This window comes from Chiroxiphia lanceolata, chromosome 1, assembly GCF_009829145.1.
Source record: "Chiroxiphia lanceolata isolate bChiLan1 chromosome 1, bChiLan1.pri, whole genome shotgun sequence".
Taxonomy (NCBI): domain Eukaryota; kingdom Metazoa; phylum Chordata; class Aves; order Passeriformes; family Pipridae; genus Chiroxiphia; species Chiroxiphia lanceolata.
Window position 1 is genome coordinate 131,362,003 of NC_045637.1, and position 259,657 is coordinate 131,621,659.

At 39.4% G+C, this 259,657-nt stretch overlaps 1 protein-coding gene across 4 annotated transcripts; it reads left to right on the forward strand.

Annotated features, from left to right (window-relative positions):
* The first annotated feature begins 62,496 nt into the window (after positions 1-62,496).
* Positions 62,497-221,543, forward strand: CALCR (calcitonin receptor). 4 transcript variants are annotated; one of them, XM_032711848.1, is made up of 14 exons: positions 62,497-62,732; positions 98,885-99,027; positions 153,163-153,250; positions 161,701-161,854; positions 165,239-165,349; positions 172,453-172,565; positions 175,759-175,850; positions 180,650-180,776; positions 196,067-196,220; positions 201,240-201,300; positions 201,397-201,463; positions 203,966-204,184; positions 212,624-212,665; positions 218,377-221,543. In XM_032711848.1, exons 3-14 carry the CDS (start codon positions 153,203-153,205, stop codon positions 218,596-218,598), a joined length of 1,410 nt encoding a protein of 469 aa, XP_032567739.1. In that variant the 5' UTR covers positions 62,497-62,732; positions 98,885-99,027; positions 153,163-153,202; the 3' UTR covers positions 218,599-221,543. The 4 variants fall into 4 exon arrangements, with proteins under 4 accessions (XP_032567739.1, XP_032567757.1, XP_032567747.1 ...); XM_032711866.1 differs by having other exon boundaries at positions 153,166-153,250; XM_032711856.1 differs by lacking the exon at positions 62,497-62,732 and adding an exon at positions 62,802-62,863.
* The last annotated feature ends 38,114 nt before the right edge of the window (positions 221,544-259,657 follow it).

The window sequence follows — 259,657 nt, forward strand, 5'->3', positions numbered from 1 at the left end:
TCTTTGGGAGGATTCCAGTGAAACCCCACTGTGTGCAAGTGTGGAGGTCATCAAACTTTTACTGTCAAACATAATTTTTAATAAACTCAGTATGGAAACTTTCATTAACTTCAAGATCTAGGTTCAACTTTCTAGGTGGGCATAGTTCTTTCAGTTGATGTGAATTTGCCTTGGGGGTACCTTACACTCTTTATACAGTCTGACTTTAAACATAGTCCCAAGTGGTGAATTTTAAGTTAGATTTTGTTTACACAAATTTAATAAAGGTTATTCCCTATTATTTGCTTTAAATTTGCTTGCCCTTCCTCCTTCAATTGTCTCAGTTGTTTTCCTATTTATGTTTTGCTGACTTGACTATGATTAGACTTTTGATACATTATGTTACAGAGTGAATTAATTCTTCAGTTAATAAATAGTACACTGATTGTGCAGAAGCTTGTGCTAGCCTATGTTTGAAACAGTCCTTAGACTTTCGTAGACCAATTCCTATTCCCTGTACTTTGTATTGCAACATGTATGCCCAAAGTCAGCCATTGCTCCTGCAAATTGGCTGTTGTGCACACTGCTGCTCCCTTCACCAGGAAAAATTGAAATCTGAAAAAAATATGAGACATTCAGATACTCTCTTTAATTATTTTTGTGCTAAATAACCTGAGCTCTGGAAATAATACTGGAGAATGTGAACATCTAACATTTTGACTTCACATAAATTAGGAACATCTTAATTGTGATTATCACGGTTGTGAAATAACCAATAGGACTAGGAAACAAGTCTCTTGAAGTTGGGAGTTAGGCACTATTTTGGAATGGAGGAATAATTGCAGAGAATGAAATGGGACTTGGCTTACTGGTGAAAACTCTGCTGTCAGTAGCAACTGGATTTACAGTCCTGTCTGCACTCCCGCCTGTCATCTAAGGTGAGGTACCAGAAAAACACTTCTCTCATTCTGATGAAGCTCACTGATCATATATTACACGATCAGTTTTCTGAAGAAGTAAAAATAAGATTATTTCAGCTGCCAGTATTTTCCTGGATGATTGATATCCTAAGGAAGGGAAGGAAGATGAATGGGATCCAGATGAGAGCATTAAAGACAGGATTAATAACACTCAAAGATGAGACTGTCAAGGTCATGTTGTTTGCTTATGAGAACACTCAAAAGCATATGCAAGTTTCTCAAAATAGTTTGGTATCAATCAGTTTGCACAAAGTACTAGTTATGTAGAAGTGGCAGAATAGCAGAAAGCGAAGGGGAGCTGGCTGCAGGCAAGCGCTCTGTACTGTAGGAAAATTATTTGCTACAAACAAGAACTGAGCAAAACGAAATAAAGCAGATGAGACATAGAAAAAAATATACAGAATCTTTGAGGAATTCAGAATAAGGACAGGAATATTGGTCAGAAGTCAAAAACGCTTAGAGTCTTTTAAGAATTTTGTGATGCTTATGAGAAAACTGACACTAGGTGGGACCCCTGCAGACAGATGGTAAAGAAAGCGTTAGAGCAGACTGTAGGAACAAATTCAAAAATAATGGAAAAAGAATAATTTGATGAAGATTGTAGGAAAGGAACTGAGATTGACATATAGCAAAGCTGTAGCTTTCAGAATCAGAATTGAACTCTGGATGAGAATCACTCTAAAGCCAGAGGGGAACTCGTGAGAGCAGTGTAAGGAGAAAGGCAATACTTCCATGGCTTGGGGAAAAAGACGAATCAGGTTAGGAAGATTAGTAAAATAAACACATTTTATAAGGGTATCGATGCATGGAAGAGAGGATATTAACCACATCTATGTCTGATAAAGAACAAATAAGGAATCCTTTTCATTATAGAAAACTCAGTTACAGAAGAGCAAGGAAGAGTACTTTCATGTGTCCGTTACAGGGGGATGTTTAATAGTGAATAAAAAGCTGTCTCCCAGACACATGAGCTATTTGAGGAAGAATTAAATTTTGAAGTGATTCGAGAGGTAATCAGGAGCTCAGGAACAACAAAACACCAGGTGCTGATAATGTTGCCACTGAATTATCAGACATAGGAAAGAATATGACAATTGTTTTTCATGATTTAGAGGTTTTAAAAAGAATTTCAAGACAATGAAAGCAGGTAATCAGGCTGCTGCAGGGGGAAAAAAAAGGAACAAATCAGAAAGAACAACACCCTCATCTTATTTTATTATGGTCAATAGTGTCCTGTTGTGGGTATTTTTTCATCATCACATTCCTTTTACTAAGGATGTATGTGAAATATATGTTCTCGAAAAATATGTCTTCTATAAGTCAGCTGTTTTCATTTTGCTATTACTGGAGAAGAAAAAAATGTTAAGATTATTCTAATGCTGTATTTTTTTTAATATGAACTAAAATGGAAGTATGTGGAAAACCTGGTGCATTTATCAGAATGGCGTAACTGTGTGTTTGGAGTGCAAAATATAAAGTAAAAAATATGGAATTGCATCTGTCCCATTTTAGAGACTTAGGACAATACACTAACACTGCTGCTGTTTTTTCTAGAAGGAGTAGTACAGTTGCAGAACAACTCCCAAATCTTCCAGTTTTTTTGCAAATGTAAGTGCTGCTTTGGCAATCCTATGCAGGCGAAGCAAAGACTTGAAGAACACTAGGAGAAAACTGGGACCAAAGTGTAATGAAGGCAGTTCAAACAAACAGAATAGGGAGAAATATGTCTTTAACAGAAAAGGAAGTACAAAATTTGTGAGAGATGCAAAGAATCCCTACAGTTTTTAATGGTGTGATTTCATGGTAGAATTTTTTTAAACGCAAACCATGATATAACTTCAAACCATGGCATTCACTGAACAGAACCATAGATCATATGTATATATTAGAATAAGATTTCCTCAGACATACTTTTATTTGACCATATTAAAATGCTACAAACCATCTAATTGTATGGAATTATACACTATATTTCTAACTATGTGTTATGCCAAGAATAAAAAACTGTTTGAACTAGTATTCCTTGGTCTTGCATTCATTTTTAAGTCAATCTAGAGATGTCCTTGCATAATATTCAAGTAGTATCAGAAAGTGTCAGTTATTTAAAACCAGCCTTGTGGCTAACTTTAAGGATGTGAAGTTTCCTGTTTCTGTGTATATGTCTGGTGGTAATCCAGGGTTCAAGTGTCATTGCTCTGTACAAGTTTGGCAGCTCTGGCTTAACAGAATAATCAAATCAGTACTATGAGGAGTGCAAATGCATTCATTTTTCCAGGTTATAGGACCAATCCCACAAACTGCACTGAAGATTATTATCCCACCTGTTTTTATGTGATTACAGTACATGCAGCATAAAACTATTAGCAAACACTGTGTGCTGGAGCCCTGAGCTCTCTCCTGCACCTAAGAAAAGAACGATCATTTGGAGGTATTTAATATCCCCAGCTTGGCTGAGGCTTCAGAACAGCTTTCCATTAGAGGAAACAAGAGAAGACACAGAGGAAACTCTTTGATGAGCAACTGCCTAGAAAAAAAGAAACCCAGAAGGATGGAAAATATTATGGGTACCTAAATTTTCTACAAAAAGTCCAACTTCGTTTCTCAAAAAGGCTGTAAATTTAGATGTTGTATGTCTTCTTCCCTCCTGAGGAAACAGCTGCTTTATTTTCACAATACCCAGATCTATGGGGAGGCAGTTTGGTTTCTGAGACCACGTCTGTACCTCTACAGGACCCAGCTCTGCCTGCTGCTAACCTGGCAAAGAAGGAAGACCAAGTCATTGCCTGTGATGCCGTCTCCTGCTCTCTGCCCACCTGAAGGCACTGAGGAGATCTCCTATTTTCTTCTTTTTTATACCATCCCTGGTGCTGGCTAAAGCAGGAGTTAGGTGGGCAGGAAATGAAAAAGGGAAGGGACAGTAACTACTACTGAAAGTTAACTGGAAATGTTGCAGAGCCAAGTTTAAACAGTGTGAAAGGCCTTGAGGCTGGAGTGAATTTACATTACTAGACTCCAAAGAAAGTGTTTCCATGGAGGGATCAGGCCCGAATTTCTCCCAGGGCTGACGGTGGTATGAATTGCACTGAAAGTAAAGCCTGGACAAAGCACATAATGTGCTCTTGCTGTGCCAGAGAGGGGAAGTTAATTCCCAGGGTCTCCCTTGGTGCTCATGCTGGGCAATTTCTGCAGGATCTTTTTGTCCATCAAAGGCTGTTTGTCAGTGTATTTTCCTTGTGCCACATTTGTGTCATTTTTCATTAATACGCTGGATTTTTGTTTCTATGTTGTATCAGAGGCAGAGTGGAGTTTGCTGAACCCAGCCTTCACTGTTGCATCTCTATTTTCTTAGATGGTAAAACTGTAAAATACAGAACACATAGCAAAGACTATCACACTGCTTTGCAAGCCCCAGATAGGAAGCCAGAGAAGATTAAGTCTCTCTAGTTAGAAAGACCTGTTTCTGCTGGCTTTTTTCCCAAAGCCAATTCCAGGCTGAGATCAGAGAAGTGTCTTGTATAAACCAAGGCTCATAGCACAGACAGTAGGATTTTAAACTTTTGGGGCAGGGGAGCTGGGGAACACTTAGCTGGAGCGTGCTAGAGGAGGATCCTGGGATTGCATTTAAGACTGAAAAGATTCCTCTAGTCTCATGTTTTCTCTGAATCAGGTTTGAACATGTTTCACAGACTGACTGGGAGAGCAACATTTCTGCCCAGTTACAGTTAGATGTTATATTTTTGTTCAATTTCCTATGCGAAAAAAATGGAGGTCTTACTGTGTTTCTCCCTTGGCTGTGTAATTTGGGGCTGGCTGCTGCTGGAGCCCTCAGTGATGAGGGAGGGAGAGAAAAGTTTATGAAGCCATGGGTGGGAAAGCAGAGCTATCAAAGAATGCATCATGGGGCAGTGATGAAGTGGGAGGGAGGAAAGTCACAAAAAAATGAAGTATGGAAAAAGAGGATAAAATACTTCTATAGTACCCTATCTTGGCTGATCTCCCCATAGCTCTGTTACTGAAAATCAAAACCACTGCAGCACACCCGGAGTGCTCTAAGCCTTGATAACACACAGGCAAAGGCCTGTCCAGCAGCATCTCTACACCTTGCTGTCCATGGAAATCCACTCCTGTTTTATGGATAAAGGACTTAAAAATTCCTGGGTCTCCTGATAGTAAATAAAAGTCACAAATTTAAAAATAATTAATATTTATACAGTGAGAGAAAGCAGACCAGAATCTGATTGGTTCATGTTCTATATATGGAAACATTTAGGAGAGAAAACTGTAGTCATTCTATTCGGCACCTAAAAAACTTCTGAAAAGACAGTAAGGGTAATGCAGTTGTCTAAAGGTTAAGGGAAAACGTGAAGTGTATTACAAAGAAAAGTGATCCAAACCTTTAGTGTAACACAATGGCTAGCAATCTCATTGCGTTTAATAAAATCTAAGGAAGAGCTTTTTTTTTTTTGCAGGATTACTGTCTTATTTGTAAGTAAGGTAAACTTGATTTATCCTGTTTTGCATTTGTTTTAGCTTTGCTTATATATACCTTGAAGAGCAAAAAGAATGTACTTTTTCTGGTGTAAAATAGAATACAAATAGACAGTAGAAAAAAATTAACAAATATATTTTGTCTTGGTTTGTTTGTGGTTTTTTTCTGTAGTGGAAAATATATTTTTTCAGTAAAAACATCCAGAAAATTTGATTTCAAACATATTTGTAGCTGAAAATGGAAACTTCTAAGTAGTTCTTTTGAGGAATAAAGAAATCAAAGCTGCCTGCTGAACAGAGGCAGTACTTACAAAAATACTGTTTTTGCTGAAAACTTAATTTCACATCAAAATCAATTTTGAGAGAAAGCTTTTGATCAAAGTCTGTTTGATACCCCAGATAGGTCCTGTAGTGTCCCCGTTGCTGCTCCTGCTTGAGCATTTCTCAATGCTCTGGGACTGCCCCATCATCTTGCAAATCTTGTCCACTGCCCAGGCTGTAGAGAACAGCTCTGCCTCTGGACTATTTACTAACATGGAATGGCACCTGGGAGGCACCTGTTCCTAAAGATTAAGTCTTCTGAAGACAGCTGTGTATCCATAGGATAGGTCATACTCTCAGTCCTCCCCTGCACAAGGATTGCAGCTGTTTGAGTATCTCACGTTCTTCAAGAGTTCTCCACCATTTTTTCAGCTGACCGTTACTGTTTAGGCACCTGCTGAAGCTGAAATGAGTCTCAGCTGTTCAGCACTTCCATCGTTAAGCATGAGGAGGAACCAGTCCTGGAGCTTGTCTTCAGTCATTTCACTCTATTTTGGTCTTCCATGCCATAGACAAAAGTCAATATAATGGTTTAAGCACTGCTTTAGAGATGTGCAAAATGATTCAGCCATATGTCTTGGACTGGAAAAGTGCTTGAGTTTGACATGGGATAGTCTTGATGTACAACCCTAATGCTGATGGGAAGGTGTGTTGGCATGTAAGGTGGCTCACATTGCTGTGTGACCAATAAGCACAGCAGAGCAGCTAGTTGGGTCTATTTGTCTGTCCATGTCTGACTTCACCTCTATCATCTCCTTGTTGGCACAGAGATGTTACCAGCAGGCATTTCTCACTGCCATGAGAAAAAATAGCAGAGAAATAAAAAAAAACACCAAAAAACCCCACCAAAAAGCACAAATAAAAGGCCAGCTACATTTTTTCATCTAAAAGAATGGACTTCTTGGATTTATTTACAGAACAGAAAAAATGTCTCCAAGATTTATATCTACAGGTTGAAAAATCCTTCAAGGTTTCTGGCATTTGCCTTGGCAAATGTTGTGCCAGAGCTTTTAAGACATTACCTCTGAATGAGAGATCTCTCAGTGTCCCTCACCACCCAGTCAGGATGTTCAGGGTTTCTGGGGAGGCTTTTTTTATCTGAAACCCTCTGCTTTCTTTCTAGTTCTCAGTGTTGGACAGCAATCTCTTCTGCATAGTTTTACAGCTGAAAGGATTGCTTTAATCAATGACGCAATGACTTTTGAATAATCAACTACCAAAACAAACCAGGCCACTGCAGTTTTGTCCTCAGGCTCACCTCCATGAATGAGGAAGCTTTCATTCTGCATTTCAGTGATGGTTTGTGGCTTAACAGGTGTGTTCCAGAAGAGCTACAGAAATGTGGGACTGTACCTTTGCAGAACAATAAATTTTTTGACAAGTACCCAATGATTTTCAAAAACTGATGTCTGAGACCATAGTTATCAAAACTAACACAAAATATTATTCTCAAGTTGTTTTTAAAGTTAGAAATGTTTTAACTGTTCATAGAAAATAGAGAGTACAGACTGAAGTACATTGAAAGTAAGACAAACCTTAAAAAAATCTGTTTATCAGATGGCTAATAGAATATGAAAGAGCTTCTGTAGTTTCCTTTTCCCTTGACCTTTCTCACACTGATGCGCTATCCAATTATGCATTTATCGCATTGCTATTGAAGAAGATCAGTTCTGAAAAGTTTTCTTTTTGATGTTTGAGTACCAGAAACTTCCTGTTTCTTTTGCAACAACAAAAACCCCTTTTGGGTCTCATCTATAACAAGGAGATGAGATGTAATATGGAGAAAAAAAAAAATACAGTCAAATCCACCTGCATTTTAACCAGCAATTTGAGAGTACGTTCCTGGGAGTATGTTGGAAAGTCAGTTGTCAGCTCGCTTCAGGAAAAAGCAGAAACAAATTAATCTTCAAAGTTGTCTGGTAATGCTGACTATTTAAAAGAATCAGAGACCACTCAAACTGCTTTGTCAGTATACCTTTACCTTAATTAAAAGCTGACCTGCTTTTGGAGGTTGCATTGAAACCTCTTTTCCAGGTTCAGTTACTTCCCAGAGCAAGCAATCCTTTACTAGAGCATAGGTTATTTATGCCAGATGGCTCCTCTACTTACTGTAAAGTTTGAAACTAAAGAAAAAAAAAGGTGCAATCAACAAAACTGACAGTTTCAATGGCAGTGAAGATTTGCAGTGTTGAAGAAATACATAGAATTTTGAGATTCAGACTCGAGGTTCCATAAACAAATGATATCCTGGCCAGTAAAAAAACTCAGAATGTTGCTGATTTAAAAGCAGAGCCTAAAACTATGCTGAAGAACCCAGGACCTCATCTGAGGGACTCTACACTCATGTGATTCACTCTTGACCACCCCTGACTCTTTGACAGCACCATGCCTTAGGCAGACTGAGGTCTCTACTCACGTACCTCCTGCTGCACTAGCAGGACCTGAAGGACTTATTTTGTGCACTGTGACAGTACTACTGAGCTCAAAAATATGTGCTCATCCTAAGGTAAATACATCTTTTTGTTTCATAAAAAGCACTGAATTAGCTTCAGCTACCACAGTTATTCATAATAGTTACTCAAGCTTTGCACAAGATCACGGTAATTTTAAAATAGGCTCATCAGTCTGCTGGCAACAACAAGTGGATTGCCATGCTGAGTGTCTGAGAAAGGGACATGAATTAGCAGAACTGCCTTCAGAGGACTGACACAAGCTGCTTGGCTACTCTTGTTAAGCTACTCGGGGTAATGAATGAAAAAAATAGTCCTCAAAATAAGAAATAAAAAGGTAAAAACTACCCATATAACTGTGACACACTAAAAGGTTGATTTAACCGCTTGGGTAGCTGTTCCTGGATAAGAGCTATGTTTAATAAAAATACTCTTGCTTTCCATGCTTTTATCCAAGCTTGTGAAATCTTCCAGATATTGATCTTTCAGATGTTGTATATGTAACAACATGGAACAAGTCTCTGCTCCTGGACAGTTTGAATTTTTGAGGTTTTCTTAAGTGAGGAACAAATAAGATACATTACCAGTGATGTGACTGCTATTTTTTTAGTCATAAATCTGTATATTCAATCTAAAGCAAGTTTCCATGGCTGGTCTTTGTAACTACTCACCATGAGGCTTGCAAAGTTTAAAATTAATACTAAAACCCAGATTCAGATGCACTGAGTACTCTGCCCTGAGCAAAGGCAGATTTGAGCCTGTGATGGTCTGGTCACGTTGGTACATCTGAGCTGCTGTGTGGAGGCTTGACACACACACAGGTACCACTGCAGAACAACACTTAAAAGTCCGCTCTGTCTTCTACCTTGTTCCCCCACTGCCTTCACTCCCAGTCCCACTTTTTCACAGAAAGCATAACCTAGATCTATTTTCTTGACAGAAAGGGGGGATTTTCCCTGCAGGGACCTGGCTGTAATATGAAATGCAGGCAGTAATGCAGGGAGCATCATGCTGTGTGTGTGATTTGGGAGCAGTTAAGGGCCACACAGCAACTATTGCTGGCTTGAAGTGGTGTTTCAAGAGGTCAGAGGCTCCATTTTTGCATGTTTCTGAAACAGATGGGAAAAGTTAGAAGGATAGTGTCCAAAAACTCCTCCTTGTGATCATGCTCTGCAAATACACACAGCACTGTGAGCCGAGTTGAGGAGCAAGGGTCACCAGATAATTGCTGTAATGGCATTTTTCAACTTGTTTTGTCATTATCTTTGCTCTGAATTCATCTACATTTTTAGAGGGGAGTACAGAGAATGTAAGAGAAATGTTTCTCACAGTGCTTGCCAAAAAGAGTTTCAATATTTGTGTTCATTCTGGATGGTTAAATGGCCTTTGGCAATCGATGTCATTATCGATCTTCACTGCATGAGTATAGCTAAACAGGAGCCATGGGATTTGTGTGTAACAAACAGAAAAGGCAAACAGGCATGAAGAAGAATAGGGTTTATGTTTTTACAATTGATTTCTTAATAATCTATCTGTGTTGAGGAAGGAGAGGGTGAGATCGTATTTAAACTACTAAGATGTTATAATTCCGTTCATTTGAAAAAAATCTTACCTTAAGAAGAAATAACATATTAAACCTGCAAACTTATGTGCTGTAAACTTATCCCTGACTTTGAGTCTCACCCCCTCTGCTTATACAGAAGTGCTGTGTACTCATTCACTAATTTCTTGGGCAGGTCAGTAAAGATGAACGAGGAAACCGGTGGGATAAGCCAGTATTCAGCCCGACTGAGGACAGTGAAATGTGGTCAATAGTCTTTTCCTCGTGCTGGTAATTTTTGATGGAAGGTGAGATTCACTGAATAACTAAATAAATACTGCTTACAGTCCATACAAAAAGTTCATATTTTTATTTCAAAAATACAAGACCTCAAGACCTGCATTGTATATACCTGAATTCATCAAGATGATTGGGCAGTTCTTTGCGCTGCTTTTGTCTATGGTGGAAGTAATTTTCTTCAAAGTAACTGATTTGTGGCTGTGTTTTGGATTTCTGCTTGGACAGTGTTGATAATTCAGGGATGTTTTTGTTACTGCTGTGCAGCATTTAACAGAGTCAAGGCTTTTCCTGCATGTCATACCACCCCACCAGACAGGAGGTTGGGGGTGCACAAGGAATTGTGAGAGGACACAGTCAGGACAGCTGACTCCAGCTGACCCAATGGATATTCCGGACCATATGGCATCACGATCAGCATATAAAGCTGGGGGAAGGTTGTTTGGGGGCCACTGCTCAGGGACTGTCTGAGCATTGGTCAGTTAGTTGTAAGCAGTTATTTTCATTTGCATCACTTGTCTTTCTTGTGTTTTATTTCTGTTATTTTCTTTTTCATTAAAATTTATTATTATTAGTGGTAGTAGTATTAGTATTATTAGTATTCATATTGTTATTGTTGTTGTTGTTATTTATTTTATTTCAATTATTAAACTGTTCTCAACCCAGGAGCTTTCTCACTTTTTCCCTTCCAATTCTCTTACCCACATACAGCTATGTGGTACTTAGTTGCCAGGTTGGGTTAAACCATGACACTCTTTCATGCCAAATACAATCCTGAATATCTTTTATTGCTGTCTTCAACTGTTTATGAAACTTGTGTAATTCTTTCCAGACTACTGTCTCTATAGGATGTACTGGTAATGTGTCTTGATACAGCGTGGTATGACAATGATGTCAGGACAGAACACAGCGATACAAACACCAAGCAATTACTAGGAGTATTTATATCCTCCACTCAGTACCATGTACGAAATCTGTTCCAAATTCGATTTTGTGGAATCCTAAGGCACAGGAGACAGACGGAGATGCAACTGCATTCTTCTGTGTTATCGTGGGTATGCTTAAGCCTAATGGGCAAATATCAAGTTTACCAGCTTGGAACATATACAACACCTTTTTTCCTGGTTTATATTTATAAATGTTCTTGCTAATGATTTTTTTTTCTAAATAAACTCATATTGCATTTGAGTGAAGCCCATACCTATGTAGCAGTCTGAAACTCTGCACGAAGTAGTAATATGACACAAATCCGGCTCCCTATTCAAAGAGACATTAACCTCTCATAATATGCTGTAATTTCTGCTGAGAATTCAGTGCATACTTAAAAGGAGTTTCTTACATAAAAATATTACTTTAGTTGACCTCACAGATGCAGATCTTTGTGCAAAACCAGCAGAGGTTATGACTGATCATCAGCTTAAGTACTGTCATTTATTAAAGGACAGTGGAAAAGGTCCAAGAACTGCTTCAGTTGAAGTACCAAATGCCCGAGCTAACAATAGTGTTTCACTGAAAATGGACCTGTTAAACTGCCTTGCCTTTATGTTGCAGAAAAATAGGCTGTGGTTTTACCTCCAGGAGCCTTGGACAGTATGCAAAACAGAACTGTGACATGCCAAAATAAGATGTGGAGGGGAGCAAAGTGACTTGGAGACTCCACTTTCATCCCAGGTAACCACTGCTTGGGGGTCCTGGACATTTTCTTTCCCTTTGGAGTGAATGCCCAGGGGCTGCTTAGTATCCCTTGGTGCCCACTTGAATGCAGGGCTGGGATTGTATGTCATGTGTAAACAGAGTAACACATGTAAGCATGACAGCTGCATCTAAACCTTTCAAGAAACTGTAATTATGGACTAATTTGCAACTACAAAGGATACATGTTCAAGAAATGACAGCTCCAGCAGTATCATCGTTGCTGTAGGAGTGGGGCTGGTGCATCTGATGAAAAAAGACTCAGAAAGGCAGGGCTGCCTCCTGAAACAGCAGCCTAACGTATAAGCTGAGCTATCTCCACTGGGATCCTCTTTCAGGGTGTCCAGGGAAACTCAGGAATTTCTTAATTTGCAAGAGAGGGCTGAAGAAATAAGCAGTACCTGTAGGCAGCCAGCACGACTGTACAGAGCTCTTCACTGCAGCCTGCCCTAACACCATAACCAGCTAGCAGCCTTGAAAACAGAATGAAAGTGAAGACAATCGAAAAAAAACGAAAACCATTGATAGTGTTTTACTTGTCAATTAGTAAAAGTTATGCACACAAGGAGAATATCATATCATACGGTTCATCCGCAGCTTCTTAGTAGTGAAATGATTTTCAGTGCTAGGTCTTTGAATCTAAATTTTCCAAAGGAACCAAATGGATTCAACTGAGATCAGAAAGTTTGAAACAAGCTGAGAATTATGCATTGTCTCCATTTAACACCATGCTTCATGTCTATGATAATGACAAGTTCTGTGCCTAATCACATGGAAAATGGGAAAAATTATAGCATTAATCATGGTAGCGTGAGTTTTCTGGACAGTTAAAACTTAGATATGCATTAGATTTTTGAGTTTTCAGTGTAATTCAAATATCTTGTTTGTTTGTTTATTTTTCCTAAATGTGTATTAAATTAATCCTATTAGTCTTTTGTCAAAAGACACAAGAGTGGATCTGAGGGTACCAATAGCATTATTTCATCTCCTCATACAAAGATGATATAAACTGACACCAGGACATAAACATAAGAATAGAATAATTCCCCAACTAACATCACACCAAAGGTCATTTTACCCAACTTTTAGGTCTCTACCAGTGAGCAGCAATGATAGCTTAAGGATTATACAAATGGAAGTGTGTCCAGCCAGTAGATTAGGGGTTCCTAAGCTAAAAGTAGAATGTGAGCTATTGTGTGTTTACTAAGCTCTAAAAGAACCCTTATGTTGGTAATTTTGGCCACTGAAATATCCTGCAAAAATTTGTCCTTTAATTCAATTATAACCCAACAAAAAATTCCAAATTTTTAATTCTAGCATTTTTAATTGCAAACAGAGTTTATGAATACTGTCAGGTCAGGAAAAGCATTTTAAGCATCTAGAGGAGCTTTCCAGGACTGCCTTTCCTTTGGACTTTGAGGAACTTGACAGGATTTATTCATTCATTCGTTCATTTATTCAATCATGTTTCTGTCAAGTTCATGAGATGTCAAATGACATTAGGAATTAGAGACAAAGGCCAAACAGGACCCCTGCCCACTCAGCATCCATGTGTCAACTGAGAGCAGTTGTGTAATGCTTCCTTATGAACATCAATAGATAATAAAAGTGAAAGTGATTTTGCAAACCAACAAACTGTCCCATCACTAATGTAAATAACACTGACAAGACTTTGAAAGGCGGTGATGGATGAGAAAAGAAAATGAGGAAAAAAAAAGGATACTCTGAGATGTTTGACTAAATTTTATGCTATTTATGTCTCTCTGAGGAAAGAGGAGGCTTTGGAGCTTAGTGGCTGCAACCCTCTAAAGTTCAAGAATCCAAGAGAGAAAGTCTTTACAAGATAGTGAGTTGACATAGATTGTATGGAATAATGTTGCTTTGCTAGACACTGCAGGGTATCATAGGAGTGCACTCACATGGCCTCTTTAGACTATGGAGTGGATTAAGAGACAATTAAAGCTTGGTTTTCTTTAAACAGAAAGATGAAATATTCTCTCATGTTTCAAGGAAAGAAACATTATTTACTGTTCTTCAAAGTTTAAATTAATCATAGAAAGCTGAATGGATTTTGCTATTCCTAATTGTAATCCTTTATTTTAAATGGCTGTATTTAATTTTCAGTTGAATCGAAAAGTCATTTTGAAGAAAAGTCATTTCCTTTTGCAGAACAAATTGCATTTGCTTGTAATTTTTCCTCGTTTTGAAAGTCCTATTCGAACATAAAGACAAAGATGAAGCTACAGGCTTTGCTCTTAAAAGTGTAGCTCTATCACCACCTTTTTGATGCACGAATATGATAAACTCTTTGATCTAGCCTTGATAGGCTCCAAATGTTCTTGGACTCATGCAAAGAAAATGGATATAGCTTCAAAGCAGAAAATATTCCAGCTCTTTTTGTTTACAACAGATGAGCACCTCTTAAAAAGAAGGAAAATGGCAGAATTTGTACTTTAAAAAAAAAAAGTGTGAGGTTTGAACATTTACTTCATTCTGTTTACTAGTGTGTGATACAGGGTCTATAATTATTTATTTGTAAGAAATAAAATGCTTCTATTCCAGTGGTATTTAGTTGCAAGGATATTTTTGTATTGTTCACATTTTAAAAATCAAATTTAGGTTTTTTACTGCTCCATAAAGGTCCCCATTTGGGGAGCACATTTCTGTCTTTGCAGGAAGAGAAATATCTAGCAGCATGAGCATGAAAGTGCAATTCAGGATCTGCAGGTATATCACCCACTACTGATTTACTCTTAGAATATTTAGTAAATGAGTTTAGACCCGTAAATATCAACATCAAGAAAATGTGGGGCTGGACTTTCAATCTATATTGACACCCAACAAGGCTATTGACATCTACAGATGGTGTACGACCTCAGGTAATACACTGATATTAAAGCACATCACTCAAAATGAAGCAGTTGTGATTTTAGCTTGTTTCAACAGCTGAAGCACACTAATCAGCCAGATATCTTCTGAAGCCCTGGAAGATCAAGAATTCTGATATTACAGCTTCCAGGGAAAATAGGAACAAAAAGGAGATTCCATTTTACTTGACAAGTTACTTGAACATATTTGAAGGAAATTTGTTTGAAAAAAAATTATATAAACAGGAAAACTGAAGGAGCATAAAATATTTTGAAATGGTGTGTTTCGATCTTTCTTGACTGAAGTGGTTAATTTTCCTTTGCCCCTTTTAATGTTGTTTGACCAAAAACCAGGAGAATCCTGAGTATCTTTTACACTAAGCCATGACAGTTTTTTTCAACAGTACTTGGAAGTAACTTGACTGATTAAAAAGTCTTGCTTATTCTCCAAGACTCCTTGTTATGGAATAAAATAAAGTTTGAAATTAAACAGTTTCCTTTGAAAGTAAAATGACGGAGCTGGGCCGAAGTTTTATTAGAAAGAGAGTGTCCAGAACTGATCTGTTTTTCTGGCAGCTGGGAGTGGATAAAGCATGAAGGTATCATTAAGATCATTGATGTATCATCCTTGAGTGCTACAATGAGCTCTGGTATAAGGAATTTTCTACGCAGGGCTAGGTCACTGTCTTTCTACTTCCATGAAGTAGCCAATGCTGCTATCACTCTCTGTGTGTTGGGCTGGAGGCTCCCAGAGAAAAGATTCACAAGATTTTGTGCTCTCTAGATGTGACGTGCTCTTGTTTTACTATGTGAAACACACAGTCCAGGAAGGAAGAGGAAATCTAAATTGTTCTTAAAAAGTCATAATTTTCAGGACAAAACAAGTCAATCCAGAGGGGACTTACCAATGTCCTTCTAAAACTATGACAACTTAGTAGTTTTGTCTGCAGTTTATAGAGAAGTTCTAACTTGTTTTCAGTTGGAGACATAGGGCCAGTTTCAGATGATGAAAATGAATGTGGCAAATGAAAAAAAAAGTTTGCATAAGCCACTGGAAAGTGAGTTATGATGTTTTCTACAACTGTCTCAAGCTGGAGACAAATGCTTTTCTTTCTTAATCATGACAGAAAAATCAGGATGCTGGAAGCTGATTTGCAATTCATCTACCATTGCCACATCTGTGATTAGGATGAGGAATTTTGGGCTCATTCTCAGAACAACACACAAAGCCCCGGTGCTGGCTGATCTTACAAATTTTCTGTCTGCCTGTGGATGCTTGTAAAGTTACTCTTAACCTGTAGATGCTGAAGAGCACAGGTCTGCTCGGAGCCGTAAAAAGAAGAGAAATGTTTCAATTCTACAAGAGTCAAGAGGTATCCTATGTGCTTGAAGAGGTGCTGATGGGATACTGTCCTGTTATTTAGATAAGAATGTTTGAGGTTCTCTTTTTTTTTTTCCTTTCTGTTGTGTAGCTGGCATTCTAAGCCTTGCTTGTGAGCTTCCTCTGCTGATCCAGAAAGGAAAGCTGCCAATTGCCTGGTTTGAAATGGAGGCAGATTGTTCTGGCTAATCCCACCAGAAGTGTCATTGTACATATTTTTTCACACCTGGCAAAGAAAGCCAGAGGGTGGTAAATTATTCTCTTACCTGCTGGCTACATTTGAATGAATAGAGTTGCAAGCAGCTGTTGCAACACCTCTGACAGAAAGCACTCTTACTCAGCAATAAAGACTTTTCCAAATAGCATAGTAAAAATGTGTGAATGTCTTTTCACTCGGCATCCTGTTAGAGAACTGTTACAGTTCCCCAGATTCCACCAGTGATGACACTTTTTGCAACTTAGTGGAGAAGAGAAACAGGATGAAGTCTTTCAGCCACATCAGTTTCTGATTACTGTTGCCCCCTTTATTCAGCCTTTCTCTGCACCTTCTGCTCTGGGAAACAAGAGCTCAACAGTCTGTTACTGCTGTCCTAGGAAAATGGGGTATTTTAGTACTTTCCTCATGCAGTGCCTTGCCTCCTGGGTTCATCCAGAGGCAATAGCCAAAGACTATTAGTATTACTTTCTGTATTTTTACAGTGCCTAAAATTTTAAGGCAAGAATCAGGCCTGATTGTGATGGGAGTTGAACAAGCTCAGCTGGAAAGTCCTGCTCCAGGGAATTCATGGACCCTTGTAGCAGTGATCCTGATCATAATAATTTACAGACTTACACTAGCAGAGCCTGTGGCAATTTAGCCTGTGAAGCATGGTGTGGAGCAGCTCAAGAAAATGACACAAAAGCATATTCACATGGAGAACCTAATCCATGAGGCAAGGTCTATGTGCTGGTTTAAAGGTAAACCGGCAGGGGAAATGAACCCAACTCTAAAGAGATTATAAATCAGAATAACAATTTAATAAAAATAATACAATAAATACAATTACACAGACAAACAATTGGTTTTAACCCACAAAAACCAGATGTATAACCCAGCACCCTGGGGCATGAACAGAGTGATGTTCATTGGGCCCCCCTTCCCGTGCTGAGCCCAATGTGGTCCCCCTGAGTCCAAAAAGTAAAAGAAGAGGGAAGACCTGTTGGTGAGAGTGCTAGTTGCAGTCTGGTCGAGGGTGGTGATCGCAGCCCGGTTGGGAGTGTTGTTGCAGTCTAGTCAAGAGCGGTGATTGCAGTCTGGTTGAGAGTAGTGGTCGCAGTCCAGTCTAAGTTCCGGTCCTTCTCTGGATCCCACAAGTGGCACAGAAGTCCCAAAACCCCAAGATTATATATCCTCAGGTTCAGGCAGGAATGCCCAGTACCTCCCTCAGGGTGGGGAATTCCACAATGGGTATGAGGACAGGAGCATCCTCCTATCTCACAGGCCTCTTAACACTCAGTCTATAGCCTGAGGGGTCAGGCGTGCTCTGGGCAGCTGCTGTAAATGGTCTTTTGATAACAGTTTCTGGGAAATGGTATGGAAGGCTATAGAATACACAGTTTTGGGTTACACCTACACAGTGATGAGCTGGTCCCAGCTGTTCTAACTAGGACAGTCCAGGAGATTAATCTCACTCTACAACCACTGGATGGTGGAGAGGATCCAAGAAGCAATTCAGGGTTCTTAAATTAGGGTCCTGCACTGAATTACATACAACCTGGAAAAGCTCTTGCCACATGTGCCCTGAAAAAAGGAGCACTTTCAAGTTGGAAAAAAAGGTACATGTCACATTTAGGCAGTTTTAACACCTCCAAAAATATAGTTTCAGAAAAGATGGACCCTGATAATAAGTCTGATCCAAAGCATATCAACACTAAATAATTCTGATGAAACATGCAGTTTTATAAAAGCTTAAATGGGTTGTACAACTAAGCTACTTATAGTGAAAAGGCTCGAAATAACAGTTGAGATTTTAATTTCTACATTGTCATCTTGATCTATTTTTTTACCTTATTACTATAATAAATACTGATTTTAACTTTATAACTAATGTTATGAGCATACAATCTATTGCATTTCAATGTGACTCTAACTAAAATTAATGGAAACTCCTTAAACTTAATAAAATAAAATGCTTCTATGTTCCTACATCATTTTTAAAAAGTATTAGTCACCTATATAGATGCTGTTTGCCTGTGAAAGATAACATAACCTATATATGATATATAGAGACATTTATATAAAAAATAAGATTTCTGTATACAAGAGAGACATCACACCATACTTTAGCTTATTGGAAGTTTTGAAGTGTCAGTCTTTTCACCATAGTTTAGAATTACTAGAAGGAAAACAAGAAGGAAAGGCCACAGCAGATCAGTCTGAAGGTCTGTACAGCTCAGTTTCCTGTCTCTGTGTTCCAGAGCAAGTGACTAAAGGAGAACATAGACCTCGGTGAGCATGAGAGCATCCTGAATGTGCCAGTCATGGGTCTGAGGACTTAAAAGACCAGTATTGTTTCTGCGTATTCAGTAATTCTTAATGAATTATTTTTTTCCTTAACTTGTCCAGTCTCCCATAAGCCCATGTAAATTTTTACATCATAACACTCTGCAGCCAGATCATCCAAATCCCAAAAGTGTGCTTTGAATCAGTTTCCTTTTAGTTGTCTTTGATGCCTCCTATTTTTTCTGAGAGAAACAGCAAATCAACAGTCTCCAACTAACTTTCTCCCTGTGCCATTCATGATTTTATGGATTTTGAAATTTTTGGGATGTTTGAATTTCATTCTAAAGAAATTTCTGTGGACCAGACTTCTGGTTTTCAGATATTTAAAGAGAAGATTGTAATTAACAATAATGTCTACCCCTTCAATAGATCATTCCCTAGTGGCTTTGGACACAGTCTTATGGGTAGCAACTCCTTTCTTTCGAGGTATCATTTTTTAAAATCTATTTTTGCTTAGGAAACTGCAGGAAAGCAAACACACACACACAAAACAACAAACCTTTTATTTGCTCTCTGAGAGAAGAGGAAAATCCAGTGCTTGCCAGATTCATATTGTTCAGATGGTTCCTAAACATAATGGAGGACTGTGAAAATTCTCACTGTCAGCAGACAAATAAGGCTTATATTTGATTTTTCTAAAAAAAGTACATTGTACCATGAAAGACAGAGTATTTTCAACTTTTTAGGGTATTTTGGAGTCCAGGAACTTAGTGTTATAAAAACCTGTATCTTTAGCTAGAGAAAGTGATAGACGTTGTAATAGTTCACGGGCCATCTTTCAATAAAAAACCTTTTTATCATCTGAGATGGTTTGCTATTATGAATCTCACAAGGTCTGACTATACTTTAAAAACATTTTCAAGCATTATTCTCCAAATCCCCCAAAACTACTCCAAAGGCTTGCTGATACTTTTTAAGTTACTGAGTAACACTGAGGTATTTACATGATTCATCTGCAGTGTAAAGCAGGTGGGGCAATTGAAGACATTTGAAGAAACAGATAATGTGGAAACTGAAGGCATTATGGAAAAGAACTGGGCAGGACAATTTGGTATAGTTTTGTAATTTATGGAAATCACTATGGAAAATTCATTATTTTATACTTCTTAGGGATATAATCTGTTACCAACAAGGCTTCAATAAGTATTGCACCATTATTTGCTGTTATATCAATGTTCTATGTATCAACTATGAAGATTTTGCACTTCATTTTTATTAATTAACAAATCTGGAATACTATGAATAAGCAGCAAATTTCTGCTGAGGAGCGCTGGAACAGCTTCACTGGACAAAGATACTCAGAGTTTGGATAACCCGTCAGGTAACAACAGCTGGGTTGCTGCTGGCTGCAGCTGGAGACAGAGGGCAGGGGACAGACCTGGATCTGAAGTGTTTGTACAAGAGGTGCTGATGGCTTTCCTCAGCTCCCAAGGGGCCCCATGCTGCTCTGGGAGAGCCTCAAGAGAGTGAAATATGAGTAAAGTTTTAGGCATAGAGGCTTTACCTCATTCTTTCAGAAGTCTGTGCTGTATTATGTTATTATTATTATTGATAGCAATGTGTGTGCTACATCCAGCACACTTATTATGCTTAATATTAACAACAGATGCTGCAGGTTGATAATACTAATGCAAAAGGAGAAATAAAGCAACAAGTTTAACAACTGTGAAAATGTTCATTGCTTTTTCAATACTCCATTAATCCCACAGCTACTGTCAGATATTGGCTGCGAACCAATTTGACAGATGGTGAATAAAAATTTATGTCTTTTAAAAACCACCCACAGCAATATATTTCAGTTTTACATTTTAGGCCTGCGTCTCTGCTCCTAGTCATGAGGTAACACAGCATAAATATATACCTCTGTGAATAACTGCAATGAAAGGAAGCCCAAATGATCCTTAAAATAAAATGTAGGGACATTGCTTAGAAATAAGCAAACTCATTCTGGAATTTATTTTCCAAAGCATTATGGAATTTATGTTATCTGATAATACTAATATGAAATGCAATTAATTGCACATTTAAAAGTCAAACAGAAAAGAAAAATTGTCACTGGGAGACTCCAGGTGACACAAAAAGTCATACCTGAATGTTTTTGACAAGGATTGTATAAATGAAGAAATGGGCATCAAAGACTAAGTCTTTTACCCTGTACATACTCTTCACTACCATACTTGTCCTTCAATCTTTGTGTATCTGCTGCTTCTATTGTCAAGCCCATTGTTGACATAAGAGTCACCTGGAATACTCTCCTCTTCCAATAATTTTCCACATTTACAAATTTTGTAGCATTACAAAATGTTCTACAGTTGAGGTGTGGAAATCTGTAGAATTGTAACATATTTAGATGTATAGATACTGTGTTTGTTTTAAAATAATAAAATTTAAATAATTGCTCTATCTTCAATCAAAACTGTTCAGGAATCCAAGAAGAATACATTTAAATATTTTTGGATAAAAAGTGAACAAATGTCAGAACTTCAAATGTTTTGTTTACACACTTTTAAAAAAATGGCTCTGATTTCCATTTCTAAGTGAGGTTTTTCACACTTCTAGGCTATACAAAGAATTTGCCCTGTGTCATACTGTCAGGCGTAGGCAACAAAAAATACCTATGAAAAAATTCCCACTCTCTGATGAAAGTCACCCACTGATTTACACATAGCTTGCTCCCTTCCATTTTGTTATTTAACTCCATGATATCTGACACATTTGCTTTCAATTACCGACTCCTTTAAGCATGTTCCTTATCTACTTTTCAGAACATCAGTCCCTTTTCAAAGATACACTTATCTAATACGCGACTTATGATGGCTATTTAGGTTAAATACGAATGTGAGTGCAGTGATTTAACCCTGGTTAACATTAACCCTGTCCTGGACAGAACCAGGACACAAACAAAAAGCTTTTGCTGGAAAAATAATGGACCTGGATTCTACCATAATGAAAATTGATGGATGTAGAATTCCAACTGAGAACATCTCTCAGTTCACAAATATCTGGGCAGAAGGTGGATAACCAGTAACAGCTCTTCAGGTGGCTTACATGAAATAGATGTGCCGGCTTAAGCAGAAGGTGTGCAGACACCCAGAAAATGTGGCATTATGACCTGAAAAACAAAGAAACAGACTGGGGTAAAAGCTGGGAAGAGGCTGGCTCCAGATGGCTGTCCCAGCTGTGGAACCTTGGCTGCCCTCGGAGGTGACCAACAAGCTTGGTGCAGGGCTGTGCTGGTCTCACATGTGCCACACATGTTGTGGATGGAGAACAGCCCTGTGGCAGGATGGTGATGCTGAAGAATGGCTCTGAGCACTTTTAAAGTGCTGACTTCATGTGGGGAACCACAAAACTCGGATCACGATCTTTGGTCTTTTCTTTTTCTTTAATGGCTATATATTAACAATACAGAATCCTGATGTCAGGTTTGATTGGTTGGAGGTAAATAAAGGTACATAACATTGTCTTGCTAATCTAAGTTCTGGATCCAGTTTTTTTCCTTGCTTCTGGTACTACTGCAGGATTTTTTGGGTTTACCAGATATTTTACTGCTGGTAGGTTATTTTATATGTTGTCATTGCCGTGTTTTTTTTCCTGGATGACTTTCTTAGCAGTACTCCTAAAAGAATAAGCCAGTAGCTGCACAGCTTAAACTAGCATCTTCAAGCATCCAAAGCATCCACAATTAAAGCTCATTATTCCAGCTTGCTTTACAAGATAATACATTTTTAAAAATACTATTCAAATTTAAGCACAACAATGCTAATTAAAAACAAATTAAACATCTTTAAATGTTTGAAAGCTGTAAGAACCTTATATTGTGACTGAACTGTCAACAATAATCTTTTATGAGCAGCTCTCTGCACGGTAAAACTGCCACTCATAGAGGAAAGAGAGCAGACACAGTATATCTTGAGGATATAGAAAACAATGTCACAAATTGTAAAAGCAGAAAATCTTTATACATTTTCATTAAATGCTTTGATATTCATTAATTGATTGTAAACAGCACATCAAACATCAGGATAAAATCTATAGCATACTAAACATCTCAAACACGTAATGCTCCAAGAAGGTCTGTGAATCAAAGACCCACATCACAGCTTTGAATCATAGAACATGATGAGTTGGAAGCGACCCACAAAGACCACCAAGTCCAACTCTTATCCCTGCACAGGACCATACCAGGTGCCTGAGTATCATTCAAACACTTCTTGAACTCTGTCAGGCTTGGTTCTGTGACCACTTCCCTGGGGAGCCTGTTCCAGTGCCCAAACACCCTCTGGGTGAAGAATCGTTTTCTAATATGCAACCTAAACCTGCCCTGACACAACCTCAGGTTCTGTCACTGGTCACTACAGAGAAGAGATCAGTACCTGTCCCTCCTCTTCCCCTCACAAGGAAGTTGTAACTGCAGTGAGATCTCCCCTCAGTCTCCTCTTCTCCAGGCTGAACAGACCCAGTGACCTCAGTTGCTCCTCATACAGTTTCCCCTCAAGGCCCTGCACCATCTTTGTTGCCCTCCTTTGTACACTCTCTAATAGCTTAGCAACTTTCTTATATCGCAGTGACCAAAACTTGAAGACTGCACCTTTAAAAATATTGCAGAGAAAAGCAGGTGTTTTACTAAAAGAAATTACATATGGTCCCAGTCCAGAACAGTGGATCCAAGCATGATATTTGGTCCAAAAGTTAGCATCAACACTCTGACTATTTACAGTGGACAACAAGAGTAAATGTGAGTGGAATTGCTGCATCTTGGAAATCCTTTGGAGATTTTTCAAATCTACCATTTCTCTAATTGCATGATCTTTCAATTGCATCCATCTAACTACTTAGGCCAAAGTGATCCAACTTGAGGATGAATGGCTCTAGCCTTGCATTCTTGCAATTATTTCTTGGGAAAGCAAGCAATAGGAGAATAACCTGCTATAGCTGAAGTGTTCTGTTTCTCTGTATCTTTTTATGCCAGAAAAAAACCTTGGTATAAATCACCACCTGGAAGACACAAGGCAGTTGCCTGCTCACCCTCTCTTCTCCTGCCCCACATAGTCCTGCCCCTGCAGGTCTGCATTTATTTACACCAGGACATTACTCTAGTGTGGGTTCTCAGCACAGTACATGCAATCCTTGAAGAAGATGCTCCAACACTGCTGCCGGAGCTCTGTGCAAGAAAGGCCACAATGAAGTGTATGAGCAGGGCACCAGGACCACACCAGAGATCTGAAGAATAAGGAGCAAGCAACTGAAATAACATCACCCATATTGCATGGAAAGACAAGGCTTTAGTGTGTGGGTTTTTTCTACACTCAAGGCCCTTGGCAAAGAAAACTCTCACTTCATGTCAAAACAGACATAAAAAGGACACAATCATGTAGATAGCAGGAGTAACTGGGGATTAAGACTCAAGTACAAATCAGAGGCATGTTAATAAGACATACAAATATACCTGCACCTCTCTAATTTGACAAAAAGCACTTAATTATTGCACCAGGACATCATGATTCCCTTATCACAAAGAGATACATACCTGAGGGACAGCAAACCTAAGGTATGTGTGATATTTCTGGATTATGTAGTTCAGGTAAAAATAAAACTCAGTTACCAAGTAAATCTGATCTTAAAAATCTGACTTTCATCTGTTATAGAGTTAAGATAGAAAAGGAGTCTTTGGACCAGACAAAATTATATAAGTTTTAATAACACAGCTAAAATGATCCTAGGTCTGCACCATTATTATCTGAGTTCTGAGAAAAATATTTATAAAACCTTTGTGGAGATAAACCTAATATGCAAAGTCAACCATGCTGCTTCAGAGGAAGAAAAGTGCATTTTCTATATTCCTGATACTAGAACTTGTAATGGAACAGTGCACATGTTTTTTCCCCTTCTTTTTTCAGCTATATCTGTACTTTTTTCTTCTCTTCATTTGGTGCTTGGCAACAACTGAATTTCTTTTCCCCCTCTGTGCTGACTGAAGTGATATGGCCCCTTACTTCCTTGCTCTCAACATTGCTTGAACAGTACTGTATATGAGCAGAGCATAAGAGAAGCCATTAGGTATTAACTTCACAGTGAATCAGTGGCTATTTTGCAAAGTAAAAGTATGGGACGAGTGAAGATGAATCATATATTCCCTGACCTGTGAGTAGTCTAAATCAGAGAGGCATTATGGAACAAAGCAGTCAACTTATGCAAAACTTTAATCCTCTTTACTAGCTTCAGCTTTCTGAATAGACAATTTACTCAACAGGTGGCTGTTACCCAAATGTCTGTTCTGTAAATTAACCAATAATTTTTACCTCCAGTATAGTCAATAAAAAATTTCAAACCCATCTTTATAAAGTATGCTCATTAAACAAAATGGACATGCAATAATTTTCTTCTAAAACATGTAAAGTATTTCTCTAGAGCCTTATTTAGTCCCCTTTTTCACTCTGAAAATAATGATAGTCTCAGAGCGAAGTGCCATACAACTTTGATAAGGACAGCAGAATGAATCCCCTTCTGCTTCGTTACATGACCATTGAAGCAGCACAGGGGTTCATAGCAGAAGGTAATGAAACAAGACATTACACCAAGTGTTCTCCAGCAGCAGCTTAAAAACCCTCTCCTTGCACCACTGAAGTCTGCACCATTGCAGACCATTCACAGTCAAAGGTTTGATTAAAAGTGTATCCAACATGAACCCAACAATGCGTGTCACTAAACAAGAATTCAGAAGCCTTAGAAAGAAACCCCTTCTCTGAACCAGGCTGAAGTCAACAGATGTGCATTAATTCCAACAGACCCAAGGGATCACATCCAGCACGTGCCGGAAGAACCATCAATACAGTCTGAAGAACTGGAGTTTTCTTCCACTTCTTCAAACTTCTGTCCCGGAACACAACTGCCATCACTTTAGACAGGAAGGACCAGAAACTTCCTTGCATGTAAAACATATGTTTTGCATTTCACAGATGTCATTTGAGCCAAATTCTCACAATAGGATAATTCCTTTCCTTCTGTGTGTGAGTTGGCAGAGAGGATAAGGACAGATGGTGTTATTCCCAATATAAAAGGGGGAGTTCAGGCACAGAGAGATGAAAGACAAATATTTATTAACTTGAATGTCCTGTTTGAAGTAGTATAGGGTCTGAATTTCCAGAGAGCTTTGTACTATTTAGAAATACGTGTTCAAAATAAGACAAATCGCAGAGTCCAGCTGCAGTTGCTGTTTCTCTGTACTTTTATAAACCAGAGCTCCCACATCAGACAGCTGAAAAATGGGTACCACAGAGAAAACTTCAGTTTATCTGATCTGTCCAGGACCACTCAAGACCTCAATGGGGAAATTAGAACTAGGCTTCAGTTTCTGGGGCAATGTTCTCTATCATATAGTGACACCTCTCCCTTTAGTACCCTGCCTGATTCTCAGTTCAGTGTCTGTTCTCTAAAACAAACTAAGCTCCTGATTCATTCCCACATCAGCTCTGCATCAGGTAGCATACAAGGGAGTCCTAGGGTTAAAAAACACAATGACCATGCACTATATGAAAAAAAAATACGCACCATAGCTATTTAATACAAAAGAGTCTCAGAATCTGAGGTCTGGGAATGTTATCTTTTGCTTGTTCTTTGGAGGAAACTGAAGAAAATCCCATAATTTCATCATGTTGATGACTATTTTTTCCTAGTGGTAACATTCTGATTGACTGCTGCTTGAGCTAATGAGCCCTCAGTAATGCATTATCATCCTCCCCGGGGATCAGCACTAAAGAGGGAAAGAGATGTTCTGAGAACAAGGTACATGCAAGTTTTCTACCAGAAAGAAACAATGAAACTCTGGAGTTTCTACCAAGGATAAGTAAATTATGGACACTATAGAGCCGTATCTCAACCCACCTCTTACCAGCTCTGGCTCTTGTTCCCTTTTTATTTAGGCAGTTCTTCTGCACCAGCTGAGCTTTGAAGCTGAGATTGATGGCTAGGTGAGGGTAGAGAGTTCCTTCTTCCTGATTCTACATCCAAATGAAGCACAGCTGGCCATGTGCTTCCCCAGAGAAAGTCTTGTTTAGTTTTATTAATTTTACTTACAGGGAAATATATCTGGCAAGCTTTTATAAATAACTAGTCTGTACAAAATACACGAGCAGTGAGAAGAAAAGGTATATCCCTGTTGTATTCTTTTCCATGTTTCAATTTTTGGCTCCAAAACAAGAAAATTAAACAAAGAAACCCAAATCTAAAACAAAATGCCAACATTTTTTTAGGTAATCAGAATAGTATATTTTACATTGACCAGCATCTTAAAAAAATGGGTAGAGTATGTCATCAGAAATTAAGTTTAAAAATTTGGTCTGTGGTAGATGCTTAAAAAGAGAATTTAATTCAAAATGCTTAAATTCTAGAAAAGTTATATAACTGACAAAAGGGTTAGTAGTGAGAAATATTGAGTAGGTTTAAAATAAAACTTGATCTGCAAGTAAAAATTCTGTTTAACTACTTTTTTTCAAAAGTGATGCACATACAAGTTTATGAAAATTATTCATAAATTCATGCTATATTTTGATCTTTTGTCAATAAGAAGAATAACTTTACAAAGCAATTGTGGAGCATTTTTTAACACATTGAAATTTTTTCCTTTTACTCTCTCGATGTGACATTTTGACAAGCAATTTGACTAAATTTGAAAGTTAAGAAAAAAAAGAACTAAAATTAGGTAGGAGCATGTTTATCTTTCCAGGAGTGAAAGTTTAGAAGTTCTTTTTCAGGTCAGATCTTCAGGAATTATTCTTTTGCCTGCTTACCAAATCAGAAAAAAACCCACCCATGCACCTCTAAATAAGTGTCATGCCTCATCATTCCCTCCTTCGTCCACTTTCATTTAAAAATATGGAAGTGAACATATCCACGCTGTAGCCCTTATCCAATGAGTATGTAAACACATTTACAACTACATCTTCATTCAAAGAGTACCTACCTGGTTTTATCACATGACTAGGTCCTCTTGGCGTTTGAACCTAAACGTAGACAAGGTAGATAAAGTGTTCCAGAACACTGTCTCAAAGCAGTGGCCTCCCACTCTTATCCTAAAAATCAAAACACTTCCTAAGACAGCAAATGAACATGTAGTCAGAGAATTTATTTCCAGGATAGCTGATGAAACTGTAACAATTTAGTATGGCACTGATTTCATTTCTGTTAAACCAAAAAGAAAAAGGCTGAGCCCATGATGGTTTTTGACAGATGTTTCTGCAGTGAAGGAAGAGCTCTTCTTGTAAAGGTTTTTGTCTGTTTGGAGTCTGACTTAAAGGAATGGTTTCATGTCATTTTCTTCTACTGAAGAGGGAAAGAAACTTAAAAAACCCCAATCCAACCCAACTCAATCCAAACCAAACATTTTTATTAATAGGTGAACTTTGTACCTTTGGAATATCTTTGCTATAGCGTAGAGATCAAACATTGAAATATTTGATTGGCTGTCACTGGCCCCAGTTGTCAGTGGGACCAAAACAACATGATACCACAAAAATAAATCACATAAAAATCAAATCTTTCAACGAAATTCTGATATATTCAGCAGCAAACTACTTGAGTGGATTAGAACAGAAACATCAAGGGTTAATAATGTATAGGGAGGCATCTGTATCCTTCACACAGTCTAGTTAGTGTTAGAGGAAGAAGGTACAAAATCCCACATGAGTAGAGGCAGTTGACCTGCTATGTCAATGTATTCATTAGACCCAGAGTCCCTGGAAAAGCTTCTTTCCTAAAGCACTGGATTCAGCTGCTGCTTGCTGCTTTGGGGACTCCTGGCTGCCTATTTAATTTTTATCAATCAGCAATTAATTAGCAGTTTCTTACAGAAAACATCTGATAAACAAACACAAAATAAGCTCATACAGAATTCCCTGATGATGATGATCTCCTCTTCAAAACACACTTGAAAAGAGAAGCTAGCATAAGATCTTTTTTAAAAAGGAAACCAAAGAAAACACTCTTTAGTTTCAAGTGATTTATACAGAGTGGAAGATGGATGGTCTTTGCACTTTTGTCAGTTGTTGGTTTACACTTGACAAATACAAGGACCTTCAAAAAGACAAACAGAGCACTAGAACTGACCACATTAGCTGCTTGCACAGGTTTGTAAAAATACTTTCAAACCACAGGGCCAGCCTCAGGGCTAGGAGCAGAGCAGAGGAAAAGTGGCTATTTTAAGTGAAGCCTAAAAGACATTTTGTGTGAACTGCTTTAATGGCTACTTGAAAGGTAAATGTAAAATGCTTATTAAGGTTACTTATTAATTGTGTCTCATTCATTTTCACCCCTGGGTCTTGCCTGAGTTTTAGTGGAAATTAAGTTTCTTGAGATACAAAGCACAATACTACAACACCACTCGATTCTCTTCTCTCTTGCTTTCATACACAAGTTGTAACCCACAAAATCTTGTCACCTTACCAAAGAACACATCAGCAATAAGAAACATAAAGCTTGCATTTTATGCAAGGAAAAAAAAAGCTGTAAGGTTTATCTCTTCAAAGTAGAGGAGACTGTCCACAACCTGATCTGCATAATGCTTTACCTTGATACAGTGCTAAAAGTTACAGGATGCCAAATTTGCTGGAAAGTTAGAGAAAATGTTGGAATCAAGTATGCTTTTTTACCATAAACAAGTGGAGCAATAAGGCAAGCTATAGGAACTATGAGCAGTTCTCATCAATCTATTTTCTGAGCAAATATGGAAGTTTGGACAACGCATAGTCCCTGTTGAAACCTCCTTGTTTTCAGGAGAGGGGATAGAGGTGATCTAATTCACTCATACGTTCATTGTTGTCACCCAGCTGGAACCAGAGCTGGGAGACAGCTCCAGCTCTATATTCAGAAGTGGGGGGTTGGACTGCCACACTGGTGGCTCTGAGGTCAGATTTTGGAAAGCCTCTCGGAGGTTACTTTGTTCTATTTTGTATGAGCATCATCCCACAGACTTTGTTCACAGCAGCCATTGCCCTTGTGGATGCAAGCTGAGTTGTACAAGTCATGCTGAACACTAATGTGTGTTAGTGGCCTTGTGCAGATCCACCAGTTTCTTGCCGGTGTGAGCTTATTGGTTTCCACAGACTCAAGAGCCTCCAAAGCTTAGTACTTTGGGGAGACTTTCACAACTTTCTCAGCATGCACTTTTCCCCTCTTTGGCCTGCTGTTTTCAGGTGCATTTTCCTTCATCCATACTTATAGTCATGAATAGGAAAAGGGACTTCTAGAACATTCCTTTCTCATGGTGTGTGCTTGCTGGAGACAGCTTTAGTCATCCCCAAAGTTTGCTTCTCTATATACAGAAAGGGACATCATCTGGCAACTCAACGGTGATGTTTGAGGACAGCGTGATGTGCTGCAGGTGTGCTCTTGCCCAGCTGGGAGCAAATCCCAGTGAAGCACTAGGCTGCTGCTGGAGGCAGAGGAAGCTCCTGGCAATCACAACAACAATCACTCAGAGAGAGGAGGGTGGGATCCAGCCAGCCCCAGAAGAACATGATATCTCTTATCTGGTGTACATGTTGAAGTTGCTGAAGTGCTCCTTTTACTGAACACTGGGTGTCCCAGCCTGTGCGTAATGCTGGCCTGAAGCTGGAGGAGCTGGCCAAATCCACAACAATTAGAAACTTCATGCAGCCAAGTCACTGGGCTTTATATCATGAATCATAAGTCAGCAGCTGCTTTGAAGAGTGGGTTTGGACTGCCATGTATGCCTGTATATTTTATCAGTTTAGACCAGTGGTGCTGAATTCGTCATTTCTCCCTTTTTGAAGGAAAGGCTGTTAAAAGGCAGCACAGCTGTGAGTGCTCTGGAGGATCTAGCCATGCCAATAGCTAGAGAGGAGTTTCAGAATAGGAGCTTTAAAATCCTCCTGCCACAGCAGAACAAGGAATGATCCAATTTACTCTGATGGATGATCAGGCTCTACATACAAATTCATTATCTGCATTCCAGGTGTCTAGGGAGATTAGTAATTCACTCAAGTGTGTCTCTGGTGGCTGAAGAGTACATCTGAATTCCTTGCTATGTCTCCTGACTGCATAGTTGGGAATGCAATCAGAAATATTAGGCAAACCTTCTGGATGATAGTGGCATGCATTTGTCAGTCCCGACTTGCATGATGTGATGCTGAAACCTTAAAACACACATGTGCTGGGTTTAGATTTCACATCAATGCCTAGAACAGGGTAGAAGGGGAATTTAAGGCATGTCAAAAGTAGATTGTCATCCCAGACAGACACCTTGCAGTTAAGAAATTAACTCCTTGCTTACCTCCCTGACTAAGGCTCTCCAGGTACCCCGATCTAGTCTCCAAAATGTCCCCAGTCAGACCATCTTGCAGCCTACCCCTAAACACAGCTAATACAGCACCATCTAAGTTCCTGTGGGATCAGACTTAGATAAGACCTAAAAGGTGTTGCCAGATTCTATCTCACATAGAGCTGTCAGATCAGGCTCCTCTGAACCTCTAGTAAAATATTTGATTCAAGATAGTGTGGCTGAGTAGCTAGATATCTCATTTGTCTAGGGGGGGGATATGGAGATCCTTCCTTTTGGAGTAGTTTATATTATACAAGCACCTGTCTTACACATTTTCTTTTTAATGTAGCACTCTTGCTTCATTTCCCAATCATTAATCTTCAGAATCAAGTCCCCTCTTTCTCTTGTTGGTGCAGTGGACCTTTCTGCACTGCTGCTGAGCTGCAGTGGAAAGGGAAGGTGTACCCACAGAGGACAGCCTGCTGGCTCATACAGCCTGCTGCCTCAGTCTTTCAGGGTCTGAACTTTCTCAAGCTGAAGTTGTAGGGATAGATGCATTTTTGGAAGAATTTGTAATGGGAAGCTAGAACTATTTCTTTGCTTAGGAAGCCTTTTTCTGCCTGCAAAGTGCCTCTCTCAAGAGGGATAGATTTTTTTTTTTTCCCTTTCCCTTCTGCATTTCAGAGAAAGTTGCAGAGAAGGTGGTGAGTAAGCTCATGCTCCCTCTGGTATGCAGGAGAGAGAACGTTGGAAGACATGTACAGAGCCTCCTCAGGCCAGAGAGGGCCAAGGAGGACAGGAAGAAGATAAAAAAGCCCTAGAAGAGCGCAGGAACTTGCCTTTCCCTGAGGCCAAATACTGTCTTGCAGCACTGTCAGGTTTTTGTAAGTTTTAGTGTCCTTGCCTCCAAAATTTTTGAATCCTTTCCACTGCCTTGGCATTTTTGGGGGAATACCTGTGTATATTTTACTTTACAAATATAATTCAACCTCCATCACCCATACAGTGGCTGGATATTGTACAGCAGAGGCAGCAGTGGTGTAAGACTCATGCTTAGTTTTTATGATTGTCTCATTTGGTGGGGGATGGATGCTCTGTTCATATCCTAAGGCATCAGTCTTTTCCTGTGTGTTTTACAGAGAAACATAGTGTTTCTGCCAGGACTCTGCATTTCATCTAAGTCCTTCAGTGAATCTTGCTTATGGTTTTTTGTGTTTGTCTGCAAAGAACAACTCTGGCCATGAAGCACATTGAGTGAAATGGTGGATAAATATCATCATTTGAAAAGGTCGCTCTGTTAATAAAATTGCACCCTATGGACACAAAATGCCTGAACACAAAGTGATCTTCATTCGTGTTCTAGAAATGAGAAGTACAAGTTAGCTGCCCTTTTTGATAGCAGCAGCTCTCAAATCTTTATGGCAACAGTTCTGAGTATGGTGACCTCTTACATCAGCTGCGGGACAGCATTTCTCCTCAGAGCCAATACTAGTGTCAATATATATGTCTTTTCAAGATTCAAGCTTTAATTCCACAACCACTTCATCAGAAAGAAAGCACCATCAATAACTATCTCATACAGGAATACCTAGCAGGAGCTATATTGATTATATATTTCTCTGAGATTTGGAAAAACCATTCAGTGGGATGACATTGTAAAGAAATAAAAACAAGCTCACTTATAAGTTGCTCTCACTTTCTTGTCCGAATGAACACTTCTAGCACACCTGGGGCTTTGAATCTACCTGGTAGTTATACAATGTTCTTACAATATTGATAGTTGACTGTTCTAACTACTAAAATTCACTTCTAGGGAAGAAGTTCAGTAGTTAAGTAGACCTTGAATAAGATGTTTTCCTTCCGAGCTGCAGTCCTAGCACCTGAAGCAGTGACCATGCTACTATCACCACTTCAGTTGTAGAGCTTAACTAAGTGCACTTGAATCACAGTTCTCTCCCCTCTGAACCCTGTCATGCTAAAAGTTCTGTATGAACTGATGCTTCAGTCTCTACTGAATATTGCTGAAATCATCATGGTGGTTAAGGATGAGAGATGAGCAAGCTTCCTCATTTAGATATTTTATTAATAAAATTTTTATTGGATGAATATAAATGAATTTTAATAGCCATCAGTGAATATTAATGAATAGGGGAATATTAATTTTTTTCCAGCTAAGGCTAATGAAAATTTCAGATTTTTTTTTAGCAAGAAGGAAGAAAACAATGCATGAGGATGTTTTTTCCACTTTAAAATGTGTCCAAAGATACCTAGAAATATTAATATTTAAAAGAGTAGCTTCTTTTTTTTTTGCTTCCTTTACAAGCAAATCCTCAAATCCATAATCAGAAAACTCTGCCTGTTTTCACAAATCCCTTTGAAGAATAAGCTATGCTATACAACTGAATATCTGAATATCTATACACATACACATAACACATTTTACTTCTCTTTTCCTAATTTAAATAGGAGCAATAAACAGCCTTCCAAATGTTCTTAGCTTCACCGTATTTTAGGCTGGATTTATGAATAAATGAAATTTGGTAAAGAATTCTGAACAGGACCCACTCATTATTAACTTTTTCCCATTTATAACTGCATATGGATCTCAGTTTCAATTTTCTTTCATTATGGAAAAATCGTCTTCTTTCCCACATTTTTTATGATTTTAAGGGAAATTATTATTTTAAAATACAATATTCTTTCCCAGTTCCTATTATGAAAGTAACAAAAGAAATACATATTGTGCACTGCTCCCTCGGAAGTCCAGATTTGTCCTTCCTTTTATTAAGGACATATTTTAGAATTGCTATGGAAAGCAAGTGCATCAGCTTGTTTAACAGACGGTTTTCACAGAACTCCTCTGGCTGATGTGACTATACACATCTACTGCTCAGAGGCCCAGAAAAGCTCTTTGTATTGATGTATTTTATGAGCCTATTGTATTATATTAGCCTTCAGGCATTTGAAGTAATTAAAGAAAAAGGCTGCTTTTGCAACAGCTCTTTTGGGGTGTAGTGACAGCGGGTAGCTTAGCAAAGATGGTGCTGCACATTTATCAGGGTCTAAACAGCCACAGCCACAGAAGTCTACATTTCTTACTGTGACAAAAGAAGGCACCAGTGAAAGAAAAACTTATAAAAGGGGCTGTGAAGATTAAACCAGGAAGAACTGAGCTTGTGCTTACCAAAAAGAATGAATGAGGACAAAAGGAACTCTGATGATCTGTGAAACAAGCTCCTGTGACAAGAAGAAATAAGCACCTAAAGGACCTATAAGTGAGCACTCATGCCTTCCATCCCATGAGATATTTGAACTCTGACATCCCACTGCTATTTGGAGTCTTCTTTCTGGAAGATTTCTTATAGTAAAACCCTTTCTGGAGGACAAACAAGTTTTGAAGGTGGATAGTGATCATGTCCACAGAAGAACTATTTGCAGTAATGTAGAAGAGTGATCTTTTAATTATCTTGATTTTTTTGTTTCTGGGGTTCCCCTCCCCATCCCAAGAGAGTTAGGTGGTCCACAGAGAAAAAAGAGATCCCCAAGTTACAGATAAACAGATAAAAAAAAGTAGTACTGGTAGCATGTAAAAAACTTTTATATATTCCTAAAAACTCTGAGACTTACTCAAACATTTATGATTGAAACTAGTCAGAAAGTGGGCTTTTTTGCCTGCAAATTTTCGCCAAAAATATGAAATCCAAATATGGTTTTGGTGTCATTAACCCTGTGCGAGGTGCTCAGTGTGCTTCTTACCTGAAAAGATGTCAGGAAGGTGCAAACAGCTGCATATGATGGAGACTGACCTTACCAAAAACTATCAGCTAGAGCTGATGAAGGAGGGTGTCTTTGAATAAAAAAAGCAGATTAGCCCTTAGAAACTCCTCAGTAGTCTATATAGAGAAAACACGATTCACTTGATCTGAATGAACTTCACATGTTAGTTAATGAAATTACCCATTTATTGCTGCCATGGGCCAGCTCAGCTGCAGCTTCAGAGACTGGAAACCCACAGGACACATCCATGCTAATGTTAATATGTTGTTGCAGAAACACTTACCAGCTTTGTATCTCCAATATGAATTTTTCACTTGGAATTCTCTATGTTAAGTGCACAAAGCATAGTTAGTTTGTGCACTGTCCTATCTGTACAGAATTTAGGCATCAATATTTTAAAACTGATCCTGTATCCTGTTGAAGCCAGGAAATTAATTTTATATATTCACCTATATTCCTCTGAAAAAGCTGTACTTGTTACAGCAACAGAAAGAATCTTTCTCTCAGTAACTGTATAAGGGCCAGCTACAATAAATTGCTGCCAGCAGGCTTCAGTGTGAGTCCCAAATTGAGTGTCCAATGATTGTTGTGATTTGAATCAGTTCCTGTAGTGTAGGATACAATAAATTGACTGAAGTCTTTCACCTACAGTACTTGTCAAAGTATTCTGTTTATTTTTCTGCAGGTTTTACAGCTAGCAACTCCTTAAATTACCTGATTAAAAAAACCAAAAAACCAACAAAAAACCAACAAAACAAAAACAAACAAACAAAAACAAACAAACAAAAACAAACAAACAAAAACAAATAAAATAAAAAACAAAACAAAACAAAAAAACACCACAAAAAAACCCCCAAACAAAACAAACAAACAAACAGAAAAGCCATTTCTTTTCTTTGCATACATTTAAATGGAGCAGGGACTTTTCTTGCTTTGGTCCATGACTTTCTATAAGGAGGAAAAAATTATCACACTTTTACATATTCCTACTAATTTCCTAGAACCTGACTATTGCTTGGTCATTGACTCCTAACACCCTTATCAGAAACAGTAAGATTATTGAGAGCTTCTTTGATAAACGGCAGCAATTTTTATGTAAAAAAAAAAATTATGTAAATCTGTAAAATGCCTTTTGTTACTAAACCTAATAAAAACTCAAAAGAAAAAAATATTTCTTCTAGCTGTAGGCAACCAGCCACAAACATGTGAGATGGAGAAACATGTCCAGATAAAAAATGTTTTCTTCATTTCCAGTGAGTTCAGTCTCAATTCAATCACTGATAACCAAATCTTTACTCAGAAATATAACTTCTTGCCTTGACAACAAAAGGTCACCCAATTAATTAGCCTAAAGTCTAAAATCTTAGTCTAAAGTAATAGGAAATATAAGTGGTTTTTTCATATTTATCTTCCAGATTTTCAATCAAATTCTAGACACTGGATATGAAGATCCTAACTGTAAATGAAGCAAGCAGTGAGAAGTAAATAATGTGACCAATAAAAATTCAGTGTTTGAAGGTTAAGGATCTCTAAAAGACAATGAAACCAACAGTAGGTAAGTTCTGCTGACAAAAATATGTGGTGAGTTGCTGAATCATTTGGAACAAAAACATGCTTACATGCTCCTAGATGTCTACTAATGCCTTTATACATTACAATAACCTATAAATATGGTTATATAATATCATGTGTCAAAATACATGGATGGTAAAACCCAAACTAAGCTCCCCACCAACAGATGCTACAGTGAGAAGAATATGCATGACACTTGGAAAAGAGCTTATAGCTCAGAAGAAGACATACATATGCTCATATGCTGAGGCTGGCACCAAAAGTCTTAAGAGTTTGTCCTTGCTAGTAACCTTGTGCATAAATGATGATCTTGCTCAGGATCTTCTTTAATCCATATAGAAATGAAATAGATTACAATGTAGATGGTGGGATCAGCTAAACTGCTAAAACTGAATTAAGCCCTTGCAATAAAATTTTCTACAGTATCCCTGGAAATGTGTCACAGTTTAAGCCCAGCTTGAAACTGAGCACCATGAAGCCACTCATTCAACCCCCTCCTCCACCCAAGCTGATGGAATGGGGAGGAAAATCAAAGTAAAACTTGTAGGTTGAGTCAAGAATGGTTTAAAAGAGGAAAAAAAAGCCATGCACAAAACCAATTAATTCACTGCTTCCCGTGGGCAAGCAGGTGTTCAGCCAGAGCAGGGCCCCATCACAGTTACTCAGGAAGACAAATGCCATCACTCCAAACATCCCTTCCTTCCTCCTTCTTCCCTCTACTTCATATAATGAACATGCTGCCATACGGTATGGAAAACCCCTTTGCTCAGTTTGGATCACCTGTTCTGGCTGTGTATCCTCCCAGCCTCCCATGCACTCACAACTTCCTTGCCAGAGGGGCAGTTTGAAAAACAGAAAAGACCTCAGCTCTGTGTAAGCGCTGCTCAGCAGCAACAAAAACATCTACACATTATCAACCACAAACCCAGCCCCATACTAGGCGCTGTGAAGAACATTAACTCTACCTCAGCCAAAACCAGCACAAAATGGTAAGCAGAGGTTTGAGGTGTTATCAAAATGGAATGATGCTTTCACTCCATTTAGGGAGTGAGGTTCATCTAACAATGATTAACTGTAAGAAAAGAGTCTGACTCACTAGATGTTCTCGCAGTGAAATGAGTCTCTGATCAGCTATTTACAGCTTGCAAGCGGAAGTGGGCAGACATGCTTATCTGTAATTGCTTTTTTATTAAATTTCCATATTGACTGTAATGTGTATATACATCCCCCTAACTCACTGAAATGAAGGCTTACACTTCATGACTTACTTTAACAACAGTGTAATCAGGAAGCAACATAGGAGCACACAAGAGCATGACAAACTAGAACACAAAAAATGACAATAAACATTCAAATACTTCTTCTCACAATGAGAATTATATAGGATTGCCTTATGGATGACCTGTAACTTTCACAAACATGCTCCAATTACAACAGAAATTTTTTTCCTCTGCCTAAGAAATATGAGACTGGAACACCTGCTGCGATACCAAAATCCTCATGATGTAAAGAGTTCATGTATGACATAGTCCTTTATTGTGCAAAAGAGCAATGTTATTTAAAAAGCTCCTTCCAGTCCAGTCTATCACAAAGCAATCAACCCAGAACCAAGGATCCAGCGTGCTAAAATAAAACTGCTGCAGAGAAAACCAATATAAATCACAGCATCCTATTCTGCATTGCACATACTTCCTATTTGATTCAAAGACATATAACTGTTACTCCTCTTAATTAAGATACAGACCTATTGCAGAATAGAAACTTGAGACATAGGAAATAAAGAGACCATTTAGAAATACACAGTTCAAATACCATATATTTCCAGAATTACTTAGTATTTTCATTAATTTCCTGTACCAATCCTCCATGAATCTCTAGATTATTTCTTTCAGCACAGATGGCTATACCAAATTCAGTTAGCACAGGAAAGCATAACCTTCCACTCCCTTCTTTTTTCTTACTTTCTATGCCTTCCCTTCACACTTAGGTAGTTACCATTCTGATATTGTTGAGTCAGCTACAGGTATAAAATACACTCTTTTGCTTTAAAATAACTTAAAAAGTTCAGGCCTCTCATATTTTAACAACTTATTTACCTGTGCCAATTTGAATTCATTTATCCTCTCGTAGGTCAGAACTAGAGGCTGCATTTCTGCCGTATCCATTTTCTCCTTCAGGAGTTGCTCACAAGGTCACATTCCCCGAGGAGGCACTTTTGACACAGCGCCACTGCACTGCAGTTTGGAGAGGCTGCAAAGCAGATCTTCCTGTAAAGTGTTGTCCCCAATAATTTCAGTGACCATACATTTATTTTCCATACCACTCTTTTAACTTTGTGAACAAAATCCATCCCACTTGGGCTCTGAATAAATACTTCTGTTATAGATACTAAAGCAGGTACAAATGCATCCAGAATCAATGATGCTGAATCTAATTCAGCACAGAGACTTTGCTGCTAACTTGCTATATCTAATTTTTGTTTCTTGCTCTATTTCCTCAGTGATAACAACCTCTTTTAAAAATTACAGGAGCAGAATGGAGCAAAATGGAGCAGCTGCTGTGTTATATCAGATGCTTTTTGTAGCATTTTTAATAGTGCATAGAATGTTTCTCACTGAAATTGCCACTGCTGTTTTAAGATCTACTTGATGTTTCATAGAGTATCTTGATTACACAAGTATAGTCTAAGCACACTTATATTTGTGAGTCTGACCTCCATGGGTCTAATCACAGCCTATACTCCTTGCATTCTTGATTGGTAATCAATTTCGTTAAAGCAAAATTTGAGAAATTACAGGAAGCCTAGTTGTTGGATTAAGGAGAAGAGATACAAACCCACTGTGAATACCTGATGACAGAAGAGCCTGTGGGACAAGACAGTCATGTGAAGAAATAATTTACCCTTCACAGGGAATAATTAACAGGAAAGCAATTCTGAGGCTAAAAACTAGTTCAAGAAATCAGAAAGGAAAATACTTTGTAAGACATCAAAGCAGGAGTTAAAGTATCTGTGGTTCATTAATGTTTGGAGCATAATGTTCTTTGAAAGGGAAAACAAAAACTTTGGGTAAAATGTCTAATCAGTGCAGAATATTTGGAGGCAGAAACCTTACATTAGACAATCCTTAATACAGCTGATGTGGTCAGTCTCATGTCTGAGTAGCAAAACCAATCTTAGATAATGATAATAATAACATACTATACATAATGTCAATCTAAGGGTAGTCTGTGTTACTAAAGAGCAGCCAAGAGCCAATGAGTCTGTCTTTTTGAAGACTGCAAACACTCCAGCAGGTAAAATGTCAATGCTTTATTAGGAGCAACATGCATCTAGATGAACTGTGATAAAAAATACCAATTTTGAAAGGATCCCACAGCCTTGCCATAAAATATGCATTTCATTTTAACAACTGGAGGAAAAGAAAAAATTAAATTACTTATCACTCCATGGAAAGACAAGCAGCAAATTCATCCACATTAAACCCACACCAAGTATGCCTGTGACTTTTAAAATGAGCAAGCATTGCTCCAGCAGCATTGTAGGTGGATTGATGATGCAGGCAGACACCACCAATCCACCCTGCAGCCCTCTAGGCCCAACCTCCCTTCAGCAGCAGGACAGAAACCAGCCAGAGGACACTGGTTCCAGAGCAGAGAGAGGCTTTCACCTCTTGGGTATTAGTGTCAACTTGCAGCTGAAAACTCCCTCCATGGAAACGCAGCTTAAAGCTGAGTGAGAGGCACTGTGTACAGTAATACTGTGCACAGTAATATTGTGGCACGGTGGTTTGCATGGAATTTCCCTGTGACAATGTGAGGGCTCACCAAGCAGGATTTTAGATCTGTTGAGAGATCAAATATGAACCAAACCACACTGAATTTTTAAGTAATCATTTTTAAAAAATGCATTGCAAAAGTGACATTTTTCTGTGTATATCAGCCAGTGAGTCATAGCCTTTATTTTCACCTCACTTTATTGATTTTTCCAAAGATAGACCAGAGCAAATTGATATAATGTGAAAATTGCTCCACAGTATCTTTTATATTATAAGAAAGCAAATACCTCTGAGATATAAAATCAATTAAAACTTAATAAACCGACACGTAAGGAACAAACTGGTAATAAAATATTTGTTCTCAGTTAATGCATACATAAACTCATGAATCAACAAAACAAAATAATAAAATCCCCTGACCCCTGAAATAAAATCACTTCTCCTCTGCAATAAATGTTCAGGCATTTGCATTTGCATGTCATTAAACAAGTAATTTAGAAAACTGAAAGGAAAACAGGCAGGAACAAAAATGCAGTCTAGATATGTGGTATTCCTCACCAGAGGAATACCACTCAGTCCACTTTTAGATAATATGGCACAATATTATATTTCTGATAATATATCAGAGAATCATAGAATGGTTTGGGTTGGAAGAGATCTTAAAGATCAACTAGTTCCAAGCCCCCTTGCCAAGGGCAGGGACACTTCCACTAGACCAGGTTACTCAATGACAGAAGCTAAATTGTACATAAATATAAATATTTTGGGGTTTTTTTTTCCTAAATGAAGTTAGAAAGCGTTTATTTGAGGATTGACATTGGTATTCAATAAGCATTTCGATCTGAGATTTTAAAACTGCCAAGATAATGTTGTCAGAAATGTCAAAGTTAATTGAAGGCAGATACCCTACCAAGTTGTTCTAAAAGCAAAAGAGTCATTATTCTGGTGTTCCTCCTCAAAGTGGTCAGCTGCTTCCTGGGCTGTGCTGTGAGTGAAAATCCATACTAGAAGCTGCAGACTAGTTTCCACACTTGGAAAAGCACATTAGAATTAATACATTGAATACGTGACTTACAGGTATGGATCGGCAATGTGTATGACAAGCCAGAATCTCAGTGTTTTGGGTTTTTTTTGCTTTAATGGATTCTGAAAACAATTAGAAAACTGAATTACTGCATGTATCATTTCTGCTGCATGAAAGCATAGGTTATGTAAACCTGTGACAGGTTAGATAAACTCACATTGTAAAAACTGTGCTGCAAGTTATCAAATTCTTTTCCAATCTGCTCTATGCATTTAAAAAATACGGGTGGATGAGAAGACTTTCCAGCCCTTTGAATGTATACCCTACTGCATACATTTCAGACTGCCCAGAAGAGAACATCTTGTGACACATTTATTACAGAACTTTGAGTACCTAATACCATAAACATTTACTTAACTCATACAGCTGAATAGGATTTGATTCTACAGTAAGATCCAAATGGGTAGAATTCAGTGCTACTAGCTAATTGACTTCCAGATCTCATTCTCAAAGGTATCTGTGTCAAAGATATTTAAAAAACTACAGAAAAGGTTTCTTTGAGTAACCACAATAAAAACAGCAGTAACTATATGAAATTAAAGACAACATTAGCCTTACTGTATTTCTCCTTTAAAGGATTTCTATAGTTCAACCTTTCCGGGGTTGAACTATCAAAAATATACCACCAGTTGTCTACAGGTAATGGTAGCAACAGATCTCAGCTCCTATTGATTCCATGTCCTGCACCCCCTGTGCATTTCCACCCACTCCACCCACAAACAATACCACTGAAGCTTTTCTGTGTCCTGTCTCCAGGGTGCCTCCAGCTGCACCAAATGCCCCATATCTACTGTTAGCATAGTTAGGACAAGCTCAAAGCTAAAGCTGCTGAATGGTCTGCTGCCCCTCTTAGGCATTTATATTTGACAGAACTAAAGCATCATTTTCTTCACTGGTATGATCAATTTGGATCTTGCCTGTCTATCCAGACACTGGTCTTCATCAGAGTTTTTAGAATTTAACATTGTGGAACATCCTATCCACTGTCAATTTTGGTTGAAATGAACTAGCTACTTTAAATACTACATAAGGTGGAGAAATGGGCTAACAAATTGAGAAACTAAAACCTTCTTCTTTTAGGGAACTTACCTGATTTCCTTCTATGACAATGTAACCCATCTAGTTGACCAAGGGACACCAGTTGGTGCAACTTTTTGGATTTCAATAAAGCTTTCGACACTGTCTCCCACAGTATCCTTCTGGACAAAATGTCTAGCACACAGTTGGATAAACACACCCTGTGGTGGGTGTGCAACTGGCTCACAGGTCGAGCACAGAGGGTAATAGTGAATGAGTGAATAGTGAATAGTGAATATCAGACTGGTGATCTGTCACTAGTGGAGTTCCATAGGACTCCATCTTGGGCCCTGTGCTCTTCAAAATCTTCATAAATGACTTGGACACAGGACTGGAAGGGATACTAAGCAAGTTTGCAAACAATACAAAACTCAGAGGAGCTGTTGACTCCCTCAAAGGCACGGAGGCCCTGCAGAGATACCTCAACGAATTAGAGGACTGGGCAATCACCAACCATAGGAAGTTCAACACGGGAAAGTGTCAGATTCTGCACCTGGGATGGGGCAACCCAGATGTTTGTACAGATTGGGAACTGAGATGCTGGAAAGCAGTGCTGTGAAAAGGGAGCTGGGGGTCCCGGTTGATGGCAAGTTGAATATGAGTCAGCAGTGCCCTGGCAGCCAGGAGGGCCAAACGTGTCCTGGGGGGCATCAGGTAAAGCATCGCCAGCTGGTCAAGGGAGGGGATTGTCCCGCTCTGCCCTGCACTGGGGGGGCCTCACCTTGAAAATTGTGGCAGTTTTGGGCACTGCAATATAAGAAAGATATTAAGCTGTTAGACAGCGTCCAAGTGAGGACAATGAAGATGGTGAAATGCCTAGAGGGGAAGCCACATGAGGAGCAGCTGAGGTCACTTGGTCTGTTCAGCCTGGAGAAGAGGAGCCTGAGGGGAGACTTCGTTACAGTTACAACTTCCTTGTGAGGGGAAAGAGGAGGGGCAGACACTGATCTCTTCTCTGTGGTGACCAGCGACAGAACCCAAGGGAATGGCCTGGAATTATGCCAGGGGAGGTTTAGGTTGGATATTAGAAAGAGATTCTTCACCCAGAGGGTGGTTGGTCACTGGAACAGGCTCCCCAGGGAAGTGGTCACAGCACCAAGACTGACACAGTTAAGAAGCATTTGGACAATGTTTTCAGGCACATGGTGTGACTCTTGGGGATGGTCCTGTGCAAGGATAAGAGTTGGACTTGATAACCTTGTGGGTCCCTTCTAACTCAGCATGTTCTGTGATTCTCTGAAAATATGTTCAGGCATCTCACACTCTTTCCTGTTACAATTCACTTCCTCTGATTGTAACTGCAGCTCACCATCATCAATACAGAAGATCTCGAACAAGCTAGAAGTGTCCTTTGATGTCCACCTGACTGGCTCATGCATTAACAGTTTTCACATCTTTATCACATATAAAATACCCTTCAAAGTAATTTTTGGTTGCTAAGGCAAAGACAGAGACTGAGGGACAGACAGCATTAGTTGTTGTTTATACTTTGCTGATCTTGCAAAGCACTTTATTACTGACTCAACACCTAAGACATTATAGATCCCAAAGTTGACTGAGGGCCAAATGCTTAAATGCTTTCTAGGTTCAAGGTTCAGATATATAAGATGACTTACTGACACAGCAAAGATGGGCCCTGGCCTCTCAGAGCACACTGTAATGGAGATAATGAAGAGAGAGCACCAGCTGCAGGTAAAATTTCTGAAGCAAAAGAAAATAGAGTGACATTTACAGATTTGTATAGGGGCTGTTTTTCTTAATATTTTCTTGATTATGCTATTTTTTTCTATTTACTTGAGATAGTAGCATGTCCTGAACATAAAAAAAATAAGTGATGAATGGGGTTTGATGACAGTATTTTGAAGGACAGAATGGAAACTGAAATGGCAGAGGGCTCATTAGAGAATAGTAGCATGGAGAAAAGCTTAAAAGTACTTGTGGGGAAAGGAAGAGTGACATGAAATTACATGATAATAAATAAACTGGAGGTGGCTAGATAGAGCCAGGGCCATGGAAAGATGTCTGATCACAAAGCTATGTGCTGTGAATGTCTCCTTTAGTATCACAAGCATCAATGGGTCACACTATGTGCCTTGTGCTACTGATAATAGTAGCACATCACCATCAGATGAGTATTTACCTGCTTAATGACAAGTACAAATTCCTATAATGAACTAAGGAGAATTTTTTTTTTGCTGCCAGAGGAGTTACTTCCCTATTGATAGACCTAAGCATTTTAGCAAAACAGCCAGACTCTGTAAAAGCATGACTCTGGGCAACATTGTGCAATTCTACGGCTGTCTTCAGGATCCTGCCACAGCTCAAGTACTGTTACTTCCTTAATGAAGTCACACAAAGCTGAAATAAATAAAAATCTTTTAATTAAGCCTTTTAGTCTGTGTTCAGGCTGAAGATTCTAAGAGGTGAATCAGTGCATAAAGCTGAGAAGAGAGAGAATGCATACACCAAAGTGAGGAACAGCTCAAAGCCTTAAATCAGCTCTGAAAAAAAGACCATAAAGCTAAATGAGCCTGTTGTCAAAGGGGCTCTGCAGTCCAGCAAACCTTATGCAAAGAACCCTGACTACCTACATCCCAGTTACTCAGAGGGAGCCCTGTTTATCATTAATCAAGGTCTTGTCAGGGGGCTCTTGTGAGCAACTTATTTCATTGGAAAGTAGGTCTGAAATGGGTCAGATCATAGCTTTAATGTATATAAATTTATAGTGAAGAAGGAGGAGGAGGAAGTGCTCCAGGAGTCAGAGAAGAGATTCCCCTGCAGCCTGTGGTGAAGATCATGGTGAGACAGGCAGTCCCCCTGCAGCCCAGCCCATGGAGGTTCATGACAGAGCAGATATCCATCTGCAGCCTGTGGATGAGCCCACAGTGGAGCAGGTGGATGCCCAAATGAGGCTGTGATCCCATGGGAAGCCCACACTGGAGCAGGCTCCTGGCTGGACCTGTGGAGTGTAATAGGTTACAACCCAACTGCCTGAAACTCTCTGAGGTAAACACAAACTAGTTTTCCAGCCATTCCACATCCTGCTATAAACTAAGGCAAGAGGATTCTGAAAAAAACCCCAAAACTTGTTTATTCAGTATCTCTCTGAAGTATAGAAATGCTACCCTATAAAAGGGTATTTTTCACTGTTTGTAGGATTCATCTGCATTGTTACCACTTCAAAGTCTAAGTTTTATTTGCATTTAGTCTTAGTACACTCTCGAAAGTTAGGTTCAACCCGTGCTTTTTCATGACAAGAATTCCAAGAAATGTAAAATCTAGATAGGTAGCAGTCTTAGAAAAAAACATTTTAGGAGTTAGTGCAACAGGCAAAGATAAGATCTGGTTTTAGACTTACCAATTTGTCATATTACTAGTGCTGTGGCAGCAATTCATAGATTACCCTGTACAAACAATCAAAAATACACCTGTGACGGCTGAATTTAACCTCAAAATCTTGCATGGCATACAGGATGTTAGAGTGGATCAAGCCACAGACTAGGACAATAATCAAAATCCTGGAAGCATCAGAGATCTCTTTGTGAAACAAAAAAATCAACCATCTGGCTTCTGTTGGGAACTGAAAAGCTGATTCTGCCATTCTTAATATAAGTATTTTATTTGTTGGAATGATAGTACTGAATTTAAGCATGCAACTGGAGGCCCTGAAAAGATGAGACTTGATCCTCTGCAAAAACAATGTCCTTTCAGTGGCTACAGTCAAAAATCTTTCAGCCACAGTCGTTAACAGTAGAAATGAGACCTGGAAGAAAAGGTGAAATTCATGTATCTGATGAACATAGATCTTAATGTTTAAAGAAGATACACACTTCATATACTTACTTTCTATATGGTGTTGTTTTCTGTTCAACACTATTTCTGTGTTGTTTAAAAAGGCATTTCAACATACATGGTGAATATGAGACTCTGGAGACTACTGAGTTGATGGTATATGCCTGCTACTGAGGTCAAAGGAACAAAAAATGTTTCAGCTATAATGATACAAATAAAAAACATTCTTATAGAGAAACAGGCTGATCAGCATTACTTTTAAAACAAACACAAAAATGAGGTGAGCTAGGAGGTAGGAAATTGGTTCAAAATTAGCTATAAATCAGAGTTTATGAAAAATTGGTTAGTACTTCTAGGGGAACAAAAAAAAATAGATGCTGGGATTACACTTAACACAATAGCAATTAAAAAAAATGAGGACAAAACTGTAATGTTTAAGATTCAGATGCTATGGCTTTTTTCGGAAGCATGAACTTTTGGGGTTCTCCATAAATGTCCAGGCATAACAAACATCAGGCAATACAACAATGGATTTGTGGCAATTAACTTCCTAGAATATCATAAACCAGGAATAATGTATTTTCATGTATATTCTTAACTGTCTTACAAAAACAGAGATGGGGAACTACAGCTATGAAATAACTTCATATGTTCTGCAGCCATATCTATTTTTATCACTAATTTGGGAAATCTTTGCTACAGGGGCTGCCAAAGGTGTTTGGAATACACATCCATTCTCTAGACAGGAATAAGCTGCTAACCTCTGCTTTAGATAATGCATTGCTATGATTTAAATGCTTAACCATTTCCATTTCCTCCAACTCAACTATAAGAAATACAGTGTATTCAGTCACACCCTCTCTCTGGCATGCATTGTCACAGCATTGCAACGTAAATGTTACAAATATTTCTAGAACGTGATTTAGTCCAGTCAAAATGTACAAATTGCTTTGAGTATTTTTTTTCAACTCTTTGGGAAGCACTGCAATAGGTTGTCTGGGGAGATAGTGGAGTCTTCATCATAAGCATCTTCAAAAACAGTCTAGATGACATAGGATTGTTCACAGGAGGTGTAATTTCCACTTTAGACCTGATTGTGAAGGGTCCCAACTAATTGAGTTTTGAAAATCTCCAAGGTTGGAGGCTTCACAAGTTCTTTGGAAAAAATGCTGCGGGATTGAATCACTTCCACCATGAAAAATTCTTCCTTACAGCCTTTGAGAATGTATCTTCTTGCAGCTTGTGACTGCTGCCTCTTGTCTTCTCGCTGTGCCAATCTGAAGAAAGTCTGGTTTCATCTTCTCTGTAATACATCCTTAGGTAATGGAAGACAAATATCAGGTCCCTTCATAGCCTTCTCTTCTCTAGACTGAGCAAAATCAGCTCCCTTAGTGCTCCACCTCCAGAGCATTTAACCAGTCTTCTGCTGGACTATCCAATTTCTCATTCCCTTGCTGGTTAGTCCCACCTTATGAGAGGCAGATCTGGACAGAGCACTCCTGAGGTGGCCTCAGAAGTGCCCCTCAGCAATCAGCCCATTTTTAATCTGCAGGTTATGTTCATTGCTTGCAAGGACAGATACTGACTGGTGCTAAACTTGCTGTCCACCAAGGCACCCATGCCTTGCCACTGTCTGTCCTGTTTGCATCTGGCTGTATTCTTCTGTCTAATAAGGAATTATTTATATATATTCATTTATTAAATATAGACAGAGTATGGAATAGTCCTTATATAGCATTTACATGTGCATACATATATATATGGACTGACATAGAAAAACTTTTTTTCTGGAGCTTTTTTATCACTTTACTCAGTTAACGTTCTTGCTTTAGTCTTTGACGTAATATTGAACACGCAAGCAGATAAACTCTCCTGCTTTGTATACAGAAGTGGATAAACCTTTTATAACTGTAAGTGAATAAATTCTCTTCACCTGTTTTTACCCTGAACTTGAGTGCTGTTTTTCTTTACAGTAGAACAAGATAAAAAAATTGGCCATTTGTTGTGTACATGGACCTGAGCCTCTTCAATTATATTTTAAATTTTATCAACCATTCCTTGAAAATCAGTTTTTCTGGTAATAGATCCCCATTTTAGGATTCACACCTTAACAGTTCTCAGACCTTTGGAAGATTTCAAGAGGGTTTCAAATCCAGTAATCAAAAGTAAGTAGCAAAATGACTTGTTCTCACACAAAGCATAGATGAGTCACAGCAAGTTTTTATCAGTGGCAGCTCTGTGTTGAAGGTCTTTAAAGTCATCAGCTTTTCTAAATTGTACTGGTAGATGATTTTTTTATTTTTGTCTAAAATGCAGTGCACAATACTCAGACCTGTTTTTAAAAGGATAGCTAGGAAACGAGAAAATTGTTCTGAGTGTTTCTTCAGTGCCTTATTTTTAACCTATGGTATGGTTTCAGAGAGGTCTTCAATAGCAGATACTGACACCAGCTCTGAAGATAACATTTCACTGCTTTGACACATATTTTTCAATTTAGATTCTCAAGAATTTACTAGGTTTGGAGACAACTCCTGAAGTAAGGAGGACAATGAAGGAGAAAGTCCTTGGAGACATTTCCAAGGGCCTTAGGGTCTGAGGACACTGTCGGTATGCAAATATCTTACATATTCATCCCCCTGGTGGGCAGGCATTTCCAAGGGGAAGAAAGGGAGCAGAGAGCAAAAGGGTAAAGCAGCTCAATGCCTATCTTCCCATCTCCTTTGGAACTGTCAAAATTAATTCATTTTGCACTCAAGAGGCAGCATTGCAGCAGGAGAATCTGAAATGGTTTTTTGCCAAGTGTCTCCTTATTCAGGCAAGTTTTGCACCTGCAAAAGTTCACAGGGTTACCCGCTTTCTGTTCCAGTCACAGCAAGCCAGGGCTGTCAAAGCCTCACATAGTATTTTGCCTTCTGGACTGGTGGGTCAGAATGATACCTGTGGTAACAGGTGTCTAACACTGCAGCCGACAGTAAGTTGTCACCTCCACGCAGTTACATTATGAGGTACAAACGTGGTGCTGGGATGTGGGGCTTTCTACTCTTCCTCTGTATGAAGGAGTATGATAATTACCAACCAGTTTGGCTGTCAGCTCAAACTTGTCTCTGATTATTTTCTGCAGCAGATCACCAAAAAATAAGACTGAAAGGAATCTGGAGAGAAGCCAGCCAGCTCACCTCTCTGCCTAATCAATGATCAGAGCTGTCAAATAGTTACAATTTGTGACAGAAGTTCACAGTTGCACTCCCCATATCAGCTGAACCAGAGATCTGCTGTAAGTAATTTTATCTGCTTTGTGGCCTATATGCCTCATTTTACTTTGCCTGGAAAATAGGGTGGGGAATGGGAAGGAGATGATGATTATTTTGTCTGAGATAGTTAGGCACAGCAAGGGCTTAACCAGACGTAGGAGATGAGACTGTCCTGCAGTCCGTACAAACTATTTTGGACTGTATGACCAGTTCTTTAGATCTTCCAGTGAGAAAGATATGACATCTCACAGGTAATCTATTCCTCTGCTTCACTCTCCTTACTACCAAAAAAACCTTCCTGATATTACCCTAAAATCTTGGTTATTTAAAGTTAAGGCCATGATATCTTATTTCTTACCTGCAGCAAGTAAGTGATCATAATCTGCTTTCCCTTTTTAATGATCTCTTACGTCTTCTCTCAGTATCTTTTAGGCTGAACAAATTTCCTTAAATTTTCTTAACCCATGCTTGTTTGGTGGCTGATCACTCTCACAGCTCTTTGTTGGTCTGTTTTTTATCCAGCTGCTGTTTGATGGTTCAATATAGTTCTTCAAAAAGAAGCTGCTGTCTAATTTAAGGCCACAGCCACGGTCCTCCTTGCTTTCCATCTGGGTATGACATTTGAAAGCTAAATGAACATGAAAATGTGATAATTCCATCCTACAGTTGTCTTGTTAAAAAGGACTCAGTAGCCTCTCCCCATTGTTGCATAACAGTTTCAATAATTTCATTTCTCTTAGAGAAATTTTCCCTAAGTTAAAACAAATATTACAAATTTTAGGGGTCTCATTCATAACTTAAAAATGTCCAAACAAATATATTCACCAAGAAAAAACCCTACTTTAAAACATAGTTAACAACCAAAATTGGAAATTAGGAATCCTTTGATTTATTTTCATTAAACCAAAAATGGTCATGGTCACATGCCTCTTAATATTTTAATGAAAATTTTAAAAAACACAGGACATTCCTAGTCACAAAATTAGCTCTGAAACAAATTTCAAACTTCATTCTTTAAAACATCCAATATATAAATTTCTAGAACAATATTATATTATTTCAAAGACTTATTGTATGAATTATGCATCTTTACTAATGACTTGGGAATTAATTTTTGTCGTAGCACATTGTATCCTATGAAAAACCCTATTGCCTCCAAATCTCTGACAATTTTCTACTGAATCAGAATAGATATTCAGAAATAGCATTTTCTCACTCCCCTACATAAGCAAATCTCTCTCCAGTCCTGGGCTCTAGTTATCAGACACTAGCTGGGGTACAACAGCATTATTAACTGTTTGTTCAAGATACTGTATGTTCCTGTTCTCCTCCAATTTTTCACAAAAAGCTTCTCCTGTGAAGCCTTCTCCCCTAGCTAACTGCCCTTTAAGGTTTTTTTGGGGTTTTTTGATTGCCTGGATACCTCAGGGTCTGGTTGCTTTAAATAAGGCTGGCCATTTTAATCTTTTACATTTGGTATTTAAAATGAGAGAGTGAGCGGAAACTCTTCATCCTCAGGGGCAAGGTGCATGAGAGATACTTAGTAGCTGCTGCCAGGTTGCTGGCTGCAGGCCAGGACCCACTGCCTTTCCTCAGAGCAGGATCGACAGCATCCCACTGATGCGAGAGGAAGCAATCCAAACCGAGCAGCTCCACAGCATCTGCAGGAAGGACCTGATTGCCTCTATCTTGTGCCTGAGAGGCAGCAGTTCCTGCTGAGTTCCTGCTGGCATTCTGAATGCAGCCACATTCTCCTCCCCCAGAGTGGGAAAATAGGTCTAAATTCACATCAAAATGGGTGGTATGGTATGCCATCCTATTCTGCTTCAGTCTGCACGTGGATCACGCTAACGGGAAAGTGTTATACCGTGCTGATTCAGTGAGTGAATCTGTCTTCTCACTATACTGATGCAAATTAGACAAAGCCACTTTGAAGTCACGACATCTAAGTAAAATGACAATATGAAGCAGGCTGAGTAACCCCCAAACAAACTTCTGAATTCCATTCACAAAAGCTGGGACAGTCACGCAGCCATCAGCACTGAGGAAGAAAGAAACCTGGCACAGATGCTTTTCCAGCTGACATATTCTGAGATGCCATAAGGAACAAACTGAGACCACTGTACAACTTTTTGTGGGCTTTCCATTTTTCTGCGGATGAGTACTGCAAAGACATTTCAATATCACTCAGTTTTGCATATGCTTTGCTTGGAAATGCGTTCATGGACAACACCAATTAAATGCTCATTTACAGTCACCAGATTTACCCATTATGACACAAACTGTCTGCATTACCCAGTACTTTTCCCCCAAATAGCTCCGATAAATGTAACAACAAATCTTCCTAGATGAGCTGTATTAAGGTCTGTTGACCAAGTACGATAATGTTAGATAGCAACAAGAAAGAATTGTATTTGTAAACCACAAAACCGAAATGTTACACAGCTAATTTTGAGGGCCATGGCATGATTGGACGGCCAGGAAGGGGGAGAGCACATGTCGAAGGCAGCTCACAGAGGTACCAAATGGGTACATTTGGACAATCAAAGGTAAGAAATGTTGGGAGACCTCTAGAGGCAAATACAAGCTGACTGAAGCATCCTCTGGGCTCTCCTTGATGTAGCTGTGCTCTCCCTGGTGGTCTCCATACTAACTTTGCTCATAACAGGACACACAGAGTAGTTGTGGCTCAGGAATCACAAATCATCTTCATGCAGGGAAAAAAAACCAACTCAAGCCATGTACAAATAAGCTTCCCTCTCTTAATTCTTAACTTTCCCAACAGCTTTTCTTACTCACTGCTAGCACACTGTTTCTATCTATCTCAAGTAGCTCCAAAGGACAGTAGGGAAATGAAATTTCATAAAGACAATTAAATAGAAAAGAATTCATATACAATGACAAAAAGATGCCATAGACATTTTAGAAAAAAAAAGGTGATGGGTTTCCAATCTATGAGGGCTAAATTGGAAGAAAATAAACTTTTATTTTAAAAACATACCCAAATCTACAACTACAGTGCTCAAAGTAGGATCAGTAAAGGACTTTTAGGGTCTTGGAGCAGGACTCATGAAGGATTCCTTATTGCATGTACAGATTAGGAACTTCAGAATAGTGAGCCAAAGCAGATGAGAAGATAAACAGAGAGCCATAATATTCACTCTCTTCAATGTGAAACAGCCTTTACTGGCTCGTGGGAAAACACAGGTGACTGGGACGATTTCTAAACCTTTTTGCCAGGTAACTTACCGTGCTTTGATAATGGAGAGAACTGTCTTGCCTTTTGTATGGCCTAAATGAGTCTCAAGGAAGTCAGTGTGTCTAAAGCAATTGGTACTTCAGATGACCTTTTCTGCATGATGGAGCCAAGGCAGCACAATACATCATCGTGTCTCTTAGAAATTACAAGAAAAAAGTGTTTTGATTTCATCTCAAAGTTATGAAGTAATAAAATGGTGACTGATTAATATATTGTGTTGCCAGTGAATTCAGTGTTAGACTGGACATGGGCTTCAGGGGAATAGGGACTGGAGAGACTGGCTCTGTAACCTCAGTTTGAGATCTGGTAGTAAGTAGCAGGGAACATCACTGATGCAGTCCCCAGTCCCATTATTTTAAGGGGGAAAAAAAATAAAAAAATAGAAGCATCATTTAAGTCAACTAAATAAATTTTCATGTTGCACTATCTCTATATCAAGCTTCAAAAATATCCATTCACTTTGGAATAGACACTTCTAAAGCAATATTGTACTGTAAAATGTCTGGAAAATCTTTAAATACTGTTGAAGTTGACAGGCTGAGGGACTGGGAACTGTACTTTTCTTATATTCTGGGGAATGGTTTTTTGTTAGTTAGTTTGGCCTTTGGCCATTTTTTTCCCCCCCATGAATATACATATCAATATCTTGAAAAGAAAACAAGTACTAGTGGACTTTCTACTAGGCAACAATACCTACAAAATAATTCCGCAGACCTAGAGTATGGAGCAGGAGGAGATTCCTCTCCCCCCCCCCCCGCCCCCAGTCTTCTTTCTCAATGTGGTATTTTGTCTGGTTCCTTATCTACTACTCAATCCTAACAAATTATGAAATTAGCAACTTCAATATTTGTTTGTTACAACTATTCTCTTAGTTACATAGCTAAGTAGCTAGTAAAGCATACATGTAGTCACTTTGAACACTCAACAGGTTGGTAAGATATATTCAGTTTCATATAAAAAAATCCAACCAACTTTGTCATCTGCTTCCTAGAAATAGCATAATAGACTCAAAAGTACAGTAAAACTCTGCTCAGCATTTCTGCTTGCCTCTCTTCATTTTTCTCTTCAAATACAAAGGAATAGCAGAAGTTACGGTCTTGAGCAAACATTCTCATTCAATTACTCAAATCCATTTTTAGGAAACTAAGTAAAGTGCCATGTTTCTACAGAGGTTGTCTAGTGGTGATGCCAATTAAAGTATCCCTGTCATCTTTCACTAAGGTATCCCAGTTGGGCATTTTTCATTTTGCCTCACTAGACTGATGTTACATCTTTCCTGTAATGTTTGCTGAATCAAAAGATTATCTCCTGCTCTGAATGTTGTGAACTCAGAGGAAACAATCCTTTCCAAGAGACTCCCACTATACAGACTTTCAATATTTGGACTGTTTTATTATCTGAACTAAACACATGCTTACAGTAAGAAAATTCATCTTGATATAATGGCCTTCCTCTGGGCACAAAGATCCCAGGCAGCTTCATAATAACTTCAAAAAAGACAAATAAAACAAAATCTGTAGTCCCCTCTTCCAAACATTGCTGCATTCTCAACCTTGTCCTGAAAAAAATCAAAACATAAAGCAACAACAGCAAAAAGAGCAGAGTCCTTTACCTTACAGGAAAAAACTTTATTAAATCTTGAATAGCTGAAAGGATATATCATGAACATTTTATAGTTTATACTGGAAAGTAAAATGAACTTGCATAAGCAAGTTCAGCCCCCTGGCCTTCATGTGCTTGTTGTTACTAAATGACGTATATTATACTCGTGATGTGTGACTGAAGCTACTCTGGGAAGAAGGGAATTTTATCCTATCTAATTTTCTTGGAAGGGATTGGAAACACCTTTAAATTAATGTCCAAACTTTTAATAAGAATTGTGTCGTCTGAAATACATTTCATACCATACACCATCTAACGCTCTTGCAGTAAATAGAATCATTGTTAGAAAGAATGAAAGCCACAAATGTTTCAGTTTTCATTATGGTTTAATAAATATAGAAATAATATCAGTGTTTAACACTTTATTTATGTATTAAAACTTACTGACCATCAGTTTCCAACTCAGCTTCTAAGGACCCAAACTTGTAGAGAAATATGATGAGCCAGGTTCCACATCTTAAAAAAATTAATTAATCACTAGGAAAAATCATCTGGCAAAGTGAGTTCAGTGTTATTACATTTAGAAAGATGATGGTGGCCTGCACGAAGGATCAGGATTTGCATTAGATTAATATGCATTCAAACTGGTCCCACCACATCTCTAATGCTGTCCTCCGAATTCTCTCTTTAGAAGGAGTATATAGAAATTGTAACTGTTGAATTCATACCACGTGCTCAAACCAGGACCAGAAATTTTAAGCACATCTCTCTCAAATCTTCTTCTGTGATTTGCAGCCTTCTTTGAGTATCCAGGTAACACTGCTCACATTTAACCTGTGTTCACAGTTCTGTTGGGGAGATTTAACTGGACAACAAATGGATCAATAATACTGCTAGAATAAAGATATAATTGTGTATATGTGTATGTGTGAGTGGTGTGGGGAGAGGTGAGAGTCGTGGGTATATTTGCTGCCTGAATTAGAATTATTTTCACACTCTGTAAAACTGCAAGTTAAGTGATAAAAATCAGGCTATGGAGAATTTGAAAAGAGGAACCTTGTTAAACCTCTACAAGGTGAAGCACAACTCTGAACATAACATGCTGGAAACCATGCTATACTTCTAGTACATGGTAGCAAAAAGTAACAGTTTAAAAGATATTTCAGCTTAATAAAATGTATTAAAACCATATCATAGAGGAAGTTACGGCAGAAGATTTACTTTCCAATTGCAATTTATTGGCTGAGACATTTCTTATTCATGTACCGATTTCAGATTTTTCACTTACTGGTATCTGAAATAAACCTTTGAACCTTTTTTCCAAATTTCTTCCACAGCCAAGGTCCAGAACACAAATAGAGAAGATATTGCGGGCCAAGACTGAAATGCATTGGCAGTCTTCTGATTGAAAACTTCTAATACTCTTGCTTTTTGATACACAGCAGTAGCTAAAATGACTGGTTTGGACTTCTGAAGGTGACAGGTTCTGCATCTCCTCCCTTTCCATCATCTTTTTTTTCCTTTCTAATAGCAGTGTGCTCAAACACGAAACACAAAGTAGTATTTTAGACATGACTAACTACAAAGACTTCATGATGATAAGAACTAAGGAGAGGGTTGCACCTCAAAGCCATAAAATGTATCAAGAATGGAAATAGAAAAAAAGTGCAAGAGAAAATGACATTCCTCTGGGAGATCTTGTTACATTTTAATGTCTAGAACCTCTAGAGCCAGACATCTCAGTCTGTGTTTGCATCTGCTTCAACTGACTGAAGAAGGACGAGTCTTACAGTGCTTTTTCAGAAATACAGGACTGACGTAGGACCTCTGCATGTGATTTCACTTATGTATTAGGGCAAAAAGGAGATGCAATTAAGGGAGACCTCAGACGCACAGCTGTACAAAGTGCTTCTGCTACACAAAGTGAATTAGGTTCAGATGAAGGTAAGCAATGTTTTTATGATCAGACATTTCCCTCAAGACTTGTGTTCTGTGTTTTGCAGCTCTCTCTGAGTATCTGATCCTCAGTGACTACGTTTAGTTTCTATCACAAGTTTGGTTGATGAGATTTAGATGGGCAGCTGTTACAGGAAAAACAGCGTCAAAGATATTCAATTAATAACAATACTGGAATAAATATGTACCTGCGCTTGTGTGCATGTGTGAAGACAAATCACAGTAGAATAACATCGAAAATGAGAAGGTGAATTTCTTATGTGAACATAAGAATGCATTTTATCTCTGTAGTGCTTTCCTTTCTCCAGGATAGCATTTGTCCCCAATTGCACGCAATCACCTACTTGTTTTGTCATCAGAACCTAAATTTAAGTCCTTGGAGATGCAAACATTCTCATCCTACTTCCTTTATGTGCTGTATATTTACAAATCTACTCACAATTATGCTCCCCATTCCTAACAGTAAGGTTAACTATAAAGTAGTAGCTGATGTTCCCATGCTAGTCAAACCCTCTAGACTAATATGGATTATATTATTGATGCTGGATGAAACGCTGAAAATTAGTCCCTACTTCACAGATTTCTTACAGACTGCAGAGTCACAGAGAAGCAAAGACTATAAGGAAATACAGATGTATCTGGACAAAACTCTGAACTTTTGCCTCTTTAATTCAGCTGCTCTGTCTCTCAATATTGAATAAAGGTGGTTACCCATTTGAAATTAATTCTGCCAATTTCATCTTTACTTAAAGATCTAAGAAAAAAATCCACCAGATTTCTTCTCTAATATCTCTTTGTGATACTGATAATCAACTGAAATATTTCCCAGATTCACTATACTAGATGACATTATGGCCAAATATGTGCCAGGCACCTCCCTTCACATTGTTCAAGTACATGCATGCATATAAGGTCCTAATACTGGTAGGCATTCTACTGATCAGAGGCAGCAGTGTCTCCCTCTAAAGTTCATGGTTAACACCTCCATCCTGCAAACATTTCTGCACCCAAGTAAGTCTACGTCAGTCACTCCTTGTGTTGCTGTGGGAGAACTTTCACACCCAACAAAAGGAGATTTCTGCACACCACTTGTTTGGAGGGGCAGAACTTTATTTTAGACATGCCAAACTGAGTGACAAACAAATTATGTCAATGAGAATGATTAAGACTACACTTACTGTCAAGAGCTAGGGTTTAGTCAGTTATGTGTCTATTACAGTTATATTTTCCAAGCAATGAGATTTTTTAAGATGCTAATCAGAAATAAAAATCTCTGTCTAGCAGAGTAAAGATCTGAGGTTGAAATTCACCTTTCTTCCCAAAACCAATATAACACTGCTTTAAGTTTCACTTAAAACGTATATTGAGGGGTAAGTAAAGCCTTAATAATACATACGTCCTGCTCTTTCAAAGACAGAAAATGTTATCTGTATGAAAACACATAGATTAGTCTTGAATATTAATAGATAGATTCTTATATTGCCTATGACTCCAAATAATGTGAAAATTCTCATATTATTAAATATTATTAATATTCTCATCTTCGAATTAATTAATGTAAAAATTACATTGATGGGACCTTACAAGTATGTATGATTTATTAAATATGGCTGCCGATAGTTTGTAGACATTTCATAAGGCTCTTGAAATAGTTTCCAGAGAAAATTTGTGTAATCTAGAATATTTTATGATTTATATACTGTACCTACACCAGAGAGGACATTTCTTGCAACTGTTGGTGCATTTAGTTCTCCTGAAAAGCTCTTCTTTTTGATGCTTGGCTGAGAGTCTCTCTAGAACCATGCACAGCTACACACTGGTTTAATGAGGCCCAGGGTATTGAGTTCCAAGTGAAGACGGAAAATAATTGCTCATTCTGAGGGAATCAGGTGCCCACTCTTTGGAAATGTTCCCATTGCCCAGATTTTCATTATCTTGTTTGCTTTCCCTTTCCTTCCTCTATACAGAGCAAGCAAAGCCCACTGTGTTTTTGCTACCAATATGCATAATTACTGAGTGTTGTACTAATGAAAACGTGTATTGCTAAATTAAAATAGTCTCTTCTATAGAAAATGGAATATATTATAAATACTAACAATTGGAATGTCTCTATTCATTTTTGCTTATTCTTTGAAAACATGAATACGACTAATTTTCTTGTATTTTTCATTTCCTATTTCTTTGCCTTTTTGTCTCCTAATTACTAATTACTGACTCCTAATGACTGTTTTTCTGGAAAAAAAAAAGCAACAAAAACCAGCAACAAATTCTCTTTTAGAGACATGTGTCTTTTTTTTCCCTTCTCACATCAAAATGTTTCAGGGAGTCTCTTAGAATGTCCTGAGATGCGGACTGTGGAATGAACATTTAGATAGATTAAATAACATAAATTAAAACCAGAAATTTAAGCAAGAAGGCAAATGTAATTACCCATGGTTTTTTTGTACATTAAGAAACTAACTGAGATTATTGTACATTGATCAACTGATTTAAATAAATCTATTGTGACATTAAGACAATTTGTACATCATTCTAATGAGGTATCTGATGTCGGATAAACAAGTAAGTCTTGATTTTCAGATTTCTACAAGCAAAACTAACATAAAATTAAACACAATCCTTTCATTGTGGAAAGGGCTGTCTTAAAAAAACAATCCTTGGATAACTTGATATCTTTGGGAATAGAAATAGAACACTGTCCTGTTCCTCTAATAATCCTAGTCTAAATTGTTCATATGCCTTCCAGCCCCTTCTATACTTCTCCTGATGTTGCCTTTCATGTTTGCAATGGACTTCTTCAACTGGTAGTAGCTTCATAAATCTGTTTACCTGTCACTCTTCAAATCCCTAATTCCAGAGTGACCTCTTTTTCTGAAAATTAAAGAAAATCATCTGTTTAGGATAGCTTGGCCTGAACAGCAGCTATAGCCACTCCATGAGATTTCCTCCTCACAGAGCTGATGTGTTTTCAAGCAGGTAGGGTTAGGAACCTGCATTGCTGCTGCTGATGCTGTAGCTATTCTCAGAGTTTTCAATCAAGTCACTTCTAGGGATGCAAAGTCATTATTAAAAAGTTGTATGCAAAAGAATTAAATATTCCCATGGAAGCCTTAAAGGTGCTGAAGCTAAAGGCAAATTCCCATTCTTTTCACCCTGAACTGAATTAGGCCAAATTTATTACCATTTCTGTTTAAATTATGTCTTTTACTCCTTCCAATTTTTTATCCAAATTGTGAATATAGCTCTCACTCAAATGCATTATTTATGATCTGTTTATCAAAGCATACAGCATGCCTCCATGGTCTTCTGTAGACAGCTCAATGCTCACACTTCCCATGTTTCAAACAAACTAAATCTGAACAAACTCCTATTTGAAGATACTGTGCTCTGGGTAGTTCCTATGGGGTACACCATTCCACACAGGAGAGACAGACAAATGATCATAGGAAATAGTTCACCTCCAAACAGCTTGCAATGCAGGCATCTGCAAAAGAAAATATCTCTACCCAATTAATGGAAAGTTTATACGTCCAGCTGGGAACTTGGATTTTTCTTTCAAATTCTGCACCTGACCAAGAAAATTAAGATAATGCCTTTTTCACAAGTGACATCCTTACTTGCAGTACTGTTAAAGGTAGAGAACTATATTTACAAGAAAAAAAAGATGGTGCAAACAAGATAAACTACAGAAATACACAACTTTCCATACTATATGGAAAAATGTTTTCTCTCATAACAGAACGAAATCACTGAAATCTTGGAACCAGGCTTGGCCTTACTTCACTTTTCATGTACAAAGCAACACTATAATACCACAACATAAAACATTGGCTCAGCCACCTCTTTTGTGCAGAAGTCAGTGTTGTAATGACTCCTGAGCACAAGCAGAAATGAAAACACCAAGGTACAGTTAATAATAATTTTCCAATGGTTATTTATGGGCCTGATCGGTATTTCACACACATGCTAAATAGTAACTACTCATGCTTGCACTCCCATGGGGCACAACAGAATTGCTTATAGCAGAACAAATGGGAAAGTGCTGCTTCTGTGTGCAAGGTAATGGTTAACAAAATGGAAGTTTATTAAAAAAACACCCAAACCTTAAGAAACCTATTTCCAGATTACGGAATGACAGATTTATACTTCAGCAAATGAATGCTACTCACTAAGAAAACAGAGCAACATACAGCCTGTTTTGAAATAAGTATAAAACCATTCATTGAAACTGTGATGCTTTCCAATCATAGAATGAACAGTATTAGCTAGACAACACACACACAAAGAAAATAAAACCTAAATGGGTGGACTACAGAAGAAGCTACTGGTAAATAGTCCATCATCTGCATGCACCTAATTCAGTTGCTTTCTCTATTTTTTAAAGCAATCTGTACCTCTTTGGTGGCCCGCTCATTCACATCCTCTCAAACCTCTGGAAAAGAAAATATTCCAGGCTATCAGGCATGAAAAAGCTCTCTATTTTACCTCTTTCAACTTACTGCTGCAATGAGAGGAAGGGGTACTCTCCTGCTTTCCCTAGGCTTCAGCTTAAGGTTTTGCTTCTCAGCAGCTCCTCTTCCACAAACATCTCAAGCACTTAGAACTATGATTCATCCAAGCCCACCTAGGGACAGCTGTAGCACAAGAGAGACAGGACTGCAGTGAGTCCATAGGGGTGCTGCTCCGTGGTTCCAGACCTAGCACAGCTAATGAGAACCTCCCCTGACTTCACTGCTCCTGCCAGAGAATGCTGTGAACAGTGAAAAAGTTGTGGCTTTACGAAAGCTCATAAAAGCAGCTTCCACTGTTTCTCCTTCTGTATCCACAAGGATAAAGGATGAAACCTACAGTGAAAGTTTAAATCCTAAAGGGATGATGATTTACATCAGTATTCTTTAAGTGTCTCAACTTTTATTAAGGTTTCCTATCTCCTCTTGTATCAGGGAGGACAAGTTTCTTTGACAGTATTATCTAGTGGCACTCTTTTAACAGGTGCTGGAAAAAGTGGCAAGGAGTTCCTTTTTCGTAGAACTTGGTGCATGCAAAGCTCAGCACCTCCTTCTCAGCACTAATTTCCCTTGCTCCTTTCCCTCCTGCCCTCCTCAGCACGGCCTGTGCTGGAGAAAGGCAGCCAGCTCGGCTTGCATGCAGGTTTCTGGGAGAAAGGCAAGCTGCAAAATTTGACTGTAATCTGTAAGAGAAAGCGGTAGGTGGAAGAAAAACACTTGAGAACTGCTTCCGTAGGAGCTAACTTTCCATTCAGAAGTAAGCCAGGCGACTTCAAAGCCAGTGTCAAAGTTGCTTTTATTTAATGGCAGTAACACCCTTCGCACAGAAAGACGAAAGAATAAAGCTGTTCTCAGCCGGCTGGTGGTACCTTTTGAGCAAGTTTGTTTGCCTCCTGACTCCATCTGCTGGGAAGACACCCCAGTATCTGCTGTACACACTGACACGTCTGTTAGGAGCGCTGAGGTGAATCACTGTGCATTCGCTCGGTCTCAGCCTCACTGTGGCTCTCTGGATATTTAAACATTGGGCAGCTTGGAGCAGTCACAGCAGAGAAGTCCTTCCCTGCGCTACTTCACGCACAACCACTCGACGCTCTTCCGCGAGCTGGGGGCTGTTGGCTCAGCTGCCTCTGGATGCCCGTGTTATTGGGGTCTGCCCTTCTGAGGAGAGCAGAGGTGGACGGAACCAGATCTTCCTCGTCCTCTCATTTGGTTTAAAACGCTGGAGCAGAAATGAGAATTTAGATGACTCTGCTGTCCGGTGAACGCGGCGGCCGCCCCTTGTTCATCCTCCCCAGCTCGGTGGTCGGTAGGTAAATGGTTCACGCAAGCTGGAGGAGCATCAGAGGAGACGGGGCAGATGGGAGGACTCGGGGTAGCATCCCCGGGGCGGGCAGGGGCGCCGGCAGCCCGCGATCCGCTGCCGGGGTAGCGCCCCTCTCGCCCAGGTGCAGGAGCGCAGGGTCCCACGCTCCACGCCCTGCATTCCCCCGGCTTTCCTCTTCGGAAAGGTGCCCGCGATGGGACCAGAACGCTGGCTCGGGCCTGAGGACCTTCTCCGAGAGGAGGAGGAGGTGGGGTGTCCGGCCAGGCCCCTGACACCCTCGCTGCGGACACAGCCCAGCCGGCGGCGGTGCGGGGACCCCCGGCCCCGCTCGGAAGGCACCGCCTTGACAAAGGGCAGCCGCCGCGCTGCCGCCTCCGCCTTCTCCGCGGGGACGAGGGGGGCGCGCCCCAGGCCCCCGGGCCGGGCGTCCCTCGCCTCCGCGCCGCGGGACCCCTCCTTCCTCAGGCGGTGTGTCGGGAGCGCCGGCGGCCCCCGCTCCTCCCGCCCCCGCAGCGGCGGCTCCGGCACGGCTGCCCCGGCGGCAGGAGCGGCCGGGAGCCGCGGGGAGGCGGGGGTGGAGGAGGCGCTGCCGCCACCGCCGGGCGGGCTCCGGCCGCCCCGCACCGACGTCTGCGCGAAGCCTCGCCGGCGCCCGGGGTGGAGCGGGGGGTGGGCGCGGCGCGGGCGAGAGGAGGCAGATGCTGCCCGAGGCGCAGCCCCGCCAGAAGCGCGCGACCCTGGCTGGTGTCTGTCCGCCGCCTCCGGGACGCGGGGATCCACCGGGCGGGTGTCGGGGAGCGGGCGGCCCCATGAGCTCCTCTGAGGAGTGAAGGGGCGTCCGGGCTGCGCCGGAGCGGGCGCCGAGCCGCCGCGGAGGTGGCCCGAGGTGACGGGAGGCCGGGAGAGGTGCCGCGCCAGCGCTGGGAGCGCTGCCACCGTAAGTCCCGCGAACTTCGCTGCCTGCCCTTCCCCACTCGCAACCTCGGGAGAGCGGCCGCGGGGCGGGAGAGCCGCGAGGGTCCAGCGAGCGGCGGAGAGGGGGATGCCGGAGGAGTTACACCCCGGCTGGTAGGGCAGCCAGAAATGGGGGGGAAAGAGGGATTGGATTGTAGGAGCTCCGACCTGCAGCGGCGGCGTGTGCGGTGCCACCCCGGGGAAGGGGCACAGGACGGACGGCGCTGCCCGGAGCTGGCCGTCGGGGCGCGGGGATGGGGCGCGGTGGATCCCGGAGTTCCCGCTGCGGCTTCTGCATAGGCGAACAGGTCGCTGCTGGTACCGTATCGCTTATAGAGAGCAGCCGCTCTCCGTGCTGGAAGTACGGGGCGTTTAAATGACACCTGAGTCACTAGTCCGTGCTTCTCAAGCATGTGAGATATTATTTCCGTGTTATTTTTCATCTACTGGACCGATATCTGTACTTACTTTGGCATTTCACACCGCAAATGTAATAAACAACATTAGTAGGTTTCAGAATATTGCCATTGATGACAGTAGTTTGATGTATGAGGCTATTTACTGGATGTGTCCAAGTACAATATAATGCCTGCCAATTTTGTCTTTAAATTGCTATATTGATTTTATTCTTGTGGGTTTCCTGACAAGGTTAATGTAGTTGACAATCTGAAAGAAAAGAGAAAAACTTCTGGTTTATTTTAGTTACAGAATGTCAATTGTGACCAAAATGATGAATGAAAAAATCATTCATAAAAAGAGTAAATAGAAAGATGTGTATCCCAAGACCTCTTGAAGTCAATATTGTCAATATTTAACAGTTGCCTTCCTACCAGCTTTTTACATACACTGACTTTTACATACACTTGAACTTCTTAAGGGTAATACAGCGTGTGATATTCTTTCCAGGACTGTGCACTTTAGAGTTAAGTAGTCTGGATAAAGGGAGCTTAGAATGAATTAATCAAGACATCACATTAAAATATCTTTGCTTTTTTATAGGCACTGAATGAAATCAAGGTCTTGCTTCTACTCCTTTTCCCCTTCAGTTATTAAAGGATGATATTTGGGGGAGAACCTTTGTGTTTGGTCAGTGGAAGGGTCCCTATGCTGCTCTAGGGCTGAGTGCATCAAGGCTGACAAGGATAACATTTCTTTGCTACCAGCAGCTCAAACTGCAGTGATTTTGAGCTGAAGAGGGAATTTAATTCACCACTCAAAATCCTAGGCATAATTGTGAAGCAGGTACGTTAAATTCAGGAGAGATAATACTTCCTTTAATTTCTTTAGACATACAAAAACCTTTACCAGTAGGCAACTTCTGCTAAGCTGCTGCTCCGATGCTTGCTATAGCTGTCTTATGCTAGTTGACATGAAATAATTCTAAATTAACTGAAATTCTGTGTTTCTCTACCTTCTGGCATGTAGTGAAGTATTCTAACTTTATAAATCTTGAGCACATGTTGGTCCTGTTAAGATCAATGGCAAAATCCCAGTTAACCTCTCCAAAGAGTGGGCTTCACTGTAGGTCTTCATTATCATTTATTGTGATTGACAGCCAACTTTAGTTAGAAATTCAAGTGGCAATGTTTCAATTTGACTGGTAATGGCACTTCTAGCAACTCTATACAGTACTGCTTTAGAATTGTGGATAAGGGCCACACAGGTTTTAATACTTGTTAAAAAACTATATAGGATAAACTGTATTGTGCTTTCAAGAGGAGTAGACAGTCCAGGTTTGTCTTATACTCTGATTTTTGTTTCATGAGAATGGATCATAAGTTGGATTGAAGTTTGAATATGTACTGTATTTTAACAGAGGTATTGTTATTGATTACCTTGCTTGTGTCAAAAAAGTTTACAAGTAAACTGCTAAATATTTGACGTACTATAAAAATGTCCACAAACAAATCATGTTACAATTTAGTTCTCTGCAGGTTGTAAGCTTTATTGGGAGATGAAAGAAAAGAAGCATCTTTTCTAAAAACCTTGTTGAAATATTACTGAATAATATATTCACAAGCTTTTGCTTAATAAACTGAACTGAGTCGAGTTTAGTAAACTTTTTTTTTCCATGTCTACAGCTGAATGGTTTTGAAAAGCATCTGAAGAAGTTGAGAATTTTCATTAAAAATGAAAACAATTTTCTACAGAATGTTTGCTGAATTGTTTTTATTCTAGCTCTCTTCCAGATCGAAGTAGAGTGGAACAATGCTTAAAACCTAGCCAGTTAATTTTAAATCTGTATCTGTAGACCTGTAAGAAGCTATATGCAAGTCCTGTTATATAATAATGTTGGCATGACCAAAATAGCTGCAAATAATTTCTACTAGTTTTGGGTAAGTGAAGTGGAAGAAGAAAGAGGATATCATGACTAGAGTTCTTCTATCTAATGATTTTTCAGGAACTCTTTCTATATTTGTTTTAAAAATCATGCATGCAAATAGAGGTTTTGGGAAAATAACTAAATAATTGAACTACACTTGACAAAGTTATACTGGCAAATACCATGAAATTTGGTTTTGAAAGTGACTACATATTAATAAGCTGGTAAACTCAGTTTTGTTTTATTTCTGGTAATTGATGTTTGGGTCCTAACTATTGCCATTGAAGTCAATATTGATAGTCTCATTAATGCTAACACAGATTGTTAGCATTGTTAGATCACACGAGTGATCTTATTATGTGCTGAGCCCTCTCTACCATTGTTTGTGTTAGAGTGGCATCCAGTCAGGTCTCTACCTACAACTACATGTACAGAGTAAAATTCACTCCCTTGAAAAATTTGCAGTATAAGTAGTCAGGAAGTCTAAGACATCTTGCTGAACGTCATGCAGTAGGCCAACAGATAATCTTGGTCTGAAATACAAATGCTCTTTACTTAACAAGGGTACACTGAGCACCTTTTAACAGGATTAAATGTTAATTGATTCTTTGATAAAGGTACCCAGAAATGAATGACCAGTACCTTAAGGTTGTATATTATTTTCCTCTGATCTTATTTTCTTCAGTATTAACCTTAATTTTTACTAGCATTAGCCTACAAAAGAACAGCACTTAATTACATGTTGGTTTGGACTGGTTTTTGGTGTTATACCCACTTTCTATTTGACATTGCTTTCAGTCACTTCAATGGAGTGAATTACTAGTAGCTTAAGTGGAGAGACACACAATTGCTCACATGAAGAACTACCTGGTACAAGATAACAATGGAAGAGATAATTGGCCACATCTCAGTCAATAAGGAGCACTGCCAACAACACTGGTCTTGGTAGTCACCTGGAAATTACAACTGGAAAATCCATGCCTTGTGTTAAGTGTTGAAGTTATGGGCATGTTTCAGCTGGACACCTTTTTAATCAAGATAGTATCCAGATACTGCAGGAGTCTTTCTTCAGGGCATCTGCTGAACAAACCAAGGATATAGTCTTGCTTTACCAGTGAGCCTATGAGCTGTTCAGTTGGCTCCGTGCTTTTGAGGTGACCCTCATTTAAGGATATGAATCCTCAGAGTGGGAAGGACCTGGAGGTGGTAGTTACCTCTAGTAGTGAGCTCCATTTGACTGATTGTGCTGCTTTGTGTGGATGTATGCAAAGATTTACCATTAAAACAAGGAAGAACTAGAAATTTTGGTGATCAGCCACAAGAAGAAAGTGGAGTCATTGACCATAGTTGATAGGGAATAATACTTGGAGCAAGAGTAGATATAAAGGACACCAGAGGTATGCTGCCATGTGTTTTTCCATGGTCCCCTAAATGCCTTCTGAATTAGGATCATATGGTAGACAGGTGAACTAGTACTGTTCAAGTCACATACTGAACTGTAGTCCTGAAAGGTGGTTTACTGCAAGGACCGGCTTAACCTGTGCACCAGAGACCCAGGGAACCTGCAGGGACAAAGACTTCTGGGTCCGGAAGATAGACTGATGGTACAGTACTGGTGTTCTTACCTATACATGCTGTGCACAAAACAAACTGAGAAATGCAGTTCATAGAAGTGCATCTTATCTGCTGCACCTCAACATGATAGCCGTACTCCTGCTTTTTAGCACGGTAATCATGTGGGGTTCAGGGAAGGTGACGTGGAGTAGCATCTGGACCTTGGCGCTTTTTTATCACTTATAATATAAAAGACTGGACATAGATTTGGCAGAATTGGCTGTTTACACCACATTTTTAGTAGTGGTTTTGGAAATAAACATGCTTTTCAGTTTCATATGTCACATTTTCAATGTTGCAGTTTCCTGTGACACTGTTTAGCAAATAATTTCCTGCTTGGTCACATTCAGCAGTGTATATAAGAACCAAATCCCTTAGCCTATGGCTTTTGATCAATAATGTTAACTATTATCAATGGTTAGATGAATAATACATTCAGTAAATTCTGCAGTATTTTTGAATCTATGATTTCACAGTATTTTATTCATGGTAACTCTAATGGTATGTACTTTAAAGGAGTAGTAAGATATGATGTAAACTTTTGGGTGGCTTTGACATGTTTAGTTTGTGGTGTCCTCATTATCTTGAGGTAAAGCTAAAGCAGGGGGTTAGAAAATTGCTATTATTCAAAAGGAGGTGTTTGAAATGCCTTTCTCTTCCTGGGTGCTCTATGAAGTGCTGAATTACCCCTTGACAATTAGAAAAGAAGATTTTTATTCTGATGGTTTGTCCTAGAATCAAACACATCTGCAGGCAATGCCAAGTGAATTTACAGACATATCTGGAGGTTGCTTGAGTCAAGATGAATTGTGTCTTATCTTCACAGTTGCCTTCTCAGAATTAAGCTGACAGTTAAAAATATCTCTTTTAAATATACTGAATGCTTCTGAAAACAAAATGTTGCCATTCCAAATATGTCAAGGCTCCATGATTAAGATTATGCTGAGATATACTTGTAAAAGAAAAACAAACTAAACTTCTGGTTTACCTTTTTGTTAGTGACTGGAATGAGACTCCACATTTGGCATAGTGTCCCTTCAAAGGTCAACTAAATTTTCTGCTTGTGGTTTTTTAATAGTGAAATATTTACTTAGTTTTCAGTGCTCACATAACAAAAAATGCTGTGATCCACGGCACTGTTTAGACCTGAATGGAAGTGAGAGAAAGGTAATCAAAGACTGAATAAATTCATAGAGTGAATTAGCCATTTCTGTTTCTCTCAGGCAGCACTGAGGCATGCCTCTAACATGAGAATGATCAAGTGACTGTAGCATCTCACCTGTGATCTTTGCAGATGGATGACTCCATTTCTGTTAGTCTTGATTTCCCTCCAGCTGATATCAGTAATGAATGTTAACTGCTTAGAAAAATCACAGGTAGCTCTGCACTTGTATTTCGTTTGTATCTTGATCTTCCCTACAAGTTGTGTGTGCCAGAGCAGTTATCTGTAGCAAATCAAACTGTCATGATTCAAGTGAATCATAGAATTGGTTGGAGAAAATCTCAACATGAGGTGGTGATGTGCTCTTGCAGCCCAGAAAGCCAGTCATGTCCTGGACTGCATAGAAAGAAGCGTGACCAGGAGGTCAAGGGAGCTGATTCTGCCTCTCTGCTCTGATCTTGTGAGACACCACCTGGAGTGCTGCATCCAGCTTTGGGACCACCAACTTAAGAAGCTTATGAAACTGTTGGAGTAGTTCCAGACGAGGGACATGAAGATGATCAGAGAGCTGGAGCACCTCTCCTATGAAGACAGGCTGAGAGAGCTGGAGCTGTTCAGCCTGGAAAAAAGAAAGCTCCAGGGAGATCTTCCAGTCTTACAGTACCTAAAACAGACTTACAAGAAGGCTGGAGAGGGGCATTTTACAAGAGCATATAGTATAGGACAAGAGGTAATGGCTTCAAACTGAAAGAGGACAAGTTTAGACTGAATAACAGGAAGAAACTTTTTATGACGAGAGTGGTGAGACACTAGAACAGATTGCCCAGAGAAGTTGTGATTGGCACATACTTGGAAATGTTCAAGGCCAAGTTGGATGGGGCTTGTGATCTATGAAGTAACATGAACGCTACAGGAAATTTTTCTTTTTTAAATTTACCTGCATTATGGTGCAGCGCCAAACTGGTGATGCTCTACACTGCCTTCAATACTGAACTTGTTTGTGTCTCACTTTATGTTGCACAACCTAAACTTCTTGAGCAGAGCTATCATCATGTGATTTCATCCAACTTTCTTTCTTGATATTTGTCTCTATTCACATCTTAGTTACCTGTAGCCTCAGTAGCCTTAGCGTAGCCTGTGTGCTGTAGTCTTAGTTACCTGTGGCTGTGCAGATGCTTCATCACTGGGCCCCTCTCTTACATTGCACTCCCTTTTCGTTGTTGAAACATGATGGTGTAATTTGCCATATGTCAGACAACATCTGATGGTAAGCATCTTTTAATGGATAAGTATGATTCCTCACAGAAGAGGTATGAGTGCTGTCCCATAAAGTTACAGCTCTTTCAATGTTATGAGCTGTCATCTCTCTTTCAGTGGAGTAAAATAAACATCAAAAGATACTAGATGGTCATTACATTGTCACGATAATCTCTCTCCAGACTATACTAGCAGCCTGAAATAGGTTGAGCATTTCATACTTCTAAACAAGCTGCGTGCAATCTCCTCTAGCCTTAAATATTGAGGGACGGGAGACAGGATGCTTACACCTTCACTACTTAGATTGTGTAGAGAAACTTCCTAAAGTTTCTCAGTTTTGGTAGAGAAAGGTATCTAAGACTGATGAGTTTCCTCATATGACTAAAATTTGAATCTCTCCTGATAAGAACTGTTCTCACCAGTCAGTCCAGCTCCTAATGAGATCCTCATTTTGTTTTGTCTCCAAAACAATACTGAAGGGAACAGTAGGTTTGCTGCTGTTATCCTCAACTGTGCTGCTGCTGCTGGGACAGAAACACTATGAAGACTGAAGGTATGGGATGCAGAAATTGCATCAATTAACACAAAATTTGAAGAATATTTGGCAGAAAACAGAGCATTCAGAAGAAAGAGATGCTTTGAATGCTATATCCACATGAACATTTAGTGGTAGAGATGAACTTCTGGAAAGTTATGCTACAAAATGCCTAATTAAGTAATAGACAGCATTGTCTTCCACTTGCATATATTTTAGCAGGGGAAATTTCATTCACATTCCAGTGTTTAATTTTGCATATACAATATATTGATAAGACAGATCACTGATACTGGTTTGGTTGATTATACAGGTGTTTGAGTAGATTATTGAATCATAATGTTTTATATTGCAACTCTTGCAGGAACTCTGTTTCTAAAAAAAGAAAATAGCAAACAGGATTCATGTGAGGCTAGTTCAAAGGGTAGTTTAGTCTGACCAATTTGGAGCATCTCAGGTAAGTCTTTGGCTTTGCTTCAGAGTATTTAAGAATGTTGAGAAACTGAAAGACTAACCCGTAGACACCTGATCATGGGCTCCTGACTGTGCAGAGCTGTAGTGCTTGGAATTGAGCAAATCCTTTAAGCCCTGGTCTTGAGAAAAAGTTGGTTATAGGGAACAAATTGCGTGAGTGGAGACTTCCTTTAATTTTCTGAGGACCACTTCTACTACTACAGACTGCTGAAGGGCTTGACTCTTTTAAGCCCTTGAGCTGTTTGTGTTACATACAATGTTTTCCTCTGTGTTCAAATGTTGCCAAGTACATTTTGGGTTGAAGCAGGATCAAGTAATAAATAATAATCATTATTACCATATGTTCTCACAGATAAAGCAGACCCAGTATTTTCTACTCAGCTGGTTTTTATTGCATTTTTTGTTTTTATTGTCTCATGGTATTTCATAGTATATGCTTCCTAAAGACTGAAGTAATTTCAGCACTGAAAAGAAAACACGTAAGTTTGGATTTATAAGTGTTTAAATGCCTGCCGACTTTATTGCCAATCAGATCTGCAGTGTTTTTAAGGAAATGTGTTTATTCCATGAAATGCCTGATGTAATCAGAGGTCATCAGTGGAAAAATCTGTAGGTACTCACTGGGTAACTGTATAATTTCTCTTTCATCTGCTGCTCAAAATAATTCACATCTGAGATTTACATGCGTACTAAAAATCCAAGCCCACTCCAGTATTTTGTCATTGCTGTAGCTGAGTTGCCTGCACAGTGACAGAAATTACAAAAATCTTTTTATTTAAACTACTAGCCTCCCCTTTAATAAGAGGAAAAGAAATTAGGTTTACTGGTCTGCAGTGCATGAGAAATGTGTGTGGTTAAACCAGAAGGAGGTATGTGTGTGCACTGTATGCAGAAAGGGTCCTCTGGAACCTCAGCTATTATCTGAAAGTGTCTTCATTCTCTCACAAAATATTAGGACGGTATTTTATTAGTATCAAGGCCTATAATTTATCTACTTATGTAAATACCTTGCAACATATGGTCAGCATATTATTTACTATAATCAAATGTTACAGACATGACATATATCACATGAAAGAATATGTTTCATAAGAGGTTTCTTGAAGTGATGAATTATGGTTTTCCACTGATGTGTAATTTCATATGGAGAAATCACATGACTGTAACATTTAAAGACAGTTATGCCAATTACTTCAGTATAGAATTTAAAAAATTGTATTTCAGAACTTATTTTTCTGTTGAAAATCTTTAAATATTTTCAAGTGAAAAGAAAAGATATTAATGAATTACAGGATTTTAAAAAATGAAATCCAGATTTTTACTATCATTATAAAAATACTTGTGGAAGTGAGCAAAATTTCATTTATGTATAAAAATATTTTATTGCTATTAAATACTATTTCAATTTTTTAAATTGCACCATAATATAGTGAGTGTCTTGTGCTCAACAATGGACATAGTTTGGATGGACAAGGATACAACAGCCTGGAGGAGACACTGGGAGAGAATATAGCCCTATTCACAGTGCATACTTATTAAAAAACAAAAAAAACCCAAAAAAACCAAACCAACCACCACAACCCTGTCTCTACCTTCAAACTGTTGAATTTATTTGAAAAGTTTTAGCCATATAATTTTCATGGTTGCTGAAAATCTGCTCCAGTGCAAGATATATTGCTTTGCTTATGTTTGCAAGTTCTGGTCGCTCTTTTTCTCTGAGAAGTTCTTGTGCTACCACGTGGTGGAAAATGGACTTGGCAGTAGATGGCTTCTGAGTCAAGGCTGAACCTTCTACCATTTGGCTACACCCACACATGTATAGCCTGAATCTTCTAGAGTTTTCGTCTGCAGTTGCAGTTTTGAGGTGGTATTATAGGCCAGTTTGTGCTACCTACGTGAGAGTACATAGAACAAGCCTAAAGTACAAAGGAAGAGCAGGAAGAGGTATAAACAGTATGGAATGTGGGAAACTGGAAATGGTTTCAGACACGGAAGAGGGATACCGGAACTGGAATTAGGAGTTACTACCGAGGGCCAGTGAACTGTGGATTTGGAGCAGGAGTCATTTGAGAAGGACAAGTTTGTGCAATAAGTTAGATGCTGAGGGACAAACTGATAATTGAAAACCACTGATATTTCCAGAAAGAGGCATTTAGAGTCTCGTTAGGGTAGGAACTGGCAGAACAGCACATTAGGAGGAAGATGCATTGGAAGAGAGAATTCCCTCCCCTCCTTCCCCACTAAATATACTGGAGTCATGAAATCAGGAAAATGAGATAGTTAAGAAGGGAAGAAACTAAAGGTCAGGGAAAGAGATTGGAACTGCAGTGGCAGAAAGCTTGGAAGGAGCTAGGTCTGACTAGGAATCGTGAACGGTACTGAAAGAATGAAGAGTAGAAATAGGTGAGAAGAAACAGCTAATGTCTGGGAGGAGGCAGGAGTAGAACAGAAGAAAGTTCATAAAGGAGAAGTTCAGGGCAATACCCTTGACAATGTGCCAGTTGTACATGACCTGCCAGAGTCTCACCAGTATTGTGCTATCAGCACACTCTATGAAGATTTCTGGTGAGATTTTATTTTCCATCAGGACTGAAACATGTAGGATGTCAACCTGCCACTGCTGTGACCATTTCAGCCCTGCTGAACTTTTGTAGCAGACTTTAAAGGTTCTAGTCTCTTTCATGAGCCATTTTCACCATTGTAATACACTGGTGTAATGATCTTAAGACAGTGGTGTTTATTCTTCATGGGTTTATTGTGTTGAGCTTTAGAGGGTAGGATACAGAGGCTATCTGAAAAGCTAGTTAATGTAAGCAATTCTGTTTAGTTCATGGCGTTCAGTGTGTGAGCAGGACTTGCATACTGTTAGATATGTCTTTATATTAACTGGTAACTTATATATTAACTTTATGGTAAACTAAACCAAGTTCACAGATAGAATCTGGAGAAAATTTTATGTTCCTCTTACAGAGGAAGGCAAGAAGTGTAGACCTGAAAGAAGAAAGCTTCATTTAATGCACAGGTTTCGTTGGTGGAATCAGTTTTTTTGCTGGACTTCAGGCAAAGAAGGAGGAAGATCCTCTGTTTCTCATATTCTTTTGTACAGAGAGATGAGAAGAAGCAAAAAGTTGTGAAGCCGACAGAAGAAATGTGAATAGACTGTTGGAGCGATTTGAAGTGTATGGCTTCAGAGAGAAATCTTAGGAAAGCTGAGGACCTACTGAGTCCTTTGGTGTGAGTGAATCAGCCAGCTGAAACTGGTTATAAAAAGATTCTTTTTTCCAGAGGAGAAGTGTGGTGCTGGAGACTTCCAGTAGGAGAGGTAAGAATGAAATAAAAAGTATGTAAGTGGAGGACACTTGAACATCCTAGAATACCATTAGAATAGCTAGAGCATGAAAGATACAGATCAGATGAGAGGACACATCAGTAATGGTGATGACACGTAGATGATAAAATGTGGGTCAGCAGTTACTCAGTGTGCATGGTCCCAGAGAGAAGCATCAACCACAGTTCACTTCAGAAGCATGCTCCATAGCCACACACTGAGCAAATTGCCAGTGAGCATTGAAGTATCATAAAATGCAAAATGAAAAACAGGTGTTCAAGAAGATATATTTTAAATACTGCAAAGCAAACTGAGAAGATCAAAGCCAAGGAGTGTGCAGCTGAAAAAGGTCTCTGGGGAAAGCAGCCAGCAGCAATGTTACTGTTAAAAAAAAAAAAAAAAGGAGATTTATAGTGGTGAGCCATACATATTTTCAAATAAATTAGGAAGAAGTGGCCATAAAAACAAGCATTAGTATTGGGGTACAAGTTTTTGGGACTGACTTCAGAAAAAGTTGAATCTCTGGCACAGAACAAGGCTAGTAGGATACAAGAACATTTATTCTGTGTGGGTAAAAGTCCACGGATACAGGTAAGCATCCAGATATCTCTATAATAGACATTCCTGCAGAAATAATTTTGGATGTAAAGTTTAGCTATTCATTAATTTCATAAATACATTAAAAATAGTGAATACTGGAAAAGAATAGCAAGCCTGTCAAGTGTGCGTTTATGTGTCTGTTTGAAGACAGAGGATGTCAAGTGCTTGCTGCAAAATCTACCTACAAGGCAGTACTAGAACTGCATACTGCACTGTGATAGCTATTTCCACTGCAAGCCCTTTGGCAATAAAGACATTAATTAGAAAAATGAAGAAGCCATTGGAAAGGCTTACTTGATGATGGCAGTAGAGAAGAAAAATGATAGGGTATTCCATGTGTGCATCGATATTCAAGATCTTTAGGAGCGATGAATCAGGAACAAATCAACACAAGAACAATCATGCAATGAGACAGGAACAAAACAACCCACTCATGCTAAATGTCATCACTTCCAGGCCCTCTCTAACAACCATATTCATTATGTTAGATGCATAGTTTGGTACCCAAAAGTCAGAAAGGACAAGGAGAGGAGCTAATTAGTGCCTTCCAACACTTTATCCAGAAGGCAGTGTTTCAGAAAAGCCTGCTGGTGAATTATCTGCACAAGATATATCGAAGAAGAAAGGTCTTGAAATAGCAGAATGTCTCACACTCTTACCAGAGTGAATGCCACTAAAACCTGATAGTGTTAGTCACATGGTATCAGGGACATTTCTAAATCACAGTCAGATCCAAATCATTAGCAAGCAGATGAATGATAACAGTTGAGCACTGGAACAGATTGCCCAGAGAGGCTGTGAAATTTCCATCCTTGGAGAAATGCAAACTGGCTTGGATATGACCCTGAATAAGCAGATCTAACTTTGAAGTTAGCCCTGCTTTGAGCAGAGGGTTTACTAGGTTATCTCCAGAGGCCTTTTACGGGCTATTTTTTCTATGACTCAGGGAATTACTGTGGTCTCGAAAGGAGGCATCCAAACATATCCACAAATGGAAGAAAGGAAAAGGGCTGAAAGCACTGATCTCTTCAGAGGAATTGAAACTCAGAGTAGGGTCAGCAACTTACCTGCTAAATAGCAGAAATTATGTCACCTCTGTAAGAACTTGAAGGAGGAACAGATTTTTATGTGCAATCCAAAAAATGGCCTAGGAATTTTAGAAAATATGGATACAGTTTACCTTGAAATAAAAGGCAACATTCCATGGGAATGATCTCTATAGGATGTGTTGCATGAGCTGGGGACATTGCAATAGTGATATACATGGCAACATTTATGAAAACACAATACACTGTCAGCTGTCTTTTCGACATTTTTCATTCCATGTCTTAGTGCTTCTTCATCCTTCCTGTGTATAATATGCTGAGCTACTGAAAGCAGATAGTAAGTTTTAGAAGTCTTTGATTAAGGAAAAGGATGCCAACCCATCAATGCAGCACGGGCTCCTCATCTGTGGAATCCCGATAATGCTATCTCTCACCAAACAGCAGTAGTTTGGAGGTTAGTTATTTGTCAGTGAAGCATTTATACTGCAGTAATGAGCCCCAAGGAAAAAGCCTTGTAAAGAAATGAATAAATCTGTCTACCATGCAGAGTTTTATGTATGTACAATAAATGAAATCCACTGAATACAAGTGATAAAGTATTGAATAAATTTTGATTCAGTGGGCACTGTTCATCCTTTAAAACCCCTTGAAGAAGGATTCCAATGAGAAAAGAAGTGTGAGGACAAGCAATTAAAATTGTAGTACCTGTCCCCAAGAAGGCTGATAAAGGTTGTCCGAGTGCCTTCTAACTTCAGAGTTACCTTTATAATCTGGAGAGTCTTTAATCATCTGACTTTATTACATGAATTTGGTTTTATTAATATGATTCCAAGAGACCCTGTGTGACATAAGGACACCAGTGATATACAAACACAGGAATGAACCATATGTGTTTCTTGAGAAGACCTTTTAACATCATTGAACACAGAATTTTTGCTAAAAATTTCATCCATTAGTAAAAGCAGAGGTGGAAAGTGAAAACAATGCAGAAGTTTAAAAGCTTTAGACTGCAAAAGATTTTCAGAAAGCTAAAGGTGTTATGGTTAGAATACTGTTGAAAGCCAATATTGAAGTGATCTCAATGCCACTGAATAGTTAAACTCATCAATCTTAAAGAAGGTGGCAGTATGAGAGAGAGTCTGTTAATGTTCAGGTTTAATACTAGTCCATTAAGAACTTGCATTTTCTCTGTGGATCATTACCATTAGCCTTATAAAGGAGGTACAACTCTGTTCTTCATACTTTGATTCCTTTTAAGGTATTTTTAAAGAGCAGATTCTACACACTGCAAGAGAAATTAGGTAGTGCTAGGGCATGAGTTAGCTCCCGTAACTGGAAGCACTGCCATCCTGTCAGTGAGACTGGAGCGTGTCAGGAGTAGGTTCTTCTGTGACAGGAACTAATAGAAAATGTGATCTGCTATTCAAACTGGTTAGAATGTGGGATACTGTCAAATATCGAAGATGCTTGTTTACCGTACTTAAGACACCTCTAGACTTCCTCAAAATCTGCTGAATTCCAAAGCAATAGGATTATGTATGACAGAACTCCCAGATAATAGTAAAAAAAAGGGAGGGAGACTTTTGGAGACCACTATTTGAGAGAGGGATCTAGTTGAAAACTGTCTTTCCTCTTTCTCCTCCTGCTTAATTTTCACACTGTTATTCCTGAGTAATTTCCTCCTTCTTAATTCTCTTTGATATTTCAGCAGAGTATCTGAAATCCTTGGGTATAGTCAAAGCATGAGGGTGGAAAGGTTGAGAAGGTGGATTTGATGTTCTTAAAGTCGGTGATTTCGATCTTTTCTTATAATTTTATTAAAGCAGCATTTCACAAACTGTTTTCCATAGTATTCTCATCCTAAGTGAACTTAACCTTTTTAGGCAAATATAGCAAGTAAGAAGCACTGCCATATGGACAGGAGAAATGTAGTCCTTCTCAAAGTACTGTACAAGTAAGTTGTGTGATGTGACTTTTCCTAAGAGGAGGAAAAAGAATATCTATCTACGTTGTTTATTTAGGTAGAATTAGGGGTTTCTGTAGCTAGGACATACACTCTTAAAGTATTGTGTGTGTCCATGGTGCAAATTCCTGTCACTCTGAAACAAGGTCCCTATCCCAGCTGCTTACAGATCTTATATTGCCATCCTGCTTAGAGCCAGTCTGGGTGGCTAATGATTAAAAAAACCCTTGCCTTTGCATTTTAATTCCCATAATTTCTGCTATCCTTGAGCAGAACTCTCTTTATTCAGGTATTTTGAAGCAGTGTATAATGGCATTTCCATCAACAAGTCGTAACTACTTAAATCTGAATTCATAAACCTGAATTCATGCATTTAAGTCAGTGGTTATGCAGACTGGAATCAGAGCATCTGTCTTTTTATGCCCGGAAGTAGAATGGTAGAATACAATAAAAATACATGACAAAATTAATCTCCTCGGTGTCTAATGAGGAGACTGGACTGATCTTAGGTATTCCCAACATGGAGGCTGTGTGTGCTGGCCTCAGAAACTGTAATCAAGGGAAGCTAGTTGCCAGCAACCCTTTCAGCTTTTTCTGGCCACCAGACATGTGGGACAGGGATGTACCTGTTGCAGCAGTGCTGCTCCGAGCCATGCTGGCTTGCTCTGATGCCAGTGGGGGCCAGAAGGGATGTTACCAGGCTGATGTAGCACCAAACACAAAAAGACTGCAGCCTTGATCTCCACTTGCTGCCTCGGTGCTGCTCTCAGGCGGGCGTACACACCCACTCTCACACCTGGCCCAAGTGTGATGGCTGGTCCTACCACAGTGCTGTAATACAGTTGTTCCTTTTGACAGCCACAGGCGCAAAAGCTCTGTGAGCATGAATTTAAAGAGTGGGCTTGACTTGCTGACACCCAGGTGCTGGTTGAGCATAAATTATTGTGCTATGACAATAGGAGTGAAATAGTAAAAAATAATAGCGGTCCCATGAAGTGGGCAGTTAGAACAATGTGAGTAGGCTCACTCTGGTTTGGGTGAGAAGAAACTGTGTGTTGATGAATAAAAAGCACATCTGTGCTATTACCACATCAGTTACTGCACCAAATACTTCCTACAGGTACAAAAAGGAGGATACCCTCAGTAGGTATAGTGTTTCTTCTTTTAAAACTATGTAAGCCAACCCGGTGACCCACTGTACATCATACTGCTGTTATATTAAAGCCGTAATTATTACTTGAAGAAAGTTGATTCATATGAAGTCCTCTTGGTACTGTCAATGTAGCAAAGTGACTAGAGTGAAAATGAGAATAGGATCTAATAAAATGTGAGTAGGGTCTAATGCAAAGACAGTCTGCTTATATAATTAATTTTACACTGCATTAATCTTTGTAAAAAAGGAATCTAGAGATGGTAGGTATAAATGTTTGTTTCAAAGTCTTTTAACTCTGCTAAAATAGTATAAATTGGTCACAATGGTAAATGAGAAAGCATCTCTCTGTTTTGTTAGTCCTCTGTAATGAACTGCACAAGAACTACACAGTTTTCTGAAGGTCTGTGTTTAATCCTGGAGACTTTATAAACTTGTTCCAATTCTCCAGATTTTTCTGGTATTTTGCACTCCACAATTGGAAGGGATATTAGACATAAATGTGCCTGACAGTTTCCTTCCAGAAAGCAATATTGTAAATAAAAAGGAGACCCAATAGTTGAAGCAGAATGTAGTGGCCAAACAATCAAGTAACAGGGCTGAAATAGTCTCACAAAATTAAGAAATAAAAGTCAATGCTGAAACCTCTTTTTTAACTTTTCTTTTTGACACCATATGAAACAGAGCCTAAAGCACAGCCTAATTTTCTCCTACAGCACGATATTAATTCCATCATGTTTCCTTGTGTTTACCTCCGCATGTATGTGAATCTCTGCCTTTGTGTGCATATATTGCATATTTTAATTGTTTTCAATGGGAAGCCTGGACAGTGCCTATTAGCCTCAAGGAGGACCACAGAGAAAAGTGATGAACAGATTGTTAAAATGCAGCCTTCTCATCAGGAATATAGACACCATGAGGGGAAGAGTTAATAGGAAAATACAAAGAATAAATGCTTATGAAACATGTCTATTGCTGCTGCTACTACAAAAGAAAAAAGGAGGCATGAGAAAGCTGATAGAAAAGAAAGAAAACGTAGAGTTTTTTGGAAATCCTTAGCTTAAGGAGCACAGAGATATAATAATAATAATAATAATAATAATAATTATTATTATTATTATTATTATTATTATTGTTATTATTATTATTATTATTCCCAGTTTTATGGAGCTATCCTGCAAAGCAGACTTTTTCAGTTTTCTTAGATTACTTCACCTACCTCTCCAGATCTCTTACCGGAGGCTGATGAGGTGCCCAGTAGGTGGCATCCTTTTAACACTGCTGGTATCAGTTGGCTTTTGGATTTTTTTACTTTAAAGTATTTTTCCTGCAGAATTTAAATGGATTATCACAGAATTGGCCTCACAGAAGGTGTATTGTTGTGAGGATATTAATTCATAGACCTCAAATTTGGCATTTCCCAAGCTTCATAAAAATCTGTATTTGGGAATTGAAAGGGAAGAGAGAGAGAAAGAATGCATTTTCATTCATTGGTTCAAAGCAAGTTTCTGAGGGAGTTTACAACGACCTGCATGTTCACAGCACCTACTGAAATCACTTCTGTGGTTTCTAACATAAGGACTCTGGTCTAAATTAAATACTTGTTTTTGGAACACAGTGATTAGGATATTATATTTACATTTGAGCAATTGATGTCTGAGATGGTGACATCATCTGCGTTTAATTTGCCTCTTTTACACCTTGTTAATTTTTGAAATTTGTCCATTTGTTTCTTCCTAAGAAACAATCCTTATGATAGCTGGAGAAGTCTATGTTATTACAAACCCGTCTCTGCATCTCTGTTTGCACATAATTCCACATATGAATGATGATGTCATTGGATGTCGTTTGAATAGGCATGTGCTTCAAGCTGTTAGTGTTTGGCACAGGACATCAGTATCAGGTACCAGCTATCCATTCAGTTAAAGCAATGCCCCGTCTGAAAGCACATAGATAATTCACAAACTGACTGCAAGAGGAAAATAAATCTATTTAACGTGTTTGGAAATGTGTAGTGGATCAGGATGCTGAGCAGCTGGCAATGTCTTGAGAAAGTGTTTCCAAGCAGCTGTTCTTCAAATTGAATAGCCACCTCCTGGTCTGCCTGCAGGTTCACCTTGCTTGGAGGAGAAGAGTGGCAGAAGTCTGCTGCAGTCCATCGTGGCTGGAAACAACACAAAAAAGTCTTAGCCACTGTCTAATAATACAGGATCTGAAATAAACATACATGTTAGCTGAACAAGTCTCACTAGTTCTAAATCCCTCTTTGCACAGAATAGGATTGACAGATCTTTATCAAATGGAGCTTAGACTGTGATTTTTTTGAAGCATTTTTCTCCAGCTGACTGCTCTGAAGTTTGTGAATTGCTGTGAGGATAAAGATGCCATACTGTTCTCTGCTTATTTGCAATGGATCAAATTGTATCTCCAAGTCCTAGTACTGTAATAAATCAATTATCCAGTCAATTTGCATCAGGTTGTCAGGTCACTCTAATAAGTAAAGTTTAAAAAAAGTGAGGTTGAGATACTGAGCTATTTTCATTCCTTCTGTTATTTAAGTGAAGGTTTGTTCTGAATATACATTTCATCCCAAATTGTGTTGCGGATGTTGTTTTAAGGGGCATACAGCTGCTTTTATATTCTCTAAACATGTGTGCTCCGTGTTGTGCTTCTGACATATAGACTAAACAGTCCATCTCTATAACTTCTTCCATCCTTGTCTCCTTTGCCTGGGAAAATCTCTCTTTATAGAGACAAAACTCCTCAAAAGACAAAAGTAAAAAAAGAATGTGAATTATTGCTGGTAAATATATAAAGTGAAAGAATATTTCCTGAGCTAGGAAATTCCTTTTAAAGCAAAAGTATAGTGAAACTTTTTTTGGTACAAGTGTCAAAAAGCAGTACCACATTAAACAAATTTAATTTAAGGATAATTTTCTAACCAAATGTCAACTGCAAAGTCGTCTTCCTGAGTCTGCAGACAGACCATCTCTGTTTATCTGCTGCCAACCATAACTTTCCCAGGTTGTACGAGACTGAAATTCATATGATAGGATCATACTCACCCTTTAGAGTGTGAGTGGCAGTGTATAAATCATGACAATTTATAAACCTGCTGCTGCTGTTTGGAAAAAGCTCAGAGGACGTATATTACCATGGTCAGGTGAAAGACCCTAATAAAGTTTCGGGCTTGGATAGACTGATAAAGTCTTCTAAAATAAGTGGGCTACTGGAGGAAAGTGAAAGGGCAAAATTCCTTCTCCCTTTGAGCTTACAGCAGGAACGGAGTGTCAATATTTGAGATAGACATTGGGGAGAGAGACATAATAAAGCAGAGAAGACCCCGGGCAGTGCTCTCTTAGATGTCACAGAATACACCATCACAGCAGACAAAGGTATTTGTCTCAGCACTTGCTCAATGATGCTCCCAAGTTGCTTTAGTGACTCATCTTCATTGTTGATGTTAAAGCAGTAGGTGTCTGGTAGCAAGGACTGCCTGTAATCATAACTCGAGCTCTGTGACAATTGCTTAACAAATCGGCAGCTTTGTCACTGTATCTGTCACAGCTTAATGTGCAAGCACGGAGAGCTGTGCTGACAAAGGAACCCCCAGGGATGTTTCACATCTTTGTGTGTTGCAGCTTGGTCCTAGATCTAGCTGAGATCTGTGCAGAGCCAAACACTGCCGAGCAGGTATGTGAGGAGGGCCATGTAGGGAATTTTCTTTCCAATAAATGTACTCTTATCACTTGCCAGTAAGTAGTGTGCAGGACAGACTCCCCACATATTTAAGTGGACTGAGGTCCAGTTTGAGGAAGGAACAGTTATTGATTGCCTCAATGCAGAATTAATCATGTCAGATTCTATGGGGAACCTTTATCCTTATGTATAATTACAGTCTCTTTAAATTATGCTATTGTCAGTCTCAGAGTAGTTGGAAACAACTATCGGGCTCTTCAAACACTGTTCCCATCACAGAAGATGTACCAGCTAAGAGAAAGATGTACTCAATGTTGATAGAAACAGAGCTAGCTGGATGATAGGCTGTAGTTAATAGCAACCTATTCAGTAATACTACAAGTTTATTTGGAGCGCTTTTTTCCTAACAGATGTTTCAGAAAATGTGGCAAAGTTTAATTACATAGTTACAGAGTTAATTAAGAAATTATAGCAGATATTGAGTGAAATTAGGAACTTTAATCAGGAAGGAAAAGTTTTTATAGATCAACTTTGAAAACAGAAGTGTGAGTAAAACTGAGAGACAAGAGAGCAGGAAAAGAGACAGTAGGATGAGCCAAGTAGGCTTTTGACATCCAGTATGAATAAAGAAGACATGACAGAGATTTACTTATTAGATACTAGAAAACATGAATTCAAAAGAAATCCAAATATATAAAAGAGAAAATACAGAAGAGATCCAGAAGATAGACTGGAGCAAGTACTTGGAAAGTTTGAAAGTAATTTTTAAAAGAATTCAGAAAGGAATTGTATGTTCATGAAGTTAGAAGAGAATGGGTGAATAGGTATGAGTCTTTAAGTTGGGAAAATGTCTCTTTAGAGAGCTAAATCCTGGAGATTGAGTCTTGAAATGGGTTGCAATAAATAGCTGCACTGGATAAGCTTACAAAAAAGAGAACTGTGTAGGCCCTTAGTGACTTCTGTGGCTGCAGTCCAGGTTTTTTTTCTCACTTAATGTTTTTTTTCCTTTTATACTTTTTGCTTGACGATAATATTTCTTTAGAAACACACCTGTATTTGGTAATCTCCCAGATAGGTCTGTGGTTGTATTGTTGTACTGTTGTTTGGCTACGTGGTAGCTTACTGGTTTTGGGGCTTTTTTTGTTTGTTTGTGAATATCCCCCAAGTTTGTGTCCTGCTTTATATCCTTTAAAATTCAAACCTTGTAAAAGAAAGCAAACTTCATTTGTTTAGTAGCTTCTGCTTTATAATCAGTATTTTACCCAGTATTTTGCTTTTGAACCTAGTAACTTGAAGCACCTTTCTGTTGCTTTGTCTTGTTACAGAAAATGGTGTGGTCTTGACTCACAGAAGAGAGTTATTTGTGGTGAAATTGAAAGCAATGCATGGTTTGAAGAGGCAAATATTTCTTGAGTTAGTGCATGTTTATTTTCATATTGTGAGCAGTCTGGGTATTTAATAATTACTACTAGCTAGACCAACTTGGGTCTGTCACACTTTTTGTTTTAGGCATGCTCTGTGTGGTTCCTGCTTACATACCTGACCTGATATTTGGACATACCTTCAGGATCTAATTGTCCTTCAGTTGAAGTCACCACTAAGGCCAACACAGTTATGGCAAGTCCGGCAACTTCTTAACAACTCTATCCCATACCCAGAGTGGATAATTCTGAGAAGGAATTATTTGTTTCATTATTGACTTATCAATCAGGAATTAGACAAGGTCAAAGTTAACAAAATAACTGAGCAGTTCAGAATGCAACTGCTTTGTGACCACACTTTTTGCCTTGTTTATCTATTAACTACATTTTCTGCAACTATCTCTGCCTACCAGATTGGCAACACATACGCAAAACCCATTTAAAACTCTTTCACCACAAACAGACAGGTAATGAGCTCATTTCTATGGAAATATTTCGGTATTATTATTGTTGCCTGCTTGCCAACTGATCTGTAAAAATGTTTGTCCAAATTTGATAGCTTCTCATTTATCAAGAAAGATTAAAAAATAAAAGCATAAAACACACATAAGAAGTAATTGATTCACAAATAAGCTTGGCTTTCTGTGACGTAATTGATCTGACCTTAATTCAGAAGAAAAATTGATTAAATCAGTGCTGGTAGGTAGCACATGTAAGGGAGAGAAGTATTATTAGTAAGTATTAGTAAGACTAATAATTATGTGTCTTGTGAAATATTGTGCCATAATATTTCATCAATGCAAATCCGTTGATCCTTCTGAAGGCGATCCTGCTCGCATTTGAAAATGTAACGCAGAAACTGTTGCATTGAATATGATGATCTGCCCCCCCAAAAAAGCAAACAAAAACCCAAAAAAACCAAAGCAAGAAAACCAACTCTAAATCTATTCCTATTTAAAGTTTGCATGAGCTTTCATAGTTTCTGAGGGTAAAGGTATGCATCAGAAAATTTGTTTGGAAAGTTAGAGTGGGAGTCGAGCTTTAAATTCTCTGAAGAAAAGGCTTCAAACACACAAATCAAGGGACTCATCCAAATGCATGAAGTGATAGGTAAACTCTCTTGTAGTTTTCCTTTGGACATTGTAGTATTCCGTGTTTCTTCAGAGTTCTTAGCAGCAGGATTGCCTCTTCCATTAATGAAAGTTGTGTCTCAGGTCAAGCCTGAGAAGGTTGATTGGCCTGATTTGACATCTGATCTGGTTTCATCACATTTCAAGGGTTTATAGACTTCAAGATTGTTGAAATCATTCTGGTAAGTCAACAAGAGTAGTTCCTTAGATGGTACCCTTTATCAGAACCAATACAGAACCAATATTGCAGGAATGTTTGATAACTAAACACAGAGAGCAGTCAAAAATAAGATTCTGATTATTAATCAGTGGTAATTAAGGACATTACTGGTTTTGTTCGTTTATTTCTTTATGAGATTATTGGTGATAACTATTGTCTAAAAACAATTCCCAGCAAGGGAACATGCAATGAAAACAGAAAATGTTTCATTTCTCCCCTGACTTCCTCTTATCCAGTCAATAGAAGGGGGGAAGTTTTTATTTTTATGACTTTCTCAGAAAAGATTTTCTGAAAACTCATAGAATCCTTCTCTTGTAATTACATCGTACCTCTATATATTCTTTCTCCATGCAGCATCAATGTGAATTGTGGTCTTCTCTGCTGTCCTGGATCCTGTACCAGTGAAAGATTTCATGCATAAAAAATATTTGCTAGAGTGGTCTATAAATTATGGTGTGGTACTGCTGTGAAGTGTTAGAAGACTACTCTGATGCATCTCAGAAATAGTAGACAGAAATTAAGATGATTTGTTATTTGAAGGTGTAATTTGTAAAGTACCTTCTAGCCTTTTGAAATTAAAAGTGCCATGCAGGCTGGTGTTATATTTTACACAAACAACTGGAGAAGAATCTTCCTCTAAGTAGCTGCCATGGTGCTTGCTATATTTTGTCATGTGTGTTCATAATACAGTGCTAGTTTCAATACAACAGAATTAGAATATCAATTGCCTGTTTTTATTAGAGCACATTAGAGTGTTTAACCAAAGTGAAATTGATTGCATTGAATTGCAAATTTCAAATGAGGAAAAGCAGTTGAAAATAAAATTAGGATCACTAGAGAGAAGTAACTATGCTCTTTAGATCTACCGTACAATAATGCAAGCTTGAAATATGACTGCATATTCTGCTAAAATTGGGTTGTATGGTTAACTTTGTGTACCAGAGTTTACATAGCCTTTAGGTTGTTTTGTGAAACTTCCCTGGGTCTTACTGTCACCGGAATCAACCCATGCATGTCTACTACAGAGATAGGGCACAGTGCTGGTCTTTCTCTAATCTCTGGTTTTAATTTAGTTGCATGGGAGCTAAATCACTTGAAGTAGTCACTCAAAAGTTCACCAATGAACTCTACTATATTGCTAGTAAAAAATAAACAAGTATAAGGAGGCAGGGCATTTTGTTTTAATCTGATGTACTGCTCAGAGGTCTGCAAAACACAACATTCCCTGCCCTTACAAGTAAGTGGCTGCAGCTCAGCTGTACAGAATGCTTTGCATTCTCATTGTTTTAAAGTACCCCAGCTAACTACAAAACCAATTCTGCTTATATGATGGAAACATAAATCTCACTGAAGTTGATGTTGGGCTTGATGAACACTTTTCTCCACAATGTCAAAAGAGGACTATTGCTGGCACTGACCTATATTAGAAGCAAAATGGATAATTTCAAAATAATAATCAACCTGAATGACTTTTCTGATATGGTAATTTCTAGCAGTCAGCATGAACTTTTAAACTTTACCTGGTGAATTTACTGAATGTCAGAAAAATGGGGATAGTAAATGTCAACATTTTCAGGAATTGGAACTGAAGAACTTGCCACTTTCAAACTATGACTAATGTAAGAAATTTTCCAAATCATAGAAATACAAAAACCCAATAGGAACACCAAAGAAATGGAAATGATCCTTCATACCTGATTATTTTATGATGCTTTGGGTTTTTGTACTTCTCAACTTGGCATCAGGAGTCATCTCCAAAGGCCCCTCTTCAGTGATGTAGCTAGTTTGACTGGTCAGTAGTTTACATGTTTTATATTGCTAGAGTTATTATGTAGGTTTATAACTGTTCCTGTGTTTGCTAAATTAATTGAGGACTATGGTTTACAGTTTGTCAAACTCTGAGCCTGTAAAGGTAATGTGTGAAACAGTGGCAGTTGAAAAAAAAATATACCCAACTCTGTACCAGAGTCCCACACATGTAAAGGAAACCTACTGGGGAAAATGTATGAACATGCTAGCTTTCAGCTGTTTTTCACCAGAGAATTAAAAAGTATTTTTTTCAAAATGATCTACAGGTATTTTTTTCAAAAGAGTAAGGTGGTCCTCAGTTTAACATAGGTTGAGAAATGCTGCCATAAACTCTACAATATAGCTTCTCAGGTTAAGTGGAAAGGATCTTAGAGTTTGAAGACTTAGAAGTAACAGAATTGTAGAATCAAGGAATGGTTGGACTTAGAAGGGACCTTAAAGATCATCTAGTTACAATCTTCGTTCCATGGGCAGGGACACCTTCCATTAGATCAGGTTCCTCAGAGCATCATCCAACCTGGCCGTGGAAGCTTCCAGGGATGGGGCAGCTACAGCTTCTCTGGGAAACTTGTTCCAGCGCCTCACACCCCCTTATCATTAAGACAACTACAAACTAAAAATATTATACACAGTTTTTATTGCAAAAAATTGCAAAGAGATTCTTTTTATTCTCTTTAGAAAACAATTAAGTGCATTATTTCTGTTACGTTTTCTTGTTTTCTGCATCTCCTTGCATCACCACTGATTGACAGTCCACAGTACCTCCCACTGCTTCTGGTGGCTGGGGATGCCTCCTCCTCTGATGCAGAGCTCCTTCTTGTTGACAGCTGAGTTCTGAGTGGGAGTGAGCTGTTACAACTGAAATTACATGGCATGTGGAGCCTGATTGGAGCTCTGGAGGTGGCAAAAGTTCCCGGAAAGCATGTCTAGCTGGAGAATGTTGTTTAAAGTTCTACCAATGCTTTCCAAATTGGTGTCCACAGAGTATTGTGTGGCGTTCTCATGGTACAAGCTACCCTTGTTTCCAGCTGCTTAGTCACATTAAGGTCAGCTAAACATATATCAGTTTCCTGGTATTAGTTCTTTTCATCTGAGCAACTGATATGCGGTAAAATGGGATTCTGAGGAAGGACAGAACTGGGTTTTGATATTGAAAACCGAATTGTAATGTGTATCTTAGATCTCAAAAATGAAGGAAAATGAGGTCTGTGAAGTCCCGAAGAGGAAGATAGTTCCTATTTCAGATCACACAGGGAAAGGAAAGATATGTGCAGATTCTCTTTTTGTTAAAATTTGTTCAGGGAAAAGGTAATAATTATTGTAGCTTAATAACCTGAAATCGGAAGTGCCTGTTTAATTTGTGTGTAGAAGGAAAGGCCTCATCCAACCTTCAAGAAATTGCTGTTGTGGTTGCACTGGGGGAAGGGAAATGCTTCACCTGCTCTTCTTTGAGTATGTCAAGACATCTGCTTCTGTACCACCATGTTACTGCACGTAGTTCTTGATGATGCAGTGTGGCAGTTTGAGCCACATTAGAAATCCAAAATCCAATTTCCAGGCTTCCCCCCACCCCTTCCCACAATTTATCCTAACACCGGAGAGAAACTTTCAGGCCAGAGGCTTTTATAGGGGGAAGGGGAAGTATATACACTTATTTACACAAATAAATACTATACAAACTAAAGGCAACTATATATATATATAGTATTACATTTCTATCAGTCTTTTAAGCCCTCCCTTTAACTTTAGTCCAGGAGAAGCGTTTCAAGGCTGCTGGGTAATGCAGTTTCTCTCGTGGGAGTGTTCTGGACCCCTGAACACTCCCTACCAACCTCAAGCTGTTTGTGGAAGTTTTTTTCTCCTCACGAAGTTCAAGAAGATAACTTTGAGTCCTTTCTCCTTGATCTGCTGTCTGATCTCTCTCTCTCAGTCTCTAACCTCAGTTTGTAGGCTGCTGCAGTGTAGCTTATCAACGTACGCGTCCTGGAACGTTGATTCTTCTTCTGGGTTTTCGGCTGTCCTGCGTTTAAATCACAGCAGAGACATCCTCCGGGCCTCTCTCTTCGGTTCGCCTCCAATTTCGCCTGGGATTCTTCTCCCGAGCGCGGAGCTGATTTGTTATCAGCCCATCCACTTGGCTCTGCTTCAAATGCTGAGCCTTAAAATCCACCACCCATCCCCCCAGTCTCAATGCAGCGTGGGGGGAAGCCCCCTAGCCATGGCCACAGGTAGCTCGGTCTAGTTATACACTGTCCCAAGCGTCCCGCAGCTGCAGGGCAGGGAAGAGGGCCTGGCCTCCTCCCTCTTACTTCAGGTGCTGTGAATTTTTTCCTTCACAGCACACACTCCAAATGCTGCCTCTTAACTCTGGCCTAGGCAGAGTTGGGGGGGGCGGAGGGCTTCCCTCCCCCCCAGAGTGGGGGAAGAAAGAGCCCAGCCACCCCCTGGCCTTCTCCACCTACACGCAGCAGACACCAACAGCAGAACTGCCAACAGCTTCCAGTGCTGTGTATATATGATTTTTCAGCAGAAGCGAACAACATGAGTGGTGATTGGCTCTCCAGGGAACACTGCCCTGGCACCCAATCACCTCTGAGCCCCCGAACTCTCGGGGGGGCCAATTTCAAACTATGACATGCAGTCACTGCAGCTATAAGAGCCAGACTGGTTCCTGATCAGAAGGGAAGTTCTGGTGTATTTCTGGCATCTGTTTGGGGTATTGTGTTGTAATTGAGTCTTAATTAATAATGAACCGTTCACATTAAAACTTCAGTTAGAAACAATATAGGCATTACTACATCTCTTTGCAATTGTATTCAAATGATACATAGCAGTACAAAAAGTAATCTTTTAGTTTCATGTAAGTAAAACTTGCAGAAATTATAATTAGCCTCTCGAAGTCAGCATTTCTGAAATCTTCTGTCAAAGTTTGGACCTTCCTGCTTATGTACAAGGAGCTAAATTTCCCCAAATTTTTTTGGCTGTCAAGTCTTGAACCCTAGAGATTCTTTGCTGGCCAAGAGTGCAAGCCAGTTCAGGTCTTGCCCCAAATCATTCTGACCTGGTATTCTGCTGCAACTCAAAAATAACTGTCTTTCTTTTGATTTAGAAAATACTACATTATTCAGAAATGATGTGCGTGAACAGGTTGCCTTCCATATGACCAATTGGTCCCTAATTTGAGTGTCTGTCTGTGTAACACACTGCCTGCCTGTGTGTTGTATTTGTATGAATAGTTCCTTTTCATTTTGTGGACTCCTAATCTCCCTGTGTAGCTTATATTTTATTGACTCCTGTCTTTCCCTTCCAGTGAGTTTTCCCTTTATTTTTTCATTTGTTAGTTCCATCGTAAAGCATTTTATTGCATCCATACTGCATACTGCTTTTCTGGTATAAATCATTACAACCACACAATATTTGTTGGTTGCTGCAATTGAATTACAGAATAAATTCACATCGACTTCTTAGGATCAGTTTTAATAAAATAACAAAAATATACTTAGAATGTTCAGTGACTTTTTTGTAAGCTGTGCCCTCACATTTACAAGGACGTAGCTCTAATGATAACTTAGCACAAAAAAAAAAATCTTGGAGAATAATTTTGTTGTGGTGACTGTTTCTGCATCTGGATTTTGAGTGAACTCTTTTCTCGATATGTTACTACAAAGTTATTAATTAATCATGTTTCTGTACTACTTAAATGTTACATCCTCTGCCTTGAAAAACATGATTGTGTTACTGATACAAGGTAACACAATCATGTTACCTTCACAATCATGATGGAAGTTTGACTATATCCTAGCTCACAGTCAGTACAATTAGAATGAAAACATTTGATCTTTTCCTTAACTTCCTTTTGATTGTGTATCAAAACAGTCTTAAATACAATTTACTGACAATTTGCTGAATTAGTAATATGGAATAGAATAATTAAGGGATAAGTAGTTTAGGATTTCAGATCAGGAGTATGTAAGCATATTTAATGTTGAGATATAATATTGGCTGTTAGTCTAAAGGCTATATAGAAAAAAATTACTGCGGGATTTTTGTTCAGTATTGATGACACAGAGGAGTAATGGTGTAGTCTACAAATGTCTGAGGAAGTAATCATCATATTTAGGATTACAGTTATACTTCCTGCTAGCTTGACAGAATTCTTCATTTTCAGTTTGATAATAAGAACAATTTTTCCTTCTCAGCAAACTCTGCAGGCTAAATTTATTTTGACTATGATAGACACTTCTCTGTAGTAGCATTTGCATTCAGGTTGAACTGAATGTTTGATTACAAACAAAATTTTTGAAACGGCATTAGCAAAATGTGGCAATAGTTTCCCAAAATCCCATTATAGGATGAAAAGTGTATAAGGAGAATATAATACACGGGAAGGCAAAAGTAATAGATGCAGAATATCTAATGCAGCCTGATTTTAAGAAGATTCTCTAGGGAATGGGTTACAAAATGTTTGACATTTTGTACTGAGTGTAATATTGTTGGACTATCAAGAGTCCCTATGGCTCATATTTCTCTAATGACTGTTACTAGTGTAAAGCTTGTGTCCCTCATCACCATCCTGGCTTTTATTAAGAATTATATATGTTGTTCTGACAAGAATACCAGAAGAGACTGCAGGCGTTATGAAATATTTGCATCCATAGGGGTATCAGTGAAATGAACATATCTTAATGATAGAGAGTACAACATGCTGGATTTACCATGGTGAAAGATTTTTCTTTCCATCTTTTTTTATGTGTGGGTCATGGACAGCACAGACAAAAAGGCTTCTGTGTGGGTTCGTGCTCTTGGCCTGGTATTTATACAGTTCTGACAAATAAGTAATTCAGAGCTTTTAAGGTTTTGTAAGAGTGGATATATCTTAGGCTGCATTCCCAACTGCTTCAATATCATCATACTTCAAAACTGTCGGAGCAGCCTCTGTCACATGCTTTAACTCAGTCAATTTAGAGCTCTCCCAAGGATCGCTGGGTGCAATTTGGGAGCTAGCATGGGCCTGGGACGTACACAATAGGCAGCTGGGATGTGGATACCCTGTTTACAAAGAGAAGAGAGCTGAACAGTATATGTGGGGGTTATTGCATGCCTTAGTGCCAGGGAACTGTTTTGAATATGTTTGGATTAATAGTATAAATGTAATTTCGGTGTCCTGAATGAGCTGCATTTTGTATTGTGCTTGTTCAGCAGTTTAAATAATAATTTTGTATTTCTATAAGATGTACTTTAGGAAAGGAAAATTGTAGTATTGTTTGACATTGCATATGTGTAAATTCATCATTTTAAGTGCATCTTGCTAATATTAATCTGAACTCAGTTTTAAGCACCCCATGAAATACAGCAGTCTACGATTCTAAATAAAGCACTGCACTGATATATTTTTTTTGTGACCTTAGGAAAGGCAGATTTTTCCTTGCTGGAATAAATCATACCTTGGAATCCTACGCAGAAGAACCACTGCCTTTAGTGGAAGTCTTTTTCACTGCTAAGGCAACAAGAATGAGGATCCACTTCTCCATATCCATATAGATACCTACCTTCAGGGAAAATGAGGCCATGGTGAAACAGAGAGGTCTGCCTGCCACTTATGGTTTCTCTTGTTTTATATTCTCAGTAGGAATGACCTCTGCACACCAGAGATCTGGGAACTAATGTTTTGTCCCTAAATAAAAAATGTTTCTCTGCAACTATTTATGCTAAATAAAATTTCAGTCAGATGCACTGGATCGCCTGATACAGCAGTGGTGAATGAGGGCTCCCAAGAGTTGAGGCCTCCAGGGCCTTCCCATCTTTCTGCTACAGAGATGAGAGGCTTGACAGGTTCCATCTCCATGGGCTGGAGCCTGAAAGCTGTGGCAGTCAGGGATTTTTGGCCAGCTGCTGATAAATGGGTTTCCAGGATGTAGTTGCAGGGGCAGGATTGGAGAAGCAGGGCTATGAGCTGGGGAGACAGGGCGGCTGTGCGGGGGGTGCAGGGCTGGGGTGCCCTGGCAGCTGCTGGAGAAATTGGGGTGGGTGATTAGCAAGTGTGAAAGTACCAAGAATGTTGATTTCACTGAGCAGCTGCTGGGTGCAGTGAGGTTATTTCCTGGAGGAAGTTTCACGTGCTGGGATTGTAAGACTGAAATAGTCTCTCAGTTTCCAGTTCATGGGAAATTAAAAAAAGTATTCCTTTTATGATTCAGAGTAAAACCAAATAACCCTCCCTGTTTCCCTCCAAAAGTTCTTCACAAATCAGAAATGCTACTGTTCAGCCAGCTTCACTCAACAGTCTTCTGGAAGAATGCACTTTATTCATGCTTGTACTGAGATCCAATTTTGCAGGCCAGTGCAAGGTTGAAAAAAGTGAATCTGATTGTAGACAACTTATCCATTGTAATACTGACCTTATAAATCACCTGGTAGTTTCTACATTTGATCAGTTCTTTCATCTTTACATATGATATTAAAACTCAGCTCAGAAGCTAATGCAGAAGTGCTGATCGGAATTCATCCTGATGCTTTTCAGAAAACCAAATTAACATTTGGATTAAAGATCCTGATACCTTTTCCCTGAATGTTTGGAATATTAACTCACACTGTAGATGTTAAATGTCAGTACTCAGAATAGTATCTAAATCACACAAAACCTAAGCAAAGGGGACATCTAGATAATGCAGTCTGGCTTTCATTTTTTGACAGAAAGCACAATAATGTTCGTTTAGGGAGAAATTGTAGGTGTGGAACAAGCTTCCTCAACCTATATGGCATCTAAGAGGGACCCTCTTCAGAATTCCTTAAATGCTTTTCTGACAAGACTGCTTGCAGAGCTCACCCTGTGCCAGGTAGTAATTTTTACAGATTGCTACTCAGACATCACTTTTAAACTTGTGTTTATACTCTTGGCCTTCAGTGTTTCATTGGTTTCAATGCCTTGTTGGATAAGAAAACAGTCATTCCCTTCTGTAGGGATTTACCTGGTATTCATCAGTGTGGCATAGATACTTGGGACAACGGATTTCTTTTTTTTTTTTTTTTTAATGGGAAGATGTGTCACCATCTGCTGAGTTTGCGTTCTTGTTTAGAGAGTCATTACAGTCCTTTGTAGTGGATTTTGCACCTGGTTCCTGAGGTCTCAGCTCATTCCCATGTCACAGCCAGGACAGCATTGTCACATCCTGCAAGACAAACAGCTCTGGGCAAGTGGTACCTACTGGTTACAGTAGACTGCACAACTGTATGTTAGTGTGGAGAAGGCAGCCATCACAGTCACTGTCAGGAACTGGATGGTAAATAAAGTTCATCTGAGTGAATCTTCAGCTGCAGTGAGATAGTTGGGACATCTCAGCATACAGAGGAAAGGTGAACTCTGGTGTCCTCAGTGCTGCAGTTCACTCTGCCTGTACTCTTTAGGGACATGGCTGGAGGCAGGGGAGCTGTGGTTGATGTAGGCACCCCAGACAGAACTTATCCATGGTTTTCCTAGATCCTGGAGTACTTATTGAGCAGCAACCCTTTGTGCAAGTGCCACAGGCTTCAGGCAGAAGATGATGCTATTCAGGCAGAAGATGATGCTACTAATTTAAGATGGAAAACTAGTAAAATCTGGCTTGAAGTTGTTACTATAGCCAGCCTGTGGTCCTTGGTAATCTGTTTTATTTGGGGATAGTCACTGATCTCTTAGGAAAAAGAACATAAAACTGAATCCCTTTCTTCCACAACAAAGAGACAAAAGATTTTTCTGTGTATGCATCACTTGGTACACAGAGGCAATCAATCAGCACCATCCAGAGGGATACAATAAAGGATTCTTATATATATTCAGAGAGTGGGATGAAGTTATGCTTCTCCAAAAAGTACAGTAACATCACAAAACTGAGACCTTTATGGACTCATCTTTGCAGTTTTCTGGATTATATTTTTATGTGATATCTGGTTGTTTTTATCAAAGAATATACGAATGTATCTTTAAATATGCTACTGGGTTAGAGACTGTAACATCATCAGAAAATTATTACCTTAGCGGTACTTGCACAGCCATCTACTACTGTGCGATATATGAGTGTTTCTATAGAAATGAACAGCAATAACTGTTTTTTTGAAAACAGTGGGGAAATACTTGGCTACATAATGAACAGGAATAATGTTCATTCTTCATAGAAGCTTCTAGAAGATGCTTATTTTACATAAAATACTGACAGTTCAGGAAATCAGACTTTTCCAGTTTCAGGTGCTTTCCCCATTCAGCATGATAGGGAGACATCTTTCTTTCCCAATTTTGTTTTCAAGTTCACAATTGAAATAGTTGCTTAGTCCATCTTTTCCTAAAATTGCTTGACATACCTCTTTGAAATATCAGTGAAAACCCTGTTTCTCTCCCTGCAAAATCCTATAAAAGGTGAAATCTCTTAAGGCTTTGAAACTCAAATCAAAGTTGTGTTCAGACGTCAGGGGTCATTCTTAGTCTACTGAACCTCAGCTCTGACCAGACTGAGGCTGCATGGCTGATTCAACACCCACTGATGCCAGTGGAGAAAAGTCCATCCAAATTCTTACATAGCAGCTTCATGACATCAGATGATGACAGGTGCTATAACTCATGTGCAGATTTAATACAACAGCTGCTTCGAAAATTAAGATGTACTAATATCTAGTAAATGGCCTTTTAAAGTTGTTTTCAAGTGCCCCTACTTTTGTTTAGGAGCTTTTTCGTCAAATATACTTGTCAAATTGCTTAAAAAAGCAATATGGAATTATCTCAGTAAAATGGTTCTAAAATGTATTCATTTTTGAGAGACTTACTTCTTGATAAATAAGTCTGTAAAGAAGAGGATCTTGAAAGGCCAACACCTTGATTTAAAAAAATAGAAAAGAAAAAGCCACAAAATATTTAATTGCAACATAAAACTGAAGTTTTAAAAATTATTTGTTGGGAAAAAATAGCTTTTGTCCATTTGCTCTAGGAAAAACAAATAGCACTATTTAATAATGGGAAGCAATCCATTAAAAAAGACAAAAACACTAAATGAGTGTGACTTTGAATCCCTTCCTAGACCATCAAAGACAGTCAGCTTCTTAATTTTTTTTGTGAGAGGTCATCAAGAAATCGCAAGAGAAAGATTAAGAGGAATGGTTATTATGGAGAAAACTGAATTGCATCTGCATAGCACACCCTCGGTGATTTTGGTGGAGAACGCTTCAGGATTATACTGCCCACATACTTCCAACTTGAGTTTCTGCATTTCTTTTGCTAGTAAAATATTGCATTCATAGAAAGACATAAAACTCTTGGGATTACTCCATGTACACATTACTCAGAAATTCTGCTGTAGTTCTTAGCAAAATGTATTTTTAGGAGTATAGCTCTGGAGTGTTTGTAATTGCAGTCCTAAGAGTGGCTCAAAGGCTGGTGCTGGTTATAACTTCTAAGCCTTAAGGGCAGATCCTTCAATGTTTATTGAGGAAAATTGCTCATTGGTTTCAATGGGAATTTAGCCTCATCAGTAAGCAATGCAAAGTCAGGCCCCTAGAGAGTGCCACTTCATAAATCAATTATAATTAATTCATCAAAGAAAAAAATGCTAATTCTGATTCAGTTTAGAACACCCAATCTCATCTCAAATCATTAGTTACCTAATCATGTAGGAAATTAAAATATTGTTAGAATTAATCGTGTGTGACTCAGCAGACCAAAAGACCTTCAGCTAACAGATCGAGTTAAAACTTTCCACTGATGCAACATGCTAAACAAATACGACTGGGGATTTTGTTAGTTCAGAGCATTGTTTGTGCATAAGCTGTTGTGAGGTAAGTCTAATGTGAGATTATTGATAATGCATGATGAAGATAAAGCATTTGTGATAAAGAATGTGGTTATCTGAGGAAAGTAAATGCTACTTGAGATTAAAATCCGATTTTTCCACTTGGGAGCTGTGATGACAGCAGTATCTGTCACACCAGTAACGTTATAAAAGTGATGAAGAAACTGCCTCTGCTTTGCAAATGAACTTTCCTTATTTTTTTTAGAAGGTACTAGATGATGTTTAGCACAGGAGCTATATTAATACCATAGTGGGAACCAGTCTTACTGCTTTGGGCCTGGTCATAGTGCTTTGGGACTACAAAGCAGTGGTTGGTGCAGCCATGCTCAGATAGGAACCTGTTGTGCTGCTTGTCCTTAAAAAGCTTTGGCCCCTTTCCAGAAAAACTAGACAAAGGCAGTGATTTCTGGTCCTATCTGTACACATGGCAAGATGTCAAACATGTGGGACCTTGTGTCTACTTTTCTTTTTTTTTAACTTTGCAGTAATTCTCCATGAGCTTTCAGAAAGTCAGAATCAACCTGTTTATAAAACACATCACAGCTGTGTAAATAAAATATCTTCCTCTATCAATTATATAGACATCAGAACAAAAGTAGTGCTGCTGAATTCCAGGTATACTACTGCTGAATCTCTGTTTGCAGCATAATTGTAAACAAGAAAATAAAATACCTAATGGGCAATGGGGCTGAAGAAGCTTTGGAATGGTAATTTTTGCTTTTCCTGTCTATTCCTGTTTCAAGTGTGCAGCCATTCTACTGCACTGGGAATGATTCTTGTCTCTAAGGTATTGCATGCCTTTAGAATGAATTCAGGAGGTAATGCTTCAATTACATTTTGAGATTCATATCTCACTGAAGAGAATAGGATTTTTTCTTTCTTTTTATACTGATGCTGAATTGGATAGTTCTCTGTAAAAGAGAAGCAAGATTGTGACATCATGCCTAAACCCCAAATTTACTGCAGAGTAGTTTGTATATTCAAACATAATGAAAAAAATGTACTTTAAATTTGCAATTATTAAAACTGCTGCACTCATGGGTTGCTTTGTTTTCTTTTACTGCTCATGAAATGACAGCACTATGGTTACAGTTACATTGACTACACGTAATTAATTTTCTAGGGCAAATAAGATAATAAAGCCTCCCTATGAGTGTATGCTTTCTTAATTAAGTAAATTGCTTTGACTATTTGGCTTTAGTTTCTTTGGTGTCAGTAAAAACAGAACCTCAGAAAGTGTCCCTGCAATACAGTTGCTGTGTATTTCTGTATGCCCATTATTAAATGGGTTTTATGGATTATATCAGAAGCCTCTGATATTTTTCTTTTGAAAACAAAGTGTAGCAAACAGTAATGAACTGTGTGCCAGGAAGCATCCCATTCTTCAGTATTACTGCCTGTGCTTAGAAAGTTAGATAAATCCCTTCTGATGTCTTGAAAGTACGTTCAATAGATACTTCACACCATATCTAAATTATTAGTTATGCCTTACATTTTACCAAGGAGGCCTCGGATCTTCATGGTAAAGAATTGCTTGCTTTCCATGAGAAGCAGTGTAATTCTGAATGTGAAACATCCCTGCTTAGAAGACACATCAACAGCTTCTGTCTATATATACAAAGAGCAGGGACATGAGACAAATGCTCTCAGTAGGGCTTTCTATCCCAAAACACTGTTCCTAGAAAACAGTTTGTATATTATTATATTATTTCCAATATTATTATATTCAGAGACAAGCTTCCCAGGAATCTCAGGCCATTTTCAAAATCTTTTCCAACTCAAAAATTCTTATCTGTATCAAGTGCAGGAGGCACAATACTTAGAATGAAATCTTTTTCCCCTGGCATGAGAATGGACGTATAGATCACTGGATCTTTATTCTACTTCTGAACAGTACTGATTTGACTCTAAAGCCTTCCAAAACTGCCTGAGCTACTTGGAAGGCAGAACTTGGGATGAACAGACTGTCCTAGTTTTCTTTTGGAGATAGTACTACTGTCTTCTCATGTGTAAAATAAACTGCTCTTGTAAAACGTTGGATCATTGTACCACAGGGGGAACAGGACACATTCCTTCTCCTATTGTGCCTTACAGCATATTTGGCAACTGGGAAGCCAGATAACCAGATAATCTACTTCCAGGGAGCTGCTATTTTGCCACTTTCTGTGGAAGAAAGAGGAGCATGACCTGCCTTTCCCTCACTGCTGAGGAGAGCAACAACTGGATTTCCTTTGTGCTTCCTTTTCAGTTTTCTGAATGTATGGTTCTGAGACTGTACTTTTCATTGTACCCTTTTTTTTCTTTCGTTTTAATGTATGGTAGTTTAAGAAAAAGTAGTTTTGAAATAATGAAACTTGACAAATTTTAAGCATGTGACTGACTGGATGGCAAATGCAGGCCAAATTGTAGACTTAAGACAATAACCAAGGAATCAGCAATCCAACTTATCACTATACCTGGGAAATATCAGTCAGCTAAAGTATCTTTCTGACAGCTGTGGTATCCTTCTTAGCAGAATTTAATCCCTGTCCAGAACTATGATCTTTGTCCTACAATTGGTGAAGTCACTGAGAGTTTTCTCATTGCTTTCAGGAGTCGAGTGGTCCCATTATTCATGAAGAAATATTGGCTGTAATCTGAAAGCTACTCAAGTCAGAGAAAAGATTCCTGCTGTCATCAGTGGGCTTCAAACAGGTTTGACCAGTTCCAGCATAAAGCCAAATAACAACTTTCAGGTATGTCAGGAAACTGCTTAAAAACATAAAAACTCATTTGAGAATTGTTAAAACACCCATGCTTTGGTGAGCTTTTGTTGTTGATGAGTTCAGATTGCAAGCTAGCTGTTTAGTTTAAAAGGACACTTAAGGTTTTCCTGAATTAATTACAGGCTCTTAAAGTCGCTGAAACAAGTAATTTGTCTGTCATGACTTTAGTAAAAAGTAGTGATTTTAGCCTCAAAAGCTGCATGCTTGGTAAAAAGAAAGATTGATTCTCTGCCACAACTTGTTTTTAGAAAGATTTATCATGAAACTTGAATTCATCTGATAAGTTGTGTTACACTCCAGTAAATGCTCTGGGCTGCCTTGTGTGAGCAAATAGTATTTGTCTGAGTAATGGCTGCAGAGATGGAGCCATCTGGCAACAACTGACTTCTTTGTGCTTTCTACTGTTTCAGTTGCCTTACTGTGGTAGCTAAATGAGATGTTATGACTAGGGAAACACCAACACTATTAGTTTTAGAGGTCAAGTTCTGACCACACTTATCTGACAAATCTCCTAGTACTGTCTGTGGGAATGTTATTTATGTCAGGATTAAGGTCCATATTTGACTGTTAATTTCATGGTTGTGTCGCACAGCCTGATAATAGGGAAGCTCATAAAAATAAAGATGCACTTAGCTCTGTGACCAGACTCTGTAATGCATGTGAAAATTGTTTTTTCTTTTTATAATTACAGCTGGTATTTCAGTGTTCTTTGCCAGCCCTCACTTTCCTCCATCCACACCCGCTTTATTTCTTCCTGATGCTAACACAAACATTGATTTGATCACTTTCCAACACATTCGTAGAAAAGATCTCCCACAATTTATAGCTGGCCCTGGCAGGGTTGCTGAAACTAGACAACTGATATATAACTGCATTGACTTTGATTCTGGTTTATGTATGCAGAGAATACAGGTGTAGATCTGTGTTTTCTTTCTGCCTAAAGAAACAGCTAAGTATAGTATCTTTTTAATGTGTTATGAAGAACAGCAGTTACAGCTGGTTTTCGTACCAGCTGTGTTTTGCAGCTACAGGAATTATTAATTTCTGTGAAAAGCCCCCATTTTTTATCTTTACTATCCCTCCCTTTTCTGCAGCAACAGACCTGTCAGTTCTTATATTGTTATCTGTGTCTATCTTAGCAAGGAATTTGGTACAACAGGAGTAAATCAGTAGATCAAAGAAGCAGTTGGTGCTATCTTTGTCACATATTCATTACGTGCATTTGGGGATTTTGCTCCAGCCTAGGGTTATTCTGCTCCGTTGATCAAAACAGAGGACCCCTCTGTTCCTACACGTGGTCACCAAGACTGGCTGCAAGCAGGGAACAGCAGGATAGAGAGCTGGCTTTATGCAGTGGGAGTGAGAAGACTTCTAGAGAGAAATTGCTCCCTCGTGTTGATTTTTTTTCTTTGCACTGAATGGAAAGTGGGCTAGAGCCTTTTCTAAGAGCCTCTGGCGTAGCAGATGAGGCCTGAGCACAGGAGAAATGTTCCAACAGGTGTTAGCTCTGATTCCACTCCTACCCCTGACTGCCTGTCCACGCTGAGGAACAACTGAGCTCATATGCTGTAGGGACTCTACAGTGCTCTGGACTGACTTTCCATGGCCACCACACAAACAGCTATCTGGTATTTCTGCCAGTGCACAAATTTTCCTCCATCCCCATACCCTTGGGTGCTGGTTCAGGGCCCCATCAGGCTGTATGGCATGTCAGCAAAAGTGGCAGAGAATGGCTTTCCCCTTCCTCCTGCAGAACCCACCACCCATTCCTGATCCCTCATCTGCAGGCTACCCACCAAAATCAGGAATGAAAGCAGTTCTGTACTTGACACCCTTCCCACAAGCTCGTGTTACCCCCATGCTGTAGTGACTGCAGGATATGCAGTAGGAAGTCTGAGAACAGAACTGCAGCAGCACTGCTCCCCCTCTGCACTGCTCACAGTAGTTTTCATTGCATGAGGTGTGAAGGGGTAGAGAGAGGAGGAAATTTGTCACTTTACCAGAGCTCCTACATAACTTGTATACCATGGCAAAGAAAAACTTGCCTGTTCATCTGATTGGGCAGGCAGGGATGGGATCCATATGGTTACTGTGTACGTTTACACAGTCCTTGTTCCATGAGGCTATAAAGCACCATGCTGAAGGAGAGGAAGGTGCTGTGAAGCACAAGCCTCTCTATGGGATTCTAGTGGGATTGTGTTATGGCATGCTGCATGCACAGTCCCTGGCACACAGATCAGGCTGGGACTAGGAGGGAAGCTTCTGATGTAGCTGTCTGTCACATGGAGGAGTTCCCCCACAGTTCATAACCACAGACATTTTTAAAAGCACAACAGCCTTTACAACATACACCATCTCCTCTCAATGATGACCCAAGTGTCAGATACTTCGTGTTATTCCCATTCCACTATAAAAGCCTGCATGGAAAGAGTGCACTGACCTGAATTGGACTCTGGAGCACTGACACAGAGATTTACTTTTCAAAAGCACTAGAAACAAGCCACAGTACTCCAGTTTCTGCTTTTTGTAGTGATCTTCTGTGGGATGTATGCACAGGCTCTCAGAGTGGCTGGGCAGCGTGCTTCAGATACACTGTCATGTGTCCCAGAGCACAGATGGCCAATTGGGCGACATAAGCAAAAATAGTTCTTACTAGAAGATCTGTTCAAGCTCTATAGAATATGAATATGCCTGCCATGCTGCCCCAAAAGGGTGATTGTTGCCCTTGCACTTCAAGAATGATTTTCATCCTTTCAAATTTAAGGTTGTCTGGCTTTTCAGTCCTCTTCATGCATCAATCATAATGCAAACCTCTGAGACTGCCAGTGCTAGACTGCTGCTGAAGAAACATTCAGCCCTTTCATGACACAGGATAATTTGCTCCTGGTTGGATCTTCTGGAATTTTTCGACTCACTGTACCAAGAGAGATGAAGACTAATAGAAGAAGATGGGTGGACAACAACTGACATAGGGAAGTTAAATAAAGATTCCAAACTAGAATGAGAGAAGATGAAGGAGGAAGGAGTGCTGGAAATTCAAAGAGTCAGGGGCTGACAGTTGATAAATATGGCAGCAGATACTTAGCATTTGATTCATTTTATAGCGTGCAAAGGACCTCAGGTTGTTACAGAAACACGTGTTGGTGCAAGAACTTTTTGATGTTCATGCATGTGAGGTAGAACTTTGTGATAGTGGAGCCCACTTTAGATTGGCTCTTTAGATCCTTTTCAGGGGCAGGTATGCTTTTCATTTATACTTCAGAGAACAACTACTGGTATAGTTATCTCCTAAATGTGGAAACCAAGAAGCTCTGCCAATAAAACTGACATGAACTAAGTGGAAATATTGAAGACATCTGACTCAGAACTGTTGTGCTCTGAACCAAAATACTAATGCAACTTGGGCCAGTGAGTCCCTAAATTGCCTTTCCATGCTGTTGGAGTGGATCTCTGAAGGAGAATTGGAAAAAAAAAGGGGAAAGATGAACAGAGTCTTCAATGTATTTTTCCCGTTTTTCTAGCCTCCCAATATCCCTGTCTGCTCTTCTTGACACACTAACTCTTCTTCTCCTTCTCTCTTCTGTTTCTTCCTCTTTTTTATCTTTGTCTTTTGGAGCAACAAGCCCATTCTGGAAGTTTTTACTATTTTTCATTCCCTCTTCAATGCCTGTCTCTTCTTCCTCATGATGTTGTTCAGCCATTCTCATCTGATATTCTTTGCTGAACCTTCTTCCTCCCTTCATCCTGTCCTCAGGTCTTGCCTGAATTCCATCATGATTTCCAGCTGCATCTCTAGCACTCAGGCACTTTTTCCCTGTGGGTTCTCTCAGGCAACACTTCATACATAAATAGCTCCTATCAAGTACCCACTTGATGGTAAAGTACATCCTGCAGCTTCTGCATTCAACCATCTGCAATTATTTGGTCTCATCTGCTGTTACCTTAACTGACATTATCTTTTCTTCCCTGTCTCTGTCTTTTAAAGAAAAGAACATTAGTCAAAGACATTTCTTTACTGCCCTCTGTTTAATGGGTTCCTATGTTCAATATCTGTTTACTGTTGTAAACATTTTGTGTAGAACAGCCTTGCTCCCTCACTTAGACCCAACAATTAACTGCTTACTTGCTGTGTTCAAACAGTGTGATTTTTTTTTTTTTAATATTTCACCTGTAAGGCCGTGTTTCTGCTTGCAACACACCAGAGTGCTCCACAAACTGTATCCACAGCATGTACCCTTCAATCTGCAGCTGAACAAGCTGTGAGGATGGTTCTTTTTTCACCACGGACAAGTCCAGTGCAGACTCTCCTGATGACGCTTTCATATCTGATGTATTTCTTGGATGCTTGTGTGGTTGTAATTGGTTGTAATACTTGTAGAATGAGCTCTCTCATTGCGAAGTTGTGGAGAAGCTATTTTGTGTTCTTTGTGCTGCTTCTTTTCTCACAGGTAAATAATAGAATCATAGAATCAGCAGGGTTGGAAAGGACCTCTGAGATCATCAAGTCCAACCCTTGATCCAACACTGCCATGGTTACTAGATCATCCAGTCTCATCTTAAAAACCTCCAGGGAGGGAGAATCCACAACTTGCCTGGGCAGCCCATTCCAATGCCTGATTACCCTGTCTGTAAAGAATTTCTTCCTAATACCTAGCCTAAACCTCCCCTGGCAGAGCTTAAGACCATGCCTTCTTGTCTAGTAACATCACAGTAAAGAAAGTGACAACTTTGCACACAATTCTGTTCACATGATCAACAGTGGATTTTTTCATGTTGAATTCAGCAACAAAAAACTTTAAAAAATATTTTTATTCTGTAGGTGTCATGATGTCTGTCAGATGTGCATTGGGAAAAACCTTGGGTTTTTGTTCTCCAGATGCTGTTTTTAAGTGACACAAATTGTCTACATAAATACATGTTCTAACATTAGCAAGTTTTATTACCTTAAAAAATATGCCAGAATTGCCAAAAACACATTCGTAAGTTCTTTCAAACCACCTTTTAAGTATTTAAGTTTCATAAATTAGGTTAGTGGTTTAAAATTCATGTTTTGTGATATGGGAATACAACTAATTTTCTTCAGGAAAATGAGAAAATTAAGTCTTCTCTTCTGAGACTTCCTTAGTTATAACATGGGTATGATGATATTCACCCTTTGATAATGCATATAATTTATTTCAACATAATTGTGACAGCTGAGATATCCAAACTGACAATTCACAATGCATCAACTTAATTAGCACTTGCAGTCCTCTTTGTGAAAATGAACAGTTCAGCTGAGTCTTGGAACAATAAGGTGATTCTAATTCAAAGTACGTGACCCAAAAGAAAATGAAAGAAAGCTGAATTATTTCAGTAAAACCCATAAAAATATATTGTAAAACTTTAGTTATAAGGGAATCATGAGTCACAGAACCACAGAATCACAGCTTCATTGAGACTGGAGATACGAGAAGGTCTCCAGTCCAATATCTTTAAACTTAAAGCAATATCAGCTAGGAGTGCAAACCAGGTTGCTTGTGGCTTTCTTTGGTTGACTCTCGAAAATCTGCAAGTATGGAGACTGTACAATCTCTCTAGGAAACGTGCTTCAATGGGAGACTGTCCTTGTGGTGTAAAAGTTTTTTTCTTATATCCTCTTAGAAACTCTGACATTCCTGTTCACTGTCTCTTGTCCTTCTACCCTCTTGGTGGCTCTCTGCTGAACTCACTTCCTTCTATTAACACCTCTTTTTTTTGTGGAGAATCTGAAACTGTATGCAATATTCCAGATGTGACCTAAGTGCCAAGCACAGAGTGATAATCACTTCCCTGAATCTTCTGTCCATGCTTAGTACATCCCACAATGCTGTTGTCTGTCTTGGCTGCCAGAACACGCTGCTGGCTCGTGTACAGGTTGCTGTCTGTCAAGCCTCCCAGGTGCAGGACTTTGCATAGATTATCATAAAATTTCTTAATGTTCCTGTGGCAGCCTGTTCCTCCAGCCTGTCTGGGTCCCTCTGCATGACGCACCTGCCCTTGAGCCTGTTCTTCCCAATTTGGTATCATTTGCAAGTTTCATGGGAGTGCATTCTATCACCTCCTCCAGGTCACTGAGCAAGATGTTGAACAGGACAGGTCCTGGTACAGAGCCATGCAATACTGTAGTTGTTGCAGGCCTCTAGGTAGTGTGTGAGCCATTAGCTGGCAACCTCTGAGCCTGACCATCCAAGCTATTTTCGCCCATCTAGCTGGCCTCTCAGCCAGGCTAAAAAGTTCTGTCTTGGTTACTAGACACAGTGTGGAAAAGCTTGGTTATGAAAAGTAGCACTTAAAAATAATGTCGTAGGATGATCAATCCTTCTTGTTGCTCTGCCTTGGGGCTAGGTTCAGTCAGCAGGCTTGAATGTGAGAATGTGCAGAGAGACACTGATTCCCAGTGGGCATATGCAGTTGGGATGCTTTCTTTAGGTGTAGAGCCAAGTTCACTCTTTTTTCCACCTCCCTTAGTCAAGAACTGATCATGGCTAATACCCTTTAAAATATTTATAATTCCTCTATTTATGTATTATTACTGCATTGCAGGGCATCTGGGCTTTTTACATGACCTTTTCTTGTAAGGGTTTGTGGTTGTGGTATTACAGTAGTCTCATATCACTCATTTGGGGTTGTGATAACAGTAAAGGTACTCTCTGGGTTTGATGTTGAGGCTGGATTTCTGTGCAGAGAACACAAGAATCAAAGGTGAACCTTCATGCCTACAACTTGGGCGCAATAAAACCAAGTCCTGGATTTTAGTTTGTGCATATTTTCTGTTTTACTCTTTTGGGCAATTTATACAAATTAGGATTGTATGGAATGTAGAAATTTAGGATTACCTAGGGTTTTGGAATAGCCAAGTAGGTGACATCACTACTAAACATTGCACACAGTGGCATATTCCTGTAGGAAGAATACAGACTATGCCAGTCCAAAACAGTCTGCAAGCTAAGAAAGTAGAGGAGGGGGGGGAAAGAAATTGAACATTTTTTTCCTCTCTCTCTTCCTCGTAAAACTACATAGTTATTCCTGCACTGCCTACTGAAAATTGCCTTGGGCCCAAAGTATCCCCTGTGATCTGCACCAAGACAGTCTCAGCGATAGTGTTATTTAATGTGTATCAAAATCACTGCTGGACACATTTAAACAGATAAGAGAAAGGATGGTTGCAAACCAGTACTTGCACCATACCTTGATGCTATTTTAATTGCAAATACAGATACAGCCACAGTGGATTCTGATGGAGGAATCGATTATGTTTGAGACTTAGACCTGAGACAGTCACCAAGTTGCTCAGGCACGTCAGGAATTTGATAGTCAGCAGCAGGCACAGGCCAACAGTTTTAGGTGTGTGGGAACTTGTAAAGCACATAAGACTGTGAAGTTTAGGTACTTCTTGGAAATGCATTTTCTTAGGTCAGTAATTGTGCCAAAAAAAATAAAGTACCTGAATTCCAACTGGATCCTTATTTGGTTATCTGAATCTTCTCCTGGCACTTCCCTTATTGTCCAGTTCTTTTTCCCCAGTATGAGTAGCAGTAGAGACAGAGAGAGGGTGCTTGTAGATAACAACAGAGTTAAAATACAAGGAAGTTTTCCAGCTCACTAGCATGAACCTTGGATAAGAACCCTGTTCATGGTTTACTTTCCCTACTGCTTCAGTGTTTTATGGTAGTGTATCTTTATGAACTTGAGCATGGAAATGCATTTACAGGTCTCAGCAAATGACATATTTCTAAATTGCCACTTTTCACTGATGAAACAGATGACAAGACTCTTTGTGTACAACAGCCCTTACCGGGTAAAGGATGATTAGATAAGGAGAGTATTTAGACTAACCAAACAGGACTCCAGAAACCAAACATATGACGGGTGTTCACTATCAAGCGTTGGAATAAACTGCCCAGAGTGGAATCGCCATCCCTGGAAGTGTTCTGAAGGTTTGGGGATGTGCTTTAATGGTGAACACAGCGGTGCTGGGTTAATGGTTGGACTGGATCATCTTAGAGCTCCTTTCCAACCTTAATGATTCTATGATTTTATCTTTGTAAATGTATCATGTTTGTTTATTATTTGATATTTAATTTTACAACTGTGTGGCTTTCTATCAGAGTTATAGGTTAAAAATATACATAATGCAAAGGATATGCACAGTGACTAAAATAAAATTATGTGAAGATTGATGAAAGCTATGAAGTGCTGAATCTTAAGCCGAAACAAAAGATGGTTTTTTGTGCTTCCAAAGCCAAACATTTTATCATTGCAAAATTCCATAAAATGTTGCCAGTAAAGATAATGCTTACAGAACCTTAGGACAGCAGATTATCTTTCTGTATTTCAATCTTCCTAAATGTTGTTAGATTAAATAATTGCTAATAATTGTTACAGCTTCTGTTTTTGTAGATGCAACTGGCAATTTAATGTTGCTGAAATTAATGATTTTTTAGCAGCATTCTATTATTCACCTGGTTTATTTTAGCCTAGATACTCTGCATAACCTCTGGGCTTCTAAAGCATCCATGTAACTGAAGAACTTGGTAACTTTTAGCCACCTCTGAAGACAGAAAATTATTTCCCATTTATTTTAGAATTGTGTAAGACTTTATGGTTTAATCCTTATGAGTCCATTTGAGTCCTTTGCTTGATCAGTCACCTTCATCGTTGTAGGTATTTCACCAGGAGAACAGGATTCAAATGCTTTCAACCCTTAGGAACTGGCACAAAATCCCTGAGTATCATGACACACTTGTGTCACTGGCAATTTAAAAAACAAAATTCAGATACTTTAAAGAGGTAGTTGTGTAAATTAGGAATAAACCTGCCACGTGTGTATGTACTAGTTTATCCTAAGTATAACAGTTAATTGCATTCAGTTTAGTGATTTTGAGAGGTGGAAACTTGATATTCTGGTAGACGTAATGTTGTTTATTAAACTGCTACTGCTGCTGAGGGACAATCTCACAGTCTGTTTTATTCATCTGTCATTCATTAAAGGGCAACAAAGATAAACAAAAGGTGATGTCATCACTGTGCATTCAGCCATCACAAAGATGCTCTACTACAGTTATCAGCATAATATGGAACAGAAAGAAAATGTACACCACCACCTGTAGGCTGACCACTTGCTCCTGAGAGGGACTTGCACGGCAGTGCTGTCTCCTCCTTCCAACAGTGAGATGGAGCTGACCATGATGCTAATAAGGGAAACCAGAGACGTGTCAGTTGTCCCAATGGACCTGTGCTTTTATGGGACCTTCCATAATCATAGTGATACATACACATTCTCTTACTATTTACCTTTCTCTCAGTAAACTTTTAGAGCTGATGCTTCAAACTTCTGCTTTCATTTCTTCATAGGGGTGGTCAATGTTATCCCAATACACTATTGTAAGGATATCTCCTTTCACTCTCAGACCCTTTTTACAGCAGAGTGAATATGTCAGTAGTTCTGTAAGATATTTTCTAATGCAGTTGCTTATTCTTCTCCTAGTGCTTTTGTCTCATATCAGGTTTTGGGATCTGCTTTTCATTAAGCAAGCAGTCTCCTAAATTTTAAGATAAGTGTATACTGGTGTCTTATCCCCTTGTGCACTAAGCAGTCAATTGCCACATAAAGGCACCTTTCATGTAATACCTGAACTGCTTACCAAAGAACTGAAAATATGCAGTGTGTGAAACTGAATGTAAAACTACAGTGAAAGCAGGAGTCATGAACAGAACCACATTGAATGCCCCGGGAATGCAGGAGAAGAGTTAGCCTTTTCTTTTGGCTCCTTTCCTTGTCAGAATAGAAAATGCTGATGGAGAAGGGTTATTGTGTTTCCTATTAATAACTTCACTCCCATTGCCTAGCTGTATTTCTGTATCTGGTTATAATGCTTCAATGACCTCTGCTATCATATCTTAGTGAAGGGACACAGGTGGCAGTTTGTTCTTTAGGAAGATGATTCGATTGGTATTATAAACAAAAGGCCAAAAGCAAATGACTTTCAGCTGTCAGCCACAATGGTGACATTATGTGTTGCAATTATATGAAGTGTTCCTCTGACATGCAGTTACGAGGCAATAGCATGGCTAAACAGAATCAGCAGAGAGGTTTGCATTCACCAGCATTGTGAGTGGGGCTTTGGCACCATTCTTGCTTATCAGGTTTTACCTAAAGTATAAAATTACATGGTAGATGTGAAACCTGAAATGGTAAGCTGTGCTCCCGTCCTGCCTGTCATTCAAATCCATTACCCCGAAGAAGGTAGTGTAAGACCTAAACAGATGAAGTAGCCACCTTTTGTAAAGAAGCCTAGGTGGTTTCAAGTCTTCCATTTGGAGAGGAGAAAGCTGTGGGGATGTGCTCAAGGTTTACAAAATCATGACAGGTTTACAAAATGGATATAAATGCATGCCAAACTTATTCAAGAAGTCCCACAAGATTGGAAAGAGGGAGCTGTAGTTTAAAACAGATAAAATCAAGTAGTGAACCAATGGAAGTTTACTGTCACCACAAGAGTCTGTGAAGAGCAGAGACTATTGACAGGTTTTCAAAAAGAGATTGGACAAATTAGTGGACAACAAGCTGACAGACACTATAGAGAATAGGCAGACAGGAATGAGAAGATCTGCTCTAAACTGCCCTACTCCAGTAACTATGGACACTGGATGGAAAGGAGAAAGAAATAAAGAATAGACCACATAGCTGAGCTAGATGGACTATTGTGAGGTTATAGGTTGTCTCTTGTGATCTAATGTCTGCTTCCAGGTTTTTGCCCAGGTCATGGCACCTGTGAACTTCCCTATGCTGCCACAGATACCTCTTAGTCTGTCACCAACTTACTTCTCAGATAATAAGTCATCATCTCTTCTGTCATGTGCAAATACCCCTCTCTTCCTATTGCTGCAGAATGGTAAATAATTTTCTATAAAGACACTAGGGTACCTATTTGAGTGCTTTCTAAATGTGCAGCTGGACTGCTTTTTCTGATGTGCAACTGGATCTCCCCTGTGGAACGCTACACAGATTGTCTCTTTTCCTACCACTCATGGACAACAGGAAAACTAGCTTTTTTTGTGTATTTCAAAATGCTGCTGAATCTTTTCCTTTCCTATATTTAAACATCTTTTACCACGTCTCATGAGAGAGCTTTCATTCAGGTTTTATGTTACTCTCCTCTGAACATTAATTTGTCTCCATCTCTATTAAAAAAATGATTTCAAGAAGTGTTCAAAGGGGGACATCATACTCCATGCATAACCTCACATACTGGTGAGGAGAAAGTTTGAAATTAAGAAAGTGAGATAATATCAGACTCTGGAGAGAGCCCCACAATGTTGATATGTCTCACGGAAACCATTCATACCAAATCCCTGAGTCTTATTTTAGAACTGGGTCTGCATCCATCATACAGTGCTGTCATCTAGACCATGTTTTCCATTTTTTTGTGTGAGAATGTTGTGGGTGACTGTGCTAGAAAAATCACGTTCAAATCACATCAAGGGCTAGATAACCTGGCATGAAATTAGTCTGGCTTGATGCAATTTCTTCATGACATACAAGGATTGTTTCTCATTGGTGTATTATTTACTAGGTAGTTGTAAATTGTTTGTCCTTTATCACACTCCAGTATTGTTTTGGATATTGAAGTTAGGCTGAGTTGTTTAATTTCTCCAGTGTCATCTCATTTCCTTTTTTTATATCTGGGTCTTCTGTCATCGTCAAGGGCATCAATCCTGCCTCTGTATCCCTCCAGAAGTTCAGCCTCCTCAGGCTCACAGTCTCTTTTCTTCACTTTTATGGCTCTTCTGGCCTGCACTGTGCTAGCAGTCTCATGACGGTCACATATCTCAGGCACTGTTAGTTATTCATCCTCTCTTTCTACTTCTAAATAACCCTGGTGTATCTCACTAAGCACCAACCACTTGTTAAGTGTTAAGGGAAAACCCCTTCTTTCTCTTTCCTGGAGCATTTCACATCACTGGGAGTAGCCCCTGGTGAATAACCACTTTGCTCTTCCCCTACAAATCCACCTTTTCTGTGATATTTATTGACCTCAGCAGTGGTCAGGCTATTGAGACCATTGACTATTACACTGGAGACCTTCCTTTTACTCCGTGGTCCCTCTGTGTTGACCCATTTCTCTTGTCATAGACTTGAGTTTACTTGCATGGATGTATTTTCCTCTGCATGTTTTTCCTTTGCTAAACACAAGGTCTGTGACAAGGTCTCCTGGATATTGTCACAGCACACCTAATGGTTAATGACAGAGTAGCAGTTGAGGAATCAGTCTACAAGGTAAAAACAAATATGATGGTGGTAAATTTCTTAGTATGTTAACTCACATAGTTTCATAGTAAAAGAAAAAACAAAACACAAATAAAATGTGAATTCCAAATGGAAGATGTTGTTTAATTGCTCCAACGTGTACTAAAAATACTCTGCTAGCCATAATACATCTCTCTTTATTTGAAAAATGTATTTTGAGTTCTTTCACAATTCTTCTAGATTCCAGTAATACCTAGTTAATCTGAATAAAGCATACTGTTCTCCTAGCATATGACTTTAGATCTACAAATCAATTGTCAGCCATGACGTGACATTTCAAAGCTTCTATATAATTTAAGAAAATCAACTCCTAACAATACTAAAACATCTTACTGAAATACACTAAGTTAGTAATATTCCTGGGGGAAAAAATGTTTGCTTACAGTTTGTCCCTCTTCTTGTATTTCTCTTTAATCTCATTCCCTATATGTGTAGTTTTGCTTCCAAGAATTAATATGACAGTCATTAAAGTAAACATTCCTTCTAAAATCTGTCAATCACTGTCGACATTTTTTCTATGTTTTATGACATTTTGCACTTCTAGAAACACAATCTTTCCATCCTTTGCTAAATGTCACAGATAGTGTAAAATACTATTCTAAGTAAAATAGTTTTTTCACTTTTTAAAAAAGGACAAATTTATCTCCCAGAAAAAGAGAAAATAAGTGATAGTTCTGTATCTTTTCAAGTGTTGCAAAGATCAGAATACAATATTAGTAAGACATGTTTCCAACACAGCTGTGTCTCCTCTAAAAGTCAGAAGTTTCAATTATTTACTATTGCAGGGTGCTCTAAATTCATTTGTCTTGAGTTAAAAGCACAGCAAACAGAACTGAAACTATGATGATAGCTTGAACAATTTCTGTTCTGCTGCGGAACAGTGTTTTCTTTCTTCAGTGTCCCTTCTGAGGCTTTTCAAAGCTAATCTGTTAAAAAGTAAAGCTGCTCATTTATTGCTCAAGGTTTTTTTTTATTCCCTGATAAGTTCTTTTAAAAATTTAAAAATCTATAATAAAACTATTCTGATTTGGTTTGAAAAATATTATTATTCATGTCATCTAAGAAACAGTTGGATGAAATGTCTTTTTAGGCTGCCTTAAACATTTTTGATGAAGCACTTCTGTGTTGAGAAAATTTTACTTCATTGGAATCAAAATATTAATGGAAATGTATTATCTTGATAGACTTAATTGGGAGTTGCCAAGCATGCCCGAGGTTTCAATCGCACTCATTCTATTCATTTGTGTGGGTATGTGGACAACAACTGACTTGGATTGGCCAGTCCAAATTTCTTGATTATCCTTTGTGCAAAATGACCCCTCTCTTTATGCAAAATGTGAAGAACATTATTTGGGTAATTAAAAAATACTCAGCTGGCAATATCCTTGAACGCTTGAATCTATTACTCATCTCAGAGATTTACATTTCAAAAGCAAATATATTCCAGAAGTTTTTGCTTTGTTTATTTTGGTTTTATCTGAGAAATATGTTCTTTTTTTCCTAGAAGCTTGGATTACAGTTTCTAAATTGCTATGCATAGAGCAATTCCAAATAGCATGCAAATTTGCTTCAGAACGAAAGTGGCATTGTTGACAAACAATTTGAATGCAGTGTCATGGGAGTACTAAGAAAGCTTCTTTCAATCTTCACAAAAAGTTAAGCGGGAAAAATATAAAGTGTCTGTCAGTCACTGGTGTGGGGAATTTTTCAAAAGTACTTAAGGCAGTTCTTTGCAGGTTTTAAGACATTGCTTTAGTGAGGATTTCCATTTTCAATCAAATATGTGTCTCTGAGTTCTGCATACATGACTGATATTAATCAGCTGCCTACATTTGTTGTCCAAAGTCTGAATCACTCCAAATCAGAAATAAACCCTGATTTAAGTTTTAATTCTTCGCATGGAGAGACTCTGGGATTTTCACTTCTGCTTTCCCTAGGGGTGCCTGCCAAAAGATAGCACTTTTCATTGCCAGTCAGTCCTCCGTAGAAGGCATCAAGAATGGCTGAAATGAGTCATTCACCAATATGACTAGCAGAAACAGCAGAAAATTAAGAGCTCTGGTTATGATTGTGCTCCTGTTGTTCCATACCTAGTCTGTTAGCTCCCCTGCTTGACTGCAGGTTTCCTGGTGAAATGCTAGTCTAGTTTGATTCTTCATGTATGTTGTCTTTCCAGCAGAGGTGTTGAAAAAGGGGATTTCAGAAAATTCCATGGTATGTGCTGAAGTGCCAGCCACACTTCTGAAGGATGGGGCTTTTAGTAAAAGTAGAGACTGGAAATATAAAAAAAGTTTCTGCTGCTGCAAGCCAGACAGAGGATATGGAAACAGTTGAGCCTGTGTCTCCCTTGGTGAACCATTCTTTTCAATCTTCTGAGACAGACTATCAGCAGTGATGAAACTGTTTGGAATCGAGAGCTACATCCCTAGGCCAGCTGAAAAGGACACAAAACACAGGATTCAAAGGTAGATCATCCTCCAGGCTCTTTGTGGTTCTTGTTACAGAGGGATAACATCTGTGTCCCAGTTTGCAGAACACTTCAGCGAGAAAGTGATATCTTTGCCCCATCCCCTGAAATACAGGCAAGTCATTTTCAAATTCTTTCCTTTTGTCAGTGGTCTAAGACCTGTGTTATATGCAGCCATATGTGATTTTATCCTCAATTTTGACACACAAAAAATCTGAGTCACAGTCCTTAGAAAATAAGGGTTAAAAAATGTTTGATGTTGACCTGAGCAAAAAGAAAAAATCCCAACAGTGCTAAGCCATTGTGGCAGAAGGATGAAAACTTTTATTTTCCTGGGTTTGGGGTTTTTTGGGGAAGATGGCTTATTATCATGATCTTTCAAGGTAATACTTACCAAAAGACATGTCAATTACAGTGCTTTCTGCTCATAATAATGAAGAAATTCCAGACAGGTAAAGGATTCATAATATTTTAGTTTTAGCAGTGTCTTTGACCAGTCCACTCAGCAGTGTTTCTCTTTTTTCCCAAATGTCACACTATTGAACACCATTCTGGTCTCACGTTCCCATGCTAAAATGAGAAGTTTAAAATTCTCTTTAGTTTTTTCCATTCCCTTCTATTGAAAACAGGAAATGTGTTTTGGAATGGCAAGGACTTCAGTGTCTCTAGTAATGTCATTGGAATTCTAACATGTTCATGTTCATCCTAAGAAACAGGAAAATTTACAAGAACTGCACAATTTCAGTAGGAAGGTATCACTGAGTACATAAACAGCAAGTGTATGGGGCAAGTTCTTTGTTCTCTTTGTGTGAGCAATGACAGACTTCCCATTGCCAGAGATAGCATGTGTGCCACAGCTGACCCTACCCCTTGTAGACATTCCTCCCTTCCCACCCCAGGGCTGTGGGTGAACTGGCAGCCACGGAGGTGCAAGTCTCGCAAACAAAGCATGTCAGTGAAGCAGACTGAGGAGATAATTTGGCTAAAAAGAGCTAGTTGAGCTCTCCAGCGGGGTAATAATCTGTGCTCCTCTTAGTTCTCCATGTGATAAAAATAAAAGATTTTTCCTTGAGATTTAGTCTCTCCTGCAAGTAGAATATATTAAATCCATTTCCTTTACCTTTGTCCCTGCGTAATCTCACTAATGTCGTTTAGTATCTGTTTCACATTAAGTCAGTTTGAAGTTTTTAATGGACTTCATAGCTCTTCTTGCTGTTCAAGTGCTCTCAGCAACACAGAGTCATGCAAATCTCTGCAAGTACTTTGTTAATAACCATTCATACAGCCTCCTGAAATGTTTTAGCCATTTCTGTATTTAGCATTTATTACAGTGCTATGGACACTAAGGGTATCAAATTATTAAGAAAATTGTTGTCAGGAATTTAGTTAAAAGGAAGTTTTCTCCTTCTATTGGCTTTAGCACTAAGAAAAGGAAGTACTTGTTTCTAGGTGTATCCAAGCTGAAGTGACTTGAAATCTGCCTATTTCCTTTCTAATATATATTACTTCTCATATAAGTATGTATTTGTAAATACGAGTCTCTCAGTCAGGCTCTATGCAGAACTTTACCATTTGGTAATAGAAATAAAAAGAAAGCAATATGAAAACAGAAATAAAATGGTATCCTATAGCTTATGTCATTCAGTGAACACTGTTCCTAGTAGAGTGTCTGTCTCAGTAACCAGCTCTCCATCAAATCTTGAGGGAACATCTAAGGTGAAGTAATGTATAGAAGACTATTGGTTTCAATAGTTTGATAAAAAGAATATATCTGAAAATGGGTGGGTTGTTTTCTTGGAAAGTGGAAGACTAGATGCTACTCTATAATTGAATTGCTCCAGAAACTGAAGCCCAGATCTTACCTCTCCATAATATGGGGATACGAAAAACCTGAATCGAGATCTGTACTTAATCCTGTGCATAGAGCTTTTTTTTATTTTTTGTTTCATCACATATTGAAAATGCAGATATTTATTTGAGCATCAAACTCTGTCCTTTATTTATGCTCCTGTGATAGTTTTTGAAAATAACTGATTTTATCCAATGTCACGTAACTATTGTCCACAAATGTGATGTTTTAAACTCTTTATAAGGACTGAAAAGAGGCATTTTGAGAACTGTTCTCTGCCTAAGCACACCTGCTTCCCCAAAGCTTCAGTTAGCATCTTCACAGTCTTAACTATGCACTCAGTACTTTTATCTACCTAATAAGGGTTTGTGGTGACATGAAACTGTGCAAGCAAAATTGTTGCTGATATTCTTCTGAGAAAGTGATTAAGGATCTGAGATAGTGATTAAGAATCAATATGAAAGGACTCTCTTGAAGCTGCACTTGCTGCCACTTTTAATACTAGTTACTACTACTACTACAGTTAGGTGGTCGAGTTATTATCTAAAAAGGAGAAATCCTGCCTTGAACTGCAGAGTTCTGACAGACATCCAGGACTCTATGAGAGATAATGCTGAAATTTTGTTCATAATTAGTTCCTTGAGTTGCCACTAGTTTAAAAATTGGCTTAGGTTAAACTAATATCAACAATGTGCATGTCTGCTGGTTAAGGCAAGCAGGTGTATCTATGAGACTTAGCATGCGTGTAGGAAGGAGCAATGAAGAGTGACAGAACCTGAGTGCTGCTGCATGTGGATGTTAAATATTTCCTGTTTCTAAATTAAGCCATCTATTATCTCTGCTTATCTATTAATTGGTGCTTATAAGCCCTTATGCTGCATGTGCAAGGAAAGATCTCCACAGTAAACGTGATAAGAACCTAAAGTACACAGCAGACAATGGTGAGTTCAGAAATACAGAGTAATGGACCAATTCATGGTCAATGGTCTTGTTAAATTTGGCTCCTGTTGGTTTCAGTTTAGAAGAATATGAAAATGCAGGCCTAAATCCGACTCCCTTAAATTATCTCTGGCTTTTCTGATTGCGATGACACTTCAATGCATACTCAGATTTACATATGTATTTATATCTTCTTTTGAATAAAATTTTCCTGAAAGGGACTATTAGTCAGAGTATGCAGAATCTGACTTTTTGAAACCAGAATCTATAATCCTGATCCATCCTTTTGTATAAATTATCCCAATTCATAAAAGACTTAATCCTGGATTGAAGGATGACTGCATATGGATTTCTTTGTAGCCAGGATTTGTTGAATTAGCAACTTAAGAAGAAGACTTGAGCTCACCTTTTGTCTGCAATGGTGGTTTGGCTGATGAAACATGCAAATGACTTTATAAATCTGCTTTTACATTAATCATTGTTTAGTCAGCAAGTGGCTCTGTCTCAATTCATGGCTGTTGTCGCACTGTCCGCTTCAGTGGAACTCAAGATACATTCACTGCCCCAAACTAGTATTCTGTCTGTGGCATAGCTGCTTGGAGTCAGTTACACCTGGATGGATGCTGGTGTCAAAGGGAGTGAGCGTGAAACCTGGGGCCTGCTGCCACTAATTGCAGGCTTTAATTGACTTCACTGGATATTGGAAAATGACCATACATTCAAAAAGACCAAGCTCTGGGACTCAGGACAGTCTGTCTTTTCACAGCCTTCATATCTGATATCTGATAGATAAAGGTGGGGGAATTGATATGATGTAGTTTCTTCTGCTCCTCTTGGAAGGAAGATGGGTCCGGATGCATCTACACTGGTGATATCATTTGAACTGTCAGGTAGTTTTAATGCAACACCTTTCCACTCACCACTCGTACCTTGTTGTCCTCTCTGGTTTGGTTCTGAGGTTCTAGTTTTGGTGCTCATGAACGTGTCCTACGCACTGGAGTTGTGCTTCAGTGCTTGAGGGAACATTAAGACTGGAGCTCACGAGCCTGTCCCCAAGGGCATACCTAATCTGCACGTGCCTACAAATGATTCTTAACCATCAACAACTCACAAAGGATCCTGACACACTCCATAACAGAATAAAGAACATATATGCTTTCCTGTTAGCTCTTGACATCAAGCCCCTTGTCCTTTAAAACCCTGCTGCTCCAGCCTCCTCCATCCATCCTTCTGGTTTGAAATGCTCAGCCTTTATCTTCTGTGCTGAACCACGTGCTGAAACCCTTATTTCTTTCACCACTTTTTAAAATTATTCCTTTTTCTCCTTCTCTTTTTTGCACTGGTAGCATCTATGGCCCCTCAAGTGTCTCAGAAAACTAGCCCGGTGTAACCTGGGGAAATAGTACATCTCATAAATTTGAGCAGCGAGAGAGACAGAAGTGTCTGCAGAAACAGTGTAATTCTGGGGCAATATCAGTAGATATTGCCTTATGAGCACCAGGAGCTAAAGTAGGACTTGTGAGCAGTGCAAGATTAGTGGAGGCAATGAAAGTTGCATTCCAGAAGATGAAACACTGCACCATACTTTTGGGCTGAAATAGAAGACATGACTGTTCTAGAGAGTTTGAAGATGTCTTTGGATGGGAGCATAGCACAAAGTCTTCTACTCATCTGTTAGTCTGGGCACCATACAGTCTAGAGGACCATGCAGGGCAGTCTGGAGGAGAGCATGATCTCCAGTGCCACTCCATCATGCCTTCTCTTCCTGGATCTGTCTGAATATCGCTGAGGGGTATATCTAGGGATACTTCTTTGGCCTGCTCCCACCACAGCCGCCTTCGACAGTCCCATGAACCAAAGTCTGACCAGGCAAGTGAAGAGTGTTTTAGGCACATCTTTGGATTTGAAGGACAGGCAGTGCACAAGGCTTCTAGGTGGAGTCTGGGGTTTGGGCTCAGAGCTGTGGTGAAAAAGCTGTTTGTCATTTGTGTGCTTAACAGGGTTACAGCATAAAAATGTGCCTTTAGAACCCTAAAATTCCCCTATGGCTGTGAGCTGTGAGAGAAATCTTAATGCATAATAATATTTGAAACTGCCTGCCCTGAATGGCTGCCTGGCTCAGCCTTGACAACTGCAGCATCTTGTGAGAATAGAATTCCCCCACTTTCCCAAAATAAGATCCTGTCTTCCGGCTTCTTCCCTCTCTGAGCACAGCAGGTTAAGGGCTTATGACATGACACAACGTGCAGTAATACTTGGTGTTGGGGCAGCAGTGAGAAGTTTCCAAGAGAAGGAAGCTTAGCACAGTGAGTGCTGAGAGGAACTGAGTAAGCTTTGGTGGTGGTTCTGGGCCCACACCAAGCTCATCCTCACAGGTCAGTGCAGGAGGACAGCAAAGGAAAGGCTTTGAATCCTCTGTTGCTTGCTCCAGACTTCCAGGTGTTATGACTAGTCCTTTAGATAGCCCATGATGGTCGGATTGTTTTGATACCGGTATGTCCGGTTTTACTGTTTGGCTACATTACTTCCCACAATGCTTATCTCTGGACTTCTTTCCTAGTTCTCTTCCCCTTATGATTTTAGTATCTCTAACACTCATCTCTTCCAGTGCATAAGTTCTAGGCATGTTCCCTTCCTCTTCCATCCAACTTCTCCCCTTTAATAAAGTTTTCCTATTGGCTTCATCAATTTTGCAGTAAACATTTGCAGTTGGAGAGGGAGCACCCTTGCTTCCAGAGTCACAGATTTTCATCTCCTGTTGTGCTAGAAGTCCCTGTACCTTCTCCTGTGCAATGTGGGGCTTTGGCTCCTGGAGAACCTGTCCCTCTCTGGTGCAAACTCACTGGTGCCACACATTCTGCTCACCTGACTGTTTCTCTGGCAGCTCAGTAGCTCAAGCAGGGTTTACTACACACTGCTGAGGCCACCATTCCTCCAACCCCAGGCTCAGGGCCACCCTGGGCTCTCCCTCTAGCTGGAGATGTGGGTGGGTGCAATTGCTTAGAGGAGCTGAATCCTGCTCCTAGTATTCTGACATGACAGAGGTGTGCCTTCCACTGCTTCCAGCTCTGTAAGTGGTACACACTCTATAGCTTCTGGTTGTACTGTCAGTAACATATGCATAACTGATGGCAAAATGGATTCTAGAGGGTGGTATGTCTTATTATTCTTTGGATTTGTTTATAGTAAATACCTCTCTGATTCCTAGAATTATTGCTGTCATATTAATACTAAAATTACATACTAAATGGTGTAGTAATATATTTTTATGACAGGGTACCAGACTTACAAGATATCAGTCTAAATATACTGAGCTACAATATGTTCCAGCAATTCAGTTCTTTAAATGTGCCTCTTGCAATATGACTGAATCAGGCTGAGGTGGGTGTAGGGAAAGGATGAAGGTTCTATCAGTGTATGGTGAAAGATAATCTTATAGCAGAGGGAGTGATAGGACCTGTGAAAGTGAAGACCTATTTCCCTGCTGTGCTAGAGGTTATAAGTGCAAACTCAGACAAATCAATGTAAAATATCATTGACTTCAGTGACCTAAGTTAGAAGGGCTACTTCTGGAAAAAGGATTTAAGTGTTTTACAGCATGAACAGCTAGATGAATTGCTCCTATTTCACCTATTTTGTACTATTCATCCTTTTTCCCCTGAAACCTCATCTTAACCTGATGCTGAGACACTTCTCTTCCTTTTTGCAGGGGAGTTTAGGTGCTGGGGAAAAGGCCTTAAGAGGCAAGATGTTTTCAAAATAGAAACCTTAGTGCTGAACTCAGAGGCACAGATCAATAGCTGTTGAAAACTCAGCTTACTGCCATGTTTTGCTAATATTATCTCTCTCCACAGATTCTCACAAACTTCCCAAAAGCGTCAAAAGAAGTGTAATGTGCTAAGCCAATCTCATTTTAGTTGTTTTACACCATTCCCCTGCCTTCTCCAATGCTCTTCTAGGGAGTAGGCTAAGTCATATTAAACTGGGCTTTTTTTGGAAACCAACCTCAAAGAAAAGGTCTGGCGCAAGGCAATGTTTGTAATACTGTTAGTGAATACTTTTCATGAGATTATTCTCTGGAATAGGTGACTCAGATCTTGTGTTGGCTGTAGTTTTGGGACAAGGCATAAATTCTAAGTTGTTATGAGTTAACCTGAATTTATGAAAGTGAGGAGACTGTCTGGCAGGGTGACACACACACAAGCACACACGCACACATACACTCACACACACACACTTAGGCACTGTTCTTCCAGAGGCCAGCAAGTCCCTTTAATTGTTTTCACAGGCATTGTCAGGGAGGGTTCTCTCTCTGTAAACCATTCTGTTTTTCTCTGAAGGTTTGGAGAGAGATACTCTTTTTGTGTTGGATGCAGAAAATATATGTCAACTAACTAAACTTATTTTGATACTCTGTCTAAGTATGAAATCCTCAATGATGTCTATGATTTCTTTTTCAAAGTGAGATCTATCACATTTCCATTTTCTGTGTACCTTTTCGTTATAAATTGGAGGAAGTTCAGGAAAATAATCTAAGCAACTCTGTCAGTTTTGTAGCTTGAAGGAATTCTGTAGACATTCATCTACATAAAAATTTTAACTAAACATTTAATTTCATTCCATCTAGCCTCTCCATCTTTCAAGCCTTTTGAGGCAGAATAGTAAATACAAAGGCACTGTGGGTAACACTGTTTGTTTCAAGCAGCTGTGAAATGAGTCCACTGGGTACAGTACTAAACAATTCAAATGACCAGAACTGAATATTACTGCTAAATGAGTTGTGTAGTTGCAAGCATCTGGTGGGTTGTGACCTGCAGTTGTTTTATCATGCTCTTCTCTTCCTTCGTTTTTTGACGCTTGTGTAACCTGAGTAATGCATGTGATTTGGTACTCTCTTGAACACAGTGCTGTACCAGTTTGCATTTCTGTTATCATGGTGAGGTTGTGGCCCTAAGTTTGAGACCCCACAACATTATAGTAGTGAATATTAATAGCCCAGTAGTATTCCTCTCCTGCTGTCATAGCTTTCCTTCCTCAAGCAAATGCAGTCATGAGCTAAATGTCTTTATCATTTGGACAGACAACAAATTGGCAACTTAATAGAATGATAAGCTTGTTCCAAAAATAAAGCAATTCATTTAATTTATACTCTTTGATTATTTTTCAGTTCTATGAGTACAGTGAGCAGGTGAAATCAAAAAGGTGGAGGGTAGGGTCAGTCTTTGGGGATAAGGCAGACTCTGTTTCATCTTCCTTTATTTTCAAGTATTCCAAGGGTCTCGAGGGGTTACTACTTCATATTCTTATTGTGCGTCTCTCTGAGGGTACGATAAGAGGATTGAGAAACCAAAGTGAGCCTTAGAGACAGCTAAAAATTTGAATGAGTCCTTCCCTTCACTGGTCTCAATGGGCAAGGCCTGCTACCTTGGTCTTCACCAGGGAGGAACTGCCCCACAGCCCCTGGAAAAGCCCGTGGGCAAGGATGAGTGATGCAGGCGGTCCTGCTGGTCATAGGCTACCAGAAAAAGGCTGAGGCAAAGAGCTGTTTGACTGGAGAAGAGTTCATATAAAATGACCTTCCCACATAATGGGATACAAATATTTCACTAGCTGGTTTTATCCCTCTGGGCTGTACCTGTAGGAATTAAACAACTGCTCCAATTTCCAAAGATGGCTATACGTGTGGACATGGCATGCACAAGTCCAGTATTTTCCTAATTAGGTTATTAATAGCCAAGAGCATGTGCAATGTGTGCAATTTGTGTGTGTGTGATCGTGTAGTTTATGCACAAAAATATACCATCAGCTATTATGGAAATGTCTAGGCGGTTTTTTTTCTTTTTTTACATATTGTGGGATTGCTAGTAGTCATCCACCTCACACGATTAGTCCAACAATAGACTAATTATGCCTTGCCAAAACAACACAAAAATACTACATTGGTATTCTTAGGGGCATTCTGGACATCAGTGTGCAAAAGCTTGTACTTCTTTAGGCCCCCTTATTTCTCGTGTTTTCCATTTTTAGATTTTGGTTATAGATTTGATTGTTGAAATTGGGTCAAAAAATCTAGCAGGAGATTGGCTGCATATTTGAATGGTTTTGTTCAATGAAGATCAATTTACTAATATTTTAATTAATTTTCTTCAGTGCTTTCAACCAATTGGAGAGGGTCCGTTATCACTAATGATTTAATCAGAGTACTATATTATGAATGCCATATTTAATTAGCAAAGTAGCATGAGTACTGATGTCAGGTAAACACTTATAGTATTTCATTATAATTATAAATCTACATACAGTTATAATAAAACTAAGAAGTCAGTAATCAATATGAAGCTGCAGCAATCTGCACTGTGTATCTGTTCTTATAAAAGATGTAATTCAGTTAAATGATAATTTGAATTAATTCATAGTTTGAAGTTCTCAGATAGCATAGATTAGTGAGGAACTGCAGGAGTTTGCACCAACAGAAAATTTTGCTGATGATATGTCGAGGATTAAAATATTGGGAAAAAATAAATGAAAACATGCTTCTTAAACCTTTTAAATTAAGTTCACCAGTAGTAATTAAAAATGACCGTGTCATAGTGACAAAGATTTAAACTAAGCAGTTATTAACCACAATTCAGAAATAGCTGATACTTTGAAAGAGTTGAAACCTACAACTAAAAAAACCACTCCAACTAACTTTTACAATCTCCACAACTATTCATGTTCATAATATTAAGCAGATAGAAAAGTGCTTGCAGATTTGAGACCTGAAAAATGCTCTTGACTAAATTCTATTCAGCCTTTACAGATTTCACAGAACTGCTTCTGGGCTTTGCTTCGGTGGGTAGAGAGATTAGGATTTGGACCTTGTCCCACAATCTTCTTTGTCGGAGTACAAAGTGGCATTATGCACAGCTACTTGCAAATAATCAGAATGTGAAAGCTAGAGTAGGACTTCATTATAGCGTTTGTTCAGCTCAAAGGAGAAGCCCAGCATATTCCCAGAGAACTGATATGACTGGAGGTTTTATCTTCCAGGCTCTCAGTTCAGGCACAGGTTAGTCTATGATTTGAAGAACTCAGAATAGTGTTAGTGAATTAGACTCATATTGACATTATCAACACGAAATTCATTATGCAGTATTTTTATAAGTATATTTCTTGAGACTTATTATTGTTCAGTCAAACCATAATTAAAATGAACTGACTTTTATTTCTTTTCTCTCATTTTTCCTGGTAACAAAACAAAGACCTGATGCAAGGTGTTCTTAGTCTAAGCCAGGTGCTCTGATGTAAATTCAAGGCACCGTGGCCTTGCAGCATCCCAAACAGAGGCTGCAGGCATTGTACCACATCTCAGTCCCATGTGGAAGTGCACGAGTACAAGAGTACAAATACAAGAGTTATCTATTACAGTCTTTTCAACCAGGAAGTGCTGCTGTTTAGTATCATAACATATGTTCTCTTGTTTACTTCAAAATAAATATACTCAAGGCTAGCCTGAACAAGGGGCTCCTAGGAGAGTACTTGACTGATTCTTGAAATGCAGCGGCTGGTTCCAGAATGGATGTTGCAGCTCTCCTGAGTACAGCTGTCACTTAGCAGTGTTTGCCTTTCACTCTTCTCAACTTCTTGACATAAAGTAAATTTCTGGAAGGCAGAGATTGGACTTCAAGAGAAAACTAAAGACTAAGAAAAATGAAAGAACGTTAGAATTGGCTTACTGATTCTTGGTATGGTAGTTCAGCTTTATGCATGCTTATTAACAAGCAGGAGAAGAATTGATGTGTCTTACTGGGTTCCTGTAATTCTCCTGAGGTGGAGCCAGTTACAGATGAAACTGTTTCGATGAGTTTATGAGATAGAGAATTCTAATGAAGTTTCACCTAATTAAATTCCAGCAGGATAAAAGAAAAGTACTGTTCCCTAGAGATAAGGGTGGATGCATATTGCTAATAGCCATGTATACTATGCACCACTGACTCTAGGACAAGGCTCAAAGTAACTGGGTAGAAGTTCTGATAAAACTGTATTCTCTCTAGATATTCAAGAAGCCTTTATTATCTCTATGACTAAATAATTGTCTCACCCTTCTTGTCATATGCTTCACCATCGCAATCTCAGCGAAGAAAGAGGATTGATCAAATGAATTAGATAATTCTTTGAAATTAATTCAATAATCTATGTAGAACAAATGTCCCACAAATATTCTCCAGATGACAACAATTTGAATGAGCAAGAAAGACATTTATTGTAAGCCAGATTTTGGGTAGTTCTTCTCAAGACATATCTTGAGAAATTTACAGCTGATCCCCTAAAAGACATCATATTGCCCTGTGTCACGCATAACTCCTCATGCATCTGTGGGGAAAACTGGGAATGCAGAACCAGATTTCACCGGAGAATACTAAGGTGATTTATGTGTCTTGAGGGGAAACATCAAGTATTGGAGCCTAACTCTGTGGTAAGAGAGAAACTAGCACTGTTGGTGGCTGCAGAGACACAGTCTTGACTGCTCCCCTACTAGCAGGGGCTCACACCAGCTCTATCTTGCAAAATCTTATTCTTTCAAGCTTTTCACTGTCTGCAACACATTCATCCACAGATGTCTTCAGATAACAGGCATCTCTTCCACTTGGATTATGAGTAATATCTGGGTAAAGATGGCATCCTTGCAATTGTCCTGGAGTTAGAGAAACACAGACTTCTGATCATACATGTTTGGCAGTGAGGGCAGTTATAAATATATAAACCCAGAATATGAGGTTTGCCATGCATTTTGTGGTAGTTTGTGGCACACTGCTTATCTGTGTATTTATGTATCCATAGAGTCCTATCTGTGACTCAAATTTTATAGGTAGATAAGTATAGAGAGAAGCAATGTGCCACAAGCCAATACATATAGATGGGAACAGTACACAGATACTACGGTTTTGTTATGGTGTTATTTTACCACAAGTTAGCAGCACAGTCTTTACCTCTGCTCTTGATTTGATCTGACAGAATGAAAAGAGCTGTTCACAAACCATTCACATACTCACAGATAGGTCTCACAAGTGTACTTGAAAGAATGTGCTATAATCAATGCCATGCACTTCCACATGTCAACCATGAGATGAAAGTAAATCTGAAGGCTGCCAATATGTTTATGTACAACTCTTTGCCCATCCACTGTGACATGTTGTTCTGCTGTCTTATAACTTCTTCATCTGCAGCAAATAGAGCTTGAAATCACTATTTTCATAAAAACAACATGCAGGAAAGGCTGCCTGCTCATGCAGGCTGACTAAAGCATGAGTTTTCTGGTCACAGTTTATTGTGAAAAACAAAGGGGACCACTTGAATTTCAAGTGAAAACAGCAGTATTAAAAGGAACCTTATGACCTGGATTTTTTCTTTGATGTTTTGCTTTCCAAGTTTCATGAAATATATTCAGAAATATCTTGTGTACTTTTTTATGTTTCATCAAGTGAGATCTCAGTTGACTGACTGAGATGAAGTTGGAAATCAACAGGAGGCTCTGCCAGTTTATTTGTTCAGGTGTTTTCAGCCAGTCTAAGTTCAGCATTATTGTTATTCTTTTCAAAGGATCCATTCTGACAAGGCAGGAGCTTGTTCAAGAAGGAAACAACAGATAGAAAGTTTCATAAGACAGGATGATTTTTTATATATATTTTTAAAGAGAATGCTATTTGTCATTTTCAGTCCTTGAAAATCCAGCCAGAAACAGGATCACATCCAAAGCCCATATTTCCGTAAGTGGAGCTCTCTGTAATAAACTGTTCCCTCAAAATTGCTAACAAGCTTTTCCAAATTGTAGATACCCCGATAAAGACTGACATGAGAAGTAGGTAAGCATATGAGAACCAAACACCAGTTCTGGAGTTAGTCTTCACAGCAGTTCTGTCTTGTATTTGATGCCAGTTTAGTACATGAAGTTGCTCTTTTGTTGGACCTCAGCCTCTGCACCTGAAAAATTGATGTAGTAAGTGTTGCTCCATTTCCTGTAGTGTTTAATGAGATCAATGAACTAAAATGCCAGAATTTTCTTGCTGGAGTTACAATACACACCTTGACCTCATGTCACTGTAGCAGTTTCTGTGTGCTGTGGAAAAGCCAGTGCCATGGAGCTGCTGCTGAAACTGCTTCAGGTGCCATTTCCATCCTAGGAATGACTGGAAAGACCCTATGTCCAGCTATATGGTCCCAGAATTTCCTCGTAAATGGGGAGTTGCAAATTGTTTCCTGTAGCAGTGCAATATCCTACTGATGCCTAATAGGAGCTGAGGAAAAAAACTCCGGAGCAGTTAACTTAGGATGAGATAAGAAAAGGGTTTAATGCCGTTACAAGACGCGCGTACCTTGTGCCTGAGATGTTACAATTTATAATTGTAACAATTGTAACCAAGCCGAAGTAGCTTTTGCCCTAATCCACTCCCTGGCCCCACCCCCTGGGAATTGAGTCTGGGAGCTTTTCTTCATCATCTTCATCTTCTTCAGAACACAAAGGGTACACGGTCACCTAGTTTCTGACCGTGTTCTGTGGTTCAGGCCAAGATATGAATGTTCTCTAAACAAGGCTTTGCCTTGACAAAAGACTAAACATTTTCTACTAAAATTCAGGGGTAGAATTGATATGGGGAACACAGAATGGAGTAAGAGGGTTGAGGAATGTGTAAACTACTGTGCTAAAGGGTGAGGAATAAGGGCTGCTGCTTCTAAAACCTACTTTTACTACTTAACTACTTATAAAGCTTATAAAATTAGGAAAATAAGAAAAAAACAGATGGACCTTAAGGCATCACTACTGTATTTATCCCAGAGCAATGCAGAAATGCCTTTGAACTTGTCTTTGATCCTGGCATTTTCACCTCTTTGCACATTTTGGCCTTCCTGAGAAGCTTAATGCCATCATTGCCACAGTACCCCTTTTCAGTGTTGCAAATCTGAGTGTGTCCACTAACGCATTGCAGCTGAAAACAGACATATCCGTGAAATGAAGGGTAAACTGTGACAAAGCATACACTATATAGTTGCAATCCAATGACTCTTTCACCATTAAATAATAAAGAATAATATTATCTAGTAATGCATTTCTTTGTATTAGAATATATTTTGAATTGTCTGTAAAATATTGGAATAATAGACCTTGTGAATGAATAGTGAGAAATTTGGACTGCTCTCTGTTTATTAGAGCTTCCTTCCTGCAGCGGTCCTGAAAATGTGATTGTAATGGAAATTGTTCCCAGTAGGAACATAATAGGCCAGGTGAAGGGAATGAGTAATAGCTCAGTTCAAAATACCTCACAAGGATATTGGAAATCTTTGCTAGAAATACAGCTTCTGTGGTATAAGGTCTTTTAAAAAAAATGAAATGGGCATTTTTACTATAACCAACAAACAAATTGTTGCTGGACCCTTTGACAATATTCTGGTAACACAATGCAATCATTTTTTTTCATGTGTGACCTACAGGTAGCTCATTTGAGGGATTTAATATCATAAAACCGCATTATAGTAAATTGCTATAATTTATGTTGTGTTTCCTGAATAGCTGTGTATACGTGAGAATATAAATGTATTTCTAGCTTGAATAAGATATAACTGATAATGAGGCATTCTGTTATTTCTAATGTTGCTTGTGTTGTTTGTATCAAAATGGGTTTTCTGACTCATTATTTGGATGACAATGTCAGTTTCTTGAAATAAAAAGCGTGCAGGAAAATATACATTTCAATAATTTTCTTATGTGGAAAAGTTTATCAGGTTCAGCACAGATCATTTGCAAACAAAAAGAAAAGGATAGAAACACTGCATGTCTTTGCTAAGCCTGGAATGTGAGAGATTTTAAGGGTCTGATATGAGTTAGACAGGGCAGAATGGACTTAAGTCCTTTACTGAGCATGTGCTAAACACGTGTCTCTACCAGTTGCCCAATGTGAGCCCTCGAGAGAGGGAAAGGTGGTTTTATTTTCAAACAAAATCAGTTTTACTCGGTCACACTCTTGTACCACAAATTCACAAAGCTCCAAAATGTGTATGCCCAAGTCATGTCTTCAGCACACAAACACCACATTGTACCCAGGTGGTCTGTCCAGGCTTTCTTGCAAGACAAGGGATGGAAGCTTTTGAATCCTCCTCCTTTCTCATGGGTGTTTCTTAGCTTGGAAACACCTCTATTTGTACACTGATTTTTGTCTGCCTATATGGGTCTTTATGGCTCCTACTCTGTTCACAGTCTTCCTACCATCATCCCTAAATGCAATGAGTCTTTGCTTCAGAGTGCTTGTAGGGTGCCTTTGTTTTGGTATATCACTTGTTTCAGTCTGCCATTCATTGCCTTGGTGCTGGGTGCCCTGAGAAGATGCACATAAATGACTTGTCATCTTGGTGACCTTCTAATATATGTGTCATCAGCATATGCATTCCCATAACCCCTCTCCTGGAAGTTGTTCCTTTCCATGTTTCCATACCCAGATATTCCCAGTCATTCTCCATTCAAGTGATCTTAACCTATCTATGACACATTATCCTTTTGTCCTTTCGGTGCTCAGGCTGCACTGCTGTACAGTGGAGAACAAGGGGCTGTAGCCAGGCTACATACTCAATATAGCTATCAGCTGCGACGTTCAAATTCACAAGAATGATAAGTGACTCATATTAAGAGAAGGAGAAACTCAGTAGTCAGATGCCCAGTTGCCTATCTTAAGCATTTCCTCTTTCTGATTCAATTAATGGTGTCACAGTCCAGGGAGTCAGCAGTTAAGGACAGCAGGCAGTAGGAATTAAACACCACTGGAGTGATGTCCTGAAGTTTTCTTTGTTGCCCTAATAGGGGAATTTTATACATCCTCACATGACTGTATCTCTAACCATCCAGGTGACACAGTTTTTCGCGCTATTCTTTTGGACTCCGTCTTTGACTTGAAAAACCTCTAGTTTGATGTCATCATGATTATTTGATTGCAGATATTGGTTTGGAATGTACTACAGCACCCTGAAGTATCAAGGAAGGGCAATGCTTGGAATGGGTGTTGCTGTTGTTCCCCAGAAGATGCTCTTTTGCACTTTGATCAAAATCATGACATGGTGTTCATAGGAGCAATGGAGAAATACGTAGATTTTGTAGAAACAGACATTTAAACGTACAAGTTTGTATCACCCTAAAATTAACATTTAAATCAGAATATGAATTAATCATGTTCTACAGGTACCTGTTTGTCTTGACTGAGTGTGAAAAGAAAGATGGTAGTATAGCCTAGATACCACCTGGAAATTATAGTGGTTTTAACATTCCCATTTTTTTAAAAGAATATTAACATGAAAGAACCAGATTTTTCAGGTATCATTTAACATTCCTGGGTCATTATCTCACCTTCAGGCATCCTTTGAGAGTGCCTCTGCAGAGACAAGAAAAGGGGAAAAACTGGGAAAGAACATGTTTTCATAATATTATAAAAAGATCAGGTACAAACTTATTACCATAATCATTGGAGCATACTTGCTCTGTGTTCTAAATGTTAAATTGGTCATAAGTGTTAAGGTACTAGAACATGCAGCTACAAAAAGAAAAGAATAATTTCTTTTTCATACAATACTCTACTTTTCCTGAGAGAGAAATTGATGTTTACCCACCTGCACCTTTGGCAAAGTGTAAAGCGACAGATTTATTTCTTTACTTACTATTGCAGTTTGTATCACTAGTGATGTCAGGCCAGTTCTGAAAAGGGCTTTTGTTGATGGAAACTGTGCTCCTTCTAATATCTGATTGCTCTGAATGTGTCTTAAGCACCGTAATTAAAGGAATGCTGGCCAGATCCCACTATTTTTGCTCATGCTGAGCTGACCTTTGTCCCTTGAATGGTGACATTGAAATCAATGTGTCTGCTTGGGAAGTAAAAGGCTCTTTAACATGAGTCACAGTGTCATCACTTAGACTGAGGGTTAGGTTTATTACGTTGATTAAACATCTTCATTAAATGTTAGATTAAACCTGCACACTTACCTCTAGGTAAGGACAACATGAGTTGTCTCACAGTAGGATAACCTTCGGGATGCAGTAGTGATTGAGACTAACCATACCTTCCAGTCTCATTGTTTGCCCTTGAGAAGGAGTTTGTTGCAATGCTGCACAAGAGTGGGTTTTTTTCCCTCGCTTTGGTCAGGACACTGCTGCTTGTCCACTGAAATGCTGAAGGCAAGTCTCCAAGTTCCACATTCAGCTCTTTTGAAAGGAAAGGTTTTGGATGTGTCTGTTCTGCTTGTGTCTGAGCAACAATGTACCAGCACTACCAGCATTAGAAAATATAGAGGTATAGGATTTCAGAGGTAACATTAAAAATTAAAAGAAATGAAAAAACATTTTGAAGAGCAAGGGATATAAAAATCTTAGTAGTATGAGACTCTTGTGTTTCTGCCAAAATTAATTGCTGTCTCATAGGTTTTGCTACCGTTGAGATAGTGGAGCCTGCTGTGATCATCGACTTTCTACACAAATTGTCATTTCATTACTCTTACACATTGCTCGACTATTCCATTTGCCAAGATCTTGCTTGCTATGAAACCAGTGCACTGACTTCCTGTGCCTGTTATATGTCTGTCTGCTGTGCAATATAGCAGTAAGGGATGGATAACGTAAAGACACTATTTTATGAGTAGGTGAATTCTCAGGCATTTGGCATGAAAAGGATTTAGGATAGGATACATACTGTAGCTATGATACAGTAACCAAGATGTTGAACTACCACAGTTCACATTTTTATTCTAGAAAAAAACCTTATTTTAGCCATTTCTTTTTCTTGGCTGGGAAAATCCTCCAGTGTATAATGAATGGATTGCAACATGCTTAACATTTCAAGGGGAATGCAGAAATTAGGCTGTGAAATAGCAGTCTCCATGTAGACTTTCAGTTCAGAGTTTGTAATTAAGCCCCAAGGAAGATTTTTGGTGACTGCTTATCATACTTTCATCGATCATAGAATCACAGAATGGTTTTGTTTGGAAGGGACCTTAAAGATCCAGTTCCAACCCCTGTGCCATGGGCAGGGGCACCTTCCAGTAGATGTGGTTGCTCAAAGCCCCATTCAACCTGGCCTTGAACACTTCTGGGGATGGGGCAGTCTGAACATGCATATTCTTAGATAAAGTTAGGGTTTCATTAAGAGACTTGGCACTATGTAGGTTGTGTGCATTAACCTGGCTGTTTTTCTCTTAAGATTAAAAATTGGCACTCTACATGCAGTGGTAGTGATGTATGGGACTAATTTGAACTTACTTACAATAAAGGATAAGGATTTGTCCTGTTGTATTGCAAATTGTTTATGTCTCCAAGGCAAAGATTCTATGTGGAACTGCAGGACAGATGCTTCCTTAAAGGTTGTGGCATTGATTTGTTTAAAAAGGCTTTGACATTGAACTGTGTGGCTTCTGAAGAGTGCAATTTGATTGGACAGATATATTGGCAGGAATTGAATAAAGCACATAAGTGCTTCATAAACCCACTGAAGCAAGATTTCTGTGTTAGTGATTCACTTTAGACTGGAGGTACAGAAAATATAGTTATCCAATTCGTAACTGTATAACTACGTTTATAAACAGTCTGATATTGAGGGCTCTGACAGATGAATTAATACAAGCAAAAAAGAGCCTAAATTTGTTTAACAAGTTAATAAGAAATGAGTGTTTTGCAGAACTCTCTTCAGCTGTCTTTGATCTGCTGCCAGAAGGAAATCCTCTTGTTCTTGTTCTGAGTCCCCTGTGTGTGCGCGAGGCTCTCCATCCCAGCTGCACTCCACATGGTGACCAGCCCAAGGTGGCCTCACTGTTTACATCCGTTTCCATGGCATGGACAGCACACCATTATTCTCCTTATACAGCTCTTTTCTGGGAATACTTGATATGGGAAGAAGCACTGATCAGCTGCTTCCACAGAGGCATGAATTTATACAGTACACAGATGCAAAGTCCTAGATGCTGCCTCTCGTCTTCTCCATCACATGGTGCAAGAAGAAACCAGATCAGGAGGCAAATTTTCTAGATGGGGAAAAGGAGAAGATAGTCAGTTGGTCCCCAAAAGAACTGGACTGTCGTCTTGTCCTTGAGGGCCCTCATAATGTGCACCCAATTTTCCTCCATGTGTAAAGCAGTATAGATGATCTGGACTATGATGTCTCTTGCCAGTAGTAGGAATGACTACATATTAAAAATTGAGTTATTCTTATATAGTCTGCACAAAGGAAACAAAACAATTTGTAGTCAAGGTTAGTAGTTCATACTTTGATGCCCTAGCTCAGATCCATGTTTCCACTAGTCTGCACCTTTTATGAGCAGTAGTCGTTTCAGAGGAAGCAATGGTTTCCATTCTCCAGGAAAACAGTGAAGTGTGGACCAGAGGTATACAGGAAAGTGTGTGCTGATTTTGTTCATATTGTGTCTAAAAGGGCAGGTGCCGCAGTCCGAGGGGGGAGGGGAGAAGGCCGCAGCACTGCACAGAAGGGTCCGAGGAGGTTTGAGGTTGTGATGCAATGCCAAGTTTAATGGGGGCGCACAAGGGTTTTATAAACTGTGGCATGGAATGCACCAGAAAATGGGATAGAGCATGAGACAGACAACCAGGGAAACTAATAGGGATAGGGACTCAGGCGAAGAGGGAGGAACCGGGGAAGGAAAGGGCGAATGGTCGCTGTCTCCTCTCTACAGCTTCTTCAGCCTATCGCAGAGGGGGAAGGGGGAAGCAGGGAAGCAAGCACCACGAGGCATGTCCGGGCAAGCCCGGGCATCACAAATCTCGGGGAAACATACAATGTATATGTTTGTAAACACATAAAAACTGCAAAGTCCGTATAATAAAGTCTTTTCAATTGCTGTATGACTTTTTCCACTCTTGAAACCACTCCTATCCTGAGTCTTGCTCCTTCACAGGTAGGAGTCTTGCTAATGCTCATGCCTTGCCCTGCAACTTGTACCACAACTTCTGTATGCAGAATGTAAACTGGATCCTATCCTCTCAGATTAGCCCCATATCTCTTTTCACAGTCTTTTTTTGTGCCTTTTCCAGTCTTAGGAAACAAAAATAAGAGTTTACATAGTGTGAGAAGATTCAGTCAAATGAGACCAGGAGATTCACTACTTCTAAAGAGTATGCTGGAATATAAAACAGATTTTGCAAGGATTCCTTAGACTGCCTGTTCTAAAGATCTGTAAAAGAAAAGTATGCATGGCTTGGTCTGTGAGGAAAGAGGGAATGGTATATTCTTTGTTGTGAAATACTTGGCACCACAGTGAAAAAGGCACTGTCCTGTAAGCATTCGTAGCTTCAAAGAACAAATTATGGACTTGAGTCCTACGTATTTTCTGCAAGAGTGCAATTTTTATAATAATTGCACAAACTGTCTGACGTATTTTTATGCATCCCAAATCAAATGTTTTCTCTGGAAGTCCCTAAGTAGTGTTATAATTACGTGGATTCCAATTATTTAATTCCTCAAATTATTTTAGTAACTAGAATCTCTAGGCAGGCTGCTGTATATAACCAAGAAGTATATCTCTGTCTGACTTATATCTGCCTGATGTATAACCATGTTGTTACCTGGCTGTTTTCTAAAAGTGCACTTGTTGTTAGGATTGCATTAAGTATGAAAATAATCTTTTGCTTAGGTTTTCAATCAAATGTAAAAATTTTGTATAGTTTCCCTTAAAAAATAAGCCTGAAGGCAGACATTACAGTCTGTATATATAAATTTAGAAAACAGTTATATAAGCTCAGGTGAATTTACTTTCACTACCAGTACTGATAGAGTGTGTTTGACATTATTATCTGATGGAAATTTATAAGTAGAGAATTGCATTAATTTTCACACTACCTCATTTCCATTTTAGAACTTTTTTTCAATCTCAAGGCTGATGGGGGAAGTTTTTCCATTATTTTTTACTGACTTATCATCAAGTAAGGTGCAATGTCCTGTTCAAGTCATATATCGTAAAGTGAAAAAAGTCCGAAATTTGTATCCAGGAAAGAAAAAGAAACATCGTATGTTCTCTGCTGGCATTAGAAATCATAACTGTTCTTTCTGGGTTTACAGTGTCACAATCCACAGGGTTTTTCATTCTGTCTCTGCAGAATAAAAAAATTTATCTCCCTGTCTGACAGCAAACTTTGGTGAGCTCCAAATACCAGTTTGACTTCTGAAAAAAAATTTCAAGAAGTAGCCCAATATAAGTATTCAGATATACTCAGAACCTGCTTCCCCAGAGACATCTTATCCCATGATTTTACCAACTGGGGGATTTAAAATCTCTTCTAGCTTTGGAGCTTCTGTTGGGCTTTGTTGGAACTTCAGCTTATGTAGCCTGTGGAAGGAGTTCAAAGCATGTAAGCAAACTTCTGTCAGTGCGGTGGTAAAAAGTCTGTACAGAGGTTTTGTTAAATTTTATAACACTTGTACTTAAACAGGGCAGTGAGCTTATTCTCAGTCCTCATTATTAAATTTGATTCGAGCAGGACATGGTTGTTTGTGTGGACAGTGTTATGTGCCCCAGCTCAGAACTGCAATTATCAGGGAGGATGTTTGAGTTAGAAATCCGTGATGAGCGAAGAGGTTTGTCTTTTTGTCAGCTTTGCTCTCTGCGGGAGCCTGCCCTTCTCCTTGCAGCAGCATTCTTTTTCTCTGTCTGCTCCAAACTTCTTTTCATTGAAATCAATACCAAATGTTGACTTTGTTTGAACAGCACCAAAGTAAGGCCAAAGTTAAATCAGAAGAAATGTTTTGTGCAACTTCAGAGTTGTTAGTAACTAAACTGTTGTTACATTTAATTTACATTTATGGGTCAGATGTTTATTTCTATTTAATCAGCAGTATATTAATATTATTAATGACTGAGACCTGGAATTAAGCTTTGAAGCAGTACTGAGAAATTAAGCTACTTAAAAATATTTTCAGTTAAAAATCAATTTAATTGTGTACATTGATTCATATGGAAATAAATAGAACAACAATTTCTCCCCCCAAATTTTCCCTATTTCAGATATTTTACATGTCTCACAGTCTTTATTCAACCTTCAAAAATTTCGCCTGTGTTATGAATGCTGCCGTCCAATGCTCAAAGTTCTGAACTGAGATCAGCTTGAAGAATCTGACATTAAAAATGAAGTTGCCAAACAATCTTGCCAAAAACTGTTATTTCTACAGTTAAAATGTCATATGAGGTATTTATTTAGCTATAAACTTCTGCTTGAACACTGACCTCTATCCTGGCACAAGAACTCCCAGGGAGACCCTATTGTACCCAGTACTCACTGTATCACTTCTTTTGCAAGGGTTAAGTCCTGTGCAAACAGAAAGATACAGACTTGCTGCCTGAAAAATCACAGTGCTAGTCTTTCAAAAAATGAGTCCTACCAAATAATCATTTTTTTCCAAGGAACTTTCACTGCAACTGTTGGAAAAGGGGCTCAGTGTTAAATAAAGAGGGAGCATGGCGAGTTTTGCTAAGAAGGAGCTCTGCATTGCTGGTTATCCAGCATCTAGCACAGCTCCAAAATGCCATCATTTTATTGTCTTTCCTTTGAAAATAAAAACTGAAATGCATATGCAGTGAGAGTTAAAATTACAGCGCTAAATATACATCATCAATTTTCAACACATCCAAACAGAAGTTTCATAAAAAATTTCTAAGGTCCCTTAAAAGGCAAATGGGTTTTTAGGCTATTTTATATATCTGCTTGTAATTCCTTAACTATGTCACCAGAGCAGAGCAATTTGAAGGCTTTCTGATCGATAGCTATAGAGAGAAATTAAAATAAGATGTACCTAGTAGAAAGATACAGACCCTTTAGGTGACGTTAAGCCATTAGTTTAAGTGTGTATCTCCCTCTGTTCTTTAGAGAAAATAGGGTCATTCCTCTGTTCCAAAAGAGATGTGAAAAAGTCCTAATCTTCCAAGCAGAATCTCTGTTTTCATCTAAGCTTTGCTTCATGTCTCTTGTTTAATCAGCAGCATTTTGTCACATAGAAACAAATATTCTCTAGTAGTTCAGGTAGGAGGTATTAGTCAAGATTTACTTGATATGTATGGTATTTGTAGCTTAAACGATGGCCTGAATGATATAAAATGAAAAAGGCAGTGCAAAACGAGTTTATTTTTTAATGAACTCAAGCAGCTAATTTTGTTATGGTACATGATTAAGGACTAATATTTTCCTTGCAACTCAGGGATTGAAATATGATTGCATAGGGTCAGAGTTTAGAGCTTTGGCACTGTCCTAATATGCTCGGGTTTTTTTTCACTAGGAACTCTTTTGAAGAGGCAGGACCACTGATTGTAGCACCTCACTTTCTATGCCAAGACAAAACGCAAAGGATTTATTTGATATGCACAGAGTGGCTTTAGTTAAATGTCCTGCAGAATAGTATTGAAGCTCTAGCACCCTGGTACTCAGGTGACCACTGCCCTTTGTGGGCAAAGAATTTCAGCAGGGAAGTGTCCCATCCAGTAATAGGAGAGAGCAGGATGTGATATACACTTCCCTTGATGTCAGGTAAGAGACATCAAAAGCCACAGCACCTTCTGCCAAACCGTTCAGGGTGTAGATGGTCTTCTGCTGGTGATCTCCTCTCCAGAAGGTCTATGGATGTATAGATCTGAAGGGATAGCACTCATAATGTGAACTAGGGATCAGTCACTTCAGAAAACTAACACAGGATACAGCAGTCCTGTGTACTATGCCTGCATCTCCTGAAATATTAGCATTGTAAGCCAGATTAATGCTGTATATTCCCCTTGAACACAGGAACACTGGCAGTGTCAGGATACCAAGCTGTGTTGCAACTTTTTGGCTGAGTCATCAGATTAAGGAGTTGGTTCAGTATCTGTTACCAGAAGCCCTGGTAGTGGCTGGGACCTGGTGTAAAGGTATCTGTCCTGTCGACAGATAGGTCATCTTCCATGACCTATGCATCTGAATCTCCCTGTGGAAGTCAGTGTGTTGATCTTAACCCAACCATTTCTGATTAAGCAAAAGCATCTCTTGGATTCTCCTGTATCTTTGAAATCTTCTGACTTTTGCAGTTTGTTGGCCAGAATGCACTGTCAATCAACGTACAGTACAGAAGAGATAGAGGTGTCTGCACAAGATGTATAGTTCAACCTCACCCTCTCAGATGTTCCTAGAGGGGGGAAAAATACCTGATGGACAGAATGAAGAAGATGGAGCCTGGCTTTTCTCAGTGGTATCTAATGAGAGAGTGAGCATAAAGTGAAACACAGGAAATTCTGTCTTTTACCTCAATTTGAGGATATTTTTATTTGATGTGATGCTTACAGGTCTTGTTCTAGATGAAGTGAACTATGCTTTTTATCTGATTTCATGAAAAGTCCAACAGGGATATACCCTGCAGTTCCCCAGAGGGCTAAAATTTCACCCCTCATTTCTACCAAAGGAACTATAGAAAATTTTCATTGCATTTAGTAGACAATCCTGATTTGTATCAGAATATGAGGCAGATGTGGTTCACTGATGTCTGAAGAAATATTGCCTGAAGACAGATTGTAAATTAGAGCCACTGCAGTGTCCTATTTATACATGCAATTATATGTTTTATTAATAATTTTATTCTTTGACAGTTGCATGTTCTGTACATACTCATTGACTTGAAAATCCAGTAAAACCTGATAGTCATGTTGTTATGTAGCTACTAGTAGAGAATAATGAGCAGAATTTCATCTTGTCATTCTTCCTCTCCTTCTTCAATTACAGGGAAGTAAATCAATTAGCATCTCTTCAGCAGGGAGGCAAAATACATCACTGATTAACAAAAGATACATTTAAATCCTGATTGTGTAAGACCACCTATCTCTTGAGCACCTTGTTTGGTTGCTCAGAACCTGGCAGAAAAGAACCTCATTCTGTATGAGGAACTGACTGAAGGGTTTCTCTGGTATATGACAGAAATGTGACATTTTTTCATGTTCCACCCAAAACGTTTTTGGTGTATAACCAAGAGCTGTAGGACACAGTAATTCTGGGTTGCAGACCATGCATTATGTCCCACCAGATCATAACTTCAGCTGTTGGACACCAGAGCCTCATTTCAGCAAAGCAGTTAAATAGCATATAAAAATGGTTATTAAAGCTAGGTTTGCACTTAGATACTGTGCCTAACAGGGACTGAGTGTAGTGCATGTCAAAGAGATGGCAGATCTCTATTGAGTTGTGTTCAGAGCACAGAGTATGAGTGTAAACTTTCCTTTGTGGTACTGCAAAAATTTCCTTCAGGCATTTTCAGCAGTATTTCTACTCTATTTTGTGGTTAAGGAGGGAGTGTAGCTGGGAGGGAAAGTAACTTTGCTCAGGTAAAATCCAGTGAAACAAAGGGAGAGTGTTTCCTGCACACAAGACCTGAACACAGCACAACTGAGAACAATTTCTTACTACCTGGAAGCTCTACTGGTGGGAAACAATCTCAAATACCTTCAGCAGAGATTTTCTAGTACTCAGTGAGACTTTTATTTTGCTGTGGCGTGAAATAGATAAAAAGACTTCAGCAAATCTTTTCACTGTGATGGCCTCCTCTTAAGCAATAATATTATGCTTGTTGTCCTGAATGGAAGCTAATGACATAACCTAAATATGTCATAGGCACTTGATTTTTATAATTGGCATTAGCTGAGTTTGAAAGTAAGAGACAAGGGTCACTGTGGACAATTTGTCTTTTTTCTTGTAATTTTTACCAAATACCAACCCCCCAAAATCTGTGCTATTACAATAAAATATATCAATGGAAGAAGTGTACTGTTCCCATGTCCAGCAGATCCTCTATCTGTTTGGTAGTGTGTAATTGCATATAGATGATGGCCATGCACTGGGTGTCCACATGCAGCCTGCTGAGGGGGACATTTCTGAAACTGTGCCTAAACAAGACTGCCCCAGAAGGATGAATGGACTTAGTCATACTTTGCTTAGCAGCTGTTTGAACTGTACGATGTGAATGCATTTAATCCCTTTTACAGTGGTTCTTCCAGAACTCACTTTGCAAAGTAGGGTTTGGGCAGTTGTTCATTTGAGTGTTTGTTTTTGGCTGGGGGTTTGGTTTACCTTTTCTTTTTTTCTGTTTCTTTTTTAACTGTTTTCAAAGGGATTGTGGGATTCCTGATTGATTGCAACTGAATCTGGATAACCAACTCCATTCTTTAAGATGGAAAGTAAAGTTGAATGATTTTGGCATGGTGTGATCCCTGGAGCAGAAGTGTATAACCAGAGCTCCATAAACTTAGCCTAATTCTATAGCAAAGGGCTGGGGATTTTGCAGACATAATAGAGCCAAGTTTTGAGTTTAATTACACATGTGTTTTACAGAATCAATATGTAAAGCAATTAGCACAATATTCACTGAAATTAAGCTAAATTAATGTTGTACCAGATTTTCCATTTTCCTGTGCTGTGGAAATCTGTGCTATCATTATAGGACTGCACTGAATTTAAAGAAGGTGGGAATAGTATCTTCTGGAAAAATTGCAGGGGGGAAAGGAAATAAAGGATAGTGGGAACATGCTAAATGTAGGGAAGGGAATTATGGCTACGAGGTCTGGAAGAAGAAGTTTTAGGACATACTGCCATGGAAAAGCAAGTTCTGCTACTTGTGTCTTTGCTGTGAACTGTACTCTTACAAAGGAAGAGTAAAGATCACAGGTGGAATATCAGCTTATTTGGCAAGACTCATTCTACAAAAAGGTTGCTTTTGTAGAACCCTCCATTCCTTCCATTCCAAATGAGACTATCCGTTCAATATAAGATTCAGGCTACAGAGCTTCACAAACATACAACTTTATTTTCCAGTGCAAATCCTGCTCCTGAGCTCATTTGTTGTTTTGCAGTGATGTCTTCCTCTATTGAAGTATTGCTTTTTCTTTTCCTTGTAGCTATGTGAAACACCTGCTCAAATGGGATCAATGAATGAGACTACAAGTGGTATTTTTTTGCATGTGCAAATAACAACTGAATTAATAAAAGAATTCAATAATTAAAATATTAAGGAAATTTTTATCTTAATAAAGAAAAAATATGCAGATGCTGTTTGCAGTCCACAAATAAAATACATGGCTTTTACATTGTGTTTTTGCTTGTCTATGTACAATGTGTGAGCTATATGATATGCAAAACCATATTTTAAAAAAACAGAGTTGGACCTCTCACCATCTTGGTGAAGGTGGCTGTCTGAGTATGGTGTAGAAGACTCAAAATGCAGACATAAATAGAAATATTTTGATTGTTTGAGAAAAAGTATTCTTTAGATGCTTTTTAATTTGGTGGTGCCTGAAAAACATACTTGACCATAGAAAGGTCAAGTGCTTCATCAGGATGAATACTTGACAAGCTTTAGGCAAAAGCTCCAAGTTGCTTATAAGCAAATAAAAGCCTGAACTCTTTCCGTTGCCATAAGGTCAAAATCAACACCAGAAGGGCAAAAAGCCTCAAGACATGATCTCTACAGATCTCATAAGAGCTAGGCTATGTTACATTCGGTACATCTTGAGATTTTACATAGCTCTGCAGAAGCCCGTACACATACACACAGGCACACACACACACACATTTGGATTCAGTGAGACAGTCAGGACGTCAAGCAAGGTCAGCTCTAGCTGCAGTTGAAAAGACTACTGACTTCTTTCCAAAGCCATTAGAAGTCTTTTCTGAATCTCAGTGCTCATCCAAATGTGCTTCCCTTTTGTCTTCTATCTGCTATATAAAGTACTTTCTATATGAAGGCCCTTTTTCTGGCAATGTAATTTATGGAACAGACCATGTATTATTTTTCCACATGAAGCTTTAGATCATGGATGGATATTTCAAGTTATTAGCATAGAGAGTCTTTTAATACATTGCCAGTTGGCAACCTGTGGTGTAGTAGGAAAAATCTTGCTCAGAATTACAGACTACTTCCAGGATTTTATTTTGAAAAACCTTACAAATAGGCTGCTATACTGAATGCATTTATTTTCTTGTTTGACTTTATGATTTGTGGTCCAGATTATCCGTTGTCCCTGCAGCTGGATTTGGTAGGAAGATTTGGAGCAACCCTAAGCCTAGATGTTACATAAGCACACAAGTTCTAGCTCTATAGGCTAAACTGAAGAACAGGCCCCTGGCACATGTGTGGGTCTGGGATGTGCTCAGAAAGGAAAATTGACTTTATATTTTCAGCTGACTCAAAACTTGGAGGCTTGTCCTCAGTGACTTCAGCTATCATTTTGCGGTTGGTTCTGAATTCTTTGGGTAATGGAGCCAGAAATTCATTTCAGCAGACCCAGCAAGTAAAACTCTGCTAAAGACAGACTTTAGCCAGTGTGTATCAAGATTTTACCAAAAGCAAACCTTAGCATAAGGGAGCTTTGAGAGTTAGTTTTGACATCCTTAAGAAATACATTATGTTATAAGTGATAATAACTGGGCTTTGACTTGTTTGAGAATTGCAATGGCCCCAGAGGATTTCAGTCATAACAGTGGAGCACATGAGAGCCAGACCACACAATACTTTACCCACAGCCCATCTCACTGGTCCTGGCTAATAAGATGCTTTGGAGCAGGTCCTGGTCTCTGCAGATGCCCTGTCCAGCACAAAATTAGGCTACACATTTTCTGTCTGACTGAGATTGCAGGATAGGAAGAGATCTTCAATAAATGCAGCTTAATACAAGCAGAGCTTCACTAACTCCTCAAGAACATATTAATGATAGCTCGTCTTAGCAGAAAGATTTAAAGACCTACAGATCCAAAGATTATGCTCTGCTCTTCCTGGCTGGCAAGGTTGTGATGAAAAGGCTTGTTTCTCCTTTGTACTGGGTTCTTCTTGCTTCACCATTTTTGAGGTTTTTTGGAAACATTACATCCACTACTGATCTGCCAGAAAATAAAGCTTTTTTTCATGGACCTGAATAGTGGGGTTCTAATAAAACTTCTGTGATAGGTGGTTGGCCATTCATAACCACGTGTATTTGGGATCTGTGCAAGGTATTGCTGGGACTCTGAACCCCACAAGTCGATCTCCTCCTTATTAATATTTATGAGCAGAGGAAGAGGTCACCAGAGCTTCGATTTGCATGACTGGCAGCTGATGTCCCTGAAAGGTCAATGCTAATGTTGGTAGCAAGTAGTGATTGACCTTTCAGTTCACAAGGCACATTCACATTTTAACCACCATCTAATTTAGCTATCTCCTGGTCTTGTTTTCTTGCAAATAAATTGTGCCTTGTCTGGACTCAGTTATCCCTCTGGGACACCTGGATGAACCCTGGACTCCAGACTACGAGGAAGGATGTCTGGGACAAAGAACCAAGGCTTTTCATAAAATTTTCTAAGAGTAAATGAGTGAGTTACACCAGTAATGGCTTGTCTCACTGTTCAGATGATTCCCATTCCCTCATCTGTATTTCTTGCTAATCTACTCTAATTTACAGATGAAAAGAGGAACCATGAAGAAAAAACTAACTTTCTCTCTGCAGGTCTCGTCAAAGACCCATTTTACCCTTTATTTTAACCTCAGCATGTGTGTGTCCACGTGAGCCTCACCTGCCTCTTTTCATGTATGTTAGTCTGGAAGTCTTCCACAGAATTTTTAGGGGCTAATAGCTACCTCTTGATTAAATGTCACTTCATAGTAATTTACAATATGTAATTGCCCCGTTGAACTTCTGAAATGAATATATAATGCCATAGTGAGAAATGTGTAGATTTTGCCCTAATTGAAACTGGAAATTTAGCCTGTTACATTCAATCTAACCCTTTATAATAATGGTGCCATAATTCCTGTCAGGGACAACACAGTATTCAAGTGCTACAGCTGTGATATTCAATTAATCTGTAATAACTGATGCAGATAATTTTATTTTTACTGATTTACCCATCTTTCCTTGTATCTGCATCAGTCATTACATTATTCTATCTTTATTAATCTTTAGATCAGTTGTAAAATTAGTTTAAAATGCAGTGACAGCTTTGGGTCACTTTTCTATTTATTGTGGTATAGATGTGATGCAAAAATATCAGTGTTGTGTAGATACAATGATTTAAGAGCATAGGTAAAACAAGTTTTACCAGCAGGTAAATAATTCTCTCAAGTATACCAGTTGGTGTATCTCTAAAAGTTAACCAAGACCTCAGGCACACAAAGCTTTCTTCAGAGACTGTCACAAGAGGGTTTGCATGTCCCAAAATTTGTCTCCTATTATGGTATTTAAAATACCCCGTTACATACAGCCCTTAGAGATCAACATTGACATGCTCTGACTTCAAATCGAAATTTCTATTCATTATTAGCAGAACTGCTATAAAATTAGAACTAGACTCAAGAAAAATGCATTATTTCCATACCGGTTAATTTTTGTTGGGGCAAAATTGAAACCTACATCCAGCTGTAGCATGGGCTGTTCTGCTGCCAAGTGGGAAGAAAATGCTTTAAATGTATGTCATGTGCATTTTATTTAAAACTCACAGGATTTTTCACACTTTATATGATTTATATAAAAGCATTGTCATAATAAGAAAGTATAATATTTTTCTTGGGGTTTTTCCCACCCCATAAAATATCAAATTGCTTCAAATAATTTATAGGAATGTATGGTTAGGGGGAAAAAAGACCAGTGAGAGTTTGCCTGGGAAAGAATTGAATGGAAAACTAAGAGAGAATTGGACACAAAAAAATATTAAATAACTATTTTTCTCTCCAGTATGTGCTGCAGCTGAAAGAAAATTTTTTTAACAAAAACCTTAATTTATGGAGTCAAGGAAGTACTGATCAAAACAATTATTGATCCAAGAGGGGAGAATGTCATATATGAGGTTACATTCATCCACTTATATGAAGATTCTTCTAATGTGATACAGAAAGAATTTGGTAACTGGAAAAAGGAATACCCTTACATTCAACTTGTATCCTGCAGTTTTTCTTGTTTCTCCCTAACTCTCCATGTGTGCTTCCAAAGTCCATCCAGATTTGCTTTGTCATCATATTCTTGTTCCAGTAAACTCAAGGACTTGTTAGAGTCTCTGTATTTTTATGTATTTTTATGTATTTTTAAATACATAGACTGACATGTACTGTACATAAAACCTAGACTGTATGTCCACTACAGTCAGGATGCTGGTCCAGTTAAAGTTATAAGGCAACCATGGATATGGCTTTTTCCTTAACTCAGAGTTTTGACTGAAATTGTGCAATATGTTTCTTTCTTTAGCAATGTTTATTTGGTTCTACCCTTCACAATTCCCATTGTAAATTATACTCATGTTATTAATCTTAGCCTTAAAGGTTATTTTGCAGGTGATGAGGACTGTGAAAACCTTTTCTCTGAAAAAAAAAAATAATGAGAGAGAGAGAGAGAGACTCATTCCAAAGATCTACTTTAATTTTGCAGGCTATGCAAAAGATTTTACTCTCACATAAATGTATGCAACTCCTTTGAAATCTTTGTTCTGCAGCAGGGTAGTATTCATCCCATCCTTCTGGCTGTGTTCAAGCTGCAGTGTCTCCAAGATTAGATAATTGCATATTTGCTCTTTGTACAAGCCCTGCTGCAAAGTCCCCCAAAAATTGGAAGCACTTTGGAAAAGACCTTTTGCAGCTGGGCCTGAAAGGCGAAAATTATACAGTGCTACTGTGTGACATGCTAAACCACAGATTCACAGTGTAGCAAACTGGCAAGGAAGTGTTCTGCTTTTAGGAATGTTCAGTAATGAACTAGGCATTCCTGCAGTGTGGTTGCTTTCATCTATCAAGTAGTGGACCAGTGGCCAAAGCGGCTTCATTTAGTCCCATTATTCAAGCACTCGTAATAGCAGGAATGCTCTGATACAGATTTTACTTCTCTGCTTTGTTACACAGCTTTCTGCTTCTTTGTTCTGTAGCTTGAAAATATTTGACTTTAACATGGTACCATTTACTGGCATTTAGAAAGTTTTTAAAACTTTTTTTTTTATCTTGTTATCCGTTATGGAAAGCAGAACTAGTAAATTCCTGAGTGTTGCTTCAGAAGTGTATGGTTTGTATTTAACATTAGTATTTCAAATCCGACTGTAAAAACTAAAGAAAATAAAGCCTTCAGTGTCAAGTACGAACAATATGATGTGACAACTGTATCCTGGGCTGCATCAAAAGCAGTGTGGCAAGTAGATGGAGGGAGATGATTCTGCCCCTCTAACTGCGCTCTGGTTAGATCCCCCTTGGAGTGCTGCATCAAGCTCTGGGGCCCCAAACATGAGAAGAATGTGAACCTGATGGCATGGGTCCAGAGGAGGGCTGGAATTGTCTCCTATGAAGACAGGCTGAGAGAGCTGGGGGTGTTCAGCCTGGAGAAGAGAAGGCTCCAAGGAGACCTTATGGTGGCCTTTCAGTATTTAACAGGGGCTTACAAGAAAGATGGAGACAAACTTTTTTACCAGGGCCTGTAGTTACAGGACAAAGAACAATGGTTTTAAACTGAAAGAGAGTAGATTTAGATTGAATATTAGGAAGAATTTCTTTACTATGAGGAAGGTGAAGCCCTGGAAGAGATTGCCCAGGAGTTTTGGATGCCCCATCCCTAGGAGTGTTCAAGACCAGGCTGGATGGGCCCTGAGCAATCTGGTCTAGTGGAAGGTGTCCCTGCCCATGGCAGGGTGGTTGGAAGTAGATGATCTTTAAAGGTCCCTTTCAATCCAGACCACTCTGTGATACTTTGATGGGTGCTGAGAGCCTGACTTAATTCTTATGTTTCTTCAATTCAATGTTTCTTCATTTCTTTTTACAATGAGATTATTTTAAGAGTGTATCCTTTGAATAGTGATAGAAGATGATGAACTCATTTTCCAGTGTCACGGTGTGATCCACTCTGTCTTGCGTTATGGCTCAAGTAAAAGTGTAATTACATACCTTGTTACTTCTTTCACTGCAAATGCACCAAGGTCAATTTTCTTTTAATTCTAATTCCACAGCAGCTTAAACTGGTCTGTATTGGGGCAGATGTGCTGTTGTTACTAACTATCTCCTCCAAACTAAGTAATTCTAACCCTCTGTCCTTTCACCACTGTTTATATCGCAAGAGCCTGTGGTGCAGAGGCATAAAACCTTGTCCCTCAGCCACTATTTCTGGCTAAAACACAATGATTTTACGAAATTCAGAGAAGTGCAACAAGCTACAGAGCCCTGTAGATGCCAATCTCCAGAACTGCTTGGAATGTGACACTTCACATATTCCTATTAACACTTTGGGCTAAAATACTTCATGGTTTACACCTTCCTAGGTGACAAAGACTGAAAAAGATAAAAACTAAAATTTTTGAAAGAAATTACATGATCCAGTTTGTGTAAGTATTTCAAACATTGTCTACCAACAAATCCTGTGAAATAGTCTCTTCCTGAAATTTTCTTTGCTTTTACTTGCTTCTAAACACAATGAAACCCCTTGACCAACAGCCAAGAGGGGAATTAGGGGTTGCTTCCTAAGTACTGAAAAAGTAGAGGGTTTTTTGGCTACTAATATATGGGAGAAATCACCCCTGATGAACAGACATTAGAGGATGCAGAAGTACTATATCCATCCATACATATGCGTAATAGAAATGGGATTTGTGACAATGCTCAGCCAGCTACCTCAGCTCCCCTCCTTAGGTAATGGAAACCTCCCAAGGGCCCCCCAACCAGGTGCCACTGGCAGCTCCTCTAAATCCTGTAATGATTTACTATCTTTTATTTCATAAAAAGTTCAGCCTTTTCTGAAAATCTTCTGAATAATTTGGCTTTAGAGTAAATAATTCTCATTCAAAGCACATTTCTTGGCTTTTTTTGTTCTTTCAAAGTACACTTGTCTCTCTTTTATTACCCAGTCTAAACCCACCATCTTCAATTTTCGCTGTAGTGTGTATGATCACATTGGCTGCTCAGATATGCAGTGTGGGGGCATTCAAAGCTTTATGACTAGCTTAAAAATAGACACAAGTTTGTAGCTATTTTCTTTCTATTTTGTTCAGTTTATTGGAAAGGATTTGGTTAAAGAGAAACCTAAGGTATAACAGCCCCTTCTTGTTGACTGGTTTTAAATGGAGAAATGAAGTATCAAGCATTGCAGCTCCCATGTAATCCAAATGAATCAATAAAGTAGATTTATTTGGTCATTTGGTCTGTGTAACTCTGAAATTACCTATTTGCCATGGCTGATAGTTTCAGATTGTTAACATAGCAAACACTCAGCTCTAGAAGACATAGTTCACCGTCTCCACCAGGCAAGCTAATGGAAATTAATGGTGATCTGTTTGAATAAGAACTGAGTAGTCATCACACGGCTTAGTGTTTGGTCTACAAGACTGCTAAAAGGAGTGAGATAAGCAGCAAATGTCCTAAATGCCTGCAATTTTAATGTAGCAATGCCTTTAGGTGCCTGACACTTGAAATTGAGAATTTGGAATTTGTATTTCTCAGGAGATTTCCATATGAAAAGTTCAGGAAGTTTAGACAAAATGTCAAGGAATTTTATAAAGGTGAACCATAGGAAGTACAGGAGTCGAAGACATAGATATATCTTCTGACTTGTCTTGTGTTCCTGGATGCTTGACTGGAGGGTGTAGGGAGGTCCATGTCTCTGCCTGGGACTGATGGTCACCAGTTTTCTGGTATATTAGAAAGAATTGAGCAGAGTTCACTATTTCCATTGCAAGCCCTGGAGGTGGGTACCCAGCTATTCACTCTGAGAAAGCTGCATGGGGTGGAAAGAAAACCCTCTAAGGAACTTGCAGCTGAATGAGGAGGTCACAAGTGAAGTTTCAAAGTGTCTGAGTGTGATCCACACAATGAGAAAGAGATTTTTACACGACACTTCAGTACTTAACAATAACTCTTCAAAGTCTCATTTCAAACACCATTTTAAAAAACATTTGTTCTTCCAAAGATATGTCAGCACTATTGTGAAAGATGGCATTGCAGATTTATCAGAGCAGAATAATTAAAGAAGTTTTTTCCAGTTCTTCCTCCAAAAAGGCCTTTCTTTTGTATCGTTCCTTCAGAACTTGGAAGGGAAATGTTGCTCTACTGCCCTCATTTGAATCTTCCCCCTTACATCCTCCTTTTTGACTAAATTTGACTCCCCTGGTTGGCCTTGTCCAAATGGCTGTGCAGGGAGGGTTGTCCCACCTTCTGGGTAACCCAGTGGTAATTGTAATTGAAGCCCTGTTCAGCATAATACTACATCTGTAGAGATCTGGACAGAGACAAAAGAGATGTCATTACTAAGTAGGATGCTGTGTTCATCCTCAAATAAGCTTCAGGACTAATCCCAAAGTGTCAATGATATTACTATAATAGCTGAAGCAGGAGGAATACCTTAGCACATAATGAGGTATGCTACATTTGCAAAGAAAGGAAGAACAATGTTATAGTTTAAATAACAGGCAGGGATGTTGTATGTAACTATTATAAGCAACAGAGGGTGAAGGATTAATACAATCATGGAAAAGTACTGGGCTTTAGCAATGTGCTCGTGATTAATCCCTATATATGGATATTATAAAATTGAAATGCATAAAGCATGCTGTATTATCTTAACATGGAGGGAGGACATTGTTGGACTTAGAGAAAAAGTATAGGAACAGGAAAATCAGCAAAGCACCTAAAAGACCTGCTTGGGAACATCACCAAATGAAACAAATTTTGGGGTCACTGTAAACTGTATGAAATCCCCGTAATAATCATTCTTATATAAGCTCCAGTGATCCCAAGAACTATCAGTACATTATCAGTAATTCCTGTTGTTTATTGTAATAAGCATCATCTCAGGAAAATCTCATGCAGACCTTGAAACATCTTGAAAACACCTATGCTTAAAACAGCTTGACATATTGTTTCTCCTTCTGTAATGGTAAAATATATATTCTGTCGAGGACCAGGAATCAGAATGGGAATGATTCTGGAAATGGAAAAATATGTACAGCGATTGAATGGACTTTACACATTGTGTGTTTCCCCCGAATTTGTATCTTCCGGGCATGCCCCGGCCTGCTCACCCCCCTGCACCTCTGTCCTCTCTGCCGACTGGCTGGAGAAGCTGCGACAGGACACAGCCCCCGTTCGCCCTCTCCTCCCCTGGTCCCTCCTGCGCTTTCCCCCCCCCTGTTTTGCCCACGGCTCAATCCCGGTTTGTCCCCCGACCTGTCTGTCTCCTGCTCCACCCTGTGTTCTGGCCCTTTCCCTCCGGATAAAAACCCCGGGTGCACGCTGGATTAAAGATTCTACCTGCACCCCACCTTTGTGTCTGGGATCCGTGCCGTGTCGCGGCCCCATTCCCCTCCCCCATTCGGACCGTGGCATATGGCGCCCAACGTGGGGCACGAACCCACGACCCTGAGATTAAGCGTCTCATGCTCTACCGACTGAGTATTCTATTTAAAAATTGTGTAACTGAAAACTAATTTCCTGACCTCTTCATAGTGTGGCCCTGTACTGTGGATGTGGAGGTAGCACAAGTCAGGTGGTACCAAGTAGCCAGAAGAAGGTATGGAGAAAATGCTTTCCATGGGTGTTGTCATGGAAGCTCTTCTGTGGTTGAATCATGGTGTCAGTAGGCACCAAGGACCAGACTCATTTCTGATTTCTCCCTGTGTTCCTGATGGCACAGCTCCAGTGCAACTACGATCTCCAGGAGGCTGCTCTAGCCTTCCTTCAGCTGCAAGCCAGCTGCCTATGGGCATTAGTCTCAGTTGGTGTTAAAAAGTTCTAGCACAAAAGACCTCAAAATATGGTCCGTGGAGTGTACTGCTTTGCTCATTGCAGTTTGCACGTCATGTCACACCTGAACCTGGATTGCTGGAGATGGGGACAGAGTCATGGAGATGCTGGTCTGTTCCTCTGTCCCAAAGCTGACAGGGTCCATTTCTTCGGGTTCCCCTTTGTGTGAGTCTTTTTTCCTCCCTCTTGTTTCTGCCCTGCCCATTGACCAACACTTTGCATCTGCGTGTACCTTCCAGTGTCAATGAGATCATCATCCTTGATTCAGTAGTGATGCTAACCCAAGTGTGCTGTAGTGTTATGGGCCAGTCTTATGGCAAAAGTAGAGAAAAGCCACTTCTTTGTCAGGGACTTTATAGTTTGATTGTTAAAATATTGTCATTCAGCAATTATTGAAATTGTTGTCCCTGGAAAAGACTCCTGTGAAAGAGAAAGAAAAAAGGTGCTGGATTTTGTCTGGCATGTCAGCCATTCCTGTGGTTAGAGTTCGCTAGAAGAAGAAAGACTAGAAATAACAAGACTATATAAGATTTAGCTTGGGAAATAATTCTTACTCATTTACTCATATGTAGTATCATATGGCACAGTCATCACAGTTAACAGAGGGGAAAATAATGTGTTAAATACTCTACAGATGGCTTTTTATTTTAGTTGGAAAGACAGGAGAAAGAAGCATTTTAAATAGCTCTTTCAGTACATAATAACAAATGTTCACAAAATCCCACGAGGATAAGATTTAGCTGTATCTACAGCTGTAACCCAACAAAGTGCTGCAAGCACTGCCATCACAAAGTGCAGGAAAAGCAGACCTATCACAGGCACCTTCAACTGATACTGGTTTTGTTTATGCTTTCTAGGTTGCAATATTGTGCCAAAATCTGTGCCATTTATGGAAAGCATTTTGTATTTTAAAGCTGTTGAGTTTGTAAGACAAAGTCCTTCTTTTGCCTGCTTTATACCAAATCCTTATAGATGCAGCAGAGGTGATGAGGCTAGCAAGAATAGAGGCACCCACCAGTCTGGCTTTACACCACACTCCAGAGCACTTTGCAGTACAGTGAGTAACTCCATGAACACTGTATTCATGCTTGTACATCTGCTTACTGCACAGCTGACCAAGAGCCATTGTTTATATGCTCTTCATTAATTTTTTTGGCAGTTTGAACCAATACACGCTGCAGTGAATAGCCTGGAGAATACGCAGACAATTCCAGGCATTTTGCTCTCTGATTTAGCTGTCCAATTTTTGCTTCAATTGAGTTGTCTACCATTGATGATAAAACGCAAGTTTGTGGCTGACAGCGTAATTGCATATTATTTCTGTGTCATTTACATGTCACATTACCACTGGCACCAGAATAGTTCTGGCAAGATTCAAACAGTAATAAGGCTGCTTCTTATTAGAGGCAAAACCTCTGAACCCTCTTTTCTATCACTTTGTGGTTTATGTAATCTCAGTGATACATGACTGCAACAATCCTATTGGGTCACTTGTGTTATGTTGAACTGGAAGTACCACACCTTTATTACATTTTGAGATTACAGATTTCTGTGTTAGATGAGGACAATATTTCCTTTGCCCTCTGAAAATGAGTGACCTTCCAAATCATTTAAAGATGAGAAAAGCTGTTGCTGAGAAAAATGTTACGCAAGTGATTGTGTTGTTCACTATATGTTAAGTAGACTAAGCATCCAAGTCGGTGCCTTTTTCCCATTAAATTTTTGGATTTCAGATGTGTAGAGTGCTCACAGGATTGTTTACCCAGGTAAAAAACATCTTACTCCTAGTTTTTCAGCTGTCTGAAAAATGAAGATGTGTGAGTGCCCACTGTGTTACTGTGACAGGTGATCTCAGCCACATGTTGTTTGTTGTTCAGCCCAAGCACCACTAGTGGCCTGTGGGATATCAGAAGGCATGACGTATTTTAACAAAAACTGTGACTTAAAATAATGTTCTAATGCAAAAGTCTTTGCTTGCTTGAACCTCCTACAACTGTGAAGCAATATGATTATATCTGGTGGCCCCCGGATATTTTTCCCAGAAAGGTCAGGTGGGTGTTGATTTAGGAAAAAGATAGAAAAGCACAAAAGCTGCCAATCCAGTTCCCTTCAAGCCTGTGGTGTCGTGTCCATGCTCCACTTCTCCAGTACTTTGTGCTGAAGCAGTAATTTTCAACGGCCTGAGGGTTACACTGCTGTGGTGTCTGTATGGAGCCCAGCCAAACTGGCTGCATTAGGGAGCGTGTAATCCCACGGTGGTGTTCCCAGTTTCTCTCTCTTTTCCTGCCACACCTGCTTCATCTAGCTAGAGGTTACCCAACCTTTCTCTTTCTCTAGTCCCATAAAATATACCTTTTGAGCTGCCATTCCACTTATCAGCAAACCGGACCTGGGTTTTGTAGGTCATGTTTAAAATATCCAGATTCTTCGTAGGTCTGCAGCCCTGTGTGTAGGTTAGAAGCACCTGAATCAGGACAACTGAGGTAGCCTCATCTGGCAAAGATGCATAGCTTAACCCAGAGTTGCTGCTGGTGACAGAGTAACATGGATCTGTACCCCACATCATCTGTACTCACCACCAGAGGTCCACAGAGGAGACTAAATTAAAAGCGTACCAACTTCCACTTAGATAAAACATGAGCACACGTAAGGCTGGGGGTGCGCATGCACACACACAGATGGTCCACTGTAAGTCTAAAAAGATGTTCCTCTGCAAAGACAAGGAATTTATCATAACAGCTAAAGTCCAATACTTCTTTTGTTCTTGTTGTTTAATTCCCAGAAGGGTCAGCTACAACGTGTCTCTCCAGGAAGACTCCACAATGAGAAAAACAACCCAGAGTTGCTTCTTACTGATCATCCTTCTAATTGTAAGTATGAGAAAACAGAAGTGCCCATAACACTTGCCAAATTCAAACTTGTAGTGATGTTCAGAAAAATGAGTACTGAGTTGTATTTGTTATACTGCACAGGTGAAGGAATGAGTTACCTTCCTGATAAATTTCAAAATAAGCTTAATAAAGTTTCTAAATAAGTTATCTCATAGAAGTTCAGACTTGAAATCATTGTTTTCTGGTGAGACAGAACTGCAAGTCTGAAGAAGATTGTGCGTATGGCTTTTCATTTCTATGTTTTACAGGCTACAACATAGCAGTGACATGGAAACTTAAGTGTTTGAAAACTTCCTTGATGATGTTGTGTGAGACAAACTACAACTTCCATGTTGTAGAGACAGGTCTAGGGGACATGTTGGGGAACACTAGCAACTACAGTCTCTGGATTGTTTATTGGATTGTGTACCTCACAGAATCATATAATATGCTGAGTATTCTGGTATTTGTGACCTCTTGTGGCTGTTCTACGTATCCTGCAAGGCTGCACATGGCAATGCACTGGCTAGGAAATCACCCATGGTCAGAGATGTCTGTAACAAAGAGCCTGAGAGAAACCAGCTTCCCTCTGGCTTTGAATCCCAACTGATCTGCACAGCTTGACAGGGACCTTGACATAAAAGCAATTCTTCCTGTAACAAGCCAGTGCCAAATAAAGAAACAGTTCGAGTTTATATTTCTTCCCAGTCAAGTGACAGGACTGTAAATATTCTGATAATTAAAATTGCCAACAGCATTTCTGAGCACCTGAGGTGCTTTAACCTACAGAATGGATTTGTAGGTCAACCTGGAAGAACTGGGCTAATCCTTGCTGTGTTGTCCCCAAATCTTTTAAATCTCTCACCCATGTAGCACGTATGCAACATTAGTTCTGTGCACATTCCTGCAGTACTCCTGGGCTAGGATTTCTTTAAAAAACTCTTCAGTGAGATCTGCATCCCCTTTTTTTAAAATATCTTTGCACCAGAGGACTCTTCAGCTTCTGACCTCAATGGATAACTTAAGCACAAGTTTCCTTCATTTTCACTCTTCCAATCTCAATGTGCCTTCTTTTCCCACTGCAGTGGGCATGCTATGGCCTACTTCAATACCCCTTGGATTAATTTACTTTTTGATAGGGGAGAAGTCACGGTCATAGAAGTAGACCATGAACAAGCTCTGTTTCCTTGATGACACTTACCAGAACACTGCTGTTAGATAGATCAAATATGAGAAGTATTTGGCACCGGTCATTTTCCAAAAGATTTCCCCATCTGTAGGTGATAGGAAACATTCATTTTTTACATTTTATTTGTAGTCTGTAATGAATGAAGAGTGTCTTTCTCTTCCATAGAGACTGTTCCCACTTTGTTGGTTCTTCTATTCATTCCTTGGTTCCAAGACCTGTGAGACATGTCAGCTGCTGTCTGAGATTGAGGAAGACATAATAATTAAAGTGATTTGTGACACAGGGTTGAACTTCCATCCCTGTTCTCTACTCACCCCACAAACCATCCTTCAGATCTTTATTCTTTAATGGCTTTGATGGTTTTCATTCATCTTCTCATCTGTGTCCTGCACTCCCAGTGGGTCACTGCAAGCTGTTGCAAAGCAACACAACCTCTGTTGGGGTCCTTGTGTTTCTCCTCTGGGCTCCAGTCTCTCTGTGCCATTTGTCCACCTGCAGTGATCACCACTATTGAGTAGGGCATACTTTTACCTGAAATCTCCTTTCTTAGGGTAGCTGTGATTCTGTAATACACTCTTAGTGTTGGAGCACTCCGTGTCCTATATACAGTGTTAGTGCTTTGCAGAAGACTTCCTTCCTTGGATTCTTCTCATATCTCTCCTTGGATGTTTTGTCATAGACCTTAGTTACTTGATGTGCACAGACACCCCCTCCCCACCATCTCCTTTAGACTTGTCACCATGGGGTTTTGGTACCTTCTGATACAAACCACCTCTCTTATGTATGTCATTTTTTGTGTAGAATAAATAGCACTTCTGTGTACAGGTCTATAATGATTCGCTTTTGCCAAACAAAAACTGAAGCAACAGTTGTTCCAAAATCTAATTTAGAAATAGAACTAACTATTGTCTTCCTCTATGATGGATTCCCTTGCTTTTGGGTGCAGGATAATGCATCACCAGATAGTTCTCTACGCTTCAATGGGAATATCATTAGAAAATTTAACTGTTCATCATGTCTTAGTTCACTTTATGCCTGTTGCTCTCTAGTTTTTGGCAATTATTGAAAGCCACAGAATGTGACTGAGATTTATTTCCTTAAACACATGAGCCCCTGTGTGCTGGAGCAATTAGTTGATCTCCTCAATGCACATTTCTCTTCACAAGAAAGATGGAACATCAACACAGTGTGCCCAGCAGCACCAAACTGCAGAGAATGAGGAAGACGAAGCACGTTTGGGTCTCTTTCCAGTGTGACCAATCAATTTTGCAGGACATTGAGGGAAGAGATTTGTATTCTCTTCAATATTTTGTCAAGTAAGAACTGTCATTTAGTGCCTACAAATGATAGTTTGTTCTTACTCTGGAAATGAGGATTGATGGAGAAAATTTTCTCACGTATTCTGATTTTGTGTCTGGAGCCATCCACAAAGTGCACAGTAAGGACTAAATGGATGCTGCAGCTGAAGGACACACTATTTTCAATTAGGTCAATTAGACCAAGATTGTGTTTTAAAATAAATTCATTTTGAGTAAAAAACAAATTGTGCAAGTTCATTAGGTCTGAATCTGTCAAATTGTTTCCAAGCCTCAGTCACAAAGCTATGCAGAGTCAGGTGCTTCTTGCCAACTCCTATAAGTCTTGGCAATAATTCCCATTCACAAAACATTGAAAATTAATTATATGAAAACCTAAATGTAATTTTCAGTAACTGCACAAATTGGTGTTTTTTGGAATACAGTTGTGGTATGGTGAATTCAAATCTCCAGAACCCATTAGTGAAGCACTTGCCACACATCTGATCCTCACATGGCGTGGTGGGGCCGTGTGCTTCCCTGGCCTCCTGCCACTTGCCCAGCTCCACAGCTCTCACCACCAGTCTCTAAAACCCGTTTCTGTGCAGGTACTGTAAGAACAAGCCTTTTCCTGCTTAGACAGCAACTCTTCCAGCATCTGGTCCAGAGCAGGTCCTATCCTCCAATGAGCCAGAAGAGCTGATGGTGATCTGTCACAGCCTCCTTCATCTTCCTTCATCAGAACTTACTTGCTGTCTGGCACCACTGGGAGCCCAGGGGCTTCCCCAGCCGTGGATGATGAGATCCCCCTGGGTCTCATCACCTGAGACCGTGCCTTTGGAAGCTGTTGATGTGAGTTAGTATTTCCCTGTGTAACCATGGGTTGCTTCAAGCTGTAAGTACACTGGCAAGTTCTGAAGCTGTTCTCACACAAGGAAATCTCTGGAAAGCAATTTGCTGGTATTTTAAGGTGATGAGAATTAGTGTGAGAATTTGAGACTCAAGCTGCTCAGTTTCCTGAGAAAGGAATGCTGTATTCCGCTCTATTCACCCAGTTTCAGGAGTGATCAGGAAATTTTGACTACATCTTTGCTTATTTAAAAAATAAGCTGTTGCTATGCAGCTGATTGCCCTAAAGAGGCCTCTTGCAAGATGATAATTAGGGCTGCAAGCAAAAATCTGTTAAGTATTCTGCAGCCTTTCTGTAAGCCCACAGCTTGCATCGGGATAAACTGCAAGTAAAGCTTCCTCATGTGAGCAAATCCTGCAGCAATGGCAAAGAACTGTAAGATTTGTGAGTTGCTTTTCATTACAACTGCCTTATCTTCATTTACTGTGACTGCTAATCTCGTGATTGTTTAAAGAGCTGCCAAAATCTGCTGTGTTAGTTGTATAGGGTGTCACTGAGATAATTACCATCCTGCTCCAACATAGTAGAGTACGAGAAAATTTTAACATTCAATGGTTAAGTAAAACAAGTCATGTTGTGGTATTTACCCAAAGAAATTGTCTGCTGTTTCCTAGCACATTTGTGATGGATAGAAATGATTATATTTACTGAGTACCATACACTAATGACTTTCCTAAGGCATCACAGTTGTTTTCTTCTCTGTCCTAACACTAGCAGCTGTGAAGAGTGGTTCAAACATCAAAATATGAGAGAGACTCTGCCACCAGTCTAAATCATGCCGAGCTCTCTCTCGAAGATGTGATGTAGTGAAGAACAGGAGCTTAGTGATCCACAAAGTGGTGACTACACATAGCAGTTTTAAAAGAATTGTACATTTGAGCTATTGAAATCAATATCAAACAGTTGGAGCATACAGAATTTGAGCTATATTTTGACTGAACTCAACAATAAATGTTACTAAATTACTGTATTTAGTGGAAGGAGGAAAAATGCAAAAGTAAAGAAAGCTACAAATATCTTCTTTTCCTAAATGTCATGTATTGTTACAGTTAGTGTCCTGCAAGCTCCTTGATGGCAGAAGAAAAATATTTGGGGTTGCTTGTTCATCATATGCAATATTTTGTGGGGAAAAAAGTGAAGGAATTTTATCCTTGCTTTATCTGGATTCTCCCTTGCAGAAATGGACACTGTGTTGCAGAGGTTAATAGCAGTTGTCTGTCTTACAGAAGCAAGGACACTATCTGTTCATTCCTGTATAATTTAATAATGAAGCCAAGTTGCTTTCTCTAGATTCCTTTATTAATTCTAGGTATAAAGTGAACTTCAGCATTGTCAGAATCTTGTTTTTTCTCCTTGTAATGATAATTTGTTTTCTTATAACAGTCATTTGTCACGTGGTGGCTTGGTGGTCGTATGTATGACGTCATTTACTTGGACTTTTAGGAGTGACATCATATGTACGGCTGCTAAACTGCTGCATGGGACATCACTTAAACAATTTTCTTCTGAAGAAATGATGCCAATCATTTTCAGGCAATGAGCACATCAATTATTAAGTTGTGAATTATTTATTTCTCTTTAATAAAGAATATTTATAAATGAATGAGGCATTCCTTTACTGTATCAACATCATTTATATTTCCACCTAAAATAACAGATGATGGATGGATGGATGGATGGATGGATGGATGGATGGATGGATGGACGGATGGATGGGAAAGCTTTTTAATATGCAGTAATAGACTCTGAACATTCAAAATCTGTTCAATGCTGTAGGTAGTTACCAAGTTAAAATTACTTACTCTTGGCTTTTTTATGGTGAAAACATGCGTTTTAAATCTTAATTCCTAAAATACATAGATATAACAATTAAAATATAGTAGCAGAGGTGATTCCAATCATCTGCCTGAGAGCAGATACAAACACAGACACACAGATTCATGGTACACTCCCAGCCTCTCCCAATAACATGGTACACACTAAGCTTTCCCTCCCATGTAATCATGCCCAAAATCCTGCTACTTCTGATAAGGGAATAATGACCCAGAGATGTCTTTCTGACCCATTTGCCCTTTTCTGACCCCTATGATAAGGAGTGCAGGAAGACTAAAACAAATAATAGCATCTCACACGACAAACTGTAGCAAGATTTTTGTCTGACTTAACTGCAGGAGTATAAGGCTGGATCATCAGCCCACTGAACTGACTTTAAGAGGTCAGGCTTTAGGCTCTGGGTCCCAGAGTGGTGTCTCTTACACATGGTGGAAAAAACAGCATTTCAAACAGGGATGTGGCTTCTCAACCTCCAGCAAACCACCAAATTAATATTTCATTAATCTGCTGAAATGGAAATCTCATCTCAAGGTAGAAAAAAAATTGTGTTCAAGCTTCCAAGGCCAGCTCTAGGCAAACAGAAATGAGGAGTAGCAATCAATGGGAAGAGCACATTTAAAGGGCATATTGCAGATGAACAATACCAGTGACATACCTATGTATGACCCCTTAATTTGATTTCCCACACAAGCTATTCAATTTCATAAAAAGTGCCCGGAAAGATATTTGGACAATTAACTTTGAAAATCTGTGTCCTTGTGCTTGATAAAAAGAATAAAAAAAAAAAAACTTATTTAAGAGACATCTGTAAATTTAATATTATTATTCAAATTTTTATCCAAACTTCAGGTTTTTTGTAGGCCATTAAGTAATTTCCACTGATGAAGTAAGTCCCATTGAGCTTTAGTGACACAGTGTCATCCATATTTTTAATCTTTCTGGGTGAATTCCTGTCCTAAATGTAGGTAGTAGAAATTTTGCTAGCAGTTTCAGCTGGGCCATGATTGCCTTGCACAGAGGCAGTAGAATGGGCCTCCTGGTTACATGGTTGAGCACTTTTAAATAATTCTGTGCACAATCCAAGACATTTAGTCTATCCACCACCACAGGTACTCTTTGCCTTCAAGTATCAAAATATTTGCATTAAACTGTACCCAATAAGAGCTGACTTTGTCAGGAATTATACACAACAAGTCTCTTAAACTGACTTTTAAGAGTAGGCAGTCATTGGTGTCTGAATTGTGTCTTACCCCCCAAAATTATCACCCCACAGATAGCTGTGTTCCCAAACTGGCCGAGAGGAACAGAGAAATTGTCGAGAACAGAGGCAATGCCACAGAAGTCCTCCTAGCTTTCTTTGGCAATACTGATATTCCTCTCTTTAATACAAACAGCTTGGAACTGAGGAATTATTCAAAATAAAAATGGGGAAAATTAGCATGGAGTATCTATTAATCACTTCAGGAAAGCACTAGAGCCTGTGATGGTACATGGACGTGAAGGGCTAAGATAAAAATGAGGGTGCCTGAAGAACCTCATCTGCGCTTTCCTACACTACATGCTGGATTTAGGATATTGCTTGGCTGGTTTTTAAAATGATTCTCATGGACTCCAACTACTCACTTTAATCTTTTTATAAGTAAGGGATCTGTGATGTTTCGCTTCACTTCTGTATTTCCTGTTCTGGCTTTCTAGATACTTAATTTTTCACTTGGATGGCCAGATGAAATGTTCCAAATGGCTTCATTGTCCAAGTATATATTTGTTTGGGGGGTATACATACACATAAAATTTATTTCCGCCAGAAAATATCTTGCTTTTTATTCCTCCTATTTTATTTCAAGCACCTGTTTAAGTGCAACAAGATTAACTGCCTCCAGGTCTTCCAGCTAGCAGCTGTATACAGTTGAAAATGAAAATGTTTGTGTCAAAAGAGATTAGATTAAATTAAGAAAATATAATTAATTAGATATACGAGTATATACCCTGACATGGTTTGTATCAGGATAAAAGTAATGGCTTTTTTTTTTCCAACCAAGTCAAACACTGTGGTTTCACTGTGTATTTTATCAAGGTGTTTTAGTGTGCAAATGGGGAAAAAAGGTAATGCATTTATGCAATACAGTTGCCTGTGATGTGCAATTTAAAAAAGGGGAGGAAAAGTGTAAGAAGTAAGCTGATATTTGAATTTTCAAACCTGTCATGTTTTCAATTTGCACATCTACAAGTGCCTGCTTAAAGATCTGTGTACTGGCATTTGCTGCTAAAATGGTAAAGTTTGTGTATTTATGACAGTCCTAGATTTTGAAGCCTGCAAATGAGTCTGTATGTGTTTGTGATGGCTTTAGTACTGTTTAGTATAGGGGAAGATAGAGGGTCATGCAAGGAAAGTGCCACAGCAATGTTCTTTTTCTTGGGGAAGCAGAGGAACTAATCTTTGCCTGTCACCTTCATGCAGAGAAGTTTCCTGATATAGGATTGAGGCAGAGCAGAACTAACTAAAGCTCCACACTCTCGTTTCCGCTCAGAGACCTGAGTTGTACAACTGACAGATGGATGGATGGCAAAAAACCATGACTGACTTTGCCTTCCAGAGGCAATGATCCTTCCCTTTAAACTGCAGGTGGTTCAGAATGGGAGAATTCAGAAGATGCCACTAGATTGAAGAGGACTCTGTTATTCAGACTCAAATGTAGGGACTCAAATTTAGGTGCTTAACTAGGAACTAAGGTCAGATATTGAGGTTTAACTCTCTGCCCATTGTTTCTTTGACCTTAGCAGTTGAAGAAGTTCAAAGCAGGTGCCATAAAACATGAAATAATCAGTTTCCAGGTTGTGGCACTGAGGTATTTTGTCTGCACTGTCAGGAAAAAAATGGGCACAAGTGAGCAGAAATACATGGGTGTAATTTTTGGAAGATACAAAAATTCTTTTGCAGATGCTAAACTGAATAAAAAAATTTTGAAGACTTTATCAGGTATGTAATGGTCCTCTTTTTGCCAAGAAAAAGGGCTTGGCTAAAATCTTGTGGTTTTAATGAGGTAAACTAATAAAATTCAGCATTTACTTTGCAAGCAGTACAAGGCCCGTCATAATACTAAACATGTGCAAATAAAAGGCCTTTGAAGAATGAAAAATATATTTCTGGCCCCCACTTTTTTTTTTTTTAATTTTATCCTCCTGTTTTATTCAGTTGTACTAACAGTTTTTCCTTTCTGTACAGAGAATTGTTCCAAGTCTTTCTTCTACTGTAAATTATACTGATCCTACATTAGAGCCTGTAGTAACAGAAAATTCAGTCATACGACAGAAGATAATAGATTCACAGTTCAAATGCTATGAGAGGATGAACAGAGCTCCTCCGTACAAGAAAAAAGGTAAAAAGGATTTTAAAAAAAAAATCTGTCTGTATTTTGCCATGCTTGGTTATAGAACTATAAAGAAACGTTTTCTTCTGTATGCTAACCCATACTCTTCCTCAGGGTGCACCTTCCTTCCCACAAACAGTAATCAAAGTCACACTTACTTAGCATCCTCCTAAGTGCAAAGAAATAAAAAAGGCTGGAAGGAGCCCAGGGAGTGAATAGTGCTTCCTTCCTCCATTGTCCACGTTTCTTGCTCAGTGCTTTTCTGCTTGAATGTCTCTTGTTCTTGCTTAGAGAATGGCATTCTCCAGAACCTCTCAGCAAGCTTGCACAAAGACGTGATTGTGAATAGAAAATCTCTTAAATATAAATGTTGTTCTGTTCGCTTTACTCTCTGTTTCAATTTTTTGTCATTTGTGTATTGTCTGCTGGTTGTCATGCTCTGTACCAACACAGAAGTTCTAGACATTCCATATTCAACAGTAACACTAGCAAAAATAGGTTTATAAGGCACTGAGCACTCATCTTTACTAAATATGAGGCATATGTGAAGGGTGATAAAAAGAGAAATGACAAAAAATAGTGGTGCTACAGTTACATAGTATAAAGCAGGATTTCTGGTTGGGACTCAGTGTTCTGGTCACTTTTTCTTATAGAAGATATAGAAGATATGAGGAGGCTAGAGAAAAAAATAACAGAGGAGTTGTGAAGACTCATGCAAGTAAAGAACAGAGATATTGAGGACATAGTTTAAAGAGAAAATACGTAAAAAAACCCGCCACTAATAAAAACACCCAACCTAATACATGGATTGGAGACAAAGTGGGACTTTGTGTAATATAAGAACAAAGACATTTCTATAGCTCTTTATCACAAAGGTTTTACTGAGCTCTGTAAGACTCAAACAACAGTTAGATGTTAAGATACTCAAGTATTGATGTAGAAATGTTTGGGAATGAATATAGAGATTGACTTTGGTAAAAATAGGTTTTGATTCAGGCTGATGATGGGGAAAACCCACAAGTAGTTATATAGGGTTATGGAATATAAAGCATGATGTTTCAGACATAAACAAGCCTTTTAGTTGCTGGACTTATGGTGGAAATAACTTGCCGTCTTCTTCTCAGATTACTCTTTTAGTCTCCAGTTCTATAAACAAGTAATTTTTGCATCCATTGATGATTCCACTGGATTCCCATTTCTTCTGCACCTTGTTTGTGTGATTAGTTGCAACAGCTGTTTTTCCAGCATGAGCTGGGATTTCATATGATGACATGAATTCCTAGTAGTGTTCTCAAGGGCAGCATTGTCCCAGGAGGACAGCAGTGGCAGTTCCTGCATTCCTTCAACTGGCAGCTAGATTTTAAGTGATGCCATTAGGGACTGTTATGCTCATAGCAACATGCACTTAATTCATTTATAACCCAAAAATGAAGATAATGGGTGACAAAGGAATGATGCCAGCACTACTAAAGTTGCATTTTCACCTGAAAAAATAATAAAACGAGGTGCTCAGGTGCATGGAAACACCTGACCACCCCTCCAGGACAGCACCGTGTATATATATATATATATATATATATATATATATATATATATACACACATACATGGTGTATATATATATATGTGTGTGTGTGTGTGTGTGTGTGTGTGTGTGTGTGTATATATGTATATATACATATATATGTATCCATATATCCATATATACATATATATGTATCCATATATCCATATATATATATATGTACATATACATATATATCCTGTTAGTTACCTTGAAAGACACAGTCCACAATGTATAGATTGATATCTGCTATTTTTTTATTTATCAGGCAAGGCAGAGGATTTAAAGATAGAAATTCCCTGCAACCCCTTTCAACACCATCTTTCAAATACAAGCTCAAATTGCAAACAGTTTTTACTCTTGTTTTTCTTCATTATTACAAAAATACTCCTCAAAGTCTTTCAGATACATTTCAAAGCTATAGAAAAACATGACAGTACCTGAAGGAAAGATATTGAAGCTGTTGATACGATGATTGGTTATTTAAGTGAAAAATAGCATTAGCATATTTAACTTGATAACAGAAACACGTATGTGCATAAAATCTTAGAAAATGAGGTAAAAGTATGTATAAAAATGTCTTTTATGAACAACATCTAATCTGGAAAATACTAATTTAGAATTATTTATGCTTTCAATTTTTAATCCACAGCTCTTTTGACTTATAAATATTTATTGGTGCAAATTTGAACAATTCAGATGACTTTTTACAGCCTTTTTGCTTTAGTAAGAAAACTTATCTATGGATAGTTTCTAAAGCACCAGAAGCAATTAACTATCCATATTTTATTAACTTTCAGAGGTACCTTCTAAATAATTCTCCAAAAATCAACCTACATGGTCATAGCAGCCCTTCTGACACTTCCTCAGGACCAGAGCAAAAAAGCCAAGATGTACATTCTCATTCTATTTCCCTTTAACCTGATGGTCATGATGATAAATACCTTTTCCCCCACCACAAACTGATTTTAAATGGAAAATAACTAAGAAGTGTAGGGGTTTTTTTTAATACATTTCTTTTATAAGTCCACAATGAGTCATGTTACACATTGCAGCAAGCAGTCTTACAGCACAGTTTCTGAGTACCATAGTAGGTATCATCTCTGTTGGGGATCAAGAATGAGCTGTGTTCTGCCTCCCTCACTTTGCCGCTGCTCGTGGGGGTGGAAGTATCCCTTGTAAGCGACACAACCTCACCTGCACTACCTTCCCAGAAGATACATGATGAGGACAGGATCACAGCATGCCTACCTAGACAACATCAGCAGGCAGAATCTGCCTGTTACAGATCAGTCTTGCATCTGCTTCACTGGACATGTAGGTACATCACTGATCTCTGGTGCTGAATAAGGCAACAGCCTTACAGGGACCTGTCTCTGCCAATGTTGCTTCTAGTGGAATGTCCCCACAAACTCTTCCTTACCTTTACATTTCAAAGACCCAATTTTCAGACCTACTGAACAGCAGAAGGTGAAATGAAAAGTGGGTGCCTAATAGGTCTTTGGGTACTACTAGTGTAGGTGCTTACAGCTGGGGACAGAAGGAGGATCAAGAAGAGAAATTTTTAGGAACAAATGCTACATTCAAAGCTCAATTCAACAGGATTTAAAACATAACTTTCCAGTAAAATGAACACAACATCAGGTCAGCAAAAACAAGTTCCTTGTAGCCCCTGAATGCCACTCTTAAGTGTAACAATAATAAAGGAATTTATTACAAAAAGAAAACCTGATTGTCTGCAGGCAGCAGTATTCCTCGAGAGGCTAGAAAAGAACAGTTCAGGAGTGACCGTGTGTTGAATTAACTCCTGAAACCCTCTTAAATGTCCAGGTCTGTTCTGCAACCGAACATGGGATGGCTGGTTGTGCTGGGATGATACACCTGCTGGAAGGATCACTGCTCAGAATTGTCCAGATTATTTTCCAGACTTTGATCCAACCGGTACAGTATTTCTTTTTATCATTTTATCTTTTAAAGGATGTCTTCAAAACATTCATGCCATTGAGAGGATGCATGTTTGCAGTGATGTTTTTGCAGCACTGTGAAATCTTAGGGTATTTTGGTTGAAATTGGAACATATCAAGATTTTGGGTTACCTAATTTATATATTTTCATTTGTAAAATATTTTATATGTATTTATGTAAATATAATATAAACCATGGATTTATGAAACCTAGTTTATGAAAATGTCAACTTCTGAGTTATAATATCAAAATATTCTTAGCACCTCATTCTAAGTTTTTATAATGAAGAGAAAATGCTTATTTGTGTGAAATATGTGTCAACATGTTCTTTGTTCAATTTTTATTGGAAAGTATCATTTTATAGAAGATAAGCAGAATAACATTCTTTCAGTCTCTGAGTTTCAGTTAATAATTGAATTCTTCATACGAATACTAGCAGTCAGACTGAGAGAAGTAATTCAAAAACGTTTAAAAGGAAAATGAAAGGGAAAATCAAGGACAGGAATATTGCAAAATAGATAGGAGGAAATATTAAACACAAATTTAACTCCGGTTTGAAGAGAGTTGTGTGTTCCATGCTCAGGACATGTTGTTTATAGGTGGTGCTTGATGCCACAGTGTGCTAAATTCCACATAGTCACAGTGCACCAACTGCAGTTAAAATCTATGAAATTAAACATTTGGGAAGGAGGGCATATAGATCTAAAACTTTTCAACAAACTTAAGCCAAAATGTATGTGCCCAACTGGAGATGAAGGAAACAGACCATTGCATCTCTGAGAGTTAATTACCAAGTACCATTAGCAAAAACTGTTGATCTTCTCGAGCAAATTGCCTGTTTAGAAAACAGGGTAGTTTCCATGTTGGATTGAACCCGGTATGCATTTGGCTGAAGCCCATTTGCATTAGCAGCCAGATTGATCTGTGTTTCTGTTCTTCATAAATGAAGCTGTCCATGATTAGAGAATTCACACAGCAAGTGGGACACTTCCAGTGTCAGACTCAGTCTGAGGGAATTCAAAACTACATTCCATCTTTGGTGGAGGAATGTCCCTCTTTCCAGTGGAATTAGGCCTTGGACAGGATGGATTGAAGGAAGTCTGTGTGCTCAGGATTTCTGTACCTGGAAAGTGAGTTCATGTGGCAGAGTCTTCTCTTTTGTGCCCTTTTTTTGCTTTCTGATACAGAAGTCTTGACCTCTTTTCTGTACAGTGTCATAGTTTTTAAAGAGGAGTCTTGCAGGATGGTCATGCTCATGGCTTATCATTGGAGCACCTTGGGGACACAGGCTGAGGAGCTGAGACCCTCAGCTGGAGAATTGACTTTTGCTTAGGTCTCCCTCTCTGTGGACAAGTACTTCAACCATTAGAGTATTTTCTCAAAGCATTCCAAAAGAACATTTTAAAAGAATTGACCAAACCTGGTTCAGTTCCCAGACAGAAGTGCCAATGTTCAGAAGAGAGCTTGAGGCTCTGGATCCTGAGGTTGCACAAGCCTCTTCGTGCACACATGTTAGACGTGCCTCTTGGATGGGGTCTCTACCTTCTGCTTCAGCCCCCATTTTATTCATGGTATCCTCCCATAAGGCAACAGCCCCTTTTATGAATAGAAAAATTTACTACAAGGCTTCTGCTTTCCCTGCTTCCATGAGTTTTATGGAAGAAAAAAAACATGTGGCACTAAGAGTCACCAATAGGTATACTCCATGCAATGCTCAGCTTATACGTGCAAAGATGGGTGTTGGGCAGCCCTGTGATCACAGATTTCCACAGCTACTCAGGGTCCTCATCCCTCATGGATGGGGATGATTACAGAACCACTCTCCTGCTCATTCCCAAGCCACCTATTCTCAGCTTTTCCACTTGTCTGTCTCCAATGACTTGTTCTGAACTAATTGCTCCACTACAACAGCACTCTTCAAAGTAACACTTGAAGCCATCCGTGGAGAAGGATCTCGCTCCACTTACTAATGCTTATTAACGCCAAGGCCTGTGGTTCATACAACTGATTGCAAATCACTCCTTAATGTGCAGATGCCTGTCACAGAGTATGTGTGTACTGTGGTTACTCATTCTGGCATGCTTTAAAAGTTGAGATTTAGGAATTTTTTAGTATTCCTGTACTCTGTACAGACCCATAGGAAGAAAAGCCTCCTCCGGTAATTAATTTCCTACTGTTCTCTCTGTTGTCCTCTTAAAGAACATTACCTGTGGTCTTCTGGACCCAGTATTTTCCTCTGGTACATCTCTTTTCTCCTTGTCAGCACCTCTGTCATCCTTTTTGCCTGCATTCTGGTCAGTCAAGTGGCTGCATCCTGGTCAGTCAACCCTGTTTCCCTGGCTTGGCAGCAGCCCAACATCTTCTGGTTGAGCTAAAGCTGCTTTCCTAGAATAACTGTTGGGTAACCCAGCATGTGTTACAGCTATGACATCAAATCAGTGGGTAGTCAGCCTTTGCTTTACAGGTGGCTAGTTGTCACATGGGGACTTGATAAAGTAGGAGGGAGACTCAGGGAAGTCAGAAATCAGGGGGGTGTCTACAAGTCTATCAACTGCTAATAGAAGTGGCTGCCACATACAGGTGGCCAGAAGCACAGACTGAGCTGTCCTGAGAAGTCTGTCAGATTTTGTGTCACAAGTCATTATTTCCTTTGGTAACTTACTCCTGTTAAAGAAAATACAGTTGAATTTTCCACTGAGAAACAGAAAATTCATCCTGAAGAATAACATTTTCCCACGATGAAAACTGTAGTGACTGTCAGATTTCCTTCCCATTGAGTTTCTGATATGCAGCCACCTCAGCATATATTTTAGGCATGTAAGTAACCCCATGGATTTCTGAAACAAGTATTTAATACTGTGCTGCTTTGGCCAGCACCAAGACCTGCAGAACCACTGCATATTAGCATATTGATGGCTAAGTCACTTCATTAGAGGCCATGTATAGCTTTGAGTCCTGGAATAAAATGATGTCTTTCGGATATATTTTTCTCTTTTGATACTTATGTCGTTTGTAATTGGAAAAGTGAAACATTACTGGCAGTAATGAATCCTCCTCCCATCTGCATCTGTGCATCCCATATACCAACTCTCTATATTTGATCCCCAACAATATTCAGTGTTGATGCCAAGAGGAAATTACTAGAGTATGTTAGAAAGTAAACAAGATGAAATCATATTCTGAAGAAAAGAACACAGAAACAAAACGAAGGGGAACAAACTCAGTGGTCTCTTCTTTTTTTATCCGACAACTTCACAGTTAGCTACTGCACTTATTACACTGAATTTAGATCTGTTCTTACTGGATAGGAATCTGTGTTCTGAAAGAAGCAATCTCCTTCTCACAGTGCACATCATGCACAATGTGATAATGCATGAAAACAAATCAATTTGTCTGGAAAACATAACAAGACCTACTGCTTTCATGCCAGTGACAGCAGGAAATTCATTATCTAGTCCACTCCTGGCTGTGAAGCTCTGAGCAGGGATGTTTTATATGCCCCTATTCAGACAACATGCACAGTTCCTCTTGAATTGTATTTTATATTCATATTTTAGACAGGTTAATCTTTGGTGTAATCCCTCTGAAATGGTTCCAGGTCTCACTGAAATTGGTAAGAGTTGAGTTTTATGGGAATGTAGTATGTAATTCATGCTGCCAATATTCTTACTGATGGAAAAAAGGAAAATATATTGTGGATATAATGGCCTTCTAGCAAGACAGGTTTGCCAGGGGCAACAGGAGGAGCTGAGCATTACCCTGTGTCATATGTGGGCTGTTGGGTTTGTGGCAGGGGAGTGTTATATTGCCCACCTCTCTGTCCTTATACAGTGCATTTAGTTAGGATTAGTTTGGTGCAGTCACATACCAATGGAGTTGAATGTGCAAGTTTTGGTGTGGCACATATACCTTTTCGTTTCACTTTCACTCCCTTTATTCTTTGGCAAAGAGCAGTGGTTAAGAGCAGTAGCCTTTGTGAGAAGAAGCTGCATTTAGCAAAACTCCCCTCAGTTCTCCACTCATTTGGGTTTCTATCTTTAGTTCTCTTTTGTAAACTGTTACTCATGACTCTTCATGAAGCTCCAGGAGCAGAGTTTCTAGAAGTGTAATTTGGAAACAGATCCATATGTATCCATAAGCAATTACTCAGTTGATGATTAATATGTTGTTACCTCTCACAGTCAAGGAAGATGGAAGTACAGCCTTGCCTTCCTGCTCTGACACTGGGAGAGCCCTTCTCTTGCTGCCAGAGAAGAGATTTCAGAAATGCAGATTTCATGACTGACTTAAATAGACAGCTCTGGATTTCTGCTGGTCATATTTTCTTGTCTTGAAGTGATATAACTTAGATAACAATAAGTAAGACAAATCTGAACAACTCTTTTCCAGCTGCTTTTTTCTCCTTACCCTCTGTGTCTTTCTGTCCTGCTTCTTAGCAAGTTTGACAGCTGTATTATAAAAATCAATTCTTATCCCCACAGTGCACAATATGATTCTTTTACACCGATTCTGGTTCTGCTGACTAAGACACTCTGAAGATAGTGATAACTCTTCACTTATTAGAACACTGGAATTGAAGTTTTCTAGGTCCTCCATTGCATTATAAGGGATGATTTTTTTATTTATGAAAAAATTTCTTCCAGAATATTTTACTGAGTATGTAAGTAAATCAGATGTGCTACATCAGCCATTCCCTCATCTGCAAAAATAAGCACTGCACAGGTCTATCCAAATGGCAAAGAATCCAATGTCTGGTATGAGCTGAGCAAGCACTGCAGCAGCGGATAACTTTGTTCTACTTCCAGCTTATAACTCAGCAATAAATAAAAAACTGATGTTTTAACGTGCTAGCTATAGAGCTGGTGTAATTGTAAAAAGCCTGATTGATAGAGCTATTATATGGTTCCAGAATTATTAAGATATTCATTACCTATGAATTACCGAGGGTTTTTTATGAAAATAGGATTCATAAAAGCACTATTGGTGGCACAAACAATATGCACACAAAATTATTGCTGCTGATTAATCTTTCAAGACACTTCCTTGCTCCCGTGAAACTGACCTTTTGGACAGGATTTCTCTCATCCGTTTTTCCCAGACAGCTCTGGAACTATCTTCTTTCTAAGCTAACGGCATAGATTCTGCACAACTGCCTATGAATTACATAACTTTTAGGTTGATAAAGTCAGGTGACATGAATCCCACACAACATCACTGTTCTTCAGCTTTGAGTAATGTGATGCTCAAGTGGTGCCCTATCCAAGCTGATAGGGTACAGATAAAGCCTAAAAAATTAGCTTTTACATAGTATTTTAATAATCTTAAAGCCCATACTTCCATTTTATCTTGCTAGTGTTGTCTTACCCATCCTTGCACATATGTATTTCTTCAGGCTGTACCATATTCTTCTGGTTAGCATAAAAAAGCAAACACGTACCCAGATTCATAATAACCCTCCTGCTACTGGCCCACTGTATAATAACTTGGAGTAGAACAGTGGTTGAGTTGCAGGCTTGCAGCTTTATTTCTGTGGAAAAGAATAAATTTAGAAGAGATGTTTGAGATGTTTGAGTCCCTGAGATGGACAGTAAGGATGGCTTATCCCCCAGTTCATAAGAGCAAGAAATCTGCAGGGGATTGGTGCTTTCAGACTAGGATCAGTTGTGTTTATCTGACTTCAAGAAAAAGTATGAGACTAAAGGTTTATCTCTAAGTTACAGAGGCCGCATTAAACTCTGTCAGAGTGCCTAGCTAGGCACTGAAGTACGGAGATGATAGATGACATTGCCATGAATACTCTGTAGCATATTAACAAAAGCCATGCACTTTGCAGAGTGCATGAGATAGTAGGTGCAATGTTTGCACACTGTGTTCCATGGGAGCATAACCATTAATCTTTTTTCTATGACTGAAGACTTTTTCCAGCTTTTGATAGTATCTGGCAAAGAGTACAAAGGGAACATTGCTACACAGGCAGTCTGAGATTATCTCCAAGCCGCAGTGATGGAAGGCTCAGATAACGTACTGTTCCTCTTGGTATTGTTGATCACATATTGATTTTTAATAATTCCCCCAAAACAATGATTTGAAACCAACAACAATTTCAAAAATATTCTGTGTTCTGGAGGATTGTCTTTTTTTTTTCTGCAATGGCACTGTATAAAATGTATTTCTAGTCAGAGTAAGAGTAAGCTCAGTCTATACAATCCTTACCTTGCCCATATGATCAGTTCCTTTCTTTAGATTGTATAGAGGGAATACGAATCTTCCAAGTTAATAGAACTGTTAGTCATCAGACGAAGAAAAATAAGTGGCAGTGTTGACCACAGAAAAATGAAAATAAGTATGTCCAAATGGTAATTGTCTCTGTAAAAGTGTATTGACTAGAAATACTGATAATATAAGTATAAAACCAATGAAATTATAGATCTAGAGTAGACAAAGGAAAGTCAAGGTAGACTTTTTTGATTGTTTTAAAAGCCAGACTTGAAAAACATATTTTTCATAAATGTCTGTGTCACTATCTAAGAAAACATAAAATAATTTAAGTTTGTGATCTTATCCTGCCCTTGTTACTTGGGTAAACCTTCCAGTGACTCCTTTTTGGCTAATGCTTGAGGGAAGGCCCGAGGAACCAGTCCAAAATTTGGCAGGTGATTACAAGCGACATCTGTGCCTCAGCATCCAGGGTTTCCCCAGCAGGAATGTGAGCGTGGCTGGGAGGACACAGACACAGCACACATCAGCGCCTGAAGTTACTTTCTCTTCCCTAGACAGCTTTCAACAACCCCTTTAAAGGGATTATTATCACGTAAATAATTGCATTTGAATGAAGGCTTAGATATATACTCATTCAAGGTGAAAGGAGACAGATAAACAACAAGTGTACCACTAGATAAATCTCAGAATAAAAACCAAAACAACAAACCATCAAGATGTATATTAATTGCAGAGGTTGAAAACCATTTGGATTTCATTACACAGACATGTTATTTCCAAATAAAGTAATTCCTTTTAATAGATTTTTAAATGTGTAATATGCATACATTAAAATAACTATTATTGCAATTTTTCATTAGAGAGGGCTTCAAAATACTGTGATGAAACTGGAAACTGGTTCCGCCATCCTGAGAGCAACCGAACCTGGTCCAATTACACCCTGTGCAACTCTTTCACCTCTGAAAAACTAAAGGTATGATGAAGTTAAAGAGACAGTGGTTGTTTGGCAGTGGTTTTGGGCTGGGCTAGCAGTAAGACATGTGACAGAGAACAGAATAGCCCTATCTTTCATCTTTATTTGTTGCACAAGATTTGAATAGCATTGTTCTTGTGATTTTAGCTTATTAAATTTTTTTGATGAGTGTTCAAACCTAAGTATAGGTTTGCTATGGGGTGCGTCATTTAGTAGCAATTCATGTGACAAGTTTTGCAATATTTTTCAAATGCGTTTTAATTCCTATGATTTTCCCTAATTGTCCAACAGTTATAAAATAATCTTTTAGAATCACAATTTTGCTTTCTGTAACAATAATATTCTAAGCTGTTGATGTCTTCTCTGCAGGGCTGGTAATATTAATGTAAGTTAAAATTATTTTTCTTCAGCAAAGAATATTACCCTGTACTCACTCTCTTTCAAAATAAATATTTATGAAGGTACCATTAATCCAGAAAAACCTACAAGCGTGAACACATTTAACTTCGACGGTTTCACAGAAGTCGATAGACTATTTACAATAAGGAATTAAGCACTTGCATTGAGTTGCTAAGCTGAAAGAGAAGGACTAAATATGAGAGAACCAAAAGAAATAAAGAGAGAGAAATCTGAGAAAAGCTTAAAAAAAATCAAGTTAGGGAAGCTCATGAAAATAAACATATTTCTCAAATATGAGTGGAGCTCCAGGAAAATCTGATTACAGATTTGTGACAGAATAATTTGTGATTATTTGGAATCATGGAAGGAAAAGATTCAAGACATGATTTGATTTGGGATTTGTGTTGGAGGACCTTTTTTTATGCAGCCAAAAAGCAGTATGTAGTTATATTTAGTAATGATCCAAAGAGCCTTGGAAAAGTCTACTGGACTAGGCAGGACATGAATTCTAAAGGTTTTTGCAGCATGAGGAACCATCATGGTAAAATGGGGCTCACCTGTGTGACAAGGAAAGAATAATAGTAACGATATGAGCTCACAGAGGCATTAAATGGAAGCACCATAAAAATATAATTTTTCCAGATGTTGGCACATGTAAGGAGGCAAAAAATTTAGTTCTGTTACCTATTATCCGTGTCTTCTAGAAGAACAGTTTTGAACATCATTCAAGCAAAGAGCACATAGAACAGAAAGGAAAATTATACGCACATCATGAGTCTTCTGAAATGAAAAATGATGGAAAATGCAGAAAGAATTTATCTCCACAGAAATGCCAAGTTAGAATATGACCTTTAATACAAATCCTCAAAAAACAGGAGTGCACTTAATTTGTAGATTATTTCCACATACCTATACATAATATAATTAGCTCAGTAGAAAGTATTACTCTTAGAGAATTCTCTTACCTCAAGGGAAGAATTCTACAGGAACAAAAAAATAACAGCATGAAAAATCTGAATAAACTAAAAATTTTGTGTGTCAGTATGTTATAAGTCCTGTGTGTCAAAAGGGACATGACAGGTTGCTAGTTCAAGGAGTGCAAAATTAGTAAAATAGTTCATTATTTGTTTGAAGTTAACTGAAAATAACATGCTGTACTTTTGAGACAGCTTATTTAAAAAAAAAATAAAAATTGTGGTCAATGTTTAAAAATGTAATATTAAACCATATACTTTATTAGCTGACAGTTTAGCCCATTCTGATCTGTCATCATTGCTATTTTTGAAAGCTTTTTTAAGCAATTGGCATAGTAAGTTTACATGGAGTAATCAAAAATGTAGTTCTGGGTCCCAGATATACAGTTGATTTAGCAGTTGTAAGCTGAAAGTTAGATAGATTGAATAACAAAGAGTCCTCTGGGGTGACACAGAGTTGAATGTAGCTATCTGGAAGCCTTTCCTACTTCTAACTGTTTCAGCCTAAGGGTTGTATACAGGATAGGCAGGAAAACAGCACTTTTGAACAGGTCATCTGTAAATTAAATTCAGGCTTTAAGAATATATCCATTTAATGTCATGAAAAAACACAGCAACCATACAGTATGTAGTGGAAGAAATGTCACATGCACACAGGTAAAAACCTCTCCCATTACTCTGTATTCAGAAAGTTGTCTCATCTTCTCTACACTCGGGTCTACCCTCTCTGAGATTGCTGGTGCTCTCAGAATAAGTTGTCAAGCATTTACACGCACTAACAATGTAGTGGCTAGTCTTTGTGAAGAAAAACTAGGAGACCCTAGGGTATTTGCAGTTAATATGCATAGTTCTCCGTATGTCACTTCTACATGGTCAGACCAGCGTAAATGTGACTTTGGTTTAAATCTGACTCAGACCACCACCACCTAGGTCAATGAAAGTAGAAGCTTATTCCAAAGTTGTAAAATGACTGAAGACCAAACCATGTAAGAAGATGTGCACCTTTACTAAAAGGAATGCCTTAATTTTCTGAATTGTTTTCGTATTTGTTCTCAAGGCGAAGTTTAAAATTACTTGGAAACACCAGGAAAAAAAAAAGGGAATAGCAAAACTTAGGGCTGAATTGCTAAAAGCAATTCCTCTACTCACTGAAAAGAGGGAAAATGCTTATGCATAGCAAAAGAAAACAAATAAAGTAGAGCTGAAAAGAAAGAGCTCAGCAGAGGAACTAAGGCCCTGAATTCCTCACTGTTATCTGGAAGACCTAAGTAATACCTGGAAACTTAGAGGTTTCTCTGCATCAGATCACTGATGAGTATGTTGAACAAAAACCCAGCCCTAACAGGAGTCCTGAGGACAGTTAACTACTGACTCATCTCTAAAAAGTGACCATTAACTTTTGATCCCTGTTGTTTAAGTTGCTTTCAACCCATAAAAGCCTTCTACCAATCCTGCAGCAAGCTATTCTCTTAAATAGCTCTTTTTGCAATACTTGTCCTGGGTATATTGGAAATCTGAATGTATTATGTCTGCTGTGGTCTCCTAGAGCTTGGAAAGTTAGTGACACACAGTGTGAGCAGAGATCTCACCAGGTCCTGCAGTGTAACAGGAACAGATCAACACATGTAAGAAGCACTTACCATTAGACTGTGAGTCATTATATTTAATAGATTGCTGACATTAACAATATATAGAAAAAGAATGCTTGAAAGAAAAATGCAAAATGGGAGATTGATTTTTTAGATTCTTCCTTAGTGAGAAAAAACCACCAAGTGCCTGCAAATTGTTCATGTTTGCCTTTTCATTTTGTTAAATTGCAGATGGCGTTCATACTTTATTATATGGCGATCGTTGGCCATGCTTTGTCTATAACATCCCTGTTGATTTCCTTGGCAATTTTCTTCTATTTCAAGTAAGTGTTTCTTGCAGACACTCTTCCTTCCTGAGGGATATCAAATGGTAACCAAAGAAAGTCTTGGAATGGGACATGACTGTGAGAAGCAGCTCTTCTGAGTGCCTTTCTAGATAATGCTGGTAAAGAAATCTCAGCACAGGGTCCTCTCTCCAATGGAACATCTCCCAGTGTTGTGTAGCCAAGATCATGCTGTTATGTTTGTCAAGACTGGTGTAAAAGAGCAGCCCACAGGGAAGTGGTGTAACTGGGAATGAAGTAAGGCCTTTCATTTGCCTGTTGTTCCTTGAAGAGCATGTCCAGACCTTGTCAAGTGCAGTGACTGAACGAAAAGGAATACCTCCATATGACACTGAAGGACTAAGCTGTTGACCTGAGTAGGTTCTTACAGGACTCAGCCCTAAGAGTGAATCTGACCGTACTGTGCAGCTTGCCATCATCATTAAAAGGAAAAACAGTGATGTGCTGTATCAGAACTTTAAAAGAGACTAAACTGATATTCACTGAAAGCATTGCAGCTACTGTATGGCAGTATCACTGGAGCATTTAAATCTTGTTCTTTGGTGAACCTGTCTGCTGTCAATTAGATGTCTGTGCCTCAGCTGTCAGACAGGAAGAGTTGTAAAAGATCAAGCTCCCAACAGCACCACCACCAAGAGTAAGTCTAGGAAACATAGGAAAATTAAATGGTTGGACTATAAGAGTCTGTAAGATTGCAAACTCAAAACAGGGATCCAAAATACAGGTTGTAAATTCTGGTTATTTCCACAGAGGCAATTTTATGAGTACCTGTGATAACATGCCTTAATCAGATACAGAGAAACTCTGCCCAATGAACTGATGAATTCCCTTCCCATCTAAGTAGATAAAGAGCACAAAACCATAGCTTTGATGTAACTGGAAAGAGCACAATTTAATTGGATTTGGAACCCTATAACCTGGCATAAGTTCTTTGGGACAGTAAAGACAGGATCTGGTCAAATAAGGTGCCCTAAATGGACCAGAAAGGTGATTCCTTGTGGCAAATGAGGCAGGGTCAGCCTGTCTGACTCACTCTTAGCTCTGAGTCATGGACAATGCAAGATCCTGATGAGTCCCAGGCTTTGTGAAAAGACTAGTCTTTGCAGCAGCTTTCCAGACAGTAACACACCTCCTCCTCTCTTTCCTCCTCCACTTCTCCTTCCCCTTCCATGACTAATCCATGACACAAAGGTTACAGGAAGAAGTAGAGAAAGGAATTAAAACAAAGTGCTTCAATATGAGGAGACCAAACTACAATCATAAGAAAGTGAGAATGAAGCTTTATGGGAGCACGGCTCATGTTACCTTCAGCTGTTTTCTAACATCTGTCTATGACAGCAGTAGATTATTTGACCTTCAATAGAAGGGAAACTGTCAATCAGACAGTCAATCAGATAGCAAGAGATGATTTCAGGACTGTATAATAACCTTTGACTGTAGAGGCAGCAATGAACAGCTTGCAGGGATTGCTGTTTCCCTGGCAGAGATTTATTTTCATTTCAGTTTGGGGCGTCAAGATTCATAGTGATCTGTCATCACAGATTTTGCAGTGCTTTCAGAAGGCAGTACTGAAACAGTAGTGATGAGCATCACTAAGCAATACTAACTCATAACAGGAGAGAGAGTATTCATAAAATAGAGTGTCTAATAGCTACATGTATCATCACATTATTGCAATATTTCTGTACTTGCAAACTGACACCTCATTATGTTATTTGATAAAACACAAAAGAAAAGAGGGAGTCCTAGCTCCAAATCACTTCCAGTTGAATTAATAAAACAAAGGCATTTGTACAAAGACAGATGGGGAGTACAATAAGTCTAGATTTGCCAGAATAATAGATGGTGTGTTATGAATACACCTGCAGTTAATTGTTACCAAGGCTTTTAAAAGAAGTTGGAAAAGGATAATGGGTGGAAGGATAATCTGTGGAAATTTGTTGGGAGTTTTCCTCAGGGGTAAGGGAGAACATGGTACAAAGCATGAAAATAATTTGAAAACTAAACAAGGGATTAGAAGATGGAAAATAAGTGTCTGGGGGTGAAAATTGGTATTCTCAGTATTCATGAATGAGAAGAAATTAAAGATTCACAGGACAGTTCTATGAAGAAAAGTCAAAATATCCTAATTGTAATAGAGAAGTGGAGATAGGAACTCAAAAGTAAGGCTGACTGGGAGTAGGTAAGAGAACCTACCTCTGTCAAAGGACATGTAGGAGACAGAATCAGTATGAAACAAAGGGAAGCCATGAAAAACATAGGAGACTGAAATTCTAAAGAGACAATAGATAGAAGCATAGAGACACAAAAAACTCACAAGTTTTAGATACAGATAACTGGCTTAGTTGTGCCTTCTTGCATACTGATTAATGAAGCAGAGTAGGGAGCATACAGAAAGATGGTGGAGGCGGTGCCAAGGAGCCTTCAAAAACACCGCAAAGGAATGATTAAGAACAGGAAGAGAGCCAGGAAGAGAACTAAGAGAGGTCAGAGAAGGAGGAGATTGCAGATGATTGTAAAAACCAGCAGAAAGGACGAATGAAGTAAGGGTTTGGATTTTGCTACAATGTTCTCCTGTTGATGTGGACTGAGTCAGGCAGGTGCCGATGGCATTATGATGGCAAACACTGAAGGTCAAATTAGAAAGTGAGGGTATGGAAACATATGTTTAATAATCCAGATGTGTCTTTAACATGAAAGCTGGCATCAAGAAAAAAGGACAGGGAATACTGAGAGGAAAGGAGGAAAGAGTAAAACTAAGAGAGGAAGGCAGGCAAGGAAAGGAGGTTGGAGAGCAGATAATGGCAATATGTAGAGAAGGATAGTTCAATTTAATAGATAAATAAGACTGCCAAAAGTCAAGCAAAGCAATGAGGAAGGACAGGAATGGGAGTGGAGACACATGGACCTGGCTGAGATTATCACAAAGGACTGTCTGTATCTGTAGCCATGTAGAACGGCAGCTGGAGAGACAAGGGTCTGGATGTCTGTGGCCAGGAGCTGAAAAAACTACTCCCAGTAACAGGGAAATTTTTATTTCTTGGGAAGGGGATTGGTGTCACACCAATCCTGTTCTTAGGGCTGCCAGAGAAAGGCAGACAGTGATGACCATGTCATAGCGTCCCAGGAAAAGTGGGGTTAAGTAGCATAGGCAAAGTCTAGTGATGGAGAATGGGGAGAAGGACTCAGGACTGAATAAATTTCACCAGAGCTTAGGAGCAGAAAAGGAACATCAGATGAGATTTACGATGGGGGCAAATACAGGTGGAGTAAGCACAAGAACATAGTATAGCAAAAAACAGCTCCAAAGAATACTCTGTTTTGCACAGTATCTTGTTCTACAGTGAACCAAACTGAAAGTGCACCTGGCCCCATATCTGGTGCTCAACATTTGCCATTAGCTGATGCTAATGGAACGTCATAAAATCAGGGCAAGTGTAAAGAGATACTCTCATGCCTATCCACCAGGACCTGCATCTCATGGACATCCTGAACCAAAAAAAATGTCTTGGTAAATAAGGACGTCAAGAAACGTGGTGAACATTGCAGAATGATCATAACCATAACCAGAAAGATGACCTAAAGCTAAAGAAAGAATTCCATGCAATGACTCAGAAAATAGGTGTAAGGAGAATGAAGAATAAGTGGCAGGTAAATGAGGAGCTAAAAAAGGAAAATAACTAAGTAAACAAGCAAAATAAGCAGAAAAGGGTTCAGTTGGTTAGATTAGCCCTCTGTTTTAAAGGAAAGTGCATTCTGCATTGACCTCTCCATGCAGAGAATCAGAAAGTTACAGCCTGTGTTCCGTGCCAGACGGCAAAAGACTGCAAAAGACTCCTAGTTCTGAGTGGGAAGCTTGCCTTAGACAGCAGTACTTCTGGTTTTTACCTAGCAGTTTTGCCTGCTTGCTCTCAGTGGTCACTGAATACAGACATCACAGCATTATCTAACAGCTCTGTGATTGCCTTTCTGCAATCACTCTCTGTCAGCCTGGCACTGTGCTGTGGGGCGTGGAGCACTGCAGGGGCCACCTTCTCTGCTTCAGGGGTATCTGAGGAGGTGACATGAGGTTTTGGGCATGAATTAGAAAGGGAGATGGTTCAGGGCTGAAACTGCAGTCATGACTTGGTTTCACAAGAATTCTGCAAACTTCTCTTATGAAATTCTGCTACCCACAACAGCGTAAATCCTATCCTCCCCAAAATCAGTCATTTCAAAAGATTTCTGCTCCTTCTGAGCAGGAAAACAACCTCCTCTGGTTTGAGATCTCAGCTGGAGTTAGGAACATGCAGGATATCAACCCAAATCCCCCTGTAATTTAAGGAGATTCCTACCCAAATTTCCCATCCTGTCTCACCACTAATTCCTGAAGTAGAAAATAATTTTCATCTGAGTATTTGAGAAATTGGGTCTCCAGGGAACAGTTACTTATAAAGCAGTATTTCTGATGTTCATTACTTGTATCATGCGCATCTAATAATTCTCAGGGTTCTGCTTCACTGCTTAATAGCTTGATTACCATAAATAAAGAAAGGCATCAAGGGCTGAGAATGTAGCCAGTTAGCTCTTTACAACATGGTCTGAAAAGCATGTGGTGCTAAACAGGTGTAAAAACAAACCCAAAAATTTGTCAGAGGTTATGGTTGCAATGCAAGGCATGTATTTTCCAATTATGCCTTGCCAAAAGGCATTCTTGAGAGACTGTTGCCAGAAAGAGCTTGTTAAAGTGACATCAGAAGAAAAATACTAATTTACGACATGTGCTACATATTTTTCAGGAGCCTCAGCTGTCAAAGGATAACACTGCATAAGAATTTGTTTTTTTCATATGTGCTGAACTCCATGTTTACAATTGCCCACCTCATTGCTGTTGTCCCTAACCCGGGCCTTGTAAAAAGGGATCCCGTAAGTACTGCATGACTCCTCTCCATCTTAACACCCAAGTAAAATCACTATGGCCAGGCCAAAGCAAAGGATCCTCATTCATCAGTTAACGATATCCATCTGGTGAAACACACATGGAGGGTGCACGTTCTGAGAATTTCACTCAACCTTGCTCAGATCTTTCACCAAGCAATAAAAATCTTTGAATTTGGAACAAGCCCCAGATTTGCTCCAGCCAGCCCATCCATACAAATATGTGTCAGATCCCCACTGCTCTCGGCAGTAACTACCTGATGCTTCCCGACAAAGCCCCTGAAGGGACAGATGCCCTTAGTGACTGCCTGTCCTTCCTCACATGCACACATGCTGTGGAGGGACAGGATGGAGAGAGATAGGGCTTTTCTCAAAATAACACACATAAAGATCTGTTTGCTGCATTTTTTTTTCTTGGGAGGTGGTAAATCAAAGGATTAGCTTCCTTCACTGCTCTTAGGTAGTGATACAAATTGTGCCAGCCCCTCTGATAAATATGCCAGCTGATAAATATTTATGGCAGATCTCAGTCACCCAGCTCTGATCTTGCTCCCTAACACATTGTGCTCGCTGTCCTTACAGCAGACCCAGCCAATGTGAAATTAGAGCAAACATGGGAATCTCAAGTTTCATATTAACACTGATCAGCTTGTCTTCTAATAAGGTCATTCAATTATGATTCAATCATTTATCTTCTTCAAATTTCATGAAAGTGGTTGAACATTAGCACCTGATACTATCTGATCATGTACGTGTCTCTCAGATGTGTTGGTTAAGTAAGCTAATTGAAGCAGGAAATATGTAGCCTAAAGAAGACATCACCAGTCTCAAGGACCATCTGGAGATTAAAAAATAGAAGAGCAGAAGAGTAATTTGAAAATCACACATTTTGTTTCTCCTCATTGCATAGCATCATACGCACATAACCTGTGCAAGAGATGCAATGAAAATACTCTTTATATTTGAAGCTAAAAAGCTGGCAGATGATATCAGGCACCTAAATTGAAGTATAATCCTTACCTCAGGGTTAAGAATGATACTTTCTGACAACAGAAGTAGATTTCTGAAGTGCTTTAAAGATTTCTTTAAAAAACTGTATCTAGTGTCATTGGTCTAGATCTTTATTTGGAGTGGAATGTTGATGCCAGTGAAGTCAGTGACAAAGCTCTCAGAGGCTCCAGTAGAGCCACGTAGCCACAGAACAGGTACTGGCCCACTGAGCATCACCTGATGAAAACCCTGACCTCCATTGCTGTGGCAACAGACAGTGTAAAAAGTGACATGAGTTTTTACCTTTGGAGGCTGTGGAGCCCCAGGGTGGTGCAGAGGTTTATGTATGCAGTCAGCTTTCAGGTCTCTGGCCAGAATATTAAGAGGAGCCTTAGTGCTGAATATAGTCATGGAAATCACCCAAACAGTGTCCTTCCCCTGGTATTAACAAATACAGCTGTGTTAGCAAACCTGGCTGCAGCTATTGGCTAAGCAGATGCTTTGATGAGCAAAACCCTTGTTTTGAGCTTTCTTCCAATCGAAATTTGCATGTCTTTGACTCAGCAGTGAAATGCTGTCTAGAGGCAAGGTACAAAACTTGGGACCAAAAGATCTGTGGTCTCTCATTTTTATTCTTCTGTCAAGTATGGAATGAGGGTACACTCTTGCCTCACAAACGAGATTTCCCTTCCTTAAAAAATAATAAAAAAAAAGGAGGTGAAGCGCCTTGTCAATAGATTCAAAGTCTCCCAACATTACTAGAAAGTGTACTCTGCTATTTTAGCAACATAATAAACTAGTAAATACATGATTGGGAAAAGAAAATGGACAGAAGCAAGTTTTTAGCATGTGACGAAATTACACAAAATCTTCATATACGTATATGAAGACTTAAAGGATTGATGATTAAAATGTTTAAAAAATTAAAAATTCCTATAATACTTTTATGTTGATGTCTATTAACAGAGCAAATGAAGGCTTTATAGGTTGGGTTATTTCTATCCCTACTGCACACTCTGTTTTAATAAGCCCATTTGAAGATGACTGCTTCTGATTTCCAGTAGTTTGCTGCATTTCTCTACTTTCCACCTGTGCATCTTCTGAGCTTGACAGACTCACATGTGTGGCTCTCACCTTCAGTATATACAGAAATGCTGAAATGTGTGGAAGGAATTTCAAACAATCACAGATATCACTCATGTAACAGGCATATACAGAGATTAGGTTGTGGTATTTATTCTGCAAAGTAATAAATATGTTTCCACCCCAATAGTTCCTGCATTTTTTTTTCCTTCATAAAGTTTCACAATAGATTTTAAATATGCAATGCCATGGGAAAATACTTTCAGTGATACATAATTTATGAGGATATCAACAAATCCATATAATTTTGAAAGAAGAAAGAAGGGTCTCTTAAATAACAAAAAGTCAGGAGGAGCAAGACAGGAAATTCTTCCCTAACACCAAGATAGAACATTCTCCCTGTGATCCAGACAGAAAAGATGTGAGACAATACAAAGCATCATTTACATGAGGAGAGTCCATACTGCATCCTTACTCCCATATAGTTTACTGCACAGAGTTAAATCCTTTGATGATCATTCTGCTTACACACAATGGTAAGTCTTTGATAATCATAATTTGCTTTTTTACTTTGTGTTTGCTGGTTATATAATTTTCTCTCTCCCTCTGTCTCTCTTTCTGTCGGATTTATCTGGATCTGAAATGATAGAAGCAAAAGATGCGAGCCCAGGTGGTCTTGCAAGAAACAAAGGAGAAATGGACAAGGTTCAGGGACATTTAAACAAAATTAAACAGGAAACATGTATGAACCTTTATTTACATTTACTGAAAAAGTTGGTATGAACTGTTTTGGAAGGTTTTATCTGAACTGGGAACTGCATTAATTACACTATTACTGGAGCAGCTTTTATAGGAAGAGTTATCGTCTATCACCTTCTTAAATGAGACTGACTACTCACAGTAGAAGGATGATCTGTGAACAGCACATTATGTTATCCATTAAAACCTCCAGAAACATAAATAAAACTCTTACTGCCTAATCTATTAATATTGTCTTACACATCAGATCTGTACTTTTCATTTTCTGTATTCTACAATACTAGTAATTTTAATACTAAGGACTGATGGAGGTAAAGGAAGACACAGCTAATGACTGAAGGGACAGCTCTGCTAATGAGAAACTGAGCAATTGATCAGCTCCATGGGCACAAATATAAATATGTTTGTGGGTGGGAGTAAGTCTGATCAAAAATCAGTAATATCTCAATAATTAGAATCTCTTCCATAAAAACTTCAACAGATCCTACTATATTTTTTTCACTTTCCTATTCTGGTGGAGATATCTGTTCTCTTGTTTCTGCAGGTTCTTCTGTTGCCTCTTCACCTTTTATGTGGTATTTTCACCCTTGCTTCTGGCACTGTGTGGTGTGAAAGTTTATACTTCAATTGCAGTTTTATAGAGGCCATAGCAAGGGCCAGTGCTCCACAGGTAGCTCCTATGAGCCCTGTGTGGGCTCTCATGCTTGGCCATGGTATATCAGAGAGCAAGGACCCAGCATATGTTCAGGTATTCTCCAATCTCACTGTCAAGTCCCATCTCATTGCCATACAGCTTCTTTATGCCTTAATGTATCTGTAGATCCTCTCACATGGGTACAGCAGCAGAGATGGTAAGGAAGAACCAGAAGCAATTCCTGTTTTATTACAAGCAGCGTGATTTCATTTCCTCCTGGTGGCACCTATAACTAACTTAACTCTTGGACATGGAGCATGAGAGGCTGGAGCCTGTTCTTGCCTCCTTGTGTAGATGTAGATATGTTTTAAATATCTTGAGCTAGTTTACCACTCTAACCAACAGTGCAGCATGCACTTTGTGTCTCTGTGCCCTTCACAACCATTTCACTAAAATTTCTATCACTGTGGGCATGAGATGGGATGACAAAGTTGGCTATCTATAGTGCCTGAAACCCATCTCCTGGAGGAAGCAAGCCTTCAGGAGACACCATTTTGGCTGCTTCCCACTCAGCATTATTAATTAGACCAAGAGAAAATGAGGAGGAGAGCACAAAAACTGGTGTCCACTAACATTAAAGTCTTGAAGCAAGGCCATGGTAGTAGCAATACTAAAAAATCTAGTGTACCCATGGACACTAGAACATTATAAATAATATTGCCATTGACAAGTTCAAGTGAAAACCATGACTACCCAAGTGTATTAACTTTTCCGTCCTATCACAGTTACAACGAAACAGTAGAAATAAAACTGTGTGGGCAGATAAGGAGTGTATAAAGGGTAGTTACTGTGATTTATGGGGTTCCGATACTGGTGACTTCCCTTGTTCTCAAAGGGATAAAGAGGGAATGAAAGCCAAGAAAAGGGGATTTTCAACATTTCATGAACAGTGTCAATTTTAGGACTTTTACCAGTATTTTACCAAATATTACCTTCTCATCTCTTATTGCTTTCAGTTCCTTCTGATGTAACCTGGCAGAGTCTGGGGGTTTGAAAATATATTTTTCATAAATGAGATGCTAATAGCTGATAGTAGTGAAGGTAAATGGAAGAACTGTTGCCCCATGTGACATATGTTTGCTTTACTTGTCCCAGGAGTCTCCATAGTGCAACCCCAACTGGAAACAACAAAGGTGGAGCTCCACAAAAGAAAAGGGTACTTCAATCCTCTGAGTTGTTTCATGTATTATACTTGGAGCAGAGCTTGAGGAGGTGCCATTTTGTTAAATAATTTGATTGTTTACTAATGTAACTATTTCCAGAGCTTTCCTGTCACTCTCAAAGCATCTCCTTAGTCTTTCATCTAAGTCCATCTGTTCTTCTGTCCTGCTTCCACTAGATTACTTGTAGGAGACTCTGCAGCCAGTTTAGCCACAAAGAGATGACACAAAGCTTTTCTAGAGTATTATCTGGATGAAAAAGTAATCAAAGACCAAACTTTGGCTTAACAGAGAATTACTGACCAGTGTTTAGCTACTATGTCTCCTTGGCCTTCTAGTGTATCTTCTGCTCTAGCAGAGGGTCAGTGTTTCTATGAAAGCTTTCATAATCTTGCCTAGGAGCCCTTCATCTATCTGTTTAAACTATTGCCCTTCTCATTCCTCTAGTACAGGAATGAGGCTTGGTAAGACCAGGCCCAGTGTGTATTCATGAGTTTACAAGTTGTGCAAATTTTGTGATTTTGCAGATTATATTTCTGCATTGACTTCACTGGGACAAACTTGCCCAGCAAGTTTGGCCTGGAAAGAATAAAATGTATTACTTACCTTCCTGTAAATCAAAGAGGGCCAAAGTCAGTCTCCAGTTACATCCATGCTAAGCTCTGTTGAAATCAAAGGTTTTCCACCAGATTTATGTCTCACTACACCATGTTCAGTGGTGAAATTCTTGCATTTTTTGTTCAGCTCCAGAGTAAAGGAGGGAGCAAAAGTGCCTGTTGTGGGCAAGTGAACTAAACCCTTTAATTCATCATTTACAAGCAAAGGACTGAGCCTGTGCTTTAGACTTTGCTTCAGAATAATTTTTGACATGTTCAAATAAATCCCATTAGTTTTCCATTGCCTGAGCAGGTACATGAAGAAAAGCTCATATCTCCCATTTCCTCTGTGACAGTGTCATTAGCTTTCATCAGTAAAGCAGAAAAGAAGAATGAGTGTTTGATTGGCAGATGTTCCTTCCTGACATAGTAAATGCTCTACCTGGACAGAAGAGTCACAAACTATTATTTGAAACAGGAAGTAGTGTAGTCACTAACATCCTTCTAAGATCCATGTAATTTGTGTTGTTTTCAAACACAAAAAGGATGATGCCACTGGCAGTTTGGGAAATTAATAAAACAAGAGTGAGAAAAGGAAGGTTGGGCACTAATCCTCAGGATTAGAGAGAATTTGTCCTTGCTAAGGAGCATTTTTTAATTGGACTGCAAAACACCATATCACATTTCTGAGGTTTATAGCTGTGATGGTTGAGCCTGAGTGGTGCAAGCAAGCACAGTTCCTGATGTGCATGTGCCTATGGAGGGGTGACTGCAGGAGGTGACAGGGAAAGCAAATTCCTGCTCTATCTGCCTATATCCTCATCCACAAAACCAAACTGACCCATGGAGAGGACAGTTGCTCCTGATGTCATTGCATTTCTCTGGTATCAAAAGAATTGCACTTCTCAGGGTATAATTCTTTACCTAATAGCGTTTTCTGTGTAGACTCTCCCTCACCAGTCCTGTCCAGCCCTGCTAAGTTGCAGGGACAAAGAAGATGGAGCAGTACTGCACAGGATGCACAGGGACAGGACATCCTGTTCTCCGGCTCTGGCACCCAGGCACAGCTGGCATGGGATCACTGACAGTGTCCTGTGCACCTTCCTTGGAGCACAGAATGACTGTGACTTCAGTTAACATGTGTTCACCTTTAAGAGTATGAGTTCGTTGTATGCTGGTGAATCATTTGCAAAGGAAGTTTTTGCCAGCAGTAAGCTCATGGTCAGTGCCAGGACTGTTGTGGCAGGAGCTGCACCGGTTTCACCCTCACTGAAATCACTGGGTTGCACTGGTTAACACTGCAGTAATAGAGGTGTAAATCAGAATAATCTCTTCCTCCATCCTAGGAAAGATCAAGTCCTCCCCCTCCCACAAGGTTCATTGAGATTAATGCAGACTAAGGCATGTTGTGAATTCAGAACTAGCCATATTCAAAGAATTCTCACAAATTTTCAGGCTGAAAGAATAGCTGCATTCATTTTAAGACAGATCTTTCAGTGTCTAAATGGCATGAAGCAGAGCAGCAATTCCCATGATTTTTCCCAAGGTCTTTATATTCTTGTTTATATTCTCAAAACTCTCAGAATAATGAAGGAAACAAAGGACCATGTAATCCTGGTGGCATCAAGTTCACTGATCTGGCATGGTGTGCCATATGAAGTATGGATGATTAAAGGACATTCACAGCATTTGTAAATGACACTTCTGTGAAGAGTATTTGTTGTTTATGTGGAGCAACTAAATCTGAGCTGCAAGGAAGTCAGTAGCCATCTCTGAGAGAGATCTGAGCTTTCTCAACAACATTATGGTTGCTTTCTGAATGGGAAGTCACCGTCAAATTAACAGCTGGCATCAGGAGAGGGAAAAGGAGGCTTAAGAGTCTAAGAATAAGTATTTATTTTGGGAAAGTTTTCCTTGTCTTAGTTTCCTCAGGAATTGTTCTGTCTACATTTCAGTTGCTTGCTCTTCTTTTAAAGCTGTATCTATTAGTAGGCTACCTATTAGTAGGCAGAGATTTCTTCAAAACTATTGCAGCATCACAAAGTGAGGGATAATAGCCTTCATGTAGCCTGGTTCCAAGGTATTTCATGTTAAAATAACCTAGGGTCTATCAGATCCTGTGGATGGTATTTTGGCAGTGGGATCCCTACATGCAGCCTCTTACTTAGAAGCCAGAGAGCTGTTTCCTCCAGAAATGTGATTCCAGAAAGGACTTTGTCATGAAAAATGCATTGTTGTCCAGAAGCTGAAGGCATCAGGTCCTGGGGCTTGTTCCCAGGTTTTATATCTGCATCTTTTCTGCTCAGGTACAACCTGCAACCAGATACCTAGCACAAGTCCAAACTGCAGACTGAAATGTCTCTGTGAGAAGTTGGATTTAACCTGTCATTCTGCCTAATCATTATCTACCTGCACCATCTCTGGACCCTGAAGCTCTGCCATTGTGACAGCAAAAAGTGAGCATTCCCAGGACAGCTGTTCCCAAAATCAGCAGAACTTCAGCATCCTAGTTCTTGCTGTCATCAGCTGTGGTTCTCTTGTTTAGCCACAGTGGCCATTTGCAACCACTGGTGTCTCTACATGAGGCTGTTGAAGCAAAGCACATGCTGGCTGTATGCCAAATGGGTGAATCCATTCCAGATTTGCTGACATTCATGACATGCCTCCAGAACTGCTGGTCAAGAAAGGTATACTTACTTTACCCTCCGATCTGAGCTATAGCAGTCTCTAAAAGACTATCAATCTTCCACAACGTGGAGCTGTGTTTGACCTAAATCTGACACTAATTTCTCCATGCCTTACCGAGGCTTTTTATCATTTTTTCCCTTTGGTTTTCCTCAAGAGATGGGAGAGATGACAAAGTGAAGATGACTTAAAAATGCGGGATAGGACCTGAGAGACCGTAAGACTCTGTCAATTGCCCTGTCTCCAGTGCATCTGAGAGACTGAAAGGTAAATAGATGATATGTCTTTAGCTCCTAAAAACACAGGCATAGAAAAATGTCAAGTAGCCACTTCTTAAATGTCAGATCAACAAGTGCAAATGCTAACAGTTGCCTTTTTGATGGCTTCTGTGCTATACTGTATGCACATTGCATCCTCTAATTAACTCCTGTTGTATACAAGGCCTCCAACATGAACAGAACATTTAAGAGCTTAAGTTTTGATATTTCTCTGGGAATATGAAGCAATTATGTCTAGAAACCTAGCTGAGGTAGGAGCAGCTACTAATTCAAGATAATTCAAATCAAACCGGGGGTTCCTCTCCAAGTTTCCTTACCTTATACCTTTAGCAGATTGTACCTAAGATATAAGAAATTTGAGTTGGAATTGCCCAAAAAGTAGATTTTTCAAAATCCTTCAGAAGATGGACTCTTCTAAAAGGAATTCCCCTCAGAGGAACAGTACCAGAATGTTTCCAGTTTTCCTCACTGGGATTTGTCTGTTTAAATGGCAGTGCTGCCAGTGCAGGCAGCTGTGTCTCGATTCAAGAGACCATTCTCCTCACTCTAATGCAGGCGGCTAAAATAGGTCAGGTTAAATAAATGAAGAGTGCTCATTCCTCTACAGGGGATACTTCATCCTGCACATCTGTACGATGAAGTCAGACTTCCAGGTTATATGAAATTTATACCATCCATGTTATTTCATTGCCCTTCAGTGACTGCTGTGCAGACCAGCAGTATTGCCCGTTTTTAGCCACAACCCTGCCACCCTGTGTCTCTTGAAGATATTTAAGACCAAACCAAAGTAGCCTGAAGCAGAAGAGAAATAAATGAAAGGGTGTCAAAGTGTCTTTACAGATGACAGCCAAGCACATGGAGTAAGTGTATGGAAGAAGAAACAGTAATGACTTTCAGCAGGAGGCAAAAAGCAGAAGGTTTGGGCAACTTATGTAAATGTCCTTTAGCTTTAGGTGGCAGAATGAGCTGTTAGATCAAAATAGATCAGTTCTTTGGATGACTGAGCTCCTTTCCTCACCATTTCACCTTTGAATGTCTTATGGTTGCATACACCCAACTCACTGACTTCTAAATTTTCTGGTGTCCCCTTGGCCCAACATCCTTCAGAGGGTTGGGGACTCCCCCTTGCACCAGATCTCCTCAGGATGGACACTGGAGCAGTCTGAGTGCATCTAAAACATTAAAACATTCATAAGCATTTAAGGTCAGGTATGTTTTACATTTAGACACCAGTTTTTTAAATACATACAGCTGACCTAGTCGTTCCATGCTAAAGACAGACAAAGACGCATCCAGGGACTATCCATCTGACTTATTTCAGATATATCCTTTAGGATGAGGTAATTTGTACTGTGATCTCCATCATCTCTGTTGACACGTTACCTTTTTGATTACAGGAGAGACAGATTGGGTGTCTATATTTAGTATCACAAATACCAGTCATATCATTAGAAAACTCTTGGAGCATTTAACTGAATCATGGAGTATATATAGGCATGTCATCAAAGCTATATATCTACCTAGTACCTGGGAAACGCTTTGGCAGGTTACACCTCAAACATAGGGTAAGTACAGTTGGCTGTTAAATATACTCCACCTAGCCTTAAACCAGCCTGGCTCTGGGCACGATGCCCAGAGCTCAGCTATGCCTGGATACATGTCTGAGTAGCCTCTGCCTTGGCCTATCCTCCTGTGCCTGGTGGGTCTTGCTCAGGTGTGATGGTGGAGAGGTGCCTGGAATAGTTGCAGTCTTACCCCTTTTCATCAGAGATTACTTCCCACCACTGGGAGAAGGTGGCAGCAGATCCTGTCCAAATGTACAGCAGGTTGCAGTATTTCTGTACTATTTTTTTAGACTATCCTGACTGCCCTTGTTTTCTCTCCTTCTCTGATGGCCTCTCTGCTCTCCTCCATCAGTCAGGCTCATACTTACAATACCTCCCTGAGAAGCTGCCTCCCTGCAGCAACCCCAGCTCAGAAACCAAGCTGATAAAACCCATCTGGCATGACAAGGCTGTGTTTGTCTTGTACCCCACATGACACTTGCTGTGGTGCATCCTTCAGGCGAGAAGCCAGTGGCCACTGCACATTGAGACAGAGCCATATGTGCCACAGGAACCCCTCCAGAGCTCGGCCCTGCAGTTTGAAGCTGCAGCCCAGGGATAGCTATCACTACAGCAGCTGGGACTCAAGTATGTGCAGATGTCACCTGTCCAGAATATGTAATTCTGGGCTGGCTGCTTTCCTATAGCATAGACATGGACACAGATGCTGTTAAGAATATCTCCTGTTGTTTAATTTCGTATTTTGCTTTCTTATAACACAAAACCTAGAATCCTTCTGAGCCACTGTGTACATTTTGTTCTGTAAATGGTTTAAAAGTATATTAAAGCATTAATCTTCTTCCAAGCCCCAATATGCCAGGTTTCTGACTGGAACACAGTTTAATGGATGACTCATTGCAGATACATTGTATAATGGTACAACTTCTGATAGCCAGTGATTTACAGCTACAATACTTAGTACTGTCTTGCTTTGGGAAGTCCTTTTATTGCTTATTTGTGCTACATGTGGATACTTGGAATTTAAGAATACTTTCATACAATAGTGTTCTAATAGAAAAAACTCCAAATTTTTAAGGCAGAGCAGTAATCAAACTTGAAGCTAGTCCTTTAAAATGCTAAGTTCAGAATGTTTGAGAATATATTGTATTGGCTTCAAACTGAATTTGAATAAATCATGTCTGGCCTCCATGGCAAGGCCTCCTTAAGGAGGGTCATTTGCCGCCATGTGCTGGGGAGGTTTCCCAGAGGTGAAGAGGATAGTGAGGTCAAATATGTTTATTTTCCTTTAAACAAAGAAGTGCACAGTTGTATTGGTGGCCCATATAGCTGGCTTGGCTTAAAATCAATAACCTTGGTGGCCTGTTCTTATCAACTTATTTGAAATGTCAGTCAGGGGCATTTGAGAAGAGAGGTTTTGTTATGCACACTGAGGGGCTATCCCACCCTCATTTTCCATAGGAGAGGCTCTCTGGAGTAACAAGGAGTGATGTAAAACACAGACCTCCCAACGTGACAACCTGAGTCCCTTCAACAAGGAAAGCATCGCAAGAATGAGGACCCACAGGAATCTGTACAACTTTACCATACCAAAACTGAGTCATACCTTTTACTCTGACTGAATTACTGGAATGACCTGCTCAAAAACAGTTAGCAGTTTATTTTGTATTACATTTTGTTATTATTGTTAAAGGTAGTATACTGGGGTTTATGTAGTCTGAGGGTTTTGTCTTGATTTGCCCTAGTAGGTAGTGATGGTAGTTAATGGTGCAGTTTTCTGTCCATAAGCTATAAACTGATAACCTTAACAGAGAAATTAAAAGCACATGTGATCATGGGGGTGCTGGATTGGCTGAGGAGAGCAGCATGCCAAGTACATTAGTGTGCAATTCCAGGGTCCTGTGTAGGCAGATGGACTTTTGGGATTCCTTCGAATGGAACATTAACAGTGTTTATAACATGCCAGTATGTCCTGTAAAACATCATAGACACCATTTGTAGCTCCTCCTGGTAAAAGGAGAATAAATTGTTTACCTTCTTCTCTGGGAAATGTTCCAGCATCCTTTTGAGGTGCTTTCATTGCATACTGCAGCTGAGGCGTTCACAAGAGTTACATGACTCATAGCAAGATTTGCAAGTGAGAAGAATATGACTGACTGTATTCCTATTGACTCTTTCTGCCCCTGAGTTAGCCAGAATTTAAGGTCATTGCGGGTTGCTTTCATAAGGAAGGAGAACTTAAAGGAAATTTTTTTCTTGGGTGCTGTCCTGCAGATCAGTAAAGAATCTTTCTCAGTTTCTGTGTCCATCAGTGCAGTGAGAACAAGTAGCAGGAGGCAGCCTCTTTGCCTGCAGGGTGAGTTTCTTGTCAAAAAAAGGTTTATTTTTGGACGTCCTTCCAGAGCCACAAAGGAGGTGCCTTCTTAGGTGGTTACCTGGCTTTGAGGGCTTTCCTGATAATTTTTTCACACTTTCCCTTGCTACATAGCCACCAACGTGTGTGCTGTCTACAGCTTCTTTGGGCAACCTGTTTCAGTGCCTCGCCACCCTTATAGTAAAGATATCAGTCTTTATAGATTATAGATACAAGTCTTTATAGATTACAGTAAACATTTATAAATTATAGTAAAGAAATCAGTTATCAAGCATTGAACTGGTGCAAGATTTGCTTCTGCATCATCTTGCAGTTTTATCTTATTTGTTTCTGTAATAAACACTATATGAATCTTACTATTTCTGCAATTTTCTCAATTAAAACTAATGTACACCAAGATATTGGTTATCTTTATCATGTCTTATTTGTACCAGTCCAGTTCTCATCAGTAACAGGTTCATCTCTTTTACATGCTCTGACCTAAGAAAAACAGTTTCTTTATTGTAGGAAAGTATTTCCACTGCATCACTTTGCCGTAGATGAAACATGCTGCATTTTTTAGGTCCAAAGCAAAGACTGATTTTTATTGCCCTTTGATTAGTATGAATTTAACATAATTCATCTCAATGCATTGTTGTGCTTAAACTCCTTATACTAACTTTTTCAGATAAATTCTCAAATTAATATGATATGTATCACAGTACTATTCACATCAATCCTTCATGCTTCACTGGTACTCTTATTTCTGTAACTTATTACATGAGAAGTGATTAAATTCCTCAAAAGAGTCATATGTTGTCCATTGCTCTAAAAGATAAGTAAATTATTTCATTTTTAAAGCCACAAGTGCTAGTTCAGATGGAGGATACAGGAAAGAAAGAAATGTTGGGAAATGAAGGAAATGAAGCTTAGCTCTGTAGCTGTCAGGGAGTGTACTTTCTGTGTGTGCATTTGTTTGAGCTACAGATAAAAGTTCCAGCAAAGACTGACTTAGTTCAAATGGAAGGTATGTTCAGTCATTCTCTGCTCAGAGTTGGTGAACAGTGCATACAGCTGGCATGGAGAAGCAAGGATACTCCACAGTGATCTCTCTTTCAGTTTGGGTGATATGAAATGGTGAAAGCATTAAGTTAAAATGACAAATTTGAGAAAGTACCGTGCATTTATTGCAGAACTCACCGTCTGTGGTCTGCTCCTCTCCAGCTGCCAGGCTGAAGGAGAGGCTATTTCTAGAGCCCTGGTGATGAGATGGACTGCTGGGACAACTTTGGCTCTGGCAGGAGTGGGACCAGCCAATGTGCAACATGCAGGCACCCTGAGTCACTCCTGCTAGAGCCGTCAGGGAAACAATGCCTTCAGCTCACAGATGGATCCCATGACCTGCAGTCCTTCCTGGAGACCCCACAGGGGGACATGGTGCTGTCCCAGCCCAAACCTGGGACACAGAAAACTGCTGTGATGGCTCAGAAAGTTTCCTGGCCTTTTAGAGGCCAGGGTGTCTGCCTGATGCCAGAGATTGTGCCACTTGAAAGTGTGTACAGTCTTTGGGAAGTGCCTGTCAGTCAAGGCAGCCCTTGTAGGGATGGGTGATCGATAAGGGGAGAAGGGAGAAAGGCCAGCCACCAGCTGGGAGGCTGCATTGAGCATGGATGAGGGAGCAGAGCAGGAAACATATTGACCCAGACCTATGAAAAATAGTCCAAAAATGATTTAAGAACCTTAATTAATACATTTTCCCACAGAAAAAGGAGAAAATACTTTTCCTTTTTCTTTTTTTTTTTTTTTTTTTGGTGGTGGTGGTTGTTAGTTGGTTGGATTGGATAGGGTATACAATCCTTTTGGTACATACTTTTAAGAACTGTTCAGGTGCAGTGTGGAGAAAAGATGTGACAGTCTGTTCCATCCTGTGTGATGAGCAGAAATAATGAATCACCAGAAAATAAAAATCAGTACTTCAAGCTAATCGTGTCAGAATTCTGTATACTAACCTGCCAATAAACTGATATTTTAATGAGCATGAAGCTGCACTGTAAATAGTGAAACAGAACTAAATATACATGTTCGATCAATTGGGAATGTTTTTAAGGAACGGAAGATGGTGCACTGGATGGCTAACAAGCTTTTCTGGTCCAGAGGGGCAGTCCAGAGGACACAAAACATGCAATCCTCTACTCACTGAGCTGCCAAAATATCTCTTTAAAGAGACAAGTAAATCATAACAACATCCCATACAGTCCACCACTGCTCTGACATCAGATTTCCAGGTAGCATGTGGTGTTTCCCAGGAGCAGCAGGTCTCTGCCAGCACAGCAACACCCACCCACTTCTCCTCTCCCTCCCGGGTGCTGGTGACAAGGAAGTCCAGGTAGAGTAACCCATAGCCCTCTCTAAGGAAGTGAAGGGACACGAGATCCTTTCAGAAGAGGAGCACAAGCTGGCACTTTGGTAGTGGACATGACATGCTTCCCTCCACCATCTGCCCACCACTTCCCAGCATCTTGAAGCCACAGTCTCTTGTCAACATCTATGTCTGCAACCTTGTCTGAACCACACACGGGAACCACTTCACCAGCTCCATTTAGCTCCTTGTGTCAATTTCTCGCAGAGTCAAAGACAGTACTCCTGGTACCCTACCCAAAAAATCTCCACAACAGCATTTGCTTTTCCCAAAGGAGGAAGTTGAGAGCTGGATGCTGTTTATCTGACTTAGACAGACACCTGAATAAACCTCTGAAAATTTTGATCAGAAGATAAAAAAATCACTTAAACTGGAGCTCTATGTTACTGTCTTCACAGCCTTCCTTTTATATGTAGAATAAATTGTTTGTTTCAGTTCTAAAAAATATCAGATTACTGACTTTTGAAGGGAATTTTTTTGTTATGTGGTACTTCTGGAGTGCTGTTATGATGATTTTTTTCTATTTTGTAAGGGCTGTTTGTTCAGTTCGTCTCATTTATAAAAGTTTCAAATCCCTCTCACTGATAGGTGCTGAACAAACCTCTTTGTTTTCCTATAGCCTAGCAGTAACATTCATCCTTGCCTACCTAAATGCAAAATGCTGGTCAAGTGTTTGACTTTCTCTCATTTGTCTAACAGGTAAGCTGCAAAGTGCTGCAATTCTTTCATCAGTACATGCTGGGGTGCAACTACTTCTGGATGCTCTGTGAAGGCATTTATCTTCACACACTGATCGTAGTGGCAGTGTTTGCTGAAGAGCAACGTTTGCACTGGTATTACCTCTTGGGCTGGGGTATGTATGTTATCATTTGTAGCAATTCTTTCAGATGTTTGAATTCTTCTAGCACTTACATACCTGAATTGTTGTATTTATATCACTAGATCATACCTTAAGATTGAGTTCTCGGGTCCTAAATTTCAGTGCATTTATTTGGATGGTCTTAAGAGACTTGCAAAAAACAGCAGGAGTCAGTATCTCCTGCTCAGTATCAGTATTTGCTGCATCTTGGGATTTCCAGAAAGAAATGCTTAAGTTCTGTTAAGAAAAGCTTTGGAAGAGAAATACATTTCTATTCAAGCATATCTCTTTTCTGAACAGAAGCTCTCTATTTTTGTCACATATGCAAAAACATGAATGTGTGACATTACCTATAAAGTATATTTTTTCTGGAATGACGAAGAGTAAAGATCAGTATCTATGTCTCACAAAGCGAAAAAACACAGCATGCAAAAAGGGGAACCAGAATTTCTCTGGAAGTGAACCCAGTATCAGATATATTTTCACATATGTTGTTTTAAAGGAAAAGATTCAGTTTTACCTACTGAGTAGATAAGAGTTCTGCTATCAGGGCTGTTTTTGTCCAACAGCGATGATCTCTAAAGCGTTTCAGAGAAACATACAGGTGTCAATAAGTAAATCTCCATGATATTCTTTGAGAGAGGTTACAATCCCACACATTGTGGATGCAAACTGCATGTAGTCACATGCATATTGCTCAAGGAACCAGTTCTGGTTCTTCACCTCTAAATATGCAGATTTCTTCTGTTTACGTTAAGGGATGCCTTGCCTTTTAATTGGTAGCAGCAGCAGATATTTATCCTTTGGACAGTCTGGTCCAATAAATGGCCACATAAATACAACCAGTATATTACAAAGGAGTCTCTTTCACATTTAAATCACTATTGTAAATCCAGTCCACATCGGTGTTGACAGAAAATCAATACCAAGGGTTTTTTCACCAATTTGGGAACCATGAATCTCTGGTCTCATTCCAGTTTCTGGTAAGCCAGTTCCCATGGTGCAGCAAAGCAGCAAATTATGAACCTTTATCCACTGTCCCATTGCACTGGGATTCATGCAATCCCAGTCAGAAACAGATACAATTTACTCTGTTTTCCATTCTCTTTGGAGGTGTTATACTTTTTCACCATTATTTCATTTACAGCATAAACAGATAAAAATTAGGAAATTTTATAATAGATTTAATGGATAATTATATATATAGATAATTAGATCATTGGATCAGAGGAAAATGACCCAGTTCTAAATCTTGTGAAGAAATTTAAAACACTGTCTTCAACTGCTAGGTAGGCATTCAATATTGGGTCCTAAGTAGGCAGTAACAGCAAAGTGGAAATTTTTTCATCCTCTGTTTGGATTTTCATTTAAAAGTCTGGTAAATGACTTTCCTCTTATGGTATAAGGCTTAGTGCTCTCTGGATACCCATATTAGACATCTAGAAAATTAGCATGATTTTCTTGTTTATATGGATGGTAGTGCCAGATAACAGTTTCAAAGCAAGTAAGAGTTTGGTTTTGGGGGGGTTTTTTGTTGGGTTTTTTTTTAATGGGAATGCCAATATGCACTCTTTTTTTTCTTACGAGAATGGCATCTTTTCTGAGAAGTGAGGGACCAGTCATGCTCTTGGAATTAAAAGTATGTGGAACATTATCAGCTCTTAAATGAAGACAACCTTCCTGAAGAACCATAAATCAAGTTAAGGTTTCTGGACTTTGTCAATCCAAATAGATGAGTCCTCTTGGAGCAAGAAGCTGTTCTATCATAAAATTTTCAGAGTTCAAAATATTTGAATATAAAAGGTCTCACAGGGCTCTGAAATGGCAATCGTGTGAAGAGTCAGTTTAAACATTTCCTTCCAGACAAAGCTTTTTCTATGTTCATATTTTGCAGACTAAGACTTCCCAAAATATATCCAATTATGCAAGAGGAATATGGTCATAAGCGTATTTTTTTTTCTGGTGATGTTCAATTTAGGCAATACGATTTAATGCAACTGTGACATCTAGCCTGCAGGGAAACCTTACAAGCTAGCTGTAATAGTGCTGAGAATGACTCTAGCAGCATGGTGGGTAATTCAGTGAATTTACCTGATAAGATACTCATTAGTATCTGCAGCTCTGCCCAAAAAATAAAGAGGGTGGTGGCTGTGGTAGTAGGGTGCTGATATCTTGAGATGGAAAAGGTTAATAAAAATGAACACAGCTTTTGACGACAATGTCTGCAGCCTTTTTTATGAAACTAGATGAATACTTCCAGAAAAAAAGGTGATCATTAGCACCTCCTAACTAAAGTAGAAAGTATTAATAGCAAAATGATCTCATTAGGACTATCTGGCCATCCCTTAAATTTGCATGAATCAGTGTAATTCCGCTGATTCCAGAAGCAGTAGTAACACAGTCTAACTTTAAACATCCATCTGTGTTAATCAGTGGAGAGAGATATGTTTCTCCAAAGAGCAATACAGAGCAACCAGAGCAGGCTGTGCTCTGAAATGCAATTCAAGAGATCAAAGCAAATGTACAACACAAGATGAAGTTACTCATTATTCATTGCTGTTGTTAATCCCTGTGCAAGAAGATACAGTTTATTTGGAAAAATCACTAATGACATTTGTAAAATAGTTTTATAAGAAAAGTAAAAATCTGAGCAAATACAAAAACTTCTACAAAAGGTTTGAGGTGATCAAATGGAGTCTGACCTGGACAGATGTATTTCAAGGCTGTTGCCATCAGTTGACCCTTCTCTGGGAACTGCCACTGGGGATGTTGTTTCTCATTTTTTCTTTTTCACTGGGTCAGGAAACCACCATTATGCAGGGAAATAAAAACAGTACCAACTGTGTGCATTCAGCTACAGTCCATTCTGTCTGGATGCTTCAGGCAGCTTCACCCATATAAAAGTGAAAAGGGAATCCTTTATTTGGACAGTGCTAAAACTGAGTGCCTCCCAAGTTGTACTGGAAATACTGACATAATTGCCAATTTGTACTATAAAGGACCTGGCATGACCTCAAGGGATATATCATCTCTTTTCCTGGAATGATTGGGATAACACCTTCTCTACGTTACTCACTGATCCCCATGTGTTGATGGGACTCTGCAGTGATACCTGTAACCACGACCCCACAGGTTTTGGTGCTTCACTTCTCAATAACTCTCGGTCTTTTGGTCCTTTACAAGAGAAGAGCCCATCCAGCCTGCAGCTGGAAATCTGAGCTGTAGAGAGTCATGAGCTTCTTACCCTGTAACTGACTAGTGATGACTTTCCATTGTATTTTTAAGATTTGCTTGTGAGTTTGTTGAGCCAAATATCCTAATGCTTTTAGCAGAAGAAGAAAGGTCTCTTTGCATCATGTGGCTCGCTCTACTCGCAATACTCCAGGCCAGAGTTTTCAGCTGAAGAATTTTTGCTGTTGCAGAAAGGCCCCTTAAAAATTGCATTTCAGTCTGTCAAAAAAACTGGCCTAGACCTGCTCCATTTCCCAATCAAAACGATTTTCTCAAGCTGTCAGTCTCATAAGCTCACCCTGAGGTTGGAAGCTCCCTTCTTTTTATTCTGAGCTTTTTGTTGTTTTACTGTGCATCATCACCCAAAAAAAGGCTTTTTGCAACCAGAGGCCAACTCATCATTGTCTAACAACATATAAAGGAAAAGGCAATCCAGTTTGTTCTCCCACAGATGCATTGTCCTCCCAAGGTAAATTGCAATAAGAACTTTTTTTTTGCAGTAGAATAAGTAGCTATTGCTTAAAGGTACCTGGAGACATCAGAGCAGCCTATTTACATAGTTTTTTGACTTTATTCTCACTCTCCACAATATGGCTAAGGATTCTCTGACTCTTCTAAAATTGTTTATGAAATCACTAACACCTGAAGAAACATGGAGCCATGTTCTTCCCTCTTTGACTAATCATGGTATCAGCGGGATATTTTTACACATTTGCATTTATAATTATGGAATGTCCAAAGCTCAGTAGAAACGTCCATAATTTTTAGGGAGCAGGCAGCAGTAACACCAAAGGTGTACTCCAAGCTCTCTGCAAAGGACAGACAAGGCAGTGCATCATCTCCCCACTGGCCAGCTGTCTGTATGTGCAAGGTTGTACAAACTGGAGTCAGCATTATAGTGCAGGCTCACCAGTTCCAGTTTCTTAGCCTATTGGAGAGGAATATGACATACAAGCTGAAGGAAGATGGACAGGAGTGGACCAGACTGTCACTCTCAGTGTCAGGCTGGAAATAAGAACTTGAGCTTTCCACTTTGTTGGGCATGGCATGTTCCCAAGCCCAGTGCAAATTTGCTCCTGTCATCTCCCTGTCAGAGAAGTGGCCTCCCTTGAGGTGCCACAAATAAGTCAGGATTTATGGTATCCACAGTATTTATGTGGATTTATGGTATCCACAGCTCGTCTCCCTAGTAACATAAAGCTGCATGGGGTGGGCTTGGCTGCACAGGGGCTGGGAACCTACAGAAGATATTACAAATCCCCATCCCCCAAAAACCTCCTGGCTCCAAACATTTACTTGTACCATTGGCTCCAAAAGAAAAACTCTTTGCTCTGTTATTTATTGCTCCATAATCTGGCACACATGTGCCTCTCTCTTGCTCAATAGTTATTTACATGGTTTTAACAAGTGTCCCTGGTTTCCTGAGGGAATACTCCTTTGAGAACAGAATGATCCCTGAATTCTTCCCACACCACCTGCTCACACCCTTCCCTGCACAAACCACAAGCAGCTCAGGGGAGCCTGGCAGCAGCTTTGAAATGCCGCAGAAGAGTATGGTCTGTGGGCTTTGCTTCTCCTTTTGGCCTGCCTTGAACATTAATCTCTTTTTATCTCACCACTGAGGTAATGCCAGGGCCTGAGTGCAATGGATTACAGTTCTTTACCGAAAGCTGTGATTTCACATCCATGTGTTTTGTAGACAAGAGACTTATTAGTGTGTGAGATACATGAAATTCAAGTTAAACAAATACCAAGACTGATCTATAACTTTAATCATTTCAGGGTTCCCTTTAATGCCAGCATCCATTCATGCTGTTGCAAGAGCCAGATACTTCAATGACAAGTGAGTATCATATCTGTTTTTGAAGGAACTTAGCATTATTTAACTGTGCAGCAAATTTTATTCAAGTTAATAATAAATGTTGTATTTCCCTTCCAGCTGCTGGATGAGTGTTGACACGCACTTGCTCTATATTGTTCATGGGCCTGTAATGGCAGCTTTATTGGTAAGAATATTATTTGCTATTAACTGTTGAGTAATTATTTTAGAAATGCTGCTAATCTATACAGAGTAGAAGTTTTTCTACTTTAACTATTTTGGTCAAAACTCAGAAGTAGCAAGGGACTTTCTGTACTCAGTGTTACAAGGACAGGTTCTCAATACTTCAGAAAAAAAAATTCCCTGTAAAAGGACTTCCCAGTAAAGAATCAGACTCTTGAGGCAAACAGACTCTAGCTGCTTTAGAAAATCAGGACAGTCACTCTATCCCAGTGTAACTTATTTATGATGAATATATACTGCATTTATGTGACATCAATGAGGCATTTAGCTATGCTTTAGCTGGGGTGAGCTGAGCACAGGCTGGTTGCTCAGCATGAGTTTTACTAGTCACTGAACTGTTATGGTCCAAAGATAGGGAGCTAAACAAGTCCCAGGGAAGGGACTGGACTGGGCTGTCTGAGTAGAAGGACAAGATTCAAAGTGCAGCTTGACAATGTGCATACATACAACATGTGGTATGCCAGTAGTGCTGTTTGGCATGACCTTCCTGAAAGGTGCAGAAACGGTTTTATTCAACCAAAGCCTAAGTTTGTGTCACCCAAGATGAACTTTCAGCTTTTGAGCTGCCTCATGCTTACAAACACTGCATGGATGTATGTGCAATTATTACCTCAAAATCAAACAGTAGGGCAGTGAGTACTGGGAACACCTTGGAATTAAGAAACAGCTTTCCATCTAAAAGCTTTCTGCCTTTTCTTGAGAAGCGATCTTGAACATCAGCAATGCAAAGGAGCCCATCCTTCCCTGTTATAGAGATAGTCTGTTTGTCCCATAGAATCACATCTATTTGGGGCTTATTGGTTTGATATTGATTGCATCTGCTCTTGTAATGCAAATTAACATGTAGGAGAGGCCATTCAACCTTTATTTTTATCATCATGATCCAAGTCTGTACATCTTATCCACAACAGAAAGAGAGGGGACTGGTTTTCATGGAAAAAAAAAAAAAAAGAACAATCTTAACTATTTTCAAAATAAGGCATTGTATTTTCTGGCTTGTGCTTATGCCATTTCCAGTCTTATTTTTCTTGTGTAGTTGTCAATGCCTACAGAATGTCCTGCTTGATTTGCTACAAAATTCCCACAGTGACAGACTGACTCAGAAGAGCCAAAGGTTTTTACTTTCGTAAAGTCTTTTTTCCACTTTTTTGGTTACTTCCAGAAATGCTAAAAGTGAAGTTTCAGCAGACTGAGTGAAGTCAGAATAGGATGAAGAATAAGGTTTAGATTTAATGCTGAATGGGACCTGAGAAGTAATTTATTATTCCTTTTTTCCAGTAGAGAACAAATGTAAAACAGTTGAAAGGTCTCTCAGTGTAGTTACGAAGTGATGAAATGCTTTGCCAAAGCTTACTGATTCATTGTTCTGAAAGAATCAACTAAAATTTCCCATCTAGCTATGGAATTTGAGCTATTAAAATTTGAAGATTTATCTATGGAATTTGAGCTATGTAAGTTATACAACTTCCATACTTATTTTAAAAAAATCACCCCAAAAAATGTCTAATAAAGTTCCAAAGCATAGGTGCCTGATTTTACTGTAGCAGAGTGGAAAAGAGTGATCTGGGTACACTGGAGAGGGAGAAGTCTGTGATGTCCACAGGGTAACCACTGGGCTCATTGTCAGCCTGGGTCTGCCCTCCCTGCTCCTGCAGGCTCTCAGCGCATCCCACAAGGAGCTCTCTGTGAAGCCAGGGGTCAAGGGCAGGTTCCACTGTGCTGAGATCAGATTTCCAGAAATGACTGAGGAGATGAGATGCTGAGCTGCTTGGAATCACTGACTGTAAGGGTCAGGGGCAAAATTTTCGAAGTGTCTGGCATTTCTGCCCTGAGACAGCAAGTGCTTCCTTTTACCTATAGGTAGAGCACTATGAGGTCCCTGCAATCTGATGGAGGCAAGTCGTAGCCTAGGTTTTCCTCAGGAGCAGCCTTACTGCCCTGCTGGCTTCACAAACCTGAGGTATTGGCCCAAGGAGAATATTCCTTAGGGAAACTGTGTGCTTCCATAGGTCCCATGTGCCCAAGGACATGCTGGGGTTTGTCTCACCTGGCAAGATAGCTCAGTAACTGCTAGACTGGTTACTTCTAGGGGGCAATTCATCCCCCTCATTTAAACTTTAGACACGAAAATGAGATTAAGTGTTCCCTGGAAATCCTAAATTTGCCCACATCAGTGTCAAAACATCCAGTGCTTCCTAGAATGGATCCCTGCCTGCCTGAAGCATCCATGCAGGCTTCCTAAGCATGTGGAGCCGCTTAACATATTGTTTCTGGTACATTTATCTTTTCAAGGTACTTACCAAGACATGACTCCCCAGGAGCTGCTCATTATGAGATACGATAAAGCTAAAAAGCTACACTTTACTGCTATTTATGTGCTCTGTACTTTTATTTTGGTGTCTGTTTAATTTGAATGCTTTCACCTACAATGGCTTTGGCTTTGCAGGTCAATTTTTTCTTTTTGCTTAACATTGTCCGAGTTTTGGTGACAAAGCTGAGAGATACCCACCGTGCTGAGTCCAACATGTATATGAAAGCTGTTAGAGCTACTTTAATCCTGGTGCCCTTACTAGGAATTCAGTTTGTTATTATTCCCTGGAGACCAGAAAACCGACTTGCTGGAGAAATATATGATTACATCATGCATATATTAATGCATTACCAGGTATGTTATATGGTAGCAACTTCAATGTAGTTAAAGTGTTTGCTGTTAAGCTAATTTACTCAAAGATACTGTTGCCAGGGTTTTTTACCTGAAGCTGAAAATGTCTGTGGATTTTCTGTTCTTTTCTGAACACTTTCACATTATTGGATTATCTGCCTTTGCACAAGGAGCACCACTGTGTAAAGAACAGAGAAAAGATAGGAGAAACAATGTAATAAGTAGCCAAAATTATCAGATGACACTGTTTCTAAACTATGGAGAGAAAACTGAGTTCACAAAGGGCTTTTGTGTTCCAACACAATTTCTGTTGAAATGCTCAAATTGACTGAAACTGGTGCTGTGAAGTTAATATTAAAATCAGCTGTGTATGCAAACTATTGTACAGAGGGAATGCCAACACACAGAAGAAAACACTGAGACAATTAAGCTTCATTTAGGAGTTAGAATTACATTACTAGGCAGTTTAAATTACAAGACTGACATATTGATTTCATCAATGCTTTGAAAATATAGCATCATTCAGCAAGTCTGGTTTATTTTCTTTTGATAGCAAAACAAAACTAATTGACTTTAAATGCTGGCTTATCTTGTTTTCTGACTGGAATATATCCAGTCTTATATTAACTAGGAAAGGCAGATTTCCAATGCATTTGTGAATAGTGATCAACATGGGTGAATACCGTGATCTACTTCTGGTTTCCTTTCATACAGAAGCTAAATGCAGAAATAATGTTAATGCTGTAGTAAGAAAACAGCTTAAAAAAATCAGTGGTACTTTTTCATAAATGAAGGGATAAATAATGCTGTCAAAATCTCTGCATCCTGCCAGATTATATTTTCTGCTTATTGCCTTTATCCCTTCAAAACTGTGGGTGTGCCTGCTACTGCATGCATAGAATAACTGCAATTATAGGTCTGTTTTTGAAATGTATGTCATCTTATGTTACAGTTCTGCTTTAAAGGAATGAGAGTCCGTTTCTTCTATTGTTACCTTTACTGTCACGTCTTTGGTGGCAAGAGCTGTAAAGTAATATCTCCAAACTAGTTTTCTGGTGACAAGTTATTTGCTTACAGTTTTAGCAAGTTAGAATAAGAGAGTGTTACAATAATCACTTTACTCTTAAAATAGCTTGCAAATTCTGTGAGGTTGTTGGAAAATTGCAAAACCAATTATAATTGTCTTAATTAACAATTCTAATTGTGATCATTATGCACTAGAAAGTCACTAAACTGAGGTTAAAATGGAAGTTGTACTGATGAAGGGGATTGGGTGAGGGAGGGATCCAAGGTGACAAAGTTTCATCTCTGATGGGTTCCTTCTGCTCTTACAGAAGAGCTCTTGATATCTCTGCAGTATAATCTCAGTGTGCTTCCTGACAAAATGTGACCTTTCAGGAGGACTGTGCAGTTGTCCTGCTAACTGCAGCTGATTGTGATGCTCCCTTTTCCACTTTGAGTGGATTTTTAATTATATTCTAAAATAAACTTTCTTAATCCTTTCCCAACCATTTCTTGTATGCATATTTAAGATAGCCATATAATCATTCTTCTGGTGCTCATTTTCTATTAGGACTGAGTATGTAATTAGCAGATATTGTATCAGCTTTTGTAATGGCTGTGTTTCCCTCCTAGCTATTGTGCTTTCATAAACCACATCACAGCCTGCCTCTCCAGAAACTAACAGTAGTCTATTAGCTTTTGCACCTCGTAGCATGTCAGTCATATACAACCAGGCATCATGGGTGCAATATGAATTTTTTTGGGGGGGGAATTTAAAACATTCTCCATTTCTGCACTGGTTAAATAAGTAATTTTTATGCCTTTTATAGAACAGAGTGAGAGACGGTTTTTCAACAGCATGTCACTGCTTTAAGTGAGCATGAAGGTTTGATATGTGTTATGTAGTTCATGTACACAGAAATGGTGCAAACAAGCACTGCAGTTTATTGTAAAACTCAGAGGATTGAAGATAAGAAAGAATTTCTTCACACAAGAAACCATGTAATGGTATTTCTTTCAGAGAATGGTTTCTCAGTAGAAAAACAACACATCAAGGTGTCACATGCTTGGTTTCCTCTGCCGAAATCACTTTTGAATAACAGAAGCCAGTCTGGTTTTGAATTGTCCTGCTCTTTTTGCGATACTCTCATCGATGCTCACCATTTTAAGCAGAAATGTTTTTTCAAATATGCCTGTATGAGCAATTCACAAACACTGTATGTCTACTGTATGTCTCTCTCACATAGACCAGATTCTTCTTAACAGATTCATAGAGTAGATATGTAAATGATAAAAAAATTGAAGACTGGCTTTTGCACTGCAAATATGAATGTGTGTACTTTTCCAGCCCAACTAGCCAACCTCTCATGGATCCTGTAAAAGTAGAGATGAGTATCTCTTCTCACCATCACCAGTATCATCTCTTCAGTCTCCAGAATGCTGAAGATTGCATGAGGCAAAAGAAAGATATTTCAACCCTTACGTTGTGGTTTAACCCCAGCCAGCAACTCAGCCCCGCAGAACCTCTCACTCACTCCCCATAATGGGATGGAGGAGAGAATTGGAAGGGTAAAAGTGGCAAAACTCACAGGTTGAGATAAAGACAGTTTAATAGGTAAAGCAAAAGCCATGTACTCAAGCAAAACAAAACACAGAATTCACTCACACCCTCCCATGAGAGGGCAAGTGTTCAGCAATCCCCAGGAAAGCACAGCTCCATCTCTCATAACAGTTACTTGGGACAACAAATGCCATCACTCCAAATATCCCCCTCTTTCTTTTTCCCATGTTTTGTATGATGAGCTTGACACCATAATATCTGGGATATCCCTTGGATCAGCTGAGGTCAGCTGTCCTGGCTGTGTCCCCTACCAACTCCTTGAGCAACCCCTGCCTACTCACTGGTGGGGTGGAATGAGAAGCAATAAAGGCCTTGGCTCTGTGCAAGCACTGCTCAGCAATAGCTAAAACATCCCTGTTTCCAGCTGTTTCCAGCACACATCCAAAGCAGAGCCCTATACCAGCTACTATGAAGAAAATTAACTACCCCACACAAAACCAGCACACCTTAACTGGAATGACATGCATGGATTTGGGTGCTGTAGGTACATTGGTGAACACACAGCTAACTTATTAAACAGAGCTCCTAAATTAGGCATCACAAAGCAAACGTGCACTCCAGAAAGCCAGTGAGTTGCAGATTTACCTTAAAAAGCCTGTTAGATGATGCTGAAAGCACATGAAAGATGAAAACTCCTTCAGGGTGTAAAGCATTATGGTACAGGATGTGCTGGCTCCTTGCACACCTCTGGCCTGAAAACACATCTGCAAAAAGCCTGAAACGCCCCATCATTCGGCCAATGAAGATGAAATGGTGCACCTGGGCAAAGAGAGTGCCTCCTTCAAAGGAGTGGAGCAGCAACAACCCTCTGTCCTGCACTCAGCTCTCCATTCCAAGATAGAGCAAGAGAGATGTGGCTTGTGCCTGACACCCCGGCAGGGCCTCCTGCACGTCTGCTAGCCCTGGGACTGCTGCTGCCACTTCCTTCACCCTGGTAACCACTGAAAATCTTTGGAAAAGTCCCAGGCTGCAAAGAGATTGGGGTGCCATGCTTTTGACAGAGATTCTGCTACTAATGACAATTATCCCAGCTTCTGATTTCTGATGTCAGTCAGCAGCAAAGGCCTCACAAGGAAAAGGGAAGAACAGAAAAATTTAATAACTCTATGATGCATCAGTAAGTCCCACTTATAGACACATTCCTCCCCAGATGCTCTCAAAACAAGTCCAGGGATTAACAAACTTCTGCTTGCAAGCTCCCTCTACCACTTGTCCCATCTTACTGAATTCTGTCTCCAGCACCTTCAAGCTGTGGTTGTAGAGGCTGCCAGGTTACATAACGTGGCCCTGTCACTGTGCCAGAGAAGAGCCATGGAAGTCTGTGAGGGAGCAGTGGAGGAACAGCCCCCGAACCAACAGCAGTACACAAGCACTTAAAGTTATTCTTCGCAATACCTTGCTGACTGTAGCCCTAACTGTACAAGTCTTCCTATAATTAAATTGCTATTCAGCATAAGGCCTTGATTTTTATTGGCAAATGAAAAGTTTTATCTGTTAAACGGAGAATAATCAAAGTTTTCTTTCTCTGCAAGTGAGATCCCTTCTGTGCCACTCAGCAGCTTCCAAGCAGCACCTCAGGACTGAAGCACCCACCCTGCTAGGCAGGACGATGCAGCTCACAGAGGTCTGATCTGGTACAAGGGTATTTTGAGTCTTGTAGGTGTGGGTTTGGACCACATATATATCCCCACTCTCTCCAACTTTTAAATTTTGCTTTTTATGCAGCTTTATGCAGAACAAAATTAACCCATTTAAAAGCAGCTTCTTAAAAATAGTGAGATATTTGAATGCATTTTAGAAGGCATTCATTCCATCTGTTTCTCAATTTATAGGGAAATAAATATCCTCTGTGATGTCACATCAGACAGAAATACTTTCTCCTTCTGTGCAAAGTTAAGGTTATAGGACTGCTTTTGACAACATAAGTGGGAGTTTTTTATTTCCTTTGTTTTTTTTCTTTTTGCATTATTAGTAATTTCAAAACTTTTTAATATTTTGAGCCAATAAAAGTTGGGGAAAATATTTTTTTGAAAGCTGGATATTATAAAGTGCCATTTTTGTCTGAAAACTTCATGCAAAAAATTACAGTAATGAAACCTCCAGTAGAGAGCAGGAGAAGAAGCGAAGCATGAGTTTTGGTTGATGGGATGTCTCCATCATTTTGCAGCAGGTGGGTTGCTGTCTTCAGCCCTCGTGACAATCTCCCCACCTCAGTAGCAGTAGAAACTGCATAGCCAGATTCTTCACTTTGCTTTTCTTTTCTTCACCTAACATAAATGAACAATTTATAACCCAGTCATTTACCCCAGAGATGCTGTTGCTGTGAATGAAGATGGTGAGGAACACTGTTGTTTTTCTCAAAGCTTTTTATCTTTGCTGAAATGAGAGAGATGGGAATGGAATTATACTTCTATGAAGAACCTTGGCCATGGTGGATTTTATTGCTATATATTCAGATCCAAAAGTGACAAGTGAATGGATGTTGACCAAAGTCCACATAGAGAATCAAAAACTGATTATTTTTATTATGACCACTTGTACAATTACATGTGCCATCATCATCTACCATCAATAATAAATATATCATCCCACTAAAACCTAAACAGCAACAGAGTGTGTAATCAATTAGGGCAGAAACTAAGGACATGGTCAGGAATAAGTAAGCCTATATATGCTTTCTTGGTTTTATGGAGACATAAGATAGAATTAAAAAAGCAAGAAGTACCAGAAACCTATGTAAATTTGCAGTATCTGCATAGGTATTTTTGCTTGTTTCTTTTTAACCTGAGCAAATTACTGGAACGTCTTTTCAAGGCACTTATGTCTTCTAGGAGAGGGAGATACAAATTAAATACCTGTCAAGCAAAGAATGTCCTTGGACCAGTACAGGCACTTAAAAACAGGGAAAAACTCACTACAGTGTCAATAAGGTATATGAAGGTCTGAGAGCTGCTGACTCTGGACAATCCCTAAGGCATAATTCAACCAAAGGCCACATTCATCTGTTCTTCACATAATTCCAGAAATAAAGAATTTCAGAAGTCATTAAAGGCCTTAATCTCAAAATAAATATATTTTTCATTTCTGCTTTCAATACCGCGGCCAAAATTATCTTACTGGGAGCAGACAGTATATCACAGGTCAGTTTAACAGCTCCACACAGCAGAAGAGAGATACAATTGACTTAGAGATTTCATCCTCAGCAAGAATTGCACCCTGAGCAAAAACCAGCAGCAATTAGAGAGAATGTGGAAGACATATGTCAACGAGATATGAGAAATAGCCCATGGGCCTTAAATGAAATAATTAACCTACATCCAGTCTGTCACATGTTATAATAGATCCACTGTAGAATTATGGTCATCCCAAGCCCTTCTGGCTCCAAAGAGACAAAGTTGGTGTCTGCTGCTGGGATCTCTGTAGCTTTACAGCTGAAGATAACAATAGTCCTTTGAACTATGGGTAAAACTTTATGTGTAAAATGAAAGAAATAGAAATAGAAATAGAAATAGAAATAGAAATAGAAATAAGAAATAGAAATAGAAATAGAAATAGAAATAGAAATAGAAATAGAAATAGAAATAGAAATAGAAATAGAAATAGAAATAGAAATAGAAATAGAAATAGAAATAGAAATAGAAATATGGATGATGGAGCCCAGAGGGCCATGGCAGGTGGATGAAAAGCAATGAAACATATATGGGACAGACTAGAGAAGGTAATTTCTTCAGCCAGAACATGTACAATACGCATGGTTTCAAAATAACAAGGAGCCAGGTGTATTTTCAGTTCACTCTAAACTAGAAGAACAACTGAAGGGGATATAGAGCATCACCACAGCTTCCTCTTTAGCTCTTCTGTCAGAAATTGTTTGGCGAAGACACTACTTAAGGGAACTACACTCTCAAACAGAAGAAAAGTAGAGCAATTGCAGGATGTGACAGAGGAATTCAAATACCATACAGGAACCGAAATGGAAAATGACTTCACTTCAATAGTTCCGGTTCAATTTCTGTCTTTAGGTGAACTGCAGTTCCCAAATTCTCCTTAAACACTCTCACTGAAGAACAGACTCAGAAAAAATTTCTCCATTTCTTTCTCTCCTCCTGCTGGCTTTTGTGTCTGCCATGCCTCCTGTGGACTGTCCATCGAGCATCTCTGCTCCCAGAGGAGATCATTTGCCATTACGGCTGACTGCTGTTAGTAAAAACATTTAGCAAAATAGCGAGACCCATGCTGAACCATGCAGTTCAACAGCAGGTGTTCTGCAAGACTCTGCACATCACTGCAGTGCACACAGCACGAAGAGCATCAGTGCAGGACAGCAGAAAATGACACAATTTCTCCACTTGCAAAAATTTTCATTTGAGGATATCTGATCTGACAAATTCCTGCTTTAGAAGAGTAACGTTTTGGTGCTTCTCAGACCAAAGCTTAGGGACAAACTGATGTGCACTGCTTATTGTAGGCTGGAATTTGAGTTCTTTGAGAATAGTGTTTTGTCAAAACATGAAAAAAAACTTTCTCACTATACCTACCCTTTGTCCTTCTTCTACATGCTTTTCTACGTTGATATTTGAAGTTATGTCAAGTTACAAATTCTGCATCAGGAAAAGCTATTTTAGTAAAACAGTTGTCAAAATTGAGATGGTCAGCACATGTTCAAACCAGACTGTATATATTTAATATATAGGCATTTTGTTAAAACAGTTATTGCTTATCCTATGTTTGTGGTCCAGAATATACATTTGAGAGTCCAAGACATTTTACAAAGCATTAGCTACAGTTTAACTGGTAATCAGTTAAATGAAGGTTTTATAAAAAAGATAGAGCTATAAAGCTCTTCAAAGCAGCCCTTGGGAACACAAACTGCATTGCAGTTTTCCCCTCAATTTCACAAACTGCTGTACGTTTAGCTTATAATAACTGCTTTAAGTAATTTAAAATGAAGGCATTTGGCTCCCAGTGATACTATGTAATGCTATTTTAATAAGAGCCAGTGAAGTTAGGACATGGACCAGTGTAACTGCCTAATCCTGAATGGCAGATTCTCTGTGCAAGAATTTTCTCTTTTATTAATTTCACGCTTTCTCATCTCATACTCCTGCCTTGGCCCTGCTTAATCTTGTAGCAGTGGTGAAATATTATCTGAACAACTGTGGTGATGATTAAATTAATTTGAAGCTATTAAGGACTAAGCTATGATCTGCAGTCTCTTTCTTTTTTTTTTTTTTCTGCTGCTCCCCTTCCTTGTAACTCATCTGTTTTGTGTGGTTTTTCCTTTTTCTGACCACTTACACTTCTTTTCACATCCTCTCTGTGCATTGTGATACCCAACATACAAGTTTACTTATCTTGACATACAATTCAATTTATAGCCTTCCTGGCACAGCTGGATTCTCCATGGCTGACACTTCTAACTGGATAGCTGCACTCTGATGAGTCAGTGGCAGCATATAGGACACAATTCCTCAGCCATCTCTTCAGAAAAATCAGTGGCAGTGTGATTCTCAGCTGTAAGCAAAATATCTCTATCTTACAAATCATTTAATTTTCCTTCTCTACATCTCTAATATATAAATAACTTCATAGACAAAACAGATAATCTATAAATGCTAATAATACAGAAGAAAATGGTAAAATAGGATAAAAAGACAAAAATCCCTTTAATAGTGTAACTGTGAAAGATGGGCAGTGTCTGTGATGCAGAGGAAGTGGACTAATGTTTTTATTTTGTATACATCAAGTCCAAATTTCCAAATTGCACTAAAGAATTTTACATGTTCTGATTCCTAAACTCTTCTTTTCCTTTCTCTTAGGGTTTACTTGTGGCTACTATATTCTGCTTCTTCAATGGTGAGGTAAGTATGTGAAATACAGAAAATTACCAGAACTTGAAAAATAGTCACTCTGTTGTTCATTAATGCAGATGTGAAGCATGTCACACCACAAATTTTGAAACTACACGAAGCTGCTTTTACTCTATAGACAAGCAGCTGCGTGTGTTTTGGAAAGCTCTGTGCAGAGTGTGACTTGAATGTCTCTGAGCAGATGAATCAGGTGTATTACCATTACAAAGCAGATGGCACCTAATGAGATACAGGCATGAGACTCTCCCCTACCATCTGCAGTTTGATGTGGAGGTCTAAATAAAGGAGAAAAATGCTCTACTCCCCTTCCTGCCTGAAAACAATGGGAAGGACCACAGTAAACAGTGGGGACCTCCAGGGGTCTGTCCTGGAGAACCCAGTGCTGCATTCAGGCCCAGAGCCATGGCAGAGGCCATCCCTGGTAGCACTGCCAGAGCTGAAGGAGTGCAATTACTTTCACTCCTTCGAGGATTAGCACTGGCCTTTTTACAGTCAATGTTTCTTGTGTAGTAATTGAGAAATAAAAGTCCTTGAGGCAAAGATCTCTCCCATTCTCTTACAACTAGAGCATATATATGTATATACACCTACAGTGGCTTTTAGGTCCACTTCACTAACTTTTTTTTTTTACAAAAAATAGCAGGTAAGAATATGTCAAGAACCATTTAAATTCCTACAGCAAACCATTTTTCAAAGATGGTTGGCAAAAAAAAGCTTTTGTAATACATCAGGAGCATTCAAGTGTAGCAAAATAAAACATCATATATCTTAGCAAAGTTAGGAATGCCATTAAAAAGATCATTTTCAATTCAGACCAGATGAATTAGACACAGAATAAACTTTGTGATGCTAACGCTCAGTATGTCAACCTAGACAGATATTTGTGCTCCTGTTCATCCCTGTAAAGTAGCAATCTCCAAGTAATGATGTGACCACACTTACATTTTGATAGAGACTTAAAGCAAATTATGTTATTGATAAGGTGCTACTGGCTGCTTGGATAACTTTCAGGATAGCAGAGAATATTAAATTCTGCCACGAGCTGTCAGCATGTCTGTAGATTTGCTTGTGTCTGGCTCCCTGTGTAAATGTACAGAGAAACTCAAGAGTAGAAAAGGTGAGAGGCCTGCCATTGTAGTTCTGTGGCATGGCTTCTCAGGAAACATGAAAGAGAACAGCAAAATGTGAGCAACTACCAATCCTGAAACCTAACATGAAATGGTAGCTGTGAAGATCATGCTACAGAAGTTCACGGTTTCATGCATCCAACTAAACATAGTTGAAGAGATGTACAACTCTTTTTTCTGTGACATTTCTGTCCCCAGGATCTGCAGGCTACTATCACCTTTCTCCTTCTCTCTTACTGTCATCACTTGCTGGCACAGTCCATTCTCCATGCCCTGGAAACACAGAAAAACTTCTGATTCTCCCTGGTAGGGAGTACTTGGCATGAAGAAAGTAGAGACCAGTCAGGCAGTTTTTGAAGCATCCTCTCCCTGTAGGAATGACTGTATAGCTATGTACAAGCAGTGCTCCAGTATGCCCACCCTGACCTCCAAACTAAGTTTTGCTGCACAATCCTGGTCTTGAACATCTCCTTCTTCATTCTCCCAGCATCACCTTCCATTTTTTTTCAGATTAAATTTTGCAGAACAAATTTTCTTATTGTTTTATAGCTTTATTGTAAAAGGTTGTTTACTCCATAATTCTCCAACTCTAATGAGAAAACATGGATTTGTGTCTAAATTAAGGGCTGTAGCAGTGCTAAAAAAGAGGAAAGGCAGCAATAAAAGGCACTGAAAACATGAAGAGCCTTAAAGACTGTTTATTTCTTAGTTTCATCAGCTAGCTCTAATTCCAAAGTACTTTTGGCAATGCTACAGTGTCAGAAGAGCATATTCGCCTTTACAACTCCAGGAATACAATTCTCAAGTTATGCAATAATGAATATATCTGAAGTATCTGCTTGCCAATATGTACAGTTAATGATTCCTTGGTGGAGCAGCTGATCAGAAACATGACCAAGTGTCAGGCAATAAGAAGAAATGGCCATGAGGATTCAGATTTCCCAGACATGTTGAGAGTGATTTTGTTGGTGCTTGGGTACTTTTCAACATTACACCCATTTTTAAAATCATATCTGTTTCAGGCAACTCTCAATGGCAGGAATTCTGAGAAATCCTGTCATTGTTTTCTTATAGGAAATTTTATTTACTAGACAATAAGGGAAGCTTTGTTTAAAATTTCCCATTAAAGTGAGCAGAGAGTCAGTGATGACACCTCTCTAAACTCAAGACAGTTTGGTGCTTGCATCAGCACATTTCCAATAAACATCAAGCAAAGTTGATGCACTAGAGTAGCTAGGCTGGACTTAGCCAAGAGAGGATGAAAGGATTGTCATCCCTTTCCTCCCATCTTCTCCTGCAGTCACCCAATCTGTAGATATATAAGGCACAAAATCTGTAGAAGAGCAATAACAGACTAGTGCCAAGTTGATATTATATCCTTCCAAAGGGAGTGCTGATCTGAGTTTGGCCAAGTGAACTCAGCTGACTCCCCCCAGTCTTGTTGTGTGCAGTAGAATACAGACCAAAGCCACAATCTGGTCTTTAATCATGATAGAAGATTGTTTCCGAGCTGCTGCATACATCTGCTGCCATAGAGGTCAAAATTACTTCTCACAAGAAAATTCAGTGTGGGGCAAGGAGATTAATTTTAGTACTACAAAAAGCCTGTATATAATCTGGGATTTACTTTTTCCTGCTGGAGTATTTAACTTCAAGACTGAAACACATGAAGCTTAGCCAGGACAAACAGTGCTAAACTCAGAACCACCTGACAGTGTTTTACAGTGCATTCATCGCCTACTACCTCACTAATCTCACTTTAGTTCCATAAGCCCATCTATAGAAAGAAATGTAAAAATAGTAATAAGAAGCTGTACCAATGCCTGCATTCATGTGGAAGAACACATAAACAAAAGATCTGGTTGGGACTTTTAAAATGATAGATCTTCTTGTGCATTTTCATATAAAATCTTTGTATCCAACAGAACTGTAGTTTCTCTGTCCAACAACAACAGTGTTGTACAGATGATACGAAGTCTCTGCAATAGTCTGCTCACCAGACCACATCTCCAAGCCTGGGAATGCTTCTAGGCTGTAAGGCTGGACAACAAAATGGAAAGTCAGTTTGGGGAAAAACCAGCCATGTATCTTACATGTCAATGAGGCGTGAATGGCTAATGAAGAACAGAAAAACCTTTAAAGTCTGGAATAGCAGAGTAAATAAGCTCGAGCTCTTCATTGTTTTAGTTTTTACTTTCTTTCATCTGCTATCACAGCAGAAAACATGGCAGGCACTGCCCTATGCCTCCTGTCCCCAGGCACCTCCTCAGTTATTAATACATTGTGGCTGTGCATGTGACTTTCAGTAATGCTGCTTACGTATTTAAAATCCACACCTGAATGGTTTTGGTTGGCACTGAGTTATGATCATCTGAGATCGTTGGAATCATAGCAGAAATCTAGATTAACAGGTTTTGCTCAAGTGTAGCAGCTTGTACAATCCATTATCCATTTGTGGCCAAATCCTTGCACAGGCGAGTGGTTCAGCAGAGAACAAAAACACAGCTGCTTTGACCTTGTGCTCTCACTTCTCTGTAGAGCCTTTTAAACCTATATAATGGCACTTCTAATCGTGGGCTGAACAGGAAGGGATGTGCCTGTTCTCTCCCTGGCCATATAGACAATTTAAGCATCACTCCCTTCTAAGAAAAAATTATAAGCTCCTCACAACAGGCTTTGTAACACTCAGGGACATTGTTCTTCCCTCTTCAGTTAACTATGGTAACATCTCCAGACCTATGATTTTCCTGGTGGCCTGTCAGATTCCAGTTCAGCTGAAGGCAGTTTGGGAGCTTATCAGGAGCTCATCACCAGCAGAGCAGCTCTTCTCCCCATGCAAGAGTGATCAAAGCCTTGGGGTCTGTGCAGGGGCCAGGGGAAGGGGGCTAGAAGAGGAACAGAAGAGCTCTAAGAGCATGTTTTTGCTGCCTTTAGTAAAGATGCTGAGATTAATCTGAATGGAAAAAGTGCAACCACAGTCAACGTGGGGCAGAGAAGGCCAGAAGTCCGCAATGGCTGGCGGTGCTAGTGACCATGGTGGTGGTGTTGGAGAGGTGGTTGCAGGCAGGCAGAGCTGCTCTGCACAGACATGGTTATGGTCTAGCCAAGCCACTACCCCAGTGTGATATGGGGAAAGTCACTGTCTTAGTACATCTGAAGACTTCTTCTTTCAGTCCCTCCCCATAGCTTCTGGAGTGACTAAGCTACAATATTCATACTGTAACATCAAAAGGCAATTTTAAAGTGACTAAACTCTTTACAGATTTTACCTTGTGTGTAATATTTCTGTATCAAGTACTAAAACTGCATTACTGTTTCACCCAGTAACTCTTTCTCACTAATAAACTTTGGTGATGGTGTGATATAAAACATCACCACATGCAGCCATTTCACTTTAATTCTCAGTATTGGCATAATAAACTTTGCTCACACTCCCCCCAGTTAAAGTGCCATTGTGACCATAGGCCTTTCCCGTGCTCGATATCTAATTAATCTGCATTCAGCCATTTGTTTTCTTTATTTGTTAGGAGAAAGTAAATAGCAATACATTCTCCAAATGACAAACAGTGCCCACCTGAGCAGAAGCACAGAAACTCTAGAATTCCTGTCATCACAGTGCCTCACCTGCACCTGCCTACCTCTGGAGGAGGGTGTCGCTACACCAGATTATTATATCAAACTGATCCTATTCTCACATTGTATTTGGAATCACTGATCTAAACAAAAAAACCAATATTTTCCCACTTCCTGCTCATATCTTAGCATTACCAAGAGCCAGCACCCTGAACATGCATCTGGAGAAGGACTTCATTTTCCCTGGCAGGACTCAGCAGCTTAAATCATATCTTAGTGACATGTATAACATTACTGTTAATGTAAAAGATGAATAAAATGTTTTATTCCTAGCAGATGAATGTTCAAAGGTTGAAATTCTCTGCCATGCAGCAGGCTATGACCAATGATACATTTTGCAAGAACAGAACCTGTTCTTAACTTATCAGGACAAAATCTCTATTTAGCTCTACTAATCTTCCAAATCTTTCTTTCTACAAATTAGTCCTAACAAGCTCTAGAAGTACTTACACTTTGACATTCATGGCCAGTTTTACTCAAGACTAAGTTTCTTCAGATATCACAATGCATTAGGCATTCCAGGGGCTGCAGCATCAGGTAGGTTTTAATCCCCATTCCTTCTTCCTCTTCCCTCTTCTACTATAGCATCCTACTGTGTTCCCATGCAGCAATCTGTTCCACATTTATAGGATGAGCTGACTTATACCTTCTCTTCACAAGCAGCAACAACTGCAGAAACTCTTATTGCTGCCATAAGGTAGGCAGGGAAAGAGTTAAGGCCAAGAGCTGAACAACTGCTTCTGGAGAAGACAGGAGGAGAGAGGCAGACTGAACCTGATGAAATCAGACCAAGATCTTTTCCTTTTCCTTCCATTTTCCTTTCGTTTTCCTTTTCCCTTCTCTCCCCTCCTTTCCCCTCCCTTTCCCTTTACTTATTTTAAAAGTTCTACAGTTTCAGGGGTTTACATTATGCCTCACTCTAAGTATGTGTTTCTTTTACAGGTCCAAGGAGCTTTGAAGAGGCAATGGACACAGTACAAAACCCAGTGGGGCCAAAGGCGCCGCGAGCACTGTTCCACACGATCTACCTCCTACACGGCAACATCAATCACAGAGGTCCCCGTTTACCTGTATCACCACGATTCCAACAATGACCAGCTAAATGGAAGATATGTAGAGGACTCTGAACTCGTTGCATTAAAGTCTGGAGAGACATCTACCTAGCTCAGCACCAGCCATTGCAAACACATTGTTTCATGTTCTGCCTGTGAACAAAGTGGGGAGAAGGGTGGGAGTGTGGAAATCCAAGATGCTGTGTCAGAGTGCAGGCCCAGGTGGAAGGACACATCATATTCAAACCACATCAGCCTCTGACAGCAATGATTTGAGGGAGTCTGACGCAGACCTGGAAATAGTATTTCTTCCTGTGCGCTGCAGCAGGGAGTGAACATGGACTTGCCCGCCAGGCTGTGCAATCTCCACATCTCCTGATACCAGCCATATAAAGTGACCACCCAACATTCGTGACAACCGCAGGCAGCCCGTAGCAAACAGGAAAGAAAGAACCAGTATGTGGCAATTGGAAACTTTCAGCACTTTTTGTTTTCTCTACTTTCCTTTAACACTAGTTTTTAAACTACCAACTTTCACAAGATGTAACTGGCTTAGAGTCTTTTATTTTTACCGTTTAATGAGCTTGATGACCGCTTCAAAGATTTTGCACATTGCAAGACAAATCAAATATATAAACAGCAGGAAGTCACTCCAAAGTATTGAAATCTTGATGATTTCCAAAGGATGCCCCAAAATGTTACCAACCCCAAAGGATACCCAGAATATTATCATCCCGTTAGCAGGTGCATAAAGCAAATGAAGGTGAAATAGTCATTGCATACCAAGATCTCAAACACCCTCAGAGAAACAGATCAGTTCTTCAGGCTGCATCACACAAATCCTGAAGGCATCTCAAAATAGTTTTTGTTTAACAATACCAAGATTTCAAGAATATTTATTTATAGGAAAAATTGTGAGTCTATTACTTTGCCCAGAAACGCATCATTAAGGCACAATTTTTTGTGAAATTTGTTTGGAAATTACAGTTTTATTTAGTGGACTTTCCGAGGTTAATGTTAGATGAATGTTTGTCTCTGGTATAAAATTGTGATCATGACAGTAAAGGTAAAGATGCCATGTAAGAAATGAGAAACTAATGTCTTAGCACAGGACACATCTATTTTTAGAATTTGATTGCTCTCCTGAGTTTCTAATCATTAGATAGTCCTGCCAGAAACCTTAATAACCTATTTCAGATTCTACTGAAATTAGCAGACAAACCTGCTAACTTCAATGAGTGGTGAACAACTCTCTTCAGTGTTTGGGAATGACTTATGCAATACAGTTTGGTGTAGACCCCAAAAACAGGAGACCACTTCATTCATAGTGTTTTGAAACAATTTTTAAATATTGTGTCCAACCAGGCTGTTTTTCCTTGCTTTACCCTTAATTTGTAGATATTAAATGGAGGGACAATGTACATGACTACCTACATGAGTCACCAACTTGCTGGAAAAGTCTCTCCCAGGAATGAGTTCACGAGGGATAGGTGTAAACCCAGCACTGAGAGAGGGGACTGAATTCCCACTATCTATACAAGAGGCAATGCCTCGCAGAGAAGAGGGTTACTCCATTTTTGCCACCAGCACACGCACACAACCTCTGTGCACTACCAACACTTCCCAGTGTGAGGAATGAGCTCCTGGCTCTGCAACTGTGGGACGGCTGGGGAACAAGAACAAGCTGTCTTGCAGATCATCACATGGTTAATCCAGTGGAACACTTACAAAAAAATACCTTCATGTGTATTTTGTTCCAACCACATACCTATTTTTCAGACTTCAAGGAATACGAAGATAGTTATTTTTTTCAGACAACAGTATTTCTCGCATTATTATTTCTGTTTTCACCAGTGAACAGTAGGAAGCGGAGGAGTCAGTTGTTAAAGACAGGAAAGTGGCTCTGCTATGAACGCTATTTCTGAACTGCTTTGGGACACACCACATTTCCTGGGAGTGCTCCAGAAGGCATTCCTGGTTTCTAAAGATACAAATAAGCTGATTGTAAAAGAAGTGTGCATAATATTAAGAGTTTAATAATGAACATGTTGGTTTTAATGATGTACATGTTTACAACATGTAAGTGCAAGTTGTTTCACTGTTATGTTCATGTGGATGTACAAAATGGAAATGCTTTGCCATTATAATGGTTGTGTTCTTTCTTCATTATTAAGAGTTTCTTGCTTTGTTTAGTAGAGTGCTCTGAAAAGTCAGGATCTGAGGTTTAGGGTCTCAGAGCTTCAGTGTGGTTGCAGCAGTCTTTTTGGAAGCTTTGGTTTCAGTGGACGGATGATGATTTGCAGCCACTGAAGCTTTGGTCTCACATACACACTGAGTTTAGGGTTGTCATCACCCTTGGGCTTTGTAGGAAAGGCTGAGTGTTGAAGGTATTTACTGAGTAATTTCTTATCAAAATACTTTCTGATGGGAAATGCTATTTTCCTCATCTCCAGATGGTTTGAAATGTTTTCATTGCACTCATAAGGTACATTTCATTCTCTGCTTTATAAATAGTACCATACACTAGTGACAGTAATATTAGGAATCCTGATACAACCTCAGTAATTACAATTATGAGAGTAGGGTGGTTTGACTGTAATACATTTCACAAGAACAGCAGAAATGGATAATATATCATTGTATCAAAAAGTAGGGAAGGAGCTGACACTTGAATCCGTGAATGCAAGGTGTATTTTAAGAGGAAAACAACCTTACATTAATCACCTCTGCAGTATTTGTTTCCTCTCAAACACCACACCACACCCAACACATGAAAACCCAGTTTACTGAAAATTTGCTCCAGCAGAAGTGGTTGCTTTGTTTGAGCAACGAAATCTATCAGGAAGATGCTGGTTGTTATTCTTTACAGGGTACAGAAACACAGCACAAATTAAAAGATTTGTTGTGGCATGGAATGTCAAAAGTAAGACTTGATTTTTATTTCATTTACTTAATAAATATATTTTAGCTAAAATAAAACAGCAACGAAGGTAAAACAGACAACTTTATCTGTATTAAAACTCTTAGCAATAATGCTACCTTAATTAAAATATTACAGAGCACTCATGTAGCACAATAACTTTGCTTTGGGTTAAAAACAACCATGCAAATATGGTGAATTTCTCTCCTCCCATACTCAATAAATACTCTCCTCCCAGTCTCAATAAAAATCTGAGCAGATTTTCAAAGACGCAAGTCCAAAATACTAACAATGTGAAGGTACCTACATTTCCACTGCTTCGAATTTTAAAATCCTGATGTGTCTTCATGAAGCTAAATATGTGCAGTTATTTGATCACTGCTCAAAAATATCAGGATTTGTGACCTAAAAAATATTTGTATTGATACAGTAGTTGATCCCAAGCCAATGAGACTCTGCAGTGTATGAAACATGCCCTGTCTGCCCTCTGGCAGCATAGAAGACCTGAGCCCAACTGTGCAATTTGGACCCAGTGCTGCCACATGGAGGGGGGAAAAAATGTCATTGGCCAGCAGTGAGGGAAAGTTAGACCTCCAGCTTGACTTACCTCGGGAAGAAGAACATGATCAGCTCCTTAGTCAACTATCTAGTGAAATTTAAGTCCCTAGGAAGCCCTGAGATTTAGAATGGTGCCAGAAATGACACCAATGTTTTGACACCTGTAGTTCTGTGCCAGCTGTAGTAATTAACCTGTAAGATTTAAGTTCAAAGTACCCTTTTCGTGACCCGCAGATGTTTCTGTGCAGTACAGAATTTTTCATATAGATGGATCCCAAATCTATATTTAAGCATCCCTTTATTGAGTATTTAGAGCATCATTGAGAAAATAAAGGAATTCTCATCATCTCAAATATAGAACAGTATGTCTCCCTCATCCTAATGAAGGAGAGCTGTTTTAACCAGTCAAATCAAGCAGTGAGAAGGTTACCTTTACTGAACATGTCATACTGCTGCTGGAGAAGAAAGCAGCATGGTAAGATGACTAACAGGGATGTTATATATGAGCCTCATGAAACACAAATTGCCACAGACAGCATTGGGGATGATTTAGGCCTGGCTCACTTGCATTGGCAGACAGATCATTTAGATGACCTGCCAAATTCCTATTAAAACTTATTTTCTATGATTTTGTAGCAGCAGAGATGGGCACTGTGCTCTGCTGGGGCAGGAAGGTACTTACCTCTCATTAAATGCCACTTAAGATTTTCTTTATAATCCAATTTCAGGACCTCCCAAGCCTATCTTAAAAAGAAACCAACTATTTTCAGTCAATTTTTAAAGGACATCGGATGTCTGCACTAATTTTAATAATCTGGTCCCTCTTCTCTCACTGTAAGCAAATGCAACTTTGAGAAGTGACCACACCACAGGAGGTTACTTTGTGTAATGTGAAATGTGCAGATGTGTGACTACATGGAACTCCTCCATTCCTAAGTGCTAGTGATGTTGGTTTGCATAAAATGGTCAAATAGATACAGCTCCTTCCCTCATCTGCTCTGCATTTCTCTCCACCTCAGTATCGCCACCATAAGAAGAGTTTACTTCCCAGTCTGTGCATCCTACACATTTTCAGCAGAAACATTTTTCCTTTACAGTTTGCATCTACTACCCACTGGAATTATGGAAATGGTAGGTGCACATTTAAAGCTAAATTAAGGATAAAAGTCTGAGCATGCAGATCAAGTATCTTTAGGAGCAGAGTAACATTATCTTTCTATTTTTGACAGAATGCAATCCTGTCATCTGAAGAAAAGAAAAAAATCTTAAGAAGTTGAATGTCAGATAAAAGGCACCAAAAAAGCAACCATCTGGCAATTCTAGATAGCATAAGTACGTATATACATATGAATTATATTATATATATTTTTACAATGAATTGTTATAAGAACTGTGCTCAGGTAGAAAGTGACCCATCATCCCCCACAAAATGCACAAAGCCAAAGTGAGGAGTGGAAGAGACTGTGGGGCAGAGAAGGTATGTAGCCTCCCTTAACTACCTTAATGCTTTCTGAGGACCCCATGGGTCACTGATCTGCCCGCTCCCATACCAGATGTGTTCACGATGGGAATGACTTGGCCAAGAAGCGTTGGCTACACTGCATTTCTCAGCTTGCTCAACCAGGGCTAAGCTGATGAAAAGGGCTGACAGGGAGGTGAGCAGGAATAATCTCTTTCCCAGCTGCATGTCTGCTCTCCAACAGATAACCTCATTTATCTCACCAGCATAAGACCTACTATTGTGGAGAAGATTGACCTTAGATCAGGCAGCTCCTTGGTATGGAAAACCTTTTATTTCATTTTACTCTGGGTAATTCAGCAGTAATTCTCACTGACTTCAGCAGTGTGGCTAAGGGCAGGATTTCTCCCTCTCTGATTTCAGAGGTTATCTAAATATCTAACAAACACTGAAAATACTTGGTGTAATACAGTCTCACCTTCATATTTAACATCGAAATCCCAGTTCATCTGTATTATGCTGCATATAGACTTTTTAAGGTGACAAGATACTATTTTTATATTTTCCTGGGGGGGTTTTTAGAAATGTTTGATGTCTACTAGCACCATGTTTATATACGCTACATGTACTGGACAAACTTCACAAGTTACTTGGCCATTAACATATATTTTCATTGTTATAGGTAAAGAGATAAATAGTTGCTTATGTTAAATGCTTAGCATATAACAGCTTCCAGAAGATCAAAATAAAAGGAATGAAAAAGGCTCTTGGAGTCCATGCTGACCACATAGAAAAACCTGAGAGATGGAAACCCCTTGTATCCTACTCTCCTCTCTTACCTCCTAGTTATTTCTTTAGTTTTGAGCAAACAAAGTTGAAATGTCTCAGTCCAGATGGTGGCACGAAGCTGATCAGAACCATGTTATCTGGATAGGTTTTTCTGGGAGATAATTGGTACACATGGAGATATACAGCTTTTCCCACTGACCACTGCAGTGTGTGTGTGCAAGCAAGATTTTAATGAATAAACCCTCTAGGTATATAATAGCATCGCAATTAACATTCCTTCTGAGAAGGGGTGGGAGAGACTTCTGCACAATTTAAAAAATCTGTGAAATAAGGTCCATGAAGAAAGAAGCTGTATCCCAGGCTCAGAGACAGCATCACCACTATATGCTTCCACGGGGAAAAAAGGTGCATAAAATAGCTGCCTATAATGATTGTCGCTCTATAAATGGTCAGAGCCCATATTCTGCTTGCTGGAGATTGTGTGGGCAGGTTTATCAAGTTCAGGCCCAGAACAAATGAAGAGGAAATATCTTAAGAAAAGGTTTTTCTTATTGAATTATTTTATACTACAGGCTTTTTTCTTCTATGAGCTCTTTTATTGTCTTCAGGTATATAGCAAATATTTAACACCAAAGGACCGAGCCACCATGCTCATGATTGCCTCTCCAGCAGCAGAAGAGAGATGCCTCTCTGGAGAGGCTGCAGCTTTGACCTGGCAGCCATTAAGAGTCTTCATGGGAATTATGGTGCAAGTGTATCCAACACAAGGTAACCTTCAATTTTGAAAGGAGGGATTGGAAGGATTTTTCATTTTATTCCTGTGCCGTGAAATTTCTTCCTTATAGCAGACTTCTTGGGAAGTCAGAGTTAGTGAGAAAGTGAAGGACAACGGGTCACTCCAGATGTGCCATCATCTACACAGGCACTGCCATAGACATGATGAATAGTTCATCATGACTTCTCAAGTTTTGGTAAATGCCAAAAATACCCAAAAAACAGGTCATATTTCTCCATCCTAACTATAGCCCATGTGGAAGTCCTTGGTATCAGTTTTTCTTATACATCAGCATATCACGAGCAAAGGTCCCTGTTTTTCAGCCATTTGTTTTACATTACACAAGTACTAACACTCCTGAATGCAGAATGGTGCATCAGTTACCAATCAGTTACCATGCATGTCAGCAACAGAAATTAATGCAATCAGGACAAAGAAATTAAATAAATACATTTTATGCTCAGCATATACAGTCTTTGTAAATTAGCAACACACCTTCAGTAATCAAAACATATACAAAAAAATCTGGGTATAATTTAAGCAATTCCATGTGTATATAAAAGTTTTTGGCTGTTTTTTTTTTTTGTAATTCATATCTAGATAGAATATTACTATATGCACATGGCAGGAAAGTTTTATGCAATTAAATTTTGTTGGATGATGCTTGAAATGCATGGTTCACAAAATGGAAAAGGCTTCAAAATGTAGGAAGACTTCCCATGTTGGCAAATCTGAGGCACAGACACAAGCCAAAAATTCACTGTTCATGATTGATACAAATGAAAACACGGTTATAATTGAATTATCCCTGAGTTTGCTATAAGCCAAGAAATTCATTGTCTATTTTACTATTTACTGCGTAATGTGTTTTTATACCATAAAAATACACTGATGATTTTCTACACCACATGTATGTTTCTGATTGTAAACCAATTGTTCTGTTGTGTGCTGTACATAAACTAAACCTTGCTGCAAGTGTAGAAAACCTTACAAAGAAATACTGACCAACGACGTGAGTGAAATCTCAACCTTACTGAAATCAAAAGCATCAGCTGCTTGAGTTCTGTGGGAACAAGAATTTCATCCTTTACAGATCCTGTTTTACCAGCCTTAATGGCTATGGATGGATCAGGAAGGGGATGCTTGGTACTGCCCCTGTAAAGCCCATGTCCCCCACAGGAGCTACAAACACGTGGGGGCTGCTGTTGTCTTTTTAGGTCATTCCCCCAAAGATCTGGGGAGGTTGATGAGAGAGCAATGCTAGAGAAAACAATGCAGTAGTTAAGCCTTGTTCTGACATTTCCTAATGCAGCAGATGCAGGAACATAGAGCCCTGGAGAGTGTTTTCATATACCCTCGAAAGTTTGACCTGCTCTTGCCCTGGTGGGATCCATGTTGAGACAGGTGCCAGTCAATCACCCTTTCTTAATTTATGTCTTGCACAGGAGCATTTTAGATGCAATTTCTTTGGTATAGAACAGAGCATTCGGCAAATTTTGGCTTTGTGAGAGGCTGATTTTAATTTTTGCAATTAAAGTCAGACTCATTTTAAAACCATTGGAATGTCTTCTCTTGAGATATTCAGATATAAACAAACACCAAACCACTGGTTCTTAAACAGCTGAATAACCCTCACACCATCAAGAGCTTTCTTAAAGTCTCTGACAGCTATGAGCTAGTAGCACAATAGCATTAAAGGTCACAGAAATATCTGTTAAAAGCAAGAAAAAAATTGTGGTTAAGGCACTGGACTGCATGGACTTGGCAAACTTACATTTGGGTCATGTCCCTGCCGCAGACTTACTGTGTGGTTCTGATTGCAAACAAAGTGCCAGACTCACTGAATCCGCTGAAACTTCCACTGACAGATTTAGGCTCTTACACCCAAAATTTAGACTTTACTCCAAGCATGTTTTCATTGGTAAAAATTCTCAACCTGTCAGACCATTTTATTGTAGACGGACAACTGTAGACATGTGTTGTAGACATCTAAGCTGTCTGTAAGCTGTCTCTAAGTCCAAAGTTCCCCACAAGACAATGGTCAGTGGGGAAAAGCTGTCCTTTCCTCCCTGCAAACAACAAATTCCTCAGTGATTGATCTGGCTCTCTGCTCTCTGACAGGAATTTTGTACCAAAAATTTTTTGTACCAAAATTTTGTACTTTGCAGTAGTGTTCAGCCATGAGCACTAATTAATTTCTTCCTTCTGGATAGTGAATTCTTTAGAATATTTAAAACATTTTAAAGACTCAGAAGGAACAGTTCAACAATTGCTTCTGAGAAAGCCCTGTCTTAGGGAACTTTCTAGCATGCTGTGATACAGAGACCACATACATGCATATATTTAAAAATTCACATATAATGCAAAATACCTACATAGACTCTACACCTGTAGCTCCAGTCATCTGACTGTGGTTCAAGTCATGCAATTTCAAGTGTTGCTGGGCAGGAAGGGGATTCAGCTCCTACACTTGATGCTGCTGCAATTCATTTGTTGAAAGGTGGCTATTAGGCTGAGGCACAGCTGGTGTGCAGAAGGGCTGGATATATTGCACACATTTTTAAATGTCCATGTCTGAATCTGAACCCTTCACCATGAATGAGGCCCATCTACATATAAATGTTTAAAAAAAAAATTGCATATTAAATGCATGCAATACATACAGTATTATCTTCAGTCTTTGCTAACAACCTTTTTATGTTCATTTTCTCTGTTTCTGCTGTAAAATTGCCTCTCTCTGGTCAAGAAGACAATATTGAAAACCACTGTACACACCACTGGTGACAAAGTTACCAAGAAAGTTAAAATCTCCTTTGTATCACCCGATAAACACACCTCTGTTGGTACAAGGGCAAAATGGACACAGTCAAGGCATTCCTGCAGTGTGTGTGAATGTCAGCATCCCTCAGAAAGAAAAAGCCCAAGAGGCCTTTCCCAGATGGGTTCACTAACGTTCAAAAATATCAACTCCTCAGAACAATCTAATTTTGGCAGAGGTGTTTATCAATCTTCCAGGAGAGACCTGGTTCTGATGCAGTGTTTCACATTAGATGAAGCACCACCAATGAGCAATATACTTAAATAACAGTAGGCAATTTTACCTGCATGGGGCACCTTGGTGTTCAAATGCCTCCTAAGAATATCTTCATTCAGCCAAGGTGCAAAGCCTTTCAGTGGCACCTCCCAAATATAGTTGCATTTGCTATTCTGCTCAGTGAATTAAAAAGATGCTCAGGAGAGGCTGGAGCATTGCTACACATCAGGTTCCTTGGGCTGGCAAATGTACCTCACAGATATATGCTTTCTTGGCATCAAGTATGTATTTAATGGAACCTTCTGCACCTAAAGAGTATCTGCAAAAAAATAGGGGGAAAACTTTTCTTTTTTCATATTCTTTGGACAAGTTACAAGATTGATGGACTTCTCTTAGCAGTTACCTGTGTTAGAAATAGAAAGTCTTCCTCATTTGAGGGACAGATGGCCCCAGAGGGTTCTGAGTGTCTGTCTTAGGAGGTACTTTAAGGACATTAGACAAAAAAACTCAGAACTGATAGAGATGTACCTAGCTGTTGTCTTTAATAATACTGTGATAACAAATAATTGCTTGTTAACAATATTCCATTTTCAGTGGGGAAACTCTCCTCCAAGCTTCAAACATTTACTTGTCTTCTGGAGAGTTGCTTATTTCTCCTGGCAATAAAGCATTCATAATATTGCCCATGAAAATAGACTTCATCCCTATGGCTATTTTTCCATAATGTTGCTAGTAGTTCAGATTTGAAATGCAGAAAAATGGTGTGTGTCCATGCAGTTTAACAGCAACAGCCAAAGATGACTGCTTCATTTCCAAATTGAAAACCACTCTGCTTCACAGAATTTTGTACGTTTCTCTGTTGTTTTCGAATATTTCTCTGAGATTCTTCTCTGCTGCGAGACATTAGTGACTTTCACAAATGGCTTTTGAGTGTGAATGGATTTTGTAATGGCAAAAAAACCCCAAAACACCAGACATTTTTGCTCATATGGATTTCAAGGACACAGGTAAGAGGTGGTTTGTATTCAGACTGTGTGACTGAGACATGCAGAATGGGCATGAAGTCTTTTACATGTTATAGCAAGAGAGAAAACCTAGCTATTCAAAGGTATTTTAGTACCATGAATTTCTAAAATTCATTTAAGGATGGGCTCAAGTTTAGAAAATTGTCCCCCTGGCTCTGTTAGGTCAAATATCTGTACTTTTATTTGTTCTGCTAAGTATCCCCCAATTTAACAATTCCATAAAGCACAGCATGGAAAAGGTTATGTCAGAATAATAATCTCCAAACCAAGATCTGATCCTTAATGGTGTAGGAGCGAGGTTGTGAATACTTCTGCAAGTCTAAAATTAACCCCCCAAATAATCTGCCATAGCAGAAGGATTCATAATACATCAGTACCTCTACTGTGACTACAGCCATTGCCCTGTGCCCGCAAACAGCCACTTTATTTCTCCTAAAAGCCCAAACTCTTCCTTGTCATGAAAGCCTTGAAAAATTCACACTGCCTTTATGCTGGAAAGCCTCTATCCTTTTGACATTCTCAGGCTAATTTAACATGACATGGATGGGACATTCTAGCTCTGATGGAGAGTCTGTTTAGTCCTTTGCTGGCAAGAACCACAGCAGTAGAAGTCTTGGTTAATCTTCATCAGCTTCCTTTGGGTTTGGAGTCTGTCTCCACTGTTCGTGTGTTAGTTGTGAGAGATTCAGAATAGATGCAGACTAAGAGCAATTTTCCTCTACTTTTCTATTTTCTCAAAACCAGGTTGTGTTGGATGCAGCACCTTGGAAAATACTTCTGAAGTCAACAGAGTTGTGCTATTTTTGCTGCACTTCAAAAAACACAGCTCATTGGATTTCTTGGGAAACATATCTGAGTACATAATAAAGCCAAGTTTCAGTGTGGTCAAATTAGAAGCATCTGCAACATTAAACCATAATTTCCAAGATGGAAACTACAGTAGGCAAAACACAGTGTTACAGCTGACACTAAGAAGAAACTGGGATTAAAGAGGAGCCATGGTGAAATATGGTGGTAGAATATAGGTGTTCTAGTTGCATTTTTGTACAGAACTCAAAATGCAAAATTCATAACACAATCCCACTTTGGACATCTTTTCTTATAGCATAATTTTTCCTCTCTTCATGTCTATCTCTCAGACAACTGCCATTGTCATCCTAATTCAACTAACTGGTTTCAAAGTGTCAGGATTTCTGGAGACCATGTGCATGAGCAGGGTCACCTCGCTTCTTGGATTCCTTGCTAAGAGCATATTCTTATTTGCTTCATTTTTTTTCCCCTGATATTGAAAGAAGGCATAGACAGTGGAGGAACTGTGTCTTCCTGTTGACTTGGTTCTGGTTTCAGGTTTTCACAGCTTTCAGGGGAGGTTTCGGTGTGGGGGTTTGGTTGTTATTTCTTCACTGGTGATGATTCTGGTCTCACACACCCATAGGGCAAAATGTCAAAGACGAAAAGTTTCCCTCACTGCCCAAGCAACACAGATTACAGTGACTGGGGAAAAAAAGAAATTATTTAAAAAAAAAATTGGTGGGGATGTATATGAAATTCCTGTGAGCTACAAGGAATTTTCTTTGGAGACAGTACAAGGTCCTTTAATTACGGCACCACAAAACAAGAAAGCAACTCTATCGTGAAGAACTTCTCTAGCTTTTCTAGCTCTAAAATGTGCGTTGTGGGGCACACATGTTATAAGGTTACTTTCTTTCTTAGGCTTGTCAGGGTCTCCTGACAAGGAGCACCAACACCACTTTACTTTATGATGCACAGCCCATGCAGAAGTCATTATCAATCTGCATGAAGCTGAGAAAACCTCCCTGAGCCAAAAATAGGGGGATTTGCAAGGTTATAATTTTTCTGACAATCCGACTGTAACTGAATATATGCAAGTTAACACATTTGAATTTATCTACCTTTAAAAAAACTTGGCATCGAAATGGAATATATTTCCTATTCAAAAGGCCAGGCTTGAAGAGCTTTCAAATCACACTAGCATCACTGCTGTCCAGAAATAATTTGGCTGCATGAAAATAGCGCTGATAAAACGTGTGTTGATCTGTTTTTATTTTGTTTGAGCTAGAAATATCTCTAAAGAATCCAAACAACATTTTTATGCATCCAGACTTCTTTAGCTAAGTTATTGATATTTTTTCTACTGATGGCTAGTAAGAAAAGAAAATCATGAAATTTTTTGTACTCCTCCCAAACACAAGTAGGACAGTGTCCTTTACTGCTCATAGCTATCTTTCAGGTTCTGTTTAAGCTGATGGAGACAATCATAGTCTTTATTATGATTATTACTTATTTTTTTTCATTGCCAAAAATCCTAGGCAATGGCTAGAAGTGCTGTTTCCTGGGTATAGCAAGGCAAAGTCAACAGGAGAGTCTGCTCCCTGAAGAGCTCAGGAGTCTGCCCATAGGCACTGTTTTCACAGCACATGCTGAAATTACACAGAGTAGGTGAGCAAAGGGCTGATGCCTGGGTATGGGGCACTTCATACTTTGAGGAAGGAACACTGGGAATTCATTCTGCAAAGTGCAGAAGCAATGCAAATCAAAAAATATATATGTTTTCTTATAAATATATATATATTTACATGTAAATGTGTGTATCTTTTAATACTTGAACAAATTTCATCAAGGCCCCATGCAAGCTATTCTCTACATGCACCCCAAGGGTAATGGGTGTGTTTGGAGCAGGCAAAGTAACCAGGAGGCAAACAGGCTGCCATGCAGCCAACTACCCTCGCAATGAACAAAGGGGGTTGGGTTGACTAAAATAGTACTATGACGTAGTGAAGCTTTTTTCTTTTTTGACTGGCAATAGCTATCTGGGGGAGGGGGTTGTTTGTTTTGGTTGGTTTTGTTTGGGGCTGTTCTTACCTGTCGTGCACCAGGGGTTCAGGGAGCTCCCAGTCCCTGCAGCGGAAGGAGGAGAGCCTTGCCTGCAGCCACTCCCACCCCACCCTGCAGCTTTCTGGTTTTCCACCTGACGTGATTTATTTTACAAAAGTGCCAGCAGAGGTTAACACTTCGTTAACAAATTCCACTTTTTCTTTAAGAACTATTTTTGTTATTTTCAAGATCTCTCACTTCCTAATTAATTCTTCTGTCATCTTTTTTTTCACAGTGCCTCATCCAGCAGAGTATAGTCTTTAATACATTAAACAACATCGTATTTTTGTCTTAGGGCTTCTGGTATATTGGATATTTAATTCTAGTTTGTGTTAATCTAGTCCACCCTCTTCTTTGGCAAGACTCTTTTCTAGGAATAATAGCATTTGTTACTAAGCAGACTAATAGCAATTTACAAAAGTACCTGAAGTGTTTCCTCTTGTCCCTCTACCTGCTCGATAGCCACTTCTAAATACCCCGTTAGAATCGTAGTACTTTGACTATCTTCTCTAACTATAAATAAATAGATAAATTGCAAATTCAAAAAACATTTACTTTTCTTCCTATATCTATCTCGGCCATTTGATAAATTTGGTGCAGTGAGGAGATGTAAAGTGGCATGTGGGAAAGGAGGGGGAAAAGGAAGACCCCAGCATTGGCTTTGTTTCCAGAGAAAATGCATAATGGATCCACTTCTTGTGCTTAATTTCTTTCATAGTGAATGATGAAGTGGGGAACAACCTTCTTCAGTTATGGTCAGGAAGAGAAAAACACACTTCACACCATTGGACCAAAGGGGAATGGCAGCAAGAGAAGGGCTGATACCACCTGTGAAAGAGAAGATGTGCTTGCAGAAGATGAGCATGGAGAAAAATGTATGGTAAATTGAAACCTCTACTTCTGTTGAGGCACTTTGGTGTTTAATACCCTAATCCTCACAGTCAGCTTTTGAAGACGTTTCATACCCTCATCATATGGGTTGTGTAGAGAAGGGGAGTTTTGCAGGCTCTCAGCACTGAAAAACCATGTAGCACCACCTGTTACATGGTCATCTGGAAGTTATGGTAAAAATCTAGCGGAAAGGACTTGGAAACAAGTTTTTCTCCCTGAAAACAAAATGTGTCATTTCTCAAAACCTCTTTTTTGATTTCTTGTCCACTTGAAGACCCCAACCAGCCACTCATTCCCCATTTCCCACTATCAAAAAGTCTGAACGCTGTCTAGGTTGATTTCTAACATAAATGTTTTACAGTTTATTGCAAAAGACCTCAGTCCCCAGAATTTCACCATGATGTGAAGAGTTCATCAATTTTTCTAGTTACAGATCTTTTGGTTATACCTTCAGATCTATGGTTCCAAACAGTTATGACTGTCAATCTCTGCAAAAGAGGCCTCAGAGATGAAAAACTATTGGTTTCTATAACAGCGATGCATAGGAATTTTGCATTGCTGCAACTGATGATTGAAATTGTCAGGATCTATCATGACTGGAAGGCTGAGACTCAATCTGAATGATCCTCTTAATTATCCACTTCCTTAATTGGCTGTCTGCAGTTTGCTTGTGTTTCCATTTTCAGGAGTTTTAGTAATATATTCTAGGAAGATCCCAAACCCACTCTGAGTTGATTGAAACATGTGTCCCTGTAACAGCCGTGTTATAAATTCACTGAAGATTCAGAACAGACTGATAGGACCAAAATTAGTTCAGCTTCCAAGCACTGAAACCAAGGAGATTGCTGGAAGGGCTCTAGCAATTATTATTTCCATGTAGTTTATCTCTCCCAATGGCTGATACAGAAATATATCCTTTTCCTGGTCACCATTAAATCAAACCACTATCAATTTCATGTCTCAGGCTAAGTTGCAAGAACTGTCTCTGATTTAGGGACAGTACACTTCAGGCCTAAAAATGATTGTCAATGCTCTAAGTGATGCATGGGATAAAAGCGTATTCTATGAATTTTCTGTCAAATGAGGTTCAAGAGCACTGAAGCTATGTATAACTGTTGTTTTCTTTCAGTCACTTAGCCAGATGTATCAATAACATAAAACAAGTAATTTTAGAAACAAAAATCTCTACACATTGTGTAGCATATGTTAAGAGAAAATCATATCCTATGAACATATTTTCAATCATTTTACCAAACTAGAAAACTCTTAATACTATGTCAAAAGGCTAATACAATAATTATTTTGTTTATATGCTTCAAATCTCTATAATTTGGAAAAAAACGCTCATCATTTCATAAAAATAAACAGTGGCAACTACTTTTATTCAGAAATCTTTCAAAGGAAGCCAATAAACAGTATTTTATGCTTGGTAACAAAACACACAATATTCACTACAAAAATGTACTTACCATGAAACTAAACTAAAAATGAAAATTCTTGTATGATTGCCTTGTGTAAATAAAGGGAAAATATTTAGGTCTTAGAAAGGCAGGAACAGGAAGGGGTTTTTTTTCAATGAGTTATTAGTTACTTTGGATTACTGCAGTTAGGATTTCCAGACTTGGATTTTACCTTGAAGGAACTACAGCTTTCATAGGTCAAATTCTCAACAGTCTGGGTAGGGTACATCTGCTCTGAAGGTGTCTCAAGGAAGATGTAATATAATATAATATAACATAATATAATGAAATATAATACAATACATTATATAGTATTATCATGTATTGTAATAGCATAATATGTAACATACTACAATAGTATATCATTTGGGACAAACATTTGCAAATTCAGTGGAAACAACCCTCATCAAATTCCAGCAAGAATTTCACTTTGGAGAATGATACCCAAAGAGGGGAGCTAGGGTAAGGTAAAGGAGAGAACTGCACAGTAAGTCACCAGCCATGCTACCAAGGGAGAGGAACTCAGAGCGAGAATCAGCATTTCCTCCAGAATCATGGAATCGTAGAATGGTTGGGGTTGGAAGGGACCTTAAAGATGATCTAGTTCCAACCTCCCTGACATGGGAAAGGACATCTTTCACTAGACCAGGTTGTTCAGGGCTTAATCCACCCTGGCCTTGAGCACTTCCAGTGATGGGATATCCGCAACTTCTGTGGACAATCCGTTGTAGGGTCTCACCATCCTTGCAGTGAAGAATTTCTTCCAACTACATAATCTAAACTTACCTGCTTTCAGTTTAAAGCCATTTCTCCTTGTTCTATCACTAAATGCACATGTAAAAAGTCCCTCTCCAGCAATCTCGTGGGCCCCCTTTAGGTATTGGAAGGCTACAATAAGATCTCCCTGGAACCTTCTCTTCTCCAGGCTGAAAAACCTCAGTTCTCTCAACCTGTCTTAACAGGAGAAGTGCTCTAGCTCTCTGCTCACCTTCATGGCCCTCCTCTGGGCTTGCTCCAAAAAATCCATGTCCTTCTATGCTGGTGGCCCCAGCTGAACGCTGGGCAAAATAGGGCAGAGCCACTCTCCCCCAGGGCTCCCTGCCTAATTAGCTGGCTCAACAAGCTGACAACATTCACAGCAGCTCCCTGCTCACGTCCTTGCTTTGCTGCATGCGGGGCAAGTGTATCCATGAGCAATTTCTGTGCTGTTCCTGAGAAGGTGGAAATAAGCTCCAGCACTTCACTTGGTTGCTGAACCCTGGAGGGCTTTACTGCCTTATGTAAGGCTTCTGGTTGCCATCAGAGAAAAGCACCACAAATGAGATTGGAGAGGAAAAAAATCTGTACAGCAATTTTTATGAGGAAATGAAAACACACATAAAAATTAAAGTATTTTATTTCATGGGCACAGCCTCAAAGTGGTGAGTCGGCAGAACAGGAAGCAGACATGTTGTAAAACAATCTGGGATAAATTGCTCAGAGAAAAGGAATCCACTCCAAACACACGAAGAGGAGTGTTTTGTCCAAGCCACTTTCCCTTTGCCTGTACCCATCTGGGTCTTTGGAGATGAACTTCCTCAGCTGGACTCCTGTTTTCCAACAACCTGAGCAAGGACACAGTATTTGTATATTCAACATGGTTGAGAGGAGATGGTTCAATTAGGATCCAACCTCTACAACTGTACTGCAATGCATTGAGTTCAGTTTGAGGGGAAAAACAGGAGCTTGGATAGCTGCACTCCACCTGAGATGAAATATCTCATAGGAACTCAAAGCTTCATTAGAACAAAGCAGAGTAAGCAGATTCCTGACTCATTCCAACGCATGTGACAGCAAGGAGCACAGCTACCTGGAGGATGGCTGGACTGATGTATACCACCTAAAGTAGTACAGCAGAGAGGACAGACAGGGGCTGACTCAAAGTGGGTGTGAAGCTGGAAGCACATCCCATCTGGGGACATGGAAAAGCAGCTTGTGTGCAAGGCTGCACAACCCACCAAAACTGCTTTCTGGTCACAGAGGTAGCTCGGACTGTGACGTTGTGTTTTATGAACAAGACAGTTCATCTTTGAATGACAGCAGTTGTTCCCATCCCTGCTGATCAATACACAATGTGTGTAGTGCCAGCTAGTCCATGGCAAAAGTGGAGGATTCTAAAATTTGGTGGGATAGATAGGAAGCAGCAGGAAAAGCAAGGTAAGTTATCTTTACTGTAGGAATAAGAGCTCTGAGTCTCAGCAGAGACGCACAGTGCCACATAGGCACAAGAAGTGGCAGCAGTGGCAAACTCCAGCCCTTGGTTCTGGCTCACATGCAGCCTTTGGCCACTTGGCAGCTGCTGCAGAGACAAGTAGGGAAGCAGAGCCTGGCACCCCCTGCCTCAGCCCTAGTATCTCCTGCTTCAGAGATGGGGATGATAGAGGCAGAGGAAAATGTTTGATCTTTTACCCAGTGGGCTGCAAAGCTGCCCAGAGCAAAGAGGTCCCTGCTGGGGATTTAGTGAGGTCCAGAAACCCATTGTGCCACCTCAGCAAAGTTGCTTAAATCTAAGGTTTCAAGGAGTAAGTAATAAAAGTAACAGGCTCTCTGGATTCACTAAACAATACTTAATACTTCAAATCTCACCTTGCTGTTGCAGCTTTTTGCAGCTTTATTTGAGAAATACATACCATCTGTTGTCTGACAGCAGGTAAGAGACATCTGTGAGGTGTAATGTCCCCATAGGACCCCAGCAGCTTTTCTTGAAATCTCCAGAGATCTCTTCAATATACCTCAAACAAATATCTCCTCATAAACCTGACAAGGTTTTTGGGGCCAGCAACACAGAGGGGGCTCTTTGTGCAGCAGTGCAAGCAGGAAACCAGATGGATGAGAGGATCAAACTATCAGTGCAGGTTTCTGTTGCAGACACGGCAAGAACAGCTACATGGGGATGTTACTGCAGAGTATGCACTACCCTGTCTTCAGCAGAACAGGTTTAAGTCTGCTTTTGCAGCTGTCTGATTTTCTTTTTATCAAAGAGAAGCAGAACCTTTGTGCCTGCTTCTGAGGCTATTTAACATTACTTCAAGAGCTCAATTATTCTTAATAAAATCTTGACAATTTTTCTCCTGCCTTTAAGACAATGAACAAGTAATCCCTCAATAAAGGCAGAATGAAAGCAAAGAGAAACATACATTCTTGGATGTTTCATTTGGCTGAACACTGAGGGGGCTTAAGAGTGATGCAAAGGCAGGAGTCTTACTAAGCAGAATTAGCCCCTTTACTTGCAACACAAAAATCCACTAGATTAAGCACTAAATATTAGTGTTCATTAGTGTTAGAAAGAAGCGATGATAATGAGAGTTCTCTAACAAGTTTGCTGAAGCTCTTGCTGTTCCATTTCAGTGACTAACGAAAGCACCAGACAAACAAGCAGTGAAGTCCCTGGTATAGCTGCTTCTGCAGCAGCATCCCCTGCTGTTTCCTTCTGATCTGCTTGAAGATAATATAGCCATGTTCAGCCTCAGTTGTAGTCAGGACCATAGGTTTCCCTAAAGAAAAGGGGTGCTGGTGCAGGAGCACCAGAGTGGGCTGGGACAAAGCACCAAGTGGGGACAACCCCTGTGGAAACTGAAAAAAATTACTTTTTATGTCAGCTTCATACCCAAATGCCCATTTTATTCCTTTTTGTCATAGCATACACCAGAGGATAATATATTTTCTGGTGCCTATGTAAGGAGCACACCACACCAGGACAAACAGCCTTAATAACTATTCCATAACCAATAGGATAAATGAAAACAGAAGGGCATTTTAAGGACAAGTTATAGTTTTCCCTGAAGCTTTACAAATTTGATACGCTTCACAAAGGTTACCAAGAACTGAGAAAGTTTACTGTCTTTGGATAATTTATAGATAAACTTGATGACAAGGTGTAGGAAAAATGTTTGTTTCCTGATGCACAATCAGCCAAGTGGACAGACCCTTAGGACTGAAACATTCTGCAAGTGCAGAACTACATTGCTTTTGGATCAAATACATCCTTAAGCAAAAATCAGCTTTTTATTTTTCCATTGCCTTCAAAGAATATCTTAATAGTCAGAATCTGGCAATTTTAATTAATGAGGTGAAGAGAAAAAGATGTTGATTTTGTCTTCAAAAAATGGTTCTGTTACTGAATCAGTGTGGAAAGTCATTTCAGGCTGTGGTACAAAGGCCTGGTATGTTTGCCAGCTCTGATCAAGATTGATGGCTCCAGCAACAAGCAGCACGAGGGGACACCTTCCAGCTTCCTGAGCTGTTAAACCCTGTGAAGGCTGTTCCCTTGGTGCAGCAAGACCATAAGGAAAATGACAGAGCTACAGTCTTTTAGCTAAATAAACTTATGTTATTTACCTAAAAAAAAAAAAAGGTAGTTGATGAAAAAGACTTCAAAAGCCTGAATTCTTCCTCGGAATACGCATCCCATTTGGTTCATCATCCAATGTGCCTGAAGCCACAGGTTTGAAAACTATTCTGGCCACAGTAAATGAGAAGGTATTCATTTAACAGTTTGATTCAGATAAATAACGTAGTGGCCCTTACACATTTTATTTTTTCTGTGTGAAGTTTAGCTAAGTGCTTTCCCAAGTGCTTCAATGAATTGAGGCCCTAATTATTATTTCTCAAAATACAGCAGTTGTACTGTAAAATGTGCTAACTTTCCCTGCCTAGAGGCAAATGAAAGAAATTGCTGTTGTTCATGTCCTGAAGTCTATCAAGGAGGGACTAAGTTCTCCCTGACTTCAGCAGTCGCCCTGTGTCGCCTTTAAGATTGGGGTACAGTAGATATGGTTCATGGAAAATGTTCCCAAAATTAACAGAAAAAAATAATATTTAATAAACAGGCAAAGACCTCTGGAATTGTCCAAAGATGATGCTGGAAATCTACAGGGACTCTGCTAAAAATACAGAGATTTTTTTTTTACAATATTAGTCCTGTGAATTTTTTTCTTAATCATCCTATTGTCACAAGCTATTTGGTGAAATGAGAGAAAATTTTACTTTATCTAACTGATATCTGCAGAGCAGAAATGCTATATAACAACAAGGAAATATAAACCATGCAACTGCCTTACCCTAGCAAATGTTTTTCCTGTAAAAAAAAAAAGGTTGAAAGGTTGAAATTTGATGTGAAAAGCAATATTTACTAATTTCATTTTCTCACCATATTTTGAAGACTTTAAGGGAATAATTAGTTTTTAATGTATGTGAAAAGAAATCTCAGGTGGTCCTAATTTGTTAGGAGAAATCTTTTACTGTTCCATCTATCTCAGGGCCAACTAATGCATTTTCTAATTTTCCATCAGATCTGCCTTCCTCTCATTGGCTCCATCACTTAAACTGGGAATATCCTAAAGATGATAATTATTTGTTTATAACTCTTTCTTCCTGAGGGCTGCCATTCAACAGGAGACCCACTCTAGGTTGGACTTCTCTAATGCAGCAGCTCATTTCTGTGCACATGTGGCCAGAGGAAAGTAAGAAGCTGCCTGTGCTGTTCCCTACCTCTCGGGGCTGATAGAGGACACCCTTCCTACATGCCTGTCTCAGATATGAAGTTAAATTTTGTGCCCTTATTCACAATGTGCCATGCCTGACCCATCAGCAGTCCCATTTGAGAAGGCAACAACAAATTGGGACCAAGGTGTGACTACTTCCAGGTTGCCATCATTGCGTCTGCTCTCTATGTCTTCTTATGTTTCTTGCCCTTTCCCTGCTTCTTCTGCCACTTCTGTACACACAGTGATATACACAGAGTAAAATAACCCAAAATATAAATTGTCTTTATAGTCAATGTCAAGATTCCTGGAGGAATCTTTTCAATCAGCTGCTTGAGCCCCTGCTTAGGCCTGCATGAAGCTAAGCTTTCTCATTATTACAGCTATTGCTAAATGAGGCATTTAATGGTCCCATCATTTGTCCTGGAAGTCATTTGTCACACCCAGCAGTGTGACACTTCAGTTTAAATTATTATCCTATAGTAAAATACTAATTTTTAAAAAGAAATTTTCTAAATAAAATACAGGAGGATATAGAGGGATTCAAAAAGTGACAGTGGCATATGTTACTTTTTAACTGGGCATACAAACATAGGATGCCATGTTTGGTATCATATACACTTTGTTCATCTAAAAATCTCAAAATCCTGAAATTGCAATTTAAGGATTGGCACTTGAAAACAGCAGTTATCAAAGATGACAATAACTTGCAGATACTGGTGGATTAAAAACATCACTGCTAAAGCAATTTCATGGAAAGATCTGTGAATTTTTTTCTGTAAAATCTCCTGTTTGTTTAAAGCCCAAACTGAGGTCTAGAAAAAGAAAGCAGCTCTACTATTCATTGCACAAGTCATACCTAGCGCTAAGTTATATGCCTTAGTATACCCTGGTCAGGTGCTGCACCTCCAGAAAGGTATGGATTTTCTGTATGTTCCATGTTCCTGTGCCAGTGCCAGTCAGACATCCCAGTTGTGTTGGATCTCTGAGGTAGCACAAATCCCTCTGATGACACATCTGATTGGTGCCTTTTCAGTCATACATTTCTTTCTATTCTGTGTGCAATTTCCTTCTTGTGATACAGACTGACCTCAGCCTTCTACTGCACTGTTTCACACGAAGCACCTCCGTTTTATGCCCATACTCTGCCCCTATGGTGAAGTGACTATAGGGCACAGTTCTGCCCATGGTGCAGAGATGGACTTGTAGCAGTGTCTGCTTAGAAAAACCCTTCCACAAGGTGCTTAAGTGTGAGATCTATAGTCAGAAATGGTGACTAGGCTGTAGTAAAAGGACTGTATACAAAGAGTGAACTTAGTCAACAAGGTTCCCAATGTTCCTAGGAGCCTGCCTGCCTCCAGAAAAATCTGAGTGGTGACAGTTCTCCCATCAAAGCACATACCTTTACTCTGTGCATCACACAGTACATAAGTATTCCCAAGTTATGTTTGTCCTCTGTACTGTCCACTTGCTATTGAATCAAGCCAAACAGCTAAGCTCTTTCATTTTTCTCCTTAACAGAGTTTCTTTAACAGATGTTTTATCTTACCTGATGTTCCATTGTTTTATAATGCTGTTATAAATTATTATTTTTTACAATTGTTATTGTTTCTGTGTTGTTCTGCTGCGTAGGTGTCATGAGAAGTCACTGTTCTCAGCACTTTAGAAAAGCAAGCACAGACAGATGGGAAGTTCAGGAAACCAGGGAGACAGTGCTGGTCACCATGACAGACACTAGTCTTGGCACATCAGGAACTTCATAAGTTTCTTATGTTTTGAAAATGTCAAAGCAAAGGAAAGAATTTTAAGGAGTGATTTGCAGAAAAGCAGCATGGTCAGCAGGGGGATGTTATTGATAAACCATTTTTCCCCAGACCTGAGACACAGAATAGGAGAAAGCACAAAGGTGGTGATTTGGAAAGCAGTCAATATGAGGAGGACAGCTGACATTTTGGGCAAGGTATAGGCCATGGTGAATTTCTTGGGCTCTGAGTGAAAACAGGTAACTCAGATTTGATATTTTAGAGGACTGGGGAGCAACAAAGGATGGAGAGAGAGAAGCTGCCTGCTCACTGCAGACTCTCCATGCAGCCCATTGCATATGTCACTGGTTGGTACCAAAGTCTAGGAGAGACTTTATGCAGGTCTCATTTTCCACATACCCTGTCCCAACTCACGTAGCTACACTGAATGAAGTCTGCAGTGAGGATACAACTTCTTACACAACAGACAAGGCAGGCAGTTTCCTGGAGAGTTCTGCTGAAAGGATAAAGGGATTTAATGAAAAAACCCATTGCTGTTGTGGTTTGACATGGGTTAGCATAGCTACAGACTGCACTGGCAGCACAAGAGTACGGTGCCTGTAGTGATAATACTCTCTTGGACGTTTCTACATGCACTAGTTTCCATATGAGGCTGGTGCACACCGTTGAGATTCTTTACTGTCAGAGAAATAAAGTAATAACCTGTAGAAACGCCATGGGAAACCAGAGTGAACCCAGCACTGTGGTGGGTAAGGTGGGGAGCCATGAACTAACACCCTGCCAGAGAGCCAGCAATCCTTGCCAGCTCTCATACCACAGTGACTTATGCAGAAGTTTTCTAGAAGTATTTTTCCCTGATATTCAATCATAAGGCAGCCCTGAGGTTTCAAAAGCATTAAAACCTCTTGGAAAAGGCACTTCTCCTTTTTGGTTATTTTCACTTAGAGTAGCTAAATACTTACCTATCAGGCTTTTTAATCTAGTACCTCAAGGGCCGTTTAGTGAGAGTTGTGTATAATTAGTAGGTCTTAATGCTGCTAATAAGCTTAACGTGCAACACTCTGCAAATCCTTTAGCTCATACAATAACAACTTAGTTAAATTTGTTAACTAAAATGTCTAGTCACCTCTGTTCTCATCAGTTTATACCAATAAAACATACAAATGAATTTGAACTAGGCAATATTCCATTTTTGAGATGGGAGAGATTCAGTTTCAATTAAGATCATCCCTTACCAGCCTTACTTCTCAGCACACAGTCCTGTAAGTAAAGAGAACAACATTATAAAATATCAAAATCACAAATATTAGACCTTCCACTGAAGTTATAAATCTGGCATGAAATTTTCATTTGACTGATTTGAGGACATTTTTCCTTTTAAGATCTCCTGGACATGTAAAGCAACTGTAAAGTTTCTTTGGAAGTGTTCCAGAAAACACCAGACACATCTTTGGTAAGTTCACCCAGAAGCTCATTAGTTTTCTCTGTCATTCTCAGCTCCATGACAAGAAAGATCTGAGCCTGCCAGTGTTCTCAAACAGCTTTTACCGGTCGTTTGATTCAAAATTTGGCTGCATGTTCAAGATGCTTGTTCCAGCTCTCACTGGTTCATGTTTCATTATCATAGCAGAAGACAGTCTTCAAAGACACACAGATCTGCAAACAATCCAAATCTCTGTGCAGCTTTCATGCCAAGGAGAGTCCCAGCTCCAATAGCATAAGCCCTTAGATTTCTAATTTTGTTAATCAGTTGTTAACAGTTTCAGGTCTGAGCGAAAATAATTTATGTCCACAGAGAATGGCCCCACAATGGCAGCAGTACTGTTTGGACCAGCAGTGCTGCAGTATTGTCAATATTTGAAAAAGTGTGACAGATCAGAGCAGACAGAACTTGTGGATCCATAAAAGGCTGAGCTTATCGTTAGTGCACAAATTAAGTCTGGTATAAGTTATGAATTTTATCACTCAGGCAGTTTCTTCATTCCATTTTTTCATTAACATTTGTAGCAACTATGAATGTTATGACTCATAAAAATTGTCAATTACTTTTATTGCAGTAGGTTGAAAATTTAATAGTTTTGAAACAATGACAGAAATATTTCTATTTACAATATGAACCTCACTATCTGCAAAACTGTGCAATTTAGTGTTCTATGTAAACACATCATGTAGTTCTTTAAATGACAATACATTAGCATTTCTTCAGGCATAATAAAATATGAAATAAGGAATATATTATTGAGTAGGAAAAGAAAGCATCAATTATAAAACATGCTACAGTTCTTTAAACTCCACTTTAAGCACCTAAGTTCAAAGTGCAGAACCTGAAAACCCGCCTTGTCCTGAAGATTTGTCATGACTACATACTGCATCGTTGGCAGTAAATGGCTTTTAAGAGCTTAAGTTTCTTCAAATAGTTATGTCCACAGTAACGCAGGAGCCAGAATATCAAACCTTTCCCACACTTCAGGGCTGTGAGTTACACAGAGCAGAAGGACCGCTAAAAGCTAGTGCTGTGGTCATGATCTTACATCCTCATTGTCCACCCAGTTCTGGATATTTTATTCCAAAGTAAATGGCAAGATTTTTGTGGTTAATTTTTGAATAGGACCTCTGCCATCGGTTTCTGAGTCACTGACATCAGTAGGGTTTCTGATGCAGATTTTAGGAGGGACAGAAGAAAACCAAGAATTCTGGCCTCGAAGCCCATTAATACCAAAGTAAAAACTCCTGTTGACTTATTCAAGCTTTGTACTTGGTCCTTGTTCATTCACCTTCACTAATTCCTGAACATGGGTTGTGGGCTAACTGTGTCTGACTGTTTTGGGTAAGTTTGTTTTACTTTTGTGCTGAGTCTGTAGTTAGTACTTCTGAACCTGATGGATTTTACTATTATTTAGATTGTTCAGAGTCATTTATTTCAGATATCCTTTACCTTTATATATTAAATGTAGTTAAAGTCTCTTTGTTTGGTCTTTCATTTAACAGCTGCTATTTGAGCAAAACTGAATGAAAAATGCTCAACCTGGTCTTAGAGACACCAACAAATCAGCATTTTAAAACTTCCTTGAAAATAAAGAGATGAGTGCATTATGTAGCAAACCAAACTCCAGTTAGGTTCATTATTGAAATTATGATCCAAGCTGCCACAGAAAAGCAGTCTCTCTTTATAGAAGAGAAATGCAGGTCTTTCATTTGCTGGGCTAATCTCACTCATAATTACACTTCAAGACCCCAGGGCCTCATTCCTCCTGTTGACTGATAAAATAGGTGAGGACAGCTTTAAGACAGCCACAACTTCCAGATATGAAATGAAAATCTTTTAGCAGTGTCTGTGAATGACAACAAACAACATTAGGGGAAGAACACACTGGATATGCAGGATGAGTTGGAAAATGGCCATGTGTTGCAGAAATTATCTCTCTAACTCCTAGAAAAATTGATAAAGGTTGAATTTTTACATCTGGGAAATTACTTCAGATAATTGTTATCAAAATGCAGCATGTGAGTCCATTCTCCACGGTAAGCATTCTAATAGAAGCTACTATTAGAGGACTCTGATGCTACTTCCTCTCATTGTGTTTCACAGGATCAAACTACACCCAATTTTTACCCATGATTACTTCAGCCAGGTCTTTCCCTGTGTAATACCTGCTACTACTGCACAAGGAACTCTGCCTGACAGCCAGGTGCCAGCATCTTTGAGTCCTTGGTTTGAAGCAGGTTGAATGGAGACCTGCTCACCTGACCAGGGAGCTGCTATCTGTTCTGCAAGGAGGGTCCCTTATAAATTATTCTAGGCCTTTGTATACAATGCATATTGATAGCTGAGTCCCTTATTACATGCAATACACTCTTGCACTTGTCCTTCATAAATGGGAAAACTGGGATTAGGTGCATAACACCAGGAGAGGTCCACAGCAACAAGAAGCAGAGGACAGCACAGACTGGTCCCAGGGCTTACCATCTGAGTCCAGCCCTTTTCCAGGACACTTTATTCCTCCTTGGCCTAACCCTGTGGGGCTCTAAGGCATCCTGTATGCATTATGTGGCATTATACAGATAAAATTCAGAACAGGGAAGCTGCTCTGCCCAGCAGTGCCTAAGACCTGGGCTGCTCCCCTGCCCTCCCTGAGTTTCGCCTCCTGGCTCACCCTGGGTTACTGATTTACCTGTGCTTAATATAGTAGTGCTTTATATTGCCTACATAGTTTTGCAGCCAAGCTTTCTGAAGGTAATCATTATATAACATTTTCTCCCTTAAATTATATGCTGATTCAACAAAGTACCTAAAGAAACATCTAAAGTTAATTGCTTGAATGGTCCCATTTCTTTCAGCACAAAGTCAAAATATTTGAAGCATACATTGCAGTACTTTGCTGTTAAGTGCAAATGAATGTCACAAGAGCTACCTCTCTGCTGGTGGTTATTGGAGCTACTCCTTTTTACATCAAACACTTATTTTCATAAAATGGAACCAGAGAGAAAATATAGTCATACAATGAGGAAAATAGTATGACATGAAACATTCAAATTTTATACAAATGTATGTACTTGAAGCACTTTTGTGCAAAGGAATAAAAAACAATTTGGAACTAATTCATACTTTTGGATTTTTTTCTTAAATGGAACCATATCTTTATTTGAGAAATAAAGAATATGAAGCTATGTTGACTTTAAGATAAGGAAGGATTCTGGGGGCTTTATATTCCCACAAATTTGCTGCTTTGGGGTTTTTTTGCTTGATGCCTTTGCCATGCCTGAACTCCCAGGGTTGGTTTCTATCTCTGGGGCTCCACAGGAGATTTCAGTCTGAAAACCAGGAAGAGTCACATCACTAGCAGAAACATAAAATATCCTACAGTCTGTCTGCCCTCAACTTGTTTATTCTCAGTAAACATACACAAAACACCCAAACAACTTGTCAGGGAAATGGACTCAAAAGAGTAAGCATCCCTCTACATGAAGAAAATTAATCAACCTATGTACTTCAACAGCAGCAACTGGGATTGCAGGGAAGGAAATAGGAATCAGCTGTAAGACAACAGTGTTCACAACAGCTTGCTCTGGGTCTATTACTCTTCCTTTGTACAAACTCTCTGTGTTACTCCCCTAATGAAACAGTGCACAGAACCTGGCTTCCACAGTCAAAGGCAAAGACCGAGGATTTAAGGATTTAAGATTTGATGTTGCTCTCTCCACTGACTCCGTGTATTTTGGATCAACCACTCAGCAGTGATTATCTAAAACACAAACAACACAAAGAACTAATCATATTATGTCCTCAAGGGATCAGGCCTTTTTGATAGCTACCATTCAGCATACACGTGTAAATAATATTCTTTGAAAGAATTATGCAATCCACTATGCACATATAAATTTACCCTCAAATTTCAGACTGACTTGGACTGACCCAAGAGGATGGATACTGTCAACCTGTACCTGAAAGAGAAAAACATCTGCACACGATATAGGCAAATACCAGCCAGAATGATCTTATACTGAACATCACTCCTAGAAAATTGCTTCATACAAACCTACTCCAGACCTGAATGACCCCTGCTGCCAGGAGTAAAATGGACCCCTAATGAACTTGCTAAGACAATGTCCCAATTTCCAGCAGCACTGGCATCGAATTTTTGCATCAAATTTCTCCTTGTCTGAATTCCTTCAATTCCATCCTCTGCTGAATGGCTGGACCCAGAGAGTGGTGGTGAACGGTGCTACATCCAATTGGCATCTGTTCACTACTGGTGTCCCCCAGGGATCAGTGTTGGGCCCAGTTCTGTTTAATATCTTTATTGATGATCTGGATGAGGGGATCAAGTGCACCCTTAGTAAATTTGTGGATGACACCAAGTTGGGTGTGAGTATCGATCTGCTGGAGCGTAGGAAGGCTCTGCAGAGGGACCTCTATAGGCTGGATTGATGGGACGAGGCCAACAGTATGAGGTTCAACAAGGCCAAGTGCTGGGTCCTGCACTTTGGCCACAACAACCTCAGGCACTGCTACAGGCTGGGGTCAGAGTGGCTGGAAAGCTGCCTCATGGAAAAGGATCTGGGGGTGCTGGTCAACAGTGGCTTAACATGAGCCAGAGTGTGCCGAGGTGGCCAAGAAGGCCAATGGCACCCTGGCCTGTATCAGCAATAGTGTGGCCAGCAGGACCAGGGAAGTGATTGTCTGTCTGTACTCAGCACTGGTGAGGCCACACCTCGAATTCTGTGTCCAGTTCTGGGCCCCTCAGTTCAAGAAGGACATTAAAGTGCTGGAGTGTGTCCAGAGAAGGGAACAGGGATCATGAAGGATCTGGAGCACAAGTCTTGTGAGGAGTGGCTGAGGGATCTGGGGTTGTTCAGCCTGGAGAAAAGGAGGTTCAGGAGTGACCTTATCACTCTCTACAACTACCTGAAAGGAAGTTGTAGCCAGGTGGGGGTTCTCCCAGGCAACCAGTGATAGGATGAGAGAACTAAATCTTAAAGTGCACCAAGGGAAGTTTAGGTTGGATATCAGGAAGAATTTCTTCACAGAAAGGATGATTGGGCATTGAAATGGGCTGCCCAGGGAGGTGGTGGATTCCTGGAGGTGTTTAAGGAAAGACTGGATGTGGCACTCAGTGCCACGGTCTAGCTGACATGGTGGTGTTAGGTCAGAGGTTGGACTCGATCTCAGAAGTCTTTTCCAACCTAACTGATCCTGTGATTCTGTGATTCTCAACAATGCTGAGGAATCAACCAAGATGTGAGAACCAGGATATTTCAAGACCCCTTTCTTCACCCAGCCCTAGTCACTGGAACATTCAGAGCCCATGCTCTCTATTAAAACTTGATGTTACTGTGAGAAGAATGGCCCAAATACAAAAAAAACCCAATAGATTTTCTCTGCTAAAAGAGAGTGCTTGTCATGTCTGATGTGTCAGTATGGAGATGGTTGCACAGGATTCCAGAGCATGCCATTCTTATCCATTTGACAACTAATTATCCTTCAATATATCAGGCACAACTGAAAAAACCTTGACATCTATAAAAACTAGTCAGCCTATTTATTGTGCTCTGCCTGAAAGCCACAGTTGGATCTGTCTAAGCCTTTCAACATAGCTTCCAACCAAGCCAAGGCACTACACTAAGACTGAACTGCAGAGTCCAGATAACATAGGTCAGCAAATATGGTTTTTGCCATTACTACTTACAGGCTCTATATTGGCCTAAAATTGCATAACCTGAGGCCCTGCCTTGGACAGACCTGGATTTAGTTGTTTAACTGTGACAACAACAGTACAATGTCTGGTATTTGTAGCCTAAGCTAATTTTGGTTGAGTTGTAGTTTATAGTTTAATGAATAGCTATGTTGTGTGAATCAAAAAACCTATGAACTGTCTGGGATGAAATTGGTGTAGAAGGTGGCAAATGGAGGATGATACTGGAGGTCACAGATTATAAAACAGACCATCCTGATCAAGTCAGCAGTCCATACAGGTGTGCAACCTTGCATTGCTTTGGTAAAAAACAGTTCTATCAGTAAGAAAAAAAAATAGAAAAACTGAATAACTGGAAAGCAGTGCACAGAGCACAGAAACGAACTGCTACAAAAAGCAAACAAAATTTACCCAAGTGGATCCCAAGAAAGTGGAGTAAAAAAACTTAAAACTATATTTTTCCTGGCAAAGAGGAGGGAGAGCAAAAACCCTTCTCTTCCCTGGTGAATGCCGCAGGGCACTGGCAGCTCCTCATAACACCCCCCACAGGCACATACACTGAAACTGTTCACCTGTCACCCTGCAGGAGCGTTACAGGAGTGAGCATAAGAAATATACCAGAAAGGAGATTTTATAACATTTTATAACATTTATAAAATTTTATAACATTTTAACACTATTAAAATTTTATAACATTTTAACACTATTATCAAGGATTTCCAGTATTAATTTGAATTAGGTATATGGAATATGAATATGCAGTATCATAACTAGAATCATATTATTATTAAACTCTAAAAACTTTTAATTAAACCAACAACAAATTCTTGTGTTCTCATATAAAGTTATGTTCTCTCTTTTTACGATCAAAAGAATTTCAGTGTAAGAGTAAAATCCTCCTAAATGTTTCCCTCCTGTCCACCCGGTTGGTTACCCAGCTGATCTCCCACCCAGACCGCTTATACAGTATGTCTTATGAATAGTTACTCTATTATTAGATTGGATCCATTTTGTGTTGTCTCATACTCTCAAATGCCACTGTATTGCAGAGAATTACTCATTTGCACTGCACAGCAAATGTCTCCAGAAAAGCTAAAGGTTCTTGTTGGCAGCCACAGGCCAAGGGGAGCTTTTGTCACTCTGCAATCAGAGTTAAGAATTAGTCACTACGCACACAGGACCTGAGTGCAGTTGGTCATTTCAAGAGTTTTATTCCTGCTTAAAAAAGCAGTGGAGAGCAAGGGAGAAAGAGAGGAGGAGCAGGAGCATGCAAGTAGATTCCAGAAAAGGGTATAGAATCAAGAAAATAGAGAAATAAAACGTAGAGCAGATGGAAGAATTGCCCTGGATAGCATGTCTTGAGTGGATGGCAGGACAACTGACTCATGTTTGTGTTATATATTCTCCTATATTCTTTATGAATAGGACAAGCATCAGCCTGTCACCGGTTACCAAGCAACTGGAAACTAAATAATATGAATTAATATTAATAAAAATGCAAAAACTCTGACATAAAAGTTAGGGGGTTGAACTCTAAACAGGAAGCACAGATATATGCAGAAATGAGGTGTTTGCTTTTTAAAAAGTACAATTTATTTCAAAGTATTGATGGACTATTTTTAGTCAGAACTATTTTAACACTTTTTGACAGAGACAACACGCTACAGCTCCTAATGTAAGTCAGAAATTACACAAGCTGTAATTCCATGAAATATTGCAAGTAGAAATCCTTCCTGTGCCAGATAGAAAGACACTAGAGGTTCTAAGATACATTTCTGAGAAACAACATCACAAGCTCCTAAATCAAATGGTAGATCCTTTCCATATGTTCTTTGAACTAATATAAATCCATTTAGAAACAACTACACATTCTTGATCATCTGGAACTTTTGCTGGTAGTTTCAGAAAATGTGTACGCAAGGATGGCAGATCTGAGCCAGCTCTCCTTACACAGCCATGGAAGAGTCGTCGAAGGTTAACATGGAGTTTAACTCACAAGGAGTCATTGTGATTTATACAGGGTGGCCAACACCTCCCCTGCAGACATGGTGCATGCTAAGTCCAGCACCTTCCAGAAGCTTGGGACTTCTAATTCTCTCTTGCTGTAGTCACTTTGCAAGTAGAAACAAGACTGGGAAGTTGCTAGATTACTGGCACAGTAACAGACTTGTGCTTAGCACTTGCCTCCCTCTGCCCTGGGGCAGCATGGGACACCTTGGACAGGCTCACTGCAGCCAGATGCTTCCACTCAGCTTGTGGCTGTAAGCACAGAAGACCCTTCCAGAAGAGTTATTACAAGGAGATGAGGGGTTATTTTGCTTAAGAAGGTTTACCTGACTAGAAAGAGACATCTTTCCCAGAGACAGTTTTAGATGTTTTCTCCTCTTGCATACCAGAGAAGCTGACTCCCCGGGTAAGAGAGAAGATAAATTCTTACAGACATGTCTGAAGGCCCTGCAGCAGGGTGGCTGGGGATGATAAAAGCCTGAGAACAGGTGGCATGTTTTTTCTTAGGTCTGGTGCAGTTTGTACCAGGATGTTAAGTGTTCTCAACTTTTTTGGAAATAAATTCTCCTAAATCCTTCCATTGCCTGGTATTTGGGGGTACCTGCATGCATTTAACCCTTACAGTGGCCTAAAGTGGGAGCTGAAGCCAGAGACAGTCAGTAGCCAGGAGCTGGCATGAAGCAGGTATTGCAATTCACTGAGCTGCAGTATTCTCTCTAGAAAATATTGTGTCTGTTCATGTTGAATGTAACCTGAGGGGCAGATAAGATACATCTGGTCAATTTTTGTCCAGATAATTCTTCTGCAGTTTGACTGTCATATTTCGACAAGTCACTGGCCCTGTTTGGTTTGAGAGAAAGCATTCTTGACTCATTTTTTGTCCTCTCATTTTAAAAAATTTAATCCTTTTAACACCCACCTATCTAGACGTAGTGTGTTTGAATTCCCATTACATTGTTCAGTGACTGAAATTTATTCTACTAAATTGCATGCAGGTAAAATTCAGAATTAATTGTGGCTTTTATCTATTTTGGAGGGCCTTGGGGTTTTAGTATTCTTCCAATATTTAGTGTGGTCAATTTTTAAGATTAAACGCCTGGGGTTTTTAAATAGCTGATAAGAAAATGAGTAAAATCAGGTGGCATGACATTATCATTCTTCTTTCACAAGCAGAAGAATCCATTCCAGGGCAGCTCTTAGGTCATTAGAGCCTATGTTTGACTGTAGTCAGGTGCTGCACAGTGAAGCTCCTCATGGTATCAGCCATGCATGCAAATGAGTTGAGCCGCTGGCAAACCACTTGATGGGTCTCCTAAAGGAACTCCTTTATATAAATAGAACTCCTGCCTAATCAAAGAACTGTGTAGTTTCCATAATACTCAGCAATTCCTATAGCAGCACTATTACAAGTGCTGTTAAGTATGGCTTAACATAAGCAGGACAGTTAGGTCAACCTCATGAAGCCCCTCCTAGAGCAAATCTTTCAGGCATTCCCCACTATGGTAGAAAATCAGAGACCAGAACATGGAAGTGCTGACAAGCACCACTCAGCACTATTGATTCCTGAAAGATTTAACTCAGAGACAATCACTGTGCTGATTGTTCTCAATGTAGCCCCTACTAAATTAAAACCCTAAGAGGAGCTAAAAATTGTATAACAAACTGTATGTGTAGACCAAGAGACACTACCAAGTGCTTAAGAAGCTCAGAGCAGAGGATCTCTTGACAAATTATAAAAGCCACTACATATCCTATTATTTTGAATCTTAAATTAAAATTAAAAAAAGATCTGAAAGGAAACGTGAAATATAAGACCTAACAATATGGAAACAACTTTAAAATAATAAAAATAAAAAAAATCGTTTAACTAAAGAAACAAAAGCAGGAATTTGTTTTTATAGATCCTGAACTCTTGCTCCTTCTCTGCCTCCCAAAAATACTCAGAATAGACTCACATTCTCAACCAAGATAAGAGATGGAACTAATTCCTGCCCTCTGTAAAACATCTCACCTGGGAAAGTAGAGGATAAAGAGTAAAACTGAAAGCATGTAAGTGCCTTCAGCAGCTCAAAGGCCAAGGATAATGGTAATCTGAGCCCTGATACTGGTGCATTAAAAAAAGATCTATTGAAGGCCAAGGACCCAACTCTCCACAGAACATTAGACAAATTAAAAAAAAAAAAAAAAAAAAAAAAAAAAAAAGGAAAAAAAAAAAAAAGCAAAGAAAAAAAGGAAAGAAAATTGATTGTGTATTTAAAATTAATGACCTAAGGTTAATTGGTACTTCACTGACTCAATTTGCAAATGGATTATGGTAGAGAAAAGTGTCTTTCTGACAGAGTTCACATATAGCAGTGGCCCCAAGCACATGAGTGTCTCTATGGAATAAAAAGGACATTTTACTTTCCATGGCAGAAACTACTTCCTTCTCACTTTACTTGTTTCATCTCAAAAGTTTGATTCAGAGTCTTTTGAATCTAATTGGAATTCAATTGCTGGATTTACTATTGCAAGACATTTTTTGATAGAAGGTTGGATTTCAATATTTTGTTCAAGGTTATTTCCTCCCAGTTCTTCCTTACAAAGTCAGTTTTTTCCTCACTACCTTTTTGTTGGCTGAAGCCAGGCTCTGCCACCTTCCTACTTCTGTGCTCTGCTGGTGTTATGGAGAAACAGTTCTGGACTTTCACTGCTTCAGTCCTCTTCCCTTTACCTCAGTCATGACAGTCTCCTCTGTATTTTGGGATTTATTTTTTTCTACCTTTGAGAAACTCTGAAAGCTTGTGTCATATTCCTTTCTGACCCACAAAAGCACAGTGACACTGAAGCTATGTCATATCACAGGTTAATGTCACAGGAAAGCTCTGTAAAGAAAACCCGATGACTTTGTTTGCAGGAAACAGGGACCCTCACCATTTCCTCTGGTCTCCTCCACATTTGGGTCACCCTATCCCTTACAACGGGAATTTATCTTCCAAGCTGGCTGAGTGGCTTCAGCTTCTGGCCAGCACTGTGCATTTCTATATAGGACTAAATGCTCCAGTGTTCTGAAAAACGTCCAGTTTTCAGACACCTTAGACCCTGCTCAGGTTTCTTCCTCCCCTCCTCCAGTTAGGGGCACATGATTGAACCATGCATGAGAGGACATTGGCAATGGCCTGATTGCTTCTGGTTGCAAGGGCAATGCCACCTGCCTGATCCCACCTCTCCTCCTCTACACACAGAACTGTTTGGGACCTTTAAATTTCATAGGGAAAATACAGGCCATGGTGCTGCAGTAAACATTGAGGCCCACATTTAGGAAGATAATGGGATGTATAAATGTACAATCAAATTGCCATTTGAGTAAATTAAGGTTGAGGGAGGGTGGCTGAGTCAGAAGAGAGAATGATCTGACACAACGCATTAAAAAAAAAGTCTGTCTTTTGTCCGCAAGCTACTGTAGCAAGCAAAATAGAAGTGATTTGTCAAAGTAGTCCCTTTCCTGCTCGGGTTACCTTGCTCTTAGAGACTGCAACAGGAGTAATGAAATTTTAACTCTTCTTCCAGAGCACATTCAGCCTTTTTGTAGCACCTATATGCTTACTCTCCATTACACCTAATTATTTGGACTAGCCTAATTTTCACAAAATAGGCATTCTAAACAACAGACAATACATGTACACCCATTCTCTAAATGATTTTTCACTGATACCCCAGGCAGGTATATAATGCACAGAGAAGACTGACTGCTTATATAAACACAATGTTTTCTGCACCTTCTAGAAGAAACTGTTCAACATTTATTTGGATACATTTGAATACAAAATAATTATTTGAGATGAATACTTAAAATTAGGTATTAGGCTGACTTAACAGATCACAGGGAAGGAACTAGAAGGGTTATTGTTCCCTCTCCATGGCAGGTGACAGAGAGGCCACTTTGCTCAGTTGTCCTCCTGTCCATATATTGTGGTAGGTCATGGAGATCCTGTCAAACACAGGAGCAGAGTATTTTCCATTTTTCTGGTCCTTCACGGCATTAGTCCTGAATCTCATCACCACAAAACCAATATAAAAATGCATCCATTTTGCAGTGGGACTTTCACCACTCGTTCCCCTTTCTGGCCCAGGAACATATTGGAAATACTGTCCCTGCAAGGTGGTGACCCTGTGTGGCCTGTTGCCTGGCTACTCTTGTAATTCTATATCATAGATCCTGCTGATACCCTCAGTCAGCCTTGCTCCAAGACTGGCATGGAAATGCTTCTATAGCCAGAGCCAAGCTGCAGCACATGCTGAAAGGCAAGTCCCCACTGCCTCCCTGGAGCATTCTTTTAAAACTAAGATTAGATGCATCAAATTAGATTAATTTCTTCCTTTGATTATACTTGCATCTCATCTGTCACTACCAAAGAGAGGCTGGTGCTTCAGAGTGATGGCCTAATTGAAACTCCACTAATAAAAAGGGCAGGCAGCAGAGACTGGCTGGTGATTTCTTTAGGAGAGAGGTCCTCTCTGGGCACTGTGGCTGAGAGCTCGTGACTCTGTGAGAGAGAGGCGGTCCCTCAGGCTGCTCCCCTGCTTCAACAGTGTGGGGAAGGCAGTAAAACAAACCAGATGACTTTCTCTTGGCAGCCAGGTCTCCTCTGGTCACCAGCCCCCAGGTCCTTGTCAGCCAGCCCACTTTTTTTGCCCAGTGCCCCATAACCTTTCTCTGGCCAGCTGCCCCACCACTTCCAGCCCTCTCCTTGGAAGAGCAACACAGCCAGGACAGTTGGCACAGTGCAGAAGGTCACAAAGGTCCCACAGAGGCACAGCTCAACACCTCAACCATCGCAGGGCTGGATTCTGCTTTCGACTCAGAGGGTTGATGTCTCCACCCTCCCTCACTGACACCAGTGCTAAACCTGGCTGTATTGACAGAAGGTGCTGGCAGCAGCACAGGCTTGGATTGGTCTCTGGGGAGAGAGGCGGCTCCACTGGGTGACTCAGCACCCCTATGGGGGATAGGAGAGAGGATGAGGGAGATTCTGTGCTGTAGTTGTATATACAAGCCAGCAGAGATTGCCCAAATATGGCCTGCTACCTATGTTAAATTCAATTCTGAGCCAACAGAAACCATTAATTTCATATTTTTGACTGAAATCTCAGCAGAGTGATCATGGGGTCTATGACTGGAGCTCCTGAGTGCTGTTGCAAGACTCATATAAGTTGGAAGTAATGCCAATGAAAAAGGCTCTCCCCCAAGCTGCCACTGACCATTAGTATGTTCTTTTTGATTTTGCAGTGTACAGTAGAATGCAAAAGAAAAAACGTGCCAAATTTTTTTTTTTTTACATAGTCCTCCATCCTGTAAAAGTAAAGCAAGGTGAACATATTAATAAAATATTTAAAGAAGCCCAGTCTTCTGCATTTTTTGTAATTTTCTTTTCCTAAAAAATTAAAGTTAATAAAAGACAAAATATGAACACTATACTGTTTTCAGGAAAAAAATGTGGGAACAGAGAGTAGAAGAGTTCAGCCTGAAAATCCTTCACTGACCTCATGAAATAACGAAAGCAGAAAGATTCATCATGAAGTACCAGACAACCCCCCAAAGAATACTGTACTTCTATTTTTCAGGTTGTAATCCAGGCACAAACTAACCTCCAGAAAATTATTAATCAAATTCAAGATTTTTTTTCTCATACCTACAAAGTGCAAGCTTCAAAATTTTCTGCACATATGTCACTCAATCCAATTCCCAGTCTTAACTATTCATTAGAGATTAATAAATGTGGTTAAATAATTCATACAATTCACTCCTTTCAAATGCAGAAAACTGAAATTTCATACAGAAATGAGTCTCAACATAAAGACATGAGATAAGAGCACACAAGTTCACGGGAACTAATCATATAGAATCTTATACACATCCTACCAGCTTAGAGTCTGCACACTCACCCAACAATTAAAGCTAATCAATTTAATGCCTCCAGAAAAAAAAGCATCTAAAGATATCATCCCCTTATTTCCCATTATTGAAAACACAGATCTTAAAAAGCATGGATAGGCATTGAAAAAAACATTCCCAGGTCTCTTTACCTGATTTTTTCATTTGTAAAAGTCTCAGATTTGGGCTTCGCAAAAAAAAAACCCGTCATTTGTAAAGAAAACAAATGCTCAAGAATTTTGTGTACCTTAAGAAAAATAACTTGTGCTTCAAGGAAAAGAAAAAGGTGATCCCCAGAGCCTCCCCTGCTTCTTTCCATGGGGTAAGAAGTTCTGCTGGTGAACAGCAAATGTTTGGTTCATAAAGCCAGCAGAGACCTATAACTGGCCTAAGATTTCCCACATGGAGCCTGCTGCCTTTGTGGCCCCTCTTGGCCCCTCTTCCAGGAACTGCTTTGCCAGCAGTGCTGCTGTGGGCTCCTGCAGGTAGGCTTCTCACAAGTCACCGCTCTCTGAAAGGATCCTTGCATAAGTCCAGGTGTCTGGATATGTAGTGAGGAAAGCATGGGCTCTAGGTACACACAGATGGGAGAGGAGGAGAACTCATGCAATGAAAACCACTTATGTAGAAGGGGAAGATAAAGGCTTGAACCCTAAATGAAAAACTCCTTGATAAGCTCATTAAATACATTTTCCTTTAGCTAGAAACACATTGAACATCACAATAAATATGAGATCTTATTTGCAAATGTCTTGTCTTCTTATAGCTTATGCCTCTTTGGAAGTTTCCCTCCCAATAAGGCATCTTTCAGTCTGCATCCATGCAGTATCTTCAGGGTACTTAGCTCCATAGTAGCTAATTACTCCCATGAGTCACACAGAGGGCATGAGTTGTTACTGATGGTGTACAGTAGGACAGCCATGAGGGTGTATGTATTTTTAGTATCCTTTCATGGTTTCATTTAAAAAAAAGAGATAAATCTCCCTTTAATTTTGTTGACAGTCTTCCCTATCTAATCTGTCTGGTAGTAGCAGACCATTGTAATGCATAGGAGAGTCCTATCTATAGCTCAGCCCATGTTTTCTGGTCCATAGGAGGGTTCCCTGCCACACGTGCAGCAGCACAGCCCAGTGTGGTCCGGAGCACAGTATCAGAAGAACTTGTATGAGATTACTGGCTTCTGTCCTAATACAAGGGAAACAGCATCTAAAAAGCCTGAGACACAGGAAAGGAAGTTTCCTTATGTGCCATCTTCTCCACGAAGAGTTCATGTTTCAGCTTCCTTGGGGTTAAGTCACCAATGGTCACTAAAAATACAGTTCACATCTATGATACCACGGCCTGACGGCACTTCATAAAACACGAGAGACAACGTAATTTATTTTACTCTTGGGTGAGTAAAGTACAGGAAAACAAAACAAACTTCCCTACACCAGGCACCAAGACAGAGTAGAATCTGAATCAAAGCTCAGGACAACTCCATGACCTGGTTGCTGTGGTATGCAGCAACTCTAACCTGTTAGCTAAGGTGCCACCCATGGGGGATCCATCCTCCCGGCCAGGGCAGCCACGAACACCAAGAGCTATCTTACTGCACACAGGCAAAAACACATGTGCATCACCCAGAGCCCTGCATCTTCCCACAGGGATTTTGAGCAAGAGAAGGCAGAGGTAAACATCTTATTAAAAAATAAACAGACTTCAGCATAAAGGTTTGAGAAGTGCCTTGTCAAACAGCAGAGACACCAGCACAACACTGGGCTGCATGTGCAAGGGGGGAAGGAAGGGCTAACAGCTATGATGCACTACTATTTATGGCAAAAATTTTCTCTAGCTGAAATGCAGCACAATATAAACCATTCATGAACCCTCTGATGGTTGGAACATTTGGCTGCCTAAATATTCAAACTGTGCTGGAGGAGACAGCTGAGCTGGCAGCTCAGGCCAGGAATCAGTCCCTGGTCAAAGTCATTTACATCAATGACATCTTCCTACACTTCCAGAAATAAACGGTCCTAAAAACTCACAGATGCTTAGTACCGTGCTAATAACTGCATCAGGCATCTGACAATTGCCACATTTGGGTCATTTACAGTATAGCAGGTCTTAAACAGGAAAGATCCCAATATATCACTTCCATAGTAAGAAGAGAGATCTTTTTGTGTATTCTGTGGCACAGTAACAAGAGCACAACCCACATCCGCAGCTTTTCACTGGGTATCTATCAAAAATATGCCTTTGTCATTCACATCTGCAAAAATTAAAAGGGAATACAAACCTTTCACAGAAGCTTTGGGGCAGCCATTGATCACTCATCCCTTTTTTCCCCCTAACAATGTGGGGACAAAAGAAGGGAGGCTGTTCTTTTAGTGAACAACAAGCTATAATCTATACCCTACATCCGGGGCTCGCTAAGCAGATATGGCCAGGGCCTAGTTTTTCTCAGAAGCAAGCCGAGCTTTTATTTTAGACATGGGAAGACTCTTACCCATGTGGGAACAACAGAATCCAGAACTGTCAGTTGCCTGAAAATGTAGCTACTCTTCTGAAAACATGGAGTATTCATGTACATACCCAGATCAGGCATCTGAATTAACACCTCCAGGGGCTGCTCTGTGCACTCCCCATCAGCTGAAGCACTGCTGTTCCAAGGCAGTCTTTCCCAGCAATGCCATTCTGCTTTGAATAATTAAACCTACTCCAAAGAAAGGACTTCAATCTTACACCAGGGCCACAGCAAACAATCAGTTGGCTTCCCTTTATTTTTGTCCCAGTAGCTGCTTCTTTGCAGAACAGCATCACCATGAGATGTAACTGAGAGAAGCTGACTGCTGAAAACCCAGTTGTGCACTGATCAGTGCAGGGACAGGCTTTGTCTAATCAGAGACTTGAAAACTGCTCATCTATGTTCCAGCTGAGTTTGGCAAACATCAGAGCCCTTACTGTCTGAGGATCAGGATTTAAAG

Coding starts and splice junctions, on each gene's coding strand:
- CALCR (XM_032711848.1), top strand. CDS start 153,203: ATGAGAAAAACAACCCAGAGTTGCTTCTTACTGATCATCCTTCTAATT. Junction 201,464..203,965: donor CTGTAATGGCAGCTTTATTG/GTAAGAATATTA, acceptor TTGGCTTTGCAG/GTCAATTTTTTCTTTTTGCT. Junction 212,666..218,376: donor TCTGCTTCTTCAATGGTGAG/GTAAGTATGTGA, acceptor TTTCTTTTACAG/GTCCAAGGAGCTTTGAAGAG.